General features: G+C 38.0%; 10 protein-coding genes and 1 long non-coding RNA gene across 57 annotated transcripts in view; 4 read left to right on the top strand and 7 right to left on the bottom strand.

The window, feature by feature from the left end:
• Window positions 1-7,078: 7,078 nt before the first annotated feature.
• On the top strand, window positions 7,079-19,305 carry abcf2b (ATP-binding cassette, sub-family F (GCN20), member 2b). Its single transcript, XM_084110357.1, has 15 exons — window positions 7,079-7,159; window positions 8,347-8,502; window positions 8,738-8,950; window positions 10,052-10,234; window positions 14,033-14,204; window positions 14,514-14,609; window positions 14,826-14,928; window positions 15,684-15,779; window positions 15,934-16,053; window positions 16,467-16,556; window positions 16,995-17,105; window positions 17,195-17,257; window positions 18,208-18,336; window positions 18,449-18,652; window positions 18,783-19,305. The coding sequence occupies exons 2-15, from the start codon at window positions 8,349-8,351 to the stop codon at window positions 18,897-18,899; spliced, it is 1,851 nt and encodes a 616-aa protein (XP_083966483.1). The 5' UTR covers window positions 7,079-7,159; window positions 8,347-8,348; the 3' UTR covers window positions 18,900-19,305.
• Window positions 19,306-25,056: 5,751 nt separating this feature from the next.
• Window positions 25,057-58,278, top strand: prkdc (protein kinase, DNA-activated, catalytic subunit). Its single transcript, XM_084109446.1, has 86 exons — window positions 25,057-25,332; window positions 26,123-26,199; window positions 26,301-26,405; window positions 26,559-26,633; window positions 26,914-27,022; window positions 27,202-27,314; window positions 27,397-27,496; window positions 27,582-27,637; window positions 27,762-27,792; window positions 27,878-28,035; window positions 28,171-28,317; window positions 28,539-28,703; window positions 30,131-30,299; window positions 30,387-30,433; window positions 30,542-30,676; window positions 30,871-31,020; window positions 31,365-31,477; window positions 31,576-31,735; window positions 31,818-31,910; window positions 32,072-32,191; window positions 32,349-32,508; window positions 32,681-32,787; window positions 32,951-33,041; window positions 33,167-33,330; window positions 33,438-33,590; window positions 34,236-34,343; window positions 34,436-34,662; window positions 34,825-34,919; window positions 35,009-35,108; window positions 35,239-35,372; window positions 35,811-36,041; window positions 36,177-36,406; window positions 36,592-36,800; window positions 37,107-37,239; window positions 37,334-37,492; window positions 37,769-37,972; window positions 38,308-38,496; window positions 38,605-38,709; window positions 39,203-39,370; window positions 39,951-40,078; window positions 40,187-40,394; window positions 41,349-41,527; window positions 42,261-42,429; window positions 42,734-42,799; window positions 42,881-42,944; window positions 43,109-43,257; window positions 43,366-43,503; window positions 43,592-43,711; window positions 43,794-43,937; window positions 44,097-44,248; window positions 44,611-44,742; window positions 44,868-44,979; window positions 45,140-45,267; window positions 45,355-45,504; window positions 45,598-45,771; window positions 46,498-46,596; window positions 46,737-46,947; window positions 47,107-47,299; window positions 47,473-47,679; window positions 47,822-47,937; window positions 48,019-48,150; window positions 48,268-48,447; window positions 48,626-48,837; window positions 48,918-49,056; window positions 49,937-50,125; window positions 50,270-50,494; window positions 50,682-50,790; window positions 50,894-50,996; window positions 51,158-51,320; window positions 51,490-51,664; window positions 51,759-51,943; window positions 52,828-53,008; window positions 53,179-53,336; window positions 53,729-53,940; window positions 54,013-54,100; window positions 54,322-54,465; window positions 55,285-55,492; window positions 55,626-55,693; window positions 55,777-55,997; window positions 56,093-56,185; window positions 56,302-56,382; window positions 56,515-56,586; window positions 56,695-56,896; window positions 57,038-57,226; window positions 57,471-57,610; window positions 57,867-58,278. Exons 1-86 carry the CDS (start codon window positions 25,170-25,172, stop codon window positions 58,069-58,071), a joined length of 12,366 nt encoding a protein of 4,121 aa, XP_083965572.1. The 5' UTR covers window positions 25,057-25,169; the 3' UTR covers window positions 58,072-58,278.
• A 350-nt stretch (window positions 58,279-58,628) lies between these two features.
• Window positions 58,629-64,441, bottom strand: garem (GRB2 associated, regulator of MAPK1). The gene is made up of 6 exons (XM_084109447.1): window positions 64,078-64,441; window positions 62,973-63,113; window positions 62,202-62,332; window positions 60,812-61,999; window positions 59,936-60,105; window positions 58,629-59,833 (listed from the first exon to the last, which is right to left on the bottom strand). Exons 1-6 carry the CDS (start codon window positions 64,196-64,198, stop codon window positions 58,981-58,983), a joined length of 2,604 nt encoding a protein of 867 aa, XP_083965573.1. The 5' UTR covers window positions 64,199-64,441; the 3' UTR covers window positions 58,629-58,980.
• Window positions 64,442-65,360: 919 nt separating this feature from the next.
• ncf2 (neutrophil cytosolic factor 2) lies at window positions 65,361-71,717 on the top strand. The gene is made up of 14 exons (XM_084109449.1): window positions 65,361-65,932; window positions 66,119-66,201; window positions 66,813-66,921; window positions 67,172-67,306; window positions 67,872-67,979; window positions 68,115-68,174; window positions 68,317-68,360; window positions 68,800-68,941; window positions 70,072-70,140; window positions 70,331-70,432; window positions 70,590-70,741; window positions 70,826-70,937; window positions 71,128-71,236; window positions 71,349-71,717. Exons 1-14 carry the CDS (start codon window positions 65,759-65,761, stop codon window positions 71,444-71,446), a joined length of 1,497 nt encoding a protein of 498 aa, XP_083965575.1. The 5' UTR covers window positions 65,361-65,758; the 3' UTR covers window positions 71,447-71,717.
• A 151-nt stretch (window positions 71,718-71,868) lies between these two features.
• Window positions 71,869-76,349, bottom strand: dph2 (diphthamide biosynthesis 2). The gene is made up of 7 exons (XM_084109448.1): window positions 76,228-76,349; window positions 74,840-75,021; window positions 74,630-74,742; window positions 74,136-74,356; window positions 72,972-73,655; window positions 72,249-72,443; window positions 71,869-72,132 (listed from the first exon to the last, which is right to left on the bottom strand). Exons 2-7 carry the CDS (start codon window positions 74,987-74,989, stop codon window positions 71,975-71,977), a joined length of 1,521 nt encoding a protein of 506 aa, XP_083965574.1. The 5' UTR covers window positions 74,990-75,021; window positions 76,228-76,349; the 3' UTR covers window positions 71,869-71,974.
• A 50-nt stretch (window positions 76,350-76,399) lies between these two features.
• Window positions 76,400-81,042, bottom strand: mcur1 (mitochondrial calcium uniporter regulator 1). Its single transcript, XM_084109452.1, has 9 exons — window positions 80,614-81,042; window positions 80,349-80,468; window positions 80,163-80,266; window positions 79,780-79,881; window positions 78,971-79,012; window positions 78,751-78,822; window positions 78,560-78,613; window positions 78,360-78,474; window positions 76,400-77,525 (listed from the first exon to the last, which is right to left on the bottom strand). Exons 1-9 carry the CDS (start codon window positions 80,702-80,704, stop codon window positions 77,470-77,472), a joined length of 756 nt encoding a protein of 251 aa, XP_083965578.1. The 5' UTR covers window positions 80,705-81,042; the 3' UTR covers window positions 76,400-77,469.
• A 1,104-nt stretch (window positions 81,043-82,146) lies between these two features.
• Window positions 82,147-87,702, bottom strand: rgs9bp (regulator of G protein signaling 9 binding protein). Of its 2 annotated transcripts, none has more exons than XM_084109450.1 (3): window positions 87,222-87,702; window positions 83,657-83,963; window positions 82,147-83,507 (listed from the first exon to the last, which is right to left on the bottom strand). In XM_084109450.1, exons 1-3 carry the CDS (start codon window positions 87,309-87,311, stop codon window positions 83,140-83,142), a joined length of 765 nt encoding a protein of 254 aa, XP_083965576.1. In that variant the 5' UTR covers window positions 87,312-87,702; the 3' UTR covers window positions 82,147-83,139. The 2 variants fall into 2 exon arrangements, with proteins under 2 accessions (XP_083965576.1, XP_083965577.1); XM_084109451.1 differs by having other exon boundaries at window positions 83,657-83,938; window positions 87,222-87,632.
• A 783-nt stretch (window positions 87,703-88,485) lies between these two features.
• On the bottom strand, window positions 88,486-90,793 carry LOC311079961. Its single transcript, XR_014605474.1, has 6 exons — window positions 90,580-90,793; window positions 90,173-90,226; window positions 89,877-89,939; window positions 89,639-89,713; window positions 88,926-88,976; window positions 88,486-88,807 (listed from the first exon to the last, which is right to left on the bottom strand). It is a non-coding gene; the product is annotated as an uncharacterized lncRNA (long non-coding RNA).
• A 2,465-nt stretch (window positions 90,794-93,258) lies between these two features.
• Window positions 93,259-101,188, top strand: kif9 (kinesin family member 9; the record flags this gene model as incomplete). The annotated part of the gene is made up of 20 exons (XM_084109638.1): window positions 93,259-93,354; window positions 93,998-94,151; window positions 94,257-94,363; window positions 94,444-94,674; window positions 95,057-95,140; window positions 95,217-95,309; window positions 95,462-95,609; window positions 95,830-95,894; window positions 95,987-96,064; window positions 96,211-96,279; window positions 96,423-96,521; window positions 96,626-96,681; window positions 96,776-96,866; window positions 96,959-97,089; window positions 97,787-97,969; window positions 98,097-98,305; window positions 98,389-98,568; window positions 98,842-98,954; window positions 99,772-99,876; window positions 99,987-101,188. 20 exons carry the CDS (start codon window positions 93,259-93,261, stop codon window positions 100,074-100,076), a joined length of 2,382 nt encoding a protein of 793 aa, XP_083965764.1. The 3' UTR covers window positions 100,077-101,188.
• scrib (scribble planar cell polarity protein) lies at window positions 100,409-206,639 on the bottom strand. 44 transcript variants are annotated; one of them, XM_084110121.1, is made up of 48 exons: window positions 205,382-206,633; window positions 148,109-148,226; window positions 147,449-147,527; window positions 146,998-147,087; window positions 144,182-144,238; window positions 143,989-144,052; window positions 143,623-143,697; window positions 143,250-143,394; window positions 142,376-142,494; window positions 141,361-141,560; window positions 141,057-141,223; window positions 140,481-140,611; window positions 140,252-140,380; window positions 138,540-138,716; window positions 137,898-138,308; window positions 137,333-137,374; window positions 134,239-134,301; window positions 131,078-131,167; window positions 130,896-130,973; window positions 130,468-130,797; window positions 128,919-128,999; window positions 124,981-125,226; window positions 123,878-123,988; window positions 123,565-123,741; window positions 123,240-123,356; window positions 122,938-123,126; window positions 122,429-122,548; window positions 122,291-122,347; window positions 121,780-121,836; window positions 121,446-121,526; window positions 116,447-116,518; window positions 116,176-116,223; window positions 115,308-115,358; window positions 114,947-115,072; window positions 114,220-114,330; window positions 113,812-113,862; window positions 113,078-113,227; window positions 112,433-112,592; window positions 112,117-112,348; window positions 111,397-111,486; window positions 111,131-111,313; window positions 110,564-110,701; window positions 108,842-108,981; window positions 108,673-108,710; window positions 108,223-108,297; window positions 105,319-105,373; window positions 105,200-105,233; window positions 100,409-102,510 (listed from the first exon to the last, which is right to left on the bottom strand). In XM_084110121.1, the coding sequence occupies exons 1-47, from the start codon at window positions 205,538-205,540 to the stop codon at window positions 105,217-105,219; spliced, it is 5,697 nt and encodes a 1,898-aa protein (XP_083966247.1). In that variant the 5' UTR covers window positions 205,541-206,633; the 3' UTR covers window positions 100,409-102,510; window positions 105,200-105,216. The 44 variants fall into 44 exon arrangements, with proteins under 44 accessions (XP_083966247.1, XP_083966215.1, XP_083966204.1 ...); XM_084110089.1 differs by lacking the exon at window positions 105,200-105,233 and having other exon boundaries at window positions 140,252-140,377; window positions 205,382-206,639; XM_084110078.1 differs by lacking the exon at window positions 105,200-105,233.
• Window positions 206,640-213,377: 6,738 nt separating this feature from the next.
• The window catches only part of puf60b (poly-U binding splicing factor b), a 10,705-nt gene continuing 3,072 nt past the window's right edge, over window positions 213,378-221,010 (bottom strand). For 2 of the 3 annotated variants that reach the window (XM_084109746.1, XM_084109747.1), the window contains exons 5-12: window positions 219,990-220,040; window positions 218,587-218,748; window positions 217,679-217,771; window positions 216,574-216,787; window positions 215,985-216,175; window positions 215,652-215,769; window positions 214,888-215,153; window positions 213,378-214,113 (exon numbers count right to left, since the gene is read on the bottom strand). In XM_084109746.1, coding sequence (XP_083965872.1) covers window positions 213,814-214,113; window positions 214,888-215,153; window positions 215,652-215,769; window positions 215,985-216,175; window positions 216,574-216,787; window positions 217,679-217,771; window positions 218,587-218,748; window positions 219,990-220,040 — 1,395 coding nt within the window. In that variant the 3' untranslated portion in view covers window positions 213,378-213,813. The remainder of the gene's footprint in view (window positions 214,114-214,887; window positions 215,154-215,651; window positions 215,770-215,984; window positions 216,176-216,573; window positions 216,788-217,678; window positions 217,772-218,586; window positions 218,749-219,989; window positions 220,041-221,010) is intronic. The other variant, XM_084109748.1, reaches the window with a different exon arrangement.

Below are 221,010 nucleotides of genomic sequence, written 5' to 3'. Positions count from 1 at the left end.
GCAACTGACCCCGACCCAGGGGACGGTTGCAACACGTTAAAATAAAAATACCTATTTTTTTTATTTTAGCTTTTTGTCTCAATGAGCATATAATTCTGAAAATATTAACTGTTTTAGGCCTATATAATATTATAGTATTATTTATTTCAATAATATTATTGTAGCCTATTATTAGTCATATTTATCAAATAACAGTTATTGAGTTTTGTTTGTTTATGTGTAGAACATAGTCCTACATAGATTCAGTGTGCAGGTGTTACAGATGCTATTCAATCTCTCCATATTTCAGTGTCAGACAGGAAGAATTGAACAATTTGCAATGCAACAAACCTTTATTAAACATGCAATTTATAACTTGTTGTAACCGTCCCCAACCCTATCAGCCATGACAGAACATCATATTCCTGCTAGACACACTGACTTTGACACATGCTAACCATGTCACTTAGAAGTCAACAAAACAATAATTCAAACTAAGTAAGTTTTGATTAATTCATACAAAATGTCTGGACAGTATGACAAAAAGTATATCTCATGAAAAAATTTACTTTCAAGTTGAACAAGTTTTGTTCAATAAATGCAGCAGCAAATGTTGAATATGTCTACTGTCTTCTTAGTGGGGGGAGGGTCTAACTGTGCATGTACAGTGTGAGTGTCATCACTCTAGCTTGTTTCTAATTGGAGAAAAATGACATGTTGCAACCATCCCCATGTTTCAACTGTCCCCGGTCTCCCCTACGCTTTGGAGTAAAATGCAGAAGTGCCGGTACTGTGTACCGGTGAGTACCGCCCCACTTCGAGCACTGGTCACATTATTAAAAATCTACAAATAAAATGAAAGGGAAAATTAATCATATAACAGTTAGCTCTGGTCCTCTAATTTGATTTGTGTCAGAAAGAATTGTGCTCAACTGAAAGTCAAAGTATAGCCTATATTTAAAAATGTAACATTTAATTGTAACTATAAGTAGCCTAACGAATAGAAATTCTTAATTTTTGAAATGAGGAAATCTGAAGGAGATTCATGTTACCTGACCTCTAATTTGACAATAGTGTAGGCTATTGCTTAAAGACTCTGTTTATATTTTAATCAAGTTCATCTGCTGTTTGCAACCGTTATAATTAGGCTACAATTAATTGCTTTATGTCAAAGACTTTGATGTGGGGAATAATGAGAGGTATCCTACAAAGATGAAGTGTGCAATAAAACAATTTGATTGACTTGTTAGCTCAGTATGGGAAAATGAAATGCAAAATATCTTTTCACTTTGAATGTGTAAATGAAATTGAAAATAGTATAGTAATCTACTTTTTGCCTACTCAATGCCATGCTATAGTTCCAATACACATCCACCAAAGTTATAGTTTTGATTCGGTTATCATTTACTCACCCTAATGTCGTTCCAAATCTGTTTATGACTTTCTTTCTTCTGTGAAACGCAAAAGAATGATTTTCAGGCATATGACAGTCCTGGTCACCATTAATTTTCATTATAGCCTAGCCTATAGAAAAATATGCAATTAAAGTGAGTGCTCATTCTGACTTATCTAAATTTGTTTCACAAAAGTAAGAAAGGTAACCTGTATGAGGGTTAGGTTCATAGGCGGATTAACCATGGGCAATTGGGCAAGTGCCCATGGGGACCACGTCCAGGGCAGGGGGGCACTACGCAAATTGTTTCTCTTTTAAAACAAGCGATTAATTCTCAAACGTATTTCTTGCCTAGGCCTACATACCCTTTCATCAGAACGTTCTAAATTCCTTGAATGTTTGGTTGAAAGTTTATTATCTTCATTACTGGTCTTATATATATATATATATATATATATATATAATATATATATACAGTGAGGAAAATAAGTATTTGAACACCCTGCTATTTTGCAAGTTCTCCCACTTAGAAATCATGGAGGGGTCTGAAATTGTCATCGTAGGTGCATGTCCACTGTGAGAGACATAATCTTTAAAAAAAAATCCAGAAATCACAATGTATGATTTTTTAACTATTTATTTGTATGATACAGCTGCAAATAAGTATTTGAACACCTGAGAAAATCAATGTTAATATTTGGTACAGTAGCCTTTGTTTGCAATTACAGAGGTCAAACGTTTCCTGTAGTTTTTCACCAGGTTTGCACACACTGCAGGAGGGATTTTGGCCCACTCCTCCACACAGATCTTCTCTAGATCAGTCAGGTTTCTGGGCTGTCGCTGAGAAACACGGAGTTTGAGCTCCCTCCAAAGATTCTCTATTGGGTTTAGGTCTGGAGACTGGCTAGGCCACGCCAGAACCTTGATATGCTTCTTACAGAGCCACTCCTTGGTTATCCTGGCTGTGTGCTTCGGGTCATTGTCATGTTGGAAGACCCAGCCTCGACCCATCTTCAATGCTCTAACTGAGGGAAGGAGGTTGTTCCCCAAAATCTCGCAATACATGGCCCCGGTCATCCTCTCCTTAATACAGTGCAGTCGCCCTGTCCCATGTGCAGAAAAACACCCCCAAAGCATGATGCTACCACCCCCATGCTTCACAGTAGGGATGGTGTTCTTGGGACGGTACTCATCATTCTTCTTCCTCCAAACACGTTTAGTGAAATTATGACCAAAAAGTTCTATTTTGGTCTCATCTGACCACATGACTTTCTCCCATGACTCCTCTGGATCATCCAAATGGTCATTGGCAAACTTAAGACGGGCCTTGACATGTGCTGGTTTAAGCAGGGGAACCTTCCGTGCCATGCATGATTTCAAACCATGACGTCTTATGGCGCTTTTCCACTACACAGTACCAGCTCGCCTCGGCTCGACTCGGCTCGGCTCTGTTTGGTTTTCCACTGTGTAAAAGTTGTACCTGTACCTGCTTCCAGGTACTTTTTATCGTACCACCTCCGGCGAGGTTCTAAGCGGGCTGAGACGAGCTGAGGCGATACTAAAATGTGACGTGAAAACACGACAGATTGCTGATTGGTCAGAGAGAATCGTCACTATTCACTGCGTCATCATTGCACGCGCCAGACGGAGTATCCTGAATAAAAAAACAGCAAAAACAAAAATAAAAACATCCAAAAACAGCATACACTCGATTTCCTCCATTGTCCTGTGTGTGTGGGTAGCGGGTGTGTCTCGCGTAAAAGATTAAGTCACGGCAGTTTCCTGTGGCGTCGCTATGACGACCAGGTACTATTGTGGAGGTACTATCTGCAATGGAAAACGGAGCGAAAAGCGAGCTGAGCCGAGGCGAGTCGAGTCGAGTCGAGTTGAGCTGGTACTGGTAATGGAAAAGCGCCATTAGTGTATTACCAACAGTAACCTTGGAAACGGTGGTCCCAGCTCTTTTCAGGTCATTGACCAGCTCCTCCCGTGTAGTTCTGGGCTGATTTCTCACCTTTCTTAGGATCATTGAGACCCCACGAGGTGAGATCTTGCATGGAGCCCCAGTCCGAGGGAGATTGACAGTCATGTTTAGCTTCTTCCATTTTCTAATGATTGCTCCAACAGTGGACCTTTTTTCACCAAGCTGCATGGCAATTTCCCCGTAGCCCTTTCCAGCCTTGTGGAGGTGTACAATTTTGTCTCTAGTGTCTTTGGACAGCTCTTTGGTCTTGGCCATGTTAGTAGTTGGATTCTTACTGATTGTATGGGGTGGACAGGTGTCTTTATGCAGCTAACGACCTCAAACAGGTGCATCTAATTTAGGATAATAAATGGAGTGGAGGTGGACATTTTAAAGGCAGACTAACAGGTCTTTGAGGGTCAGAATTCTAGCTGATAGACAGGTGTTCAAATACTTATTTTCAGCTGTATCATACAAATAAATAGTTAAAAAATCATACATTGTGATTTCTGGATTTTTTTTTTTTTAGATTATGTCTCTCACAGTGGACATGCACCTACGATGACAATTTCAGACCCCTCCATGATTTCCAAGTGGGAGAACTTGCAAAATAGCAGGGTGTTCAAATACTTATTTTCCTCACTGCAACATCAGCATAACTAAACATGAATTCCTCATAATTACCTACTTTTCCTCACTGTATATATATATATTATAATATTATTATTACTATTATTATTTATTTTATTTTATTTTATTTATTTTTTATGGACGCGCGATCTAGCTACTGCGTGAGCACGCGCGTTTCATTTCAACGCCCATACACTAGCACGTCCACTGGCACGGGGCAGAGCGAGTGTTTTCAATTAATTCCAATGGAAGTTGAGCTTTAGGCTACTCTAGGTGTCAGCAGGGGCACCAAAGAGGGTCACTGGGTCCAGTGAGTTAATGATGACAGACTATTTATTTGAACTATCTCTTTAAATGTATTGTTCTTCCCTGAAACTTGAAACTTTCCACTTGAAACTCTTTTTAATTAAAAACAAAACACAAAACATTTATCACTATTTATTTTACTTGTTGTAAGGCTGGAAGCTTACGCTGCTATTTTGAACCAATAATCGGAAAAAAGGCAGTTGAAGGATGACGTATAATTCAAATATTTATCTGACTCCATTAAAGTTGTTGTTATTCTTTAACCTCTTATTCTTTAAAGGTAAAGGTGTTTCTTGGAAAACGTAGGATTTAACCTGAACGTTTAGATAGCCTAACGAAAGTTAATCACTTTAGCTTTAAACATCATCAGTGATAAAAGGAAATCTCTCAAAGCCTTTAAAGCAGGCAAAGTTATTTATTAAGTTACATGTAAGGAATAATTGACGACAGGCCGTTGAATTATTAGAAAAATAATGCACACCCGAGGTGGTAATGCGGTCACGACGCGAAGCGGAGTGGCCGTTCACCTCGGGTGTGCATTATTTTTCTAATAATTCAACGGCCTGAAGTCAATTATTCCGCTTATACTACAGTTACCACACCTCGAAACATTGTTCAGATTATGTATTTCAAGACGTTTGTAAAGTTTTTGTCATTAAAACGCTCTTGTATGTAGGCCTAATTTCTTACGCATCTAATCCCATGCCTCCGTTGCTAATTCCAAAACGTCATTTTAGAGTTAGTAACGGAGGTTTGAGCCACTGATAGCAGACTAATGCTGGGGACGACTAGCTGACACATGCTCTGACTGTTTTCATCGCAGCATATTTTAAACACCGACTTTGAACACAGACTGAATGCGCTGAACACGCGTTTGGACATGATCAGTCATAAGAATCAAATAACATTCATAACCGGCCTTAAAGTGTGTCCCCGGCTTTATGCAGTTGTTAATGCAGTTATTAGAGAGAGATGTGCAATAATGAGACAGAAAAGCATGTGCGTCAATATTATTATTTATTTATTAATTCAATTCGTTTTAATTAATTCGTTCATTCTTTTGTTTCTATTATTGACAGATGACAGTAGACTAGCCAAATAAATGAAACACAAAGCCCTTTTAACAAGTAGGCCAATCAATAATTATTTATTTGTTAAATTATCTGCAATAAAAATCCGTGCTGCAGGACTATCCATTTATTTAGCCTATATTCAGTTTAATTTTCTATTGATTATATAGGACTATATACTTTATTTATTAAAATTAAACTGCATGTTTCCATTGATTGTGAAGCTAGACATTGAAAATTGCAGATCAAGCGCATGGGGCTAAATGTTTTTTCTTGTTATGAATTGTATCCTATTTTCCGTTATTACAGTTGACTACGCGAAGTGATATGGAACTGTAATGCGGTCAAGACCTGCCTGGAACTACTTTAGCTGTGCGTTTCCCTGAAAATAATGCACACCTTAGAACGTTCGTCAACCAATCAGATTCAAGCATTCAACGGCCCTGTAGTATAAGTTTTAATATAGGCTCCAGACAGTAGAATGGAACATACTGTAAAAAAAACTTTTGTAACAAATAATGCACTGTTGTGCAAACGAGGCCGTAAAAGCCTTTCTCATAGTAGGCCTATGAGGTTACGCACCGGTGTGCGGGAGTGGCAGGGTTAAAGCCTTAAATTTCTCCCAGATCAACAGTTACCTTTCCTTACCTTACCCTGAGCAAAGCACTGTTGAATGGATGAATGGAATACCAACACCGAAACCGACCGACAGGAAACCAAAAGATGAGGCAAATGGGTAGATCAAGAGGGGGAGAAGAACTATCACTATTTATTTTACTTGTATACTGCGTATTGTTCAGTTTGAACAAAACTGATATCCTCCTAAGACCAAGAAGAAGAAAAAAGAAAAGAAAAAACATTACATTGTTTCCCCCCTTTTGTTTCTTATGCTCCAAGTTTCTAACAGGGGTTGAAAAAATATATTTTATTTATAATGTATCCTTACACTGTATCTAATTTGCATATTAATGTGTTCTTGGGGCAACATGTCATGAAAAAGAAGTGACATAATGGGAGTAATAATTGGCAACATTTTCATAATAATATCTCATATGTAGGTATATTGATAGCTATATACTTTCTTTCCCTATACACTTGTTGTGTCTCCCAAAATGCCTGATAAACATTAAGTCCTGGTGTCTTCTACAGTGGACATGTATGAAATCAATGCCCTGTTTTGTAACAGAAAGTCATATTTTGATTAGAAACCCCATAACATTTCCTGGGATGTTGATTTAGGCTATGACAAACAATTAGAAAATGTGTCAGATTTAAACGATAATTACTAATTATCATATTTCCATAAGAGTGCTACATTTATCATTAATGTCAGTCCTTTTTAAAGACCAATATCTTTCTTTTTAAAGACCAGTATCTCTGAAAAGCCCTGAATGTGCTCTTTACAAGACATACAGGCTTAAAACTGTGACATGTATGGTGTCAGAGAAATTCACTCAAATATAATGTCCACTACAATGGATAAAAGTCTATTCCTGGGTCCCAGATATATAAAAAGTGATATTGCATATAAATTATATATAAAGTGATATTGCATATTTGTGAATTAAGATTAAAATATTGATTTTTGTTTTCAATACAATTCAGTGTACACGTTATATTACTACGCAGTTACAGCATATTCGTCAGCGTGGTGAAGCGTGGTTCGGCTCGGCTCGGCTCGGCTCGGCTCTCCAGCAGGCGGTGATCTGATTCTGCTCTTCTTCACCAAATACGGTCAGCGCGCGCCTCTGAGTGAGTGCGCGAGCCGCGGCTGCCAGTGCGCGTCTCAGGGAACTGCGCTTAGCTCCTCTCGGGAAGGTACGTCTATTAAACACCCATTTTACTTTGTTTCAGCTTGCCAGTATTTTCTTGAATCTATCATTACGTGTATGAGACATAAATATACTGTAAATGAGGTAATATCTAGCTTGTACTGTTTGTATTTGAGCTGAGCTGTATTCGGGTCTTGAACGCGAATTGCTCTCATTTCAGTATGTCACCGATGCCTAACTTTTGATACAAATTAAGCCATACACAACTGTACGTGTATATTTTTTATATTGTGAACTCCTCAACTCTCAAATACAGATGTCACTAAAGCGCTAACTTAGTTGGCTAACAAGGCCCTATGCCGGTGTTCTGTCACGATATGTATATATGGTGGGCGGTGCATTTCACACCAAGGCCTTCAGTGGTGTCATACCTTGAATGAATCCACCTCTTAATACGCTTTTAATAGCGCACAGACTCTTTAATTATAGTTGTGAAATTGCTGTTTTATTTTGCACCGGCAGTTATAGGGTTAATGCGGTGAGTTCGGAGAAGACCGAGTAGAGAGAAAACGAGCGAGTGTAACGTTATTATATATATATATGTGTGTGTGTGTGTGTGTGTGTGTGAATGAATAGGGTTTTGTGGGGATTTTAAGTCACTGTATAATGCATACATTTCTTCATGTTTTGTAAAAAAGCGTTGTTCGTAACGTTACACGTTTTTACATTTATTTTTATAGTAGTTAGCCAATCATGTCTTGGATGAATAGCGGTTGTGACATGTAAAGTTAAGCTTCCACTCACCTCGCTCGCTCACATGAACATGATTCATTTTCATAAACTGCCACAGTTTAAGATCAGATCAGCCTCTCACTGGCTGAGCTGTTCATTAACTAAAGAAGATTACCCAAGCCATTGGAAACTGTATGATGAACTGAACCCAAAAACAGCAGCCACGTTCGTTTTTCTTTTTAAATGAACAGCACTTGTCTGATTAATGCAATACACAGAGTAGTGAAAAGCCTTATAACCTGCTTTATATGAATTCACAAACCACTGCCAGGGTCATTGCTGTTGATTTACTTTCAATCAGGTGAGGTCAACCTATTGATATGTATTTATGTGTGTAGAAGGACGGTAATTTATATAAGAGCTCATGTGAGTATGAAAATATTCTAAAGTTAGAATAATTTGAAATTTTAAAACTCACAGGTTATTGTACTTACTCCGCAGCCATGCCATCAGATCTTGCTAAGAAGAAGGCTGCTAAGAAGAAGGAGGCTGCCAAAGCTCGACAGCGTTCGAAAAAGCATGATGAGGTGAACGGAGAAGGAGAGCTTCCGGATGGCCAAGAGAATTGTGCAGTAACTAATGGGGAGGCAAATGGAGGTGTGTTTATTAAAATGCTGGCTGAAGTTAGAAGAGAGAAAGAGACATTTAGACAAGGGATTATTCACCCACACTGTGCACTTCCAACATTTTTGACAGTTCACGCTCATATAAGGCCCTTGGCAGAGTCAGACTCAATTTACACACAAACATAGCTATTGTTATAACATAATTTACTTGACATTTTACTGAATACCAGCTGTGCATGATTTAAGTACAATAATTTTTTCTGTAGATGTTGCCACTCTGGCTAAGGAGCTGGATGAGTTTGAGATGCGTAAGATGGAGGCACGGGCAGTGACCGGCGTCTTGGCCTCCCACCCCAACAGCACTGATGTTCACATCAGCAGTCTGTCGCTCACCTTTCATGGCCAAGAGTTACTGAGCGACACAAGCCTGGAGCTCAACTCCGGCCGGCGCTATGGTCTCATTGGCCTCAATGGCACAGGTATGAAAGTTAAGTTACATTGGGGCTGATACTTCCATTGCTTCTCAAGATTTGTACTAGAGATGCACTGGTTGATCGGCCAGAAATCGGAACCGGACGGTTTTTGATCCGAACACACAGGTTTTCGTTTTATTTTAGCTCTCTTACGGACTTTCTATTGAAAAGATCTCTATTTCCACACAGACTGCATTGCAGTAATTTCCTAAAATGTGATTAGTGTGGAAATATCACAAAATCTGTAAATAGGACGTTAACACAGGCTAGAGATGGAACACACTGAAGACGGATTCAAAAAAAGAGAACACGTGCGCCAGCAGAGCAAACACTGTACCAGGCACAAAAATGCTTGAAATATAGAAAAAAACTATATAAATATTGAATCGGGTATGGGGGTTTATATGAATATATCTCTAAAGGGAACTGACTGTCTTCAGAAAAGTTTTGATGGCATTATCTTTTCCTCTTACCTGCATATAATGCCTATAAGCCAGTGCTGCTTGTTGTACAGCGGTACCCAAAGAAACTGCTGCTGTTCCATAAGCATCATCTACTGGCAGAGAGTGAATTTGCATTTTCTTTCAGTCCGTCTGCTGTTTTTGTCTTGTGCAGGTGTTCTGTGTAGCATAGTTTCACAAATCTAAAGTCAGACCATTCTGTTTTGTTTTAAATCTTGAAATTATGCAATATAATTTAAATAAAAAACAACTGCGAATGCTACATGTGTGTAGCATCTTTGTTTGGGTAATGATTAAATTCAGTGGTTCCCTCTAATTTCAAATGACTACATAGATTTTTTGTTTAAGGCCAGTTTGGCCTGTTATAGAGCAAATAAACAACAAATAAATTTGAAGAACTTAAAGAAAAAAAAATTGGCCAGTTTGCTTATAAAAATATTGGAATCTGCAATGAAAATTCAGGATCGGTTTATCCCTACATTGTACATGGACAGACCTGTGTGTAAAATTTTGTATGACTTTGTTTGTACCATAGCTACCATGATAATTTACAGTAACCTATTAATTAACAAGACATTCTCGTAAGCATATATAATAAAGGCTAGGGGCATCTATGAATGGGATTATTCTTGAACGCTCTTTGTAGGCAAGTCCATGCTCCTGTCTGCTATTGGCCACCGAGAAGTTCCCATCCCAGAACACATAGACATCTACCACTTGACGCGTGAGATGGCCCCTAGTGAGAAGACAGCACTGCAGTGTGTTATGGAGGTTGATGAAGAGAGGATAAAGCTAGAAAAGGAGGCTGAGCGACTGGCTCATGAGGACTGTGAGTTATGCACGTTTCATTAATTCATCCACATTGCATCATACACCCACATGCATCAGGTTTTTGCTATACATTATATGCGTGATATACGCTAATACATTATAAGTAAATACACCTGGCCATTCAACTCTTATCATAATCAAAATAAGGTTAAATGTGTCTAGAAATACGCACCATAAAACAAATTATATATATATAATTTGTTTTATGGTGCGTATTTCTAGACACATTTAACCTTATTTTGATTATTCTCAGGTTAGGTAAAGTAAGTGTCATGGTTTGGTTTTGTTTCATGTCTGTCACGTGATCCCCTGTTCTAGTCATGTGATCCAGCCATTTGTTCTGTGTTGTCATTGGTTCATTGTTTTATTGTTCACAGATGTCCCTTGTCTTGTCATTAGTCCTTCTGTATTTAAACCCTCATGTTTGCCTTGTTCCTGGTTAAGTATTGTTTCACTGTAACTGTTGTTGGTACAGTTCACGTTTCACGCCACGCTTTTGTTTGATCACGTTTTTGTAAATAAACTACACTCGGGTTCTCATCTACACTTGCCTCCAGTGGACTACATTAAAGAATACTTGACCAGACAACAATGAACCCAGCAGTTGCCCTCCAATGTTTACGCTAGGGGAATCGTCCCCTGGAGGACTATGTTGCTTGGTTGATTTTAATGACGTTGCGCTCAAGGACATTTTTAGAGTGGGTCTCAAAGAACCTATCCGGTCTTGTTTGCCTGGGGGGAAAATTCACTTTTCCCTGGCCCAATACATGGACTATGCTCTTTTTTTGAGTGGCTCAACCTTTACTGTTGGTTTTGTGGATGAGGAGCCCCGCAACCCCACAGTACCTGCCGAGCCTGAGCCTCTTCACGCCATGCCAGCCGTGTCTGTGTCTTTGGACAAGAGGGCCGCCGCGCCTGAGTCAGCTCCGGAAGAAACAGCATTCATCATAGTTGCCACTGCTATTTTGAGTGTGTGGGCAGCACACACATCGGCTCCAGCCCATGAGCCCTCTTCCAAGATGGCCGCTGTCGTTCCAGGGTCTCGTCCCAAGATGGCTGCCTCCACACCAGAGTCTCATCCCAAGAAAATTTTGGGGGGCGGGCAGTAGGTACCTGATTAAGGCCATGGGGCCATGCCGACCTGGCCCCCTGTACTGCCGGCTCCGCCCTGGCTTTCTGCGCTCCACGACCCAGGCGCGCCATGCCACGGTTCTAGCCCTGTTCCCCTGCACGGGACTGGCCCGCCATCCCTCCCCCAAGACTGCCCTCCTGGACTTTATCATGTTTTGTTTCATGTTGGGCGTCGGGAGCCGCCCCTAGAGGGAGAGATATAATCACGATTTGGTTTTGTTTCTATCATGTGATCATGTGATCCCCTGTTCTAGTCATGTGATCCAGCCATGTGTTCTGTGTTGTCATGTCATTGGTTCATTGTTTCATTGTTCACAGGTGTCCCTTGTCTTGTCATTAGCCCTTGTATAGTCCTTGTCCTCATGTTTCTTGCTTTGAGTTTCATGCCACGCCGTGCTTTTGTTTTGTTTGATCACGTTTTTGTAAATAAACTGTACTTGGGTTTTCATCTTCACTTACCTCCAGTGGACTGCATTACAGTAAGTCAAATCTTTCCCAAATCATAAGCATCTGAATTGTCATACTTAAATTCCATCGGTCAGATGACTTCTTTGTGGTCTGTTCAGCTCACTTTTTTTTTTAGAAATCAAAGACTTTTGGCAGACGAGCTTCTTGGTTTCAATTAAATAAATATAATTGTATTATTTACAGGTTAATTAGTTTACATATAAAGTACTAATAAAAAAAACCCAAGACAAAACGACATCAAAGTAAATCGTTTACAAGCGTTGTCTGTCAGGCATCGATGGCATGGCATCTAGCATCCTTTAGAAGGAGAGGCCATTCCTAAGAACAGCGTCTGCCTTCATCTTCTCCTTTCAGCCTTTTATAGACCATCTGAATTCTTGAGGACTTCATCTTTGGAAATCCCCTCATGAATTATCAGTCTCTTACAGACAAGTTATCCAATCCGAAGTCTTGAGGTGTCATGAGTTCTGTGAATTCCTTTCAGACCTGTCTATATAAAGCCTTTCGCCTCTTTGTCCTCTTTCTTCTGACTTTTCTTCTTTGTTGCATTCTGCGCCTTGTCCGCAACACATCCGACGGTAATGCTTGCATTTTTCTTTCTCCAGCAAAGCTCTTTCTAATACATGTTTCTTCTCTATTTTTATCAGTGTGCATTTTAATAAATGCTTAACTTTAAGTGTGGTGTTTTTCTTTATAAACCATTTTCTTAATAAACAAGTTTCAAGTGTGTTTGATTACGATAAAGAAGTGTTCTACACACACAAAAAAATATATATAGTGGAAGATATGCAATTGTCCTGTTACGAGTATACCTTTTTGTGTGTATACCCACAGGAATAGCATATATATATATATATATAGTGTATAGTATGTATATATATATATATATATATATATATATATATATATATATATATATATATATATATATATATATAGTGTATATATATATATATATATATATATATATATATATATATATATATATATATAGTGTATATAGTGTATATAGTGTATATATATATAGTGTATATATATATATATAGTGTATATATATATAGTGTGTATATATATATATATATATATATATATATGTGTATATATATATATATATATATACAGTGAGGAAAATAAGTATTTGAACACCCTGCTATTTTGCAAGTTCTCCCACTTGGAAATCATGGAGGGGTCTGAAACAAGTCTGAAGCACATGTCAAGGCCCGTCTTAAGTTTGCCAATGACCATTTGGATGATCCAGAGGAGTCATGGGAGAAAGTCATGTGGTCAGATGAGACCAAAATAGAACTTTTTGGTCATAATTCCACTAAACGTGTTTGGAGGAAGAAGAATGATGAGTACCATCCCAAGAACACCATCCCTACTGTGAAGCATGGGGGTGGTAGCATCATGCTTTGGGGGTGTTTTTCTGCACATGGGACAGGGCGACTGCACTGTATTAAGGAGAGGATGACCGGGGCCATGTATTGTGAGATTTTGGGGAACAACCTCCTTCCCTCAGTTAGAGCATTGAAGATGGGTCGAGGCTGGGTCTTCCAACATGACAATGACCCGAAGCACACAGCCAGGATAACCAAGGAGTGGCTCTGTAAGAAGCATATCAAGGTTCTGGCGTGGCCTAGCCAGTCTCCAGACCTAAACCCAATAGAGAATCTTTGGAGAGAGCTCAAACTCCGTGTTTCTCAGCGACAGCCCAGAAACCTGACTGATCTAGAGAAGATCTGTGTGGAGGAGTGGGCCAAAATCCCTCCTGCAGTGTGTGCAAACCTGGTGAAAAACTACAGGAAACGTTTGACCTCTGTAATTGCAAACAAAGGCTACTGTACCAAATATTAACATTGATTTTCTCAGGTGTTCAAATACTTATTTGCAGCTGTATCATACAAATAAATAGTTAAAAAATCATACATTGTGATTTCTGGATTTTTTTTTTTTAGATTATGTCTCTCACAGTGGACATGCACCTACGATGACAATTTCAGACCCCTCCATGATTTCTAAGTGGGAGAACTTGCAAAATAGCAGGGTGTTCAAATACTTATTTTCCTCACTGTATATATATATATATATATATATATATATATATATATATATATATATATATATATATAAATGCTATTCCTGTGGTTATACACACAAAAAGGTATACCCATTTTCTCTGCTCTTCTATTCACTACAGCAGAGTGTGAGAAGCTGATGGAGATCTATGAGCGTTTGGAGGAGTTGGATGCAGACAAAGCTGAAGTTCGAGCATCACGAATCCTCTTTGGACTGGGTTTTACCCCTGCTATGCAGCGAAAAAAACTGAAAGATTTCAGTGGAGGCTGGAGGATGCGTGTGTCCCTTGCCAGGTATGAAAATGGCATTTAAATGTTTCTTCAATGTCAGAATGAAATTTTCTTTATATAACTGCAAAATGCAGTTGGTTTCTAACTTTATAAAAACATATTCAAACATTAACATGTTCCTAATTAATTTTATACGTAGTATTATATTTTCACTGTAATGAAGCTAATTTCGTGGATTTGATTTGTCATCTTCACTTAATGAGTGGACCAAAATCTCTGGTCAAATTATAGTTTACCAATTTAATACATACACTAATATTAATACATTTCCTGCATTCTTTAATCTCCCTTTTTCTAATTTCCCTCTTTCAGAGCCCTGTTCATAAAGCCCTTCATGCTGTTGTTAGATGAACCTACTAACCACCTGGATCTGGATGCCTGTGTATGGCTGGAAGAAGAACTTAAGTCGTGAGCACTGTTCATTGGATTTTCTAGTGTGCCAATAACGAGATGGTAATTTGCACAGAAACTGATTAAAAGAAAAAAATTAAATGTCAAAAAGTTTCATCTAAGACAAATGCCTAAGAATTGTAGCTTAAGGCACACCAGGGGATATTTTTGAAACAAAGTTCTTTCAAAAAGAATATGTTTTTCTTATGATGTCTAACAGCTTTATTTTTTCAGTTTTAAGCGCATCCTTGTACTCATCTCACACTCTCAAGACTTTCTCAATGGCGTGTGCACGAACATCATTCATCTCCACCAGAGGAAGCTCAAGTACTACACTGTGAGTGCTGTTTTGGTCGCGATTTTTTTTTTGTCTACAGTTTAATATATGAGAATCTATTGAATGCATTTAAAGAGATGGATCATCCAAAAATTCAAAACTCATGAGTTACTCATCCTCACTCTAAACTGTATGACTTCCTTTTTTTTCTGTGAAACATAAAAGAAGGTATTTTGAGAAATGTCTTAATGTTTTTGTCAGTACAATGAAAATAGAAATATCTTCTAAGTTCTACAGAAGAATGAAACTCATACAGGTTTGGAACAGCATGAGGGCATTAATGAAAATGATGACAGAATAAACATTTTTTAATGTAATGTAATGTCACACCTTTTTTGAAAATATGCAGTCCATTCAGATATTATTGAATGAAGCTCCATCAGTGTTTAGGAGGTTGGATGTAAAAGCTTTGTTTTCCAAAATCTGTATTGCTACCCAGCAAGCAATAGCTGTCATTTCACCGTTTCGGTTAACTATAGTCCGACTATGAGTAACCCACTTCTAGACAAAATAACCTTGAATTTGGTTATAAAATAACATCAGGGCTGTGTTTGGACGGCTATTATACGTCTTTTAAACGCAAAATGACTTGCTGGCTTATGTACTTGTCAAGCCTTAAAAGGCCTGAAATCTGATGCTTTTATTACTGTTGCTAATTATGAACTGTCTGGTTTATTGGCACACTTATCACATATATTAACAGTAACAAAGGTACAGTATGAGAGCGGTAAAGTCTGTTATCTATGCAATTTTAGGGTAACTATGACCAGTATGTGAAGACCAGGGAGGAACTGGAAGAAAACCAGATGAAGCGGTACAACTGGGAGCAGGACCAGATAGCTCACATGAAGGTGAAACGTGCAGCCTTGTGGCCTTATTGCTCTGTTTGAATTACACTTTCTCTTATTTCATCATTCTTTTATTGCACTGTTGCCACAGAAAATATTCACCAGAGGTATGCCATTGCAAAAATAATGTCAAACTTATTCCCTTCATCTCTTGTAGAACTATATCGCCCGTTTTGGTCACGGCTCTGCAAAGCTAGCTCGCCAGGCTCAAAGCAAAGAAAAAACACTGCAGAAAATGGTGGCCTCTGGCCTAACAGCTCGTGTCGTGAATGATAAGGTTTGTCACACAGACAAATACACATCAACACTAACACACTGTAGCATTTAGAGTTCTTGCATGCCATTTTCTCTTGCCCAACACCTGTGATCAGCATAAAGCATCAGTTTAGAAATGGTCACTTTGTTCAACTGACCAATGCAATGGCTAAGACAAAAAAAGTGAAAAGTGAGAAGCATTTAGAGAAAAAACACGGACATGATTTATTTTTTTGTCACTTCGGTACAGGTTTGGTAAAAGCAATTGATTAAAAATGGATTCTGAAATTTCTTTTAACAGTTTACTAAGCCGACATTTGCTGTGGTGACTATAAACACAGCTTAAGCTTTGGGCTTTAGAAGGCACTGAGTTTGCTTTTAAAGATGAAATTGTCAGGTGTTTATCAGAGTTTTAACCACACCTTTATCCTTCAGACCTTGTCGTTTTATTTTCCCCCTTGTGGGAAGATCCCGCCTCCTGTCATCATGGTGCAGAATGTCAGCTTCAGATACTCCAATGACACAGTGAGTCAACAGCCTGTTGCTTGATCATTTACACAGTATTGTCTGTTTGGGATATTTTAGTTTCAGCACTCATACTGTAAGCTGTCATATGCCGTATTATGTTCTAAAGTTTTAGTAAGCTAAAAGCCATAACAATAAAGCCACAAAGGAACAATATTACTGGAATCATTTTCAGAACAAGTTTTTTCCAGTTGATGAACAATAAAAACATTGACTACCAATCAGAATCCACTCCACTTTAAAGAGCTCAAGCAGTAGACAACATAACTGCAGAGCATACTTATAATAAACAGAATGTAATTGTGCGTTGGTGTGGACACTACTATAGTTATTGTTATAGTTATTCTTGGTGAAAATGGGCATTTGGACTGAAAAACAGTGGCACACGCAAATATATCATAAAAATGGTTTTCGTTGAATTTTATTTTATTTTTACAGCATTTTATTTATAAGAACTTGGAGTTTGGCATTGACCTGGACACACGAGTTGCACTTGTGGGTCCCAATGGGGCAGGGAAGTCCACACTTCTCAAGCTACTAATGGGAGAGGTCAGTTATGAAAAAGAGATTGATTTGACAGTTAAACGTCTTCTAAAAAGTCATTAGCATTAATTGGTTTGTATTTTTATCTCTCGCAGCTTCTCCCCACAGACGGAATGATAAGAAAGCATTCACATGTCAAGATTGGCAGGTATCACCAGGTATCGTCTTCATAGAAATACTGAGTATGATTAGTTGACTTACTACTTGTGTTGTTCTTGGCAGTTTCATAACATTTATACGTCTTCGATATCTATGTACTGTGCATAGATAGAGATGCATATTAAATGTCTTTGTTACAGTTCTGGGGGCGTATTACAGAAACTTTCTAGTCTTAAGTTAAGATCTGACAAGTTAATTTAGGATTTTTCACAAATTTGTATTACAGAAGTAAATTTTAAGTTGATTCTTATCCTATCTTACAAAATCAAGCATCTTACAAGCAACCAATGACACGCAAACAGCTGCTGTGAAGTAAAACGGAAAAACTGGAGAATGGAGAAAAAAAATAAGTGGTGCTTTTCATTAAGTGAAGTTTTGATAAGCTTGGTAGAAAAGGCAAAGCCTAATCTTTTTATTTCATAGGAGTCTGTAATTATTTGTCAGAGTTTTGTCGTCAAAATGCAGCACATCATTTGGGTGTTCACAAAGTCTTTCCACCATCAAACATCGCTGTTCTTCATCTTGTATCATTAATAAATGTGACGCCATTCTCAGACAGGCCTTCAAATAATTGGCTTTCAAATAATTATGAAGTTAGGACACCATTGGGGTTGTCCTAAAGTTAAGACAGTTTTTTAGGATTTTTTGTGGCGTTAGGATGCTTCTGTAACATTCTTTTCCTATCTGTAGTTAAGATAAGATTATGGACTTAAGAAATGTCATTTTGTAATAGCTTTTGTCCTAAATGAGGTCCTAACTGAAATTGCCATGGTTACCAGACAGATAAGATAGGATTCTAAAGTTAGGATCTTTCTGTAATGCACCCCCTGAAAGCTAAATATAGTTAAATGATTTATGTTTCTTCATAATTTGAAGTAATAAGCGCATACATTTAAGTATTGGAAATTGTTTGTACAGTAAGTGCTCTTGCATTGTCTTTGTCCTGCAGCATCTGACTGAGCAGCTAGAGCTTGACCTGTCTCCTCTGGAGTACATGATGAAGTGCTTCCCAGAAATCAAAGAGAAAGAGGAGATGAGGAAGATCATTGGACGTTACGGCCTGACAGGGAAGCAGCAGGTATGTGTGTGGTTGTGTTTAATGTGCAGGGGTGTTAACATGAGTACTATATTATTTTGAAGGCCAAACAATACAGCACACTGTACTTAATTGTCATATCCCTTCTATACAGGTCAGCCCCATCAGGAACTTGTCAGATGGCCAGAAGTGTCGGGTGTGTTTTTCCTGGCTGGCATGGCAGAATCCCCACATGCTGTTTCTTGATGAGCCAACTAATCATTTGGACATTGAGACAATTGATGCTCTGGCTGAGGCCATCAGTGAGTTTGAGGGAGGAATGATGCTGGTTAGCCACGACTTCAGACTTATTCAGCAGGTATGTCTTATTTTACAAAGCCAGTAAATGGATCATATCTTAGATTATTAGTGTGCCTAATTAGGATGTTGTTTTTATATTTGACTGTGATCTGGATTGTGTGATGGATGAGTTTTCTATCTCATTCTAGGTGGCTCAGGAAATTTGGGTTTGTGAGATGCAGACCATCACCAAATGGAATGGAGACATTTTGGCTTACAAAGAGCACTTGAAGTCAAAAATTGACAAACAGACTCATGATATATAAAAATCCATGAGCTGGACAGACAAACTTTTCCATCATGGATTGATTACCCTCCTCTATTTCCCAGATGTGCATGACTGATGGAATTTTGAACCGGACAGTGAACCCGTTTTTCAGCTGTTGATGTGGATTGCATTCCATTTTACGGTCATCTAGGATTGTTGACTACTTAAAATCAATCATTAAGCGTTCCCTGGTCTTATATCTTTCAATGCACCTCTCATTTCCCAGCATCAGCACGTCTGTTTTATTTAATATTGTAAAGGCAATAATGGTTTATTGGAATGAATAGATTCAATTATGATGGTGCAGAACAGTAGAAAACATCATTGTATTCAGAAAGCAAACATAACGTACAGTGTTCATACCAAAATAATGACTGTAGACATAAAATACCATTTTAAACTGAGCAGTGTGATGTGTGAATAATGCGTACATGTGAATGCACGTACACTTGGAACAGCAAATGTTGCTGCTTAAGACCTTCCTCTGTTTCCTCATTTAACTGTTAAAGAAAGATGAGCTGCTGTGGCATTATTTAGGCAAAAAAAAAAAAAAAAAACATCAGGCAAAACTGTGCTGTTGCTTTGTTTACACATACATTCAAGTCTGTTCAGATAGCTTTGCTTGTACCTGTGAAGAGAATCATATTGTAGCTTAGCAATATAACAGCAATGATTCATTAATATGGTTTCTAAATATTTTTAAATAGTTTCTCAAAGAAGACACTGTGCAAATGCACAAACGTCCATGTTGCATAAAGAGGTACATTTATCAGTTCTAATGAACTGCAGGTTTCAGTTGTTAGGAAATGTTCCTGCCCACACTGTGTGTGAGTGTGTATTTCTAACTTGGCTACACTTTGGGGACACATTTTATAGAGATTTTCTTTGCTAAACCCAACAAGACTCCTTGTGGAAACACCCTCCCATTTAGAGAGTTAAACATGCATATGTGCAACTGTCCTCAAGTATTGTGGTTGCACATCTGCATTGTACAAAGTGGAGGATCTGTCTCTGTCTTTGTGCAGCACTCTGTCTTTCTGTTTCCCCCTGTAATCATTTCTTAGTTCATACTGTAAGAGGAGTGTGGGGTGTTTGATTGGGAGGGTGAGGGTAACCTGCATTATCCTTTGCCAAAGCTTTTAAATACATTGGGATTAAATGAGATTAAACTGAATGGACACCGTATGACTCGCTCCTACACCGAAATACAAATTTTAGCCTTTTGACAACACAAACAATCCTTTAAACAATCTCTGAAAATATGCTTTGCTTCCTAATATAATGGTGGCAGCAGATGCTGCTAGTCCTATCTAGCGTTTATCTACTTTCATCTTTTCACAATGAAGGAAACCAAAAATTTGACAAGAGTCAACATCCTTTTAATTTTCGTCTTTGTACAGGGAGGCATGTGTAGTAAGATTGATTCCTATAAGATGGCCACCTACACAGCAATATTGTACATAAATTCTTTAATTTTCCTCTTGAACTCCAGAAGACTAGTGTATTTGCAACAGAGATGAAGGAATAACAGTGAATTGGGTAAACAGGAAAGTATTGCAAAAATAACACAGCTTAGTAAGTGCCTTTATAGTTGATCAAGACTCTTTGCTTACATATAATTCTTCATACACATTTGTGTTTTTGAGTCCTAAATTATGGCATGAGGGTATTAATATTAAGGGCCCTATCTTGCACCCAGCGCAAATGACTTTGTACACCGACGCATGTTTCATTCCTATTTTGCACCCGCGCAAAGCGCGCTTTTCCCTCCACAGAAGCACGTTGCTAAACTAGGGAATGAACTTGCGCTCCCTGGGCGGTTCAGCGCAAAAAAGGAGGCGTGTTCCGGCGCAAACAATCCCTGGTGCTATTTTACTGTTCCATAAAACAATTGCGCCACTGGCCAGAAAAAACCTAGTCTAAAGTCAGTGGCGCGTTGCGCGTTGTTCATTATGCTATTTTAAGGGCGCATGCTTGACCATAATGTATAGCGTGCACAACGCGCATACACTTTGATTCTCCAATCTACACAGAAGCAGCAGTTTTCATTTTTGCGAATCATATTATTACAAACGATAGATAGATAGATAGATAGATAGATAGATAGATAGATAGATAGATCTAGCTTACACATTTACCCACATTATTATATACCTGTTTAACCGAAGCTAATTTGGGTGTGTTTCTCCATCCCCAATGTCACTTCTCTCTCTTTTACGGCCGTGACGAGAACGTTGGTCTCCTCGGCTGTGAACCGCTCCTGGCGCGCGTCTGGCAAATCCGCCGTTATAATAGCAAATACGCCAAGGAAAAAGCGCGCCTGCTCTTAAAGGGAATGTGAGATGACGCTCTGATTGGTTTATTTCACGTTACGCCCAAACCACACCTATGAATAATGAAGCTACTTCAGACCAACCCATTTTAGATTTGCGCCTGGCGCAAGAGTCATTTATCCCGCCGGTATAATAGCAACAGCGCCAAGACCCGCCCACAAAGTTACTTGCGCTTTGCGCTTTGACACTTGCGTTTCAGATCGTTAAAATAGGGCCCTATGTGTTTTTATTTTTTGTAATCTTTGGTTTATTGTAATGAAATAAATCTTTGATGAATGAATACAGTCATATCTGCACTGTAGCTCATGCAGCTGTTTAAAGGGGACCCATTATGCAAAATTCACTCTTACATGGTGTTTGAACATAAATGTGTGTCGGCAGTGTGTGTACACAGCCACAATATAAAGCTAAAAATCCACCCACTTATTTTTTAATCCCCATAAATCATAAGCAGTGTCTCAGAACAAGCCTTTGCAGATTGTAGCTTTTGTGTCTCATTTCGCAGGCCCCGCCCACGACTGCTGACAGTCTATTAGCATAGACCCCGCCCTGAGTGAGCTGTACACCATGTTTATCTCCTTGCCAGAGCATTTAACAGAAGCATTCAATTAAGAAACGTTTTCTTATCAAAGCCACTAAAGTTATTCAGTCAAAAGCAGTGAGTGATTTTCTGTTTTTTTTCCTTTGATTCGTATTAACAGCATAACAGTATTTACTGTCTATATTACACTGTTTTCACTTTAATACACAGATCTAATATACACATGCGATTTCTTTACTTGCTGTTTACATTCACTGACATAATGGACTGTGGTCATGTGAACCTTGTGTGTATTTGACAGTTTGAGCGCATATGAAAGAGAACTTAATACTCATCATGGTACACGCCGGCTGAGAGCCAGCTTTTGTCTATAGGCTACATTGCACGCGATATATTAGGATATAATATAATAATTTCTTAATTCCGCCCTTATTTTGTCATTCTTGATTAAAAATAAATATTATAGGCCTATCCATTTATGATAATACCAGGTTGCTGTGGTCGCACAGGTTGTTTACGCATTTAATTCATAGCATGAGAAATGTCATTCCTTCAACATAAAGAAGTCGTATAGCCACAAGAAAAATATATCGTTCCCTCAACACTTTACATCGTGTCCCCACAAGTTAACATGTCGTGGCCACGACAAAACTAAGTGAACTGAACATGTTCCTTCCCGGTCATCGTATAATACAATTATCTGTGGGGTATTTTGAGCTGAAACTTCACAGACACATTCTGGGGACACCTGAGACTTATTTTACATTTAGTAAAAAGGAGCATCCCTTAGGATCATGACATTTACAGTTTTGATAGGCTAGGCTACTCTTATCTACACACAATTTGCATTAATTTGTTGGAGGGGATAGGCTACATCACAGGACCTGAAATAATGCAGGTAATACTAATTTACAATACATAACTATATATGTTGGCAAAAGTTTCTTACATTTAACAAATAAGATCCAACATTTTACAAATAAATATTAAGAATATTAAGAAAAAAATAACAAAAACTACACAAGATTCAGTAAACATTCATTCTTCTTTTCTGTGGAGCTTTATGAAAGAACAAGATGCATTGCTGAATGGTGACTACTGAATGTTGACACTTCCTGTCACAAAATATTTTAAATTATGTGTAGACATTAGCTCAATTGCTCAGTATGAGATGAGACAAGCTTTTTGAGACAATAAAAACTTAAATACATGATTGGATTACAAAGGTAAATCAGCAGAATGTAAAAGTAGTGTTTGTTTAATGTTCAGTTTCAAGTGAAAATAAAAATATGAGTCAGAATTTCCTTTTATCCAATTATCCTATTTCATGCACTTCTCAAAACAGAATATGTGTGTGTGTGTGTGTGTGTGTGTGTGTGTGTGTGTGTGTGTGTGTGTGTGTGTGTGTGTGAGTGAGAGAGAGAAAATACATTTACCTTCTATTGAATTAACTGTCTGATTGTTTCAACAAAACTAAATGTCTTACCAAAGTTTTTAAATGATATGTTTATCTCATTAATTTGCAACATATTTGTTATCTCTTGCAACTGCACATGACTTTTTAACAAGAGATCAATATAAATATTGCTGTAATTTCCTCAAGAAGAAGCGGGCGGCTACTGCTGTACGTTTAGTGTTCAGGCTCTTGGTATCCTGCTGCAATGAAGCAAAAATCAACCCTTCATTTGACTGTAGGCCATTTTTTTCCTCATTTTCATCTTTATACAAGGAGCCTTGTCAAAGAAGCAGAGAATCCACCATGGGTGAGATGACAACTTGCAAATTAACTTGCAAAATCTACTCTTGAAGTCCATCTATTTACTTGGTTGAAATAAAATGAATGAGAGCATTATAACGGGCATTATAACATTCCTTGAATAATGATTAAAAGATCAGCAAATCTGTTTTCTTCAGTTTTTATCAGTTTGCAAAAGTCAAACAAAACATGATATAAAAAAAGTTTATGAAAATAAACTTATAAATAATGTTCATTTTTGAATATGTTTATGATTAAAATGTTTTTTTCTTGCTATCTTTTTTCCTCATAATTTTGGGTCCACATCTTTGGCATTAGATGTACCGAATTCAGTGATGGATTATGATGAGGTGACGTCTCTACTGTGTCCAGCCATTTCAGCCATTTCCCGTAGTGGATAATTATCTCATAAGGATGTTTTTATGTTGGGAGTACTTCTGGTAAATGTGTTATCCAGGCTAGTGTGTTGTAGTGGGTACAGTAGTGGGTAGTGAGTAGTGGGTACAACTACAACACAGGCTAGTGTGTTGTAGTTGGTCTTCTAAATTCGAGTGTTTTGGAGCACAGACTTTTTTTTAAAGTATAGATAACAGAAGGCTATATTCATTCTAAAAGCCAAAAAACTTTAAATAGGGCACAATTGAGGGAACAGCCAGTTGGGTGTCCGAAACCATTGTGGACGTTATTGAGTGCACTTATTCAATCCCACTACTGGAACTGTGTTATAGAAATAAATTTTATATTGATATAAGGGTAGGAACACTGTCAGAAATAGGGGTACAGGAGTCCATTTCTGTCCCCCAAGGTACAATCTACACTAACGTGCCCCATAGGGCTTATTATTGGACCTCAAGGTACATATACCTTTTTGAGGGTCAAAAAGCATTAAAAGGTACATATAGCCTATGTACCGTTTCTTTTAAAGATTAAGGTACAATATTGTACCCTTGAGGGTACAGCTCCAGTAACAAGCCATTGTACCCCTAAAGGTACTTTAATGTACTTTATTTTCTGAGAGTGTTGGCAGGCATAGATTCAGAGGCATAAGGTAAGTATTACATACAACAATGCAACAATAATAAAACAATGCATTGACATTTACTTTAATTACTTTTGATACTTAAGTACTTTTAAAAACGAGTAGGCTACTTCTGTACTTTTAATTTAAGTAAAAATCGGTCTTTACAACTTTTACTTAACTGAGTAATACTTGACCAGTAGGCCTAGTATTTGTACTTTCACTCAAGTAAGGAAGTTGTCCACCTCTGGTGCTTTCACTATACCTAATTTAACCCTAGCTTAATATTTTAGCTGTAAAGTTGGATTTATCTGATAATTATAACTCGTTTTGATTGGCGGAAAAGCAAAACCTCATTCTGATTTATTTTGTTGCTTGCCAGACAACCACTCGAGGTCGTTTATATTCTGTCTATGCTCGAGGTATCAAACAGCGACATCCAGCGGGTGATAGAAGTTATTGTTCCTCCAGAGTGACGTGCGTGCAGCTCAAGCAGGAAGTGAACGTGTGCGCATGTGTTTGTGTTGTTCTGTTACTTTTGCCGCCCTGAAGCAAACTCACATTATTTACATGAGCTGTCAACGTTTAATCATTTCTGATGTAAACAACAGAGACAAATTATGTCTTCCGATACTTCTACTGTCGGAGGGATTCAGGGTTATCTCCTAAAGCTTCATTCATTACTTGGAGACATAGAGAACAGGAATGCTGCTATAGTCTGCCATGACATTATTGGAGACTTGGGGCAGGAATGCATGATAACTAAAAATCACAATGAACTGGGTAAGAACCTTTTCATGCAAAAAGCATTGCGTTGTGTTTATACAAAATGCAAAAACAAAATGTTTGTATTCATTACTTTTATGCCTAAATTTGATACTTATACAGATTACAGTGGCACATGGAGCAGACTGACAGAGATTTGTAAATCGTAATGTTATCCAGGTTAATTAAGGATGAATAGCTGCATGCACATGAACTCCTATCCTATTGTTCAACAAAATAATGTATGCATATAAACTCACTATTAATAGATAGATGGACAGATAGCTAGCTATTTTAAAGGGGAAATTAAAGTGCAAGAGCAGCCAGACAAAAATAAACAACTGTACCACACATTAAAAAAAACAACAACAAAAAACACAAGTTTATTCCCATATATAGAAGAATATGTGTGTATTTGTTCAGGCAAGGGATGAGAAAGATATCTGCAATGAAAGATTTAGTCCGCCAACAAGCTCAAGTACAGTTGGCTACCAACAAGTACAGTCATTGGTAACTCTGAACATAGGTGATAGCTTGTTCAGTCTTATGGCAGAAAGCACAAGTGAACTTCCATAAGGCTCCCTTTTGCAGCAAGGAAGGACCATCCTATAGCTGAGGGTGCTCTGCATGCCAATGAACATTTCATGTAGAGGGTGATATATGTATTGTCCATGATAGTCATCAGTTTGTTTATCATTCTCTTTTCAACTGCCACCTCAAGTGGTTCAAGGCCAACCCAGAGGTTGCCTTTTTAATTATCCTGATGACAATTAATCTTGAAATATGTTCTAATGCTTTTCACTTTCAGTTTTACAGACATCTTTGCTTTTTGCAAAGGAAGAGGGATTGCTTAGCTTTCTCCGAAAGTCTCTCTCTAATGAAACGGTGAGAGGTGTTTAGGGCAAATTCTAACAATTATACATGTATTATTTAATTATAAAATTATAACATTATTACAAAGATATTGATCATACGTTTATCCACAGCTCCGTGATACAAGAGTGGAGATTCTCAATTTCTTAGGGGCATTTCTACAGAGAATGTCAGTCACTGTCCGTGGATGGGAGAAGAACTATGCTGTCGACCTAAAGGTACCTTCAGCAGTTGGCAAATTTCTTTCTGGTTTGGCATCACATTTTAATGTGTATTTTTAAGGTTGACTAATTATATATGTCACCTTTGGTACCACAAACTTGCTGTATTTTGGCACATCTGAGTATTTTTTCCTCTCTCTGCATGGATAGGACATTTGTATGGTTGTCTACACAAAGGACAAAGCTGCAAAGTGCAGAAGCCCTGCTTTAGATCTCCTAATCAAAGTGAGTTCTATATACACACTGTTGACCTAGTGTATGCTGATACCTACCCAGACATGCCAACTTGCACTTACTGTAAGTCATTTAAAGACTGGTAGCCAACTGACTTGACATCTGCAAGGAGAACAATTTCCTTTGAACATCACAATACAAAGTAACGTTTAGTTTATTCTCACTTTTTAATTCTTACTTGGAGTCCGAGAATTGTGAACATGTCTGTGCTAATGACATATTTTGATATTCACAGACAAACCGTGTTAACACATTTCAAAAATCTCTCTAGATACTGTATCTCACGAAAGACTCCAGCATCACCCAGGATCTCAAAGTTGGGGATATGTTCAACAAATTTTATGGAGAGTTATGTCAGAAGAATAAGATACCTGATACAGGCAAGTGAAGAAATCATAAAAACATTAGGCTTATTGTGTCTGTTTAAATTGTGTTATGTAGCAAAACTATGTTGGCATTGCCACCAATCTTCATATGACTGATTATGATTGCATGTCAGAATACAAACAAACACGTTACCACATATGCATTATTGAAACATCAAATTGACTACCAACAGTGCTGGGTTGCATTTATGAACTTCTTGGAGTGCTGGGTGAAGTGCACCCCAGTGAGATGGTCAACAACTCTGAAAAACTCTACAAGGCCTACCTGGGTGAACTGAAAGGACAGGTAAAGGCATCCCTTCCGCATATGGATATGTGCTCTTATGTGCATGTATAAAATTGGCAAATGCTAAATCAATGGTTTTCAGATGACATCTACTACAAAGGAGCCCAAACTTGCTGTTGTTGCTGGCTGCCTGAAAGGAATCACCGCTCTGATGGTGAACTTCACCAAATCAGTGGAAGAAGGTGGGTGTGTGTTTGTGTAAATTTACTGTCCTGCACTGGCCTTAACCTAATTAAACGAATATGCTCACTGTTTTGCTTTAAACAGACCCGGTTACGTCAAAAGAAATCTTTGAATATGCGCTAAAGGCGATTTGTCCACAGGTAGGATTAATGAAGAGTGTTAACTTGTTATTTTACCCTTTTGTATAGTACATGTGCAGCTCAGTCACATTTTCCATTAAGAGCTCCCAATAAATGCACTTCTTCCTTTCTTATGTCTCTATAGACTGATATGAAACGATATGCAGTCATCTTTGGTAAGTGGAATTAGATATCAACATGTATTTTCATACCATGCTGCCAATGTTGAACTCATTCCTTGTCTTTTTTTACTCTTGACAGCCGGTCTCAAACTGTTTGCTAAGCACTCAAGCCAGTTCGGCAACTGTCTCATGGATCATTACATGTCTATCTTTGATGTCATGTCCAAACTTTGTGGACATATAAATGGAGAGCTGAAAAAGAGTAGTTACACAGCACTAGAGTCTTTCCTAAAACAGGTATTTTCTATTTATTGATTATTAAATGTATACATAGTTTCATATTATTATTATTTTTTTATTTGTGTTGAGAGATGTTCAGCTTGGTTATGATGACCATGATCTTTTCAAACTCTTCCTCTCATTGCTGTAAAGGTGGCTACTCTTGTGGCAGAGAACATTGAGTTGCACAAAAGCAAGCTGAAGTTCTTCATGCAGAAGTTCTGTGCTATCATCAGGACCATGGAATCCACTAATAAAGAACTGTCCATTGCTATCAGAGGATATGGCCTGTTTGCTGCGGTTGGTATCTGGACATTTTATTAGAATAAGAAGAATAGTCTATACTGTAATTAAAGTCTCATAGCAAGTCCACTTTTTTTTAATATCAGCAAAATATATCTGTTTAGTATTGCTGATTCTATTTGATCTAATTATTTTTCATTTGCACTAATGTAATTGTTTCTATTTCAGGCTAAATGGATGAGATTTTCTGACTGTGTTTTGTATTTGTTTGCCTTTAGCCGTGTAAGGTGGTGTGCCCTCGGGATGTAGATCTGATGTATACAGAGCTCATTCAGCGGTGCAAGCAGATGTACCTGACTGAGTCTGACCGGGAGGATGACAATGTCTACCAGCTGCCAAGCTTCCTCGACTCCATAGCTAGTGTTCTGATACACCTTGACCGGGTAAGATACATCTCCTTTACTATGAGCTGTGAATCACATTGTAGATGTAGATCTTATCTAGCTTTTGGTTTATCTAATTGGTTTATTGGCATTTTAAATCAATATTCAGTATTTAGGTAATTTAGGTAAGTATTTTTAGTCCCCTCCTCTGCTCAAAGTGGCTACTTCATCAATTTAGGATAACAAAATTACTTTAAATTGTCTCATGTCATCGAGTCAGATGAACATATGTATATTTTCTAGATTATTTTAAGTCGTAAAGTGAGCAGGATATAATAAAATGTAACAATGGCTGCGACAGCCATATATTATGGTATTAAGTGGGGCAGTGGGTGCCTGAGCCCTCCCCTGCTCTACAGCACCCCACAATTTTCCAATGTAAATCAGTGGTGAAAAATGGAACTGCAGCACTCTCTAATTTTGAGCCATTGGGGGAGATTTCACACTGCCCCACTTAATTTCATGTTACCTTACGTAAACCTTGCTCCAGACCAAGACGATTTCAATCTGCTTCAGTGATGAGTTTATTAGTCGTGATGAGTATATTAGTCTTCATCAGATCAGTAAATAGTTGGCATGTCTGTTCTTCCCGGAGTAGCGTATCAAATTATGAAAATATAAATTATTTAAGTTAAAACATGCTCATGGGAATAGCCTTTATATAGTTCTGTTGTGTTTGCTTTATGTTTGTTCTGTCCTCACCAATATTCTGTAATATTCTAAAACAACATTTGGAGGCAATAAATTGTATATTAAAGGGATAGTTCACCCAAAAATGAAAATTAGCCCATGATTTACTCACCCTGATGCCATCCTAGGTGTATATGACATATGATGTCTGGCGAAAGCTAGTTATTTTAGATTATAAAGTTATAAATATAAATAAAATATATTTTTCTTACAAAAACCCATGGCTTCACTTCAGAAGGCCTTTATTAACCCCCCGGAGCCGTGTGGAGTATTTTTATCATGAATAGATGCACTTTTTTGGGCTTCAGATTTTCTATAGCCATTCACTCCCATTATAAAGCTTGGAAGAGCCAGGACATTTTTTAATATAACTCAGATTGTATTTGTCTGAAAGAAGAATGGCATATACACCTAGGATGGCTTCAGGGTGAGTAAATCATGGGCTAATTTAAATTTTTGGTTGAACTATCCCTTTAAGGCAATTCTAAGATGGTGTGTACTTAAAGCCTGTCGATTAGAGTGCCACCATCAGGCTGAATAATGCAAGGACACCAGACCTCTGCCATAAGTTTACTGCGTGTTCAGCGATTACAATATAAAGCTTCAAAATGTTTATAATAAACTAGCTCGAAGACCCAGAATCTGCTCTACATAAATTTACTGTCAGGAGCCGCTACTGTTTGTTACCTTTAACCTTACCTAGCAGATTCTATTGTAATTTCTATAACTGGTTACAGATCCCTGAAGTGTACACTCCCGTGCTAGAGCGCCTCCTTGTGGTTCAGATGGACAGCTTCCCTCAGTACAGCCAGAGAATGCAGTATGCCACCTGCCGCTCCATCATCAAGGTGTTTGTTGCCATGGCAGTTCGAGGTCCTGTCCTGTGGAGTTTCACTAGTTCTGTGGGTAAGGATGAGCTGGAGGTTAGCTTGCCTGATCTGATTCTAGGTTAGTTTTTACCAGCGCTCACACTCTTAATTTCTTCAACAACAGTTCACCAAGGCCTGATCAGAGTGTGCTCTAAGCCGGTTCACTCAGAAGTAAGTGTTTTTGCTAAAAGTGCTGATCGTTTTGCTTTTTTTGTTTGTTTAAATTATAATTATCATGAAATCTAAATGTCTAAGTGGTACATATTTATTCACTGTCAGGAAGGGAGCATTCATTCCGGTGGTTCTCAAGCTGAGGAGGATTCCACCCTGGTGCGCTCTGGGAAATGGAAAGTTCCTTCCTCTAAGCACTACCTTGACCTCTTTAAAGGGCTTCTGGACTGTGAAAACTTTAAAGTAAGAAATTAGATGTTTATTTGATGAACACAGGTTTAATTTAATTATCTAGTTAAGGTAATGGTTTAATTTGTTAGTGTTTTAATGATGTATTATTGGGTTTGAATGTGACCATGTAATCATAAAAGCTGTTGAATCTAGATTAAAGCAGATTCATCTAATGTCTGAACTGATCTAATTTGCTGTGATTGTAGGACACAGGATTCATGGATGGAGCTCCAGTTGCCAAGAACTACAACCTGAGAGACATAAACCGACACTTATACGATGCACTGGTGCAGTCAGTCATGAAGATTGTGGAGAAACTTGATCTTTCAGTGCAGAAAGTCAATGCAGCAGATGAGGTAATGTTGCAGTGCTGCACCTTGAATGGATAGTAAAAGTGTGGGTAGTTAAAGAAACGGAGCAGAAATAAAAAGCAAAAAACATAACTTATTTTCAATAAGTTATGTACAGGAATTCCAAATGGATGATTTAAATGATCATAAACCTGGAAAAACCGTGGCAATAATTTACGGTCCCCCAATTCTTCCTCACTAAATGCTGCTCACAGTATTTCTGAAGACTGTAGAGGAAATTTTTGTGTGTGTACTAAAGCAGTACATATAAGAAATAAACTTGAAACACAAATGTTAGATGTTAACAAATGTTATGGCCAGTTTTGTAAAGTATTTCTTCTTTTTCTCAGGCCCAGAGTGAAGCAAGTGCTGGATTTATGCCTTCATCTGACCCCACAGCAAACCTGATACCCAACAAACCCAAAGACTTTATTGCCTTTATCAACTTGGTTGACTTTTGCAGGTGCCAAAACTTTTTTTTTTCTATTGGTAATGTCAGAAATCAATCAATCAAACAAACAACAAATCTTATTTGCGCCCTTATTGTTATCTTCTCTATAGTGACTTATTGCCTTCAAGAAATCCTGAGTATTTTGCCCAGTGGATGTACCCCCTGTGTCACGAGCTCATTCTGCAATCAATACGTTTCCCTCTGGTCAGCGGCTTTTATAAGCTCCTCTCCCTCTCTATGAGCATTGCCAAGAAAATCCACTATTTTCAGGTAATACACACTCTCCATCACATTAACTCCTCAATTTAATGTGTTGATGAACCTTGACAAAACCAGTATCTTTTGCTTATAGGATCTAAAACAAGGGCCTAAAAGTGTTGGTGGTGGTGGCTGCTCCACCATGGAGAGTGCCTGTTTTTCGCTCCTTGCAAAGTTTGGAAAGGAGGTGACCTTTTGACCCTTTTCGTCACTTTATTTCTGTGATAGATGCTTGAACATTGCAGTCAGCTTTATGTTTCATTCATCAAAGTATTTTGTTTCTGGTCATATTGTTGTGTATGATGAATGTGATGATTTGAAGGGTGAAAGTTTTTGTTATTTCCTCAGGTTTGTGTACGTATGAAACAATATAAAGACGAGCTACTGGCTGCCTGTCTGATGTTCACCCTCTCTCTTCATCCTGACATGGTGGCTCTGGATATCAAGGCATATATACCAGCTCTGCAGGTTAGGAAAGGGAAGCAAATGGGAAATGTTGTGATTATCAACATTCTATTTTTAATTTACAGTAAATAGCAATCACATTCTAAAGTGATTAAGTAACATAAATTGAAGCATGATATATGTATGGAATGATCATCTGTTTTCATTGTTTTGTTTGAAGGCTGCTCTGCGTCTGGGTTTGAGTCATGCTCCTCTAGCCACAGCAGCGCTGGATGCTCTGGAGTCCTGGTCTTCTCTGATCCCTTCTGCCATCATGCAGTCGCACTACGCAGACATACTGCCACATTTAGATGGCTACCTCAAAACAACCAGTAACTCTGGTCAGTTATTTGTAACCTCATCATATTTATCTCAAATACTGTACTGTCAAAGAAATGGTCACTGGTTACTATTTTTTCTAAATATACTACTTGGATATCTAAGGGTCAGTGATTATTATCAAATTCCTTTATTAGCTGATTGTTTTTTATTTGTTTTTTATCATTCAATTAGAACAAGATGACAGCAATATGGAAGTGACGTTTGTGTCAACGGGAAGTTCAAAAAGTTATGGAAAAGTCATGATGAGGCTCCTGAAGAAATCAAAGCACTTGTCTGTGGTAATTAGATTGTGGTGATTTGTTTGCCATATTTTGATTTTGTCTGTGTAATTGATTCTGTGATGTAACTGTGTTACATACTGTGAATCTGATTCTGATAATATAATATGTACGTAACTGCATGCACACAGTGTCCTGATCATGTTACTGTGGTCTCTGTTAGGGAGATGAGTCTCCGATTGCTGCTGTGAGACGCAGGGTGGTACGTCTGCTTGGACACTTGGGAGGACAGCTCAACAGGAGCCTTGTGACAGGTTATTTTGTTTCTGCTGCTGTTAAATCAATTAGTTGTTGGCTTTTTTTTAAAAGGCAGTACTTGTTCATTTTGCTTGCTTCTTTTTAAGCTTTATATATTGCATTTTCTCATATCTAACCCCAGCTGTTTCTGCGGAGGACATGATGAAGCGTTTTGTGGCATGGGACTGTGAGAAGAGGCTGAGTTTTGCTGTGCCTTTTAAAGACATAAAGCCTGAGATCTACCTGGACTCCTTCCTGCCAAGGGTCACAGAGCTCGCACTGTCCTCCAGTGACAGACAAACTAAAGTAATCATAGTCAAATTTTCTTGTCATTGTTGATTAAAGTTTATTAACCTTTTGTTTATTCAGCCAATAAATTGAGGCTGAAAGTGATAATTCTGTCTGGTGTGTAGATTGCAGCGTGTGAGCTTCTGCACAGTCTGGTCATATACATGGTGGGTAAAGGAGCCCAGATGACAGAAGACGACAAATCTGCTCCTCCCATGTACAACCTACACAGAAAAGTCTTTCCTGTTCTTCTACGCCTGGCCTGTGACGTCGACCAGGTCTTAATGTGTGCCCTTTAAATATGATGAACAGAATAAAAATTTCATTTGACAGTCAGATTTTCTAATGTAACATAGTTTTTGTCCTTTATCAGACACTGTGAAGCAGTGGTTCTCAACCTTTTTGCATCCAAGGCCCCCCATGTAGACCAAGATATTTCCTCTGTTACTTCTCCTATAATTATGACAGAGGAACTAGAGTTTTCAATGGATTAAGATAATTAACCCAGTAATGAGTCAAGAAGTTTCAGTGACGTTTTTTCAATAAAAACAGCAGTTGTTCACGGTATAATTTAAAATAAAAAACACAGTGTCAGTTTACACATTTCATACCTGGATTTATTTATTTTTTATTTAAAGGTTAAGTTAGATTATTTACAGCAAGTTATTTATTTAATTGTTAAAAAATATATAAAGTAATATTTAATGAATGAATGAATGATTCATTTAAAAAAAATAAAAAATCAAGTCATCTCGTAGTCCCGTCTCGTAGTAAATTTGATGAGGCCCCCTAGTGCCCTCCGACCCCCTGGTTGAGAATCACTTAAAGTTCATAGTTTCATGTCCACATTTTGTCCACTTTAATCAGTCTCTGTCAGTCATGTGTAAGTTCCACAAACATGGAAACTTTGACTACTTCTTCAGGTGACGAGGCAGCTGTTTGAACCTCTGGTGATGCAGCTTATCCACTGGTTCACTAACAACAGAAAGTTTGAGAGCCAAGACACAGTGGCGGTGCTGGAGGCCATTTTGGCAAGTAAACTCCTTCAGCAGACACTTTATTTTATTCAAAATTGAGTTCGCCGTTTATAAACGGGGGCTGTTAATCTGTTTGGGCTGCACAGGATGGAATTGTGGATCCGTTAGACAGCACCCTCAGAGACTTCAGTGGCACCTGTATCCAGGAATTTGTCAAATGGTCCATTAAACAGACCACACCCAAACAGCAGGAAAAGAGCCCTACCAACACAAAATCTCTCTTCAAACGTATCTACAGCCTGGCCTTACACCCCAACGTCTTCAAGAGGCTTGGAGCTGCGCTTGCCTTTAACAGCATGTACAGACAGTTCAGGTCAGTGTGTGATGAGCAGAAGAGCTCATTAGATGGGCTACGTACAGCCTCTCAACATTTCAGCAATATATTCTATGCCATCTTGAGTGAATGTAAGAAATCTGTAGCCAATGAAAATGGTATTTATGCAGATGTTTATCCAAATAATGTTTTGTTTCTCAGAGAAGAGAGCTCTTTGGTGGAGCAGTTTGTTTTTGAGGTGCTGGTGGTGTTTGTTGAGAGTCTGGCTCTGGCCCACTTTGATGAAAAATCCCTGGGTAAGACTAGACATATTCTCTTCATCAATACGTCAAGTTTGATGCTCATGACTATGATCTATCCTGTCATATTGTTATATTCTACACAGGAACTGTCCAACAGTGTTGTAGTTCCCTGGATCATCTGATGAGAATTATCAAGCACAAGGCAGACTCGCTCAATAAGAATACCAAGAGACGCATACCCAGGTACACACACATTTGATTAGGATATTATTCTTAACTTCCCTTAATTCACATTTGTAATGTGAGTAAAGTGAACATTATGTGTCTGTGTTGTAACAAACTGACAGATCTGCATGTTCTACTCTTTTCGCAGAGGATTCCCTCCAGACCAGTCAGTGTGCTTGTCAGATGTAGTCATGTGGCTGCTGACCCAGTGTGGAAGACCACAGACTGAGTGCCGACACAAAAGCATGGAGCTCTTCTTTGAACTTGTGCCTCTGCTGCCCGGTAACTGGCAGGATATTTATAATGAAGGCAGCACAGTGATTTAATTGCCATTCAGGGACTCTCCTCTTTGAAGACATTTCAATCTCCTTCTTCAGAATTTGAACATAACATGAATTGACCAAATCAACTTGAAATTAACAACTGTAAAAATATTCACTGGTAGCACAGGGATTCTTTTTGACCAATCTCAGAATTTCACTAAGCAGAAAATATGTCCAGAATTATTTACTGTGGTTTTAATTAAATGTTATAGGAAAGCTTGGTCCAATAAATAGTGTAGAAATGCCTTTTGTGATTTAGGTCATTTTGCACCTCTAGGATTGTGTTAGAATTGCATATCAGAATGATTACTAAGATTATTGAGAAAAACATAACACATTTTTATTCAATATGACTACACAGTTTCTTTAAAATGTCTCTCTTTTCTTCTTTTGACAGGTAAAGCATCTCCTGCGGCGTGGCTGGACGAACAGGTGAAGCAGCGTGGTCCAGGTTTTCTCGTTTCGTGTTTGGAGGGAGGCGGTTTACTCTCCCAGCCTACTTTGAGAGAGGTTGAAGCCCCCTTCAGCATCAGAGGCACCTTGCAGTGGATGGATCTACTGCTTGCTGCTCTTGACTGCTACAGCACCTTCACAAAACTGCACTGTGTGCAACCCCAGAGGATCCTGGGTGGGTGAATCCACACCATGAATTACCTCAATTTAAGATGCATAACTAAAATCTTCTCATATCCGTGAAATAATCGGTATCTGTCGAATTATTGCTAATAGCTTCTTTGTTTCTCCCATTCCTCTCCGCATCCAGGCACTGGTGAGAAGTCCAGCTTTTTGCCAGCTGTCCGTTTCTTCCTTACAGAGCTGTCCATGCAGGACGTTCAGGCTGCCAGAGCTTGCTTCAGAATAGGTAATGCAGGTCAGTCACACTTAAGCCCTCGTGAGACAGAGCAGTACAACTACAGCAAGTGCTCCATCATTGTCCGAATGCTGGAGTTCTCCACCATGGTACTAAAGAAATGTCCACAGGATCTCTGGAAGGTAAGATCTTTGTTGCCTGTGTATTTCAGGGGAAACATAATAAATTGAAAAAATGAAAGTATTTTATGATCTTATTTACTTTTGTTCTTTTAGTCTACCTGCCAAACGCTCTAGTGAACCTACCAGAATCTACAAAGTTACAAAAAAAATACCATGCTGTTTTAACTTTTTCGCTTTCTCTTTAGTTAATGGAGCAGGATTTTTTCAACACTTCCTTCTTCACACTGGTGGCACTGACAGTGTGTGAGCCCTCTTCCATTGGGTTCAACATGGCTGATCTAGAAGTGATAACTCAGCTGCCAGAAGTGTGCGCTCCTTTGCTTAAAGTTTTGGCATCAACGCCTTACAGGACACAAGTGGAGAGCAGCATTAGGAAGAGAATAACCGTACAGAGGTCTGCTTAATTTGTATTTGGTTTCAGTGAATTATTCATACATAGTTATAAAGTTATGTTTACACCTAACTACTCCGACACGTTGAGCAGTGGTGCTCAAAAGTTTAAATCCAGTTTGTATATTTTCCTGATTCCATTATACCTCCTTTTTCCTAACGTCTCAATGTACATTTGTAGAAAGGCTATAAACTGTGGTTACAGTTGAAGTGATTTGGAATATTGTTGATGAAATTTTCACATTTTTTAACTGATTTTAGTGATTGAAGTAAATAGTTTTTATGTGTGTGTCTTGATTGTTCTGGACAGTGTGGAGGAGTTGTGTGCAATTGATCTGTATGAGGCAGACACCAGAGACAGTCATGCTAGCATGCATCTTTTACTCTCAGCCTGTAAGCAGCTTCACCAGTCTGGGCTGCTCAACTCTGTTCTGCACAGTCAGGTACACACTGCTCAAATGAATGTTATTGTAATTCTGTTCAGTCTACGTAATAGTTACATTGACTTGGGTTGGGATGTTTACAATTTCTCTATAGGATGCTGGTTTCGGTCACTCTCTGGGCTCCAAACTTCTCACTAGTGTGTATAAAAGCATAGCTCCTGGAAACGAAAGGAAGTCTCTGCCCTCCATGGATGTTGGCAGCAGGAAGTTGGCTAACAGTCTTGTGCAGTTGGCGTTCTGTTTGGGAAATCAGGTAAGTGGTTTGAATTACAGGGAAGGACTAAAGCTGGGAACACATTGCAAGACTGTCAGGCCGATTATGAATGTAATTTGGTTGTGACGACTGATCATGCCCAAACAGACCGGGTCTGTTCCAGTTGGTCTCAGTCGGTGTTTACAAGCCGTGTAGTGTGCAGAGTCTGAAGATTCTAGTCTTATAATTTAAGAACCAGCCGTAAGACATTGAAGATCACAGAATGTTCATGTTCAACCTTGAAACCGGTCTTTTTTGTTTCCCTAAACAACTCAGAGTGAACAGACGGTTGACCTTCTGCTGAACACCATTACACTCTCCGTCCCTCTCTCTGGCAGTCTGAATCCTCACTTCCTCAGCTTCTCTCACGGAGAGTACTTCTACAGCCTCTTCCAGACATCTCTGAATACTGAGTTACTCCGCAGTGTGGAGTGCACAGTGCCGCTGCTGCTGGCTGCAGCCAACCAGAACCCCAGCATGGTGAGGCATCAAACTAGACTGGGCTACGTTTTCTAAAAGCATTGTTAGCCTATGTAAAATTTAGAAACCACTGGCCCCAATGGTCTTTATGATCCAGCCAGATCAACGGTGCTTTCGGGAAGTGCATCTCTGGTAAACAAAAACACCAGCAGGATAAAACTCTAGTTTCTCTGCACGTATTTTGACTGAACCCTTGAAATTCTGTCTAACTTGAGATTTTAACATGCTTTTGCTCTTGATTGGTTAGACAAATAATACAAATAAGTCCTAGATGTTTTACCATTTTCTCCATAAGCACTGAAGTCTGAAGTTTTCCTGTCCAACTGTCTTTTTAGGTTAGTGTGTTGCTGAACGGCATGTTGGATCATAGTTTCCGTGAGCGTTCTGTCAGAAAGTCCCAAGGCTCACAATTGGCTGAACAGGTGCTGAAGGAGTGGGATTTACTCAGGCCATGGTGGGAGGGTCCTGCAGCCTCACCAGAGAGCAAAACTTCAGTCCTGTCATTGCTCGCCAAAGTGCTCCAGGTACCACATACTCAATAATACTTTATTTTCTGTGCATTGTGAAGAACTAAAATGGTTACATGAATGGGAATTTCAGGAGTAGATTTTAAGATTTTGTTTTTTCTGCAGATAAATTCGTCTGTATGTTCCAATACAGATCACCCAGCTTTCCATGCTGTGTTCACCACTTTCACTGCTCTTCTCACAGATATATCTATGCCATTAAATCTCAAGGTAATCTTTTCCAATTTTTAGCAGTCAAATTTTAGTGTACTCTGTACTTTGCAAGTATACACGACAATCTGCACCAGTTGTACATTATAGTCTTCTCTTATTCTTGTAGTGGCATTTTTTTTTTTACATTGACACTGTAATATCGTCCCCTTGGAATTATAAGGTTCTATCTGCGTTCTGAGCAGTTTTGAGATATTGAGCTTTAAAGTTTTTGCATTCCATTCGACTGTGTAGAAAGAACCTTTTTATTTTCTAAATAAAAAGTTCCAAAATGTACACAACTTAAAAAACAACATCACATAATGTAAAGAAGTGGTCACAGAATAAGAATATGTGAATAACTCAATTTTGACAAAAATGTCAGATAGAACCTTATAATTCCAAGGGGACGATATGGTAAAGACCAAAGCTAAATCTGGAAAAAGTGCATGTTTATGGCATTTGGCAAATGGAGTCTATATTCATTTCTTCATATCTTTCTCTCTGTGATTAGAGCCAGGCTCTGATCATGCTGCCCTTCTTCACTGCATTACCCAGCATGCCACTGGAGGAGCTCAGGAGGGCTCTGGAGACGCTGGTGGCTACACATTTCCCTATGCAGTCAGATGAATTCCCCCGGGGATCACTTCAGTGCAACAACTACATGGACTGCATTCGCAAAGTGAGATGCTTAAACTGGATATTCATTTTTAGTATATTATAATCTTTCATTTCAGAGGTGGCCATATCTTTTCAAAAAGTATTCTTTTGCTCCTAATTTCACCTGCTATAATTTCCATTGAATGTACTTTGGAAACTAACTCTAACCAATCTTTTTAACTCAAACCAATCAATTTAAAACTCTGGATTCTTGACTTCTTAAAAATCATATTGCTGTAATTTTCAATATTTTAAATAAATATAACTCATCTTTATTAAGTAACATAGGTCCTATACCCAAGACTATATTTTGCATCTTTATTTTATTTTATTTGGTTTCTTAAAGATTTGTTATATTATCAGATTATTTTTTTTACAAGTGTAATTTTTTTTTATTATCCTCACAAGTTATCTACTCCGAAGACTATGGATACTGTTTCACTTTTACAATTTCATTATACCTTGCTTAATCAGTAATTTAAACACCATTTTGACTCTTTTTTTTGAAATAAGGTAAAACTGGAGTGAACAGGGAGAACATAAAAAAAGTATCATTTTTATGTTAAATTATAATAATTAGTCCTTCATTTTGGTAACGCCAGTTTTTAGAGGCCCTGCAGCTGTCTCAGAGTCCTGTGTTATTGAAGCTCATGGCTAGAGTTCTGTGCCGGGATAAAAAACATATTATGGAGGAACTCTTTCAGACCTGCTTTCAAAATATTGCTCGCCAGTAAGTACCAAAAATTCCTGTTTATGTGTCTATTATTTAAAGTTCATAGATTTATTTCTAAAATGCTGCATAATTGCAAAAATTTTGCATATTATTTCTCTTTATCAGGTCCCAGTTGGAAAGACAGGTTCTTCTCCTCAGCACTATCTACCAGTCATTTCAAGCCAAAGATGTTCCTTCAAACTCCATGCTCATGGGTCTTATAGACAGAGTCCTTCTACTACTGGCCTCTTACTGCAGCCCTCAGGCACTCTCTCAGTTCTTCATTACTAATATTGCTGATATCATGTCTACTCTACAGGCACGCTTCACTAAGGTGAGTATACTATACTTAAAACGATTCAGATGCACTCAAAACTAGTGATGGGCGCTTAACTTTGCGAATCATTTGTTTCGAACCAGTTATTCGGAGCGCGTTTCAAACTGCCAAAGTCACATGATTTCTGTAAACGAGGCTTCGCTACGTCATAATGGTTCTGAAATGTTTAGAAATTTCAATAGTTTGCTGCTAGGGGATGTTCTATAGGGGGCAATTTCTGTAAGAATTTCTGGTTTTTACCTGATCTTGAATCAGTCGTATAAATGTTTATACATTTAATGACACATTAGTATAATACAAAGCAAGAGTTGTAGTTAATAGTCTTTTATTGGCCTGATTAACCAAGCTCTCCATAAAAATAAAAATAAAACATTACAACCATAACAATTTAACAAAACAACACATATCATAAAAACACTTGATATTTAAAGGCAGGGTAGGCAATTTCGGAGTGGCTAGCAATATCAGCTTTAAAAGCATAAGATCCCACCCTCCCTTCAGAAGACATGAACGCACACAGCAGATTCTGCAAAGCGTCACGAAACGAGTGACGGCGTTAAATTATTAATAATGAACGTAAACAACTTACTGAGCTCTAGTTGTTCCACGTGGAACGCGCTGATGACGCGTGATGTCTGCACGAGGTATAGAAATACATATGTACTTAATGGATTGCACTTTCAAAAAACCATTTGCAATCAGTTTGTAAAAAGTGTGTTACGCTTGTTTGAGCTGATTTTTTGCTACATTTACACCGTTCTGACCAGCAGAGGTCACCAGCATGTGGCAGTTTGAACGCTTTGAAACACTGAATCATTTTGCAAAGCGAATGATTCAATTGATTCAAAGTTTCGAAAAGCTTTTTTTTCTTTCCATCACTATTCAAAACATGTTTTTGTCTTTTCACTCATTCATTCTGCTATTGTGTCTTTCCTGTCATATGTCCTCCAGTCTGTGGAGTCAGTGTTTGAGAGTCAGATTATGATGAAGATTGGCTGTTGTAAGCTGTTGGAGGTGTTATACTCTCGTCTGCCTAAAGAGGAAGTCTATTCTAAAAACTCTGCTATCAACCAGGCCTTCTGTGGCACTGGCAGTGCAGAAGGCAACGAGCTTTCCAAGAACCTCCTCAAGTATGTTGAGTGATATGACAATTTTCTTTTTTTTACCTTCAATAGCATATATAACACTTTATATGGTCAGCTGATTAAGTGTTATTCAGTAGCACCTCACTGCAGTACACGAAATCCAGGGGGCGGAGTTGGATCCAGATCTAAGGGGTGGAGATTGGTAGGTTTAGGGGTGGATTTAGGGATTAAGGGGTGGAGATGGGTAGGTTTAGGGGTGGAGATGGGTAGGTTTAGGTATATGTAAGGTGGGAGAAGTTGGATCTGGATCCAACTCCTCCCCCTGGATTTCGTATTCTGCAGTGAGGACCATCTCGTGTTATTAACACTCTTGTGCCCCTTTGATGTTACCAAAGGAATAGTTTTCTACAGAATTCCTTAGACTGGAACACAATTTTTTTTTTTTTTTATAAAGTCCTTAAAGTCAACATGAAGTTAAAATGGACAATTCTTAATTATTTATAGAGTATTGCAGTGTATTGGAGGAGAGAGAGGTACAAGATTGGGAAAGGACCACAAGCCGGGACTTGAACTTGGGTCGCCCGAAGTGCTGTTGCGCTATATGTCGGTGCTGCCCACAAGGCTATGGCTCCGACATTATAAATGCTTTGTCTGTGTTTTAAAAACGTTAACTTCCACTTTCCCTCGCAACTGCATTTCTTCAGTCTCGGAAATTCTGGAGCAAACCTCAAAAATGCCATAATAAAGTAGAATTTCTGATCAATACAATATATGTCAGATTGTGTTTTGAGGCCTTCACTGAGAACATGGCAGGAGAGACAGTCCTGCTGGAGCTGAGGAGACAGTATCACTGTGCTGCTTATAACTGTACCATCGCCCTGATCAGCTGCAGCTTCAACGAGACCAAGTTCTATCAGGGCTTCCTCTTCACTGAGAAACCTGACAAGGTCTGTTACTGCGCACAAAAAAAAAAAACAAAAAAAAAACCTCAATATGTATTGTGTACAAGCAGTTCATAATCCAATGTTTATGTTAATTTTTCCCCCCCATTTTTACAATTTATTAATGTATGGTATTTGTTCACTTACCATTTATGTTCTTGGCAGCCTAGTTTATCAAATAACCATAAAAATTACTCTTTCTGTTGGTCACCATTTTACATAAGAAAGGCACATTCCTAGTGAAACAGACTCTCTCTGATAGAAGTATAACCTTTTCTGTAGGTGAATTTTGTCATTTGATATTTTCCAGAATCAGTTCATATTTGACAACCTTATTGATACACAAAGGGTGTACAACTTTCCTATAGAGATTGATGTAAGTAACGCTCTTAAACATATAATATGATACTTGTACTTGTTTTGTGTTGTTTGGTATCATGTTTCCTTGCATTTACAGGTCCCTATTGAGAGGAAAAAGAAATATGTCATGATCAGGAAAGAAGTGAGTGGAGAAAACGGAGGTAGGATGACTGGGATATTCACAAGCTTTTTAACAACTGCATGTTTACAAAGATAAATGCCATCCACTAATATTCATGAAAATGCTGTTGTTGTCATCATGCATATTCCTTGTAAAGCAGTGCAGGCTCCCATCTGCTCTCTTAAAACTCTTGTTCTTTTTCAGATGCCCCTGTATACCTCTCCTCCCAGTCCTACATGGCAGACAGCAGTCTCAGTGAGGAGATGAGTCAGTTTGACTTCTCCACTGGAGTTCAGAGCTTCTCCTACAACTCCCAGAATCCTTCAGGCGAGAACAGCTCCAGCAGGACTCGAGTAGGTCCTTCTGTAGTAGTTTTCTATAAAGTAGAGGTCATCTGTTTCAGAATATTATCTCTAAGATTATATAATAAATATTTGATGAATAACTGTCTGCATTATTAGGAGCGTAGGGAGGTTGTGTCTCAAGATGAGACTGTGGATCTGGAGATGGATGAGCTGAATCAACATGAGTGTATGGCCAATATGACGGCACTACTGCACCACATGCAAAGGAACAACATTACCCCTAAAATAGAGAAGGTCTGTCTCAGCATGACCTCATGGCCATGAACAGTTTTGCCTAGATTTTGTGAGAACACTGTCAGATATGTGCTATGTTTTGTTTTAGGGTGTGACACCTAGTGTTCTTCCTCCCTGGATGAAGTTCCTGCAGGGGAAGCTGGACAATCCATCCACCCCTCTGAACATTAGACTCTTCATAGCCAAACTAATCATCAATACCGAAGAGGTACTGCCTCAACATTTTCATATCTCTGGATTTATTGATATGTTGTTTATGTGTTGCTTTTATTGTACATCTTTATGGCCAGATATTTCGTCCGTATGCAAAGCATTGGCTGGGCCCACTGGTGCAGCTGGTGGTTTCCAGTAGCAATGGAGGAGAGGGCATTCACTTTATGGTAGTGGACATTGTGGTGACTGTCCTCTCATGGGCCAGTTTGACCACACCAAAAGTAAGTATGAGATGGTATTTTTATAAATTGTGTATTGACTTCCAATCTGTCTGTATGTGTGTACATGTACTTTTTTTGCAAAGAAACCTGCATATGAAAATTATGTAGGTATGTTGCATACTTTTTAATCTAGATTGTCTTATCTCTCTCACCATTTAGGGTAGCACAAGAGATGAAGTTTTGGCCAATAGGCTCCTTGGGTTTCTGGTTAAGAACTGCTTCCACACCAAACGGGCGGTTTTCCGCCACAATCTGGAGATCATCCGCACAGTTGTGGAATGCTGGAAGGACTGCCTCACAATACCCTACGAGTAAGAGAACAGACATTTAGACTGCTTTTTTCCCTGGTTCGTAATAAATTGAATTGAAGGACACAAATTATGACATACTGTATGGTTATGAACAATTATGCAGACATGAAGCTGAAGCATTTGATATGCTTCTATTATATCATTATATAATCTTTTAGAAATTTAAAAAGAGCAGCCCAGGTTATTTTTGAATGGCTTAATATACTTTATTTATTAACTGTAGTTTGTAAATGTAGTGAAAATATTTCAAATTGAGAGTTGCTGAGATTGCAGGCTTGGGTTTTTGATGCCAGGCTAAATGACCATGCATGAGTGGATGGATTGCAAAATCCTAAAGATTTTTTCCCCCTTTCCTCCTATAGTTTGATATATGAACGGTTTGCTGGAACAGATCCCAACAGCAAGGATAACTCTGTTGGACTGCAGCTTTTAGGTATTGCAATGGCCAATAATCTTCCTCCTTATGATGCTGCATGTGGCATTGAGCACGACAGGTACACATTTTTTTAATTGTATTTTATTATTATTCATTTTCTCATACAAATGTGATTCATGTTTTTTTCTGAAATTGTAAATTTGTATTAAAACCAATGTTGTTCTGTTACAATTGTTCTTATAGATACTTCCAGGCACTGGCCAACAACTTATCATTCATCAGATATAAGGAGGTGTATTCAGCAGCTGCTGAGATCATTGGGTTAATCCTAAACTACATGACTGAGCGAGAAAATGTATGTGTGGCCGTTTGTTCCTGCTCAACTATATCACATTTGTCACCAGAGTTACTGTATTTAGCTTTCGTTTAATGTATTATTGTGGAATATGATGGTTGTCTTTAGATACTGTAGTGTCCAGTAAACTTACTATTGTTTTTGTTTTTTTACGTGGTAGCAAAATGAAGGGCCCTTATTGAATATCACTATTACAAAGCTCATGGATTTGAGGAAGAAGGAGGTGGATGACAAATTTATTGTTTGCCTAAGCAAAGTGTCCAAACACTTCCCACCTTTGGTGGATCGGTGAGATAAATTTTTTTTCCATCTAGTCTTATCCGATAAAAGCTAAAGCATATGTCTGTAAATAATGTTTGTTTTTATATTCCACAGATTCGTAATTCCTGTTTTTTATTTGCTGCCAAAGCTGCATGGGATGTTGAAGACACACTGCCTTGAATGTGTGCTGAGTCGTGCTGATGTCATCCCTGAAATCTTCCTGCACCTGAAGACCAAAGGCCTCACACAGATCATGAGCCACAAGTCAGTTAATACTGCAGTAGCTCACGTCTCCATTGCTTTACTTGTGTTATAGTTGAGATAAACCCTCTTCATATCACACGCTGTGTCTTTCAGAGATGAAGCCAGACAGCGTGTTTGTCTGGACATCATACATAAGATCCTGGCATGTTTGAAGCCAGAAGAGCTAAAGGAGATTTTGGGAACTGTCACAGCATTTGTGTCTCATCCTTCTCCTGTCTGCAGAGAGAGAATGTATGACATCCTGATGTGGATCCAGGACAACTACAGGTAACTGACTTTACAAGCCTCCCCTTCTCCAGTCCATTCATCTCACACAAAGGACTTTTGTTGTTCATTTCTCTCTATATGGTTCCCATGAGGTTCTTAGCTTTTTTTGTTGTTGTTACAGTTACAGTTTTATGATTGAATGTGTTTTGCATTTACCATTTTATCACAAATTAAATGCACTCTACCATTCAAATGTTTAGGGTCGGTAAGATTTTGAATATTTTATTTTTAATTTAATTTTAAAATGTTTGATTTTTAAGGCGGTAAGACAAAATACAGTAAAAATGATAGTATTGTGAAAAAATATATTTAAAAATATTTAAAATAATTGTTTTCAAAATAAAATCTGTAATGGCAAAGCTGAATTTTCTGTGTCATTACTCCAGTCTTTAGTGTCAGATAAGCATTCAGAAATCATACTAATATGCTGATTTGGTGCTCAAGAAACATTTTATTATTATCAGTGTTGAAAACAGATAACTGTTTAATATTTTTGAGGAAACTGTTATACATTTTTTTCATGATTCTTTGATGAATAGAAAGTTCAAAATAACAGCATTTATTTTAAATATTTTTGAGATTATAAATGTCTTTACTGTTACTTTTGATCAGTTTAGTACATTCATGCTGAATAAATAAATTCATTTCTTCAAGAAAAAAAAATCTTACTCGCAGTAACCCCAAATTCCGAACGGTAGTGTGCGTATAATAATTGTGTGTTTGCAGTGATTCTGAGAGCAGGGAAGACAGCACCTCGGTTGAAGTGCTCGGTACAGCTCGGGAGAGTCTCCTCCAGGGGCTGACAGATGAAAACCATGGCTTACAGTAAGCAGACTAGATGCCTGCTTTGATCATTTCATTAAACTTTTTCACACCTTTGAATAACAAATGCATTAGCATTTGTGCATTTGAATCTCCTCACTAATCACCCTAAAATAATTTCTAAAATGTGATTTCTCTTGAAGGCTTTATGTGCGCAATTTCTGGAGTCACGAGAGCCGTTTACCTCCAGACACTATGGAGCGCATGCTTGTCGTGCTGAAGTCACTGTATTCATCCCGCATTGAAGAACAGTTCCTCAGTCTGGCCACTGACCTGCTACTCGAGATGACCAGTCACAGCCCTGACTTCACACGCAGCATGTTTGAGTTTCCACTCTCTGAGTGCAAGTTCCAGGTAAGAACTGTTACTTATTACTGCATTTCAAAAGTCATATCTACATGCTGTGTATTTTACCTGGCTCTTGTAATCATACCTAGTATTTGATTAATTCAAATGGAAGTTGTTTTTGCGGACCATAATTTCAGTGCTTTCGATTCTACTCATCTATTCCAGGACTACACAATAGACTCTAACTGGCGTTTGCGGAGTACAGTCCTCACGCCGATGTTTATGGAGACCCAAGCCACCCAGGGCCCTGGCACTCAGGGTCCAGAGGCTGCAGGAAGCCAGGCATCCACAATAAGCGGTCAGATCAGGGCCACACAGACGTCCCTGGAGTTCTCCCAGACTCTGGCTCCTGGTGCAGGTACCACATGAAAATAAAATGAGTTTTAGTTCACCTATATAGTGTTGTTCAGTGGATTTTGTAACCATAGACTCAGATCTGTAGAAAAGATGTGGGGGGAATTTCTTTTTGAAGGATAACTAATGACAATTCACTATATCTTTCTGTGTAATAATAAACATCTGTTCTTTCAGGACGCCGTTCAGCATATAACTGGTTAACCGGGAGTAGTGTGGACACACTGGCTGATTATTCCCTTTCATCTGATTCTTTATCGTCACTCTTGGTGTTTGAGAAAAAGAGATCAGAGCGGCCCCAGGCTTCCTGGAGAGCCGTGGGTGCAGGGTTTGGCTCTAAAAGGCTCACCGCTGCAGGTGACGAGACAGACAGTCGAAGTGCAGGTCAGTCACCAAAGATAAAGGAGAATGCATGAATACATTTGATTTCTGACAATTCCCTATGATTAAAGGTTAGACTTGACTAGCATTAAGCAGTAGAGACTTCCACAGCAGTGAAACTCTGTGTTGGTTGGTTTTCAAACAGCTGAACGGGAGCGGCATGCAGACATTCTGAGGCTCAGGAGGAGATTTCTAAAGGATAAAGAAAAGGAGAACATCAGATTTGCCAAGAAAGAAATCCAGTCCCAAAGAACAGAAAGGGTAGCTCTTTTTCATAGATAGACATTTGCATTATAATTTAAGTTTTTTTTATTACTATATTCTCTTTTCTGTGTTGTACAGAAGAGAAGAGCAGATCTGAAGATCCGTCAGGATGCTCAGGTCACACTGTACCGCAGCTACAGAGTTGGAGATCTTCCTGATATTCAGATTCAGTACAGCAGCCTCATCGCCCCACTACAAGCTCTGGCACAGGTTCACTGTGATTCAGGATTATTATAACAATGTGGTCAAGATGTGTTTGAAAGTAATTGACTGAATATAAAAAAATGCACAACAGAATCAAAGTTTTTGTTTAAATTTGTTTTACAGAGGGATGCCACACTGGCGAAGCAGCTGTTCAGCTCACTGTTTGCTGGAGTGCTGGTTGAACTGGAGAAATCCAAGTCTAGTAAAGAAACGAGCAACATTCTAAAGGATCTAGTGCAGACCCTGAACACCTTCCTCAACATGAGCACTGTCTACTTCCCCCCTTTCATTTCTTGTGTGCAGGTGTGTACACACTTGTGATAAGAGATAAGACACAATGGCTCTGTTTATAAGCTAGTGAACAAGGCATCTCACTAGGGCTGAACAGAGCTTGAATATTACAAATTTTGAAGTAAGACTGTTGTCCTGTTAATTGTATTATTTTCCTGTATGCAAACACATTTTATACATTACATTACAGGATATGAGTTATCATCATAAGGCCCTTCTTGGTGTTGAGCCGGCTCTTGTCAGTGCCAGCTGTCTCGCCAGTCTGCAGCAGCCCATGGGCATCCTGTTACTGGAGGAAAGTTTGCTTCATGGCACTGGAACATCAGAGGAACCTCCCTCGAAACGAGCTCGAGGCAAACGAGAGCTGCCACCTGACACAGAAAGATGGATCCACCTCGCCAAGTAAGATCAAAACTCCCTCATAAATGTTCGAAGCGTTCACCATGTTCATCAGTTCTATACTGATTCATATTCCTCTGTAGACTTTACAGGTCTTTGGGAGATTATGATGTAGTCAGGGGAATCTTTAGAGGCAAGATTGGTACAAAGTCAATAACATTCACGGCCCTGCAAGCAGAAGCAAAGAGTGATTATGCTGAAGCTGTGAAGCTCTACAATGAGGTATTGATGTGTTTTCTTGGTTACAAACACACTATGGGAACATAAACAGATTCAGAATATGCTTTTTGCTCTAAATGTTTTTAAATGTTTGTTAGAGAATAAGACACTATCAGATTTTCACTACATGATTATAGTGGCCAAAAGAATTCATGATAATATTATCACAATGACTATAGAAATGACAGAAAATAGAAAGAAAATAGATAATGCTATCAGTCAAATTCATCTTTAACTGAATCACTATACAAGTGTAGAGAGGCAGAGAGTTTCTAACCATAACTGTACAAAAGCGTACAAAAAAAAAGTAAAAAAAAACCTCCCAGAATGGAAAGCTTTTTTCGTGTTGCGAGGAAGTGTCTCGCTTTCATCTGTCCTCTCCTCTGTCATGATTTGGTTACACTTTATTTTGATAGTCCAATTTAGACATTCTACTAACTATAAGTAAGTTTGCAACTACATGTCAACTGTTAGGTTAGGGTTAGGGTTAGGTGTTAGGGTTTGGGTTTGTAGAATATGTTGACATATATTTGCAAAGTTACTTAGTAAGTAGAATGTCTAAAGTGGACCATCGAAATAAAGTGTTACCAATGATTTTCTGTGGCAGTAGTAGCTACACACTGTTGTCTTCAACGGCCAGCATTCAGTTGCATACCTACTATATTGGAGTGTCAACCAGATGTTACTGCCACTGGATTATTTATGAAACATCAACATTACATCAATATTTTATTTTTTAAATATCACGGACACTCCACAGAGAATTCTAATTTATGAATATTTAATATTTACACTCAGGACATTTATCTGAATTTCTTTTAAATGCAAAAGTGCTTTATATCTGACCTTATCAATTTAATTGTGACGTGTTGTTTTGATTCAGGCTTTGAACAAAGAGGACTGGAATGATGGAGAGCCCACAAACACTGAGAAAGATTTCTGGGAGATTGCTGCGCTGGAAGCCTATAATCACCTGACAGAGTGGAAATCTCTGCAGTACTGTGCCACAGTCAACATTGATGACAACTCACCCGTCAACCTAGAAAAAATGTGGACAGAGCCATTTTATGTGGTACGATTTTTAAGTAATTTTGAGCAGTTTCAATTTGAGCTATTTTTTCATGGTTGTGTTAACTAATCATATTATCTGGAATCTCACCTATTATCAAATAATATAATATCCTGCATTAATTGCTTCTGTTTATTTCTCGAATAGGAAACATACCTGCAGTACATGATGCGTAGTATGTTGAAGCAGTTGCAGCTGGGCGAGAGAACTCAGGATCTGCTGAGCTTTGTCGATGCTGCCATGAAGATGGAAGAGCACAAGATCATCATGGAGACCCATTACAGTCAGGAACTGAGTCTATTGTACATCCTGCAAGAGGACTATGACAGAGCCAAATACTATGCCAATAACTGCATGCAAGTCTTCATGCAGGTCAGTTTCAAACCATTGAGTTGTTTCACAGAGGGTAGGATGTTACATAGGCATGCAGACAGACACACACAGCTTCTATTTGTCCCTATGTGATCTGTCCTGTAAAGAGGGGTTTTTCCCTTTCTTCAACAAAAGGCATATTTTTACATACCTGATTTTTCTTTCCACATTACATGGTATCATGTAGAACTACTCAAGTATCGACCCACTGCTGAACCGCAGCCGTCTGACTGTGCTACAGTCTGTCCAAGCTCTGACGGAGATCCAAGACTTCCTGAATTATATCACTGGAGATGGTGAGTAATTGATCTTAGTAAGGTTGGTTGAACGCTTGAAGATTTATAACCATGTTGTGGGCTTTCAGCAGACTAAATGATCACTGTATCTTGTTGCTCTCAGTCTCAGTGAATTCTCTCAAGTTCATGATCAGACGATGGACCAGCAGCTATCCGGATGCAAAACTGGACCCCATGAATGTTTGGGATGACATCATCACATCTCGGTGATTTACTGCTACTTTACAACACCTCACTGGGAATAAAGATTTCTCAATGCTATTATAGTGAAGAAATGGTTCACCACCTTGAAAAGTCTGAAGTGCTGTAAAGCTTAATTATGGAGGTATACAAATGTCCCAACCATGCTTTCATCTTCGTTTTTTAGTTGTTTCTTCTTGGATAAGATTCTCGAGAGGCTGACTTCCACCCCTGAAAACAGCATGGAGGTGGACGGTGCAGAGCAGGCGAGTGGAGAGGAACCCGGAGGGCTGGTGAAGAGCTGCAAATTCAACATGAAACTCCAGATGGCAAACAGTGCATGGAAACAGGTGCTCAGGGTTTTCAAACATCAGTGTTGGTGCCTAGTAGGGGACCGAATAGATATCTAATTGTTTTCAATATCAGTCATTCAAGCTTATCAAATGCTTCATGTTTAAACCACCTGCAATATGACTTTTAAGAAACAAGCAGAACGTAATGTGTTAATCTTGTTGACAGAATAACTTTCCGGTGGCATCCAAGCTGTTGAAGGAACTTCACCGTGATGCAAAGACTGATGGTGCCTGGTTGCTCCGCTGGGTCCACAGCTTCAGCCGTTTTACTCACAGAAGAATTCCAGGCCTTGGATCTGCTGAAAAGATTAATGCTTTGCTCAAGACTGTTCCACTTTTGAGTATGAATCATCCACTCTTATCATATAGATTACACATCATTTCAACCCTCGTCACAGTCCGAGTTCATGATTGACGCATTACTGTATTTTACAGTGGATGCTGAGAGACAGAGTGAAGGCTCATCTGCTCGGATGCTCCGTGACCAGAAGATCCTTCTGGGCACCACCTATGACCTCATGGCCAGCGCTGCAGATCGCAGTCCCTCTGCTCTAGAGACTCTCGGGGAAGATAAAGTACAAAAGATTCTCCAGCTTTCAATGGCCTCATCTGTCACCCAGGTAATGAGTTATTTAGACATAGCTTTCTGGCATGTATTGCTTATTGAAGTCACAGATTACAATTGTTAGAGATTATTTAGATGTATTTTTGCCATTTATTCTGTACATTTTGAATGTCTTCAATATGAAAAAGCAAGGATCAGCAGCATGGTGCAGATACACTATCGTTCAAAAGTTTGGGGTCAATAAGAGTTTTGAATTTTTTTTTGAAAGAAGTCTCAGAAGAAAGAAGAATCATTTGTTAAAAAATGCAATATGTGAAATATTACAATTTATAATAACTGTTTTGTATTTTAATATATTTTAAAATCTTTGTGATGGCAAAGCTGAATTTTTAGCACCATTACTCCAGTCTTCAGTATCACATCATTCTAATATGTTGATTTGATGATCAAGATGAAGAGAGAGTGCAAAAGATCAGTTTTATTTGAAATAGAAATCTTTTGAAAAATTGAGTGTGTCCTTTCTGAATAGCTTATCAAGTATTAATTTATTTTTTACAAAAATATTACTGATCCCAAACGGTAATGTAAATGTTTGCACCATTTTAAACGGGTGAACAAATACATTTCTGCCTCCTGAAGAAATATTTTTGAAATATCATTAATTTAGTAGGAGCCTGTCTAATGTCTGAAATCAAGATTTTTATGCTTACAGTTAGTGCACAAATTAATAATCCTGGTACATGCTAATTCATTAAAGAGCTGTTTTAATGACGTCTGCCATTTACCTATGGCATTTTGTTTTTAAAAAGAAAAAAAGAAGAAGATGAAAAATCATTTTGCCATAATTTTGATAACTGCATGTTTGCTTGTTGTGCTCTAGCTGTTGATAACAGTTTTTCTCACCCCAGTTTTGATCATGGGTGTTATTTTTCTGCTCAGGTGGTAGAGGGTCTGCAGATGCAGGCTCTGGAGTTGTTGCGAAGTGCTGCACGTAAGGCAGAAGAGGAAGAGCAGTCCTTCAGCCAGCAGCATGTGCACACAGATGGTATTGTGGAGGCCTACATGACCTTGGTCAACTTCTGTGACCGAAGACTAAGAGTGAGCGAACAGAAAGAAGAGGGTGAGACAGCTGTAGAGACAGTACAGCACCCAACTGCTCTCATAAATACAGAGTACCCTACAAATGTCTCACAGGATTTATTATGTCTTTTTGTGATTCCATGCATGCAGGTAGTGGGTTAAAGTGCAAGTTGATGTACTTACAACAATACCTTTGATGTTTGATTCTAGCAATCAGTTCTAAGCTGCAGTCCTTGCCTGGACATGTAGTAAAGATGATGCTGAAGGCTCTGAAGCTCAACTCAGATGAGGCCAGGCTCAAGTTTCCGCGTCTACTGCAGCTAGTAGAACTGTACCCCGCAGAAACCCTAGACCTGATGGTCAGAGAGGTGTGAGATCATTTGCTGCCCGAAGTTCATAGATTTTAGGATTCATGTACAGTATAGTCAATCAGCAAATATGGCAAATAAACCCTGATGCAAAGTGGAGACCACAGATGGTCCGGAAGCATTTTACTGTGTCAACTTAGCATAATATTTTTTACATGGTTAAATTAATATTTAGGGATTAGATATTTTAGGGGAAAAGGTAAATATGAATGAATAAGGCCAACATAAATAACTACTTTGGTGAATCTGAAAATGGCATTTGTAAATATCTAATACATTTAGCAAAGCTAAAGATTTTCGATAGCAATGCCTCATCATTCATCTCCTCGTGAAGTATTACATTTTGAGCAAACTTTTCTCTTCTTTTCTTTTTATTGTTGTTGCCATTTTAGGTTGTTAGTGTGCCTTGCTGGTTGCTGATTGGCTGGATCAGTCAAATGATGGCTCTTCTTGACAAACCACAGGCCACAGCAGTTCAGCATGTTATAGAGGAGATCGCAGAATGCTATCCTCAAGCCCTCATCTACCCGTACATGATCAGCAGAGAGAGCTACACCTTTGAGGAGTCTGCAAGTGGTCAGAGGAACCGGGAGTTTGTTGAGAAGTATGTAAAGGTCTGTTCAGTGACTTTGGCCTTCCTGGTACTGAGACGTGAAAACTGTTGTTTGTGTTCCAGGCTGAAGTCATTACTGGATAAAGGCGGCGTCATTCAAGAGTTTGTAGATGCCCTTCAGCAACTTACCAACCCTGACATGCTTTTCAAGGTACAAAAGTCCTTTTCCCTATGAGTCTTGCCCCAAACTCCATGTGCCATTGGTTGAACCAGTTTTGAGATGTCAAGCCCATTCGAGCTGCTTAAACAGATGCAGGTTCAGTTGGTGCCTCTAGTGGCACAGAAATTACACACTTTCTCTTCAACTTACTGGGACATGACAGTTTTATGGCCTGTTGTGGTAGTTTTGATTCTCAAGTAATGGTTTGGCAGGACTGGTGGGGTGAGGTGAAGAATCAACTGGACAAACCAAACATGGACGCAAAGAAAACGAAGCAGCTCTGCGAGGAAATGACTGGATGGCTTGGTGATTCAAAGTCTCCAGGACTTGGATCTTTCCGGAGAAAATTCATTCAGGTTCACAACTTAGAGTTTTTATACTCGTGTACAGTACTCATACAATATCAAATCACAAAGCCTGCAATTTAATTAAATGTGTGTGATGCATATTTCCGAGTGAAGCGCAGTGCTGTTTTTTTTACATGCACGCAGCTCATTATCCAATATTTTCAGCATCACAGAGTGGCTTGGTTGGCAGTAAATGCTGCTCTGCACAAACTCATCTCTGCTTCTGCTCTGAGTTTGGGTCATTTATAACGTGCATTTGGGAATGCAACATGCAACAACTTTTTTCCCCAAACTTGTAATAAGAAATGCTTATAAACCAGATCTTGCCAACAAAAGAGCACCTTTAAGGGCTCCCTGTGGTTTTCCTCCAAAATAAAAGCTTGGTGGTTTAACTGTTGAAATGAAGAAATTAAGACAGCCATTAGGATATTATTATTGTAATTTTACAGTTGTGCTATATAATAATAATCATTACTAATACTCTTTATTTGAGTGAAATATTACAGTAGTCATATTTCTTATTTTGTTTAATATTTTATTTAGTGATGACAATAATCATAATAAAAGAATAAGAATTACTATTGCATTATAATTATTATTATTTTATAGTCATATTAATTAGATTCCCCCTCTCCCCAAATGTACAGCCCTACCTAAACTAAATATTTAATTTTTTAGAATTGTAGATGTGTGTTGTTGTTTTATATGTAAACTACCTTCTGTTGTTTGGAGATAATTAATCAGATCTCTGCTTGTTTCTCTGTATTTCTTGAATGGATACATATATTTGGTCTACTGATACATTTTTACTGTATGTGCCTGTCACAGAAATACTGTAAAGAAGTGGAGAAGCTGCTTGGTGCTGGTGGGTCCAAGTTGTATGAAAGGCGAAAGGATAAGAATTTCCTTCAGCAGGTGGACAACATGGCCGCCACCATGAAAGGTTTCCAGAAGGAACCAGGTAACATGAAGGAATATTCACCCTGGCTAAGCAGCTTCAAAGCAGAAATGCTTCAAAATGAACTGGAGGTACCAGGTTAGTTCAAAACTTTCTTACTTTTACTTTTTCGTAAATCATGTCATTTGTTTCTCATTACTTTAATAAAGTTCTGCATGTATCATAAGTGTTTGTCTTTTGAAGTCAACTGGTTCTGGTCTTCCCTCTACAGGTCAGTATGATGGCAAATCAAAGCCTTTGCCTGAATATCATGCCAAGATCACAGGTTTCGATGAAAGGGTACGAGGAATAATGTTATCATTATTAGGTGTCATTTTGACATGTATCTTTCAGTGTATTACATTTCATCTACCCAACCTTAGGTAAAGGTTATGACATCTATTCGACGGCCGAAGCGTATCATCATACGAGGAGATGACGAGCGGGATTATCCGTTCCTAGTGAAGGGCGGGGAGGACCTGCGGCAGGACCAGCGCATCGAGCAGCTCTTTGGCGTGATGAACATGATTCTCAGTCAGGACACTGCCTGTTCTCAGCGGAGCCTGGCACTCCGCACTTACCAGGTCATTCCCATCAGCAGCAGGTACTAGGATGGGCTTCTCTTGATTCAACTTGTGTGCTGGGCTGTCCTTAACTGTTTTTTAAGGGTTGTTAACAAATGTCTGCTGACATTTACAGGATTGGCCTGATTGAGTGGATGGAGAACACCTGCACTCTGAAGGACTTCCTTTCCAGCAGAAGGACTGAACAGGAGCAGAAGACAATCATGAAGTGAATATTTATTCATTTTCCTCAGCAAATAAAGCAACAGGTTTATGCCTTCATACCTTGCAGTTGATACTCTGCATTGAGTGAATCAAGTGTTACTTTGTTTTAATGTATTTTAGGCCCAATGAGTTATATGATGACTGGATCAGCAAAGTTGCTGGGAAGGTGGAAGGCTTTAGACGATATGCTGAACTCTACAAGTAAGTTGTCAGTTCATTTAACCACTTGTCATGGGTCAATGTGACTCAGTATTCTACAATGGCTATAAAATATTACTTATCATTGTATAAATTATATTAATACTTAATCCACTTACATTTGATTCACTACAGGAAAGCAAAACGAGTGGACACTGTGAACAACTTTAGGAGAATTGAGCAGATAGTGCCTGATGACTTGTTAAAGTATGCCATCATTTCTCTCTGCATTATGCATAGGACAAATATACCATCAGTGTCACATTTGAACAAAGTCTAAAAGGAATTAATGATGCCATGAATGCTTGTTTTCAGGCGTGCTTTTGTAAGGATGAGTACCACACCTGAAGCCTTCCTTTCATTGCGGTCCCATTTCAGCAGCTCTCATGCTGTGCTCTGTGTCAGTCACTGGATTCTGGGCATTGGTGATCGGCATCTCTCTAACTTCATGATCAACACAGAGACGGGCGGCATGATCGGCATTGACTTTGGTCATGCTTTTGGATCAGCCACACAGGTGGGTGTTTTGTCTTGTATGAGTTTGACTGACCGAACAATGAGTCTGTAAGGTGACGAAAGCACAGCTACAAACAGTTACTGTACTAATTTAGAGATAAAAGATTGATAAACAGCTTGACTATAACTTTGCTGCATGTAGTTCCTCCCAGTGCCTGAACTGATGCCATTTAGACTGACACGGCAGTTTATGAACTTGATGCGACCCATGGGCGAGTCTGGCCTCATCCAGAGTGTGATGGTACACTCACTGCGAGCCTTCAGAGATGACCCAGACCTGCTGCTCAACACCATGGATGTGTTTGTGAAGGAGCCTTCACTGGACTGGAAGGTAGAAGAACTCAAAGCAGATTTTAAGCCTGCAAACAGAAACAAATAGCTTGCTTTCCTTTTTGCCACATAGCCCATTGAGTAATCATCGAAGTGATCTGTCTACATCGTAGACGTTTCACATTTTCCATTTTTTAGTTTCCTACTTAAGAGTTGATGTCTATAACAAGCTTAGACATTATTGAATCAGTATCAAAGAGGCAGGCTACTTGTGAAAGACAACACCATTATTCCTCATGTTTCAGAACTTTGAGCTGAAGCAGCTGAAGAAAGGAGGTACCTGGACAGAGAGTGTGAACACCAAAGAAATAAACTGGTTCCCTCTACAGAAGGTCAACTTTGCTCGCCGGAAGCTAGAGGGAGCCAATCCCTCGGTTATAACAAGGTAGGTCCAACCACAAAAACCTCTTATTTTTGTGGATTTCTGGCAAATAAACATGGCTGTTTTAAACATTTACATTGGCAACATATCATGATGTTTTGTAATTAAGTTCAACCACTTGATTACTTAAATGATTACTTTTCATTCGAATTCTTGTAAAGACTTTAAAACCATTTTCTTCATGGACAAAATAAGAATGTACCAGTCGTATCTTATACAGAAAGACATTTCTAACCATGTTGATTGGTTAATGTTCTAGTGAAGAGGTTTGTCTCGGATTTGAGAAGACCCCGGAGTATAAAGGAATGTTGGCTGTTGCTCGAGGGGAAGAACAACACAATATACGAGCTCGACACAATGAGAAAGATCTGAGTGTTGAAGATCAGGTAGATTGCTTGCTCGATCAAGCAACTGACCCTAATATATTGGGCAGGGTGTGGGTAGGCTGGGAACCGTGGATTTGAACCAAATAGTGGGTGGCATAATGAAGTCCAAGTTTTTTTGTATTTTTCAAAAATTTGTAAACCTTTTCCCAAATTGTGAAGGCTTATAGACCCACAGCTACTATCAAAAGACACTGGTTTATAGCAATGTTTAGCTATACTGCAAAATTTAACGAGATTGTTTATGAAGTGATGTTTATTAAAATAAAATAAAAACTGTAGCACACAGTTGTCAATTTCCATTGCACTGCATTACAGGCATCCAGCCATCAAATAAAACATCTATATGTGTCATTGTCATACTGGAGCCTACAAAACCAAAGTGTTTGAACAGATATGAAAGGATAAGACTTCATCCTCTTCACTTTTGTTTGACACATCAGCTTTCATCAATCACTGGGGTAAAAATGATGGGAGAATTTTAATTTACAGTGAGCCAGTGACATAACCAAGTTATAACACGTTGTTAGTGGTTAAGAATCATTTCATTTGAATGGGGTTCAAATATTAGTTCTTAATATGGTAAAGCAATAAGTTAGTCTTACAGTTAGTCTACAATAAGTAAAGAAATTACCTAATCAATTGTTAATCATCTTTATTGATCAACAACAAAAGAAACTTAGGCCACAGTTGGATTGGGTCAGAATAGCTTCAGGTTTTTCCCAAAGGCTTTGGGTTTGAGCAAATAAAGTCTGTTGTGCAGGTACCGTAAGGTCAGAGAGATTACATAAATGGGTACAGGTTAATACACAAAGCAATCAATATATAGATTTATATACATGTATATATTAACCAAAATGGCTATTACAATATTACAAGACTGCATAGCATTGAGATACAAAACTGTCTAATGCAATACTGAAGACCAATATTTGCTGCTGCAGCAAATTGCATGTGTTTTGCTCTTGACTGCCTTGCTTTTGTTCAGCCTTACATTTTGGGCCTCCAGCCATTAATAAACTGCATGAGTTTCTTCACTTGAAGTTTGCTTAGCTTAAAGTCTTCTGACAGAATCTCCTCTGTTAGCTGCAGGAGCAAGTTTCCATCAATTTTTTCTTGCACAAACAAAGAGACAACATCATCTGACAAACCAATGAACCGTAGTGACTTAGAAACCTCCTCAATGGAGATACCTGATAGATTACTTGGTGGTTGCCAAGACAACCCTGTAGCTCCAGGACAGGAAATGGAGAATACATCTGTAGTGCCGTGATGCGGCCTTTCAAGCAAGCAGCTTTTGGACTCAAGTTCCAGGACGTCCCCATCGGCCATGGCTGTAATAGCAGGCTCAGCATCTTTCTTTGTATCGTTACATTTAGGGGTTCTTGGAGGCAAGATAGGGCAGGACTGGCTATGCTTAGTGTTACATTCCTCTGTGGATTTGTCTCTGCACATTTCCATGGTATAGCTGGTGGACTTGGTGCAAAGCTGTGCAGACTGGGAAACCTGTTGGGCCTTGGAGGCCACAGCACTTCCCTCACAATTTGCTCGCCTATCGAAGTCTAACAAGCCTGAGGGACAAGCCTTAGGAGTACCAGGGGTCCTCTTCCGAGGATAACTAGAGTAACTCCGGCAGTGAGGTGACGGGAAGTCCTCACCTTTATACGAGTCACCCCCAGAGAAATCGTTAGGCCAGGAAAGGCGGGAGAAAGAGGCATCTACTGAAGGATTGAGGCAAGGGAGAGGCTTGGAGCCTTCACTGGGATCTGGTCTGATCCAGTTACATGGGTAACATGCGTGGTTCTGATCATCTGATTCACTCTGAGATTCGCCCTCTCCAGCTCTAATGAGAGATGGATAACAGGGAAGGTAGAAGAGGATCGTTTAGTCATAACTAGTGCAGTTCACAAAAACTAATGTTCAATCAAAGCAGTGTGTAACTCACATGTTGTGTAAGCCGGACGAGTAATAGGATAGTGTTGGGCTTGGGGAGCGGGTATCTGTCTGACGTGGCTTGGCAGGAGGGTATGGCACTGTGGCACTGCTTGAGCTTGCCTGCTTGGAGCTTCTCGGTGGAATCGGTGGAGCATTCAACAATCGGCACTCCTCCTTCACCTGCAAAGGTGACAAAAAAACAAACTAATGGCTCTAAAATGTGAATGGATACAGATTTCTTGAGACAGACTGTGCAAATTTATCAACTAGGCCTTAAACACTTTAAGGTTAACCCAATGCTAACCTTTGTTCCTACTTGGAATACAATTAGACCTTCAGGGATTGACCAACAGTACACAAATAAGTCACTATGTAAGCACAGAATAAACTTTGACTTATCTGTGGGTGTGAAACAGACAAAAACTCCTAACATCATAGATTTTTTGATCAGGCATATCAATAAATTAAGATTTCTACAAACAGTTTAATGTAAACTTTATATTCAGGGTTCCCACTTTTTCAATCAATGACTTTTACAGTCTTTTGTGTTTTATTGGATAAGGATTTTTAGAAATGTTTTTATTCAGTCTGTTTTGCTGGTGAATCTTTCACTATTTTGTTAACCCTTGCCTAAACCAAAATAACTGTCTCAAAAGAACAATTCACTCACAAATCACTATTGCTTGCAAGCAAGTTTAACTCTACACAAATTGTTTTCCATGACCATCTGAACCCAGATATTTGCTACATATTATCAAAAATAGTATACACTACCGTTTAATAGTTTGGGGTCGGTAAAATTCTTTAAATGCTTTTGAAAGAAGTCTCTTATGCTCCCCAAGGCTTCATTTATTTGATAAGATTAATCTAGTAAAAATTAACTCACAGCTTCAGACTTTGGAGGCACTGGTGGTGGAGGTAGAATGACATCTGTGCCAAGCAGTGCACTTGTAGGACCTGCTGTGGTGAATGGCAGTACAGTCGTGCAGCCAGAGACAGTAGAGTTTCCCCGGACACCCTCAATGTGGTCTAGAACAGGTCCAGAATTCTTAACATGATCCAACCAAAGCTCCTCGTATGGCACGTCTGGTTTAAGGGAGCCTGAAGAACTCTCCAGCAGCTCAGGGAACAGATAATCTGCATCCGGCGGTTCTGTTGGCACACAATCTCCACATAAGCTAACGCAACCCTGAAGATTCACCTCGCTGTTCCCGTGAAGATTGTTTCCGTACACACAGACAGACAGACGATGAAATGACTGTGTGAGCTCATCTCGGGCTGAACTTAGAGAGCTTGGCAAATGCACATGTGAGGGGCAGCCATTGCTCCCGCTTCCACTGCTATTGCAGATGGCGCTCCCACATCCCGTTCCTCCGGCGCTACTTTTTTTCGGGCTCTTGCCGTCCTCAATCCAGTCCACCCGCACGTCACGCACTGCCCTAGAGTAGTCGTCAATGTCGAACTGCTCCTGGCAGTAAGCAAACCAGCGGTGGACCACTGTCTCCAGCCAGGCTTCTCCTTGAAGCAGCCCTTCAGGCACCAGTAAACGTGGCAGTGCTGTGGACACATGCAAGGGGAAATGCACTGGCAGTATTTTGTTCGAACGTAACGCACAACACACGACCACTGTCTTAGTCTGGATGTTGACCAGCTTGTATCTGTGGCCTTCGCGGATCAAATGGAGGTCATGCGGATTACGTGGCGGGCTGCTGGGCACCGTGACATTGACGGGTAACCTGGTCTTCTCCACGATTGTGCGAATAGTGTGTTCTCCTTCCTGCATCTGCAGCTCCAGTGGGGAGCAGGTACTGAAGCGACCACGGCACTGGAAAGGCAGGCTGATGCTCTCATTGGTGCGGTGGTTCATGCAGATTAGGCAGGGCATCTTTCCACGACCAAGCTTACTGATTGAGTTAAGCTTGCCGATGCGCTTGAAGAGAGTGTTGAAACGTGATTTTTCTCGCGATGTTTTGGCATAGAGGATCTCAGCCTGGCCCATTAGTGTCAGCTCATCCCCAGTGCTCAGTGTGATGTTGTAGACTTCCGTGTCCTCATTGGATTCTCCTGATGCCATCTAGGAGAAAGACATAAGCAATTGAACAGATCACTGAAAAAAGATGTAGTCAAACAATGCTAGTCATACAGAAGACCTTTGACTGCCGCCAATCTTAATTTTAAGGCAAATCGGTATTTGAAATTACAAATACAATGCCTGAGATCCATCCTGATAAAGGTCTAAATCAAACACAGTGGCTGCGGTGAGCACAAAACCAGACCTTGACATTGAAGGTTATTTCCTCCATGACATAAACTCGCTCAGGGAATGCTTTGGCCACTTCCTCCACGCTGTTGAAGTACTGCACAGGCTCCTTAATGTCCCTGTCCTGCTCCAGCAGCTTAAACTGGCCTGTGACGTATAGTAAAACAGAGCCATTATGTAACATCATGACAAGGATGAAGCATTGAGTCAATATGTTCATTTCAGTAACCTAAACATAAATAGATTGGATTTCAAGCCGGGCCATTTCCGTGGAAAGCAAAGAAATAAATTATATAAATTTGGGCATAATAAACAACTCCAATTTCGAGTAGAATATAATTAATTTATATAATTGTTCATTTTTATTCCTTGAACTGAAATAAAACCAAATAATATTTGGACAAATTATATAAAAACACTGCACCAAAGAAAGAAGTAGTAAAATAGACCGTTAACTAGGTCTGTATGAATCAAATCCAGGGTTTTTAAATTCTAAGGAAGGTCTTGTTTCCTTTAAGTGGCCAACTGACCCTCTCCACAGCCAGAGAGGAATGTCAATATGAAAAGACCAATTAGCTAATGAACTCCCAACTAAAAGCAGATGGGAAATACAACAGCACAGATCTTCGCGTTTTCTGTTTTAATAAGTAGCAATAAAACAGTGAAACCTAGCTGACTAACTTTTATTTCCTTTGTCTTACTTACGTAAAATACATAAGGTGTCAGAAAGAACAGAAGATGTTTCTTAAAACAGTACATGCTGCATTACAACAACTGAATGGCTTACCCTCATAATGGACAGGGATCTCGATTTTCGGTCCGATGACATAATGGCCCTCCTCTAGGCTATGGGCGGTAATTGTGGTCCACTGCCGGCATGAATGAATCAAGAGGTAGTCATTTTCTCTCAGCCCTTCCACCGATTCCCCTGAGGCGAAACACAATAGGACATCAGTATGAAACAGTGACCTTAATAGTGTGTCGTTTTGTCAGAATGAAAATCAGAGCAAAGAAGCAACAAGCTTAAGGATATAATTAAGTCCACAATGAAACAGATCTAAAGAACAGCAGTTGCAAAAAAAACACTAAGGTCATACTTTAATCTACTTATATAATGATAAAGTACTTGTAAGCAGAGCATTCACACAAACTAATAGGTGAGATGGGTTACTTTTGTGTGCCTTTAGCTCTGTTGTACCCAATGAGCGCATAAGGGTTTAACTGTTAGTAGTTAATGAGTCTAATGATAGGCTAGTGCCCCAGTTCCCATAATGATAATGATCTAGTTCCTCTGATATTAAGACTTCCTCCATCTTTACACACAGCACTGAACTCAGCTCACACACAACAGCACTTAGAGCTTACTTTTTAAGCACTTTATAATAAATAAACAACTTATTATAAACAAGTGTATATTATTAGTGCTTTGCATATTTTAATTTCTTGAGTATTTCTCGCACCTAAAGTTTCAGAACTGAGGAGGTTGCAGTCTAGTTCGGAAAACCAATGAGTTTTGTAATGGATGATAAAAATTAAATGTTATAAGGTCGGTGTTTGACTGCATGCAGTCTCTGGCCTCTGGCTAATTTGCGTTAGCTTGCTAACGTTCGTGCCTCACTTTTCTGCCTTTTATTTGGCTGTTTGGTCTTTAACTGATTCAGAACAACTAAAAACGCATCACTTGTAACGTAGACTGTGTAAAGCGATGGCAGTAAAGCCCCCGGTTTAAAGGTATCCCGCTGTGTGTGTTCATGGAGTGAAGGCTCGCGTTAGCCTAGCGCGCGAAGCGGCTAATGATTGGAATTCCACAGGAGCGCGACCGCCCACGCGCAGCTGCCGCTGCTGCACACAACACAAACACCAACACCAACACAACTCAGGACAAACCTTACCGCTGTCCAACTTCACAATCTGTGGCAGTCTGTAGGCACTAACAAGTCTATCCAAAGGTAGTGTCGTCGTACTCCACGTTACATCTTTCAAACTGTTGTACAGCATTGATCCAAGGTCCATGTTAGCTTGCTAACATCAGCACGTTAACCCACCGCAGCATGCATCTGCAGTGAAGAACGGCTCTTTCATGGAGAAAGCTTCGTTGGATGTCCTTTTGTTAACTCAAAGGCAGTGGCTTGTAAGTGAAGCCATGTCAGCCGACTGTCTATTTACATTGACAGGAAATGCCATGTATCGCATACCGTAGCGATCTCGGAGCTGGAGTGGCTATTTCCTCTTCCCAGTAGCTCCAGCGGTTGCCCTGGCAACCAGCGCTATTATAATGGTTGTGCCTAGCGTAGGTTGGTTCTTCAAACATTTAATAGTATGCATGCAATAATAACTACATCAAAATAAAATGCAAGGGCATCACAAATATGTATTTAACTGGACGTTTTTTGTGTGAAAATTTATTAGATTTTGAATAATTTCAAGGGCTAACGTTATTTGGAAATGAACAAAATTTGAGGGATTTGAGTCACTCCACTCTACCTAAATCTCCTTTACGGACTGGATAGGCGTTTAATGCAAAGCTAAACTTTTAACTTAAGAATAGTTTTCATAATAGGCCTAGTGCACTATTATTAGCAACTAAAATAACTCTTGTGTTCTTGGTGTGCAGAGGTGGACAGTAACAAAGTACATTTACTTGAGTATTATTTTTTCTGGAAACTTTTTACTTTAACTTCACTACATTTGAAAGACAAATATTGTCCTTTTTAGGAATATCCATAACAGAATATTCAACAATATCTGTGTCTGTCCTTCTCAAAAGATTCTGGGTGCTATACAGGTCTTTCTGTAAAGACAAGCTATCACAGAAAGACATTTAGGATACTACTGTAGTTAAAAGAAATGGGATGAAATAAACAAATCAATAGAAGCTCTCATGGCCCATGTTTTGAATGCTTGCTTGTGTGCTGTTGTCAAGGACATTGCATGCATTGATTGAATTATTTTGCAGCAAAATATGCTGATTATCATGTTTACATGAAGAACATGCAAACCTCTTTTTGGTAAAGGCTTAACCTTAATCAGAAAATGATGCATATGCAAACATGCTTGTCTATAATAATGACCTTGATTTTTAGGACATGTTGTTGTTAGATTTTTTTTATTAGCATTGGAATACCATCTAAATACAAAAGTACATTATTGGTAATCATTTAGTCCCATGGTATGTGAATGTGTCATGTATCATGCTATATTACCATCTGATCCAATCATTGTATCATGACGCCACAGCACTCTTTGTGTAGAGACAAAACATGCCTCACTCTTAAAAGCATAACTAACAAAATAAGAGCCTGCTACCTTCTGTTAGATTAACTTATTAATAAGTAGCCTATGCCTTACTAACACCACAAAAAAAAAAAAAAAAAAAAAAAAAAGTGAACTTACTCAAACAAGTGAGGAAACAACAAATAAAGAAGCAAGTGACATGTGAAGCTGATCACTTCCTCTCTCTCAGAGGAGGGGATGGGCTTGTTCTCTAAGAAAACTTTCAGATTCCCTCTACTGGGCTCACAATAGAGAAGAACAGCGTTCATTTGTTCATTGGTAATAGTTTCCTGGGGGAGCATGTCATTTGTAAGCACTCTCCGTCAGTGGGACGAGGCCGTGGCTTGTGTGGAGCAAAGAGACCCAGACTCTGCTCTCAGGATATTCCTCAACATCGAGGAGAAAAACTCCAAGATTGCCTTCAACATTGGCTGTCTTTACTTGAACAACGATGAGTTAGATGAAGCTGAAAAGGTACAGTTACCGGGCAGATTCAGTGTTTTATACTACTTAAGAAAACAACAATCAGAATACTATGCTCTTTAAATTGATTTGAAGATGTTTTTACTACTTAAACAAAAGTTTGTGGCTGTAAAAAAGGGAAGTAAAAAGTGGTTTCACTCTTTACGGGGAACTTTTGTTTCTGTCATACATCCTAAGGCATTTGATGGAAGTATTGGCAAAGATGAACACCTAGCAGTGGCCTTTTTTCAGAGAGGAGTTACATTCTACAAAAAGGAAAGGTAAGGTCATTACCATCTCTTCATGACACATTAAGAAATATTGTATGCTTTTATTATAGTTCAAAAAAGGGCACCACCCCTTACCAAACAAAAATATACGGGAAAATATTTTGCAATATATTAAATAATACATTTCCATAAATGGAAAACTAGTGCTTATATTTTCCAATATACTTCAATATATACATTGACCATGTATTATTATTAACATGCCTAAGACTTTTGCACAGTAGGCTACTGTATATTGCACATACATGTTCCCATATAAATGTATATAGTACATATATGTTCAAATATATTTATACACACACACACACACACACACAGTACCACATTTTATCTCATGTAGGCTACATAATATACTATGAATGATATTAATGAATATAAAATGGCATACATTGCGATATAAGTAAATATATTGTCACATTTTTCAGTAGGAAAAGCTGCAATTCCTTATGTATTTTTTTATTCAATATACATTAAATAATTTAATATATTGATAATTAATATTTAAGAAAATATATTTTCTTTTGCATAAGGGACAGCCCAGCACATTGTTTCTCTTGATGAAATGTTCTGCCGCTTCTTCATCTTCATAATTGTGTCTACAGGTTTGAAGAGTCTCTTCTAGATTTCCAACAGGCGTTTAAGCAGTTAAGAGGAAATCAACTAATAGATTACAAACCTCTGGGGTTGAGATATAAACTGTATGCTTGTGAGGTAAGACAAGAGTTGTGCCATGCATTAAACAATGTGTATAGAATCTAGTTTTTCACCTTTATTGATTTTATACACTAATAGATGTGATGTGAATGACTCATTGATTTATTCCAAGTGATGCACTTGATGGCTTATTTAACACGTACTGTATTTAGCATGACTTTTCCCCCATAATGCTAAAGCAAAAGTTGAAACAACAAGCTCCCAGTCCATTCTCTGATGCCGTTGTTTTGTCCCATGTAACATTTAGGTGCTGCACAACATAGGGCTGGTACAGGCTCAGTTGGGAAAATGGGAGAAAGCTCAAGAAAATCTTCTTACAGCTCTGAGCCTGAGGGCAGATGCCAAATTCAGCCATATTGACCATGCTCTGGATGCCATACTGGTCTGTAACTGCTAAAGTGTTCCACTTTACATAATTATCAGTACTAGAATTTTAAACATAAATTCATATTAATGAAAATTACTGACAGAAATGCAGCCGTATAAAGTTGCCACCCTAAATGGATGAACTGAATAACTGCACACTGGATGCATTTTTTATTATTATTTTATTATTATTATTATATAAAGCCAGTTCTGAAGTTTATCTCAAATCTAAAGTGTGCTCTCATGTGTGCTGTTGTTCTTTTGTAACATATTGCAGTTTTCCTAACTAAAAATTGGTTAAATTGCATAATTTGTTGCATAATCAGTGGTTCTAGTTAGGATTTGTAGGAAGTTGTGTAAGTTTCAGGAAGGACAAAATTAATAAGAACTGCTTCATCAGTGTGCATGTGTCATTCTTCGTAAGTATTTTAATATAAAGCATTTAAAATGACATATTTTAAAACTGTTGCATCAGGATAACCTTAAAAGGTAAACTAGTGCAACACAGCATGAATTGTATGCTGTGGTTGTCTTGATGCATTGTTTTAAAAGGTCTATACATTGTGATTTCCTCTTTCCAGAAGCAGAAGCTCTTTCCTCTGGTAGAGATTCGAGTAGGGCTGCTATTCAAACCCAATAAGCACTATGTGGCAGAGCTGGAGAAAAAGGACTATCTTGGAAAAGCCAAGGTACCCACCATTATCAAATTAATACAGTGTGCAATCACTAAAACTTTTGTCCAGCTACTGAAATGATCCCTTTTCTATTTGGCCATTAAATTAGACAAAACTGATTAAGACTAGTGGGGTTTTTTTTTTTCATAGGTTGTATCTTCTATTGTACCCGCAGATGAGTTTTCTGGTTTTGCTCCACTTCAGCCTCAAGTAAGTAGTGTTGGTAACAAGTGAGTTAACAAAAGAATTGAGTTAACAGTAATATGAAATAAGAATAACTGAAAGAGGTGTGAAGGTATGTTAATGCTTAAAACTGTTATTTTAATGACCACATAATCTGTGTATTGTTTAGGTTGACAATATACCTTCTACACCAAAAGTCCCAGAAGTACTAAGGTAAAAATAATTTAAGGTCATGTTCAAAATGAAGAACATTATTTAATGCATATAAACCTCAAACTCTCTAATACTTTTAAAAGCAGTTTATGGAGTTTTTGCATTGTTTTGCTGTGTGTATATCAAGTGTCTGGGATAGTTCACCCAAAAATGAAAATTCAGTCATCATCCTCAGGTTGTTCCAAACCTGAATGAATTTCATTCCTCTGCTGAAAAAAAATATTTTGAAGAATGTAGGTAACCAAACAGTTCACAGTAGCCATTGACTTGGAAAAAAAAATACTGTGGAAGTCAATGGCTACAAACTGTTTGGATACCGACATTTTTCAAAATATATTTTTTAAGATATAAACTTGAGTGTGAGTAAATGATGACAGAATTGTAATTTTTGGGTGAACTATCCCTTTAAGAAAGTAAATGTAAATGTCATTATCAACAGGGTATTTGAAGGTGCACCGCACACTGTTCTCTATGAGTTTGTTCCTGAGACCAAAGAAGAGCTGGCTGTGTTGCCTGGAAACATTGTCTTTGTTCTTCAGAAAGGAGCAGACAACTGGGCATCTGTTGTTTTCAATGAGAAGGTACATTTTTGGTGAATTATCATAGAGGGCAGTAAATGAGAACAGACATGAGAGCTGGAGTTCAATGTCAAAAGAACATTCCAGTGGCATGCTAATATCAACATACACTCACCGGCCACTTTATAAGGTACACCTGTTCAACTGCTCGTTAATGCAAATATCTAATCAGTCAATCACATGGCAGCAACTAATAGACATATGATCTGCTGAAGTTAAAACTGAGAATCAGAATGGGGAAGAAAGGTGATTTAAGTGACTGAACGTGGGTGGAGTGGTTGTTGGTGCCAGATGGTACAGAAACAGAAATATCCAGTGAGCGGCAGTTCTGTGGGTGAAAATGGCTTAATGTCAGTAAATACAACAGTAATTCAAATAAGGACTCGTTACAACCGAGGTCTGCAGAAGAGCATCCCTGAACGCACAACACGTCGAACTTTGAAGCAGATGCAGCAGTAGAAGATCACACTGGGTCCCACTCCTGTCAGCTAATAACAGGAAACTGAGGCTACAATTCACACGAGCTCACCAAAATTGGAGATCAGAAAAACGTTGTCTGGTCTGATTTAGATTGTAGGGTCAGAATTTGGCGTAAACAATATGAAAGCATGGATCCATCCTGCCTTGTATCATCGGTTCAGGCTGGTGGTGTAATGGTGTGGGGGATATTTTTTTTCTTGTACTCACTTAGTACTAATTGGGCATTGTTTAAACGCCACAGCCAAACTGAGTATTGTTGCTGACCATATCCATCCCTTTATGACCTCAGTGACCCATCCTCTGATGGCTACTTCCAACAGGGTAACACGCCATGTCAGAAAGCTCAAATCATCAAAATTCTAGAGCACCTTTGAGATGTGGTGGAACAGGAGATACGCATCATGGATGTGCAGCCCACAAATCTGCAGCAACTGGATGATGCTATCATGACAAGATAGACCAAAATCTCTGAGGAATGTTTCTAGCACCTTGTTGAATCTATGCCATGAAGATTTAAGGCAGTTCTTAAGGCAAAAGGGGGTCCAGCCCGGCAGTACCTAAGGTGTACCTAAGTGGCCAGTGAGTGTATAAGCAGAGAGAATAATGCCATATTTTCTGTTTAATTGTTTGTTTTGTTTTCTGGTTATTTCCAGCGAGGTCTTGTACCTTATAATTTCCTTGAACCCTTGGATATTGTTACAATGACATCAAAACCAGTACAGGTAATTGCCTTTTGAACGAATATGCAGTTTTCCAAAACAGCACAGAGATGAACTGTATATAGATTTATAACTCAAACCACTTAGATGCTGTTGTTGAGATCCATGTTCAAAAGCTACTCCCGTTTAATTGAGCTAAATTACTTTTTTTTGTCCTACATTATAAAAAAAAAAAAAAATCAACATCTTATAGATTGAACCAGTAAATGAAAATGATGATATACCAGCTCCACCAAGAAGAGCAGCACCTAGTAGACCAGTGGGTACAGACGGCCTGAAAACTGTGAATGGAAAGGTTCAGTATTTCATTACGTACAACATAATCACAGTCTATTAACTGTAACCTGATATCAACTAACATAACTATCAAACAATGCTTCCATTGAATATCAAAAAGCCAACTTTTTTTAGATATAGGAATTATTTCTCAAGCTTGTCTATATTCCTCACAGACTAGTAACGCTAGTGAATTCTCAGGCTGCGTTGTGAAAGTACACTTTCAGTTCACCATTGCTATCAGTATTGCACCTGGACAACCATATGGAGTCATTCTTCAGATGATAAGCTCTAAACTCAAGCTGCCTGCGTCAACGTTAACTTTACGGTAACTATACAAGTTATAACATTCCCAGCACTGTATTAAGATATTTCAGGGAGAAATAAAATGTGGTTGTAATGTACCTTTCAGTTTTGCAAAGGAAGGCTCGGATGAGAGGGTGATTATTGAGGACTCTGAAATGGAGGCTGTGTGGAATAGTGTGAAGGATGGCCGTCTTACGCTGTGGTGTTCAGTGACAGAGGTAAAGACTTGACAGAGCTTGACTCATCTACCCTCACACAGGATCAAATGACCACATAATATAGCTTAGACATATAACAGCTGAGTGTCACTATACCTTACAAATAGTAATATTAATCTAAAACAGCTTTGCCAGTAACTAAACCCCAACATTTATTTTTTTGTCCCTTCCCAAAACTACTGTCCGAAAGGGTAAAAGTGTGCCTCATGAGAAAGTGGTTGCTCTTTACTCTTATGACTCTACTACCCCAGAGGATCTGGGTTTCAAACAGGGAAACATCATCACAATTCTTTCAAAAGGTAGGAACTGACACTGTGATACTTGTATTTCACTAATATGGACATAAAATACAGTATGACAATGACCTAAGGCATTCTTGAGATGAATTTCTGATTTTTCTTTCATTTTCAGTCAATGATGAGTGGCTTGAGGGTCAGTGCAACGGGAAGATTGGCATATTCCCATCAACCTTTGTCAAAGCACTTAATGGGGATCAGAAATGTAAATGAATGTTCAACAAATAGTTACAACTAATGTGCTGTTTTACACATATTTGACATGCTTAAATTTAAACAGTATTTTCAGGTCAATTTGTTTTTAAACATTAATATTGTTAAACTCAGGCCAGAGCTTGCTCATGCTCATCCCACTTTGATTGTATAGTATATGTCAGACCAAATCATACACTGAGGTCATATTTTAATAAATCCAGAAAAATGAGTTTTATTCTGTTTGAATATAACATTTAAAACAAGACAACATTAAAGCACATTGACATCAGTTACATTTTTCTTCTATTATTCTATAGATTGCTACCATATTAGTAGCACAATAGAACTTCACATTCTTATATTTAACAAGTATTAATTTACCTTCCTTGATATTTGACCAGCAGCAAAAGAAACACTTGCTATTATCAAGACTTAAAATGTGTCCCCAAAAAAGGTATTATTACTGACAATTAAATCCTCTTCAAAATGTGAGTGTGAAGATAGTCCTTAGATGATTTCCTGTGACAGTCTAATAGTAAGTGAGTGTTATGATTTTTGAGGAGATGTTAAAGCATCTTTATTACCCACACCCTCCTCCTCATAAGCGATTGCAATGCCTCTCCGTCCCTCCACAGCTTTCAACACTGGCGTCTGCCCCAGTTTGGGCTCCAGTCCCTGCCAACTACGGCCAGCCAAAAATGATGCTGCAAAACAAAAAGATCCTGATTATATTCTGCATTTGCATGAATCAAACGTTTTATTAAAAAAGTGGCAGAATTGCTACCACAACTACAGTTCAGTATGGCCTCAGACTCTATACCTGCAGTGTTAGTATTGGCCACAGTGAGAGTCTGATTCCTGGGCACAAGTGAAGAAAACTCTGTGCCATTTATTAACTCAGATGAGGAGGTGGTGGAACAGGCTCGCAGAGCTCCTGTGATAAGAGAGACATCTGTGCTCTCTTCCTCAATGGCAGACTCGTTTGGTTCAGGGAAAACCACATGACTGCTTCCACCTATAATAAAGGTTTCTCATTAGATGCTCAGAATGATACTACATATGGGCTGCGTTCCAGTCCAATTTTAGACATGCACATTGTGACGTCAACGCATACTGCGTTTAATTTACCCCACCACAAACAACTCTGATATAATAATTATAAAAAAAAAAAATTAAACAACTAAAACACACCTATATACATATAGAATGCTGCATTAAACAATTTTGTAAGGTAAAAATAAATAAATAATAAATCAACCCCATAGTGGATTCTAAGTGATTAAGGGATTAGCATATTCCAATTCAGCCTATTGCAAAGGTTCCGCCAGTAGTGGGCACTCATGCAACGTAAGCAATGACGTACATCCGAGTGAACGAGACGGAGGGAAGTTAGCGAGTGAAGGGCATGACAATTTTGGACTGGAACGCAGCCATGGACACATATACTGACATCATTCAAAGCCCATAAGCAACACAATATCAATATCACAATGCTTTTCTAGTGCTCTATAGTATGATTTGTTAAAATGATGCAATGTCATACCAGGCAGTAAATCTCTGAAGTCTGTGATATATTCTCCAGTCCACTCTCTTTGCTTATTGCAAGCCAACTCCATCTCGAAGGGAGTCACCACAGGTCTGTAGAATTCACTTGAATCCAGCAGTGAGTTCTCTGGGCAGGCAACCAGCACGTAAACATCAACTTCCAAGAAGTTGGCGAGCTTGGGAACATTGATCTTTCCCATAGCAAACATATAGGTCTTCTTGCCTGCTTTGTGAATAATGTCTTTCAGCTGCTCTATGATGGTCAGATAGTTAGCGACACCCAGGGTGCCCACCAAAATGCCCACCACACTGGCATCTTTAGCCCGCTCAATGGCATAATAGCGTTTCATCAGTGCCTTGTTGATTTTAACTGATTCCACCCGTCCTGTGCACGTTTCTGGATTAAATGAGCTGAAGGCACAATGGTTCCAGGTCATCATGAAGTTTGTCAGAGTCAGGCCTTCCTGGCCAATGTAGAACATACTGTAATCATCAACACTCTGCCCCTTTTTTACACTAAACTGTCTGCCGAATTTAAAAATGACTCTATCATCCTGTGAATTCAAGTGATCACTGTTCACACAGCTGTCCTGTATCAGTTCAGCACCGCAGGAATAATCTGTTTTTAGAAGAGATACCGCAACATTGGGGTAGATATCACACAAAAGCATCCTGAGATCACCTGAGGAAAGATGATATAAATTAAATGATAAATTATAACATTCACAATGGTATTAAATCAGAGGTGTCCTGCTCCTGCAGGGCCACAAACACACAGAGTTTAGCTCCAATCCAAATTAGTCACACCTGAAGCAGCTCTATTTGATGGGACAGCCATTGGTGTAGTGGTGTCTGAAACCATAGCAGACATTATCAAGTACAATTATTTAATCCCATAATGCACAACTGAAAACTTTTTTGTCAGTCAAACCCATTAAATGTAAAATATTCACTTGAAGTTGCTTACTTTATTCGCTCTTTTAAGAGTACTATATTTGTGGACTGATAGGGAATAGTGAATAGGGGACAATTTCAGATACAGGCCGAGAAATAACTTCAAGGCAGGTGTGTTGGGGAACGTTGGAGCTCAACTCTGCACAACACTCGCCCCCCAGCAGTAGGATTGGACACCCATGTGCACAGATTGACAAGTAACAATTACCTATAGCATGTGAATAGGTGACATCATACAGTATGATCACATGACTTTGGCGGTCAGGGTAAAGCTCTTTAAAGGCTGCAACACACTGCTGGACATCTATAGGTCTTTTCCCAAACACATGCAGAAGAGGAAGTCGTCTGCATGGGCTAAGGCAAGATGGCCCATAATGCACTATACAGTCTGCTTTAACATGTTCTGCTGCTACCTCATCCACACAACAGCTGAAAAGGAAATAAACAGGTCTGGAAGTCAGAATTAGCCACACAATATCTTTTGGTAATAATTTTTAATTTTTACAATTTATGTTTCATCAGAATGGTATGAAACTTCGTACTTTTTATGCCACTTGCTATATAAATACACAAAAAATGAGGACATGATTAGAAAAGTCTTAAAAATATAAAATATGTAGGGGCTATACAGGCATTTAGTGGTTACATTGTGGTATTACATATGATTTTCTTGTAATGTAAATGAAACAACAGGGTTCTTACCTGCCATAGGATGTATCTCCTAAAATGTATGTCTTGGCTTTGGTTTCATTCTCTATTTCTGCAGAGACCCGGACGGCATCAGGAAGTAGTTCATCTGGAAACTGTAAGGCTACCTGTGATAAAAACAGGACATATTTATATCTTTAATAGATCAGCTGGACAAATGGTTTCAGTAAACATGGCAGATGATTTCGAAAGATGTTGTCTTGCCTTCGTGAATTGATTACTAGTGACAAAATCACATGTCTCAGCTATTTGATACAGCTTCATCAAATTTCCAGCATGGCTGCTTGTGATGGTGGACACATTGACAGTGCGCTGAAGAACTTCCTCACTGTTGCTACTGAAAGCATCTGTCATCTTCTCTCAGGAGATAGTGATGTACTTTGGGTCTGAAAAGAATGAGAGTTATAATTAAGCACTAAGCAGCATCACATTCTGCGTACTGCAGCTGTAAAGAACAAACACAGCAAAGTAATTGCCCTTCCCCACAACAGCACACAATCTAAAATTTCACTTAAGTTTCATCCAACCATAAAAGTAGCTTGGGATTGTCATTAAAGGTCCAGTTTAAAGGGATAGTTCACCTAAAAATGAAAATTGTGTCATTAATTACTCATCCTCTTGTCGTTCCAAACCGTAAGACTTTCGTTCATCGTCGGAACACAAATGAAGATCTTTCTGATGAAATCTGAGAGCTTTCTGTCCCTCCATAGGAAGCTACGCGAGTACCACTTTGACACTTCAAAAAGATCATAAAGAGATCGTAAAACTAGTCCATATGAATTGAGCGGTTTAGTCCAAATTTTTTGAAGAAACGTTATTACTTTATATGATGAACAGATTAAATTTAGGCTATTATTCACATATAAAAATTGATCAGTGAACATAAACAGAAGCTCAACCGAACCTGCTTGATGCGAGAACAAACCTCATTGGTTCTTGCTGAAGCTTAAACGGGCTTCGTAACACGAGAATAAACATCATTGGTTCTCGCACGTCAAGCGAACATGCTTGAGCTTCTGTTTACCACAACTGATGTGTGAGCAGATGAATGTTTATATGAATAAAAGCCTAAATTAAATCTGTTCACCATAAAAAAGCGACTAGTCTCTTCAGGAAATTTTGATTAAACTGCTCAATTCATATGGATTAGTTTTACAATCCCTTATGAACTTTTTAAGCGTCAAAGTGGTACTCGCGTAGCTGTCAATGGAGGGACAGAAAGCTCTCAGATTCCATCAAAAATATCATCATTTGTGTTCCGAAGATGAACTAAGTCTTACGGATTTGAGTAATTAATGACATAATTTTAATTATTGGGTGAACTGTGATGAACCTGACATTCATAATACTGACGTTTATTAAAATATACAACTGATATGTCTCGCTCGCTCAAAGATAAGATTTGTTGAGATTACAGTTAACAGAATCATTCTAACTCTACAGACTAATACGTTACACATTGGAACCAGTTAGTTGCCACAGAAACTGCCTGAAGCGGCTAAAACTAGTTGACCGCTGGATAAATTAATTTGATAACTGAATTTGCGGCCACCAAAATTACATATAATAAACCACAACAAAACGTAACCTACCAAAACAGAGATGCACATTACATGTCAATTCCCACGTGAGCTTGAGAGGAACACGGCACTCTTTTCTTCATCGTTCAGCGCCTGCGACTCGAGTTCATCTTCATCATACTGCCTTCTAGTGTACTGGAGTAACTTTCATATTTGACTTCACAAAACAGGTACACAAAGAGAATTCAAGAAGACTAGACTTTTATTATTCAGAATTCATCATATTCACTTTGACTTTCGTTGAATCAGAATCATATTATCATGAATGCAATTTTTGGACATCTCGTGTCTCACCTTTTAGTCAAATGATCTATGTATTGTAAACTCGTTTATTCTGGCAACAATCCCAACCATCCAAAAATATGACAAATGTCATGTAATGTACTTTAATCATTACACAACTGCCAAAATTACCCAAGGCACTTTATATGACATCATCCAGCTGTTTGTCACACACAGCTGTGCTGAAGATAATTCAGTTCACTTAAAATGACAACACAACATAACATACACAACATAAATGAATACAAAGTTAATTGCTGTTTGTTCTAAAAACGGCTACAAATTTGTAAATTGTGAAGGTGAATGTGTATTTAGTTGCTTGAATCATTGATGTATAATGTACTTCACACCTTCTTGTTTCAGCATGGACCTTTTTCAGACTGATTTTGTGTTTCCACAGTTATCAACATCTCAAATCTAGTAAAGTTTTTCATATAAAAAAAATGTAATACACATTTATAACGCTTTATATTGTTATATTACCTAGTCAAAAAAAACCCCCAAAAAACCAACCTTGCTGTGCTAACACAACAGCTGAGGGAGTGATGGCAAATTTGACATCTTTCTTCTGACCAATGTAATCAATCTCATTACTTTTCCCTCTTGGAATGTCGTGGAAACTCTGCTCCAATAGCAAAAGAAGAATCTGTAATAATTAAAAAATTATATTTGCAGTCATCTCCCCTTCACCGCTATAGAAGTTTACCCAACTATGACAACTTCTGCTTCTTAGGCTTCATTCAAGCTGTTGACATTGGTGTAAATAAGCTTGAACTTCATGATCCTAATGCAAGATGTTGCACTGTTGATGTAGATATGTAAATATGATTTATTTTTCTAATAGAACTTGATATCCTAATAAAGCAAGAACGGACATTTGCTCCTAGAGGATGACTGTGAATATCACAGCTCTTCTTATGACCAATGCCTGATGAGAGAGTTTTTTTTAGGAAGAACAATGTCTCCTGGTGTTCACATCCATATCCGATAGAATCCAAGTACTACTGTGAGACACGTGAATACTGAACCTAGAAGAATTACAAAAATAAATCATGAATGAAAATAAATTCTGAAACAGTCTCTTACTGACCAGTTATTTGAATAACTCATCTTGAAAAATTCATCTTGACCTCTTTATCGGTATGATTAATGTAACATGGACATTCTGCAGCTGCGTGTACGGCAGGTCCTTGAGACGGAACTTAATGAACACACTATCTTTGCCGAGACCAGTGGTGGACAAAGTACTTGAGTAAAAGTACAGATATTCTAATAAGACATTACTTCAGTAAAAGTACTCCTTTTTTTAATTTCACTTGAGTAATACTTGATTTTTAATGTACTGATCAATGAATTATGTTTAGGATTAGTTCAGTCATCTGCAAATAAACAAATGTTTTATACACTAGCAAGTAGTCATCAAAGTAGTCATACACTATCAAAATATTAAAGCTCAATATACTATATATCAATTTAATTTACTGATAATTCAAGTGTACAATCAAGAAAAATAACAAAATATTCCATATTGTATTTGAAAAATGAGGAAAAACAATGTGTGTAAACAAAAAAAGTATAAACATACAATATACAGACATCACGCAAACTACATACAACATACAATATACATACAGCAGCTGCAGTCCACCACTGGCCGAGTCTTTTTTTATTTTACTTGCAGCCTCATTTTGGGCCTTCATAAAATAAATAAGCTCAACAATAAGTTTCAGCCTCATTCCAGACTTGTGAAAAAGACAAAATGAACTTGAGGACTGCAAACACCCTGTATGACTAGTCCGACAGATGTACAACTTTTTCAAATTGTTTTTCAAATTGCAAATATGTGATCTTGACACTTTTACCTGCAAGATATTTGATAGTATCTAGTTTATGTGCCTCCAGCATAGTCTTCAGGCCAGCCACTTCTGTGTCGATTTTCATGTTGGTCTCTGTCACATGCCGATCCTGCTCAGAATGCTAAGAAAGCAGCTCTAGTTTTATAAAATGTTTCATACAAAAAATGAAATAAGATATTATTGTCCTAAATGCTTGTACTTCTCACCATTTCCATCAATTCATTCCTGGTCCCAATAAGTTTTCTGTCAAAGTCTACCGTCTGCACCAAGAGCCAACACATCTCAGTTAAAGCATATGTAACTTCCAGCTCTAATAACTAACACATCTTTGGTTTCCAGAGACGATGAAGCTTTCAAAGCTGTTTTTCTAGCGAGTCTTTGATCTTGCTGTACTTACCATCTCCTTTACACGGCTTTTCTCTATGTTCAAATCCAAAATGGTATCTGCACGCCTTTTGCTTATCACATCCTGCAGCACAAAACGAAATGTAAAACTGTAATAACTAGAGTACCCAGTAATTTTGTATGGTCAGGGGCTGTGTATTTAAGGTCTGAATAGCAAAGTAAAACCTTTTTTTTTTTTTTTTTATCAAAAAGTTGTTTTTCCATTAACTTACAGTGAGTTGTAACTTTAGCTGTGATAGCTCAACCTTGATTTTCTGTAAAGGAAATAAGATACATAATACTTCTTTATTAGGTGATGTACCAATTGAGGGATTCAAGGCAAACCAAATAATGACCTTATTCAAAAAAAGGCATCACTTTTTATTTCACAGCTACTGTTACATTATTTATTTGAATTTACCGAGACAAGAGATTCAGACGGCATAAAGTAATATTTATATTTATTTATATACACTAACATTCAAAAGTTTAGGTTCAGTAAGATTTTTTTTAAAAGAAATTAATAATTAATCAGCAAGGACACAATCAATTTATCAAAAGACATTTATAATGTTCCAAATGATTTCTATTTGAAATAAATGCTGTTCTTTGGAACTTTCTATTTATCACAGAATCCTGAAAAAATGTATCAAGATTTACACAAAAATATTAAAAAGCACAAGCGTCTTCAACATTGATAGTAAGAAATGTTTCTTGAGCACCAAATCATCATATTATAATGATTTCTGAAGACTGAAGACTGGAGTAATGATGCTGAAAATTCAGCTTTGCCATCAAAGGAATAAATTACATTTGAAAATATATTCAAATAGAAACATTGATTGTAATATTTCACATTACTGTTTTTACTGTATTTTTTATCAAATAAATGCAGACTTGGTGAGCATAAGAGACTTCTTTCAAAAAACATTTTTAAAAAAATTCACTGACCCCAAACTTACAAATAATGCAAGTATACAAATCGAGTGGGTGATGATAATAATAGATAACAAATGGTCTGATAATAGATAAGAGGTCTCACCTCATTGTCTGCCAACAATGCTGAGAATTCACTCTTCTCAAGAATGATCATGTCCTTTTTCACAGCGGTGATATGAGACATGACTTTCTGTAACATGATTTCCTGTAAAACAAAAATAGTCAAGAAGAATAACTTGTTCGACCTGGGCTCTGCTATGAGGGAAGCTGTATAGACAACAACAGGCAGCCAACGCAAGTTTATTTTTATTTTTTTATGTGTAGCCTACATTAAAAACATAATGTCATGATCAACTTTGGTAATTGTTTGCCAACTTTTGCCATGAATCAATCACTTAACCGTCACTTAAACCTTATCAAAAGCTGAATACATGAGCTAAATCAATAAGTGATCACAGCAGCATGAAAAGATAATAGAAATCTCACCTGCTGTGTCTTGGTGGCCATGTCACCGTACGTAACGTCCATGTTTGAATTTGTGGTTTTCACCATCATATTGACAATGACCTCCGCCTGCTGGGTCATGAAACCTGAAAGGACACAGATCATTTTGATGAATCACTGACCTAGACTTTGCCAGAACATTTTAGAAACACGGAAAAGCAATCTTACCGCTTTCCTCAAGCAGTCGGACCATTGCATGAGTGTCAAAGAATAGCTTCCTATTGCCAGACTTAGATATGTCTGATTTTTTCAGGTCATACTGTAGAGTTTTAACAGAGGTGCTCAACTCTGAAACAAAGACAGTGGGGACGATTAGCGTGTAGAATATGCAAATCATAGAAAACTGGTCATTATCAACAGCAGTAAATGTTCTGCAAACTTAGACGTGTGGTGTGTATCACTTACAGTACAAACATCGAGAGAACATACGCACCTCTGACCAACATGCATGAACCTCTCAACAGTAGAGACGTGCCAGACCTGCTAAATCCAGAGATCAGATGTCTGCTGTGTGAAGACCACATTCTGCAGAAGCCTGAAAATAAGCACTTTGTAGCCTTTTTTTTTGTATTAAATCCGTGGAAAACTTTAAAATGTTGTGGGATCGCGGCGGTGCGGGACCTGATTTGACCGCATGATCTTGCTTTTCTCCTCTGTAGCCTGATCGTCTTCTAAAATAAATACTTTGAACAAAACTTTTTTAATTCCTGAAATAATTCAGTATAATCACATAACCGGGCCAGTAATACACTGTTTTTTCCCGCACTGTGATAAGAAATATAAAGGTTTTCAAACTTTTCTCCTTTCTGTTTGACAGATCCGTCAACCTCTGACAAGCTTCCTGTAACTGCGCGTAAACAATGACGTTTCACGTACACATGCTGGTTCTAAAAGCGAGAGCACGTTCTGTATCGATCTGGACGTAAGCACGTCATTATGGCAAGCCGTTTTAGCTTAAATTGTACCCAGCTTTACTCGTCGTAATTGCATTTTTACTAGTAAGAATACAATTTGAGAGCTCTACAATTCAATTCTTACTAGTAGCAATTACAATTAGAGAGCTCTACAAATGAATTTTTACTAGTCATATGTCTCCATTGACTTCCATTTATTTTTAATTACAGAGCTCTACAATTGAATTGTTAGCCTACTAGTAAGAATTCCAATTAGAGAGCTCTCTATTTCAGTTGTTACTACTAAGAATGCAATTGCAGAGCTCTTTAATTCAATTACAGAGCTCTACAATTATACATATCTTTAATTCTTTTTTTTACTAGTAAAAATTAAATTAGAGAGCTCTGTAATTGCATTCTTACTAGTAATAATTGAATTGTACAGCTCTCTAATTGGAATTGTTACTAATAATAATTAAATTGTAGAGCTCCGTAATTAAAAATGAATGGAAGTCAATGGAGACATATGACTAGTAAAAATTCATTTGTAGAGCTCTCTAATTGTAATTGTTACTAGTAAGAATTGAATTAGAGAGCTTTGTAATTGTAATTCTTACTAGTAATAATTGAATTAGAGCGCTCTCTAATTGTAATTCTTACTAGTAATAATTGAATTGTAGAGCTCTCTAATTGAATTCTTACTAGTAAAAATGCAATTACGAGTAATGCTGGGTACAATTTAAGCTAAAACGGCTTGCCATAATGTCGTAACGTTTAACAAATAGTAAGCAAGGAGAGGTGCTTACTGCTTAGCAACCAGAAAATGTTTACTCCGGGGGTAAATATATAAATATTGTATGACCTGTTTTATTCTCTATTCATTAGCCTATTTAGGGCTCCACTTGCATTTATTGCAGCAGCACCTTTACCAAAATGTGAGACACCTCTACAGTTTAACCCCCTGATTTATTGTGATTTTACAAGCAATATAAACATGGAAAATGCGAGAGAGAAACTGTTGAGACGGACTCTGAAGATCAGACTGAGTCTGACAGATCTGACAACACATATGCTGGAACTAACATTCAATTTTAAAAATTGAATTTATTAATATTTTTTACAAAACTAATATTCGTGAGATACTTGAAAGTGAGGACATTACAATGCATGATGGAAAACAGAAGGATTTTAAACAGTGTCTTAAAATGTAAAATGTCTTTGAAAAAGTGACTTTCAGTTTGAGGTAATTACAATATTTCAGTCATTTTCTGTAAACTTCTAAGTTACCTTTACTTTAAGTATTGATTAACCCCTACTTGTTTATAACTAATGACTGAGCATTAATACCAGTCATATGCTAACATTTTAAAACAAACAATTCAATTGTTTCTGGCTGGTGTAACAGGTTTCTAAACATTTGATTCGAACTAAATCAATAATTAAATTCCACACAAAGATAAAGATATGTGCATAACGTATTAAAGCCAGATTTTAGTGATGTTTCAAGAGTAGGCTACAGTACAAACTTGCCAAGTAATAGTTACAGGATTAGGTGTTGTGTCAGTGTTGATACTGTATTATAGTCAAAAACTAAAACAGAATAAGGTTCTGAAGGTATGGCATGATGAACCAGCCAATGAACCGCCCAGGACTTGAGCTATGTAAACAGGACTTGTGTTTACACACACCAAAACCTCAAAACAGAAGTCCTGAAAGTACATATGAAATCCGATTTTACGAATGTTTTGGAATTTGGGAAAGCAGTAAAATCGGATTTCATATGTTCTTTCAGGACTTCTGTTTTGAGGTATTCTAATTCATCATGCTTTCTTTTGCTATAAATTATCATACACCCGAAATTAATGGCAAAGTTTTTTGATTTGTAAAACAGAACTCATAGGCTCTGTTGAGATCAACAGTAAGAAACTGTTAAATTGTTGATAGTAAGTATACACAGACAGTTTCATTTTTTAACATTGTGCTGTGCAGACTGTTGATATTTGGCCGTTCATGACTGAAGAGACCTCAGAAAAAGAAAAAGCCTACACAAAACAAGAGATAAGACTTCAGACCAGGAACACCACACACACTGATAGCACCACGGCAAAGATCGCCACGCCGCTCAGCATCATTGCTGCGAACACCTGGCTACGACTGCAGAAGCTTTGAGCTGCCTCCTCGTCGATGGACAGCAGTGCTAGTGAGGCGCTGTCGGTGCTAACAGGGTCAGCGTACTGAGGACCCAGTGCCTCCACAGTCCAGCGCAGAACATTGACTTTCAGCTCCATGTCTTCCAGTGTGCGGTCCACCTGTGCGATCTCTTGCTCCAGCTGACTCTGCTCCTGACCCTCCACGCTGGACGTCTGGGCACCGTCACCTGCCTCCTGCAGGTCGGGCAGGCTCAAGGCCCGTGCCGCCACCTCTGTTGTCCCTCCTGTTTAAGCAATTACATGTTTATCAGACCAATAACGGGCTGTGACGGTTACACTTCATATGTTTGAGGAATGTACAGAAGTTGCTTTTCTTCTAGTCTTAAATAATTAGTAATCTGTTATGAAACTTCTTACAGTTATGCATGCCTACCCTGTATGCCTGTTTGCACCATGGTACTGTTATTGGCCAGGGAAAAGTGCTTGGCCATGGTGAAAACCTTGCACATGTCTGCATGTAGGAGCTCCAGACATGAGGAGAACGCTACCCACAACAGCTCTGTTTCCTTCCTTTCAGTCTCTGGTAATGTTTTATCCCTCAGTCGAGCTGTCAGGTGGTTTCGGCAGGACAGCGCTAGTGTCTGGGCTCGCTCTCGTGTTTGCCGAAGATCACGTCGTAGGCTGGAGTTGTCCATGCATCCACCGACACAGGAGGCTAAGTGTCGATAACATGCCACCACCTGAGTCAGATCAGATCAACTATGATGTTTTGAAATTTAACTTTAGTTTAATACATCTACCTTTGGCATTCTTCAATATCTAGACATGTATCTTGTATTAATGATGCAATAAAGATATAAGATAAATAACTGTTTTTAAAAACGTAAAAGGTTTGATGGCACAATGGATTTCATACAGAATTACAGATCAATTATGTAACATCAGCCAAACTGCTCTGAATTAGTTATTATTAATGATATAATACATGCATCAATAATATAATTATAATACAATACCTCACTGACCAGGTTCAGACAAAATAAATACCTACATCTCACAGTTCTTTAGAGCACATGCAGGTTGCTTACTCGAGCAACCCCCCCTCCCATAATTTATAGAGCAATTGTATAAAAATACACTTTTTAATCATAGAAATTATATATATATATTTTTTTCTTCTTCTCATCTATTAGTTTATGCTGTGTTTTGGGGGATATAAAGTGCATTCTTTTTTTTAACCTATTTACTGCCAAATTCCTAAACTACACCATTAGCATGCATATGAAATGTTACATTTTTATCAAAATTAAAGGCACAATATGTAACTTTTTTGCTTTAAAAATAGCAAAAATCACTATATCTATGTTATATATATATTTTTTTAGTTGTGTACTTACATTATCCCGACTGTTTCCAACAACTTTCAAACCAGGAGAAATTTTAATTTAATTCGAAGACACGGTACGTTTCTTTATTTCCGTTTTGTGGCAGTCAATGGCGTCATATCCGCGTTGTCCCTGGTTTCCGCTCGTGCTGCCATGGTAACCAGAGCTATGAACCAGAGCCCTCTGATAGCAACCAAGACGACAGACGTGGACCACTCACTGTAGTTCGCAATGTCTATCTGCACGCTGTTGTTGTTTCGTTCAAACATTATGGACCATGGCAAGCAGACTTTGGATAAAAAAGGAGAACTAAAACGAGAATCAATATCAGCGCGGTGTTTTCGAGATGCTGAGAGCTCCCATAGACATTATACAAACGAGAGCTCCACGTCCGAGACTTCGACCGCTTCTACATGTAACGTTACTTTATTAAACAGGTGAGCACATTTACATAAAACTAATCAATGTTTTATAGTTCAACAATGATAAAATGTCAGAATATGATCAGAATATGACACATATTTCAACACATTCAAATGCAGTTTAGTGTGCTAGTGTAATGTTAGACCAGGTGAAACAGCGCTGCGTTACCTCACAAGTTTAATTTGTCTAATAAACTGACCTGTGAGTAGTAATTCTGCGTGTAGTTCGGTAGAATGAAATGTCCGTATTCCTTTTATATCCGCGGGACTCGCGTCGCATGTGGAGCTGACAGCTGTCTCTTAGCAATCCCGAACTGCTTCATATCACAGTCATGATAAAAACATCGATGTATTCAGTCATCCATAAACATTATTAGATCGGTCGGCTTGACGTTGACGACAAGATCCATAGTTCTTAGCAAATGTTGCGTCATCAAACTACGCCTTTGTTATTGTAAATAGGTTAGCGACCCCTAGTGGCGAAAAATGCCATACTGTACGTTTAAATATGAGTTTTTTATGGATATTGATCTAGATGTTAAAGGCAGAATTCTGCCATCTGCTGGTTAGAGAAAAATATGTTGGAAATACAGTTTTAGAAAAAGAAAGTTACCATATACCACATCCATCCAGCAGAGGCCCATAGAAATCCAATATTTTTTTTCTGGATGTGGCTATAACTGCTCTTATAACAGCTTTCCTGATTAAAATTTTGTGAATATACTGTATATATTTAAACATTATAACATTATACATTATACATTAAATCAGTATTTTTGTCAAAGTTTAGATTTTTTATTCTGTTGTTTGAGGTCTTTTGAAATGCCACATAAATGTGCAATAATGCCACATAAATTGCCACTAAAAGACAAGAATAGATTGTAATCACATATTATTTATTTCAATAATCCAAATGTATAAAAAAATTATTAACTTTAGAATAAGAAATTAATTTAAAAAAAGTAAATAAAACCATCAAAAAATACAATGAGCAGTGAACAAGGGAACCATGTTTTTTTTTTAACTAAGGAAAAGCCGATTGGGGCTCATATTGACCCCAAACACTGTAAGCCATTTTTTAAAAGTGTGATCCATGTAAAATACTTTAACATCTTTAAATATATTTAATATAATTTATTCCGGTGATGCTGTGAAGATTTAAGGTTAAGGTTACAGTAAGGTTACATAAATGTTCAGGTTATCAAACATCATTATAGATAGATTAAGCATTAGTATGAGTGACAAATATTACTGATAATCTGCTTGTCATAAGACGGCTATTTCAGGATAAGCTTTGGAAACTTTTGGAATCTTGCTTTAGTTGCTGTCTATAGCCATTTGGACTTGAAAATATGTAAAATGATTTGATCAGTTAAAAAGCTGATCATATTTAAGATGTACTGTACTATCTGCATATAAGAAGGGAGCATTATATTTACTTTATGTATTGATTCTTAAAGCAAGTAGATGAACAGAAGCTGCTACTATTGCTGACAGCAGAATAGAGTAAAGAAAACAGGTAATTCTGCTGGGCTAGTATTGGAAAAAAGAAATGTGAAGTGCGCACACTGGAAATAACAGCTCCAAAGTCTATTTATTGAAAGCGCAACGTTTTGACCGTCAGGTCTTCATTAGGCACAATGGTCAGAGTACTGACACATGCCTCCACTGGCTCAAACTGAAGATAATCAAGCAGTGGAGCGTGGATCATCCCTACTCACAGATAGTGCTTTTTCACCCTAAGGCTTGAGGAATACACCATCATAAGATACTTTCATGTTCAGCCTGAAAATAAGGAGAAATGAGGACAAGCACAGGCTTCGACATCTTCAATCCGAACCGCAAGAAGTTTGTCATCATGTCAACAAACAAATAATGGAAAATAAACCACAACTGATTGTCGACATATTTATCTAATTGATGTGCTCCCCTCATTCTTTCTTCTAATATTGTAGAACACTTATTAAGGGAAATATGTAAACAAACAAACAAAAAAAATAATATAAATAAAATAAATATATATATATGCAGGGAAAGATATTCATCTGATTTATTCATCTTTCTTTCCTGTTAGGAAAAAATAATGATTGATGCCCTGATTGTTAAAAACCACAAAACTCTGTGACAAGTATGGAGGTTTGTTTAGACGAATGATTCTAATCAGTTATTGGTTCATTTAATATCAACTCACCTTGATGAGGGAGTCCACCATTGCTTTTCCTTCTTGCAGTGGCTGTGCTGAAGTTCCATCATCAGCGACCTTGTTGTTGGACAGTGGCATTGGGTTATGTTTTCTAAGGTAACAAGGGTGAATCCCTGTTTTAAAAGTTAGCGTCTGCCTTCAAACTCAACAATGCACATACACCCTTCGTCTTAGCTGGAGTAAACTACAGTCCATATTTGAGCTGACTGTCCTGTCTGACCCTGTGACCAAAGCTTAATATATCAGTTGTCATCCAACAAGGATACAAATCTAAGAAAGTAAAATAAAAATTTCAGGTTTCCAAAAAAGAATAGAAAAAACCGAGAGGCGTGGAGGATTGTGATGTCAAAATCGAGTGTGATAATCCGAATGACTGACCCCTTTGCACCGAGGCCGTGTGGTTAAGCTCATTATTTGCTGCTGAGAGGTGCGGAGAGTCTGTGGCCTGGGAATACGTCACTACCTCCTCCTGGAGCCCCCTCTTTTTCTCCCATCACTCTCTCTTTCTTCTCTCTCCTTTCTTTTTCTCTGTGTGTGTGTGCCTGAATGACAGGCCAGGCCCTGAGGGGCAGGTTGTGGTCCAGGGTTTGCTGCAGTTCTTGCAGCGGTTAACCAACACATCGCTTATTTGTTACAAACCTACAAAAAAATAACTATAATATTTAAAATCTAAAACTTTAATCCAAATAAATTTAAATGAATATAATTAATGTATTTAAAAAAATTGATAATGTATGCATACACTAGTCAGGCAATTGTTAGTCTCCTCTGTCTCAGGTCAAATTAGATTAGGGCCATGTTAAATTAATCCCTGAAATATATCTGCTGGATTGGTCTGGTTATCCCATCTTAACCATGACTGTACAGACCATACAGGTGCAAATCCTTTTTCGACTGTCATATATGGAATATAGTTTTGGACAATATAGGAATTAATTTGACAAATACAGACACAGGAATGTGAGAAGCAATAGGTCTATATTGAATATGCTGTAAAATGTATTTATAAACAGACTATTTGTTTTGATATTTCTCTATTTATAACATCTGGCCTTAAGGTTTAAATCTCTAACTGAGAGATTATAAATCAGATTCTCTTGGCATTTAACATTGGTAGTTTGGTAGTCTTGTTGGCTGTATTTTTCAGATTATTAAGAGCAAACAATCAGTAGATTATCAAAGTTTGATATTAAAATTAGAGTTGTAATGTCATGTTCAGTTTTAATCATGGAATAATTTACCCAGTGGACAGTTTAATTAAAAAAATTTTTTTTTACTTTAGCACCAAATGACATAATGACAATTACACGTTTAATAAGCATACATACATTCAATCATTTCTACCGTTTTTTTCTACCAAGGTTGTTTACATTTATTCTGTCTTTTATTTGTAAAAATCAATTCAGCGCTTACACCTGTGAGGTCATAAATTGCAGTAAATTTTTTCCATGTATTGTTCCATTTGTGATATTCTATAATACAAAGGTAATTAGTTCAGCAAACATTATAGTGTCATCTCATAGCGGTTGATTGTTAAACAGGTTGTTTTCCAGTTTACATCACTTGTCTGTTATCTGAGGAGAAAAAGAGTTGAACAATTTTAAAACAACTTTTCACAAACAACATTCAAAAATCAATGCATTTTAATGTAGCTTTTACATAATACATTAGTAAGTATGAAACGTGGCATACCATTTAAGTATCTTGAGCTATGTCTTGTGTTTTGTTTTGTGGCCATTCATTCTGATGAAAAAAAAGTGAAACACTTCACTAGGGCTCTTTATAAACAAGTCTTTACACATATGAATGACTCATTCCAGAGTAATTCCACAATTACTGCATTTAACATGAACTGGCAAAACTGCATTAACAGAACGGAAACCCACGGTGACTCCCTTGTGACTCCATCTAGAGGCTGACAGACTGAGAGTCCTCATTGTTTTATATATTTAAAAAAATGCTTGTTCAAAAAACAAAAAACAAAAACAACAACAAAAAAAGCCCTCGCCCCCAGTGTTAGTTCTCACAACAAACTACAAGCATGTGTAATCATAGTAATAGTTAGCCCTTTGTTACCATTTACTCATATGCTGTTTTTTTTTTTTTTACAGTATGTGGAATGTGACTGTGAGTGAGCTAATATGTAGCCTTCAAACTATCTCCTTTTATGTTCCATGTAAACAATATTGGGTTGGGAATGACATGAGTTTTGAGTAAAAGATGACAGTCGAAAGTCTACCTAATTTGATTAGAAAGATATGTCGCTAAGGAAAATAATTGGATTAAAGGAGAACTTTATATCCCAAGGCTTCAATTTAGAAAGATACAAAACTGTCTTGTGTAAAGGATAGATATACAAGTAATCTACATTTTCATTCATGAGAAATGAAGGCACTGAAGGGTACCTCTGCAAGTTTCGGCAAAATGATCCTCTCCAAAAAACTTGTGTTGGTTATATTTAAAACTGTATGGTTGGTCATCTGTTATGGATGGAAATCAACACGTACTGTACATTAAAAGTATGAAAAAGTATTGAAATTTTTTCAGAAAGCCTTTAAACTCTATGTCTTACTGGTGAGATTTACAGTATAGTAGCATTGTTGCCTAAAATATAAGTCTGTTTAAAGCAAAAATGACACTTACCTGCTCATTATTACTTCCATTAACAAGGACATTGCTTGAAGGACCTTGTCCTTCAGAACCTTGCTGTGGATATGAATGAGGCAAGAAATGTGGTTTATTCTTTTAAACAGCAGCTGTGCTAGCATGTAGAATGTTAAAAGTTACAATGTCTCCATTATAAATAATACAAAAGTAATTCATATTTTTGGGAATGTTCATTCTTTTGTCATTTCACACTGCATTTAGGAATACTTGTTCTTAGACACAAAAGCGCTATTGCTTGCTTTAAATTAAGAATCTTGAAGGCATCAACCAACCTTTGTATTGTTGTATGCTAAAAATGTGAAGTCGTTCGTATTCCTGGTAGGTCTCTGTGTAAAATTATAGGATTATTAGTAGTATTAATAATAGTTAGTAGCCTACTAATAACAGTGATTAGAGGAAAAAAAAAAAAAAATATATATATATATGTATATAATAGATATACATTCTGATGGCATTTGACCCCATAACCTCAATAAAAGTTAGTCAAGATATAGGCTAATTGAACAGGCTAAAAAATATATACCTTACTGGTCAGTTGCTTTTTATTTTCATCATCAAATCATTTTAAATATACATAAATCTCTGAAAAGAAATACATACACTACAGTAACTTTTTGAATAAATACAAAAACTATGTTTTCAGGAGTGTCTGATTAATGGTATTAATATTTTTACATACCTGTGTTGCATGCAAACCATGTGCTTTGAGTGTTACCAAACAGGCACACAGAACACAGATGTACACTTCTGATTTCATTCTCAGCGAGTTGGAGGTTTTGTAGTTGAAATGTCAGCTTTAGAGAAGTTTAGAAGGGTTTGTTTTATTTGTCAGACCTTGGGGTATTTTAACCAGGGAGGAACAAGCTGACGGTCATTCACCTGCACAGCTTCCCAATCAAACTGCTTGAAGGCACAATAATCAGGGAAAGGGGGGAGGGGTTGCAGGATTGCGTCTAAAACTCACTTACTGCCTGTTTTAGTTCAGTAAAAAAAAATGGACTCTCATTTTTTTTTGACTCTCAAAATGTAAATACAAAAATTTACTTTCAAAACACCACCGAAATGCGTTTGCAGCTTTGAAATATGGATGAATGTTCTAGTTAATGTCGCAGGGCTATGCTATGGGCCTAATATCGACTTCGCCTATAGGCTATACAATGTTTAACACTCCGTAATATTCTTACTGAAAGTAACTTTTAAACTTGGTTAGTTTCCTTTTGATGCTCAATGGTTGAGTATAAATACATGGAAATGTATTTAAAATACAAATACAAAATACTGTGTGAAAAAATGTATTTAAATACAAATACATTATTTTGTATTTTGAAAATACACAAAAAATACCTGTGAAATCGGCCATCCAGTGCAGGTATAGGTCACAGTGAATGAAGAAACATAGGCCTACTGACTTTTCATTCCTAACCACATCTCTTTCTTTCTTTCTGGCAATTACAAATTAACTTATGCAAAATAGCAGCCATTTATATACTTATTTCAGTTTACAATGTAGTCTATTACTTGTGGTGAACACTTAAAAAAAATCATACTACTGTGGGAACCTTTTCTGCTATCTAGCAAAGAATATGGATGGGCGATATGACCAAAATCTCAATTTTACTTCACAGTAACAATATCATGGTTTCACATGGTATCAGTTTTGATTCCACAACATAAACTGAATTTCAAACTGTTTTGAGTGTTTTTTTGTTTGTTTTTTTTTGCAGGTAGTCCAATGCTTTTTAAGTAATTTTATGTTTATTTTATGTAAAGTTTATTTATTTCTATACGTTTATTAAAATTAGAAAGTGTATCTAAAATTTTAAATTTAGTCTTTAAAATACAAAATAGTATGCATAGTAGCATAATAGTAGTTTGCATTTCAAATACGTATTTTAAATACATGTATCTGAAATACTGCCCATCCCTGGTTATTGCATTAAGTCGGTGATCGTTTACAAAAAGGTGCGGTAGAGGTCGTCAAACTAGAGGCAGGCCTTTGTGTTTATTATGAAAAAAGAAATAACGTACTTGGATTTAATGAGTTTGTGTCTAACAATGGTTCAGTTCACATAGTGCGGGTTTTCCGAGAATGCGGTTACTATGATATAGGGCAGGGGTTTTCAAACTTTTTGTGTGTGTGGACCACTATTTGTAATCAAGAATTTTCGCGGACCACCTCATAATACACATAATAAAATATGTCTACACACACAGTCCTACCTGAATTAATCCGCACCTCTAAATAGGCTTACTAGCACTAAAACTATTACTGGTTATCACATCAGTACAACAGGCTTGTTAAAAGAAAGTTTACTGCACACAACGGCTGCCACATATTTAATTTATTTATTTAGGCTACTCAAGCGCCCGAGGGCATAATCAGGTTCATTTGAACAACAGGCTTATTTCCATAGCAATGGAGTATGAAATCTATACAGTAATAAGAACACTTGGATATAGTCAATATTTCAAAATCTTTGGTGATTTTAGGGGATTATTAATCTTCAGAGTTTTACAAGTCCTCAAAAAGTAGGCTTGAGTTTGTCCACCTAACAGTAAGTTAAAATAATAACAGGTCTTATTCATTCCATTTATAAACATTTCGTTTCATATAAACTGCCTATAAAGGCTATGCGTGTGATGTGATAATGAGAACATATTTGCCTCTGCCCTTTTCTCTTCAGAGAACCTGTTGTTATCCACCGATCCATGTTGTGGTTCTAACGGCACTGAACTTGAACGTCACGGCCGAGCGCCACTAGCCTATTTTAGTAATCACACAATAACTTGACAATTTAATTAAAATTTTATATCAATATAGGCCTACATATTCTTTTTACTTTTTATTTTTTATGGGAATTTCCTGGTAAAATGAAGGTAAAAAAATATTATTTTATATTTTATTTTGCCTTTCCACGGACCACCTGCAGTACCCTCACGGACCACAGTTTGGGGGTAACTTACTACTAAAATATAGGGGTGCGAATTCGGTTAGAATGTGCGTGTTGTTACTCCCGCAAATAACCGAACTGTGTATGATTGTAACCACGAGGACTCAGATAGCAGCTACAGATTTAATAAAGATAACCACCAGAAGTGCTGCGCAGCGCATAGTGCGAAGCTCGAGGCATTGTCATGACAACGACATCAACACTTAACTGTTTCCAACAATAGCTAGCTAGCTAGGCGATTGCTATGTGTTGTGCTATCGCACGGGATACACAGGTGAGTTTCGAGAGCACAAAGTTGACTCTTGATTCAATATTTGATATTCAAAACTCGCTCTTATGTCATATGATGGCCTATTCAGACTTATTTGTCGTGCTGTATGTGAGAGATACTCTACATTGCAGGAATCATGAGTTCGCAGGGCTCTCCAGTAAAGGTGTATGTTCGCATCCGACCCACAGCCAATTTTGCGCACGAGCTTATTGAATGCCTACCTGACCAGCAGGTATGCAATGTGCCAACCTTTATCTTTTGTCTAAATGTTCTTAATTGTTAAATGAACTAATCTGTGAAGTTGGTCTTGTATTGCTTCTTACACAGCCTTCGGTTTTTTTTTTTTTTTTTTTTTTTTTTTTGCTTTAACGAAATACAAAACATGCCATACTAAACACAAAACATAATACAATTCCAACAAATCTAAATAGCTGCAAAAACATAACTACTATTAAAAATTATTTTAAAAAAAACTAAGACAGAAGAATATTACACTTTTTGTTATGCATACATTTTAAGTAGTTTAAGAAGAATAAGAGGATTCTTTTTTTTTTTTTTTTTAATTGAAGTAAAATTAAAAAAAAGAAAAGAAAAAAGGCATATTTTATAGTTTTGTCAAAGTCAGATACTTCAAATTTAGCCAAACATGAAGGTCGTTAAATGTACATAAAATACCATTCAAATAAGCTTTTAAAACATTATTATTACAACTTTCCTCCAGAAATGATTAAATTACTTTTGGGGATCACAGGTGAATAACACAATGCACCTTTAACCAACTGAGCCAAACCCACAGGAAACGTGCCCACATAAAACAGACTGAATGATGCTAATGTTTAAGACTGCTTACCCCTGTCCCTCTCTTTATCTCTGAGACTTTGAGAGTACAGTCCAAGAAAGGAAAAAGGAACAATCATCAGAGCTCATGGTTATTTCAGCTGAATGGAGTGCTGCACAATGTGTCACAAGAGGACATCTATGATGGTGTAGTCCGGAGTGTAGTGCTGGGAACCTTTGGGGGCTACAATGGTTGGTCATTCAAATGCATATGTATCATATCTGAAATCACAAACATTTACAGAGGCAGTTTATACTTTGATATAAAATGTTTAGGAAAGCTATTTGTGTGTTTAGGTACAATAATGTGCTTTGGGCAAACTGGAGCGGGGAAAACATACACTATGACAGGTGCTGCAGAGACTTACAAACAGAGAGGCATCATTCCTCGAGCCCTACAGGAGGTGATCGAGACCCACGAAAAAGAAGCACATAGTCAACGTTTCAGCTCTTATGGCTAATAAACCATCTCTTAATTCCTCAGGTTTTCCAGGAGGTGGCGGATCGTGTAGATCATACATTCTCTGTTCACCTTTCTTTTCTGGAAATCTATAATGAGACAATAGTAGACTTGCTCTCCAGCTTAAAGCATGGAAAAGGTTCACATAGTGGAGTCTTAACTGTGGTAGAAGAACCAGGAGGTGGAGTCTCAGTCAAAGGATTGTCTTTACATCTGGTTCACAATGAAGAGGAGGCTCTTAACCTGCTTTTTGAGGTAAGAAGTAAAGTCACGAGGTCATTGATCAGCTTATTAAAAAAAACAAAAAAAACATGAATGCATAATTATTTCAGCAAAAGGTCTATTTCCAGTAAACCGAAATCTTATCAGGTTGTGTTTGCCCTGTTAAGGGCAAAGGTTTGTTTTTATCTTTTATCATTGCTGTTGACAAATTGGCTAATGACAAACAATACGATATAACCGCCACCAGAGAATCTCCTATTACTTATGAAAGAATGACAAAAACATTAATGTTTGCCCACATGGGCAAAAGAAACTGCTACAGCACATTCAGAATTGGATTTTCATATTTTCATTACAGATTTAGACGAAATAGGCACATCTGTGATAAATAACACTGATCTCACTGCACTGACAGGGGGAGATGAACAGAATTATTGGAGAACATGCCCTTAATAAACATTCCTCCAGGTCTCACTGCATATTTACCGTCCACATTGAGGTAAGTGCCTGAAATATACTGAACATGATAAGATTGAAAAAATATTGAGTAAACTGGCCTTTTATGTGTGGCATAGTCTCGCTCTCGCACACTGTCAGAAGCAAAATACATCACCTCTAAACTGAACCTGGTGGACCTGGCGGGATCTGAGAGACTTAGCAAAACTGGGGTCAGTTCACTTCTCATTAGAGTTTAGTGTGCAGTTAGCAGTGCACTGTTGGAAATTTCAGCATTGTTTGCACTAATGTGTTAATCGTGGCAAGCTCTTCAAATGCATACAGTTTCCAATTTTTTCACTCTACTTTTTGTCTTTTACTCCAGTCAGAGGGTCAAGTCCAAATGGAGGCAATGTATATCAACAAGTCCCTTTCTTTCCTGGAGCAGGTCATCTTGGCTCTAGCTGACAGTCGTAGGGAACATGTTCCCTTTAGACAGTGCAAACTTACCCATGCTCTCAAAGACTCACTTGGTTAGTGTGCTAAACAATTATTCCCATAGAAGTTTACCAACAAACCAACATTAGTTATTATAACTTGAGCTAGCTTTAAGTTTTCAGCCACAGAACATCAGCATGTAAACATTCATTTTGAACACTGGGAAAATCTTAATTTATGAAAAAGTAATGTAATCTTGAAAGGGACATATATGTAAGTTAATTATTTATCTCTGGCTCAACTGTACCTACACAGGAGGAAACTGTAACACAGTGCTTGTGGCAAACATATATGGTGAAGGGGCACAAATTGAAGAGACGGTGAGATGTTTTTATTATAAATCCAGTGAGACATGTCTGTTAAGTCTAGAAAACCCACACAGCTTCTTTGTTTTTTTTGGTTCTTTCGGCAGCTTTCAACTCTTCGCTTTGCCGCCAGAATGAAATGTGTGAAGACAAAGCCAGTCATCAATGAACATGTCGACCCAGTGGTAAGATTTTGTTCATGTATATTACAAAGCTAATACTCTAAATCCTCTAATAATAATATATCTAAAAAAGATTCATCTGCACATTCAATTAATGTGTAACAGTTTAGTGCTGAAAATCCTTTCATATGATGTGAATGTTTATCAAGCTTCAGGTGCAAAGACTAGAGAAAGAAATCCAGTTTCTTAAGGAGGAGCTGTCTATGTGTAACAAACTGGTGAGTACAAACACGTGCACATTCAGAATCTGTGCCTTTTACACACAACAAAATTACCACATCGACAAATGAACGCCGCATTCTGGTTTCCCAAGCTTCGACTTTGGTCCACATGGTTATTTTAATGTCCTCCTTACTCGTAGACTAATCGGGTTTCTAACGAGATCCTGTCGGAAACCCAGGTGGAGGAAGTGAGGAGTCAGGTGCAGGGATACCTGTCTGGATCACTGCCTGAGATTCCGGTAAACACCATAGTTTATACATTAGTGCTTCAAATATGTAAGTTTACCGTTTCTTGAATTAATCAAATTTTTGTAAGAACTGAATAAACGATTTAATGTTTCAGGTTGTAAGCATTACACAAATCCAAGAGGTGTTTGCCCAGTTCAAAAAAGTGGTGTTGTAAGTACAGTTACCTCTTCATCAACAATTTAACATATTTATAATGGAAGTCAATATAATTATGTTTGAATGTGTATATATATGTATTAAATAGGGAGCAGCAAATGAAACTGCGAGAGCAACTCTTTCCGAGAAATGCTCGTGTAGAGAAAGACATGAACACACCACCATTTACTGTTGCAGAGGTTAGTGCTATACAGATATTCAGTAGACAACAATACTTCAGTAAGAACAGAAAAGGACGTCACATGCCTCATGAACTCTGCTACTGGCGCAGGGGTCTGTTTGTGCTGTTGGAAAGGTGGAGAGCTGTGGATATGGCCTTGGTTTAGCTAAATCTTCACAGAGACATCAACGAGAAGTGTCACCTAAACCAAGTAAAGCAAGAAAAGACAAACAGATCAGCAGGTGACATCTTATTTTCCTAATGCTTGAGGCCCAATATGACAAATGTGAGCAAATAACTAAGCATCCATGTTTAGATTTAGAGTCTTGTTATGGCTGGAATACACTGCACAACTTTTTTAAAAATCTGAACAGAATTAGGAAACGTGCAGGGACTAAGCATCATACACTTGCCGACTTTGTAAATGGTTACAGAGGAAAAACTAGGCATGATTGAGGATCACACACTACCAGAACACAATAAACTCACACAGAAACACTTGATTTTCTGTGAACTCCAACTGCTCAAAATCTGCAGACTGCGCTGACTTTCAGCAACTACGTTTAGTCAGCTCTGTTCTTTGTCAATGGACATCTAGACATCATGAAAGCTTTGTGAAATGGAAGACAGTATGATGTCTTTGTGTCAGTCTACCCAGAGACATTTTTCTAGGAATGCACATTTTGGTATTTAATTTGATAAAGATTAAACAACAAAATAATACATGACAATCGTATTTGACGAATTTGTCATTCTAAAAATAATTTACGCTTAAAAGGCCATTCCAGTACACCATGGTCAAGAAATAATCCCTGACTCCATATGCATGTATGTATATTTGTAAAAACCAAAACCTCACCATAAACTACAACAGCATTTGGAGTTAAGAGAAATGGACTACTAGGCTGTAAATTGTGCTTCAAATCTTATCTCGAACAGAAAGGAAGGAGCATTGAGCCCGTGGCCTGTGGAAAACACAACCGTAGAAGCCGCACAGCCTCTAAACACGAGTGAATCTGACATGACCACACAAGAGCCCCAACGACAAGATCCAGAACAACAACAACAACAACAACAACAACAGCAACAACAGCAGCAACAGCAACAGCAACACAGAACTGAGTAAGTTCCTTACATACATCAGCAGCACCTGTAAGCTTGAGGGGACCTCTGCTGACAGGTACCAAGTACCGCAGGTACTAATAAATATGAACGTCAGCTTACGTTAATATAAAAATTTATTTCTCAGCTCTCCTCCGCCCAAAGCGGAGGCATTTGAAGATTTCAAAGCAGAACGGGGAAGTGAGATTAACCGCATACTAAAGGAGAACAAGGCTGTGCTGTTGGACCGCACATCCCAATTACGCACACTCACTGATGTCATCAATGCGACTAAACGGGATCTTGACAGTATTGCATATGACCTACAACAGTTCAGAGAGCGAAGACAAAGCCAGGGTGAGCATTACATGATGTAAAAATGAGCTCCTTTCTAAATGAGATGATGTAATCGTATGAAGCTGAAGCCATTGGTTTTATAGGTCAGTTTGTGAGTGCGGAGGGGGAGCCTGTGATGGAAGAGGCTGAACTGTCTTTATTGATGCAGCTAAAAGAGCTGAAGAACCGTTATAGACAAGCCTATGAGGACCTCAGATGCACAAAGACAGAAGTCAGCTACTGTCAGCACCTGGTGAATCAGTGCCGCACACGGCTGCTAACAGGTGACTTCCGATAGTTTTCTACACAACATGTAATTCCTCTTGTTTCCAGGCTTGTTTCCTGGCTTGTTTCCTTCTCTGTTTTTGGTTAGAATTTCAAAACCTCCACCAATTCAGCTGTTGTTGTAATCTATGATTGTCAACATTTTGTGACAAAAATGTATCCAATTTACTTCCCTGATCTATCCAAATGTTTTCATAGTTGTACTTACCACACCTCACTTATGTTCATCTTTCTCTAAAATCAATAATGCACTTTTGTTTTGTGCTTGCCAGAGTTTGAGACCTGGTACAATGAGTCTTTCCTGTTGCCGGATGAAGTGCTGTCAGTCTTAGAGGCCGGACCAGTTAGGCCAGGTCACATACCTGTGGACAAAGCTTTAGCTCTGGTCAGTAAGAGCCACACATATGCTCATGAAGGCCATGACACTTGAGACCTGAGTGTTACTGAGTGTACTTCTTTTTTTTTTTTTTTTTTTGAAGACATTTTATTCAGCGATGCAATCAATTTATCAAAAGAGATTTACATTGTTACAAAATATTTAGTTTTCAAATAAATGTTGTTCTTTTAAACTGTATATTAATCAAAAGTATTGCAGTTTCCACAAAAATATTAAGCATCACAACTCTTTTCAACATTGATAATGACATTAAATGTTTCTTGAGCAGCAAATCAGCATATTAGAATGATTTCTGAAGGATCATGTGACACTGAGTAACGATGCTGAAAATTCAGCTTTGCAATCACAGGAATAAATTCAATTTAAAAATATATTCAAATATAAAACAGTTATTTTAAATAGTAAAAATATTTCACAAAATTGTTTTACTGTTTGATTATATAAATACAGCCTTGGTGAGCATAAGAGACTAAACATCTAAAACACACACACACACAAATAAAAAACACTTACAGACCCCAAACATTTAAATGGTAATAGATATACATTAGATGGCACTACTAATTTTTATCTGATTAAATAAACTATGTATATTTTCTAAAAACTGTTAGCACATGCTTCCTAGTAATTCTTAAAACATTGCTGTTTTAACAAGGATGTGATTTCTGAGTGAAGATCTCTGGCTCCACTGCAGCACCTGAAACATCTCATGATTTTAAATATTTGTGGTACATGATGTAATGAGCAGAACAATGTGTGAGACTCGTTCAAGTGTGACCGTGTCAGATGTTGTATTACTGGACAGATGGAGGATGATGAAGAGCACTGTGATACTCCCTGTCACAAGCTGCAGGCAGACAGTTCCAGTGCTGTGTCATTTTATAATGCCTACAACAGGACTCTACAGAGGGTAAGACACACTTACACCTGATACTAGCTTTCATTACTCAGCACTCAAATAATACTGAATGCAATGCTAAATGTATGCAACAATATAATGAAGGCATCTTGTCTTTACAGAGGGGAAGCAGACAGGCTTCTCAGAGTCCAGACTCAGTGAGAGGCAGCAAGAGTAAGATAAAACTCCGTCCTATTCTCTCAATCATCTGATGAAGGCGTCTACGCTCAGTCTCACGCTTTACACTTTCTGAAGCATGTTTCCATGGATGTTTGAAATTGGTAGAACATATGAAAACACCTGCTATCTGAAAGCTGCTTGTGCTGTATAATGTGCAAATCTGTATTGTTCAATATTGTTCAAACACAAAGACAATCTGTCTATAAAATGTTTGGATCACTTTTCCGGTTGAATGTGTACTGCGTATTTTTGACTGTACATTGTTATTGGTATGTACTTGTTACACATGACAGTATATTTCTCCACTTTAAGAAAACATCAGTTTGCACTAATCAAGAGGCAAAAACAACCTCAGTACATCAGGTTGTTAAATGAAAAGTAAACTTTATTATTCCTGAACCACAAAATAGACTTCTTTGGTTGTACAAATTCACTAGTTACAGTCCTGAATGAGCTCTATTCCCAGACCTTTTGTCCCACCCTCCCATTTAGCAAAAAACAAACAAACAAAATCCTCCCCACCAAGACAGGAAAACAATAAGAGAGCTCAAACTCTTTTGCTCTGAAAAAGTAAAAATGTAGTGAATCCCATTATCTCATTGGTTACAGAAAACCAACTTCTCTTTTTTTCTTCTCAAACTACATTAAAAAATAATCAATGATGAGCAATCCCAAACTGTTATTAACCAAAACTGAATTTCAGTCAATGAGAGCAACACAAAAGCTAAGATTAGTAAAATAAAATAAAAAAGATTATTTCATATGTTTGACAGGTTGATTGGGACACAGTGTTGATGGCAGCCAGGGTGGTGAACAACTGATTTGAGAACAGTGAAATAAAACATGTTTATTTGAAGGAATAATAAAAGTATATTGTCTTAGTCCTCGCACAGGATTGACACTAAAATTGCAATAAGCAATAAACCAATATACACACAGGGATCAGTCAGTCAAGACCCTGGTAGAATCATCTACACCCTCCAGACTTTAGTTTAGTCTTGGGGCAGAAAGGCTCAGATTCAACTCTGATTTTTGCTGCTTTTTTTTTTTTTTTTAAGCATTTATACATTATTCACAAAATGAGCTTTTTAGTGGCTTTATAAGTTCAACTAATTAAAATGTAGATTAGAAAACACCTACTACCTTCACACACCTGTCAAGATTAAGAGAAAGAAAAGATATGAGGAAGATTTGTAGATGTTAATAGAGACCAATTGTTCTCAGATGATTTGATTGCCTCCTCGCACTCCCAAAATGGTACCAAATGTTTATGGAGAGTTGAGTGTTTGTCAGTGTGAAATTCTCCACTCTGGTCACTCAGTGTAGCAAAGGGAATGATTCAATTTATAGATATACAACATGGCCCAGAACAAGGAGTAGAAAAAAAAAAATGAACGCATTTTAAGTGATTTAGATCACCAAAGGAACAAAAAAAGTCTTCATTTTACTCTCCTAGTCCAGTCAAGGAAGACTAGAGATTAATCAAAAGGTTTAGAATGACGCTACTCAATATAGTAGGTCAGTCTTTATGATATGGCATGATCATACACATTCCGAAAAGGTCTAGAACAGATCTTTGAATTAGGTCAGACGCAACCTTTCAAAAATATTACATTCATTTGCATCACCTTAAAAGAGAATTCTGTTTTGAAACTGATATGGATATAAAATGGAAATAAAGCTTTATGCCAAGGCCTCGTTTTCAATCTTAAAATGTTGCGTGCAAGAAAATGTATACCAATCCCAAAACTCAAAATTCATCACAAAATAACAAGTAATCAGCTTATACACATGTCAAAAAGCCTCAATTTGTTCCTCTATTGTACTGGATTCCCATAGATTAAAAACAGTATATTACATTAATAAATTACATTTAAAAGGAATAAAATCTTTTCTTTCTGATAGTGAATTAAAACAACAAAGTGAAATTCTGGCTTACATGGGCAGTGAAGGTAGCAGTATGTTGTCTGCAAACTGAATGTCCCAAAACATGAACACGGATACATTTAAAAATCCCCTTTTCTGCCAGAACATTTTCTAGAGAATGTTTTCAAAGTGTTCAGAAAACCCACAGCATCTCTTAAAACAATTCTGCTTCTAAAATGGTGACAGACAGAAAAATTGAGTACAATGGGTAAATGAATCAGCCATCCTCTGGACCTTTCATAGCAATCCTTTTCAACTGAAAAGGCAAGACTAGCATTTGTGAGAAGCCCATCAGCTCACCTCCCAACCTGTGTTGTCGGCACTGAAATAAGAGTGGTTTAATATCTCTGTACATCTTTTAGTATTAGATGATCACTATGTGTGTTTTATCTTCACAGTTCAGATGCATTAGTGTGTGAGTGTACGGTTACGTGGGCACAGGAGCCTCCAGGCTGCGGCGGCCCTGTCGTAGTTTGCGCTTGTTACTGTAGAGAGCCATCTCCTCTAGAGCAGATGTGGTGGCCATGGGAACTTCTGGATCTACAACAGAAAAATACAATTCAGAAAATAAAAATGAATGACATTTCATCGTGCAAGAGGAAGAAGAGTCTTTAACGCTGCACATGTAAAGCGCACCTTCAACCAATGAAAATAAGAAATTTGCCATCTCCTAATTGACAAATGACAGCTTTTATAACAATAACATTGATGCCTTCTTTTATTTACACTTCCAAACCATCCCATTATCTTTAAGCCCCATACCATCCGATTTCAGTTCTAAACCCCCCAAACTCCCGCAAAGCAGTGATTCAGGAGAGCCATTCGATGATGCATAAGCTGAAAGGCGGAGCTGCACACCATGCAGAAAAACCCCTGCAGAGCACTGATGACATTTGCGTGCCTTATCAAGACACTGTAATTGAGGTTAGAAGCACACAGATAAAAATATATAAGTGTACTCTACAGCAATGTCCTCTTGATTATGAAATTAACACCCATTTTAATGAAACTTGCAGTGAAAGATCTGTTAGATGTACAAACAACAGGTTCACCAATTTTTCAAAATGTAATAAAACTTAACATTAGGAGTATTTTACCGCAGCAGAGAGACTTCAGAATATTGCAGGGATGCACAATATATCAGAACTACAGCGGTTATTGGTCGATATTAACTTTTTTTTTTAAAAAGAATTTCATCTTATTACACAGCTCTCTGGACTACTTGATTCTGACTTGTCAGATGTGACATTCCAAATGATGATATTTCCAAATAATGGCCGTCGTCATTAGCAAAACTATAACAGAGCTTATATTGCTCTCTCTCTTTCATTAAAACTCAGCTGGTAACATCTTGAATCTTACTTATCGACTATTGAAAATGAAATTGGAGCACATTAGTATTAAAATACTGTAATATTGTTGAAGAGTTCGTATTGTTGCCAGAATGATTGTAAGATTTTTTCATCTCAAATCAATATTTATGTCCATGTCACCACTTGTTACACAGCTTTTCACCAAACAAGTAATATGATTGTTATACCTTAAATGTTTAGTTTTTTTTAACTTGCTGGTTCATCTAAGCTCATGCAAGGAACTCTTTTTCTTTGTGGAAGCTTTACAAGTGAGCAAATTAAATATTTAAACTCAAATCTATATTTTGCATCCAATTATTTACTCATGTGGCAAGCAGCTGTGTAATAAGTGGGATAATGTACATCTAGACAGTTATGGCAAAAATGATTTAGCAAAAACAACCAAGCTGGATGTACATTATTCCTGACATGTTGGTTGATATTGGATATTTTATAGTGCATGCTCTTTTTCTGTTTTTACATTAAACCGCTCATTTAAGAACAGCAATACCTCAATAACTGTTAAATGTAATCTTAAGCACATTCTCAAAACTGTAGCATTTTAAACAATAGAATATGGAACACTGATCGGTTTTCAGCCCTAAAACATAATAATAAAAATATCGGCTAAGAAGTTATGTGACTGTGTTCCATACGTCAAACAGAAAGGTAGCTGTTTAAATCTTCATCTGTTATAAGACTTATGTTACTGTTTTGGTAAACTACAGCATGTGGCATTACATTCAGATTGCTAAAATTCACATGCAGCCATGTCGTCAGGCTGTGGTTCAGACACACCTATTTTGAAAAATTGGTAGAACTCTTAATCAAGTAACCTTGAAAGCTCACCTGAACCTCTGTAATTTTGAAGAAATTGCAGATTATCCACCTTTTTCCTAACAAGCCTACCGCGTTTTAGATTATGAAAGGCACTTCCAGTTTGGGGAAGTTCCACTCAAAAATACTGAACCATACGGTAATTTCAAATAAATAAAGTTGCCCTATAAATAATCCTTATTTGTCAGTTTGACTGAATGAGCTGTAAAATTTCCTTTGTGTGCTATTTTCAGACTTCAGGAGAATAATGCAACACCTGGAATTTTTATGTGACATGGTATAACAAGAATATCTACAGAAAGAGCTATTTTCAGTCGCTGCATTCTTTTCCTCCTGATTACATTTTTTTTCTTTGTATTCTGCTGTAACAGCATGAAAAAAGACAACACACTGGTCAGTTGTGGTCTGCTGTCCCGATTTAATTTACCATATATCCCATGAATAATTCACTGGCATGCACTAAGAATCTCTTGGTTTTCTCCAAATGCTCAGGTCTCTTTCCAGGTTTGTTTTCACACGGATGCTTTAAAATGTTATTGTCTCTGCTTTTCACTTTTTATCCCTATTAGCAGTGTTTACTGTAACGTTTCTAAAGCAGGTAAATACAAGATTTATTATCTGTCAAAATGATAGAAATCATTTTGAAATATCACGCAATGTTCCTACAGTGATATTTAACACGTTCGTAATATTGCTGCGGAAAATCGAGCTTTTGGGGTTATCCCTTGTCTGTTGTAGTAATTTGTTACAACTTTTAAAATTCCTTTAAAATGTTCGATGGTTGAAGGGTGAGTAGAAAAATGTAATCTCATGGTACCCAGTTTTTGAAAAAGCGTATTATTTTGTTCATAGACCGAACCTTTCACTGATTGTTTACAGTTTAATGGAAGTTACTCCCATAATTCGAGCAAAGCGTCATGGGGCTTATTAGAAAAAAGGTGGATAAGTTTAGCCCATAAACAAGTGCAGTACAGCAGGCTTCTTATCAAAAACCAATGCATATGCGCACACACACACACACACACACACAGATCTCCTACCAATATTAGAAGAGCATTTATCCAAGGAAGTCACCTGTGTCAAGGGGACAATAACTGTAAGCCAAGTACTAGTGAACACAAAGATACCCAGTAGACTGAATTCACTCTGAGGATCTTACCAGGGTTACTGGAGGCATCATCAATGAAGCGCACGTCATCACCTGCACCAGGGGACTGCAAGAGAGAGACAGAGTGTAAGAGGAGGAAACGTTCAGTAAGAATTCAACAGCTCATCTTTTCTTTCCTACCCAAAAGACAAATACCAGAGCAAAACTTTCAGGTGTCTCGCATGAATAGCTCTTTTTGGCTGAATTGCAAAAATGCTAGGTGTAAATATTCAGTCTAAAAAGACAAATTAAAATGACAAGACGAGGTATTTAGAACGGCACAGTGGTCGGTTGGATCAACAGACTCTAGACATCTGAGCCACAGAGCTGTTCTGGGAGATGCCGCTTGACCTTCACCTGATCAGAAAGCACTTCTGTAGGGGAGCTGCTGCTTCAAAACTGAGGTTAAAACAGCTGCGGACAGACTTACTGAGGGACATCCATCTTAAAATAAGGCCCATAAGGCCTACAAACTTCTTGTGCTCCTCTGTTAAAGATCGAGTCAGATGTTGTTAAAGGATTGGCCTAATGCTAAAAATGTCCCCAAAACACACACAACAAGCACTTCAAGGATATTTGAGAGACCTTTTCCATCTCTTCATCTTTTTCAGGGCAGATAATTTTAAGAATTGGAACATACTAAGCTCTTTTTAACGCTTTTCAGAGTCTGCTTAAAACTTCACACAACAGTCCCTCCAAAATCTCACAACACAGGCATGCTGAACAAACCTTCACCCCCACCAAAAACACGTTGCCAACCAGTTTTTTTTCATCCCCCCCACCCCCCGAATAACCCCGAGAACTACATTAAATTATCCCAGTCAGGGTGAAGGTGCTTCTTCACACAGTAACTCACATAAACACAACATAGTAAACACTTAGTCAAATAATGGCAGTCTCAAAAGGCCACCAAATAGCAAATAGACTTCCTGCGTATGGCTTTGCTTGAATCCAGAGTGCAGTAGATTAGGATCGACTAGAGGCATTTTGAATGACCCATGTTTAACATAATCCAACAAAACAAATGTATCTAGGCTTTAAAGGCGACTTTAAAAGGGAACAACTTACACTACAAAAGTTCAGTGTTTGAGGTCAGTAAGATTCTTAAAGTTTGTGAGAGAAGTCTCTAATGCTCCCTAAGGCTGCGTTATTTGATCAAAAATACAGTAAAAACAGCAACATGAAAAAAAAACTTCAGCAGCCATTACTCCAGTCTTAAGTGTCTCTTAATAAGAACAGGATTTTATTTTTTATCATATTTAAAATGAAAAATGATGCAGTCACTCACTTTTGGTCAATTTAATGTGGCCTCGCTGAATAAAAGTATTAATTTCTTTAAAAAAACTTGCCACAATCTTTTAAATATTAATGTATGTTTGTAATGTATATCCTTGTAAGCTTGTGAAATGATGTATGTAATTATACTAAAATGGAAAATCACTTTTATACACACTTCTAAAGCTTCTAAAAATGGCAGACACTCAATTAGTACCAGCTAGTAACATTTATGACAAAATAATGGTATTGTGTGGTTGGAGAATGTGAGACAAAACTTTTTGAGAAAAATCAAAAAACAAGTTATAAAGTTTTGGCTGCATATCTGAGAGGGCAAAAGCAGCAGGAACTACTTGAGAATAAAAATGAGATAATATAAAAAAACATTACAAAAACGTTTATAACAAAAAATATTTTGAAAATAAAAATAAAATTCTTAAACACTATATAAACTCTATTGTTATCTGTCACTCTGGTTAAAAGCTCTATTCAACGACACCATGAGTTAGAGTGACTGACTTCAGTTGCCTGATTATACACACATTATTTGGGGTCTGCTTCTGTCTGCACAGGACAATTTGAGGGCCAAAAACATGACATTGTGAATGTAGTCTAAAGACAGTATTCCAGCTTAACTAAAGTAAATAATACAAAAACTTGTGCTCCACCAAACCAATCAAATTTGAAAACAAAAAACAAAAACCTGATCAGCAAATCAGAGCATTAATTATCCCTTTCAAAGATCCAATAAAGACTTGATTGTTATTCATTGAAACGATCCATATTCAGCAGATCTAAATCAGCTATATGTTGTCAACACCATAAATGTGTAAGCTGAATCTTCATACAAACATAAATGCTTCATTCATTCGTAACTGCTTCATTCATTACTTAATATCAATTTAGTGGCACCAATTTAGACACCAGTTTGACAGATTGTGTCATTCTCACAGATTTGGTGGTCTTTTGGTCCAGTGCCAGAGGAAGTGGAACATTAACTTCACCCCACATGCCAATTTCCCTTCATACAAAGATCCCGAAACACAACCACAAAACACCAAGAAACACGACGTTCCATTGTTCCCATGACACCCTGCATCCCCGGTAGAACTGTCTCTCCCAGTGACATCACATGGCAGAGCCACATTCAGCTCTTATGAGAGCGAGTGCGCAGGGCCGCACAGAGTGGAGGGAGGAAGAGGACAATGCAATGCTGTTTTCTTTTTTAGTGCATTAGTATGTTATCCCATGTTTTGGATTAACGCAAAGCCCACGGACCAATCTGTAAGCCCCGCCTCTACGCTACATCTGCATAACCAGAAGACAAGCACATGGTATTGACAATGTAAGTAGATTAAGAACAGGATGAGTTTAAGCAGTGGAAATGGTCCTTAGAGCCGAAAACTAAACCCAAATTGCTGACAACTAGGATCCAGAATGATGCTTAAAGCTGCAGTAACACGAATGACCATGCTGCTCACGCTGGCCAGTAGAGGGCCTGAATAGTTAATAGTTTTGAACTAGTTGTCAGAAGGGCCAGGGAGAGGAGCAGCAGGGGAAGCAGGGGAAGCCAGGAGGACCGGAGTGGATTAAAGGGTTCGGGCAGGCTGGACTCCTTGACGCTTTGCATGCAGGCAATACCTGAATGTCGTAAACGGGTTTAGAAGAAGGAATGGCAGCGAATTGTCGGTAGTCAAACTTCTTTTCTGACAGGGACTAAAAGGACAGCAAACAGGCATAAGCAGTGGAGAGATGGAAAGAGAAAGAAGGGGGAAATCAACATTGCAAAAGAGAGATGGCAGGATGGACGAAGGGAAGGACAAGAGGGTGAGAAGCAGAGACATGTAAAAGTACAAGGAAGGAAGAAGAAAGGGCAACAAAGAAAACAGATAAAGGAAAAGTTCATGGATGATGTTCTACTTGCTATGGACATGACTTGTTAAGAGTAAAGAATGACTTTTTTATCATAAAAAGTAAAACATTTATGTTTGGCATTCTAGTAAGGGGATTAGTCAACTACATTACTGGTGATTCAAAATGTGCTGTTTGCTCTGTACTAAATGGAAAATATAAATAACAATAGCCTCATACCAGTCTGCCTGGTGAAGTCACTGCCCGTGGACTGATATCTGTTTAGGAAACAACAATGGATAAATGTAACACATTTGCATGTTAAAATGAACCAGCATCACCCAACAGAGCATGAAAACAGAGCTCAGCATTGTTTTGTTGTTCAGATCAATTTAAATGAGATCATCACCTTCCATTGGTGTTGGAGAGGGTGTGGGAGCAGGTGACGGTGACTCCGCTAGCTGATCCAACGTTCCACGCTTCTTCCCCTCTTTAGACTTGGCAATGACCATCTGGGCCTTCAAAGCATCCTGCTCTAGAGACTTCATCCTGGAAAGAGAGTGAGATACAGTGAGGCACAGAGAGTGAAGGAGGAATGCAAACGGTGTGTGGAGAGAGACAGGATGAGAGATGAAAGAGGAAGAGGTGCTGTGCAACTGATTGGTTAATACAGGAGAAGTAAATTTGATGGAGGCTGTCAAAAATGTGAAAAGTTATGAGAACGGATCACAAACTAGAGATGCACCGACTATGTCTCATTTGTTGGTGGAACTGCAGAGCTGCTCCTAATGTAAGCCTTTTTCAAACCCAAAGCTCAAATGTATTTAGATCTTTGAGACACCAGGGGCCGGTTGCATAAACATGGCTGTGTCTTAAGAACTAATCTGACCAATAAGCAATTAGTTAGGGCTAATCAGTCTTACTTTTCAAAAACCAATCTACCTTTTTATGTAAACTGACATAAAAAAACCCTGCCATTTTGTAAAAAAAAGACCCATCTTGAAGAAAATAAATTAGATGACTAACTTGTAAGACTAAGTCTAAGTGGTTTATGCAACCGGCCACAGGACATTATGGTCATTTTAACAGCATTCTGTTTAGCTTCGGCTTTATATGATCACAACTTATTTTACTTTTCAAATATTTATGCAACTTCTAAAACAAATTGCCTTGAGACTGTTCATATAATGGCAGTGGACAGTGACCACAAAAGTATCGCAGGATGATCCCATATGACTGGTGGCCGTTGGTTTGCTGTATACGACTGCATGTTCATGAGACTATATTAGCACAGGGTGAGTAGGTGAATAAATAATGGCTGAATTTACATTTTTGAGTGAACTATTCTTTTTAAGCCAAGAACACACGCTCTGCCAAAATTTGTTAAGTCCGATTTAGTCTCATTATAGTGCACTCAGAAAGTCCATTCACAGACCATATGCACAACCATTACAAAATCCCAAGCTCCAATCTTTAATCAGCATAATGTTATTGTGCTATTATTTCAGATTTAGCCAAACCTAAACATCACATAGCCTAAAAAAAGCTGTAAAAACTGTAGTTGGTCATTTTACTGTTGGTTAGGCAGCACCAAGTGGATGGTTTTTGGCCACAATATCTTGCAATGTGGAACAAAAAACATATTTAAGTGATTATTTTAATCTGCCAGCATGTGTTTTTACATGCTGCACTGTTAAACAGCTTCTATATAAAGGAACCAAGTATCAATGGTTCCTTTACATAGAAGACAATTTTAATGAAGGTCTTGGTATTGACTAGAACTAGTATCAGTGCACCTCTAATAAAAATAACTGCAAGCAACTTTAACAACAGCAAAGAAAAACATGTTATTAGGACAACATGGGACCTTTACTGATACACAGATGGGAGGAAAAAGTGAGCGAGCAAAGAGAAAGAGGGTGTGCGCCACCAAACTAAATAATAAATAAAATAGCACACGTGCAAAAGCAGTTCTTGTAGGGCATGTTCATTGTTCAGAAAAAGCCACTACAAAACTTTTCATCCGTGACACACTATGCACTATAAAATGTCCACAAGAACCAAGCACCCCAAGCAGTGACAAGCATCAGAGCTAAGCCCCCATGATGCTTTCTGGCTGTTAAGGGCAGACCTGGGCTGACAGGAGGAAGAGGAGCAGGAATTGGGAGGGGTTGCAGCACTGCCTAGAGATGCCCTCACACGGGACTGGTAGAGCCGCTTAGCCAGGTCTTGCTCATACTGCCTTACGTCCTCCTCTAGACCATAAGGCCTTGGGAGCAGCAAGTAAGAAAGTAGAGAGGATAGAAAACAATAACACACAAAGAAAAGGGAAGAGAGGAAGGAGCACAGATGAAAGGAAACACTCTGTAATGGACAGTATAAATTAAGGAGAGGTTTACACTGAAACCGAGGGCCATCAAAGACAAATGCACAACGTATATCTGTGTATAAATATAAAGTATATTTCATCTATTTGAACAATGTGAAAATGTCTTTGAAAGCCCTGTTCATCAAGGGGAAGACATGAGAAACAGGGTAAGTTTTTACTAAAAGCCTGGAGAAAAAGATGAGATTAAGACACCACAAGTGGACAGCTCTTTCGAGATCAGCGTTACAGAGGAATGGATGAGACCGGAGAGCAAAATGCTCCTCATGTGATACATTTTCATATAACACATGAACACTGTGGCCATTATACCTGGCTGCTCTCCACATGGCCCTCTTCTCTGCCTCCAGGGCTCGTTTTTCAGCAGGCGACAGCTCCTTGTCCATAGCGACGGCAAGCTCCGGGCTCTGCATGCGTAACCGATCTTGCTGCCTACGCTCTGCCTTGGCCGTCCGAATCGGAGCCACAGATTCACCGGGATAAACTGGGATCAAACTATTAAGACAAACACTGGGTTCAAGCATTTCAAATATCCTGAAACATCACCAAACCATTTAGCTCTGAGAATTAGCATTCACCCCGTCATGGAATTGGGTCTCTGCTCCAGTCTGAAGCCGTCTTCCATTGAATTTCGCTGGGAGTCGCCTTTACCGTCGACAGAGGAAGGACTGGGGAGCGAAAACGACAACTTTACTAGGGATGCACTGATGTATTGTTAAGCTGATAAAAGCAATTATCTGCAAAATCGGACATTGCCCGGTAAACAGCCGATGATTAAGACAGACGTATCCTCCCAATCAAAAGGGGGCAGAGAAACATAACAGACTGCAACTCATACGGTGTGTGAAGTTTGTCTCTTGCATACAATTAACAATTTCATGCAATCTCACTTTAACACAGTTTTACAAAATTGCACCGTTATTTGACCCTATACCAGGGTTGCCAAGTATGCAGTTTTTACATCCATTAATTGTAAAGAGCTGTGTTATTTCATATATTTTTACAATATTACTGTTTCTACTTTATTTTCAATCAAATATAGAATTCAATCAAATGCTTTGGTGAGCATAAGACTAGATAAAAAAAAAAAAAAATCTTACCGACCCCAGACTTTTGAATGGTAGTATATATTTTTGTTATGCATTTAATATTATTAATCATCAAAGATATCAGGATGGGAGTTTTAGATGTTTTGAGTGTGTTCTGTAGTCAAAATTACAATGATATAATACTACCTAATGAGAACAACTTTGCAACTATGAAAATCTAGCAAATGATTCAGCAAAAGCATAGCTCACCCTGAGCTGCCACAGTGGCTGGGAGGAGTGGCACTATAGCTTGGAGGTGTGGCACACTGCCGTGGAGATGGGGAACTGTGACTTCCCAAGCTCTCCACCTTGTACTCCACACCATCAAGTATAACCTTTCCGTGAGCCTTCATATCTGCCACCTGTTTTGCCAGATCTTCCTCCTCATCCTCCTCGTCTTCATCCAGCATATACTCTCGTGCACTCTGTTCAATTCGCTTTGCTGAGGAAAGTCATTGACGCACAATTTAGCATGATTCACCCATGAACTCAAGTTACTGTACACTTTACAACTACAGACACAAACCTTCTTCCTCTTTCATTTTCTTCAGATCCTCTTCTCCCACAAGTGAGATGCGAGGTTTAGGTTTGTCTGGTGTCTGCTGCTTCACATCAATCTCAAAATATTTCTGTCTGTCTCTGAAAGAGCGCTGCTCTGGACTATCTCTGCCAAAAGAGGGGGGAGTCTGGGAGAGAGTGAGTGAGAGAGAGATACGGACATTAAAGTTTCAGATCAATTATAAAGAACGATTTACATGCAACCAAATTTTACATGCATCCGGCATGCAAGAGCAGCTCCCATGATGTTCTGAAATTAAGACAATGAGTAAGAATTTGCACAAAAGTACCAAATATTTGCTGATCCACCACCATGATGATGCAGTGATTGCATAAAATTGCTGCCATTGCAAAAAAGACTAAAATTATTGCTCTCCTGAAGCGTTGTCACCAACAATAACTGCCTTGATTCAGAGCAGAACACCGATCGAACACCTTCCCGTTCTTTACAGAAATGCATGCTGCCGGATGATCTGGCTTCTTAACATTTCGGACACGCATGAATTACGTTAATTGTTGTGGTTCGAAGCGACATATACACCTGCACCACCACCTCTCAAGCTCAAAAGCATCCAAAGTGTCAGAGTGGTTCTGCTGGAGACGAGCTGGGTACCTTCGACTCCATTGAGGGGCGAGACAGGCGTGGCACGGCTGCCAGGCTCCTGTACTCGTGGCGGTCAGATGAGAGGGAGGGACAAGAGCTGAGAGGACCACTGCCCTCACCATCACCCTCATCCATAAACACCTCATTATTCAGCTCAGGCTGAAAGAGCCATCACGTACAGCATATCAACATCACACTTGCAAACAATGTTGCGTTCTTAAGTTGTGGTGAGTCAATACACACTAAATAAAGGTTATGTGTCAGGCTCATACCATCATGTTGACGAAAGGCTGGAATACACTACAGGACTTTTAAAATCTGAAGAGATTTTAATCATACACTAGCTGACTTAAAATAAAAAGGGCATCATACACTAAAAAACGGAGGATCACACACTAACAGACTGTCAAACTGTTCTGTCGACAAACTCCCGCAAAACCATGTGGCTCATTGTTAGGAGACACATAAATGAAAACAATATACATTCTAAAATGTATGGTGCAAAATATCAAGAATGTTTGATATCCTCTGATGGAGGATGGAGTCATAGTCTGAAGCTTGAAAAAAAAATCTGTCTATGTCCACAAGTGACTGGCCAAAATCTGCAGACTGACTTTCAGCAACTAGCTCTGATGCTTCCGAACTGAAAATCGGAGCAAAAACCAGGGATAAAGTCATGTAGTGTATTCCAGTTTAAAATAGCTCTTTAAAAATGATACGGATTACAAAGATAGAAGACATACCTCTGGTGACGGTTGCTTTGCACTGGCATTGTTCCATGGAGCATAAAGATCCTAACAAACGAGAGTGAAAAGGAAAGATGATTCAGTTAAGACACACTTGATACAAAACAAGTCCTATTGGATGAGAGGACACACTTTACACACTGGAAGGAGTCACAATATCAAATCAAGAACATCAAACAACCAAGTGACAGATGAATGACGCACATTAGTGACCCTGTGAAATGAACTCCTGGATTTGACAGCACCATACGAGTGTCTCATGCACAACAACAGCAAATAGGAAACAAGCTCCCAAAGGAACAAGTGTCCAATGGGAAGACTCCCCAAACAAGAAGTATGGGTGACCAAGCACTGGATTACGGGGGAACCACACATGCTCACAACCTTGAGGAGCATTTGTCCTACCTGTGGGGGTTCCAGTACGGCCAGGGAGTGTGGCACAGCTGCGAAGGCCTTATATACCTGCTTGATATTGATGGGGTATTCCTCATGTGTGTCAGGGGATGGGGCACGAGGCTGTACGAGGGGTTGGGGGGGGGGGGGTCGAAGACGGAGGGGTGGAGGGGTAGAGAAACAGACAGAGGACAAAAAGGATGGAACAGCTAATGAGAGACAGAGCAGCAAAGGCAGAGCACAGGAGGAAAATGCAGGGCTAGACCGCATGCAGCCCACTCGCCAATGTCAATGGAAAGATGGAGGGAGAGGAGAGGAGAGAGATTGATAGTATGAGGGAGGTCTGTGGTTATGGTGACTGGGGCAAACGACTCTGGACGATATTTTAGTTTACACTGGTATCCTGAGATAATGCGAGTGTAAACCTTGCTGTGCAAACAATGTGGTTTGTGTGATTAGGGAAAGAAAAAAAATCCAAAAGAAGTGTCTTGATAGAAAACAGGCACAATGTTACTTGCAGTGAGAAGTTGATATGTCTTTGTTTTCTAAACAACCCGTTTCTTTGACCTGGATTATGGTGTGACCATTTGTTAGGCTTAATAGGCACAGCGGTAATCACACCTTGGAATATATATGGAGAAAATAAAACAACAGTTGTGTTCTGTTGGTCTTTAGGCATTGGTAACTGAGGATGAAGGGGGAGCCTCATTAGGGTTCAGACAGTGGTGAGGGATCTTACAGTGGTCTGAGAGCTGATGGGAGAGAGGCCATGCTGGAAAGGGTTGGGACTGCTGTGGCCATCCTGACTGGCTGGAGACACAGCGGGTCGCACCCTAGAGAGTGGCTGGATGGCACCAGGTTTAGTCTAAAAAGAGAGAGAAATTAAATAACAGTAAATCCAACTATCCACCATTTGGGTAGCAAGATGCTGAAAGTACTATAGCTAAGACACTTTCCAGTGACCTTTACTGTTTTTGACATTTTGCATTTGTATAATGATTGCAAGTTTAACATAATATGGTCGGTAATGTAATTCAAATTAATATTAGCATGAACTTGCTCTAGTATATATTACTAGATATACACTTTTTGACACTCACTGATGATGAACTATCCTTGGTGTTTGCATTTGAAGGGAACTGAATGTTTGACTGAAACACACAAAAAAGAAAATGATGAACATGATGTAAAAATTAGTGAATGAAAGAGAACGTTTTCACATGGGATTTGCCGTTTCAAGTCCAGTAACTGCACATGTGGGCTTTATTATATTATATTATATTATATTATATTATAATTCAAAAGATTGGTAAGAGTAAAAAATTATATTTCAAATAAACATTCTTGATCTTTTGAACTTTTTATTAATCAAATATTTTTTTTAATCATGGTTTCCAGAAAAAAATGTTTTCAATTAATATTAATAATAATAAGAAATGTTTCATGAGCATCAAATCAGATTATTAGAATGATTTCTGAAGGATCATGTGACACTGAAGACTGGAGTAATGATGCTGAAAATTCACCTTTACCATCACAAGAATAAAATATATTTTAAATATATTAAATAGAATTATTATTATAATTTAAAATGTTTTCTGTGTTTACTGTATTTTTTAATCAAACAAATTCAGCCTTGGTGATCATAAGATACTTTTTCATAAAAAACTTTTTTAAATCACCAACCACAAACTTTGAACAATATGGATATTACAATTTGTTACATTCACTACATATGATTCCCAAGGTCTTATTACGCAGTGTTAATTTACAAAGCTGTAGTTACATGCTCAGTTGCTTGGTTTGGTGTAAATACTATAAGAGTCAAGCATTTCACTGCTGCAGAGAGCATGAAAAGCAGGACATGCTCAGTTACAGTCAGGCTTGTACACCATTCCTCTCCTAACATCTAATGCAAAGCCAAATGGAGCTAGTGCAGGCCATAAAAGGGATAGTCAGCCCACTTACATATCGAACCTCTCTTCCAAGCATCGCAGAGGAAGATTTGTGGGACTGCTGAGAAATATGGAAATGTCATGACGACGGGTGGAGTCAGAGCACATAGGCCATCAACCAGAATACTAACTTAATGAAGACATTAACTAGACCTGTAAAAAGTAGACCTGATAAATCTGTACAGCCCTCCCAATGGAAAATGTTTGACAGCCACATGAAAACAGATGAGAAAAGAAAGGGCTGATAATGAAAAGGGAGTGAAACCGATTAAAGTGGGACTGACCTGCGAGTTGTGTGGAGAGTGTGCAGCATCTCGGACAGGACTGTCAATCCTGAGAAGCTCAGACGGAGAACCCTGAAATACAGAAAAATGAACACATCACTAGAGCAAGTACAGGAAAGGAATTGCTCATTGTCAGTGAAGTATTTCACAAAGCAAGACGAGATCTGCCATTTCCAATAAGGAAATTTGCCAAATTACAAAGTTTTATAGAAGCAGTTAATCTTGATTTGAGAGTAACAACAGCAAACCATAAACAACTGCACTTGATGAAAAAAGTGTTGTATTACGTGCCTCAGATCATTTGAAATCAAGCAGTGATGCCATAAAAATACATTCTTACAAACAGTGTCTACAACAATGTCATGCTACAGAAAACATTTTAAACGTTTCTTTAAGTTCCTGTAAATGGCCAGTGGCAGGTCTGTATTTAAGGTGAGAGGCCTTAGCCCTTCACTCTTTTTGTTCAGCACCTGTTGATTTCACATTCAAAGCATTCTCGGTCAACTCTGGGAATGTTTAAATGCCTCAAGACCATATGTTAAAGCACAGTACAAAGTCCCATTTTTGCATGTGTTCCATTTTCAGCTTCACCTATTTTCTCAACATGGGAAATGTACATAGACATGTATTTTTCTGTGAAACAATTTTACAGCCTAAGGATGTTTTCAAAGACATTGATAAGTCTAAAGCAGCTAATTCAAGTCTTTGGATGGCATTTAGGATTAAGGTGGTATGTTAACTCTAAAAAGCTACTGATGACACACCATGCTTGACCAGAAACACACTCAGTCACAAAACACACTCCTCAAGGCTGCTTGCCTTGCTGTACAACCAGGGTTGCAGCTGCCCATGCCTGCCGTAACCCACAGGTGGCCCTGATAAAATGCGCTCCTCAGGAGGGCAGCCTTTGCCCTTGCGATTAGCCACAAGGAAGGGGTTTTCACTAAAGCAGATTGGCTGGGAGTCCACAAGACATTCTTCTTCCTGGTTAGTTTCTTGTGGCACTCCTAGAGCTGGGAGTGGGTCCCATGTGTCGGCTTGGGGCTGTTTTAAAGCCGCTGAACTTGCGGCTGGGCAGACTGGAGATGAAGGGAGGGCAATGGGCTCTACATGGTACATAGAGGCATGGACTTTCTCAAAACCCAGGGGATCTACAGAGCCAGCTGGCATGGCAGCCTCCATTGTGACGAATGCAGCAAAGGAGGGAGAAAACTGAGGAATGAGAGAGAGAATGTGGTCGACAGAGACAAAAGGGAGAAATAATGTGAGAAGGAAACAAAGACAGATAAAAGAGCAGAGCAACTAATGATACATAAAGGGGACAGGAAAATGACATGAGAATGAGAACACAGAAAATGTAAAAGAAAAGAAAAGCAGTAAAGAGTGAAACAGTTGGGTTTAGTATGGCAGAGTTGGGAAGAATCACAGCCATGCTAAAGTCACAAACATCTACCGGTCACGCCATTTCAGATGAGTGAGGCGCTAAATACAGCTATCCCATCATCCTGAGACATCTCACAGTGAACAGTCACTCAATCCTGAACATTTGCACTAATGTGCTGTGCGCTTTAATATAGACTTTAAGCTTGATATGTCCTGTGACAGACTCAGAGAAAAATTTCAGAGAAAACTTAATGTGAAAAATATAATCAATGAATTCAATAACCAGGGAGCTGTTTTACCGTTTCAGTGCTGTGTTATTTTAGTATTAATTATATAATATTATAGATTTCATTAATATTTTGAATTAACCTTGATGTTTATATATTCAGTTTTCATTTTGATTTTAGCAATTTTGTTGTACTTTTGTCATTTTATTAGTTTTTGTTTTTTAAAAATATTTCTTTATAGCTTTAATTCATTTTTATTTCAGTTATAGAAAATGTAGTACTTAAGTACTTAAAAGTTAATTTCCAATGCAACATTTCTTTCTCATTTAAGTTTTTTTTTTTAAATAAACATTTAAATCTTTTCAAATACAGTTTAGTTAAAAATAACGTTTCAGTTGACGTAGTTACTACAGTTTGCCTTTGTAAGGAGGTATACACAATTTAAAATCTTTTCACCATCATGAACGTTGAATGCTTGCTTTGAGACAACTGAAGTTTAAATATACAACCTAATTTAATTCATAAGTAGTTCTTACAAGTGCATGTAACTACAGAGTGGACACTAACCACAATATGCAACTTTACAAAGAATTATAAATCTGTTCTCTGATTCTCATCACAGGAAAAAAAAAATGCTTCAAATGTGGCTTCACAAACAGGTGCAGTTGGTGGCACATTGTGATGCTTAAGTTGTGACCGTCACACACAGTTAAAACTTCATTCAATGGCTCTTGTGTGCAGATAAAAGTCACTGCTCTACAAAACAGTCTCTATAAATAGCAGTGACTAAATGGTTCTTCATATACCACGAAAAAACGGTGCGGTAGTGTTTCCCTGTCTAAGAGCAGTCCACCCCCTCTCCATGCCTCACTTAACTTTGCTAACAGCTGCTAGTGCTATGTAGGTTATACATTCCGAGAAAATAGACACAGGCTAAAAATTAAAGATAAAGAGGCAAGGAATATATCAAGGAACATCAAAAAACTAAAATTACAAAGCTCAAATTACATCTACTACATTTTATAACCTTTACTGAACATCACTAAAGGCAATACATCGCTGTAAGTGGGATGTTTGTGTGGAACTAACATATTACAATTTACTGACTTAACTCAAACTCAACGTCCAACAACCAATAGATACTGTTATTAATTCAGTAAAAGATAAAACACTCCGAAAAAAAGAAAAAGAAGAAAAAGTAGTAAAGAAGGAATGAGTGATAAAGAAATAACAGAAAAGTCAAAGAGTTGTAGAATAATAGCAGTGGTACACTCACAATACGATGACGGAGGCTGATTCCAAACGGCTCGACTCTAGATAACTTAACTGTCAAGATCTTCCAAGGGTCCCTCATTCTCAATGGCCACACCCACCCATTAAACCATTCAACCAATCAGCTCACAGCACACATTTTAAAATAACTTGAGCTACTGTCAGCTGTCGGCCGGCACCTCCCCTCACTACCCCTCAAGCACTGGCAAATACAATCTGTATTTTGTCAGAGGTATGGCTGGAATGACCAGCAGCTGGACTGCTTCACCTTTGGCACTACTAGTAAAAGGAGCACTACTAAGCAAATGTAAAGCTTGACCTCATAATGTTTCAGAAGACCAATACACTAAGCATTCAAGCATCTGAGGAAATATGAGCTGACCCATAAGTTTTGTGCTTTGTTACTTTTAATAAGTAACAAAGACTAAGCTTTTAAATTCTACCAATTTTATCACAAAATTCAAACATAAATGTAATTTTGATGCTCTTTAATGTAGTGTGACAGAACGATCTCTGCAGCCGCCTCAGCACAAGCGGCAGAGCGGCGTACAAGTGTGCCCCATCATCTCTTCCTCTTTACTACTAGTTACAGCATAAAATAAACATGAATCAACAATCAGGTATTTAGAAAGAAACAGTAGAACTTACTGAAATGTTTCATGTCTCATGTTATCTCTCAATCAGTGTTTCGACCGCAAAAAAAGTGTCAATAAAATAGCTTGTAAACTATGATACATAACTTTGTATTTACTTCAGGGAAGCTATTCAATATCCATAAACTTGTCAGTTAATTAGAAATAATAACTCTATATATGTAATATACACTGTTACATATTTATAATATTTGCACCTGTTAGTGATGTCTTATAAATCAGTCACAAAGGAAAAAAAAACCCACGATGACAGCCATCATCATTTATATAAAAACTGCCCCAAAAATGTAAATGTTTCTTATTGTTTATTATTATATCTAAAAATAATTAGCAAGATAATTTAATAGTTTAGACTCTGCTCATGTGCCCCTATTATGAATTTTTGAAAATGACCTTTCATGCAGTGTGTAATGTAGCTGTATGTGAATGTAAACAGTCTACAAAGTTGTAAAGCTGAAAGTGCATCATAAATAAAAATTAATCTCAAAAGAAAGAGTCGACGCTGAACCGCTCAAACGAGTCGTTTGGAGTTCAAATCTATTTTCACGAAGTTCACACGTCACGCCTTACTGCGTTCTGCGTGGACAGGACATCTTGCTGTAGCTCGTTCGTGTGGATATCATGTCGTCAAGACGCTTGCGTCTCTTGTCTCTTGCGATGGAGGTTCAGGTTGAAAGACTAGTTCTTCCAATGTTTCATCATCGGACTCGCGCTCGGATTGATATGGTAAAATCGACGTCATCGTTCGTTACCGTTTTTAGTTTACAGTGTACAATCGCTGAGCTGTAAGAAGCCTCCGGATGGAGCTGAAGTTCAGTTATGGCAATGGCCGTTTTTGTTTTCGACATGCGCTGTACGTGGTAGACCAATCACAACAGACTGAGCTGTCTGGCCAATCAGAGCAGAGTAGCTCACGGAAAGGAGGGATTTAGAGAGACTGATTCATCCATGGAGTCGTTCGAGAATCATTGAAAAATGTGGTGATGTGCAATGTTTATTATGAGAAAATGAAATGTTTTTTTGACCTTTGATGCATGTAAACCTGTTGTAGGAGACCTCCTAAACAAAATTAGGAGACTTTAAAATAGCATTATAGGGGCACTTTAATGTTATTAGTATTGTACCAACTGACAGTATAGTTTACAGATTTAATTGAGAGACTTTCTTTCCGAACTGATTCTGATATATATCCAAATGAACTGAAATTGGAATCGAATCAAGGTTGTGAATTGAAATCGAATAGAAATAACTGAATAAACTCTGTGTCAATACTTAGCCCAAGTCTGCAGTGACAAAGGCTCATTTCATGGACGTGCAGCAGCCAGTGGGTGTACACACTTTGATAAGGAATCATTTGTTTGGAAATCCTACCTGGCATTTATGTCCAAAAGTCTTTCAAATAGTTTTTTTCTAGATGCTTTCTAGCCTATTTACTAAAACAAGATGCTACATGTAGGTACTTACTCTGTTAACTTTCTGTAGACTAGTCGTAGGCAGAGCCGCCAGTGTCTTGTAGTCCAGTTTCAATGGCCCAGTGCTCAAATTCTGTAGAGAGAGCATTAGAAAGATTACATTGAAAGATCTTTGTTCACTGAAAGAACATGTTCAACAATCTTCTGAACTTTATTTAGACTTTTCATTAAGCTTTGAGTATGAGGACACTGTATCTAAAGAGCTTCTAATGTTCAGAGGTTCAGACATGACTCATTTGTTCATGTTCAAGGTGACGGCTGGTCCCGTGTTTCGTTCCTGGAGCCCTACTGTGGGCCGTTATGACAGGGAGGGCATAAGGCCTCACCTCAGTTTCCTCCTCCAGCAAGCGAGTTGCCTCCTCGCGCTCCAAGCGCATACGCTCCTTTACCAAAAGAGGGAGGGTAATAAGGAGGGAGTGGGGGGTGGGTTGGTGAAATTTACCCAATCACACACGCACACATTTTACCGACACAAATATGGACACACACACATTCCGATGACATCCATTGCACAGATGGGGATGAGGTTTAGGTGACAGAGTCATGGATGAAAAATAAAATCAGGGAACCATGTAGACACAAGAACATATTTAATGAAGGAGATGAATGGAATTGAGTAGAAACAAGATGTGATGTTTGGAATGAGCAACACCCAAAATCATTCAGAATGGTTTGGGGGAAAAGTGGGGCATAAGATAAGAGAAAGAGAGAAGAAAAGGACAGATCCAAATATATTAGTTATAGGGGAGATTTGGAAGTTGTTGTCATTTTAATAGCAATTGTTATTATGATAATAATCTGTTATGACAAAGGCGATTTGGGGAGGAAATTACTCACCACTTTTTCCATCTCCTCCCGTTCCCACTGGGACGTCTCTCTTACCATTTCTACCTCCTGCAGGAAAGTTCAGACAGAAGAATATTATTTTTCCATCCATGCCACAGTTCTTCCTATTCTGTGTGCTGCAGAGCTCACCTTCTGCATGATGTCAATCTCTTCAGGACTCAGGTCTCTGTCTACTGACGAGATGCTCTCCATACTGTTCTTACGAACAATACCGGCCGCAAACGGGTTTGCAATAACACCAGGGGATGCCTGAAAAATCAAATCAATTACAAATAAATATGCAAAATATGTAGTAGTTTAATACAGCACGGTGCAAAAGTCTTAGGCACGTTATCATTTACCAAAAATATGACTTCAAGCCAGTTATTTTTATATCAGTTATTATATATTTATATTGTGCAAACACAAATCTCACTGGATTATTACAATTAATGCAAACGGAATGTTTGGAAATGTAAACTGATATTTCCTACTGACACACTACAGCAAAAGATATAAATAACTGGCTTAACCATTTTTTGGGGGTGAAAATACTAACCTGCCTAAGACATTTGCAAAGTACTGTACATATTATATAATTATTTGAGCCACAGCTGGACACCATAGCAGATTGCTTCTCCTCCTGTAAAAGTGTTTACCTCTATGCCTGTAGCGTTTCTTGGGTCAAAGCCATCACACACAAGCATAACCAAGGAATCACCGGAGGCACGCAAGACCCTCACTGCTTCTGTGTGGGTCATGCCCAGCAGACTGTTGTTGCCCACCTCAAGAATGCGCATGCCCACCCGCAGTCTCGCATCTCGTGCAGCGGCACCACTGGTGCTCACCTATAAGAACAAGTAAGAAACAAATCAAGGATTTACATGACTGTAGTGAGGAGGAAACCAGACCAGTTTTTTTTTGCAATCAGAATCCTGAAGGGTTTAAGTTTTATGGTTACCTTGGAAATGAAGATGCCCTCATCTGTGGGATCAAAGGGGTTTCCTGCATGGCCTTTAGCGCCGCCCCTGATGCTGATTCCTAGCTTTTCTCCAGGCTGCTTGTGAATGACAATCTCCTACAATAACATGAATAAATAAATGTTTTAGAGGGTATGTAAGGGTATCCCCATTGCAGGCCATTATGCCGTATTTTCAGGAAAATCTAATATTTGTTAAATCTGACTGAGCCAAGAGAACTTCACAGATGTGACTGTAAGAAACCACCTGACGGCATCTGGCCATACTGTAGGTTTTGCTCACATTCCTGTGCAAATGTGATAATACCTCCATGCCGGGAGGCGAGGGATCTCTGCGCACAAGCATGCGGATCTCCTGTTTGTTGGAGAGCAATGCTCTAACAGCTTCCTGGTGAGTGGCATGTCGCAGGTCGATGGCGTTCACCTCCAAGATACGATCACCCACACGAAGTCCACTCTGAGAGGCCAAGCCATTGGGGATGACCTACTCAGATGCAATAAGGTCAGAAATTAATTCATCTGACACAAGCTCCACTGACCACAAATCACAGCATTCATTTTTGACATTAACCTGCATCATACTAGATACTTGTAAATAATAATGAAGAAGTTTATTTTACCTTTGAGATGAACACCCCTGGCTCATTAATTCCAAACGGGTGACTGGCATGGTCGCTACCCCCTACAATGCTCAAACCCAGGGGACCACCCGCTTTGATCAGCATCACTTCCTGTCCAGAGAGGAAAATGCGATGTATTAAGAAGTCAAGTTTTATTTATTGAGTTTAAAAAGTAAGGTTTGCAGTAGGTCAGATGGATGATATAATCTTTGGGATTCATTTATAATACTAAAAAAGATACTTCTCAAAAGTTTGGGGTTGGTAATTTTTGTTTTTGTTGCTTTGTTAATAAAAAAGCTCTCTCGTCTCACCAAGGCTGCATTTTTTTTTACCAAAAATACAGTAAAAACAGCAACATTTTGAAATATTACATTGTATTTTAATATATTTTAAAACAAATTATTCTTTTGATTGCAAAGCTGAATTTTCAGCATCATTACTCCAGTCGTTAGTGTCACACGATCCTTCAGAAATCATTCTAATATGTTATATTTGGGGAATATATTTGCTGCTCAAGAAACATTTCTTATTATCGTCAATGATGAAATAAGTTGTGCTGCTTAATTTATTCTTATGATACTCTTAATATGTTAATATTTCTGTGGAAACTGTGGTACTTGGTTCAGGAAACATTGATGAATCGAAAGTTTAACATAAAATGTCTTTGTCACTTTTGATGAAATTTAACGCATCTTTGCTGAATAAAAGTTATTTTTCTTTTTTTAAAGAAATTAAAAAAGAAAAATCTTACTGACCCCAAACTTTTGAATGGTAGTGTCAATGTTTTAGAGAAAATAACTGAATGTTCAGTTATTTGTGATGGAGACGCACACGTCTTCTGGTCTATAACTACACAACTTCAAAACATCAAGGGAACATCAATAAAATGCAAAAGCAATAGAGTAAATTTCAAAAGGCCAAATCACAATCCTAAAACAATAAATCCAGTATGCAATGTTCATACCGTGCACCATTTTCCCTGTTGAGTGAGGCATTAAAACATCAAAATGAAGCTGTTATGAGATTAAACTACAGCAAGCAGCATTTATCAACTCACACATTCCCTACAGACTCACTGTCACACTTTAAGTTAGAGCTCGCACCTCAATGGGGTATTCATCTTCCATGGGACAGTTGAGATGGTTTCCAAGGTGCTCGTCTCCTCCTTCCTCTTGCTCAGGTGAGTCAGATGGCTCTGGAGGAGGGGGTGAATGAGGTCGAGTTCGAGGGGAGGCGCCCCCTGCACTGGCCTGGTCCCGATCGACCAGGAGGGTGATGGTGGGGGAGGTGCCAGTAAGCAGCGCTACTGCCTGGTCATGTCTGGCCTCTGTCATGTCTACACCATTGATCTGAAGTGACAGCCAAACACCAGAGGGTCATAGAGGGCCAATATGCCCAGAATGGGCAGATGAAAGCCCTTCATGCTGAGCTGTGATGTCTTACTGGCTCTTTAAATGCTGTATGTAAGGTTTTAGAGGAACATTAAAGATTCCAGGTGTTAAACGGGGGAAACATTTTCCTGTACAGGACTGATCTGGATCAGGCGAAAGCCAATGCGGAGTCCTCTCATGCATTCATAGGCTTAAAGGAAAAGTGATTTCCACTTTGGTTTTAAAAACCTGGGTTCTCAGTGAAAAATCATGCAAACCAAACTGATACACATCTAGCCATGGAAGTGAAAAGAGAAGGGAATGTGCAATAGGAGAAAGAGGAAGTGCTGGAGATGCTTTAGGTAGCAAGATCATGTAGTGTGTTAGAGCAAGTACAAAAAGAGCAGCCTTTGAAAACAGTCTCTACTACACTCTACTACAGCTTGTCACATTTAGATGCATTGCAGATACAGTACAGGTCAAAAGTTTGGAAACATTACGTTTTTTTATATTTTTGAAAGAAGTCTCTAATGCTTATCAAGGCTGCGTTTATTTGATCAAAAATACAGAAAAAAAACAGTAATATTGTGAAATATTATTACAACTTAAAATAATAGTTTTCTATTTGGATATACTTTAAAAAATAATTTATTCCTGTGATGCAAAGCTGAATTTTCAGCATCATTACTCCAGTCTTCAGTGTCACATGTGACATCCAGTCTATCACATGATCCTTTAGAAATCATTCTAATATTCTGATTTATTATGAGTGTTGGAAACAGTTCTGCTGCCTAATATATTTGATGAATAAAAGGTTAAAAAGAACTGCATTTATTCAAAATAAAAAAGTATTTTCTAATAATAGAAATCTTCTTTACGATCACTTTTTATCAATTTAACACATCCTTGCTGAATAAAAGTATTGATTTATTTAAAAAAAAGAAAGAAAAAAAATTACTGACCCCAAATTACTGACCAGTAGTGTATATTATTGTTACAAAAGATTTTTTTTACTTTTTATTCATCAAAGTATCCTAAAAAAGTATCACAGGTTATGAAAAAATATTAAGCAGCAGAACTGTTTCCAAAACTTTGATAATGAATCATCATATTAGAATGATTTCTAAAGGATCATGTGATAGACTGGAGTAATGATCCTGAAAATTCAGCTTTGCATCACAGAAATAAATGATATTTTAAAGTATAACAAATTGAAAACCAATTATTTTAAATTGTAATAATATATCACAATATTACATTTTCTGTATTTTTGATCAAATAAATGCAGGCTTGATGAGCAGAAGAAACTTCTTTCAAAAACATTTAAAATAGTAATGTTTCCAAACTTTTGACCTGTACTGTATATCTCATATGCTTTGATTAGAGGACCTTTTACTCATAAAAAGTGGGTTTAGTCCAAGATGAGTTACAATTACAACTGATATAATGTGCGATAACATGCACTATAAAACTTTCATTACATTTGGAAAAAAGCAGTAATTAATCCGTTTAAAATGTCATGTACACACTTAAGTCTGACTGAAATATACCAGGCTGGTTTTGGGGAAGCCAGACTAACAGATCTGGAAAACGTGATTGTAGCTTGGCTTTCTCCAGCACCTTAAAATGTTTATCAAACTACAATTTGCCTCATGATTGTGCACTTGCTCCATAAGATAGAGGTGACGCGCAACCTGTATTTAATCCTTCAAATATTCGATTACGTATTATGTCATCTATACCTGGACAGATAAGAGACTGTAGCCTGACTACATAAAAACCTGCTTTTAACTTGAGAATAACTATGCATGTACAAGTACTAACTGATTCATCACATTAGCTATTGACTCAACTGCAAGGCCAAGGCATGTCGCTAAATCTGTCTTGTTTCATGTGAGGAAGGACTATTTTTGATTTCTGGTTACATTGTTTATAAGTAAGAAGTTCCACCATGGTGACAAACAGAGGTCAGCACTGGCCATTCAGTACCGGCGCTTACCACAGGGTGACAGAACGGCAGCTGCTATGGTAACGCATGCAGTTACCATGACAGCAGGCCCAAAGAATAAGTCAGAAACCTCCCATCACCACACCCGACACCAAGCAGGCAAGAAGTGTGTTAGTGAAAACCCATGCAAGGACAGAGGAAGCAGCAGCAAAAATAGCAAAATAAAGAGAGGGCTCAAAGGAGACAAAACAGTTTGGATTATAACCGTCATATTGCTGATTAGTAATACAAGCAAGGTTACCAGGAGAGAAGTGCACAAGTACACAGTGACATCATTTCATGGTGTGGAGCAGAACGGTTATGGTGTACAGCACAGTAAAACAGCAGAAGACTGCTCAGCTGCACTTTGCTAAAACTAATTAGCAAATTATTAAAGGTAGAGCAAAACACAAATGCGTGTGTTAGTGTTCATGTGTTAATTTTCCATACAATGAAAGAGAAAGCTCAGAAAACGGAGCATAAAAGTATCATAAAAGGTAATCCATATAATTTGTGTGCTTTATTCCGAAACCATACATTCAGGGTTTGAAATGAACACCCGCCAACCCTCCAAATGCAGGTAAAAATCAACTTGCGTGTAACGCTGTCAAATCACTAGCCAATTTGGCGTGTTACTTATTATGTTTACTCACTTTGTTGCGGAAGTCCGTGTAAGCCAAATCTGTGCAGATTTAGCGCAAATACTGAACTCGTGAGTCATCATGATATATTAAATACAGCGTATTGCGCAGAATCTGCTCATATCTGGCTTACTTGAACACACACGTCAGTACACAACAAATAACGGCACACTTGTTAATTTACATTGAAGCAAAAACGAAGATTAAAAAGCATTTGGTTAACAGAAAAGCCATTGTTATTTTCCAAAAAAAAAAAAAAAAAAAGATGTTCTTTGTACTGTATTGATCTGTTCACCTAAAATACATTTTTGGTGAAAAGGATGAGGATGAAAGAGGAAGAGGAGGAGATGGCTGGATGACAGGATTTTGTTTGAATAAGAAATTAATGTATGAAATCCAAATTTTATATTATCTATAAATTAAAATATTATATATATATATATATATATATATATATATATATATATATATAAAAATACATAAGCTGAGACGTAGTTAATCTGGTTTATTTTTTAACTTTAATTCTGAATGGCTAGTAACTTAATTTAGTAGCCAAATTGGCCGGCGAGTGAAAAAGTTCATTTCAAACCCTGCATACAATAGCTTTGTGTGAACAACGTGTGACGTCTTCCTGTGCCACATTTTAATATACACGAACATAAATGAGATTTGATATCAGCATAAATATCAGTCTTTTATCAGTCTTTTTATCGCACAAAGCTATCACATTGCTTTAGAGGACTTAAAATAAACACATGACTTGTATGGATCACTTTCATGGTGCTGTTTGTCATTTTTGGAGCTTGGCAGAGCAGACCCTGGTAACCATTCACTTTTTGCAACAGCCTCAAAATGTGTTAAACATCTCCTTTTGTGTTTCAAGGAACAATTTTTTTTTTTAATTTTTAGTTTTTAAATGACATGAAGGTGAGCAAAATTGACTTATTTCAAGTGAACTACTCTTTTAACTCTAAAATAAAATACGTTGATTAACTACACTAACTAGAGAGAGAGAGGTGTGTGCGAGAGATGGATGGACTCACTGATATGACCCTGTCTCCCACGTGCAGGACAGTGTCTCTGTGAGCAGCTCCTCCTTCAGCAATTCGAGAGATGAATATTCCCTGAGAATAAAGCAGGAGAACACAGTCAAGTCAACTGTAATCTCAACTCCATAAGATTTTTTTAAATGTTTTTGAAAGAAGTCTCTTGTGCTCACCAAAGCTGCATTTATTTGAATTTTAAATTCACTATTTTACTATATTTTAAAATGTAATTTATCCCTGTGATGGCAAAGCTGAATTTTTAACATCATTACTCCAGTCTTCAGTGTCACATGATCCTTCAGAAATCATTCTAACATGATGATTTGCAGCTCAAGAGACATTTCTTATTATCATCAATGTTGAAAACATTGCTGTTTAACATTTTTGTGAATTTCTCTTTTTTTTCTGTATTCTTCGATGAATAGAAAGTTCAAAAGAACAGCATTTATTTCAAATAGAAATATTTTTTAACATTAGAATTTTTTTAACATTTCTTTACAGTCACTTTTGATCAATATAATGCATCCTTGCTAAATATAGTCATTGTTTCTTTAAAAAAAAAAGTGATCCAAAATTTTGAACGGTAGTGTATGTAAACATTTTGTAAGCTTTTTACATTTACAAAAAAAAAAAAAAAAGGTCATACTCTAGAAGTGACACAGTGCTAAAATCACTTGCAGTGCTGTTTTACAGCACTCCTGTATAGCGGTTAAGAGCTAGTGAGTATGCTGGTGTAACATGCTGCAATACCACATGCCTCTAAAGCAGAGAATATCCCGCTGACCTTGGCTTGAAATTACCTGCCTTTTTGTAATGGCCCATTATAGTAAAAAAAGGGTTATTTAAAACTCTACAAATGTATTTTAGACTGTAGTATTAAAATAACCATCTACGACCTTCAAGGCCACTTCATTCTTCAAAGAAAAATCTGTCAATTGATACGCAGATAGTCTTCAAGCCGCCTTTGTCAGCACATTCACAGTGTGTTCTCTAGAAGTGTGATCTGAACACTGCATGCTGAAAACTCAATGTAGCAAACAGACAAGTTGGTGACATCAACTTGTTTGTAAAAGCAAGCGCAAATGTCAAGCAGAGGAACAAAAACAGGACTTACACTAACTCAGCCTAGAGTGTGTGCATGTGCTAATGTGTGACGGTCTCCTTCGTGAAAGTGGTGCATAAATGAGGCCGCGTGTCAGAAAGATAGAGGGTGGTTTGATGCGTGTCTGCAGCAGAGATCCAAAAATACTTCATCCCCTGCCATCCTATAATCTATCGGCACTATCGGGTGTCAGTCCCTGTAATTCTAATCATCGCAGCCTCGGTCAGACATCCTAGAGGTGATGAGGAGCACCATACAGAGGCTTATGCAGTCCATACATTTCGGTTTAATATGTTAAACATACAGACAGAGCGAACGACCTGTCCTGTGCTCCGTAAACAAACACTGTGATAAAACAACCTGACACCAAAGCAAAGAACACACCATAAAATATTTACCACAAGGCAAGTCACAAGTGTATCTGGAAGAGCGTCTTGTTTTTACCGTGTCTCCTACTCGGTACGGGGTTGAACCTTTCCCTCCAGCAATGCTGAAACCTAAACCTTTATCGTTGCGGATCAGACAAGTGGCTAGTCGCTGTGAAGGTCCAGTGCTAACAGCAGGCGAGGCAGGGTCCAGGAGGAAAGGCAGCCCACTGGAACGTCTCTCCCGGGGGAAATAATCATCTTCTGGTCGCAACGGTGTGGTGGTGATGGCGTTCTCTGGTTCCACCATGCGTTCTCGTAGAACAGTCATAACCACGGCTGCCCCCGAGTTACGCAAGGCCTCGACAGCTGTGTGATGCTCTGCTCCGTGCAGGTCTACTCCGTTCACCTAAGACCCGATGAATACAAAGATGGAGGACTTAAAGCTGCATGAATGACTGGTTTTGTATGGGGCAACTCAAAGGTGAAAATTATAACAATGTTCACCTCAAGAAGTTTATCTCCCACTTTGACTCCAGCACGAGCTGCAGGGCCCTCTTCTGACACTCTAGAGATGAAAATACCCTGAAAAGGACATGCGCAGTACATTAAAACAAGCTGACAACACTCTCACACACAAAAGCATTTACTAAAATTGATCTTTTACATGAAAGCTCATTGAAATGTACCTCATCGTCACCCTTATAGGGCGTAGATCCTTTCCCCCCTGCTATGCTGATGCCTAACCCACCAGTCTGCCTCAGGATGGACAGGTTCAGCTACAGATGAGGCAGAGATTAGACATTTACAGAAAAGTGCACAACAAAAACCTGCACAATGCATCTCACAAGACATTTGCTATAATATGCACGACTTAACTGATAGAACAAAATAACTAACAAAAACAAAACATGAATCTTTCATGCAGTGCATGCTTGTTTATAGAGGAAATATCTCTAATGGGAAGACTGCATCCATGTTCAGACAGATCGCATATATTGTCCCAACCAGCAGCCGCCTTTCCTTGATATTTTACACGTTGCATTCATTTACATACAATAACAATTGAGCTCAAATTTAAGGATCATTGGACGATCCATTCATATTCGGAAATACTTTTAACACAATTTGAAAGATAAATCAGAAGCACAAAAACTCTGTTGATAAGAGAAATATCAAACTTTATAAGTTGGATTAGGTGGACTGACTGTCAATTTGCTGAGGTAATAAATTTGAAAGCAAAATGTGTTCTAAAACTGGCTGAAAATATCAAATATTTGATATCCTCCGACTGGACGGAATTATAGTCTGAATCTGTGAAATCTGTCAATTCAAATATCGCTTCAAGCATCGACTTGTACAGACTGTGAACTGAGGCAAAAATCTTGGGAAATGTCATGTATTTCAGCCTTTACTCAAATTGCACAGTTTATACATAGACATCATATGGTCTCTACAAAAATATATATTGACATATTCTATACAGAAAGTTTGTTTACATTCACATCTTTTGTTTAATAAGCCGACAACCAGAAAGTCATGCAAGTTTGCTTAAGCATGACTGTTGTGCTTGTAAAGGAATAAATGATTAGTAAGCAGATAATTTCATTATAAGACTGTTGAAAACAGTTGTGCTGCTTAATATTTTTGTGGAAACCGTGATATATATTTTTTTTACAGGATTCTTTGATAAAATAGGAAGTTCAAAAACAGCACATATTTGAAATAGAAATCTTTGTAACATTATAAAAAATTTTTTTGATCAATTGAAAGCCTCCTTGCTGAAAAGTATACATTTCAATATATAAATAAATATATAAATACATTTATAAATAAATTTTATAAATAAATAAATTTTATAAATAATTTTATAAATAAATTTATAATAATTTATAAATTGAAATGTATACGGAGGCTTTCAATTGATCAAAAAAAATATTTATAATGTTACAAAGATTTCTACTGAAAATCATGCTGATTCCAAACTTTTGAACGGTAGTGTGTATAAAATTAGTAACACTGAACTACAGCAACGATGTTGATCCAAGATCAGTGATGGACATTTGATGGCACAAAATCGGATCAAATTCAACTACTTTAACACTATATTATGCATATTAATGCATAACACTATGCATTTTATCAAATAGTCAAAGGTCTGAAGAATCAAGGAGAGGAGGCCAGTGTTACTTGGACAAGGCACTAATGATCTGTTTGATTAATGCAGATTGTATATAGAACACATGCTCAGGTTTAAACATCACCCGTCTCAACACTTGTATTGAGTCAAGTTTTGTAGATTAATGGCAAAAATGATGGCTCCACATCTAGTTCAAGTCTAATTGTCATTAAACAATGTACTGTCACAGATTCATAGCCTAAAAAAAGAAGGCTGAAGCAATTCAATTTATAGTTATTTTTTGATAATGTCATCAGGATATAGGAACATGACAAACTAATATCAATAGTACAATTAATGACAATTTAATCAAAAAACAACTTTGTATTGACTGATTAAGTGGGGGCACACGTCACCAAACAGTCACACCGTGACATACCCAACGGTCACAAAATGAATGTGGGGGTGGTGAAATCTTTTGTGTGATGGACTAGATGTGGTTGATTCTACAGCAGCAGCCATGCAAAGTGGGTATAGTGAGTGGGTAGATGGGGAAAAAAACTGAAGTGAAGACAGAATGATGTCCTTGGTCAATGAAATAAATTTCTAAATAAATTAAATAACTTCAGTGCAAAGACGGCAGTACATCAGGAATTACTTTTTAGAAAATGCAAGTACTATTCAATACCCACATATCTGTGCTAATTCTCAGAGAGAGTATCAATGTCTTTGTTGAAATTAGTTGCATCAATATCAATGGTAACATAGTAAAATGGGATATTCATTGTATTCACATCTTTTTATATTGCACTGTGAAAAAGAAAAAAACAATAATGGCTGGTTTATTTTTGGAGAATAACAAACAAAAATCACACTCTGTCCGTTTCATAAGCAACTATAGGATGACTAATTTTAAGGGCTTCTGGAATATCAATTGTACATATATTTTTATGGCAAGTAAAAAATTTAAATTATTTTATTATAGCACTACTTTTGTGGGTCTTGTTCATTTAAATCAGACAAGTCAGAGACACTTGTAATAAAATGCTGCAAAAAAATAAATCAATAAAAGTTTCCACTAGCTCATGTGTGCTACTAGCTCCTAGGTGGCAGAGCCTGACAGAAGGCTAGGCGGTGGAAAAGAGGGAAGAAAAACAGCAGCAGGCAGACAGTAATGGAACCTAGTTTGGAGAAAAACATGGAAAGGAAGCAAATATTTCTTGAAAGTTTGAGGGCAATTATTTAAATAAAAAAATAAAAAAATCTTATTTTGACGTTTTCGATTACCACAGCAAATGCCTTTGTTTGTTCATAGGCTTACACTGTATTCCATTAATTTGGTTAATTACAAACTAAAGAACATGGTCAAAATATTTTCTGTGGTAAATGACACAGATGCAGTTATACAGAGCTTGTGAATGTACTCAACCTAGAACATTCCTTTACTATCTTCAGCTAACAGAAGCACCATGACAATGTTTTCTTCTCCAAAAACTAAGATCCATTACAGCGGTGATAAGTAAGTGTTAGTCAGCGTTTCCCTAGCCATCGGGATTGGATTAATGAAGGAATTGTGGGTCGTGATCCCCTGAACTGCAGGTGAATGATGAGTGAATGAATGAATAATAGAGAGAGAGAGAGAGAGAGAGAGAGAGAGAGAGAGAGGGAGGGAGAGAGGGAGAGAGCGAGGAAAAGAGCGGGAGTTTGGGCGGAAAGAGAGTAGGTACAGACCTCTTCCTCCTCAATTCGAGCAGGCTCAATCAGCAGATTATTGACTTGATCAAATGACACCCCCTGTTAGGACAGGAACCAGCGAGAGGGCATGCAGATTAGTCAGGCCAAAACAAACAAAAAAAAACAAAACAGAAGCTGTATGACTGGGAATTGAAATAAAACAAACAAACATTCACACAGCATACAGAATGACACACACACACCTAGGCAGGGCAGCACACACCCACAGAAAGACAGAGCGCTTCCAAACCACCACATATATATATACACAACAAACAACACTGACCTATACACTTAATGAGCTGCCAATCACAGTTAGGAGAAATTATTGTATTATGAATGACAATAGATGAGTCATTAATGATTAGAGAGGAACTGATTGTACAGAATTACAAAACTAGTCCTGTGTCCAGTTCATCATCTGTAAATTCACTATAATTGGCCGTAAATTAAAAAAAAAATTACATGATTTTACAATTAAATTTAAGCTTTTGTTAAACCTTTATTGGACTGGTGCTTTAAAACGACATAGCACAGCACGGGTTCTCAGACGATTCAGCTCATGAAATGCACAGCTAATATCTGTCTGCTATGCAAAAGCTTGCTATGCATATCTGTAAAAAAAGCATAATATTGCAATTAAAAAAAGACTTTACAAAGCAAGTCTAAAATGTTTAGCAGAAAATTTAAAAAGACTTGACAGGGAAAACTAAAAGCCCACCGTTACAGGTTGTCAATACCAACCCAAGACAAATCATTAGCGAGTCAGGGCTATGAAACACCGATATAAAGCAATTACCCAGATTCAAACAAATGTCAATATTCACACAAGAGCAGCAAACTACATATTTTTCAAACTGAAAACATGCACACACAAGCCCTGTGCAAACATTCCTCAGCCACCCAGCCATCCAGTCTTGGAGACCACACACACACACACACACACACACACACACACACACACTTCTCTCTCTCTCCCTCTCTCTGAGTTTTTGAGCCCGGTCAGAATACTTTGAACCAGATATATACAGAACTTGGCTTCAAATATTAATTGCACATATGTAGCTTAATTAAAACAGATTTAAGAAGTTAATAGCCAAGTTTACATCCACTTTTTGCGCTGTTTTGTTAGACAAAATGAATGTGCGTTAAAAAAAGATTGCGAAATTTGCTGTCTCCAGCCTGTTTCCATCCAATTGGCCCTTTACCAATAAAACGGTGCAAGTAATGACTTCATCCCTTAAAAAAAGCGCTATGTTTAAAAAAACAAACAAAAAAAAAACAACCGCATTGCTTAAAAAAAAAAAAAACATATCGGCCCGAGTCATTTCCATACATAATTCCACGTATATCGCAAATTATATAGTATCTGTCGCATCCCAAATATCTGTAAAATGCATAGAGTAATTAGATAATTGGAATTCACCAGTTTACTGCTTACTATTTTGATGAATAATAAGTCTATTACTAAATTAGGAAATAAAAAAATCACGGCATAGAGGGACCTGTTAAAGTCTGACAGGACTTTATTTGACGAACCCCATGGGTTTGGACACAGGGCAGCTCATTTGTCCTGTAGCCTATGCAAAATTTTAGGATCCATAAAAAAGATTGCTACAGTGAAACGTTTGGTCATACAGCAACAATCTTTAACGTAAGCCTTGAACATGCAGTCAAGACAGTTGCGGTTTGACGCGACCGAGAACGGGTTAGGTTCAGATCATTCAAACCAAAAAAGTTATTCGTTCTGGTTTCAGAGTTCAGTAACATTTGTAACAAAACTTTATTATATATTACTAAATTGTATACATAAATTATTTGTATTAACAAGTGTTTTTTTTTTGTAATTCGTTATAAAGACTATTTAGACTTGATCATCAAGCAATATTCAGAAACGGGTTGTATTATTTTTCTGAATAACTTTTATTAGATTGTAGATTGAAAAGAATGCTTGCTAATAGGCTTATTATTTTTTTAAATGGGGGCAACTACTGCCTATTCCAAATGTATACACTGTATTTATATATGAAGAGTTCAGATGCAAAAGCCTCTAAGTGCCATCTGAAATTTTCTTCTAGAATGATCATTTTTATCAAGCTTGTATATTTAAGTTCAGTAATTTTACTTAAATGACAATTAATAGGTAATTTTCATTGCCATTTAAGTAAATTTCAGATGGCACTTAGAGGCTTTTGCATCTGAACTCTTCATACATACATACATACATACATATACTGTATATATACATATATATAAATAAATAAAATAGATTTAATGCACCTTTGAACTACAGAGAAATGGTGCTTTAACAGGAGTAACGGCACGAACGTGGACCCTGTATAGGCTAATTATGTAATGTGACACCACATTTATTTGCATTAAAGCCCTTTTCACGGCAAAAAGTGTTTCCAAATCAATTTTCCGCGACATTTGAAGCATCAACCAAGAATTTATGTGCTAAAATTAAATGGAAAATTTTTTGACATTTGCAAAAAATTATCGGTAATTGCCATTTCCATCAGCTATATCAGTAAACATTTTGATGTGCTAAACATTTTTTAGCAAAAAAACCCTTGGATGGAAACCTGGCTAATGAATGACTGCAACACATTCTGTAGCATGTTTGAATGAAATGTATGTATGTATGAAGTAAGTCTCCCGTTGTTTTTCTTTTTTTTTTCTTCCAGCAAAACTCTTAACGGGCTCAAAACAATCTTTGTAGGTTGAATGATAACTATAATAAAAATAATAATAAAAAAATATATATTATTCCATTAAAGTGAAGCTCAGGTATAATTTAAAATGATCAGCACATAGAAAGTTTTGGAAGGGTGGGCAAAGGCAGCAGTGTGCACTGATTCCCGCAGGCAGCAAAGACAGCAAATGATGATAAGAAGCAAGAGCAGTGCTCAATAGGGTGAAGTCAAGCTGTGGAGGAGGAGCTAAACAGACAAAGGGTGGGGCAAAACAAGGAGAAGCTTTTTCATTTGAGGTTTTGTCCTTTCAATCAGACCAGGGGCAGAAGTCATCAAAACACATAAAACAAGCATTTAACATTCAGGCAAAACAGTCTAAGATATTCCTGACATACTTTTTGCATGCTGCCAGTGTCCATTCCAATGACATGATGACTCTAATACAGATAAAATGGATGAAATTGCTGCATATGAAACAAATATACATTTATACAGTGGGGTCCAAAAGCGTGAGACTACTGTTTTAGACTCGAGTGCTGCTGTCATTAAAGCAAAAAGGACACAAACCAAAGACATTGCCTTTGAAATGTTCTGATCATTTTTCATTGTACACTAAATTGTACACATAAAAAAAGGTTTGAGGAGTAATAGCTGCTGAAAATTCAGCTATAAACCAATAATTTTGCTTAAAATATTTTAAATTGTTTAAACTTGTTAAACAAATTGTTCAAATTGTTAATTTGAATATACTGTATGAAATTAGAAAAATGTAAAAGGGACACATTTACACTAGTGGTCTCAGGCTTTTAGCACTGTATTTTGTACATCTTGAGTGATTATTAAACACCTCAACTGCATAAACCTTAAGACAATATAAATTGATTTCACCAGCAACCTGTCTATATACTGAGGTAACCAAGCTTTCCCCCACCGACTCCTCTAGAAGTGAGCCCTTCTTACCTTCACTGGCTGCAGGGATGAGTTCATCTGACTCAGCCTGCTGTCTTCTAGCTCAGCGGTTTCTAATCTGTGCTGGAATGGAGTATTGACTATTACTCCTCCCTCGTCCTCTTCATCTTCCTCCTCCACATCATCATCCCTTTCATCCTCAGGGGTGTGAGCAGTAGGTGACAGGCCGTCATGACTGAAGCCTTGCAGCAGGGCGGCGACAGTCTCGGGTTTGGGCAACTTGGTGATCTTGAAGTGCTTTTTGTAGTGTGGTGTGTCTTTACGTATGAGCCGCTGTTTCTCGGCAGGTAAAGGTGGCGTTCGGGAGTCCTCATAGTTCCTTTCAGCATCATCTTCTTCATTCTCATCTTCCTCATCATCACCGCCACGAATGATGGGCTCTTCAGCAAAGTGCACAGTAGGCTGCAAATAAAAAACTATACTGTGAAAATGGTTTACTAACTTTCCAATGCAGTGACTGGATTATTATTGCTCACCATCAAGGAAAAAAACGAAATCTTTTACAGAAGGAATTAACTGCAATGTATTTACACAAACCGAAACATAATCAATACAGTAGTTTGCATGTACAAAAGAGTTCAGAGATAACATACTTAACCATTTGCATACATGAACAATAATGAAGCAGCTCACCTCAGAATACTCCACCTCCATCTCATCCAGCTCCTCCTCCTCTCGACACTGTCCATCATTAAGCTCCATCCCTGTACTGTTTATACCCCGCTTCTCGTCCTGAGAAGTGGCCGAGGCGGTGCTACTGGATGCCTGAGATTCATGACTTTGATTGGACAGCCCACTCAACCGTTTCTCCTGTGAAAAACCATCAAAAACCAATAGGAATAACTGGGCAGTTTATATCTAATATTTAAATAATAATTAGTCAACATGTAATATGAAATTCAAATGTATTAAATTATTTTTAAATAATACAAATACCAAATCAAACAAATGAGACAAAATATTATACTTGATCATTTATTCATTCAGGAAAATGATCCAATATTACATATCTGTGAGTGGCAAAAGTATGTGAAGCTCTAGGATTAGCAGTTAATTTGAAGGTGAAATTAGTCTCCACCTGTTCTGAGATGTTTCCAATCAATGGGATGACAATCAGGTGTGTGCCCTGTTTTATTTAAAGAACAGGGATCTATTAAAGTCTGAACTTCACAACACGTGTTTGTGGAAGAGTATCATGGCACGGACAAAGGAGACTTCTGAGGACTTAAGAAAGAGTTGTTGTTGTTCATTAGGCTGGAAAAAGGTTGAACACCATCTTTAAAGAGTTTGGACTCATCAAATCCACAGTCAGAAAGATGGGGGAAAATCAAGACAATCGCTACCCTCCCCAGGAGTGGTCGACCAACAAAGATCACTCCAAAAGTAAGATGTGTTAATAGTCTGCGAGGTCACAAAGGACCCCAGGGTAACTTCTAGGCAACTCAAGGCCTATTTCACATTGGCTGATGTTAATGCTCATGAGTATACCATCAGGAGAACACTGAACAACCATGGTGTGGATGGCAGAGTTGCAAGGAGAACGCAACTGCTCTCCAAAAAGAACATTGCTGCCCATCTGCAGTATGCTAAAGATCATGTGGACAAGCCAGAGGGCTATTGGAAAAATGTTTCCTGGACGGATGAGACCAAAATAGAACAATGAGAAGCGTTATGCTTGGAGAAAGAAAAACACTTCATTCCAACATCAGAACCTACAAAAGTATTGTGCAGGACTGATCAGCAGTTACCAGAAACGTTTAGCTGCAGTTATTGCTAAATAAGGCGGTCACACCAGATACTGAAAGCAAGAGTTCACTAACAAATATGTAATACTGGATCCTTTTCCCAAATAAATAAATTACGAAGTATATATTTTTGTCTCATTTGTTTGATTGGGTTCTCTTTGTCTACTTTTAGGGCTTGTGTGAACATCTGATGATGTTTTGGGACATATTTATGAAGAAATATAGAACATTTTAAAGGGTTCACAATCATTCAAGCACAACGGTATGTGAAGAGCAATATATTTTCATGTCTGGTATCTTGACTGATTCTTGGTAAACTAATTTATTATTACCCGGGAAAAAAATAGGATGAAACGTGAGGGAAGAGTAATAAGAGAATCCATGTGTGTGACGTTAATAGCATTATATAAGTCGCGACTCTTCTCTGATGATAAAAAACGTAACTTGCATTCCGGAAAATACAATATATTGTCAGTGTGCTATAATTTGATTTATACATTTATTTCCATTCAAAGTGATGGAAACTGATAAAAGCACATTTGAACCCTAATAAAATAAAGTAAAATAAAACTAAATAATTGTGCCTTTGTTTGCGTTTACCTCAGAATCCGGGGACTCCAGATCCTCATCTGGTTTGGCTATATAAGCCTCATTTCTTCTGGCTTCAATGACATTCTTCATCACCTTTAACTCGCTAGGATGTGGTGTGGCTCTCCTCTGAAGACCCTGCTGGTTCACATATACAGCAAGAGAATTAGCACATGCACACAATTTCATGTAAACAGCTGTTCAGAAATTATAAACATCCTGTACACATTTACACACTCACCCTCCTCTCTGCCGCTGTCTCCTCATCTTCCTCTTCGTGTTTGGAGTCATCCCGGAACTGAATGACTGATACCCTGTTCAAATTAGTGTCCGTGGGCCAGGTTTCATCAACGCTCCTGTCCAACAGATTCTCTGCAAAGAATATTACAAAATATTATAATATGATGTGTGTCATGGATTCACTATGTATGTAGTCTCAGCTTCAGAAAGCATAGCCATGGACCACCCAAAGTCCTTTTTACTGACATTCAATGCACTTTTTTAAACAAGTACTTCCTGCTCTAATCTGATTACTGTAGTTTCCATTAAAAATGCCTGGAACCTTACAGGTATTCAACCTACAAAACAATCTGTATTTATTATCTGAGAACAATCTTGTATAACTGTTCTTAGAGACTACCATGCCATTAAATTCATTTCCTGCCTAAGCGAGCGGTTCTTGGCTAGAATAAGGTGCAATGTGGGCTAGGCACTTTAGTCATGCTGTTTAGTCGAAGATCTGACTATGTGAAGCTACTATGGCTGTGACTATAACCTGCATGACAGCTCCATACATGAGAATGGTGGAGTGTCTTACCGAGGCTTGATGAGGGTTGCTGGGGCAGCAGGTAGCAGGTGAGAACTTTTTCCCCAGTCTGCTCATCATCCTCTGTCTGGAATTTCAGCATGGGCTGAGACTGGTTCTCTGCCAGCCACATGGCCTTCAGGTTCAGATTGGCCAATGCGAACGGTAAATTCTGCAACCTGCGATAGAGAGCAATAAATAGAGAAACTTTAGTGCATGAAAGACACAGTCGGTAGAAACTCTTATGGTCACTCTCACATCCAAAACCTTTGATAAGGAGACTGACATAGTTTCGTCTCCAGAGTGTATTTTTCACCTGTTGCCTGCCACATCCAGCACGTGTAATTCTGTGGCGTTGGCGAGCTCAGCTGGTAGTTTTCCCAAGCGGTTATCTCTGAGGGAGAGTACGTTCAAGCTGATGCAACCTCCCAGCTCTGCTGGGACGCTGCTCAAGCGGTTTCGGTCCACATTCAAGTTGGTCAACTTCTTTAGCTTCCCGAGTGAGCGAGGGAAGGACTGAAAGTGAAATCAGCACAAGGAAGTTTTCAAAATGGGCTCTGCTCTGACACGTCAGCTTTCATGTTGAAATTTGGTACTGCTAATATTGTTGACTCCTTCATCATCAATTGTGATTACTCATTTGCAATTTTGGATGAAAGCATCCCCTAAACACAGGGATGCAAACTCTAGGGGGTCCGGGGTCATGCCCTCTGGGAAGATTAAAAAAAATAAAATAAATATCAGTAGAAAAATGTCTTTACAGTTGGTACAGTTGGGGAGAGGGAACTCACCCTATTTAGCTAATAAAAAAATCAATTAAAAAAAGAAAATCTCTCTACTTCAGTTGTTTCAGGCCACATCCACGCTGTTGTTTTTATGGAACCCATTCAATATGACTATACAATAATAAATAAATAAATAAATATCCTTTTAACAATAATTATATAAATGTTTTTAATACATTGAAAAATTAAAGCAATAAAGAAATGTATTATAATAACAATAATAGCCCACCCCTAATTCCAAAAAATCAGATCTACACAAACGACTTATTTTGGATCCAAGTTTATACCCCTAAAACAAACAGATGTAAATGTAATGTAAATGGATTCCAATGAATAGTTGTGAATCTTGTTCTCTCAATCTCTTGACACAGAATTCCCACAATGGTACCATTAAGGGGGAAAAAAAGCACTGTGACAGTATAATAATATAGAAGTGATACAGAAAATATAATGTAAGGCTCCAAAACCAGCTTCACAGAATTAGAAAGTGCAGTAAGTAAAATGAAATCAGACAGTACAGAGATCAGGTGGTATAGGGTTGTGTACCTGGAGAAGGTTCTCAGTCAGCATGAGCTCTGTCAGGTTCTCACACTCGCCAAGAGAGTCTGTGAGATGCACCAAGCGGTTCTGGTTCACTTTCAGAATTGACAACTTCTTAAGTGAGCCTGTTAGGAAAAACATTCTGGACATAAAGATTTCACCTATGCTTTGAGATAACTACAAAGACAATATATACTGCAACAGCTGTAATCAAATCAAAACAGTTTCAAGATGAACACACTGAGGAAAACATCACTATGAAAAAAACTGAACAATTTACATAAGTGATAGTAACAAAATATGATCTCTAAACATGTAATGACAGTACAGTAATGACATGAAATAAGTCTATTGACACTAGAGGGCAGTGCTGTGATTCTCAAATCAACAGAAACATGTTTCTCAGTGGATTAGAGCAAAGAGAAACAGAATTTTAAAAATCAACTAAGACCATAATGGTTTAAAAAAAAAGTTCTAATTTGCCAATTTGCACACTTTTACAGTACTAGAATTGTGCCTTATTGTCCTAAAAGAAACCAACTATTTTATCATTTTCATTGTCTCCTCAAGGGAAGATTGACAAACTAGCATTTTTCAAAATGTTCACAAGGCTAATCACAACATTAATAAGTTAATAAGTTAAATGTCAATATCCAGTGAGCATATAATGTAGCAGACTGAAATCAAAAAGCGATAATTTTGAGTAAAGGTGAGGTTGTCACCATATAGGTGCTGATTTCATTTAGACTGGGCAGCACATTGTTTTCAGTAAGATGAAGAGGCAGGACAATGTGTTTATTGTAACGCAGCTATGTCTCTATACAAAATCAAGCACAATCTAGTATTTATTGATGTTTGTAAGAGGGATATAGAGTTTCACCAATGCTGTCCGGCAAGACTTCGAGAACGTTCTCGGAGAGCAGCAGGTCTGTGAGGGCAATAAGGCCGCTGATCTCTGTGGGAAGCTCTGAAAGACGGTTTTCTGACACGTCCAAGCAAACCAGCTGCCGCAGGTTTCCCAGCTCCTGTTAAACACACAGGTCATCTTTCAGTCAGCCGAAAGTGAATTAAGGCACTTTACTTTCCACTCCAGTTATCAGCAGAACAGGCACATGCCAAATGCAATCAACTGCACCGAAGGTAAACAAAGTTTGAAAAGGACAACATCTGCATGAATTTAAACTAGATATGTAACATCATCCAGACAAATGACCCATATGATAATCAGCCAATCAGAAGCTGTCTATACTTACAGGAGGTAGTGAGGAGAGCTGGTTTCTGTCCAACCATAGCTCACGAAGATTGGGCAGTGCCCCAAGTGTGTCAGGCTGAATGGAAGAAATATAAAAAGAAAGCAGATTAAAGACACAGGACATGGAAAAAAAGAGGAATTATATGAAAAGCAGCAAAAAAATTATAATATTAAACTATATTTTCCTCAGCAGGTGCTCAGGTGTTAGTTCAGTAAAGGAAATGATAATCAGAGATCCACTGGGGCAAACAAAAATAACATGCTCTAAATAAACTTGAAAACATGGCATCCATGTGTTTAACAGCTAAAACAACTAAATTGATCTCAGGACTGCTGTAAATATGACCAGAAACTGTCTGTTTCTTACCAAAACTTCCAGTACATTGCTGCCCAGATCTAGCTGTTCCAGTTTAACCAGGAAGGAAAGAGAGCTAGAGGATGATAGAGACATTTCACATTTGATGTCATTTGCTTTGCATTCATTAAAAAGATTGTGGGGGTAAATTCAGAGCATGAGCACTGTGGATCTAATGACGGCAGTTTATTGGGAAAATACTCACGAGGGTAAAGATTTCAGTAGATTCTCCCTCAGCTCTAGAGTCACCAGGTTTGACAAGCTGAGAGGAGAAAAAGAAAGAGACGAGACTGAGTGGTGTGTCACTTGATTTGGAAGAGTAATGGGCTCTGCCATCTGTACGACATCAACGGTGGTCAAAATGAGATGTGTACATGTGCGAAATGAGATTGTGTCTGTATGTAGATAGGATGCCTGCTTTATTTTATAATTCTCACTGCCTTTTGTAATTATAATACAGACATTTTAAATATTCTAAAATAACATGCACATGTATTCCTCTCAGATGCACATTCCTTTTATCCATACCTTTTGTTACATATTGCATAAAAGCATACAGGACCATATAAATGTATGACATAACTGAAACATATTATGATGCCTGCTTTGTACATCTATAATGATTTTAAAGTCAGCATGGAATGAAAATTCCCTATCTATTTTCTAAAAGCATGTTATAAATCCTATTGTGAACGATTCATCCATGTACAGGTTAATCGAAATTTTGACCTCATAATATTTAATCAAAATGTCAACCTGATCATCTGGTAAAAACGATGGTCTTCTCCAAGACTTCTCTAAAGTTCGCTTAAAACCCCGTCTCTCCACAATCAACTGCAAGCTTGCATTCATTTTTGAGTGAAACACCCATATTACCAAAAGGTAATCTACAACCAATACGCTGATTTCACGCAGCCGCCATTTTGAAATCGAAAGTGAGGCTCCGGTGGGAAGAACGCTGGAAGTAAAGATAAACAACAATGCCTTTGGACTACCAACCTGAAGCTGCTGCCACGATTTACACTATTGGATGTTAATATCCAATATAGTATATGTATATAGTTCATTCCTGCTTCTTATTTTACTTTCTGAATTATATATACAGTGAGGAAAATAATATTTGAACACCCTGCTATTTTGCAAGTTCTCCCACTTAGAAATCATGGAGGGGTCTGAAATTGTCATCATAGGTGCATGTCCACTGTGAGAGACATAATCTAAAAAAAAAAATCCAGAAATCACAATGTATGATTTTTTAACTATTTATTTGTATGATACAGCTGCAAATAAGTATTTGAACACCTGAGAAAATCAATGTTAATATTTGGTACAGTAGCCTTTGTTTGCAATTACAGAGGTCAAACGTTTCCTGTAGTTTTTCACCAGGTTTGCACACACTGCAGGAGGGATTTTGGCCCACTCCTCCACACAGATCTTCTCTAGATCAGTCAGGTTTCTGGGCTGTCGCTGAGAAACACGGAGTTTGAGCTCCCTCCAAAGATTCTCTATTGGGTTTAGGTCTGGAGACTGGCTAGGCCACGCCAGAACCTTGATATGCTTCTTACAGAGCCACTCCTTGGTTATCCTGGCTGTGTGCTTCGGGTCATTGTCATGTTGGAAGACCCAGCCTCGACCCATCTTCAATGCTCTAACTGAGGGAAACTGCTCTAAAAATCTCACAATACATGGCCCTGGTCCTCCTCTCCTTAATACAGTGCAGTCGCCCTGTCCCATGAGCAGAAAAACACCCCCAAAGCATGATGCTACCACCCCCATGCTTCACAGTAGGGATGGTGTTCTTGGGATGGTACTCATCATTCTTCTTCCTCCAAACACGTTTAGTGGAATTATGACCAAAAAGTTATATTTTGGTCTCATCTGACCACATGACTTTCTCCCATGACTCCTCTGGATCATCCAAATGGTCATTGGCAAACTTAAGACGGGCCTTGACATGTGCTGGTTTAAGCAGGGGAACCTTCCGTGCCATGCATGATTTCAAACCATGACGTCTTAGTGTATTACCAACAGTAACCTTGGAAACAGTGGTCCCAGCTCTTTTCAGGTCATTGACCAGCTCCTCCCGTGTAGTTCTGGGCTGATTTCTCACCTTTCTTAGGATCATTGAGACCCCACGAGGTGAGATCTTGCATGGAGCCCCAGTCCGAGGGAGATTGACAGTCATGTTTAGCTTCTTCCATTTTCTAATGATTGCTCCAACAGTGGACCTTTTTTCACCAAGCTGCTTGGCAATTTCCCCGTAGCCCTTTCCAGCCTTGTGGAGGTGTACAATTTTGTCTCTAGTGTCTTTGGACAGCTCTTTGGTCTTGGCCATGTTAGTAGTTGGATTCTTACTGATTGTATGGGGTGGACAGGTGTCTTTATGCAGCTAACGACCTCAAACAGGTGCATCTAATTTAGGATAATAAATGGAGTGGAGGTGGACATTTTAAAGGCAGACTAACAGGTCTTTGAGGGTCAGAATTCTAGCTGATAGATTTTTAGATTATGTCTCTCACAGTGGACATGCACCTACGATGACAATTTCAGACCACTCCATGATTTACAAGTGGGAGAACTTGCAAAATAGCAGGGTGTTCAAATACTTATTTTCCTCACTGTATAAAAAAAATGTATTTATAAATGAATTTCACTGTATATAGTCTAAAGTATGAATGAAATGTATGTACAGTTTTAGAATTGACACAACATTAAACACAACAATACGCCATCGCATTCACGACTTTTTCTTCCCACTGGAGCCTCGCTTTCGATTTCAAAATAACGGCTGCGTGAAATCAGCGTATGGACAGAACAAAGTCCCTGTCCTCTATTTTGTATCTGATAATCTGTTACATTCGAATGTACGACAATACAGAAGAAAATATCTGTTGTTACTTCTGTTTTATCCTGACTTCAATGACTTTGCAGTGTCAAATACATTTAAATTTAACTTAATACATTTTACTGGGGAAGGGACACAATAACTGGCAGACCACCTGCATGTTCATATTGACTTACTTTCCTATGTCATTGGGTAGAGACTGCAGCGACACGTCATTGAGTGATAGGTGAGCCAGTCCTCTGAGCTGTGTGAAGCCATCAGGCAACCTGAGACCCGAGAGACAAAAAGAAAATGAGACACAATGGAAAAGGCTTGAACTGTAAAAGCAGTTACCACTAGCAGCAGCACTCCAGTCTTCCTGCTTAAATGTAAATAAGGAGTAGGAAGCACTCGTGTGATGAATAGTTGACATCCTCCAATGGCCGTGTACACTGACTGACCCGAACAAAGAGTCTGCTACACTCTCATATGCTATAAAAATAACATTACAGCATTTTAACAAGACATATGATCATTTGTAACCATGTTTTAATGTCAATATTTCTTCTCCCTTCCCAACTTTTCTACACCTTCATTTGATATGAGCCAGTGCTTTGAGGGATTTGGGGGTTCCTCCAACCCACTAACCTGGTCAAGGGGTTTCCGCTGAAGTCTGCAATCTCCAAGGCCTGACATAATTTAATGTTTTCAGGAATCTCAGAAATATCTGAGACAGAAAGAAAGAGAGAGAGAGAGAGAGAGAGAGAGAGAGAGAGAGAGAGAGAGAGAGAGAGAGAGAGAGAGAGAGAGACACAAAGTCAGCAAGATATAATGAAAGGAGTGTCAAGACAAAATAAGCACTTTTTCAGGCTTCTTAATAATGGCTACCAGATGGACTGAAAGAAAGGGAGGAGAGGGTGATTTGACTGTGGTGAGAGTTGTCTGTATGTGTGTTATATGGGATCCGAGCCACAAAAAGGACCCAGCGAGAGGTGCTTCATTTGCTGAGTTGCAGAATATAACACTGCATAGTCTAAATACAGACCAACATGCTCAACATTCACACAGTCAATCCTGAGACTGTGAATGAGCCTCGGGCTGTGAGAGGCACACGAGAAGACAATTGGGCGTTAAAATTGATGTACATTTTTTAAATAGACGTGGCTCAAAGAAAACATTCCAATGCTCTGTATACGGAAACATACAGGATGTGCAAGAAAGTATGTAAATATCTCTAGATGGGAGCAGTTAAACTGAGAGAGCAGGTCTATTTTTCCAGAACAAGGCACTTAAGGAGGGTTTGCATACCATTTCTGGAGATGTCCAGCTCCACCAGCTGTGTGAAGTTAGCAACTTCGGGTGGCAATTTTTGAATCTCGTTGTCACTGAGGCCCAGCTTTCGCAAATTGTGCAGTTTGAAGAAAGGCTGAAAGGGAGGTAAAGAGTACGAATTAGACATTTACACACTTACTGGCCAGACTAGTTCATCAAGTGAAGCACATATACACCCACTGGTCACTTTATTAGGTACACCCGTCAACTGCTTTTTAACTTAAATATCTAATCAGCCAATTACATTGCAGCAACTCAATGCAGTTAAGATGTGTTCACAGTCACACCGTGTCATAATTACCACAATTCAATTACACAATAGTGGTGCCATAGAAACGCATAATTCCCAGTCTGAGGACATGAACAGCTTTGAATATAATGTCAGGTACTGTCAACTTGAGACTACGGTAATTACAACATGGTGTGAATGCAGCATTAGACATGTAGACATGATCAAGGGTGACATGCTGAAGTTCAAACTGAGCATCAGAATTGGGAAGAAAGGTGATTTAAGTGACTTTGAACGTGGTGGTGTTGGTACCAGCTGGTCTAAGTGTTTCAGAACTCTACTGATCTACTGGGATTATTCATGCACAAGCACAACCATCTCTAGGGTTTACAGAGAATGGTAAGTAAAAGAGAAAATATACAGTGAGCGGCAGCTCTGTGGGCGAAAATGCCTTGTTGATAACAGACGTCAGAGGAGAATGGCCAGACTGGTTCAAGGTGATAGAAATACAACAGTAATTCAAATAAGTACTCGTTACAACCGAGGTCTGCAGAAGAGCGTCTCTGAGCTGATCAAATCATAGTACAGAAACGGCCTTGTTGAAAGTTCTAAATGATATCTTGATTTCGATTGATTCTGGCAGCTCAGTGGTTTTAGTTTTACTAGATCTTAGTGCAGCGTTTGTACCATTGATACCATTGATCACAATATCCTAGTCTCCCACCTAGAAAAGACAGTGGGAATTCGGGCATGGCACTCGATTGGTTCAGATCCTTCCTTTTTAATAGGACGTTTTCAGTTCATTTTGGTCAACATCATTCTAAAGTTGTCACATTGTCTAGTGGGGTTCCACAAGGACCCATTCTTGGCCAAGTTTTGTTTTCGTTATATATGCTTTCCCTTAGGTTCTATTTTTCACAAGCATGGAGTATCCTTTCATTGTTACGCAGATGACACTCAGGTGTATTTACCATTGCGAAAACAGGACAAAAGTTATTTTGAGTCACTATTGAGATGTTTACAAGAAGTTAAATCTTGGATGTCACAACATTTTCTGAATCTGAATGAAAGTAAAACTGAAATCTGGTTCGGGGCCCCTGACACTCAAAACTCTTTTGACTTGGGTGAGTTAGCCCCTTTCTGTAAATCTGTAGTGAAGAACCTTGGTGTCCAATTTGACAGTTCTTTGAAATTTGACAAACAGATCAATTCAGTGGTAAAATCTTGTTTCTTCCATTTAAGATCAATAGCAAAGGTTAAACTGTTCTTGTCCTCCAGTGATTTTAAAAGGATTATTTATGCTTTTATTTCTGATATCATCGTCCATCTGACCGACATCACGATGGAGAGCCAACATCATGATGCCACGCCCCCACCCTGTCAGACCAGCCCAGTCTCACGGCAGTTCGTGAAATGGTCACGCAATTTAATCTATTGATTCGTGTACACGGACACGCTTATCTGTTTTTTTTTGGTCAGCACGGTTGGTCAGCACGATTCCGTAGCATTAAGAGCGACTACGGTAGCGAGTAGTATGAAAGGCCGAAAATCCGGCTGGTTGGGGTAGTGGATGGGTCAAACAACACGGGACTTTCACCCAGGAGACTGGGGATCGTGTCCCGCGTGTCAAGTTTCCTAAACCCAACCGTCCCATTCTTTTTTTCCTAAACCCAACCGTCACATTGTTCTTTTCCTTAACCCAACCATCCCGTTGTTGTCCCACGTGTCATGGAAACGTAAGCCCACCCACAACCTTTTCCTTAACTTAAGGGGCCGTGTTCATTTCACAGAATTCTTCCGTGGGCCCATCACGGAATTGTCAGCGATTCCTGTATACAGCTTCTCTGCTGCAAGAGAAAAAAAGGGGATCCAACCCAGTACTAGCAAGGTGTACCTAATAAAGTGGCCGGTGAGTGTATATAGGTTCCATAACAGTTATTGGCTATCGGCTAATATTGGATATTTATTTGTTTTTCCAATTTTAAGATTTAAATATTCATTTAGCACTTACTTAAAGTGATGGCAACATATTACAGCAAAGATTAAACCCTTAGAAGGGACAGTTCACCCCAAAATAAATCAATTTATTTACTTTCATACTTCCAAACCTGCATGGCTTTCTATCTTCTGCAGAACACAAAAGATGATATTCGAAAGAACCATTTTGCTGACCACTGACTTCCATTTTATAGACAAAAACAAAACAAATAAAACAAACTCAAACTATCTTCTTTTATGGTTCCACAGAGGAAATGACAACCATACAGGATTGAAACAACATGAGGCTGATCAAATGATAATTTTCATTTTGCGGTGAACAGCCACTTTAAGAGCACTCTCTTGAAGAGCGCCTCCCCTTTAAGAGCTCATGTCAATTGGTTATTGCTCATGAAATGTGAAAAATAACTACAGGAAAATTGGTATCTGACATAACAGTAAATGCACTTTTTTTTGCATAACAGGCATTATATTCTGACAGATTTGTAGAAACCAGGGTGGCTGATAACAATGAAAAATCCAGATGGGTCATGCACAACTAGACTAACTGCATGGTGAAAAACAATGGATAAATGGCAGATTTACAACAAGCTATTATACAGTCATTCATTTACACAGGCATTCCTCCACTTGTCCACTTCAATTGTAAATGACAGTTTGACAAAAAAATTGAGAAGACCAATGATATTCAAATTAGCAAAACTAGTTTCTTTTGACTTGAAGGTAACATCTTGCATACTTAAGTAGTGACCACCACTCAACAATCTGACAACAGCTCATCTTCACACACTTCTCTAAACAACTAACAATCATGTTAAAGGAAAGCAAAAGTGAGCGTGTCAGTGATTGAACACCAGGCTTCTCTATCAAGAGCTCGCTTGTTAGCTGGTCACATTCAGTACATTCCTGCTGCCGCGGCCCATCATGCCCTCTCCTCTCTGCGTGCTAGGCTTGCTGCTGAACAGCACCAACAGAGGGCTTACTATGTACTGCCAAGAACAAGGCTGATACTGCGGTGTGTGTGTGTGGTTGCTTGTTGTCTCTGAACAGAAATTCTGATTCACTGGTACAAAAGAACAAAACATTGAAACTCTTTGTAAAAAGAGAAAATGGATGCAAAATAATGAAGGATGAGAACAATGTGATTGGGGCTTCAGCAGACTTCCTAGGGAATTCAAGATGACAAACAATGATTTACACATGCATAAGATAAAACTACTAAAACTCAAGAATTTATTTTCTTTTTTTCTTTGAAGAACGATGATTCTCTCATAAAAGAATCTTAGATCACACTTTTAAAATTAGGCAACCTCATATATCCATCCATCCATCCACTTTCAAGGTTTCAATCACATCGAGCTGTGCCGCACCCCAAAAATACGCACTCTAATGATAACCTTGCTTAATAGACCATAAATAAGTTTTGATTAAATTATCGCCAATTAATCAATCGGTGATTAATCATCAGCATCATTTGAGAGGAAACAGTCTTCTATTGTTTACCTCAGTGGTTCTTTGTGGGGAGCCATGGTGGCAGGTGACGCATGACTAAGCGATGGGAAATGTGAGCCTGGTAAGAAACAAGACCAAAATATACATACGCATCAAGCAATAAACTCAGTACAGCTGCTGCATACAGGACTGAAATAATTAAAACAAGTGGCGTGATGACACATGGTTGAACTACACACCAACTCACGGGAAAACACGGAGATGCCCTCACACAGAGGCCAACAAAACACATACCAGCACTAACTTCCTTCAATTATCAACACATTGGGAGATGAGCAGAGCATGGCCAGCGGGAGCCTGACTGTCGACTGCTAGTCAGGCCGTCTTGAGTGGGAGCCATGAGGTCTATCAGAGGGGAGGAAGCTCTCTAGTGAAGGCCTGATTATAAACGCACACAAAGCAGCCCATTCATCACTGCAGCCAGATGCCAGGCAAGCCCAAGACCATATAGTTACCAATCTACAACACTCAAAAAGACACTCTTTTCACTGTCCAGTAATCCATCTGCGTACCCTGTGTGTGAACAGACTTGGTGGTCAGACATGCCTCATGTCCCTCTGACAATTGCGTTTCTCTGTGAATGGACAACAGGTGCAAATGCAAACTAATGCAAAGACATTCAGCATCGATCTGTTCCATAAACTTCACTAAACAGAACAAATGTCAGTCATCATCACCCTGGCACACTTCATATGCACTTGCAGTCTTGTGGACTTGCGCATGTCGTTCAGTCCAAAAGATCGTAGGGTGTCCCATTTGTCATTTTAGGTTTAAGAAGGGTGCTCGCAAGCGCCCCTTATGCGCCCTCGTTGCGCCCTCGTCCCCCAACGGTCAAAAAGTGTGATGTTAATCCAAACTCGCTTCATGTCAAGTGCACTGACTGTCTGCAGCTGCTAGTTTCAGACAGCAGAAAACACACACACACGTTACAGGTATTCTGACCATGCGGAACAGTGGGTTTAAATAAGCCATGATAATTCACTTTACAAAGCAGAGTGTCGCTTTAAATGTAAAAAAAAAAGGATGTCTATAAAACAACAGCAACAGTAATAAATTATAACAGTAATTATCCACCAAGCAAAGTCAGGCCTCCAGACTAACATAAGAGAGCATTGGCACCAGTGCCACCAAAATCTACAGCTATGACACCAGCACCTGATTTGTAGCGCTGAGGCAGGGGACAGTGTGGCACAGTTCTAACAGGTAGAGCTATATTTGTTCTGCTTTTGGAAGGTTTTGACACTTGATGTTTCTCATACACCTAAATAGCAGTGCAGCACATGTTTAAAAAGAGTTCTGATGCGAAAAGTTTGTCACATCAGAATGAAAAAAAGGTCTCAAAATGTGACCATTTACAGTAAACGCAGTCTGGAGCGTTTATAAAACAGACAGTTCAGGCTTCTGATTGGTCAATACAGTGTTCAGGACATGCTGTTCACCATATCACTGCAGAGTAATCAGAGGACAACTATTTAGTTCAGCACTATGTAAGGGACAATATCTTCAAGTAGATGGATGGCACATAATTAATTTGTTTTAATGACAATGTGTCCTTATTTTTATGTAGCAACAGTTTTAAATGCAATAAGGCACTAAAGATATTGTGAACAATTAATAAAACATGCTGCATATATCAAAGGCTGAAGTTTAATTTTTTCCCATTTCTATTTCCAACTTTCATTTTTTACCAGTATGAGACAGCAACATTGGCTCAACCAATAGCGTGAGTTTGGGGTGGGATTGTCTGTTGTCTGACCAATGGTAGAAGGGAATATTTTTTGAAAAAAGCCATCATTTTAGTAATTCTGCTTGTTGCCACAAGAGGCACAGAATCACACACTGCACATTTAAATACGCATTCAAAGCACAAGGGAAATTGTCCTTAATGAGAATGTGATTGTTGGAGTTCTCCCATCTAACAGCAGCTCAAGGTCACTTACAGTGATTACACCCAGGCAGAGTGCAAAAAAATATATTTTACAGCCTGAACTGTCCTTGTTTATGTGACATGAACACAAAAGCTGAAAATTAAATCAAACCATAAACTAACATTTTCTTCTTCTGTCTGAGCAAGGCACCCATGCATATAGAGATGGAGAAAAGAGGAGTAAGATGGGGGGTGGAATATGTTGGCTCGGTGTCCAGGTCAGCACAGAGGCTGCTGTGTGTTAGTCAAGTGACTGCTTACCCCATGACTTTCTCCAATTAAACCATTAGAGTTAACCCCTTCGTCTGCAACATTACTAAACATCATTTCATCCTTGAAACAGACTGCACGGAAGACGACAAGACTGTAATGTTTTAAAGGGGCTATATGCAACTGTTTCCCCAAAATAAACGTAACAATAGCCTTTTTATTTGACCATGTATGACTCAAACATCTCCTGATGAGCATACTGACACCTTGTCAGCTCACAGTGGGTGCACCTATAAGCCTGTATCCTATTTTTCCTATTTTCTGTCGGGTCGGATTTTTCGCGCGTTGTCTGCGGATGTGACGTCAAGCGGGTTCATGTTAAACGTTTCAGATCACTCTGCCACCACCGCTAGTCAGCAAACAAACTTAGTTTCTCAAACAATATATGTATTTGACTGTTCTTACCTCTGTAAACATAATGTTGACTTCTTTGCAGCGGATGACTTGTGAAGTGTGCACGTACGAGAGCGAGCAGAAAGGAAGAGCAGTTCCGTTTTTTGGCCACAGGTGTCAGTCGCGAGTTTAAATTTCAGAAAAAAGCATATAGCCCCTTTAAGAGCCAGAAGGAGATGAATATAAACACCCGACTACACTGACAAACAGATGCAACTCTCACTATCACACTATCTCTATTTCCTCTACCTCTCTATTACTTTACAGCATGGCCAATTATAATTATTTGACACGACAGAAATGTTAAAACAACCAATAGTAATATGCAGTAATACAAAATTTTACTTGTCAAATTTTGCTATTTTGAATTAAAAACAGGCCATATTATTTACATGATTCAAGTTATGTAATTTGAAAAATGAATGCGAGACAGGGACATTAACAGAAGCATTTTAAACACATTAGACATACGATTAAAGACCCCCTGTGATGAAAATCAAGTTTTATTGTTGTTTATATGTCTAGGTTTGTCTTAAAGCATATAAAAACACAACAATGAGCAAATTCATAATCAACACAATTGCTATGCTGAGTATTTTCTCCTTAAAACTGCAGTAAAAAAAGTCTCAAAAATGCGGTTTGAAATTGCTGGTGTTTCTTATGTCACAAACTACATTGTAACCAATCACGTCAACATGCCGGTGGGCTTTAGCATATCATTAACTGCTGCGAAGCAGGGGAGTCTCAAGAGAAGCCAGGTTATCCAGGTATATTTTTCTGTTGATATAAAAAACTGGGTACATTTAGCAATATAGCAAGTGAATTATGATGTATATTACGATGTTATGATGACCTATACTCCACTAAGTTGTTCAAAGTGTTTCTAAGGATGCTGATTTTCAGAAAGCAGCTGTCGGACTCTGAGGTGACGAATGGGAACATGGTTTGTGTAACATTAGCAACACATTATTAGCTGTTTGATAACGTTGTCGAGCAAAAGGCTAATCATATTAATTACAGTTATGTGTCCGATGTTGTAGAGAGCGATACATAAAACGCATTACCATTCTGACACATCGACTTGTAGACGAGCCTGTATGAGCCAGTGGAGGTGGGGCTCATTTGCATATTAATGGATCCGTGTAAACTAAATTAAACAAGGGTGTAGTTACATTCAAGTTATTTTAAGGCATGAATATATTTTTTTCAAGATTTTATTTTTAAATATGCCCTTTTGGTGATCAAAGATGAGTTTTAAGTGATACAATTATGACTACAGGGGAACTTTAAAAGTGAATGTGGGCATATTTGAAAATAAAATATTATTTGCGAATAGCTCAAATTCTAGTAAGGCTATTTTATTACTATAATTTCAAACTTCTTTTTTTTATTCCCTTTAAATCTTTAAACTCTTACAGCACCTCCCTGATGGGAATCATGTTAATTCCCTCAATGTTTATAGTATTCATGTTTAATGCTTCCAGAAACAATGCAAACACACATCAAGTCAACTAAGAGCACAAACTCCTGACCTTAAAACATTAATGACATGCCCATTGTCATCAATCACAGCGCTCATCTTAATGGCTCATGCAAAATTAAAACAGCACAGAAGTTTTAAAAATGTTACTTGGCCAGAATGGCCCTTTCACGGCCTCCTTCCTTCTCTCTGAACGAAAGGATGGCACGGGTGGGGGGCAAGGATGGGGGAGGAGTGGGCAAACAAAGCTTTAAGATGGTTCTTCTTTTCAGCTCTGAAGAAAAGAGGACAGGGGATTGTGGGGTTGACCGAATCAGTCCCCCCCCCAACCCCCACACCCCCCACAAAAGAAAACCCCTAAAAGGTGAGTGCACATATGGACAAACACACACTGAAATGGGGAAACCAGCACTATAAGTCATTGTCAAAATGTCTAGATCTCCTTTGTGTGATGAGAACAAAACATTACAAAAAATTATTCTGAAACAAAATTCAAATTAAAGGGGAACATTTCTCTCGTCATCCAATGACCTGTGAGGATTACACTGAGGGTCGTTCCTAGGAATGAACCCCCTGCCCTCTTTTCCCTCTTCTTTCCCCTTAGCATTGAGACAAAGCCTCTGAAGTGCACAGTGCTGTCAATCAAAACTAAAACCACTTAACTCCTCCCACTAAAGGCACCAACAGAGTGGAAGACTTTTCTATTGTTCTCAATCAAAGGACACAGGCTAGCCAAAAAAAAGAGAGAAGATAAAAGATGGCAAGAATGTGGGATACAAAAGAGATGAGAAATGAGGTCAGGAAGGATGGAGAGCAGGAATTGGGGAAAGGGAAAGTGAGCAAGAGCGATAGTAAGAGCAGTGGATTATTAATTATTAGATTAATAGATTAATTATTAATGAGTAGAGGTGGGCTGATGACGGATGAAAAGGTTCATTAGTGACTCCGTTCATCCACGCAGGTCAATAAGACACTTACATAGACCTGATTTCCTTTGCTGAACTCACACAATGCCACTGTGATATCCTCTCCACTCATCTCATTTACAAGTGCATAACTGAACATAGTGGCAGTTACTGGCCAGTCCCAAACATAACAACAAGTGTTTACTCTCACAAGCCTAACCCTAACTACAAAAGACAGATTACTGTTTTTTTTTCAGATTAAAAGAAACTGTTTTTACATTTTATATTGAGTTTCATTGATTTTTATTTGGCGTTACATTTGAAATGGTGAAATTATATTAAAATATATCATTAGTAGTAATTATCAGTGTTCACTTTTTATAAATTACAGAACCCAATGGTTCTTGGTCAGAAAAAGGTTGTCTGTGGTATATTAAAGCTGCAGTCTGTAGTTTTTCCTCTTTGTCGCCATCTCTGTTCGAAATCTGCAGTTGCAGTTATTCGTGGAATTATCTACTTGTGGGAATGTATCAATATGTGGGTTGTGCCTCGGCACGGCACAGCGCGGATGAATCCAATGTTTTGAGGAGAATGTGCAGCTGTCAGTCACCGCGCCGGTGTGGATACTGGCATTCGCAATCACAGATTCTACTTTTTGGAAGTATGACCAACATAAGAATTTTCACTGGAAAATGTCATCTGAACAAGTAAGTAACATTCACTTTTGTTTTGACCAACTAAGGGAAAAAAAGCATTGCAGTAAATCACGCTGATTAAATCTAACGATCGCATATCATATCACGTCAAACCGTGCAAATTATACTTTGTTCTCAAATTGTTAATGTTAACAACATCAGCATTGCGTGACGACATTTAATGCCCTTCTGATATTTATCCTTGTTTTCGCATGGGCCCGGTTGCAGTCTCTTTTTCTGTAGCCACTCCGAAGTCCGAACAAAGTCTTTTGCATTTTACAACGGGTGAATCTCCAGTTGTCACTGGTGATTGTTGTTTGAACCTTTCTGGATCCGCCATTAAATTGATAAGTTTAATTATATCAAGTGCTGTGAGAAAAGGCTATAAATCTCCACCTCCAACATCCTCACACGCAAGGTAGCCTACTAGCCGAGACTCCTTCTTTGTGTGTACAGATGTGACATAATGACGCAAAGACATGCTCGAATTTCCCACGGAAATCCACCAGAACCACTGGAATTAAAAACATTATTACAAGCTTACCATTTTGAATCGAGCTAAGGCAAAATAATAAATCAGAAAACACAACAAGTCAGACAAAATGGAAAAGGTAGGTATATGTGGCGAATGGAATCCTGACCGCTGATTGGACGAGACATCTGTCAATCAAGACATGCAGAAAGTACAGCACAATCTGGCAGAAGAAAGTCGATTAGCGTGTAAATATTAGAGCTGATCATATTAAAATCTTCCTACCACTATCTGGTTTGGTCAGACAAAATTATAAAAGAACTCGATCTGGTAAAGTGGGAGAGTGTCGTGTAGCAAGAACAGCAGATTTAGCTTTTGACGCGAACGACCCGAGTTGAGTCTCCCTCGAGTGACAAATTGTAATTCACAATATGAACTTGTTTATTGATCTGTATAAACTTAATATCCCATGTGGAAAAAACGGCACTCTTGCTTGTGTGCTTAACTATAGGCTACCATATTTTATAAGACAAAAGCTGATGCAGAATAATTTTTTGCAAATTGAGTGACCTACTCGATAATGTCAGCTCGCAGCCTCACACATAATTCAAAAAAGAATTATTATCGTAGACGATATAGCTAATATTTACACATGCACACGCGAATCGACTTTCTCCTGCCGCAGTCTGCTGTACTTTCTGCATGTCTTGATTGACAGATGTCTCGTCCAATCAACGGTCAGTATTCCATTCGCCACATATACCTACCTTTTCCGTTTTGTCCGACTTGTCGTTGTATTTTCTGATTTGTTATTTTGTTTTCAGATTTGTCGTCGTGTTTTCTGATTTGTTATGTTGTTTTTGGAATTGTTTGTGTTTTCTAACTTAATTATTTATCTTTTTGTATATATTTTTTTTTGTGGCGATTTTTGCCTTTTATTGTGACAGGACAGTAGAGAGTTGACAGGAAGCGAGGTGGGAGAGAGATGGGGGACGGGATCGGGAAAGGTCCACGAGCCGGGACTCAAACTCGGGCCGCCCGAGCGCAACGGCGCTACATGTCGGCGCGTTGACCACGAGGCCATCGGTGCCGACTCTAACTTGTTAATTTGTTTTTAGTCTTTCCATTGCGTTTAAAAAATTGTTGATTTGTTTTCAGAATTGTGGTTTTGCACTTCTCAGCCACCGTACATTTGACATTTCCACACACCGGCAGAGCTGAGGCATGGCTTTGGTAACATGCAAAATTGGTGTGTAAATATGACTAAACAGTTTATTTTCTTAGGAACTTTTCCTTTCAAATTTATGTATGTTAAAAATTAGTGAGAGGGATAGAAGAAACCATTGCCAGAGAAACCGCCCGATAGGCCTATCTCAACACAGCTAACTGCTGAATGATCATGGGAAAGCAATCATTTACTTAGGGAGGTGAAGGACTGTGCACTATTTACTGAGTGAGAGTGTGTGTGAAAGTTTGGGATGGAGTCAGACTTGAAATGAGCCCTATAGGACTATATCTTTCTATGTGACCGTTTAAAAACTTGGAACACTTGTATTGGGGTACAATACAAACATACACAACTGTTCAGTTGTCTAGGGTTGGTAAGATTTTTTAAATGTTTTTGAAGATTGGTGCACAAGAAACATTTCTTACTATTATCAGTGTTGAAAACAGTTGTGCTCTTGATATTTTTGTGGTAACCAGGCATTACAGCCATTTTCTTTTTAATACAAATAAATTCAATTGAACAGATATACAAATTAAATAAACGGTGCTTAAAGTTTTTCGGGGTAGGTAGTGACAGTAGTATTCAGGTACAGAAATGTAATAATCAAATGTAAATCAACACTCCATAGTCTTCACAGTATAAATTAAATTAAGATTAATGCATATTAAAGGTGGGGTAAGCGATTTTTGAAAAATGCAGTTTGGAAATTAGTCGGACCAACACACGAACAAACAAACAAACGCGTGTAGCCAATCAGCATTAGTATGACGGTGGAGGAGAGAGAACGAGCAAGAGGGAGATTTGAAGAAAGACTGCAGAAATAGAGATGAGACAATACAAAAGAGAAAAGCTCAGGAAAAAAATAAAAAAATAAAAATTCACTGGAAAATGAAGGGTTAGGACTGGGCAAGAGCTTTAGGACACGCGTTAATATTAGAAAAGCTTTCCAGTGCTGGAGAGAGCTAAGAGGGAAGGCCTGAAAACAGACGCAGTGATTGCTTTGGTTCTGCTCCACACGGGAGTAACACTGGGTTTGAGTGTCATTGTGTGTCTGGAGCTGCTGTGCTGTTGGCAACTAACAACAAACTCTTGTTTGTAATTACTATCGTGTGCTGTACATACATTTTTTGTGCTTCCTTGTCATTCGTTCATCGTCTGCGCTTTATTTTTCGTGAAGCATTACTTTGTTGTGCTTCTGCTATGATAAACAGACATCCACTCTTGTATTGCATATGTAATGGAGGCCGGCTAGTGAGTCTCGCTGACAACTGCTAGAGAATGAGGTGTGACACATTGGTTATCTTAGCAGCATGAAAAACAATAATGTTATTCAATATTATGTGAATAAATAAATTACAGAGAACAAGCAAAAATGTTCCCCATCACTGAAGCGCACAAGTTCTGCACACTCTGAAAATCTCCTGTTATAATCAAAGAAGCTGACTGCACTGCATAACGCTCCTCTTACTTGCACAGTATCTGCACGTTGTTTATGAGAAGAGTACAGAATTCATTCGGTGAGCGTTTTCAATGTAAAGCCTCTGATTCATAAAATCAACAGAAACGTGATTAGAGAACATGTAAAAATATTTTATTAATACAATGCGAGCTGATCTAAATGTAGCCTAATGCCACAACCGACACTATTTATTTTCACACTTCACTTTAATTGCAACAGTCATACTTGGATTTAGTCAGGGGCATTTTCTACTCCTGTATCTTGAATTTGAGGAACATTTTTGTTAATTTTGATGCCATTTTTGCACCAAGACCCCATTCATTTCTCATACATGGCCTCTCTGCAATCAATTGGAAATCCAAAGAACTTTAATTCCTGGGAAAAAGTGATACTTTTTTCAGGATTCTTTGATGAATAAAACGTTCAGAAGAACATTTATTTCAAATAGAAATCTTTTGTAACAATGCAAGTATCTTTACCGTATAATATTAATTCAACTATTTACTAGGGGTGTGTGATATTGACAAAAAAAATGATATCTCAATATTGTCTGGGATTTTCTCGATAACGATAAGACGACAATATTTTGCTGTGTGTGTTATGTTGGTATCTTGGCAGGTTTAGGACTGCCATGGATAGCAGACCCTTTTGATCCCAAGTTTCTAAATGGTACTATATCTTCAATGCCACATGCAGTAAAGCAAAAAAAGTGCATTGCAAGATCACACTGAATCAAAGTTTACGTTTGGACTATTTTCCTGCAGCACCTATGGAACTAGAGGAGTACGACCACAATCAATTAAAGTAAGTATTTCTTGAAACAAAGGGTACTAAGAGTACTAGTTTTCCTGTATATGATGCCAGAAATTACCCTTTTGTTATAAATGACAGTGCTAAATACAAGTTCCAATTAACAAGAGGAAACGGGTGTGAAATGAAAGCACAAATCAGTCTTCCTCCCCTTCGTACAGACCGTTCTGCAAACAGCCTCCTTTTATTGCCATATGCTGTGCAGACTGAGATGTCACTGCCAAACTAGTTAGGACAGGAGGAGCAGACTAAGAGTAAGTCTCATCCACACAGGCCACTGTGATTGACCTACAACAAACGATTTTATTTGCATTCCAAACCAAAGTCAAATGAGATGCAGAGCACAGGTGAACGTGCTGACGAATCTCCATTGAAGGTTTTAAAGATGAAGTGTCATTTTTTTCAAACAATAAAGTATGTCCTCTTATACCAGTTTAATATACGAAGACAACTAGAAGCTAAGATACAGTGATCATGTACTGTGAAAGACTGTACCATTGTATCATACATTGCTCCATTTTATCAGTGAGTGTTTGAGGCAGTGATCACGGTTTGTCCAAACAAACATGGACCACAACAGGTTAGGACTGGAGTATTTTGATAAACCATCTGAAATAAAATGACATGTTTCATCTTTAAAGTGTGTGCTAGATGTCTAAAATTAGAATCAGAATAGCCTGTGTCCACATAATATAATGTTGTTTGCTCAAAAGGTTTACATAGCAAGTACATAACTGTCCATTTTGTGTTTATTTTTTTATACCAACTGCAGTAAGCCCAAATTCTTTTCAGTGGGAATCAACAGCACGCAGATGCTCATATACAAACTATTTGACCTAAAATATCACTTTAATTTCCTTTTCCAATTTTTTGGGCTAGTATTTATTATAACAATCCAGTTTATGTGTTGTAAAGTGCCAGTCTGTTCGAGTACAAAGAGATGACACTTTTGTTGTTGTTCATCCCATGTTTTATTCAGGGCTGTGCGCGTTTCTGTGTGTTTGTTCCTCCTGTTTCCGGCATGCCACAGCTCCATTCTGCATTAGAACCTGCAAAATTTAACCATTACCATCAGGCTGGACGATCACACTGACATTCCAGACACTTTAAACTAGGACTGTACGATATTGAGGGAAAATGTTAAATAGATATCTTGTTAAATAGTGCGATATGTTATATGTTGGTGCTTTAAGTGTCAAATCAATTTAAATTATATTTATAAATAAACTGAAAATAATATAGCCAATATATATGTTTCAAATTCTTTCTGGGAAAAGAAAGCATCACTACAACTACTGAAAGTGAACAGCAGTGTTTTAGTATTACATAAAAAGTAAGGTCACATATCTGACAAATGTCATTTAAAAATCAATGTAAAAAATAAAATAAACTATTTAAAGACCAACAACTCTTTGCTTAACTTGGTAATATACAGTTAAATAAACCTGAAAACTTAACATCAAGAACATCCAGGTAAACAAAAAAAAACGAAAATAGGGATGAACGATTAGTTCTTTTTGTTATTTTAATTTATCTTTGTAATTAAAAATATGAACAAACAGGCAAATTACAAACAATAGGACAAATATAATAAAACAAAGATTAAAAAAAAAAAGACACAAACAGTGCTTTAAGTTTCTCAGGTAGGCTTACAGTACATTATATCTGTTTAACAGTAACATTCAAGTAAGATGTCTGTAAAAAGAAAACACTGCATAGTCTTTACATTAAATAAATTACATTATTTACATTAAAGCTACAAAAGTTATTCAGTCAAGAGCAATGAGTGAATTTCTCTGTCATTTCTTGTTTGACAGACAGCAGCAGGTTTACTATATTAGGCTGCTGTCACTTTAAGACCTAATTCACGGATCCTACTGACTCGTATCTGATATGTTTCCCAACTGTTTACGTTCGCTTAAGACATAACAGAGTATGTTTACAAGACTACTAGCCAAGACAGGCATTTTGACATAACTGTGTATTTGACCATTTGAGTGCAATAATATAAGCCGTGATAGAGAACTGAATTTGGTATCGCATGCTGTCCCAGAGGTGGCTTTGTGTATGTGCACTGTAGGTGTGTTAGACAGCTTGAGTACGGCATTAATAGTTACTTTATCCAAATAGACAAAAGGTGTTTGGACCTGCACATCTTTGCATGTTTTGCCATCTGTGAAACAACACAGGAAAGGCGTTCAGTCATGTGTCCAATTCAATCCTCATGATCAGCTAGAAAGCAGATAAGCACAAAGCCTCATTGTGAAGGCGAGTGTTTGTAGGCCTGTCCAACAATCATGTGGTAAAGTCTCTACAGCACAAGCAACATTCCCAGAATTCACGTTCATAAGAACATGTGCTATAAAACCAGACAGTACTCAAGGGGGCAACAGAGTTATTTTAAAGAAACTGTGCAATTAACATGGATGTGTTATTTAGGTAGCTAGTTCTAAAAACGTCAACAATTTAACTAACTTTAATTTCCTCAGCAAGATTATATTCTGTTGTTATATCATTATCATTATATTATATCATAACTGTTGGACAGCCATGATAGTGTTGGACCTGAAAGAGAGAACTGACTTTAGAGATTCTAAGGCTCCCTATAGCGCACCTAAAAGGCAACACTGATAATGCACTGTGTACTTTCCTTGTTTTGACACATTTTGGAAAGCAGTGACACCTGAAATCCTGTGTTTCTATATACAAGTGTTTGCACTCACGTACTATGTAAACCACAACTGCTCTGACAACGCAGGCAGTAACTTTAGAGTCCATACTCTATTGGTTAATTACCAATGATTCTGCAGAGAAGTCTCCACCAATCAGAGAATGGAAACAAGCCAATAATGCTTAAAAGGACGCTGTAGCGCCCACCCACTTCAATGAAGCACTGTGAATTACAAGCACACAAAAAAGTGTAAATGTCAATATATATTAAGCCGTTAAATACAGGCTTATACATTTGTCAAATACTTTATTGCTCTAAATCAAAGCTTGCAATGTTGTTACTCACCTCATAACGGGTTGGTTTGGTTTAAAACTCTATAACAAGAAATTTTAAAAAATCCATATGGAAAATATGAATGGGGAAAATGCTTTCGGAAACCAAGGAAGGAGGCTAAAAAAAGTGAACGGTCAACTACTGCACTAAAGGCTTTATAGATTGTCTAATTTATACAATAATTTTCAACAGTAATCATAGTGGGTCTGCTGGTCTTCTAACAGCAGAAAAACAGAAGAGACCAGAGCATGTGATGGTCACAGCAGGGTGACACACAAATCCCATGTGCCATTTTATATTATCCCAGTAAGTGTTCAGATGAGCCATAAAAAGCATGCGGTCATTAATCCATCATCCATATGGTGAAGATGTGTTTGTGCATCTCTCTGACCATTCATTAGCTCTTTTTAGTACAAGTTCATTCTAATGTAAGGGTCATAAGTTGCGCTATGAGCATCAGATAAATATGCGGGTAATCACACTGCAATGACAGTCCTGAGTCAGAACATAAGTCACTCATTTATAAGTCATCATGAGCTTGAAATACATCTTAGGAAGTTTATGAAACAGAAAAGCTGTAAAGAACACATTACAGCTCAGTGTTTTGGGAGGGCATTATCTATTTGCTGAATCAATGGCAATGTTTATGAAGTTGTGTTAGACAAGAAGAGACCAGATGATGCCACTCACCTGTGAATAATGAGAAGGTACAGACTTAATCTCTATCCAAGTATATATGACAATGCTTTTCTGTAATGAAAATAACCGTTAGGGCCGGGGCGGTATGACGGTATATATCATTACCGTGGTAGAAAATGTCTATTTTTTTTATTCTGTGTATACCGCGACATGCAAATAAGTGGACGTGGTTAACTCACGTGCAGCGTGCGTGAGACTGAGCGAGACGCTGCACATGAGACTGATCAAGAAGCTGCGAGTTTGCACGTTTGAAACATGAAGAAAGATGAACGAGCACATGAGGAGGACCCACAAAGCAATCCCGAGCAGGAGGAGAACTTATTAAAAGAGGTGCGACATCTGTGGTGTGGACATGGTTTGGGTTTGCAAAATCTGAAAAAGACCAGAAAAACGTGATTTGAAAACTATGTAGAGGTAATGTGCTCACTAACAGCAGTAGCACAAGTAATTTGTTTCATCACCTCAAAATGAAACGAATATCATAAAACGTGAATATCATAAAAGCCAAAAGACCATACATCAAGCGGTCCGTCAACCTCCGATGTTAAAACCAAAACAATACAATCACCTCAGATTCAAACTAGTTTGGCCGAATCTTTTACTAAAGACATCGCGTATGAAAAAAAGCTCAAAGAGATGGAAAGAAATAACACAGGCCATTACGATGTATATCTGTAAAGACATGGCACCAGTTTACACTGTGGAAAAGAAGGGGTTTCGAGACTTGATCAAAACCATTGATCCGAGATATGTGATACTGAGCCGCAAGCACTTTAGTGAAGTTGAGTTGCCACGATTGTACGGAGAATGCCGATGGAAACTTGAACAGGAGATTGGCAATGTTTTACACTTCGCAATGACAACTGATTTGTGGACGAGCCGAACTACACAGCCGTATATGAGCTTAACAATCCACTTCATCAATGACTGGACATTGTGCAGTAGATGTCTGCAGACTTCCTACTTTCCTGAACATCACACTGGAGAGATGATAGCGCAAAGCTTCACAACTCATCACTGAGACTCCAACCAGATGGGCCTCCAAGCAACAAATGATCGAAAGGGTCATAGACCAGGAGAAAGCTCTTACGCAAGCTGCGTTAGTGTCCTGCAAGCTGACAAAAAGACCAGACATTTAGCTCTAACATGGCAGGACATGGATGCTCTTGAATCTGTGAATAAAGCATTAAGCCCTCTTGTGGAGTTCACAGATGCCTTGTCTGGGGAACAGTACGTGAGTGTTTCGTACTTGAAACCTGTGCTTCATCTTTACAATGAGCAGGTTCTTAAGCCACATGATGATGATACCCAGCTCACCAAGGACATCAAGGTGCGGATTCTTGACTATTTGAATGAGAAATATGCAGACCAATCCACCCGGGAGCTGCTTGACATGGCTTCCCTTCTCGACCCTCGCTTTAAAACCACATACATAGAAGCAGAGAGAGTGGACTACATGAAGGTCAAAGCTGCAGCAGAGATGGAGAGTCTTGCAGCTGAACAAAGAAAGTCTGCAGAGGGAGTGTCATTGCCACCAGTCGAAGCTGCTGAAGAAATTCCTGCTAAAAGAAGAGGAGTTTGGGCAGCTTCTTCAAAATAAAATCACGTAAATGCCAAGCTGTCCCTCAGTCAGAGAGAGAGTCCATTGAAATGGAGCTTAACAGCTTTTTACAGACAGTTGAAGTTGATGGCGAGACAAACCCCCTGGAATGGTGGAGGCAGCATGAGGCCAATTTTCCACGAGTGGCCAGCCTGGCAAAAACAATATCTCAGCATCCTTATTTCTTTAAGTGTTTATTTATTTTGTATTTTTTGCTGCAAAAAGATTTTAGATTTTTATACTTTCAGCAAGAAGTGATTATTTTGTTTCAGGGCTCTACACTTACTTTTTGAACAAGGAGCACTGGTGCGCCTAAATAAAAAAATTTAGGAGCACAGACAAATATTTGGGGGCACAGTCATTTTTGTTGTATAAGTTTATCATTATAGTTTTATTATTAGAATTATTCAACAATTAAATTTACAATGCTCATTGTAAGGTTAAGAACATCAGACCAAAACTTTCAAACAAAAGATTTTCATTTAATTCTATTTTATCGTCATGTAGATTTCATTTATCATTGTATGTAGGCCCTATGTATGTTCCACATTTTATCTGAAATGAAGATCATGTCTGAGTTACTTGGCCAAGCTTTGTAGCCTGGTCGCCTTGACCTCTTTCCAGCAGACAGCCAATTTTCAGCACATTTTGTAGGATCAAACAGTTCCAGGGAGGGCCCCTCTGTGCTGATCCGAATTAGTAGGGCCCTATAAAATCCGTTTTATTTTTTCCCAAATTCCGTTTTATTTTTTCTCAAATTCCGTTTTTTCCGTTTTAATTTTTGCAAATTCCGTTTTAATTTTTGGGAATTCAGTTTGTTTTTTACCCTTTAGTGTAATTTTAGTCGTAAAAAGAGTGTTTTTAATGTTAATGATTAAAATGTACACAAATAAAATAGGAATGACCCTAAATTTATTGAGGTAACAAACAAAATTCTCATTTTAAGAGATGTTAAATGTGGTTTGGTTTGTTTACATTAGTGAATGTATTAGGCTAACTAACATGAACCACGAGCAATACATTTGTTACTGTATTTATTAATCTTTGTTAATCTTAGTTAACCCTAACCCTGTATTTTTAATGTTACTTCACACGGTGCATTAAGCTAACTAATGTTAACAAATACAACTTTTCATTTAAATAATGTAGGCTACTAAATGGTGAAATTAACATTAATAAAGATTAATAAATGCTGTAGAAGTGCAGTTTATTAATATGTTAACTGATCTAGTTAACTAGAGTTTAATAAATGGAACCTTATTGTAAAGTGTTACCGATTTTGTTATACACCGAACCGATTCAGTGTTGGACAGATCAGTTGTTTTAACCATTCATTAAAGTGAATCGGTTCAAAGGAGTCATTAGTTCGCGAATCGGACGTATCATTAGCAGACTTGTACGCGTTGTGTGATTATCCCGGCAGTTTTAGGACATCGCACAAGATTTGTCAACACAGAAAACATTTCATCATTGGATAGGTTTTGTTTAGTTTATTGAAAGTGTTTTTTATGTCAGCTGAATGGGCGGAACGCTTTTCAGAGAAGAAGGAAAGGTAAAAAAGTGTATTTTTTTGCACAATTCACACACAGCGGTAGCCTAATTCAGGAAAAACAAAATATCCGAACGCTCCACGTGAAACCTCGTTCTTCCGATCTTTTACCATTGTGTCAATTCTCAATTGATTTAGATTAAAGGAGAAGTTCACTTTTAAAATGAAAATTCTGTCATCATATAATCACCCTCATGTTGTTTCAAACCTGTATGAATTTCTTTCTTCTGCTGAACAGAAAGGAAGATATTTAGAAGAATATCAGTAACCAGGCAGTTTTTGGGTCCCATTGACTTCCATAGTAGGAAAAAAATATACTATGGAAGTCAATGGGACCCAAAAACTGTCTGGTTACTGACATTCTTCTAAACATCTTCCTTTCTGTTCAGCAGAAGAAAGAAATTCATACAGGTTTGAAACAACATGAGGGTGATTATATGATGACAGAATTTTCATTTTAAAAGTGAACTTCTCCTTTAATAAGCGCGAGGGAGTGAGAGAGAGCAAGTTTGAAGACGCGCGCGCGCGACCGGGCCTCTCTCTCTGCTCGTTCTTTCAGTAATATGCGATTTTCCTCAGACATACGTTTTTCTCCCACACAAAAACAGAATTTTATTCCAAATATGTAAAATTCCGTGTTGACACTAGATTCCGCGTTAATTTGCCATTTCCGCGATCGCGGAAATTATAGGGCCCTAAAATAGTTCGTGTGTGGGCACTGTAGTTTTTTTTTTATGAGGCTACAGACTAGCTACTGAAGATTTAGGCCTAAATATCTGATCTCCCGGTAATATAGTGTCCTACTGTGCCCCTCCTCATGATGATGTATTTGCAGCTGTTTCTATAGAAAAATGCTGTGTCACTCGCACGAGTGAGCCCAAATATTTTTTCACGTTCGCACGCCCAAATATTTACTCGCATGTGCGAGTGAAATGGGCGCACTGTAGAGCCCTGTGTTTTAATATTTTATGCAAGAAAATATAGTTTTCTTCAAGTCTTTACATATTTATATTTTCTGCAGTATTTTTGCCGTATCTGTTACTTAACTGTTATTTATTTTATAGCTGTGAGAACATTTCCAGGAAAACAACAAATAAATAACTATATCATGATATATATCGTTACCATGAAATAAAATCACTCATACCGTGAAATAGAATTTTGGTCATACCGCCCACTCCTAATAACCGTAATATTTAAAAATTAAATACGGATTTGTTAATTAACTACACAAACGATAACAGTTAATACAGTGGCAGTGACAACCTGTTTGACACTTCAACATAGTAGATGGCTGTGTTACACCTGAACGCTGGTTGCCACCCATCATAAAATGGAAAAAGGAAGAAGACAACACCACAATGTGGGTTTTTTTTGGATTCCGTAAAAAGTTAGTCAGCAGGAAGTGCCGATCAACAGCAAGTTATTTTTGTACAGTTAAGGTTATAAACTCTCTTCTTTGCTTCCCTACACTCGTATTTTGATTGTGAGCCAGTGTAAAACACAAAACAAAGTAAAAGACTGATGTGACTGATAGCAATGTTTATTCAGAATATCTTAAGATCTTGCACTAGTATGATTAACATGAAATCTTTACATGATAATAGTGTAGTTAAAATCTGATATTGTGACAGCCCTAAATATTTTAAGGATTAAATACACGTACATCAGCTCTGTCTTTTGGAGCAAGTGCACAATGCAGAGGCCGTCTATGGTCCGATTAATATGTAGAGATGCTGGCAAAAAATGTTTAGGTCTGTAAATTAAAATTTTCAAAAAGGTGGATTGAACAATTTCATGTAGAATAAGAGTGTACATGATTACATAAGAACATTCTAAACAGATATGGTTCTTAAAGATTCTTTGCACATTATAGTAACAGTTTTATTTAGAACCATATCGTCCTGAAGAACAGTTTTATACTAAAAATGGTTCTTTGTTAGAGTTTAGGGTTCTTTATTTACGCCTCTTTGTTTTTTAAAGGAACACTATGTATCTTTTCAACCTTCTTAATATATTTCCAAGACCCTTGTGATGGTACATCAACTTACAATAGGTTGAATGACACGTCTGCCATAGCCTGACGGGGTCTGTATCGCTTTTACTGGCACTACGTAACTTCGGGGTTCGGGTAGTAACCTGAGCACAAAAAGAACTACAAAATTCGCATGCTTTACAGCATACGTCACTTCCCCCACCACTTCCTCAAATTTGGACGCGAGGCCAACCAGCGTTTGTTTTCGGCTTTCGTGCGGATGTTTTTGTCATGGGGCTGTTTACACCTGGCCACTTCATGCGTTTTCTCAGATCGGATAGCTATCCAATCGTGAAAAGACCAGGTGTAAATGCCCTCCGAAACGCATTCAAGACGGATTTGAATCCGATCGCTCAAACCACTTCAGGAGGAGGTCTGGGCCACATTCCAGACGAAACTGGACAAGTGTAAAAGCATCTGGTTGTTGAAACCACATATGTAAATTGTACTCCTCCCAAAAATGCAAAAAAAAAAAAAAAAAACGTGTGAGTGCGTGTTATAGGCTATATGTTATAGACCTATGACAACGCTACTGGAACACGAATCACCGCAGATGAGCAACTGAGCATATTCATCAAGACAACGTGCAAACTATCGCAAATCAAAGTGAAAGTAAGTCGCAGACGCTTAACACACAATCATCATCATTAAAAGTAAAGAAATTAAATGATCTTACCAGGGCTGTTACTGCTCTCTCTTATTGCGGTCTTTGATATTTGAAATTTTAGCTGATGATCAATAATGCAGCTCATATCTGTTGCTTTCGGTGACGTGCACTCCATTAAATCTGCATATAGTGTGGGAATTGAAGATCGGATTTAAATTCGTTTCGCAAAAACACATTTATGTGACCAGGTGTAAATGGAATCGTTTTGATAAATCAGATAGCTAAGAATCTGTATCTGAGAAAACGCATGAAGTGGCCAGTAAATAAATCTCATATTTGTAAACTTGTTTGCATTCTATGTTGTATGTTGTTGCGCTTGCTTGTAGTATGTCATTTTTTTTTACATGCTGTTCATTCATCCATTGCTGATAAAATATTTACGACAGTGCAAGTATTCCACAGCGACTCTAGGGGTCGCTGTTTGACAAAAACACAATTACTACACAGTGTGCCTTTAAAGGGGTGGTATAATGCCCCTTTTTACAATATGTAAAATAAGTCTCTGTTGTCCCCAGAGTGTGTATGTGAAGTTTTATCTCAAAATACCCCACAGATAATTTTTTACAGCATGTTAAACTTGTCCCTTTTTGAGGATCAGTAAAAATGTGTTTTTTCGTGTGTCCCTTTAAATGCAATTTGAGCTGCTGTTCCAGGCACAGAGGGCGGAGCTTCAAGAGCTTGTGTGTGTGTGTGTGTGTGTGTGTGTTTGTGTTTGTGTTTGTGTTTGTGTGTGTGTGTGTGTGTGTGTGTGTGTGTGTGTGTGTGTGTGTGTGTGTGTGTGTGTGTGTGTGTGTGTGCATCTCCGATTACCTCACGCAGACACGCACTAAAATGTCAGAACCTGTTCTGTGCATGCATTGTTTTAGTTTGACAGGGTCGGCGCTAGCATGTCCTGAGTAAAAGTGATAAAACATTTTTTTTAAAAACACCTAATTACTTCTTGTGGCCTGCGTATTCACAACGAGTACAAATAGCGATGCAGATTAACACTAGGCGATTTCCTAGGCAGATACTGACTTGGGACTATATTAGGGGGAAGCACAGGCGAAGCACTGCTATTTGGGCGCAGAGATATCACGCAACATCTTCATCTTCTGCTGAAGACAAAGCAAGATATTTTGAAGAATGTCAGTAACCAGACAGTTGATGGACCCCCATTGACTTCCATAGTAGGAAAAAAAACTACTATGGAAGTCAGTGGGGTCCATCAACTGTCTGGTTACTGACATTCTTCAAAATATCTTCCTTTGTGTTCAGCAGAAGAAAGAAATTCATACAGGTTTGAAACAACTTGAGGGTGAGTAAATTACAGAATTTTAATTTTTAAGTGAACTATTCCTTTAAGTGTATTGCTTTAGTCCGACCACAATCTTTTAAAATGCGCACAAGTTTGACACACTGCAGCTTTGAAGTGATCACTTTAACAAAGCGGACATTCTAAATTCCAAAAATTCCCTGTACATTCCTGGCAAACTTACAAGGAGATCCAAACACATCAACTGTTCCAACTGGATATAGTCCAACCATAGAGCAGAAACAGCTTCATTAAAGCTAACAGTGGTTCTTTCTTAGCAACCTTTGCCATGATAAAATGACAGTGTGCAACACCAAAAGAGGACAAAACACACCTATGATGACTCTTTGAATTATACACTGTTCAACATCATTATTAACCATAACAACACCAAAAATGTTGCACAAACATACTTGAAGACAATCTCAATAAACACCAAAAATAAACATAACTCTGAATAACATGTTGCAAATACGTCTAGTGCATTGTTTCTCAACCAAAACACATTTTCTTTTCATAAAAATACAAGCTCTGGTGAAAAGATGACAAAAGAGAAAAGACTAACTTTTATGATAATAAATGTGTGGAGTTGAGTTCATTGCAGCCTCCAGTAGAATCACATGTCTGCATTTCCTCAACCGTCACATTTTAAACAAGCCTCCACAGCCAATGAAACAATGTGTCAACACGCATATATTTGCATGTCACACCCAAATACAAAGTTACCAACACTTCCTACAGTCATATTACCTTTAAAGATGTAGATCGAGGGCTGTAGTTATAGTAATTAGTAAACCATTTTTAAATTGAGATTTACATGAGAGTGCAATCCTGAGAAACGTGCTCCAGCACGGGAGGCTCAACCAACATAAAGACTCAACAAATCTGTTGTTATAACGTGAGCTTAAACAAACCATCATGAGGGACACTGACCAGACACATCAAACATGCAGTTTGAACATACTGAGATCCACTTTCAAGCCAAGCTGTATGATCACTGCTGAATCGTTACTAGTGAACAGCTCCTCCTCCAGATACTGAGACAGATACTAGTGGAGCTGAAGCAAGATGAGTGCTGTTTAAAGAACAGACAAAATAACACCGCAACACTCAAATCTGTGTCGGCATTGCCAAACGATAAGCTTTCATGACTGCGTACAGTGAGTAGCACAGCAATGTCACCTGAGCGTAACTGCGATATAGGCGATAGTCCAAAATCTTTACAGGTTGACAAATTTATACAGGTTAATCGTGTCTACCGGTATATCGTCCACCCCTAGATCCTACATATATGGGACACCACGTCAAAACCAGACACAACATCAAGTTTCCAGCATCAAGCAATTTGTCTCTCCACAACGAACATGGAACCAGAGTCCTGCTCGGGTCCTGTTTGGTAAACCCTCACACGCACCACACCCGTAGTACTTAACAGACGGACCAGTTATCCATCAGCAGCACTAGTTTAATTCAGTACCCGACCCGTTTGACAAAAAACGCAACCCGAACCACAATTAATCATTAAAGCATTAACTTAAAGCACACTTAAGCATTAAATCTACTACATCAGGTAGACAAAAATTATTTATTTTCTCATGTAACAAGCAATCATTTAGGCATTCTCAAAATAGACACATAGCCCAACATGGTAATACTTAACAGAAAAAAGATGAGAACGTGCATCCGTTGTGTAAATACACAACTTTTGGCTACAGAAATATCTGCCCACACTGTAAGAAATGATTCTGTGGTCATGTAGATTTGAATTAATGTTTTTGGTTAAAATGTATTCAATATAATTGTGTTTTTGATTTTGAAGCAAATATTTAATTAAATTTCAAATAAAAATGTTTAGAATAAAATCTACCCATTGTAGTTAAATAAAACTTAAGCATTATATTTATCTAATCCCAAATTGAGAGAATATTGATTGAATTCAAATTAATGCAATCAGGCAAATTTTAATTGAAAAGCACTTCCTGTCAAAGTGCGCCTTTTTTTAAAAAAATGCAGCAGGCTACCTAGTAGCCACAAGACATTTGAAGAGAGTAGGCTATACAGACAGTGGATGTTCGTCTTCTTCCACATTGCTCATCTTGCAAAATTTAACTGGTTGACTAAGGTAAGAAAACTTCTTATGTTATCACTGGGCTAGTAAGAAGAACGCATGTAGTGGTATATTACAATATAGTTATCACAGAAAGAGACTTAAAATATGAACACAGCATTATACATTTTGGAAGAATTCTTATGTATCGGAGTCAAACTTTTATTTTGAAGGATTCCATAAAGAGAAAAATTTGGGGTTATCGCTGGAAGAGCATCTTATATTTCAGACGGCACTTGACACACTTCCTTTGGCTTTACTTCCCGTGTGTGGAGCTCGTCTTCCCGAGGCAGGTAACGTAACTTCTCTCTGTTGTTTCACTGTTTTGTTGCAACTTGCAAATGTGAAGGTAACTTAGCTAAATCCACGTGAAGTCAGTCTATTAACAGTGTTACGCTTTAGAGCCGCAATTTTATTTATTTTAATGCATAAATCTGTTAATTTTAGTGTGGTAATGTCCATCCATAGCGGCTAGCACTTTAGTTAGTTAACTTAGCTAACGTAACTTTAGCAGGAGGGGAGGATGCTTAACATGGCACAAACTTTCTCATTTTATAGCTAAAATTTTCTGAAAACATTTTAGTAACAGAATACTGTTTCATATCTGATTTGCAAAAAGTACATTTTGATGCAAATTTTATTTGTTATTTGGTGATTTGATTTCATTGAGTAATAGTAGTACGTTTTGAAAGTTTGTTTTAACCTATTTTCATTTTGGGCCTAAGGTTTTGGCCATTTGGCACGTTGTTGGGTGTGGAAGGTTACTAATGTGATTGCTTTATCTGTAAATTAAATTGATGATTTTTTTCAGAATTTCTTTGATCTGAATATTTTTTTGTAATGCATCTTTATGGTCTTAAAATGTCTTTAAAAGGTCTTAAATTTGACTTATTGTAACCTGCATGAACCCTGTACAAAAACATCAAAATAGAGAAGAAAACAAAACAAAGAATAATTTGACACCAAGGCCTGCAAGAAAATAAAATCTAATACAATAGATTTATAAGCTATGAAAACTATAATGAATGTATTTTCTAGTAAAGTGATATGCTTGCAGTATATTTCTGACAGTTTTATACTAAGACAATAACAATTTCTTGTTGCAGGACACTGAGAACTTGGAGGAACTTGGGGTCATAATGGCCATTACTGTGACCCCAAAGCCTGGAGCTTCTACAAGCAACAGCCCAAAGAACATTGGGATCGTCATAGAGTCATCACAGGACTTGGATACAGGACTCTGTTCTCCTTGGCTTGACCTACGCGCTGAATCTCGATTAGAGACAGCTGAAGTACACCTTTGAGGTGTTCTTGGAACTGAATGATTCAAAGCTTTCGAACAAAGTCCAGTCCCTCAAGAGCAAACTTCAGGCTTGAAATGAGACTGTATTGCAGTGCAGACTTTTGTGCTACACAATGTCCATCTTCCACAGAGCTTGAGAACTGCACATTTGAAAGTGCTATGTTTGTAAGTTGGCACTGATTTGTCCCACGAATCTCGTGACATTTCAATTGTTGTAAGTTGAAAGTACAAATGAACTTTTATGCACTTTTATAATTTATGTTTTGGCACATGCCATTATGGAGTATTTTTCATTAAGATCTTTATTGCTTTTTTTTATTATTTTTTTATAGTTGAAGTCAGCATTCTGTCCTTTTCAAATGTCTGGTTTGAAATGCAAGATCCAACTTCTGGCTTGAAATGAGACTGTGGTTGTAGTGTACAATGATGTGCTACAGTGTGTTGAAAGCACAAAAGTGAATTGTTAATAAATTTGAGTATTTAAGTTCTGTACTTTCTGGCCCATATTATTCATAAGAAAGGAATATTTAGATTTAATTAATTGCATTGATTAAATTCAAATCAATGTGTAGATGATGATGATTACTCAATTATATGTAGAATTAAATTAATTTTTATTAGTACTTTTTACACATTAGGGAGTTTATCTTTTTAAAATCAACTCAATATTTTTGTTTAGGTTATAATTAATTTATATAATTAATCTATTCAAATCTACTCATATTAAATGGATAACTATTAAAGGTCTCATTTAATTAAAATTTACTCGATACCAAACCTTGTGAAATTTAATTAATAATATTGCTTGTAATCTGTTGCCTCATTTTTATTGAGTAGATATGGTGTATCTTTTCTTACAGTGCATACAGGCTATTTTAAACAAATGTGCATCACACCATAGGCTATACAGACACTTCATATAATATGCTATGGGGTAGGGTTGTGCCGATAGACGATAGTATCGTGTATCGACGATAGACAGAGAGATCGCTGCTGGCAGATGCCTTTGACGATATCAATACGATAATTGGCTTGTTTTCCCATTAATGTATTAAATCATTATTATTATTATTATTATTATTATTATTATTATTATTATTATTATGAAGCTAGTATAGTTATTAAATTAATTAGGAACTACAATTATATTTGCCTTGCCTAAATTTATAACGACATCACCACATAACCACACTTGCGACATCACCACATAAGCACTTGCGACATCACCACATAAGCACTTGCGACATCACCGACGCGCGCGTATATGAGGACTCCTCAAAGAAAATGGTTTTTAAAACAGACTAAAAAACACTACATCCCACAACGAAATTGAATTGCCAGGTGATCCATTCACAAATTGTCAAGAGTGCTTGTTTTAACAGACACATCATTCTTATACAGAGCCAAGATGAAGACGGCATTGTTGTTCGTCAGTATTTTGTTTCCATAGCACATTAACAAAATATTTAATGACACTAATAACACTAAAAACAATACAATTACAAAATATTAATTATAATAATATCAATAAAATTATATAGGCCGCCTAGGCCTAAAAGTCTTTAGTTCATGAAGCATATCTGTGAAACTCTGCCATCTGTGAAAATCACAAGCAACTTCAAACTTGTTTAACAAGAAATATTCTTCAAATTTTTTCACTGTCAATAATGTAAGTCCACAAGAGAAATATTAAGGCAGTAAATTGATAGTTGCTGTACAGTTATATCCACCGTCGTCTCTGAGAGAACGCGCCGTTAATGCAGTGAAAGCTCAGTTCGTTTCTGCTTTCATTTTCAGGGAATTAGCGCGTTTACATGCACGTTATTAACTCGATTATGCTGAATAAACTGACAATGCATGTGGTCATGTAAACGCATTAACCCATTTTCCTTTATCAGAGTCAAGTCATAGGTTTAAGTATAACCAGTGGTGTAGTCTAGTTTTTTGTAGTGAGTATACTGTAATATAAATACAAATACAAATTTACTTTTAGAAATGGTGTTTTTGAAAAAAAAAATGGTGTTATTGTTTTGGCAAGTTTAGCCTACACTTTAAATTAAAACATGTATGAAAACGTGTGTGATATTCCCTTAAAATAACGTTTTAATAGATTTTATTATTATTATTATTATTATTATTATTATTTTAAAATTCATTTTTACTTCTTTTTAATTTCTTTGAGTTAGACCAAACTTTTATTTTGGTGGATTGTAGACATTTGAGTTTCTGTGTGTTTTAATAAACTATTATTATTATTATTAGGCCTACTTTAAGTATACTCTACTGTGCAATAGTAATATATTTCTGTTATAATTTCTTCAAGTTATACCGAACTTTTATTTTGACAGGTTGTCGTAAAGACATTACAGTTTCTATGTGTTTGTATATGAAACGAATTAATGACTTTTATCAAATTAAATGGTGAAATTCTCGTGAAGTGACTCTCATAGCAGCTCTGCGATTAAGTGCACATGTAGTAGCTCATGTCTCAATACAGTGAAACGCTGAAAACACCACGAGCGTGATCACGCGTGCTTCAGTGTGTGTGTGTGTGTGTGTGTGGAGCACACATTGAGCGCTCATTCATTCCCAGAGACGCGTAGAACAATTGCAGTCTCTTTTAACTTTAATATTCACAGACACTAGTCCATGTCGAGATTTGATTCATTGTACAGCCCTACTTTTGATTTATTCATTAAAAAAATAGCCAAATTCGGTGACGTTCTGCTTAGCAAGCTCCATTTGTGACTGGATTCCGCGATTCGGTGTCGCTTCGCAAACACAGACGGGGTGAATTTATGAATGAAAGTGAAAGTTCTGACACAAAACGAAGTTGTTACGCATCCTCACGATTTTTTAAGTGGGTATACTGAAATCCTTGGCCTTTTCTAGTGGGTATACGGCGTATACCTGCGTATCACGTAGACTACACCACTGAGTATAACCGATCGATTTTTAGATTTTTGCCTCTGATTTCTCCCGGCATTTAAAACCCGCGTTATTTGGGCTTATTGAAGTGCGGTGCACATAAGTGAAGTGCATCCAGACAAAGAGAGCACTGGTAGGAGGACATATATCGCAGACTCCAACACTTTTTTTTGACCCAAGAAATTAAAACGTGTTCTCATCTCGTGCAGAAGTAGCCTACAGGAAAAATGCTGCATCTGTAACGGCATGAGAGGATAATGTGTGTCCGTAAATTTCCCGCTGACGATCTTTTTTTACCTCACTATACCGGGAAATAACCTGATTTAGCCTGTTAATAAACACTCCACCTTTGCTAGCAAAATAGAAAAAAAATTCTCATATTTAAAACGAAGTAATAAAACAAGCAAATTGATGAGTAAATAAGCAAGTTAATAATCAAATAAGTAAGCCCCGCCCCCCTCACGATAATATCGTGTATCGCCGATCTCACAGGCTGACGATAAGACGATATGAAAATGGAGCATATTGCCCAAGCCTACTATGGGGAATACTTTAGCAGATTCACTCATGCATTTAAATGTGGTTGTCTCTCCTGAAACTCTGCAGTGTATATGTGGCCATTGGTGCTCTTAACAGCATGAAAAATAAAACATTCAAATTGTGAATAGATTATATACAGAAAGAGAGCAAAGAGTGGTCCCTTTATAAACTGATGCTGCCAATCATTTCTGTAAGAGCACAAATGGATACAATGCTCAACGCTGCAAATATTGTTGTAATTAGAAACCTTTGGCGGTCATCAGACTATAAAGTAGTATTTGTAAACACAAATAAGCACGAGAATGTTTGAAAGCAGCTGCCTATCAGTGGGTACCGACTGAGTTGAAACAGTCGGGGCTATTGGACCTGAAGTCCGCCTGCGCCCTATTGATTCCGAGCCCGCACTGCAAACAACGTTTTTATATTATTCCACATGTTACATCAAATATTAGCGGTTCACCAGTCGGGTACCCGCCCGCTTGCAAGAGGATTCGGATGATGTTTCATGTTTAATGTAGAGCTGGATTTTTGACCAATCAGACTCCACAATGGGAGGGGCAACCAAGAACACCACCAAACTGACAACTCCTGTCACTTGTCATGGCCGTTTAAAACCACAGCTCAGGTTTACACAGAAAAGCTTGTAGAGTCTGATTAGGCCAGTGTGTCAGACTGAGAGCGAGTAAGTAATGTATTTGAGCTGGTTAAGGTTCTTCTGGTCTCGGCAGCAGTGTGATGGTTAGAAAGGCACTGCAAAACAAAAACACTACATTCCTCAGCTCTCTCCATTATTCTCACTTCCTGTCTGCCACAGCACTCTCAAAACAGAGGAATCAACAAGACAAACACACACGTCAACAAATCAGCAGTGCCTGAGCCCTCACTCACTCACTCTCACACACACCCTGTGGTAAACAAAGAGCCATTTTGGTCTTTTTTTGGGCACTGTGCTTGTTGAGGCACCAAAGGAGTCGTACACGGACAAACCGGGCTGCAGATACAAACACAGACAGGCTGACACATGCATGAACAAGCACACACAAAACAGTCGTCCTTTTGAGCCCATTAAATGAGTACGACAATAGTGAAGTGCTAAATGAAAAAAAAATGAAAAAAATAATATATATCTTATTTTTTTTCTTTTTTTTTTGGAGGAGGAGGAAACTGAAACACGGAAGAATACCTGGTAAATGTGGTCATACTTGGTTAAATTGCATTGAGCCTGATTTCCTGGTTGGTTCACAGTGTTTATACGCAGAACTGTTATAAAACCCAAAACCACATTTCTCGTATTCACCAAACAGCAAAACTATTCACACTAAGATCATAATGAACATTTATTGAAGAAATTTACTCAGGCCAACTGGGTCTACCACCCATTGCAAACAAAAAAAGAAAGAAAACATGACTTAAATGTTCAGTTTTTGAAGTCAGATGAGGGACAGACAAAAATCTGTCCTGCTAGTGGACAAATTGTAGTCTTGGTTTGAACGGATCCACAGGAATGCAGTTTCGATTTAAGGATTTATGCATAGTGAATATCTGCTCACGGTGTGAATATGCCTTCAGAGTGAGTGTTGTGATGAGGTTTGTGCAGTATGTCTGTCTCTGAGGTACAGTCGGGACCCCTGAGAGGTGCATGACTACAGCCTCCTGTGACATGAAGAAGCTCCTGTGACTTCGAAGATGCTTCACTACTCTAATATTATTGTAAAATCATGTATTTTAAACAAAAACATTTCGGCAACATGTGCTTGTGGGTCCTTTATGATCCAATAATCTAGATGACCCAACTATCAACCTTGTGAACTTGCTAACATCAGAGTATGCTGGAAAAAATTACCTGTAGAATCCAATTCTGTGTTGTTCTGTTTATGTAGATTAATGGGAACAAATAACATATTCCAAACAGACATTTATCATCATTAGCCAAGACTGTATTAACTAATTGCATATTGGCTGTATTAAGAACCTTGAAGCAGCAGGATATAAAAAGATGAGTGATATCTAACAAGTTAATTCAGTTGCTAAGCAGAAACTGGAGACATTCCTAACTGGCGAGGAATGAGAGATGAAAATTTCTTTTCAAAGCTCAACTACATCCAGAAAGTAGCCTTACATACAGAGTTCTCACTTTCAGGCTGAGAAGTTAAGAAACTGGGTTGATAAAGGTTGCAGGTTCAGTCCCACGTAAAGATCCTTCAGCCCAACAATTTGTTATTTCTGTACCTGCAACAACCATCTGTTAAATGACAGGAAATGATCTGGTTTGAAAGGTTCATGTGTCCCCTAAAAAACACAACATTAATGACTAAAATCAACAGCATTAAATGTTAATTTAGGCATAACAACATTACAATGTACAGAATAAAAAAAATGAATATTCATTAAACTTACTGTTTTTAAAGATTAACTTTAAGTGAGTGATAGATGACAGAAAAGGTAACATATGATAGAGATATATTGTGCATGCCTAATGCACATTATTATATTTTTATTTGACTAAAACATATGAAAAGACATACTTGAAAGGACCATGGCACAATCAGAGAAGTTTTCCAACATTAGCAAAGTTTCCATCCGAATTTTGTGCTGAACATGCGTAAAAAAGGCTTGCAAAATGTACCAATAAAATGGTGTGTGTAATGACATCATCACTATAAAAACAAAAATGCAGTGTCGCATAGGTTTTGTAGCATGGCAAAAAAAAAAATTCTGCCTTTGAGTCGTTTCAATACATAATCTTTCGTATCTCATATTTGTAAAACGTAGTGAGTAAGAGACAATTGAAATTCACTAGTTTACGGATTACTATTTTCACAAATAATATTATCATTAAATTTGTAAATATTAAGAAATATCAGAAGACGACGGCAAAGTGGAGCAGCTTGTCTAACAGGACTGCATGTAACTGCCTTTGTGTGACGAAGCCCATGGGTTTGGACATGCAAGCCAGTCGCGGTTTGACGTGTCTGCGTACTAAATATAGCCTAATTCGGATTTTTTAAAAAGCAACAAAAAGAGCAAAAAAAGTTATTTGTTCTGGTTCATTGTGAGTTCAATAACATCAGATCAATCAAAAACATTAAATCACAGCTGATTTTTTTTTTTTCCCCAGGGACAGATGCGGCTGTGACCTAAACATGTTATTTGTTTATTTACCCTTTTTAAATGATGCTGTCTTTATTCTCGCATAATTCTAAAATTTGTTTAGAACTTTTTGGATTCAACCCACTTCCTCGTGTTAAAATTATGATAAATATAATGATAAAATATTACATACTAATGAAATTATATTTAATAAATTATCTTATTTACAAGTCTCATACTTGTGATTTTCATTTGTCATGTTGCCATAGGATATCTATGAAATCTCACGCTTTTATGACAATTTTATTTATTCAGATACAGAAGTAACATGTTATTTGTGTATTTTACCTTTATTTTGTCAGCATTGGAAACTCCAACAGCCTTCTTTAATTTGACAGACGACCCAATTTTATATTTGACCTGCAGAGATTTACACTGTGCTATATTTTCTAGAGCCCGACCGATATGGATTTTTGGGCGCCGATGCCGATACCGATAAAAAAAAAGCCAGATACCGATATATCGGCCGATATTATTTATGTGTATATTATAATACAGTAGCAATATTATTTATGTGTATTATAGTACAGTAAGTTTGGACACACTTTCCAATTGGTGTGTACAAACTTTTGATGGGTACTGTATAGAATACACAGTATAAACAGAATAAATATATAAACGTTTTGCAATGATCACTCAAATGTGGTGATCAAACACTTGTGTGACAAAGATATGTAATGGAGGCAGGGTGAATGATAGAATGAGAATTTGAGCTGTAACCAAGCTAGTTTGCATTGCATTTTATATTATATTATATTCTAAATACTGTTGCATAATCTTCACTAAGGACTTTGTCTTTTAATTTAGTCACGTTATTTAAAACATAACTTGTATCAATAAATATATCAAAAGTGTCACTGACAAAACCTTATCTTCTATTTTTAATCTTAATTTCTCTAATATCTACCAGTGGAGGAAGAACTCAGATCTTTTTAGTAAAGTAAAATTAATAATATCATAATGAAAACGTTTATAATTACATATGTACAGTAGTTTTATACTATTTTAAATAAGTAGTAAGCAAAATGTACTAAACGTGAAACTAGGCTGGACCCGAATATTAGAATATTCGTTCGGTGGGTTGGTATTCGATTTGAAAATTTGACATTCGTTTTTTTTTTTTTCACATCTGGGATCCCCCGCGAAACGGTTCTCATTCACGCTTGAATAAGGCCGGCGACACACTGACTGCGTGGCATGGCCGTTTTTATTTCGGCTCCCATGTTAACAGGTTGGAGTTTGCACACTGCCTGCGTGAGACGCGTCTCTCAGGCGCGGCTCGAGCCACGCGGAAAACGCATGCAAGCTAGAAACAGAACTGACGCGCAAGTGTTCCAGCAACGGGAGTGTTCTCTGGCTAGAGCGCAGAACAGCGGAGTTTGTATGGACGAAGTGCATGTCTGAGCTTGTGTTTTGGGTTAAGCTGTGTTGCTTTGACATTGTGGAAAATGGAATAATAGAAACAAAATGTATTAGCCTTTTTACCCGTTATTATCAATCTAAATTAATCTCGTTTTTTAATTTAACTTAATTTCGTTTTTCTTTATTTAAATTTCGTTTTTCTTTATTTAAATTTAGTTTTATTTCTTTATTTAAATTTCGTTTTTCTTTATTTAAATTTCGTTTTTCTTTATTTAAATTTCGTTTTCTTTATTTAAATTTCGTTTTTCTTTATTTAAATTTCGTTTTCTTTATTTAAATTTCGTTTTTCTTTATTTAAATCTACCCTTTACTGTGTCAGTAATTTTGTTAGTCAGAAAAATATTAGACTACCTTAAAAGTATTGCTTAATTTAACAGACCTGTGTGTGTGCGTTTTATATCACTAATGCAGTGTCCATTCTCGGACGCATTCTCTGCCTGTGAGGTGCGCCGCTTCCCGCTCGCGCTGTTCTGTAGTTTACTAAAAGTGTATTAATTCTGAACGTGTCGCGTCTGGCGTGTCCATCTGGCTACTCTTAATGCAAAATGGCCCTATATAAAGTGTTATAATTACATAAATTATTGGAATATTGCTTGATGTTGTAACGTAGCAGAATGAGCTTTAACACTGTGTCTACATGGACGCGGCCGTTATTTTTTTGCCACTTTTGCCTGTTCTTTGTGACAGCTTTTAGGTGCTTTATTGGCAGCGCCATCCTTATAAATCACTGCACGCTGCATTTTTTTTAAATATTAACTTATCGGCCATTATAAATGCCGATACCGATAGTTAGGAAAATGCCTAATATCGGCCGATAATATCGGCCCGCCGATATATCGGTCGGGCTCTAATATTTTCATCCATGCATTTGAACCAAAACTGTATTAGGCTATATTATTAAATAGTAGTCTATACATATATAAAAAAAATATATTAACCAGTGTCACTTCGTTTTGTACTTCGTTATAGACTATTTAATTTTAGATCAATACTTGATCATCAATCAATATTCAGTTGCTATGTCTGACAAGCTATGCCGCTCTCACGCAGTGAGCATTGTTGCATTGTACTGAATACGCTTTGACTTTTTCCATCTTCAGAACAAAATGAATACATTTTAACTTGCAACATTACAAAATAAAAAGGAACATCAAATTAAGATGTGTAATCAAAAAAATAATAATTACAAAAATAAGTATGAATGATGTTTCGAAAGGTAACACGTCTTATTCTTACCAAATACCAACAGTAATAAAATAATTGTATATACAATTTAATAATATGAATAATAGATTTAATGCACCTTTGAACATTACAGAGAAACGGTGCTTTAACGGGAGTTCACAAAAAAATCCTTGGATGGAAATCTGGCTACTGCCAGCTGACAGTCATCATTTATTTAGGTGCCATTTTAAAAGCTCTTTCTGTTGACCTGGACTAGTGTTCAGGTCAATGAAACCTTTAAAGCCACAAGTGAAGTTATCACCAATGAGATCAAACAAAATATGAAAGTGCATAGCTGATAACTTCCTTCCTTTCTTGACTGTGAGACCTTTGTAACCTTGCTTTTCACTGCAGTCAATTAATGAAGCATTTTCACATGACAAAAAAAAAAAAAAAAAGCTCCAAATTTTTCAAAATAAAAAGTTTGTATTTTTTCACATCTAATAATAATTTAAAAAAAACTTGCCACACATGTCCATATCGGTCTGAGACAGAGACCCAGAGATGGGACCAAGTCACACATGTGCAAGTCTCAAGTAAGTCTCAAGTCTTAACCTTCAAGTCTCAAGTAAGTCCCAAGTATTTTTTTCTTCGGCAAGTCAAGTCAAGTCAAGTCACAGGCTATGTCAAGTCAAGTCCTGTAGTAGGTCAAGTCAAGTCCAAGTCAAGTCACCTTATTATTATAATTTTATCTGCAGAATCTGATCTTAATAAAGTGAAAAGACAAGAAATAAGTAACTGTCAGTAAATTACAATAATTTGGATTTGCATTGTAAATAGCCTACTCATGTTCAGTAAAATACATAATGGGATCAAACAAAATTGCAACTTCATAAAATTATTTATTTTTCACTTCTGCCACAGTGTTTGAAATGTTTTAAATTTTCAACATTGAGTCCATAAAACAAATAACAGCTTAACATCTAACAGACTCCTCTCTGAACACCTCCTTCTCTATCTCTCAAACACAGTTTACGTACAACATTAAACTTTGTTACATTTCTCCTCACTCACACACTCTCGCGCTCTCTCTCACTCACACACTCTCGCGCTCTCTCTCACTCACACACTCTCGCGCTCTCTCTCACTCACACACTATTTTTTGTCAAGTCACAAGTCATAAAAACAGCGACTCGAGTCGACTCGAGTCCAAGTCACCAAGTCACAAGTCCCCATGTCTGCAGAGACCGATATGGACAAACAGAAAACTTTGTGTAGTAAGTGGCCAAACTAAAAAGATTTGATTTTTTTTATTAGATGTGAAAAAATAAAAATAAATTATTTAGAATTTTTTTGCATTTTTTGGTTTGTTGTCATGATATCTGTCTCAGATCAAGTGAGAGATCAGTAGGGGACTACATACTACTCCTAGGGTTTTAACAGTACACCAGTATGGCGGTTTATCACGATATTGACATGTACGATTATCATATCGTGAACATTTGTTTATCCACGGTTTTGGAAAAAATGTTTACAATATAATGCAGATGTCATGTAAAATGCGCGATTTGATAGATGGATGAATAAATCTAAAACATAGCTGTGCAATAAGTAAGGGTTAATGCCCGACGAGGTGTCCATTGTCAGGTATTAATGGACGACGGTGAGGCGTGAACCGTCCGACGCGCAGCCTCCACCGAAGTCCATTAATACCTGACAATGGACACCTCGTCGGGCATTAACCCGCTTATACCATGGTCACTTATGGTATAAGTCAAATCGCTATATGAGTGTCTATTAATATACAGCGTAAAAAACTGCTATACTGTAAATCTATATTCTGCTTGGTCTGTGTGAATGAGCAGCGCCGTTTCGCCTAGTACATACTCAAGTATGTGTGACGCTCATGGTGTTTAAAGCGCCTGCCGTCTCACTCACTATATGAGGACGTGAACACATGAACATATCCAGAGCTGCTCTGAGAACTAAAGTAGCATTTCATAATTTTATTTAAAAGAATCATCGTCAAATACACTGACTGAAACTCATAGGAGTTTAGTACAACCTGTCAAAATAAAAGTTTAGCTTAAAGGCACAATATGTAACTTTTTTGCTTTAAAAATAGCAAAAATCACTATATCTATGTTATATATTTTTTTTAGTTGTGTACTTACATTATCCCGACCGTTTCCAACAACTTTCAAACCAGGAGAAATTTGTAATTTATTTCGAGAAACGTCCCGTTTCTTTATTTCCGTTTTGTCGCAGTCAATGGCGTCATATCCGCGTTGTCCCTGGTTTCCGCTCGTGCTGCCATGGCAACCAGAGCTATGAACCAGAGCCGTCTGATAGCAACCAAAGCAACTGACGCGGACAACTTTGTAGTTCGCAATGTCTATCTGCACGCTGTTGTTGTTTCGTTCAAACATTATGGACCATGGCAAGCAGACTTTGGATAAAAAAGGAGAACTAAAACGAGAATCAATATCAGCGCGGTGTTTTCGAGATGCCGAGAGCTCCCATAGACAGTATATAAACGAGAGCTCCACGTCCGAGACTTCGACCGCTCCTACATGTACTTTATTAAACAGGTGAGCACATTTACATAAAACTAATCAATGTTTTATAGTTCAACAATGATAAAATGTCAGAATATGATCTGTATGTTATTCTCATGTTGATCTAGCTTACTGCTAGTCTCATACAGACAGACTAACACATATTTCAACACATTCAAATGCAGTTTAGTGTGCTAGTGTAATGTTAGACCAAGTGAAACAGCGCTACGTTACCTCACAAGTTTAATTTGTCTAATAAACTGACCTGTGAGTAGTAATTCTGCGTGTAGTTCGGTAGAATGAAATGTCCATATTCCTTTTATATCCGCGGGACTCGCGTCGCGTGTGAAGCTGACAGCTGTCTCTTAGCAATCCCGAACTGCTTCATATCACAGTCATGATAAAAACATCAATGTATTCAGTCATCCATAAACATTATTAGATCGGTCGGCTTGACGTTGACGACAAGATACATAGTTCTTAGCAAATGTTGCGTCATCAAACTACGCCTTTGTTATTGTAAATAGGTTAGCGACCCCTAGTGGAGAAAAATGCCATACTGTACCTTTAAAGAAATACATTACTATTGTACAATAGAATGTAGCCAACATTCTAGTTTTAATTTAGTAAACCTCTGTTGTGCAGATCTGCAGACAAACAAAAGTTGTTACATTTCATCTGATTGCATTTTCCAATAATATATTTGTATTAAATCAGAATATATCATAGAATATTATATCAGACAACCCAGAATTTCTGAAGAAATAAAATACATTACATAAGACTCTATTATCTTATAATTATCTTAAATAATAATTAATAAATTAAGAATATAAGGTTTTATGAATTCCATACATGTTTGTTCAAATGGGAGATGTGCAGCTTTATTTTTTCTTATTTTTTCAGAAGGTAGACTCATAAGTCCATAAAAAGTTTTTTTTTCATTAAAAAAAGTTGGTTTTAATCAACCATATGTTCAACCAAAAAAAAACCTCGGTTTTCATTCATTTAAGGGTTACTGTAGCTGATGATTATAATAATAATAATAATGATTGTTTAATACCGTATACTGTGAAACCGTGAAATTTTCTGAGATGATTATCAGACCGTGAAAATCTCACAGTGTTACAACCCTAACTCCTTCCTTTCTCAATGTTGTTGTTCATATGTAGTTAGATGCATTTTGCATTTGACTGTACTGTACTAACTTCCAACAAAGATAAAACGTAGGAGTCGGAGATGCTACATGTCCATGTAGCAACAGCAGTGTGCTTTCCACGTGGGCTCGCCTTGCATCCTGTGGCCATGGAAACGGGAGTCTGTGGGGATTTGCTATACAGCTTCTGTTGCATGAGTCACCAACAAGAACAAGCAAACTAGAGGAAAGACCACTAGCTCATAGTATCAGCATGCTGCATCCAAATCACTAATGAAAACATGTTTTACCACTTTTATCATGGAAAACATACCATTTACCAAGAACATGCCTAACATTTACCTTATTAATGGCTTACTGCAATAAAAGGTCTGTACCTTCTGTCAAAGTTCAGACTGCATGGAGCCACACAGACGGCATCAACAGTGACGCCTATCCCAGTATCTGGAGAGGATATTAGCCAGACTGGGCCATCTGTACTGGAGTGTGTTTACTCTGTCCTACAGCACACTCAAACAATGTGCTCCACACAGAGAGAGAGAGATTTACAAGACAGGTGTTGAGGCAGATAGAGGAGGAGCTGCTGGAAGGGTCAGATCCATGGAAACATTCATATTGTGACAAGTAAACAGTAATCATGAGGAAGTGCTTGGGGGTGAAGCACATGCGGTCTTGAATGTACAGTAACTGCAACTGTTTTGAAATCTAGACGGCCCAGGTATCAAGGCTCACAACTTGCATCAAAAGATGCGGATAAAAATTAAGGATGCACCAAAACGTTTTGGATAAAAATGTGACCAGGGGCCGGATTCATGAAAACTGCCGTTTTCTAACCGCTGTTGCTAATGACAAGGGTTTCTGAACTCTACATTCAGCCCCTTTAATATATCCCAAAAAAAATTTGTGAACGTATTATGTTTGTAAAGTTTGTCTCTTATGGTTCAAGTCACAAGAGCTCACTGTAACAACTAAAACAGCCAAAGATTCGCCACAGAGTAAGTACACACAAATGCAGAGTTCTGTGTTTAAGAGCCTAGAAAACATAAGCAACGCAGTAAAGCATTAGGTCTACAGGCTGTAAATGATTATAGGGTGTGTTTCCTGGTCGGAGGTGAACAGAGAGGAGCGGAGCTTGAGCTGTGTGACCTGTGGTAAACACGGCTGCACTGGTGCCGCCCATGTTTACCCAGAAAGACAGGTGACTGGCTCATGTTTCTGGTGCAACTCTGTGACAGAGGCATTAAAACAGATGCTGATCAAAAATAGTGCATTTATATGCATACTGTCACCAGAGAGAGAGAGAGAGAGAGAGAGAGAGAGAGAGAGAGAGAGAGAGAGAGAGAGAGAGAGAGAGAGAGAGAGAGAGAGAGAGAGAGAGAGAGAGAGAGAGAGAGAGAGAGAGAGAGAGAGAGAGAGAGAGAGAGAGAGAGAGAGAGTGTGTGAGTGAGTGAGTGAGTGTGTGTGTGTGTGTGTGTGTGTGTGTGTGTGTGAGTGAGTGTGTGTCTCGGAGAGGGTGAGGGGCTCTAAGCGTTAATCCTCCTCCGGAATAAAACTCCGTGAGAGGGGCGGGGACAGGATGCGTGAGCCAGCTGCTCCAAGCTCAGACAAAAGGATGCAGGGTAACACATTTCAGGCAGGTTTAAGTAGAGGCTTCTCAGTCTGCAGTCCGGTCCAAATCAAGAGCATAATCTCATGAAACAAGTGAGTGTGAGAGTGTGAGAAGATAAGAGCCGAGAAGAGTGCTTTGTTTCTTGTGGAACTGGCAGCCGCAGCATGATTTCAGTGCCAGCGTGTTAAAACAGCACAGCCCTATTCCTGCTCTTAATTAGCAGCTCAACCAGTGTTTCCTCTCTTCAACAAGGACTAATTTTACACATGGGCATCAGTGCACCTGCTGCCATGCTATGCACTGTTATACAGTGTATAACAGTATAATAACATTATAATAATGTAAAAAAAATAAAGAAATCATATTAGAACTTTTGCACGTTTAATGTACAAAATTACAACCTATGCAAAGCCACTGAAAGCCAAGTGACATTTCAGAGAGAGAAAAAAAACTTGGATTAAATAAATGCATAAGTGTGCACACCCCAGAGCTAATACTTCGTTGAAGCACACTTAGATTTTATTACAGCACTTAGTCTGTTTGGACAGGAGTCTGTCAGCTTGGCACATCTTGACTTGGGAGTATTTTCCTACTCTTCTTTGCAAAAACATTCCAGATCTGTTCAATTGTGAGGGCATCTCCTGTGCACAGCCATCTTCAGGTCCCCCCACAGATTTCCTATAGGATTCAGGTCTGGGCTCTGGCAGCTTTCCAAAACATTAATCTTTTTGTAGAAGCCATTCTTTTGTTGATCTAGATGTGTTTTGGATCATTGTCATGCTGAAAGTTCTCAGCTTTTAAATTCCACTGGTTCTTGGAGCCATTCATGATTCCCTCCACATTCACCGAAGCCCCAGTTCCAGATGAAGAAAAGCAGCCTCAAAGCATGATGCTGCCACCACCATGCTTCACTGTTGATATGGTGTCTGCTGATGAATGTCTAAAAAATTTGTAAAGATTTTTAGTTATGTCCAGAAAAAGACAAAATTATAAATAAATAAAAATTAAATGCTGTGGTGTTATAATAAATTTAAAGTTGAAGAGAATTCTGAAGAGAGAAAGAGAAGATTGTGTGAAAGAGGCTCAGCACAGTGTGATCTCAAAGTCCTCTAAAGTCTGAGCACCACGAGAAAAGAGGCGAGAAGGGAGGAGAGCGATGGGGGATGAGGGTAGGTTTACTGCAGCACACACAATGGCAGCTGTGATTTATGTGGACTGCTGGCCCAGTTCTGTGGGCCGTAGGGGGAAGCCCTCACTTACTAAAATCTCATGTGCTGGCTCACAAGACAAAGGCAGAAAGTCAAGACAATGACCAGACTAAATGAGCTCTGGCCAAGAGAGTGAGGTGCATACAGTGAAACTAACTACTGAGCCGTTCTCAGATTCACTTATAATCGAGTTTTGGATGCCTCAATGATGTTCTCTGTTCAGTGCAATTTTATGTTTTCTAAAACAATCAGGTTAAGGGGTACATATTATCTTGATATAATCTACACAAAGCTCCTAAATCACTAGCGAGCTTCTTTCAGTGCTGCCCATTAGGGATGTGCACGGGTAGGCTACTGTGACAGCGATGATTGATCATGAAAACGATGAACGCGGTGACTTAAAAAAAAAAAACATTTTCTTTTTTTCTGATTGGTTATTGCAGCATTTTGGGCAGTACCTGAGGAAAGACTGGTTAGCGTTGACAGTATGCCGTCCAGACTAGTGAAATAAAGTGAAACTAGGAATTTGAAAGCGTGCAGTGATGCCTGGAATAAGTTTGATCATGAAATACAGTTAAGTGCAAGATGTACAGCACCATTCTGCCAAATACATAACATTATAATAAGAACACTATTGTAAAGGTGTGTTGTGAATTCTTTGTGCTTATGTTTCCTGTGTTGTACGGGAAGAGCACATCCACAACGGGAGTTAAACATTCAGCTAAGCACAGTCAAGTTCACATGTGCATTTATGTCCTTTTGTGTAAATTTAAGTTGTAAAATTACGTATGTTGTATTATATCTGATTAATCTCATATAGAACACGTTTGATTAAGTTTATTAACACACTAGAAATACACTTTAGTTTACCGGTGTTTATTCGCTCTTCAGTTTCAGCTCAAATGCAATGCCGACATTAGTGACTATGATTGGGTTTAGGGCTGGGCGGTATGACGGTATATATCGTTACCGCGGCAAATGTCAACCGTAACAGATTTTTTATTCTGTGTAAACCGTGACATGCAAATAAGTGGGCGTGGTTAACTCACGTGCAGCGTGCGTGAGACTGAGCGAGACGCTGCACATGAGACTGATCAAGAAGCTGCGAGTTTGCACGTTTGAAACATGAAGAAAGATGAACGAGCACATGAGGAGGACCCACAAAGCAATCCCGAGCAGGAGGAGAACTTATTAAAAGAGGTGCGACATCTGTGGTGTGGACATGGTTTGGGTTTGCAAAATCTGAAAAAGACCAGAAAAACGTGATTTGAAAACTATGTAGAGGTAATGTGCTCACTAACAGCAGTAGCACAAGTAATTTGTTTCATCACCTCAAAATGAAACGAATATCATAAAACGTGAATATCATAAAAGCCAAAAGACCATACATCAAGCGGTCCGTCAACCTCCGATGTTAAAACCAAAACAATACAATCACCTCAGATTCAAACTAGTTTGGCCGAATCTTTTACTAAAGACATCGCGTATGAAAAAAAGCTCAAAGAGATGGAAAGAAATAACACAGGCCATTACGATGTATATCTGTAAAGACATGGCACCAGTTTACACTGTGGAAAAGAAGGGGTTTCGAGACTTGATCAAAACCATTGATCCGAGATATGTGATACTGAGCCGCAAGCACTTTAGTGAAGTTGAGTTGCCACGATTGTACGGAGAATGCCGATGGAAACTTGAACAGGAGATTGGCAATGTTTTACACTTCGCAATGACAACTGATTTGTGGACGAGCCGAACTACACAGCCGTATATGAGCTTAACAATCCACTTCATCAATGACTGGACATTGTGCAGTAGATGTCTGCAGACTTCCTACTTTCCTGAACATCACACTGGAGAGATGATAGCGCAAAGCTTCACAACTCATCACTGAGACTCCAACCAGATGGGACTCCAAGCAACAAATGATCGAAAGGGTCATAGACCAGGAGAAAGCTCTAACGCAAGCTGCGTTAGTGTCCTGCAAGCTGACAAAAAGACCAGACATTTAGCTCTAACATGGCAGGACATGGATGCTCTTGAATCTGTGAATAAAGCATTAAGCCCTCTTGTGGAGTTCACAGATGCCTTGTCTGGGGAACAGTACGTGAGTGTTTCGTACTTGAAACCTGTGCTTCATCTTTACAATGAGCAGGTTCTTAAGCCACATGATGATGATACCCAGCTCACCAAGGACATCAAGGTGCGGATTCTTGACTATTTGAATGAGAAATATGCAGACCAATCCACCCGGGAGCTGCTTGACATGGCTTCCCTTCTCGACCCTCGCTTTAAAACCACATACATAGAAGCAGAGAGAGTGGACTACATGAAGGTCAAAGCTGCAGCAGAGATGGAGAGTCTTGCAGCTGAACAAAGAAAGTCTGCAGAGGGAGTGTCATTGCCACCAGTCGAAGCTGCTGAAGAAATTCCTGCTAAAAGAAGAGGAGTTTGGGCAGCTTCTTCAAAATAAAATCACGTAAATGCCAAGCTGTCCCTCAGTCAGAGAGAGAGTCCATTGAAATGGAGCTTAACAGCTTTTTACAGACAGTTGAAGTTGATGGCGAGACAAACCCCCTGGAATGGTGGAGGCAGCATGAGGCCAATTTTCCACGAGTGGCCAGCCTGGCAAAAACAATATCTCAGCATCCCTGCCACACATGCCCCATCCGAGACGGCTTTCAGCACAAGTGGGAATATCATCAGATGCCGCAGATCAGCACTGAAACCTGAGACTGTTGAACAGCTTGTATTTCTTGCCCACAACTTGTAGTTGTTTTGATTGAGATTCTCAAAACACAATATTACAAATTGTGAGCAAGGAAAAATTATTATATTTATTTTTTCATTATTTCTTTATTTATTGAACTGTTTATTCATTTTATATTTTTTGCTGCAAAAAGATTTTACATTTTTATACTTTCAGCAGGAAGTGATTACTTTGTTTTAATATTTTATACAAGACGTGTATTTTTCCCCCGTTACTTAACTGTTATTTATTTTATAGCTGTGAGAAGATTACTTGAGGAAAGTTATTATAATAAGGTCTGTCCACATCAAACTGTGAAATGTGGAATACTGTGAAATTTGTTATATTATGGTTCATCTAAATGTTGAGTTTCTTTTTTCTTAAGATCCAAATAAAAGAAGAAGTAATCAAACAAGGTGAAGTACTTTTCATTTGTCAAGTATTTAAGTGTACTTAATATATAAAGCCCTATTTGTCGAATTTCCAGAAAAACGACAAATAAATGACTATATTGTGATATATATCGTTACCGTGAAATAAAATCACTCATAGATGTTTATTTTTCAAAAACATTGATGATATTATTAACAATCCAGCAGTGTTATTTTTCTTGTCATATTTTTTGAACAGTTAAGCTCAGAAAACTCACAGGGATGTCTGGAATAACTTGATAAAGATGAAAATACAGTTAAGTGCCAGATGTACAGCGCCAATCTGCCTTCTGCCATATTCATAACAAAATGACTGAGAACACTTTAGAATATTGTAAATTCAGCTGCACTTTATTTTACAGTACGTGCACTTACAATGTACTTACTAAAAAAGTACTGGTTAATATAAGGCAACTACATGGGTTAAGGTTAGGTTTAGGGGTAGGTTCAGGGTTAGTACCAGGTTATTGTAATTACTACTAAGAACATAGTATGGGGAACAGTGCTTTAGTTGCCCATGTTCCAGCGTGTTACGGGTTATGAAGAGCGCATCCACTACTACGGGCATAACACTTTCTGGCTAAAGAACGTAACTTAGTTCAAGTTCACTTGAATTTGAGTCCTTTTGTAAAGATACAAGTTGTAATGTTACGTTTAAGTTGTGCATCTAGTCAATCTAATCTTATATAGGATGTGTAATATAGCAACGGACTTCAGTTTACTGGTGTTCATTCACTCTTCAGTTTCACCACATGCAGCTATTCTTTTTTAAATGTTTTTTTTTTTCGAAAACATTGATGCATTACTGATATGCAGTGTTATTTTTCTAGTCATACTTTCATATTTTGATAGACATTTTCATAGGATATTCTTGTCAACATTATTTTTTATTTGTCAACACTCTGCCCCACCCCCGAGTACTCGTTTTTGAGTCCTATCAATACTCTATTTTTTTTTTTTACAACAATACCCATCACTACTCCCAATATAATTCTGAAAATTCAAGACATTCAACAACCACATACATGGTAATATGGCAAATAACTATATATATTATTATATAAATGCTAAACACCACTGTGTTATAAAAAATACTTTCCAAGCTAATGGCCATTTACCACATTCCAAAGTCAATTTACCTAAGGTCCAAGTACTGCATGATGGCATGATGTGGATTAGGATTTGGAATGTGAGACAACGATAGAAGTTCAACAGGCAAAGGGGCAGAAAAGGTCAATTTTGTAATATATAATGTTACCAATATATTTTGTATGATCATACAGAACAATTCACAAGTTTCAGGTGAGTAAGATTTTTTTAAGATTAACTTTTTTAAAGCTTTTATTCAGCAATTAAATGAAGCATTTTTGAAGCATTAAATTGTTCAAAAGTGACAGTAAACATTTATATTGTTAATATTTCTAATAATAAATGCTGTTCTTATTAACTTCATCTAAGAGTCCTAAAAAACATATCCACAAAAATATTAAGCAGAACTGATTTCAACATTGATAATAATGTTTCTTGAAAACCGAATCAGCATATTAGAATGATTTCTGAAGGATCATGTGACACTGAAGACTGGAGTAATGATGCTGAAAATTTAATTCAGCTATGCCACGGGAATGAATTACATATTAAAAACACAATATTACAATATTACACAACTTCACAATATTACAGTTTTTACTGAATTTATCAAATAAATGCAGTCTTTGGTGAGCATAAGAGGCTTCTTTTAGAATATATATTTTTTGAAATCTTACCAACCCCAAACCTTTGAATGTTAGTGTAAATCACCAACAAAACAGTATGAATTTTAAAAGCTCCAGATTCAAGTCAAGAGCGCTATACTAAAGATCATTGAGAATCATGAAGCAGCCGATGGCATGTCACAAGCTGGATTAAAATTCCACTTAAATTAAATCCACGTTTTCATTTACTGAAAATATTACTGCCTATTTTCAAGATGCTTTCGTTATCCTGTTGGCTAACATATTTGTCTAATGATTTCTCTGCATGTGGTATGAGGTAAGCTCGCCAAATAAGAGCGTGGGGCTTACAGTTTGGCCTGATAAGCCAATTAAGCAAATTAGTGAGTAATGAAAGATTATTTTAACACCCTACCTGCTGCAGTTACAGCATAGCAAAGTGATGTGTAATAAACTGTGCTTGTTTCAAGCATACCTGTGATGCCAAGAAACTACAAAATATGCTTAAGAGCTTTTTAAAAAATACTTTGACATAAGAAAACACTAGCATCACCCTTTGGTTGCGGTATTTTATGGAAGACTGCACACTCCAGTATAAACACAGGCCTGGACGGCAGACAGAAGGTAGTTCATTTCACTTCTCTACAGATCTCATCCATCCAGTGAGCACTGACTGTACGTTTGGAGCAGGACAGCTGCAGACAGCCGCTCCACTCAAGAGACCCCTGAGGGACGAGCTTATAGTGAGACGATACAGCTCGTGCAGCAAAGAGGAAGGGGACATGGGGTTAAACATGTTTTTTTACAGATGAATGAAAGTAGTAATCGGGCCCAGGGCGGCCACACAAAAGGAGGGATGCTGGGTTGGGGTACAGTCATATGTTCAGATGGCCTGTTTCCTTCAGCTTAAATCAGCTCTAACACAAAGTGCATCAAAGATGCCATTAGCCTGGACAATGAACTTCTTGTTTCAGGGCTCCAGATTGCTACTAAAACGGTCGATTTCATTTTCATTTCACAAACCAAAAATATTCATTTGCGAGTGATATTTTAACTCGATTCGCCACTAGCGACAATATAAATGTACATGTTATAATTAAAAATGTTGTACCTTTTTACCTGCATGTTCTGTGATGAGTAGCCCATAACATCTTTTGTTGTGTTGACCTAATAAAGTGAGATGACGCGCAGGCGCAGCAAAGTTGCAGTGGAAAAAAACTCACTGAGTTCGAGCACCAAAATACGCAAGGAGACAGCGAGGATCAGCTTTCTGCGTCAGAAACGCATGTCAAAACGAAACATGAGGCTTTTTCAAAGATTTGGCTTATACCTAATCAATATTTAATTACAAACAATATTAAGGAGGTATCATTCAAAATTATACATAGAATTTACCCAGTTAAACATTACTTTGTGAACTCTAAAAATAATGTTTAACTGGGTAAATTCTATGTACAATTTTGAATGATACCTCCTTAACTTTGTTAGAGCAACAATGCTGATGGCTGTTCCAGCATGAGAGAGAAAACGACAGAGACGTGTCGATGAATGAACATTCAAGCACTGTAAAAGTGCAGGAAGGTGTCCATTTCGTGCACACAACGTGGATAAACAACAACAGATAAACGTCAGCTGTGTGGACGCGACCTAATCGTTAACAGTTCTCATTTTTAATTGACACTGATATGGATTCATAATCTCAATATCTTTTAATCTTTGCTATTTTCTGTTACTGCCTGAACTTCACATTTTGTAGTGCAGCCATCCATAGATGATTTGTACTTAACTGTCACCTTTAATATGTCACCTTTAATTTTAGTAAACAATTGACAAACTTTTAGCTTTCAAATTCTGTCAAATTATAAAATACAAGAAATCAACATTTTGGCACTCTTTAATGTGGCCTGACAGATCGCTCAATCAGCATTTTGACCTTGGAAAGAGCTTGTATAAAACAGCTTGAGAACAATCATGTCACGTAATGTAAAATTTACCTCAGAAAAGCACTTCAATGTTCATAAACTTGTTAGTCAGTTAGAAAAATAACTATAGAAAGGGCCATTTTGCTAAATATACGCACTATATCACGTAATCCTTATATTTTTATTTAATCTGCTGTCTACATGAGAAAGAATGGAAGGAGCTAAAAATGAAATTCAACACTGCCGTATAATTGCATATAAAGAACTGCCTTTCACCAAATTTACCTCTCAGATATTACTAATGAAGAAAAATAGTTCTCAAGTTGGAAAAGCAATTCAGTTCCTACTTTAAGTGAATCTTAGTTCCCATGACATCCACAAGATGGATGAAAATGTTGATGCTGTAAAAGGAGGGCAGTCGTGACATGACAAAATAAAATAAAAAATTATACTGATTTCAGTAACCAACACTAACCCTTAACACTTGTGTCCCAACATTAAAAACAACTTTTATGGGAATGGGCGAGATGCAACAAAGAGCAGTGAAAACTGTGTGAAACACAAAAGTGTCCAAGATTAGGGAGTTTTTCTTATGATATTAAATTTCATAAGTTTTGATCAGGTGTCAGATGGCACTAGCACCCGTGTGGCCAACTAATTTTTCCACTTTCGCAGAGTAATTTCCACTTTCAAATATGAGTGAAACACTCACACAGTCCTAAAACACACAGATCTGAAATCTAACACAGACCTTGTGACTGCTTCTCTGCTAATTTAGAGGTGTTGACATTTTCATGCACAACTGGTCAGAAGCAAAAATCGTCCTTACATCTTTATATTTGCCTTTTAAATCCCAACAACAAGAAAAAGACGTAAAACGCAACAGTAAAAGTTCAGCAACAAAGTTTCAAGAGCACAGCAGCTGGAACACTGTTGTATGAATAAGTGTCAAAAATATGTTAACACTTTATTTGGTAACACTTAAAGTGTCCTTGATACATGTTACATGTATTTATTACAGTAATAACAGTGAATGATGCGTATTTACACCGAAAGACTCCCAGTAAGAAAAACATGGTCATGCAATTATGTATATAATTTCTCTCCATTGAACTGCATGAATCAGACTGATGCATCAGGTTGTCTTGTCAAGTATCATTTCACACCTTTCAATGCACAAACGTGGAGTTCACAGGTTAGAGGAACACCTGTTGGACAGGCACTTATGAACATTAGATGTGTAGGGGCAGGGCAGGGAGGAGCCCCACATAGATTAAACCTGTTCTGCAGACAACAGAACAAATCTGCCATGAAAGACAGGCAATTTATTAAAACAACTCCTTGAAACTTACTTGAGCTGGAAAAACCACTTTCTGGTTCCAACAAATTAAGCACAACTATTACATGCAATAGGTAAAACGTGTTATTGGTTTTCCTAGTTTCGCTTTACTTCTAAGTTTAGAGTTCAATACATTGTTTCCTGTTGGTGGTGGCAGCAAAATTACTTTGTTGTACCAAATGGTCTGTTATCAGAAAGCTGTATTGGGTGCCAACAAGAACAGCAAGGCTTGAAACCTTGACCTAAAAGAAAACATATATTAGCTAGTATTTTGCTCATTCGAAACTCACAACTCCAACTAACATTTCCTTCTCTTTCTTTACAGTCGTCATTCGAGTCACAGGCTGATAAAGGAGGACAATGCAGTCAGAGCTGTGATAATAAGCCTGGACATTTAATATGTGCAGCTGGGTGGGAGACGTCAGATTAGCTGAAAGAGCCTACTATGTAACCCGTCACGAGATCTTCCACAACTGTCAAAGCCAAAGAGTGTTTCTCCCTCCCAAGCCCTTCAGGAAAAATGTAAAGACTTCACATTTAAGAAAGCTTCCCCAGGAACCTCCTAAACCACAGACATATGGGTGTGTGATCCACTTGTTAATGATTAAACTGTGCTGGCATACAGCTAATGCCATTCCTGTGCTTTGTGAATGTGGATAAGGGCATTCTGGGTTAATCCAGTTAGCGCTCAACATCTCCGAAGTAAGGAATTTACTGTGACAAGCGGATGCTCAACTATAACACAATAGGACAGAAACAGTGAGGATTAGAGATTGCGTAGTGACTAAACACAGTGGAAGCTTCACGTTGATGCTTTTGGAGGGTGTGATGGGGAATTCCTCAACCGCTGCCAGCTTTGGCCTACAGTTTTATCAGCGGCAATACAGGGGCTTCAGTTCCCAGACTGTTCAGCAACATGTATTCCCATGTAAACCAACTCCAGGAAAAGGCTGCAAGGCACTTTGTGAGCCACCCAGGTGCTCATATTAAAATGTGAGCTGGCAGAACACTTGATCCGAAGTCATTTGCTGCACATAACACTCATCGTTTTGTCTGAGGTAATTTCCCATACTACATCCTGCTTTGTGCCCTGCATTAAACTGAAACATTTCTATTTTTGGACTTGCTATAAGGTGCTTCTCTGAACTATACATATCCTAGCATTAAGGTGAACATAAGCCGTTCAGGTGGGGCATTCAGAGACCTGTAGTGAACAAGAGCAACTAAAATACTGTGCCAGTTGACACATATGACCTCGTCTATGCAAGCATGCAACTATCTTATACAGTCAGCCTCAAACATACTGAAACACTTGAAATCACCTCACACCCAATGGCAGAGGGTCATGACCTGAGAAGCATTAAGACGAGTCATGTTACAGCGCTAATCCCAAAACCTGCACAATGTAGGAGCTAAACATGTGGACATCATCCATGCTGTTAACAGCAGTCTCTAAGAAAAAAAGGAAAGACACATCTGTCGTTATACTGAAGTATCACAAGTAGGAACGAGGGCAGCAGAGTGTTCAGAGTGAGTCTGGGGGAGAAGAAACTGTAAGCAGCTTAAATCTCAGCACATGGCGGAGCGGCGACACACGGAGTCACCATATGGCCTTCTCCAGAGAACAGGCTCAGGCCTGCTGAGACCATCCATCTAAGCGTTACAGTAAACGTATAATGGAGCACTACTCGGACGAAAAGGGCACTGCTGAGCAACCTGGAACCAATTAATGAATTAAAAACAATATATATAGGCAAATGTTAACTAATCAACCGATTTAAATGATACAAGTGAATTCAGTCGTCACAACATTCTAATGTACACAAAATGGATTCATTTCAAGATTTGGTATAGATAATTTAATAATGTTAAAAATTAACTTGAAGTTAGCATTAGATGACAGAAAAAGAATCTAAACGTAAAAAAGGGAAAATGAGCATGTTTTCTATTTCAATATATTTTAAAATGTCATTTATTTCTGTGATGGCAAAGAAATCAGAAATCATTCTAAAATGCAAATTTCTGCTCAAGAAAAAAATATTATTTTTATCAGTGTTAAAACAGTTATTTTTGTGGAAACGGTGATGCCTTTTTTCAGGATTCTTTGATTAAACAAAGTTCAAAAGAACAAATAAAGAGCATTTATTTGAAATAGTAACATTTACATTGTTTCAAAATATTGTTACTTTTGAAATATTTATTGCTGAACAGAGTATTCATTTCTTTAAAAAAAAGTATATCTTACTGACCCCAAACTTTGGAAAGTTAATGAATAGCTGCCTAATTTATGTCTAATATCTACTGATACCAATAAATTAAAAGTGGATAGAACAAATTTTCTGTTTTCAAATATTTTTGTGAATATTATGCAATTTTTTTTATAACTATGCAATATTAAGTGTTTCAATCAAGTGTTCAAATGTGTTCATTTAAACGTAGCAAATTATGTGTGCAACTAATGGCGCTTTTCCACTACACAGTACCAGCTCGCCTCGGCTTGCCTCGGCTCGACTCGGCTCTGTTTGGTTTTCCACTGTGTAAAAGTTGTACCTGTACCTGCTTCCAGGTACTTTTTTTCGTACCACCTCCGGCGAGGTTCTAAGCGAGCTGAGGCGATACTAAAATGTGACGTGAAAACACGGCAGACTGCTGATTGGTCAGAGAGAATCGTCACTATTCACTGCGTCATTGCACGCGCCAGACGGAGTATCCTGAATAAAAAAAACAAAAACATCCAAAAACAGCATACACTCGATTTCCTCCATTGTCCTGTGTGTGTGGGTAGTGGGTGTGTCTCGCGCGTCTCGTGTAAAAGATTAAGTCACGGCAGTTTCCTGCGGCATCGCTATGACGACCAGGTACTATTGTGGAGGTACTATCTGCAATGGAAAACGGAGCGAAAAGCGAGACGAGCCGAGGCGAGTCGAGTCGAGTCGAGCTGAGCTGGTACTGGTAATGGAAAAGCGCCATAACTTACTATCATTAAAAATACATTTCAAATACCTCAGCATTAAAGGGATAGTTCACTCAAAAATGAAAATTACCCCATGATTTACTCACCCTCAAGCCATTCAAGGTGTATATGACATTCTTCTTTCAGACGATTACAATCAGAGTTATATAAAAAAAAATACCATTGCTCTTCCAAGCTTTATAATGGCAGAGAATGGAGGTCCTGCTTTTGAAGCCCAAAAAAGTGCATTCATCCATCATAAAAGTAATCCATACGACTTTCGGGGATTAATAGTAAAGGCCTTATGAAGCGAAGCGATGCGTTTGTGCAAGAAAAATATCCATATTTATAACTTTATAAACTAAAATAACTAGCTTCCGACAAACGGCCGTTTGCATCGATTTACGGCCACCAGTGACGAATTAGAAGTCTAACGAGAATTTTTAAAGAGAAATGTCGGAGGATTTCGATGAGAAGAGGAGCTTGAGTTTGTTGCCCAGCCCTATTTGTTTGAACCGTGAGAGGGATCAAAGCTTAAGCTTCTCCTACGTCGCGTCAAGTGTTACTCTTTTGGCGTAAGTCGACTTGCGTAGGCCGTCTGCCGGAAGCTTGTTATTTTAGTTGATAAAGTTTTAAATATGGATATTTTTCTTACAAAAACCCATCGCTTTGCTTCAGAAGGCCTTTATTAACCGCCGGGAGTCGTATGGATAACTTTTATGATGGATGGATGCACTTTTTTGGACTTCAAAATCAGGAACGCCATTCACTGCCAATAAAAAGCTTGGAAGAGCCAGGATATTTTTTATATAACTCCAAATGCGTATGTCTGAAAGAAGATAGTCATATACACCTAGGATGGCTTGAGGGTGAGTAAATCATGGGATCATTTAAATTTTTGGGTGAACTATCCCTTTAAGCATATATCAGACATCGGCTACCCGGTTCACTAAACCTTTAGCCATATCGGTCGACCACTTCAGATACCTCAGATCTCTTTTTCTATACATGAGCTGACTGAATTTTTGTTTCTCTTTCACTCTCTTTCTGACACAGGGCCAAGGGGAAGCCATATGCCAACTGTCTGCACACAATTTACACACATATACACAGACCTTCAAGCTCAAGGCCTGACATGTCCGCTCAGATCAGCCGTTCCACATCATGGTCCTGTGCTGTTCTGTCTGACCCTGTTAGCAATGCTGACTGTAGATAGGCTAACAAAGCTTGAGTCTTTTGCCAATGAGGCAACGCCAACAGTACTGGCATTATACAGCCTACATAAGAGCTCTAAAGGGACTGGGCTGGAGTTGTCAACAGCTTACAGTAGTTTTTAAATGTTGAATTAAGCATGTTTGCTTTTTTTGCTATCAGTGTACTTTAGGGATCGTTAGCTCTGGCAACACACTAACAGTCTCTCATGAGCAAATGCCCAAGGTTAAAAAAAAATAAAAATAAATAAAACCTTGTGTTTTACTGTATGTAGACGCTACTGGACTTGATTCAAAGCCAATTCAGCAGGATCTCTCACGTGCACACGCACATTAAGAAAACAGAGGAAATCCAAATTAAAAGGACAAAGCAAAGTGCTTTTAGTGCAGCTAGTGAGACAGATGTGTAACAAGCTAAAGTGTTCCCAAGGGAGGCTAGACTGTCAAATTTAGACAGGAGCCATTTCTGCAAAAGAAATAAATTATTTCTTAAGTTTTTTAAAGTACACGCTTGCTTGAAAAATCTAACAAGACCAGCAAACAAAGAATTAAAAAAGGGTGCAAACAACGATCTTTCCCCATTTGTCTATGGATACATGCTATACGAGACAGTTATTTATTTCACCCTTAGTACAGAATAATTCCCTCAACTTTTGACCAATGAACTGCTATTACTCTTCCAATTACTTCTCGAAGGCTCAACTTACTGGGTAAGGACTTTTGAAGGCAAGACTCTACAGGCAAAACCCATTGTTTTTTCATGCACTCGTCAAGTTTGAGATTTGGGGATATTTTGCTTCCATAACAATGTCTTCTTTGAGACCATTGCAAAGAAAACAAAAAACACATTTAAGTGTTTATTTTATTACACTATCTATTTGCGACTGAAGATTTAAATTACAATACATATTTAAAGGTGTTTTTTCCCCCTCATACCAGAAATGTCCGCTTCAGCTGCACTTACTTGCAAACTTTCTAGTTGTATTCCTATTTATATTCTGAAGGCTTTTACAGAGGAGTTTGTTCATTTATCATTCATCTAATAAAGTTTTATTCCTAAAAACATGGGGAAATGGTTTTTTTTTTCTGGCTGTTGACAGTATTTTCTCATCATTGCAAATGAGTGCATATTTGTTTAGAAAGTACCTAATTTGCATGTTTACAATAAAATTTTAGAATATGTGTGATACAAAACATATGTTCTAATGTGCTGCGATTCAGGAAAGTAAGGTGATATATTTTAAAAACATTTTTTAACCCCGTTTACCTCTGATATCTTGCCTTAATTCACTTTATAAAGACTGCACCCACAAAGACAAAATTCTAGCCCATGAAATGAAAAGTACAACTAGGAATACAATACGTATATTAAAATGTCCTGATTTTTCAAACTTGCTGTGACCGTGGAACCCTTGAAAAGAGAGCCACGGTTTAACCAGTCACGTCCATGTGTGTCAAAACAGCTACAAGTCTATGCATAATTTATAGCTGAGGTTGGCAAGTAGAGAGACATGCACGAAGGCACACATGAGATGTAAGTGCTGGGTCATCATGGCAGTCTTACCTTAGGCAGCTCTCTCAGCTGGTTGGCGTCCAGGAGCAGCTCCTCCAGACTGCGGTTGTAGCGGTAGATCTCATCGGGCACCGCAGTGAGCGAGCAGTGCCGCTTATCCACAGACTCAACGTGACGGTTGCACCGCCACAGCGGGATACACTTCAGCATGTCCCGGGCGCACTCAGCCCCTCCGCATCGGGGACTCACTTAAGCAGCCAAATGATGAGGATACAGGCTGGTGCTGCCGCGTGTCTCTCCCTGGACTTTATCCACCAAAAGCAGTCAAATAAAAGCCCCTGCGTGAACGTTTCTCCAGCAAATGTCCACTGCCTCCAATGATGGTAGGGGACATCCAGATGATTAGTCCAGTCAAGAGTTAATGAGAGTTAGCTCTTCATAAAGTATTTCCTCATACACAAGACGAGTTACTCAGCAGATTCACAGTTTGGTTCAACTTAAGCCGAGTGAAGTCAACTGCACACTCACATTTTATGTTATGCACAGTTTTGCAGCATAAACATCTCCTCGCTGAATTAAACGAGATTATGTCGCACGGAACAAGTGACGCCACTTAGCCGTTAACATGTAGAAGAAGCGGGGTTTAAATACGCCAAACTCGTTGGTTAATGTCACGTGCCCTTAAATCAGACATGGTTTGTCTTGTAATAATAATTTAAAAAGAGATCTAATAATCAAACTACATCATGTCCGTGAGGCTGCTGTACACACGACGATATGCTACAGCTAACTGATTAGCCAGCAGCAGAACGCTATACCTCTACACAATACAACAGCCAGCCTCTAAACAAAAACAAAACAACTCCAAACTACTTACAGACGTGTGTGTCTCTGAGATATGTGAGATATAAGAGGGACTGTTATGATGAGATCACATACACAGCAGCAACAGGCTAAGAGCAGCAGGCCGGTCTGTGTGTGTGTGTATGTGGGGGGGGCTGGGCTTGATCTCACCCGCTCCAGAGACACTCCACCGGCTTTGTGCTCCTCTGCTGCCCGTCCTAGTATCGACTCCAGACTGATTCGTCACAAACCTCCTCATGTAGATGGTTAGCTTTAGGACGGACGCGCGCGACGCTCCTCCTGGGCTTTATCTGCCGGGGAATTTCCTGCTCTTGTAGGCGAGTGTTTGGAGGTACTGAGTTCAGTACGGCTTAAGTAGCTGATACATTCCCAGGTCCGCCTCACTGTTGTGAGTCTCTCTGAGCGCCTCTCGCACGCAACTCCAACTGCACACAGCATCACTCTTGCTCCTGCGAATGGCGACCTCTAGGAGTCTGGAGGAAGAGAGGGAGAGCTGAAGGGAAGCTGGAAGCTAATGCTCGTTCGCCGCCCTGCGGAAAGGTTCTGGTACTGCAGCGTCGCATGGGAAGGCTGTTGCTCGAGTCCCCGTTTGGTGATTTGAAATGACATGAAACATTGCTGTTATAAAAAAAGGCCAACAATTTAAATAGCAAATAACAGATTTTGTATGTCTGTCTGTCTATCCAGTGGTGGATTAAGACTCTTTGGTTCTTTGGAACCCGTTCTCAGATTCGGGGCAATGTGACGTACTTTTGCACAAGCCCCGCCCACGACTGTTGACTGACACTACAGTTTAAGCATAGACCCGCCCTGAGTGAGCTGTACACAGTCCAAAATTGTTTCAACGCCAGAGGAGCTGTAGACAAGAATGTCTCCTATAAGTGATTGAGGTGTTTTGTTGTTGGATGTAAGAATGAACATGGCAGTCCTCCTTTACTCTCGTTCGAGGATGGATCAGTACCTACCAACTACCAACTGTTCGTGATCCAACTTACAGTCTCAGGAACAGATCGAAAGTTTACCCATTTATTAAGCACCCACTGAAAAGCTGTGTATATATTTGTTTACTGTTAGTTGTAGCTAACGATTGTTTCTGTTTAATTTTCCGCAGCGCCCACACACGTTTCAGGACACACAATCCAGACCACACGTTTCAGGCCGGAAGTGAAGGCGAACCAAATATGGTTAAGAGCGGGTCTAATTTCAGTCATGCCAGTTTTGTTTTTTTAGCTTTTATTTGATTCATAATACGAGCTATTTGATGGATATATCATGGATTTCATAGGATTTATATATGTACAATATTTAACCCCTTAACTGTCTCACCCTCTTTGAGAATGGACGTTAAAATGCACTATTCAAACTTAAATGGTTGTAATTCAAGAATGCTTTGGAATATAGACTTGTTTGGTCTTGTTTTAAAGAAAACACTCAGCAGATTATTGCTTAAGTGAAAGCACTTAAAAAAATGAAAGTATGAAAAAGTTATGGAAGTTTAAGCTTACAGTAAATCAAATATACTGTACTTAATATTTTTTCTTTTTTATGAAATATGTATTTTACAAAATATTTTTTACTCTAAAATTACTGTAAAATCAAAGCCAAATTGAAGTTCCCATGAGATTTTGTTTATGTGTAATACCAAAAATAGCCACCGGGTGACATACATTCCAATGAATTGAATTTCTGCCATAACAAATTAATACATTTCTGTCCAAATATCATTTCTGTCACAAAATATGGAACCTTGAGACTCGGACCTTTCTGACAATGTGTTTTGTCAAGATTAGAAAAGGTTTTGATCCTAAATTATGAAACATGACGATGCCCAAAAGGGGAGGAGCCCGGTAAAAGTACCGTTTCTATGGTAACGCAACGTCCAATTTCAAAACGGTTTTCACAGGATGAATTCGAATGATACTTAAATTATGATAACTACTAAAATATGTGATGTATAAAAAAGGTGATAAAAAATATATATTTTAGAGAAGAAAAAAAAAAGATTTTTATATATATATAATATATATATATACACTGCTCAAAAAAATAAAGGGAACACTTTTTAATCAGAGAATAGCATCAAGTCAGTTAAACTCCTGGGATATTGATCTGGTCAGTTAAGTAACAGAGGGGGTTGGTAATCAGTTTCAGCTGCTTTAGTGTTAATGAAATTAACAGCAGGTGCACTAGATGGGCAACAGTGAGACAACCCCCAAAACAGGAATGGTTTTACAGGTGGAGGCCACTGACATTTTTTCCCTACTCATCTTTTCAGACTGTTTTTCACCAGTTTTGCATTTGGCTAGGGTCAGTGTCACTACTGGTAGCATGAGGCGATACCTGGACCCTACAGAGGTTGCGCAGGCAGTCCAGCTCCTTCAGGATGGCTCATCAATACGTGCCATTGCCAGAAGGTTTACTGTGTCTCCCAGCACAGGCTCAAGAGCATGGAGGAGATTCCAGGAAGACAGACAGCTACTCTAGGAGAGCTGGACAGGGCGGTAGAAGGTCCTTAACCCATCAGCAGGACCAGTATCTGCTCCTTTGTGCGAGGAGGAACATGATGAGCACTGCCAGAACCCTACAAAATGACCTCCAGCAGGCCACTGGTGTGAATGTCTCTGACCAAACAATCAGAAACAGACTTCATGAGGGTGGCCTGAGGGCCCAACGTCTTCTAGTGGGCCCTGTGCTCATTGCCCAGCACCAGGGAGCTCGATTGGCATTTCCCATTGAACACCAGAATTGGCAGGTCCGCCACTGGTGCCCTGTGGTTTTCACAAATGAGAGCAGGTTCACCCTGAGCACGTGACAGACAGGAAAGGGTCTGGAGAAGCCGTGGAGAATGTTATGCTGCCTGTAACATCGTTCAGCATGACCGGTTTGGTGGTGGGTCAGTGAGGGTCTGGGGAGGCATATCCATGGAGGGACGCACAGACCTCTGCAGGCTAGACAATGGCACCCTGACTGCCATTAGGTATTGGGATGAAATCCTTGGATCCATTGTCAGACCCTATGCTGGTGCAGTGGGTCCTGGGTTCCTCCTGGTGCACAACAATGCCCGGCCTCATGTGGCGAGAGCATGCAGGCAGTTCCTGGAGGATGAAGGAATGATACCATTGAAGGGCCACCACGCTCACCTGATCTACATCCAATAGAACACCTCTGGGACATTGTGTTTCGGTCCATCTGACATCACCTGGTTGCACCTCAGACTGTCCAGGAGCTCAGTGATGCGCTGGTCCAGATCTGGGAGGAAATACCCCAGGACACCATCCGTCGTCTCAGTAGGAGCATGTCCCGACGTTGTCAGGCATGCATACAAGCACGTGGGGGCCATACAAACTACTGAGAACCATTTTGAGTTGCTGCAATGAAATTTCAGCAAAATTGACAAGCCTGCTGCATCATTTTTTCACTTAGATTTCCGGGGTGTCTTTGAATTCAATCCTCTGTAGGTTGATTATTTTCATTTCCATCAAACGATGTGGCATCCTTTTGTTCATAACACATTACCCAGTTCATATTAGTATAGATATCCAGCATGATATTTTTCCCCATTGAGATCTGATGTGTTTTCAAAGTGTTCCTTTAATTTTTTTTGAGCAGTGTATATATATATATATATATATATATATATATATATATATATATATATATATATTAGTACTTTTTAGAGGATAATATTATTTTATAATTTTTTAAGGCCAGAACTCCTGTTATGATGTAGATTTTTTGAAGTGCACTCTTGTCATAAATTAATCTATTTTTGTTCCTACATAATTTGTAACAAAAACAGTGCCAAAATATCTATTTAGGAGTCTTAGACCTTTCCAACGATATATAGTTTGTCATAATTAGATTAGGATTGAATAGTAATATAGTGCAGTAAACTTAGGCGTCCCGGTACCGGGACGGTGATTATTTGTTGATATTCATTTTAAACAATGTACAACATGTTCATTTCATTAACTAATGTAATATTATTAGTTTTTGACCGCTATTATGAGATAATATTCACTTCATGTTCATTTTGTAACAAATACTTAAAAGACAGAGTATGGATATTTGATGCCAAATATAGCCTACTTTTAGTAGTCAGAGTAGTCAGATGACAATGTAGATAACAATGAACTACAGCATTTATTAATCTTAGTTAATCTCAACATTTACTAATACATTATAATATCAAAATTTGTATTTGTTAACATTAGTTAATACACTGAACACATGAATATAAACATTTTCATTAACAAAGGCTAATAAAATACATTGTTCATTGTTAATTCATGTTAGTTAAGGCATTAACTAATGTAAACAAATGAAATCTTACTGCCAAGGCATTTCAACAAATAATAGAACAAACTTATAATTTTTTTTTTTTACACATGTATACTTGTAATATGTAATAATAATAATAATAATAATAATAAATAGGACATTTACCAACTTAACACTCTTGAAAAGAACAGTTTACCTTTCAGTCCTATTATTTAGGCCTAATTGCATTCTTCCAAAAAAGACTTCATGAGTGCTTCCTATGACCCGGAAACCGATTGAGCTCAGCCATCTTGAAGGACATCTCAATTCTCTAATTGCACCGCAAGGATCAAGGAGTGAGGAGCGAGGATGCACAGGTGTATCCTATGCGGAAGAGCTTTATTGACTAAACGTGACGCTCGTATAAATTCTCCTCCCTCTACACATCGGTCACAATCAGTTTAATTTATACTTTACCTTTGCAGTTTATATAAACACTCATCTCACATATTTCAACAGGGTATCTTTGCTTTATTATTATTTATTATGAATTTCTTAAATAACCAAACTAATACAACATAAGGGCAGATCCTTTGAGCGCTGCTGATGACTATGAAGTGACGCTCGAGTGATCAATTATTCCAATGTTTAAAAAAGCTTTCATTCGATTCTTCCGTTCTCATTTTCTTTCCTTGCAGCCTTCCCTCGCACCCTACAGGGGGTGGAGCTGAGACGCGAGGAAAGGAAACGAGGATGCACAAATAAGAATTGAGAAGCACCCATGTCATCCCTAAATGAAAACAAAATGTAAAGGGCTCTTTGGAATCATCCAACAGGTTCATGAGATTTCGGAGGGCCATTTCCTTGTCCTCTTCCATTTTGAGGAAAAGAAGCTCTTCCACGGTGGCCCCTTAACACATCTGTTGAATGTACTGTATCCATTGCACAGCCAATTTCATATGTCTGATTATTGGGAGTTCCTTCATTATAAAATGGCAAAGAAAAATTAAGTTTTAATATTTCATATAAATGTAATATTTGCAATAACACATATACTGACAAATACCTCACTGCTGCTGGATGTAGCTTGTTCTTCACATCTCCTTGGTTTGGAGGTTTTCTTTCCTGTAACACACATTTTTTGTCTGATATATTGGTTGGGATAGGGTGTGATGTAGTGTGAGCTGGAGAGAAATAAGGAGATGCCTTTCAGACAAAACTCTTAGAATTATTGCCCACCATCTCCTTATATTTGGAAAGTCATACTTTAAGATGGAAATATAAAGAATCTGTATATACACACATAGCTTCTGTTGTCAGACTCCTTGTGCATCCAAAAATCTCACTGGATTATTACAATTAATCGCAAAAGGAATGTTTGGAAATGTAAGCTGATATTTCCTACTGACACACAACAGCAAAAGAAATAGGCCTAAATAACTGGCTTAAAACCATTTTTCTGGGGTGAAAAAAAATAACGTGCCTAAGACTTTTGCACAGTAGGCCTACTGTATGTATGTATGTATGTATGTATGTATGTATGTATGTATGTATGTATGTATATATATGTATATATATATATATATATGTGTATATATATGTGTATCCTAACACTTAACAATAAGGTTAACTTAACACTAGTTAATGTGTTACCTAACACAAACAATTAGCAATACGTTATACTATATTTATTAATCTTTGTTAATCTTCGATCATAAAAATCCAGCTGTTCATTGTTTGTTCATGTTAATTCACAGTGCATTAACTAATGTTAACAAATAGGCCTACAACCTTTGATTTACCTATTAGTAAAAGTTGAAATTAACAAAGATTAATAAATGCTGTAGACGTGCAGTTCATTCTTAGTTCATGTTAACCAAAGCAGTTAACTAATGAAACCTTATTGTAAAGTCTTACCATTAAAACAATAATAAAGTTGCTTCATCGCAAATCCCATTTATAACACCCAATCTAAAAAGTAGCCTAATTGAACTGTCCAACAAACTCTGAAAAGGATTAAGGATGAAAACAAATGTAAGCTTCCCACACAGCGCGGGAGTAATAAAATGTGAAATACATACACATAATCGGTATTTAGTTCAGAAGACAAACAAATTGTTAACAACTCACCGTGCTCTCTTCGCCATGGTGTTATGTTTTAATAACTCCGCCCCCTGCCCTAAAATGTGTGTGGGCGCTGAGGGGCTGCAGCTGGATACTATTGGTTTAATTACAATAAACATCATTAATTATAACCGTAATTAAACTAAACTATACTTGTTCTGCATACAGCATATGAAGAGTTCAGATGCAAAAGCCTCTAAGTGCCATCTGAAATTTTCTTCTAGAATGATAATTTTTATCAAGCTCGTATATTTAAGTTCAGTAATTTCACTTAAATGGCAATGAAAATTACCTATTAATTTACCTAACTTAAATATACAAGCTTGATAAAAACTATCATTCTAAAAGAAAATTTCAGATAGCACTTAAGAGGCTTTTGCATCTGAACTCTTCTGGCTCTGTGCCTGTGGGCATTATTGTCCGACTCTGAGTGCGAGCTCGTGAAGCTCCGCCTTCTGTTCGGCAGCATCAGCTCATTTGCATTTAAAGGGATACACACTAAAACGGCGCGTTTTTCTCAGCCCCCAAAAGTGACAATTTAAACACGCTGTAACAAATAATCTGTTGGGTATTTTGAGCTAAAACTTCACATACACACTGGGGACATCAGAGACTTATTTTACATATTGTGAAAAGGGGCATAATATGTGCCATTTAACTTTAGTTTAGCATTTTAAATTGTATTATATCAACACTGATGAGAATATTGCTTCAGAATAAATTATATTTATACCACCAAAAAAATCCTCCAAGCATTTATGTCGTGATCCAACAATCCATATAAATGACGGGACAACACTGCATATTAGACAAATTTATTGTTTTGGTAAAGCCAGAACCAATGTCACCAACACAATGTTTAGAATCTGAACACAATGTCAGTGGAGAAAAAGTTGCCATTTGTGTAAAAAAAAAAAGACAAAGAAAAAGGGGGTGGTAATGGGGAAAATTGTATCTTTTCTTCAAATTTAGAAAACAAAACCCTGCAAATAATGACTGTTAAAAAAAATGCAAGTCTTTCACAGTAGGTGACACAAAGTAAATGTATGAGGAGCATGTTTTTTTGTCCTAAGCTAAATCCCACCATTGGGATTTTTCCAATAATATTATTACTATCAACATCAATAAAAAAATAATTACAAGTTTCAAAGAGGCCCGGATCTCAAGCAGCAGTGAGGAAAGCTGGGTAAGTTTGAGTGCCAAGAAACAGGGCCAGTGGCCATTTCGGGACAGTCTTATGCAGTGAGGTCACTGTTATTAAAACGCTCTTGATCGTACAACTCGGCAACAACCTTGCGACCTGCAAACCAGCGGTTGTTGAGAGCTTGGATGGCCTTGTTCATTTCATCAGCATCAGAGAACTCCACGAAGATCTTCACTATTATCTCAGCATCGTCCTCCTCACCCTGTCGTTCCTGGTATATGATAACCCGATTAACAGCACCGTACTTCCCACATTCCTCCATCACTTCGCCTTCCAGGTCATCGTCAATGTCCTCTGGGCCCACCATGTTGCGTAGCACCATAACTGTTGACTGAATGTGGGCAAAGAGAGATAGAAAAAAAGGATTAAACTTATATGATTAACATTTTAAACTTGGCTTCTTGTATAAATTTCTGATTTATTCATTCAATGCCTCCCAAGTAGTGCTCAAAAATTAGCATGATGCAAACTTAAGTAATTTTTAAAATTGTAACCTGTAAAGAGTCACTTCTGAATTACTGCTCTTAACTTGCTTTTACAATTGTGTCTATAATCTTTTAAGGGTTGGTTCACCCAAAAATATTGTGTCATTAATTACTCACCCCCATGTCTTTCCAAATGCGTAAGACTTTAGTTCATCTTCTGAACACAAATGATGATCTTTTTGATGGAATCTGAGAGCTTTCTGTCCCTCTATTGACAGCTACAACTACCACTTTGATGCTTCAAAAAGTTCATAAAGAGATCGATGAACCAATGAGGTTTGTTCTCACATCAAGCAGGTTCGGTTGAGCTTCTGTTTATGTTCGTCTATCAATGTTTATTTGTGAATAAAAGCCTAAATTCAATATGTTCATCATATAAAGCGCTAGTCTCTTCAGACAAAACCGCTCAATTCATATGAATTAGTTTTACGATCTCTTTATTAACTTTTTGAAGAATCAAAGTGGTAGTTGCGTAGCTGTCTATGGAGGGACAGAAAACTCAGATTTCACCAAAAAAATCTTAATTTGTGTTCTGAAAATGAACGAAAGTCTTACGGGTTTGGAACGACATGAGGGTGAGTAATTAATGACAGAATTTGAATTTTGGGATGCTGTCTAACCTTTGACTGTATGACCATTTGTTTTCCTCCACTTGCACTGACACTTAGCTGCTCCAGTTCACTGTCCTGTCCATTTCCAACTGGCGCACTCGGATCTTCTTCAGGCCGCCTGTTGTCTTCCTCTCTCTTGACTTCTGTATGTGTTTGAGCTGTAGATGTTGGTGTTCCCACAGAAGCAGATATTGTGACTGGTGGGGATGCTAGTACTGGGTTGACCAAACCAACCTGGGGGACTACAGGGAGAGTGGGGCGAGCAGGTGTCACACCTATCAAATGGATTAACGAGAATTATTCAGTTAAGATTCAATTCTCTCTTCAGAGAACAATTTTAGTACAGATTTAAATGCTTTATAAGCTTTCATTTTTGTGACAATTTCATCCAGCTATATTTTCATGATTCTGAAAGTTGAAAGCTGTTAATAAGATGCTGTAATGGTACCCCTTGAATATGTATCAATTCAATGCCTGCTCACACCAACACAGCGCCACCAAGTAGTAATTTTATGTAACAGCAACAGCAGCTCTGGGCATGCGACTAAAAGCAGGAATATTATTGGTTGGCCAGCATTTTTCTTAATATTCTCATATAAAGAGAACACTCAAACATCTCAAAATGTTGCATTGGTCTGAACATATTAAAATGTGTATTGCACCAAACATTCATCTAGGTGTGAACAGGCCATCAGGGGGGTTAAGAATTCAATTTAAACTGCATTAGGCCAATAAAAGTAGTCAAAGATCACTGTTCATTGACTTTTTCAGACCTGTGATGATGCCTGGGGCCTGGGCAGCCAGTACAGCCTGTGGAAGTCCCATTTGCTGACTGAGAATGTGTGCTGGTGAAGCAAGAGAACCCAGCACTGTTGCTCCAGCAACAGCCTCCTGTAAATGCATTAAAACAATAACAAATATGAAATCCCCAATTTCAAATCCTGGTTTCAGTCTGATCTAGTTTGGTGAGCAAATAGACACAGTAACACAACATACACAAGAGATTGTTCAAAATGTTTAACCATGTGCAGCTGTAAATGCATTAGCATATAATTCTGAAATCTACCAAATTTCCAAAATATGCGTTACCCTTATTGAATTCTCACCTGGGCAGTGATCTTGGCGGTGGCAGCAGCAGCCGCCACAGCTGCAGCAGGGGGCAGACCTCCAGGGGTCATAGGTGTCAAGAGAGGCATGGGAGGGGTAACAGCCTTCCCCACTCTTAGGTACTGACCTCCAAGGTCAAACAGGTTCATAGATGAGACGGCATCCAGCGATGACTGAGGCTTATCGTATTCTACCCATGATGAAATGGACAGACCAGTTCCTCAATTTAGGCTTTTGTTTTCATACATTTCTTGAATCTGTCAACACATTTTGTTCTTTCTTGCACCATTTTCCTTTAGTTGATGTACTTGTAATTGAAAGGAAAACGCTGCTAGCATCTTTCTAATGTCTCTAAATCTGTACATACATAAGTGTTTTGTAACCATTCACATTTTAACTTGCCATCTCTAGGTAAAGAGCATGGCACAACTCAGTGAACTTCACTGGAAATATCTGGATCTGGAAAGACATTTCATAAGCATGATGCTGGAACACTGTGGAATTTAATTCACAGTTGTACAGTAGTACAACATACAGCAATGACTCAATCTCCACACAGTGTTTACAATGCTTACTAGAGCAGCTCACCAATAAATCCGTAGCCCTTGTGCTTTCCCGTGGTGGGTTCCCGCACCAGCATGCAACTTTTAATCTTTCCGAAGGCCTCAAAGACGCTCTTGATGTCCTCGTCAGATAGATCAGGGTGGATAGAGGCAACATAGATTCGGTTGAAGGCACGTGCCTCCTCTGCCAGTTGGTCAATGATAGGCTGCGCCTGTCCAATGTTACTTGGCCGCCCCACCTACAGTACACATACCAGCACAATGGCCACTAAGTGGAAGTGTATAAAGGAATGAGTGTGTGCGTGTGTATGTTAATGCACGTGGTTGAGAAAGGGAAGAATGGGGAAAAACTACACTACCAGTCTAAAAAAGAACTTAAGTACAGTATAAGATAAACTTTAATGTAGCTCAGCCCTCAAACTAATAAAGTTATCAGAAGACATTTTCACTATGCTAGAAATTTACATACAAGAGTGTGTGGAAAATGCATTCTATGATAACCTTTATATCTGTTGTTTTGAAAGCTTAAAATAAAATCAATTTTTTTTATTTTTTTTTTTTAACAAAGGCAAAGAAATAGGAGAGCACTTTAACAATAGCTAATTCTTGTCTAGTCACTAAGAGATCATAGATGTGTTAAAGGACAATAAATGGTTGATTAATGTTTGATCACTAATATGTGTCTGTGATTGTTAAAAAACAGTTTGTTTTTTATTTGGTGGCATCTGTACTGCAGTTGGGGCGGCCAAGCAAACACCAGCCAGGCGCAGCCCATCATCAGCACATCCCAGACAGAGAAGAGCCTGCCTCAAACGAACAATTCTTTCTGCAGCTCCTAGAGAAAATGAGCTCCGAAAACAAACAGTATGACAGTATAGAAGCATGACATCACATACGCTCACATTCAGGTTAGAGGACAGAAACACACATGAAGAGGAGAGCACCTAAGTAGTGCACAAGCACACACACACACACACACACACAACAGGTACTGGCAGAGCTAAAGTAAGTCTACTGACAGCTTCTCTGCATCTTGCAAACACAAAAGCAACAAATCAGAAAAAAATAGCTCACTGTCAGAGAGCTGTTTAAACAGGAGTTTTAGATTGATTGTCCTGTTTGGAACCCACCTTAATGTTCCTCCCACCCAGCATGACTGAGTTCATCTGCTCCAAGGCCAGCTGAGCTGCTTCAGGAACTTCATACTCAACAAAGGCAAAGCCCTGTGACAGAATTTCCAATGTGTACAATGTTTACATGCTTCCTACCTTTCACGGTAGGGTGAATTTCACTAAAGTTTGTATGGGTCATATCCACCATACTCACAGAAATAAAAATAAAATAAAAATCTCTCATAATAAATTAAATACATTTTGCTTTTATTCAATTCAAAAGTTTGGGGTCAGTAATTGCTTTTGAAATAAATACTTCTATTCTGAAAGGATGCATTGAATTGATCAGAAAATAACAGTAAAGACATTTATAATGTTACAAAAGATTTATATTTTAAAAAATATATATTTTTAAGTATTTATCAAAGAATCCTGCAAAAATGTATCACGGTTTCCACAAAAATATTATTTGTGAAATACATTGATAGTAATAAGTAATGTTTCTAGAGTAACATATCAGCATATTAGAATGATTTCTGAAGGATCATGTAATTGAAGACTGGAGTAATGGCTAAAAAAAAATAGCTTTGCATCACAGAAATAAATTATATTTCAAAGTTTATTCAAATAATTATTTTAAATTGTAATAATAATAATAATAATAATAATAATAATTCACAATAATAATTTTTTTTCTGTATCTTTGATCAAATAAATACAGGCTTGATGACTTTTTGCTCAGAAAGACTTTTCAAAAACATTCGAAATAGTAATGTTTCCAAAGTCTTGACCCACACTAAACACATTCATATAATGTGTAGCACTACTACATATATTCTACATTGTCTATTTGCAAATGTATTATTTAATTCAGCAGATTTTGGAAAAAATACAACTCAGAAATGTTCTAGACTCTAAAAGCATACCTTGTGTTTCATGGTGACAGAGTCCCAGGACATATCAATGCTCTTAATGGGACCAAAGGGGGCGAAGGCCTGCCGGATGGTATCCTCCCCCAGCTCGTAATAAATGGAGCCCACATACACACGACACATGATGGCCAGAGCTCTCTGCCTCTGTGCTGCCACCTGGTGGTCATGAAAGGAAGAGACAACAGGAGAGAATATTGGCTACTGAATAAAAAACGGGAAAAACAAAGCACCAAAAACAATGAGATCAAATATAGCAAGGGATTAAAGATTTTTTTAGCTTCTGTTTTAGTGCTAGTTTCCACTTCCTTTGGTCCTCTATGCTTACTCATTACTTGCATCACTTACCATTAACGACAAGCACAGCATCGTGAATTAGGAACATGTGGCACAGCCCCTTCTTACCATTTCGAGAGTGCTGCTTGCACGTTCCTAAATTAGCGTGTGTGCTTGCAGACTAAAACATGTAGCGTTAAAACTAACCTGAATTCTATCCAAGAATACTGATAGCCTAAATAGTTAACATTTCAAAGTAACCCCTTAGCACAACTAAATACCCTGCATAATGAGCTGATGTGAAATCAGTTCTCTTTTCATGAGGTGAGCTTTTGGACTTACATATCAGATCACTGTTGAGGGAGAATCAGCATAATCTAATCTATTTTACACTTTTTTTAATTTTTTTTTTTTTTTACACCAAACACATTTATCATTCTTTAATCATTTATCATTCAAGTTTTAAATTGTATGTCAGTCACATGACGAAAGTATACGATTACACACAAGGCTCAAAGTTTAGGCAGATTCAATTTGGATTGTCGTAGTGACCGCTATCCCTCTTTTTCAGCAGACAAAGATGACAATTATATGCCACAGCATATTCACAAAGGAGAAATGGATCATCCACACCATTCACAACACACAATCCCCATAAGATTTCTTGTGACAAAAATGGAGCTTCAGGTTGAGAAATAAACTTCAATCAATGACCAGTTAAATGAGGTTGCGCACACACACAGGTGGCCATGCAGTGATTCAGAATGGCAAATATGGGAAGGATTGTCAGTAAATTAGAAGTGTCCTGTGTAATTGTCATATTAAAACACTCTATAATGACCTATATCATCATGTTCCTGTTATTTAAAACAGCTCCCATGGCATTCATTAACACTGAAACAGTACAGTCAGTTTATGGAGGTAGTTCATGTTGTGTCATCTTGCATCCTGCTTAATGAAATGGGTGACCAAAAACAAACATTTCATTCACCACAAAGCCAAGTCTGCTTTTTAAATATGCTGCTGCAATGTCTAGTGTATCAGGCCAATGCCGGTTAAAGAAGGGTAACGGTCATTATTCCAAAATGCGTACAGAAAGTAAATAAGTTAATTAATCTATTGACCGATTGTAAAGATGAGAGAGGATCTCCAAAGCCCATTGTCACTGCTGCCATCTGAAACACAGTAAAGATGGAAAAGTGCTGAAAAAGGTTAGATATCTCTTTTATCCTTTGAAGACAGACATAGTATTCCAGACAGTCTCTCTGACTGGTGGTCAATGCCTCCGAACTCAACTTTAAACCCTGCCCACCTCTTTAAATCACCACTTAAATTTGACTGAAACCTGAAACATTTCACAGTTAAAGCAACAGAGACACTAACAGGCATTGCTTTCAACAAAGGCAACAAGTAGGCTGCTCAGATTTTCCAAGAAATAAACTGAGCATAGGCTAAGTATAGCTGAGTATAAGTATCCTTTGGATAACTCAATCTGTTGTTGACTTTTCAGTCATCATGACGTCTGCTTTGGAAGTGCAGTGCATGCAGTACTACGTCCAATTTCTTGATTCATAGATACATTTAAACAAACACTTAATCTAGGTGTGGTAGTAACAAGTATGAGTCCCAGAAATACCAGACCTCAAACAAATAATGCATGATGAGTTCCAGTGTAGTGTTTCAGTCTAATCCTGAGGCTAATCAGACAAAAAAAAAGAAAGAAAAAAAAGAGCATTCACAAAACTTGTGATGTGTGGGAAAAACTGAAGGGACTTCCTGAAGGTCAAAAACTTGCCATTATCAATTTCACACAGCTTACATGAGTTGTTCTTACAGATATCATGTCGTTTAAAAAGAGTGATCACTTAAAATGTCATGATTATTCATGAATCCTAATGTATAAATAAAATAGCACCCAATATTTTATAAGATGTAAGTATGAAATATTAATTCCTTTTTGCAGACTTCTGTAGGATTTATAATGCTGAAAAGACAATGAACCCTTTACATGACATGCCAGTGGGTACACCATGTGGTTTTAGTTACACTACTGGTTTGACAAAATCAGATGCATCAATTCTGTAAATTTTCTCAGACAAGAAAGCAACATTTAATACATTTAAAGCATTCTACATATTCAGATCA

The sequence above is a fragment of the Abramis brama genome, assembly GCF_963993115.1.
Source record: "Abramis brama genome assembly, chromosome: 3".
Classification (NCBI taxonomy): Eukaryota; Metazoa; Chordata; class Actinopteri; order Cypriniformes; family Leuciscidae; genus Abramis; species Abramis brama.
The sequence above is the reverse complement of the archived record's forward strand: the minus strand, read 5'-3'. Positions and strand labels throughout refer to the sequence as shown.

What these genes read in the sequence shown, in the direction of transcription:
- abcf2b (XM_084110357.1), top strand. Translation starts at nt 8,349, where the DNA reads ATGCCATCAGATCTTGCTAAGAAGAAGGCTGCTAAGAAGAAGGAGGCT. An exon ending in ATGCGTGTGTCCCTTGCCAG is followed by an intron (nt 14,205 to 14,513) that starts GTATGAAAATGG and finishes TCCCTCTTTCAG; the next exon opens with AGCCCTGTTCATAAAGCCCT. An exon ending in CTCGTGTCGTGAATGATAAG is followed by an intron (nt 16,054 to 16,466) that starts GTTTGTCACACA and finishes TTTATCCTTCAG; the next exon opens with ACCTTGTCGTTTTATTTTCC.
- prkdc (XM_084109446.1), top strand. Translation starts at nt 25,170, where the DNA reads ATGTCTTCCGATACTTCTACTGTCGGAGGGATTCAGGGTTATCTCCTA. An exon ending in GACAGACAGTCGAAGTGCAG is followed by an intron (nt 47,680 to 47,821) that starts GTCAGTCACCAA and finishes GTTTTCAAACAG; the next exon opens with CTGAACGGGAGCGGCATGCA. An exon ending in GAGCAGAAGACAATCATGAA is followed by an intron (nt 56,186 to 56,301) that starts GTGAATATTTAT and finishes AATGTATTTTAG; the next exon opens with GCCCAATGAGTTATATGATG.
- garem (XM_084109447.1), bottom strand. Translation starts at nt 64,198, where the DNA reads ATGGACCTTGGATCAATGCTGTACAACAGTTTGAAAGATGTAACGTGG. An exon ending in AAATAACCTTCAATGTCAAG is followed by an intron (nt 62,000 to 62,201) that starts GTCTGGTTTTGT and finishes TCTTTCTCCTAG; the next exon opens with ATGGCATCAGGAGAATCCAA. An exon ending in TCGTCCGGCTTACACAACAT is followed by an intron (nt 59,834 to 59,935) that starts GTGAGTTACACA and finishes ATCTCTCATTAG; the next exon opens with AGCTGGAGAGGGCGAATCTC.
- ncf2 (XM_084109449.1), top strand. Translation starts at nt 65,759, where the DNA reads ATGTCATTTGTAAGCACTCTCCGTCAGTGGGACGAGGCCGTGGCTTGT. An exon ending in TGACATCAAAACCAGTACAG is followed by an intron (nt 70,141 to 70,330) that starts GTAATTGCCTTT and finishes AACATCTTATAG; the next exon opens with ATTGAACCAGTAAATGAAAA. An exon ending in CATCACAATTCTTTCAAAAG is followed by an intron (nt 71,237 to 71,348) that starts GTAGGAACTGAC and finishes TTTCATTTTCAG; the next exon opens with TCAATGATGAGTGGCTTGAG.
- dph2 (XM_084109448.1), bottom strand. Translation starts at nt 74,989, where the DNA reads ATGACAGATGCTTTCAGTAGCAACAGTGAGGAAGTTCTTCAGCGCACT. An exon ending in CTAGTAATCAATTCACGAAG is followed by an intron (nt 74,743 to 74,839) that starts GCAAGACAACAT and finishes TTTTTATCACAG; the next exon opens with GTAGCCTTACAGTTTCCAGA. An exon ending in GGCCAATACTAACACTGCAG is followed by an intron (nt 72,133 to 72,248) that starts GTATAGAGTCTG and finishes TTTGTTTTGCAG; the next exon opens with CATCATTTTTGGCTGGCCGT.
- mcur1 (XM_084109452.1), bottom strand. Translation starts at nt 80,704, where the DNA reads ATGTGGTCTTCACACAGCAGACATCTGATCTCTGGATTTAGCAGGTCT. An exon ending in TTCATGCATGTTGGTCAGAG is followed by an intron (nt 80,469 to 80,613) that starts GTGCGTATGTTC and finishes TCTTTGTTTCAG; the next exon opens with AGTTGAGCACCTCTGTTAAA. An exon ending in AGCTAAAGTTACAACTCACT is followed by an intron (nt 78,823 to 78,970) that starts GTAAGTTAATGG and finishes TTTGTGCTGCAG; the next exon opens with GATGTGATAAGCAAAAGGCG.
- rgs9bp (XM_084109450.1), bottom strand. Translation starts at nt 87,311, where the DNA reads ATGCCACTGTCCAACAACAAGGTCGCTGATGATGGAACTTCAGCACAG. An exon ending in TGGTGGACTCCCTCATCAAG is followed by an intron (nt 83,964 to 87,221) that starts GTGAGTTGATAT and finishes GATCTGACTCAG; the next exon opens with GTGGTGGCATGTTATCGACA. An exon ending in GGTGCAAACAGGCATACAGG is followed by an intron (nt 83,508 to 83,656) that starts GTAGGCATGCAT and finishes TTGCTTAAACAG; the next exon opens with GAGGGACAACAGAGGTGGCG.
- scrib (XM_084110078.1), bottom strand. Translation starts at nt 205,540, where the DNA reads ATGCTGAAGTGTATCCCGCTGTGGCGGTGCAACCGTCACGTTGAGTCT. An exon ending in ACACTGGCAGCATGCAAAAA is followed by an intron (nt 134,302 to 137,332) that starts GTATGTCAGGAA and finishes CTGTCCTAACAG; the next exon opens with GGGGTGTCATTTGATCAAGT. An exon ending in CCGTACTGGAACCCCCACAG is followed by an intron (nt 113,863 to 114,219) that starts GTAGGACAAATG and finishes CTCGTTTGTTAG; the next exon opens with GATCTTTATGCTCCATGGAA.